This window comes from Hyalella azteca, unplaced genomic scaffold, assembly GCF_000764305.2.
Source record: "Hyalella azteca isolate HAZT.00-mixed unplaced genomic scaffold, Hazt_2.0.2 contig5093, whole genome shotgun sequence".
NCBI lineage: Eukaryota > Metazoa > Arthropoda > Malacostraca > Amphipoda > Hyalellidae > Hyalella > Hyalella azteca.
This window is the reverse complement of record NW_025935295.1, coordinates 524569-812926: the sequence shown is the minus strand read 5'-3', so window position 1 is coordinate 812926 and position 288358 is coordinate 524569. Positions and strand designations below refer to the sequence as shown.

The window sequence follows — 288358 nt, the reverse complement described above, 5'->3', positions numbered from 1 at the left end:
GATCTCTAAAAATACAATTATGATTAGTATACATGTTAATTTTTAATTTTTTGATTTTTTTCGATAGTAAATATTTATCTGTTATATAATGTGACGAATAATAATTAAGGTGCCAAAGTAAGTATTGTATCTCAATACAATAAATGAAATGTAAATATTATGTGCAATTATTATGCAGCAGCATTACAGTGATATTTCATTGAAGAAGCTAATCAATTTTAAATGTTGCGCTTGGTCAAGGGCAATTTATTTTTATTATTTTAAAATCCTGTTAGATATTATATTTTTTATCAGTGTAGAAGCGATCATGAGAGACAGCGTATAATTTCACACAGTTCCGTTTGAATGTAAAGGTGCCTGAAAGCAGGTCTCAACAAACAGTGGCCATGTTCATCGCTAAGCTGCGCTCTTCACTAGATGGCTTCGCGTTGATTACACCTTCGTAAAAGTGAACATTGAGCTCTAATAAAACCCACTTTAATCACAGGCATTAAGGCTTTACGAGCTGCAGGGACCATAGTCCCTCAGATATGGAACAACAAGCACTTGAATAAGCAGAATGTCCTAATGGTTCTAAATGTTCTAGCGATCGTTTAGACTACTTCGGTGGCTGGGTGTTCTTCTAATTTCCTATCTTGATTGCAGTCTTTAGGATGAGAGAACTTTTTAGCATTCCAGAGCGGCCACGACACGCCGCTCCTGCTGCTGCTTGCTAGAGGAAAAGAAACTAAGAACGCTTGTTCGGCGCGAGAATGCATTGCTAATCGAAGATCTGAGACTCGTTTATAGTAATGAAGAGAATGGCAGCGTAACTCCCGAACACAGTGAAAATATTTAGGATTATAAAATCTATCTAAATATTTGAGAAGATGCAACATACATGCCAGCCAATACTGGGGTGAAATGATTTATCTTTTCGATTGGATTGATCTGAATAGTAATTATACCAAGATTTAGAAATTACTATATGAACTATTGACTTTGACTGAATCGGGTTTCTTTGCGAATTTATCTGTATAATTAATTATATGCATATTTAGTGAGTCATCTCGCATTCTGATCCAAAAAATATGTAAGCACTTTATTTAATACAATCGGTTTTATGCTGGAACAATCATCACTGCTATTGAAAATGTAGTAAAAATTTCACTGAAAAAAATCGAACTTAAAATAAAGAATATGTTTTTTTTTCATCAGAGGTGTTCTACCTTCGTCATATCTTTGTTCTGCCTTCGTCATATCTTTGGTAGAGCTCGCCGTGATTCGCTGACATGATGACAACCTTATATTAAAACCCAAACTTTAATGTTTGTGGGCCGTCAGCAAAAGCCATGCCGGTTTCCGGTTCAGGAACATAAAACCTTGTAGTGAGATCGAACGAGTAGAACGTGGTCGACTGGAAACTTTAACGATTTGACTTGTCAGTATAAAACTTTGCTAACGCATCAGTATCGCAGGACAACAACAGCAAATTGCTCCACAAACGACGGTTCAAGGAAAGCTAAACACAAACTTGGAAATTGAAGTTTTCCAAAATGTGCACAAGCTGAAATGATGTATGGAGTTAGGAGAAATTCATATACCTCGTTGGCATGAAAGAATATTAATGGCAGCAGAGACAAACGTCAGCGAGATCAATTCAAATTATAACATCTGGTCAATGTTATAATATCTGGTCCAAAATCAGCATCGTTTGAGGCGCTAAACCACAATTTATTTGCAATGTTAATAGCTGAGAAATTCTGCCACACATGTGATATGTACTACTGTGTAGTCAGAATTTCCGACTGGATTCTGATTGAATGGCGCACCAAAAAATCAATACTCGTATTTAAAACAATATAATATAGACCCGATTGAGTTCACGACAGCTTCAGGTCGAATGGTTCAAGTAGCTAAGCCCACTAGTTAAAATTATCTTTTCAATCCAAAGATTACAAGTTCCATGAAAAAATTTTAGATTTACTATGTCAAACTTAAAAGCAACGTATATATTCATTTTAATGCACCGGTTTTTAATTGAAGATATGAAAGTGTGCAATGTATAGGATGTATTTTAGACTCACGTTAGGCAGTCCGTGATGGTTGCTCGTCACATTTATACTGCTAATATAAACAATATACCATAATATACTATAATATAATATAATATAATATAATATAATATAATATAATATAATATAATATAATTTAATATAATATAATATATTATAATATAATACAGTGATCGAGCTGTAAGGCAGGAAAAATAGTTTTCCCTAGTCTTAATTTACGTATTATTCGTTGGGATACAACAACATGCCTCTTATTAAGACTTCATTAATACAGCTAATGCATTGCAACTGCAAATGGTTGCTGAGTGCTACCTGTGGCATGGTAGATGTAATACATAGGTTTCTGTAATAAAGGTTCTGTAGCATGTAATCAGTACGATATGCACAGTACATATCGACTATGATTCGAAATTCTTGGCTAAGGCCAATTTAGAAAATTTCCAGGCCCTATGAAATAATAAAGCATAATTAGAGTAGTATTAATCAAAACTTGAACGGCTCACTTAGACGAGTTTTGACGGAAATCGTTCAGCTGCCTCCTCATCATGCAGTCAAGCCTAGGATACGGGTGAAGGATATACAAAGATATTGAGAATATCGCCCTATAGGAAAATAATTCAACAACATCCGGCCTGTTCTATGAAGCGGGAGCACTAAAGTAAGGACCTAATCAACTGACAGAGTGCGGTCAAACATCTTCTGATGAACCAGTATTAGACGTCACTTACCTCCGTCGCGCTCTGTATTTACGTACCTTGAGTAACACTCTGTAAATAATGCAGCTCTGTCAATAAGTCTTTGAGGCAGGCAAGGCAATTATTTTGCAGGGTGGCATTAAGGGGGTCTTTAAGGACATAAATAAGGTGCAAGCGAATATGAAAAGTCGCAAATAAATTGCGAGGCCGCTTCACTCGAGGCTTTCGGCAATCACGACGGTCTTGTTGCTTCTCTCCATTGAAAATCATTCAGTCGGAAATATATTTTTGGAGAGAGTTTAAGGATTGTCGCCTGCCCCACAAATGACTCTGGCTTTAATTTGCATTCCCGTATGTATATATGGGCTTATGTTAGATTCCTGTATGACCTGTTAACTAAATTTGGCAGCACTCATGTAGCCTATGAAATTAATCTCGCTATCCAAGGGAGTCTGAGGAGCTATATGATTAGCTCCATTGCTGTATATTTCAGCCCACATAATCATGAGAAGAGAACCTATGACTTCTTATGGCCAATATTTCATGATCACGCCTCGTCTTTGCTATGTAATAACCAAGTTGCTTGACTCGGTTGCGCCTCACAATCAGTTGTATGGTTAATAAAATTTCGTATGATAGTGTAGAGGAATCAGTAAGCTAAGCAGATACGAAAATTTTATTATTAAATTTTTATTAAATAGTATAATGCTGCTCATATTTAGTTGACTGCGTAATAATTTAGATGTCGACATGGTGTTCCATAACAAAGATATTAAAATGCATTTTAAATTCCCAACATTTCAAAATCGAAACAATCTGAAAATTATTTGAAAATCAATAGTTTCACAGTTTATATTATTTTAGCAACCACTGACTTTATAATTTCATATCGAGTTCTTGTCCAAAGTATAAAACAATCAATTTTATTCGGCCATTCACAAGAAGTTTATTTGGTGTAGTTCGGCTGAAGCTTCTCTTTTATGCAAGTTTGATTAAAGACCAGAGCATGATTTTTATTAACAATCTTCTTGTTCGTCATAAACAATCTTGTTTATGCTGGAAATATGGTTCGACTCATTGAAAAGACAAACAAGAAGATTGTTAATAAAAAGCATGCTCTGGTCTTTAATCAAACTTGCATAAAAGATGTTTATTTGTGCACAAACTGAGTTAATTTTGCAGTCAATTTTTTTTAATTTGAGGAAATCAATATTTCCATTTGTACTTCATGAACCGCGAAAACGATGATGTCGAAGTCTGTGGAACTATAAATGAAGTGGTGAAGTTAGAAATAACTTTTGGGATACGAGGATGTCTAATACATAAGAGGTATGGATGTACTGATGCAGTTCAGTAATGTCTTGCAGGATACGATGATGTCTAAAGCATTGGAGCTATAGATGTACTGATGCAGTTCAGTAATGACTCATGAGATTCAGCTCGTTAAAATTCTGAGGTCTGGCTAGCTAGGGTTAGCCGCTGCGTGCCGCTGATTCTTGTGTTAACAAACGAGCTGATACGACTCATTTGACTGTTACAAGCTCCAAGCCATGTCGACAAATCGCTGAAATTAGCCTTGTTGTCGAACTAATGAACGATGAAGCGAAGCTTCTGGTGAGATCGCCCAAAATTTGTCATGTCGAACAGTTTCTACAAGAAGTATAATTGGATTAGAATTGTGGAATTGGCAAGATAAGCGCGTCGATTATTACAGGCTTAATAAGATTTGTGCAAAAGACCATGTTCTGTCAGCTGCTGATTGCAGCCATCTTACAATATCGAGGTCGTGTAAAGGAAGCACGCTCCCCGAAATATCCTCATCAAATTTTGATGAATCGACGTAAAATTGTTAGCGTGATTAAGGGTTTCTGCATCAAACTTTCGTTACCAACGTCAAGATGCCAGCTTTTTATGGACGTCGTGCTGCAGCTTTCGTATCTGTACACGCCTCGGTATGATATATTAGCTGCTCTATAAATTAGCCTATACAGTAACGTGGAAGAATAATTGAAGAAGTAATCGATTTTATACTTGGACGATAATTAGTTGAAGCAGAAGTGAAAATTAGCAATTTTCAATTAGCAAAGACAGTCATATTTTCTGGAACATACTGCTATAAGGTTTTAATGAACAATATCAACGTAGAATCTTTCTTTCTGAAAGCTCACACTGGGTGAATAGAATACGTACAAAAATCAATCTGTTATATTTTCTTGTCTTCCCCTCACTTTTTGGGAAATTATAAGTCAAACACGCTTAAAGTAATAAATGAACTCTTCATATTACTTTAAAATAAAGCCAGAACGGACTACCTGCTGCCACGAACCTTAAGTTCTCTCGCACTTATCGTTCTTGGAATAATGTTCACTAATTATCTTCGAGATCAGCAGGACCACAGCAGGAGCACGACAAGAATTTCGGAACGTCTGATATCATGCAATGAAGGAGGTTCAATTCAGTGGTTCGGGAATGTGAACGTCTCTTATTAGCTCTGGCAGTCATAATGTGCTTATTTTAGTTACCGTCATGATCAAACTGGATGTGATGGGTACATTTGAACAAAACTATATGCGGCATACATACATTGATGCCTTTTTTATCAGACTCGGTACTAATGCTCGGAATTTTAGGGATTGTGTAATAATTGAAGAATTCGGTTCTAACATCGAATGGCAATTTTTATGGCATATACGTACTGTATATATGCTTACATTTTGCATCGACTTTATCTATTGCTTCCAACAGTATTAATCAAATAATAAAATATTTATAATTACTTTTTGAAATAATGAATAAAAGATCGTCTTAATACGAACAATTCCATCTATACAAAAATATATTTGAATGCAAATGTATAAATTTCAGCCCTGACTGTGAAATTAATCTATGTATTCAATGAGGAATTTTATAACGAACATGAGATTAAAAGTTAGTAGAACGATAACCTCAATATTTATTTTGAGGAACATTTCTTAGCCTATACACCGAGTGTCGAATGTAGGTTAAAGTTGGTCAACCAAAACATCAAAGGCAGCGGCACTCAACCGAAACGCACCGCAGCAAGGAATGTTGAAGCACGAGCTTGTCTGACCACATGACTTTTAAATCATGAAAAAGAAAGTTGATGTGGATTGTTTATATTGATCTGATTAAACAATTAAATAAATAATTATTTGTGTTCAATTTTGAAGCAAGGAAGTCACGAGTTAATTCTTCAGAGTGATTAACGAAAGACAGGAGATTTAAATACAGTCAGTAATACTGCTACTCTGTTAATGTCATTTAAAACATAAATAGAGAACCGAAACCCTAACTTTAGTGATCAGTTTCTCGACAAGGATAAGAGAGTCAAGGCCATTTCATTACAGTCCAGTTTATTCGTCTAATTATTGAAATGGGTCCGCGAAAAAACACTAGTTGACTCATCGATAAATCGAGGACATAAAATAAGCAAGGAATGTGATGCTATCGTGAAGACGCGATTCGCAAGACCACCCAACATGGCGCCAATAACAAAGAGAATAATGACGATAATGAGAGTCTCAGCGCATGGTTTGTCTCTCCTTCCGGTGCTTGTACAGCAGGCTTCTGAAGCAGCTGCCTCGATAACACTTCAATCCTAGTAATGTCTTCCCAATGCAAACAAAATGATACTCAAGTTGAATGGCCTGAATAATAAATTGTAATCGTGTCTTGCTTTGATTCGCGTTGACTGCCAGAGGAATTTGACAAAAAGATTGAAGCTTAAAATTTTCGTCTATTTTATTGATATGAATATTAATATTCAATTTGAAATTATTGTTATTAGAGTTCCTTAATAAAACTGAGCCTGCACGCATCAAATTGAAACATTCATTTCAATTTGTCTACTTTCATTTTTAGAGAAAACTCTAATTCCATGATTCACGTGCTGAATTGAAACATGCATTTAAAAAATACCAATTGAAAACATCAATTGCAAGAATTTTTGACCGTGAAACACGCGTTAAAACTCGCGCCGATACATTTTTTCCCGTGTTTATTTGGAGTCACGTTGGCAGCGGCAATGACAGTAGCAATCGAGCAGGTGGAACTGAAGGCCTCATCAGTGACAAGAACAAATTCAGATAATGAGGCCTTGATTCCTTGGAAGCTCGTGATTGCAGGACCCCTGATGCGATGTCAATAAAAGACTGCGCGCCTCAGGCCGCCCACGCTTGACTAGCTCTCCAGTCACTGGGGCAGTCGATTTAAAAGTTTTTCACCTACTTATTCAAAACATATCGACACAATACGCATGTTACCTCCTCACAAATGTTGTCTATACAGATTGATGTGAATAAATTTATAACCTAAAGAGATTTTCAACCTAAATTTACTATGAAATGACTGATTAGGTGTCAATAGATGGTGACTAAATTGCTATAAGTTTGGAAACCTCTGCTCATGAGCTCGAACTTCATGCTCACACAGTGGTTGAGTGTCATTTCGTGGGAATTCTGACGTGTTGATTTTACTGCATCTCAATAAGTGAATTTTAATAGAAAACCCAAAACTGGAAACTTGGATGAATTCACGACTTCCTAATTATTTTAGTACATTTCTAACTAGATAGTGAGCAATACCTAAAATAAAGTGAATACATGCATTTCACAATTGTACCTCTAAAGAGTAAATGCGAATTTTTGATTCGAAATCATCAGAGTCTAACGCGAGCCTTAGAGAAAGAGCAAATTAACTGACTGGTAGCAAAATATTTTATTTGAGTCGCAAGAAAACTCCTGCTAAAAACATTTAGTCGCCGTTGGAAAAACCGGATGAAGTTTAACGTGTGTAAGTGATGTAATGTAAACGCTGGAAGTAAGACCCGTGGTTCTTAACAATTACTGCCTCCCATGATTAAATACTAGACATTATAACTCAGCAGACATCAAAAATAAAGGAAGCCTGCGTTAGCCGGGAGCTGATGCACTGGTCATAATTAATCATGAGATCGGCAGATTTTACAGCCTGACTGATTAATTTCCCTCCTTTTAAAGCTGGCAGCAGCAGGATGCATGGAACCCGCAAATCAAGGTTACAAGATTCTGATGGACCAAAAGAGCAATCAAGTGCTGAAAAAACGTTTCATTGTAACACCTGCAGTAGCAAAAGGAACTCCCGACTTCGATACGGTCTTTATTTACACCGCGAAACCCACTATTAGACATGATAGCGGGCTTTAGCAACCATTCGAATTCACTTTTCATCGAAGTCTTGCCTTGTGATAGCGGAGGAAGCCGCAGTTGTATATCAAGAAGCAATCGACACTGGCGTGTGTTTTACAAATTCAGAGCAGCTCTGTTCCTGCGCGCATCTTGGGGGAAAAATCTCCCCGTCGTGGTCGTTGTAACGCCAATAATTATTATGGCTGAGACAGGAAGTGGTGTAGTCTCTACACTGATTGCACTCGCTGCAGGTTTAATTATACGCGAAGATCCTCAATAGGAACCCTGGCAGCCGCAGCTGCGACTTTCCGCTAAATCAAATGTTTTTCTTCTGGAATACGGACTGGAACGTGAAGTTATCGGAAGCTAGGGAATACAGACGTTGATCGTGAGGACTGCATGGGTAAATAAAATTTCTCCTGTTTTAAACCGTCGATTGGGACAATTGGTCAAGAACCGGAAAGGTTAAGGCACAACAAAGCAAGCTCATTGAAAATTCAGTAGTTGTTCGTACTAAATATTGAGTGCATCATAGAAATTGCGATATTTCATTTGTATGTTTTGTTGTCTCTTATGAAGGGCAAAATAAATGTTAATGGATTTCTACCATACTGAGTAAGTGATTATGGGAAAGAAATGCACGTTACTGGAATCTTTACAGCAGTCGAAACATGGTGATAAACAGTTGGTTATCCATTGCTGAAAGAGGAGTGAATAGAAAATTATTTTACTAAATTCTTGGAAAATTTAGTAACTCAACGGGAAAATTGAAGTCTCTGTCATTAAATAATTGAGGTAAGATTTAAAGTGATTCTAAGCTCCAATATCTTTCTGCCGTTTTTAATTTAACGTCGTGTACAGAGTGTGTAAAAAAATAATCAAATAGCCCAAGCACACAAATATGGCCATGCAGTGCAAGCCAGACAATTTCCACTTTCAAACTAAAGAAAAACCTGTCAATTTTCTCGGATTTGCACCCAAATAAACGTATTAGGCTCGAGAGAGTGCAAAGTGAGACGATGATATCGCACACAGTCACATAGCTCAATAGTTTCCTTAAGGTTTTGTTACTGATGATATCTGAGACTCCGTCGCGGAGAGAAGTTTCGTCCGCTAATACTATAATAAATCTGCGCGCGAGGTTTCACCCAGTCGGACCACATACATCGAGGTAATTGTTGACATGCCGACGCATCTGCCATTAAAACTTTCAGTGCATAGGCAAAACTCGAGTAAAATTAAGCAGATAAAGATAAGACAGGAGCAACAGGACGGGTTCCAAAAGGGCTCCGAGCGACTGATGGGCTCGATAATTGTCTTAATGGCCAAGTTAATTTCGTCTCCACCTCAGACACCCAGGATCTTCGTAGCGATAAATTTATTACGGACTAACCGGCAACTTTCCGTGCCGTTTTTATGTTGCTCTAATTTAATAGTTAATAGAACTCTAACTCGAACATATGACATAATAAAGCCTTATTACGAGTACATTGAATGAGTGTGGCCAATTGAAGAATAGTGCTACTCTAAATCTATGAACCTGACACTTGGGTTGTGGGTGAGAAATTGTTTTGAAGTTGATTTATCATATTAAAAACATAAATTTGCAGGATTATAGAACTTTCATGCTATGGCACACCATGAATTAATTTGCACTATTGATTTAAAAATTTGTTACATGTTACTGCCAAAACGCTTATCACCAAAGATAATTGTTCCTTCGAACGCCGCAGTTGAAAATCTTCTAATACTTAAAAGTTCAGTCACGTTGTTTTAAAAGGAATCATTCGCCGCCAGTGAGAGTAGGTCAAGAATGCAATACTAAAGCAAGATAAAGCCCAAAAACAATATAGGATATTTATATAAGGTAATCAGTTTTAATTTTAACAAGCATGAGAACTCACATTCCATGCTGAGGCACATCATCGCCCAACGCTCGTATACGCATCGAGCGCCGCGTGCAGAAGCACTTTTCTTATGGCGGGCCGAAGAGAACTCTGCTTGTAAATCATGGCCGCCGACACCTCAACAACCCACGCCACCTTGGGAGGCCCACCACCCACGAAATTTATCCTCATGAACGTAAATCCATCCACCAGGCACTGGCGGAGCCTTTCCCTTGGCCTCACGGGTACTGGGGTGCAAACTGCTGCTACACCGGGCCAGAGTATTTCCATGCAGAACTATAACTACGCTAAGGCTGCGAGGCATTAGTGTTCTATGGTAAATTAACTCTTAATTGGATAAGGTTCGGTGGATTTGGTTGAAGGGATTTTAACTGGGTGTGAGTGATCGATGAGCGTGTTGGGTGCGAGTATCGCGGGCTCAATGGGGAACCTTTCTTCATGGATCGGACGAGGATGTTGACGCGTCTGATGTGTTGAGAGGCTCGGGACTTGTGCCACGCTTGGGGCGCTCAATCCTTTATAATGAAATAATTGCATAGGCGTAGGTTAAAGCCTTAAATAAAAATGCATCTATATAGATCTATGTAAAATGTGACACATATATGTGAATGAATGTAATTGTGTGAATTTGTACAGATAAGTACTAAGCCCATTATCTCAGAGGTCATTTGCAATTTTAATTAAAATTGCAACGAATCGAATATCGAACCAAACGAAGAACACATAAAGTAGCCATGTGTAAAATAATAGTGGAATAGTGTTGTGGCCTGGAAAGACACGATCCAAAATTAAGTAACGGTAACAAACTTATACCACGTAATAAATCAAAGAAAACAGCAATTGAAATCAATCTTTTCACCTTAGAGCTCATCCAAGAACAATACGAGTGCACCTAAGTACTGTCCGTCTGATGATGTTATGAACAAGAAGGCCGTAGGCAGGGGCTGATTGATATGCTCTGCTCGCAAGGAGAGCAGCAACATCGGCAGAAGCTGTACCGACATCTTTACTAGGATACGCTCTACAAGAAGTTTTAATGTTTTGGAGTTTGAGGAATAGAGCGGTGTTCAGCGCCAATGAAATGATACATTAGGGTGGCTTGAAGAAACAAAAGAGAAGGTTCACATGCCAAGAGAAATATGTGAGCGTATAGTTGACTTGATAACTTAACTTATAGTTAATAACACACTTGCAGGTACTACATTAGGGTAACTCAACTTATAATAGCTCATCTTAACTTAATGACCGTGAATTTTCAAAAGCTAGCATCACGAGTCAAATAACAGTTCATGTGGACATAATCAATTCAAGTGAATTGACATAGGAAAATTGGATCGATTCATTAATATACGTTCCACTTGTTACAAACACTGTTGAATTTCGATGATATTGGAAATGAAAGAAGCAAATATAATCTATATAACTTTTAGTGAACGCCAAATGAAGTGTATACACTGAGGCCAATAAAAAACAAATAAATGCAGTAGTTCAACTCACTGCAGTAAATTTTATATTATCAGTATTTGTACAGATTTGCGATTGAGCATAACAATATTCGAATTTAAATGAATGAGTCGATATACTGATAGGTTGCGCGTCTCTCTCCACTTTTCGACCTAAAAACACGTTTAATTGATTAATGTTCAAAATAATTCATAAGGATTTTTAAGGTATGAAGTACAAGCGGCCGGAGTATGAATACCAAGAGGTAAAATTGAAGTGCATACGTGGAATCTTTTACGGCAAGTACAGAAAAGCAGTTTTGAAAACCTTTCTAGCAATTGATTTATGTTATTATGCATAGTATGAATGTATATATGCTAGTATGATAAATCAATAAAAACAATAAACAAAGTGACTAACATATTTGTCTCCGCGAATGGAATCATAGAAAAGAGTTCGCAGAATGAAGAAAGGGAAAACAGTTAGAGGCGTGTCCACTCGGTACTAAACTAAGTTGAGGGCTTGCGAGCACGCGAGTTCAAGCCGGGCTGTAGGCCAAGCAGCAAGAACAAAAGCTCCACGGAGCCAAATTTCCTACGGAGTCCATACTTGGTTTGTGCAGCACGTATATACAGTATGATTGAAATGAGTGGATATTCACTTTAGCGGACTAAAGAAAATAAAAACAAATTTGCACTAACTCAAAATAAGTTGTAGAAGAGCGAAATTTAACGATAGTAGCACAAAAGTTGACGGGAGAGATTTATACAATTCTGTCAGATTAAAATCAAGATCTACGATCTCGCCTCTTAACAAGGGACTGTCGACAAGCGTAATTTATTTTATGATGTTAATTTACTATAAATTTAAACAACGCATCCAAATCTCAAAACTATAATGGATGCCATCTTCAGAAACATCAATACAAGAGGCACAATATTCACTATTCGCGGAGAATTATTCTTTAAGTACCTACATTTTAAGAATTTCTAATATAAGAAGGTTATTCAACGTTCCAAATACTTGGCAGATTACTATAAAAGAATTACCTCAGACTTTCGACAAACTAAGCATGATCGTTTAAATTAATGATGTTATCGGACTAGCTCTGGTCGAAACTGATGGCGCATTAGAGACAATTTACGACTGTGCCGAGCAGACTTCGGTGTGTAACACACGTCGGGTGCATTATGTTCAAGCTTGGTCTTAATTAATAATTTAATACGTCACCTGATAATGTAAGATGTAGTACAGTTCTTTAGTGTGTAGCACACGTCGATCAGGGTGCATTATGCTTAAACTTGGTCTTAATTGATAATTTAATACGTCACCTGATAATGTAAGATGTAGTACAGTTCTTTAGTGTGTAGCACACGTCGATCAGGGTGCATTATGCTTAAACTTGGTCTTAATTAATAATTTAATACGTTACCTGATAATTTAAGTTGCAGTGCAGTTCTGTAGTGTGTAGCAAACGTCAGGGTGCATATAATTTCTAGCCTGGTCTTGATTATCAAAGGACTACGTCACCTAATAATCTAAGATACAACGCAGTTCTTTATCATTTAGCATACGTAATGTTTAATTAATTATTATTAGCTTAGTCTTAATCAATAATGAAGTGCGTCATTAATTGTACAGCCATTGTATAGCCCCTCGTTAACTATATTTTGCCAATGAAGAGAAATTATCAATATGGATTAAAAATAATGCAGTCCAGCTAGGGTTCGAATGGGAAAAAAAGACAACATTCTTAAAAAATTTTCGGCAACTGATACCTTTTTAATTTTTTGGCGGTAGTTAATAAGTTAATAGTTACTTCAAGATTATGCTTAATATGAGGCAGCAAAAAACGCCAGAAGCCCTTAAACAACAATGGCTGAAAACATTTTTTGAAGTCTGTCTTTTGTTATGCATTTATGAAGTATAATTTAACAAGAAGTAAGCTTACGCTCAACATATCTCCATGATAGGCTGCTTGTGGAAAGCACTGTTCGATCGCCATCTCATTATCTCAATTGGTCATGGTGACTCGTTAACGATTGTAATTACCAATTCATAGCAATAATATCTATAACTTTCTCCAAATTGTCTTGCATTTGCACGGATAACTAAAATGCTCTATAATGATCTCAATAAAATTCCTGTATCTAAAAACAAACTAGATCCGCCAATGCCTTTGAAATTCTAGCGGTCGGCATACGAATAAATAAACTTCGCGGCATAAAAAAAAAATTTTTTTATTGTACTCCCTCTAAAGACTCAACAACAACATTTTTCATGCCGTAAAATACGAATAATTTGATACAATATTTTATATTCCATTAAAACTTGACAGTGAAAAACCCAGTACAGACATTTAGAAAAAAACGCTAGATTTATTAAAAATAATTCAAGTTATTTAATGTTGCATAGCTGTATGTAACGCACTTAATAAGCCTGTGATGTTACTGTCTTAATTAGAGGCTTGAAATAAAATTCCATATTCATTCAATTATTAAACAAAGAACCCATGGCAGGAAGACTGATAAATTAGTAATAAAAGGCTAAAAAATTTCACTATAGGATATCATTTCTCATGGAAAATTAAGCAGAGAAATTTTTAAGAATGACAAGGAACCATTCAAGTTCCTCAAAATATTGCCTCAGCAAATCATTTAAGTACAATTTTCATGCAATTTCAATGAAAAGTATACAACAAATATTTCTCCTATATAGGTATATTTCAAAAATTTAATGCATTAATATGGACCTGCGATGATATAAAAAATATTCATCGAGGCACCGAAATGTTTAATAGAATATTGAAAAGAAAAAAACAATTCCGAAACGTTGGGAGATCTCTACTGAAATGAACACTATTAGTGCGGCAATGTAAATTTATGTTCTATTAAGCAGCATGAGTACAGCTCACGCAAGTCGATACGGGAGAGAATTTAGGAGCGATAACTTACTATGTTGCGAGCTTATTCGAATATCAGTACTTGCCGACAAAGATTTACTCCAAGGAATCCAGCTGAGCTCATCAAAATGCACAATCGATCATCTTAATTGCTCCATTGTTTTCTGATATGGAATTTATAGTGACTGGCTCCAGTGCTCATCGACAAGCCATAAAAATTGTCAACAAATTATTCGAATACTAATCATGGGAGGCTAGCAGCTACGCTGCATGTATGGTGGCATTTTTAGATCCCTAACTTCTTGTACAGCATTAGAGTTAATCTAGAAAAACAGCGAGATTTTTTCCGCATGAAAATCGCAGACGTCCTACCGAGAAACACCAACTCAAGATGCGCTAAGTGAAATAAATCATGATGGATTGAGAATTAGGGATCGCTTGCTGCTGATCAGCATTTTAAACATCGTCCACACGTGCACTGACATTCCGTAAGCGTCATGTGGACTTGCGGGAATACGATAGAATTAGTAGACTTCGATTTATAAAATTATTCACTATTTTTCCGTTACTTTTGGTAGAACATCCGCATTATCTGTTTGAAAAAAAAATTAGCCAAGATAAGAAGTATAAAGCTTTTCCGTGGGGGAAGAATTTATCCGAATTAATGGTACTGATTTCCACTTAAACTGTGAATAGCATAAAAAAATCAAACGAAAAAACATCACACGAGAAAAACTAGACTTGCGGGACGATATGCGTAGCTTTGTATACAAATGAAGCGTAATGATACAGCAAATGCTTGTGGATACCGAATGACTGAGCTGACCAAGACGCTCGAAAATTGCCGTGCTTTGCATGATCGTCCGCCTCTAATTGGGCTTAATGTTGTGGCAGCACAGGATCGGACACCACGAATGTGGTGGCAGCACAGGATCAGATACCACGAATGTGGTGGCAGCACAGGATCAGATACCACGAATGTGGTGGCAGCACAGGATCGGATACCACGAATGTGATGGCAGCACAGGATCGGATACCATGAATGTGGTATCAGCACAGGATCGGATACCACGAATGTGATGGCAGCACAGGATCGGATACCATGAATGTGGTATCAGCACAGGATCGGATACCACGAATGTGGTGGCAGCACAGGACCGGATACCACGAATGTGGTGGCAGCACAGGATCGGATACCACGAATGTGGTGGCAGCACAGGACCGGATACCACGAATGGAATACCAGGCTTATCACATCAGTCGGATAAGCAGGAATAGTACAGTTCTTGAAAAGGAATTCATTAATAATTAACTATATTCTTTCCTAATACTCCCATGCACCTTCAAAATGCAGCATGACGCAAGGAAGCAACGTTATATTACACCATGGTAATTATAACCATTGCGGTTTGATGTAACCATCAACGATTAAAAACGCTCCTTTCGTTAAACTGAACATATCAAACAATCTATTGCATTTATGATGAAAAATTCAGTTTAGATCACGTCTACCAGAATATTCATTCATTCGTATAATTTATTTGAACACATTATACATATGTACACTTACAGAATCTTACATATATAAGTATGTATATTGTATATGTATCACCAGCAAGGGCTTCAAACCGGCTAACATTCTACAAACGCTCAGCTTCGAAATCATGATCACAGGTAAGAAACCTGTTGGAAAATACCGAAAATTAAATAAAAAAATTCACTTTCCTTGATTGAGCATGCAATTCCCATGGAGCTGATGTGAGTTTATTTGTGATAATCAGAGAATAGAGCGAAATTCAAGTGTCAATAATTGCAGCGCAATGACCACACAGAACTTGTAATGACGGCATAAAAAGGAGCTCTAGGATACCCTCAGGACTGAATTGCATCAACGAAATCTCTGTATCTCCACCGTCTTTGCCATCGCGCCAAACGACTTCTTTCTGTGAACGAAGACCTGTTACACTCAGAAAAATTAGTGGGGATTTTTTCCAAATAGTGATGCACTTTATGCCTGGTGTGTGTCATCTTGACCCACATTGGCCCGGCAAAAGGGTGTATCAGTGCTACGAAGAGCAAGCGTGTCACTATTATGACTATATGATACATCAATTTTGTGCCATGCACACTACGTTGTAGCACAGCGCTATATGCTATGCAGCTTAGGAGGCGCATACATTGTTGTACAAGGTATGAACTGCATAGAGTATATATACTTTACATCGAGTGCACAAGTATACACACAGTTGCAATGCATAATATTTGAAAGCGGTTGTACAGCAAATGTACAGCAAATTTTTTACCGAAATTTACCTTCCTCTCGAAGAGGAATTAAAATCCCAATGGAATAAAATTTCCATTGTTTTGTAAAGCAATTTTATGTGTAGAGAAAACAGCATGCCAAATAACTCACTAGGCATTGTTATAATTTTTAGAGTGAAGTATATTCGATTATTACTCTCGCAAAAGTTTCATAGCCAGATCTTGTTGGTTATTAATGAGCACACAAATATTGGGCTAAATTTCTAAGACTAAACATAAGATCTGCTGCAAGACCATTAACAATCCTGGCTATGCATGGTTAGTGTTTTTACAGCAATCAACCACAAAAACTGAAAAGAATATAAGCTAATAATAAATAATATAAATTAAAACCGAGTACCAAAATACTTTGTTTCATTTTTCAATGTACACAATACTTTTTAGAATCGCAGTCGCCATTGGTGTTTCCCTATAGTGCAAGCAGCTATTGCACAAATTACCGCTGCCTGACATGCCCAGTAATTCTGTGTAACACCGGGCAAAGTCTGGGCAGGAAATTTCGCTAAATAGGGACAATTCTTACCTTGAATGTGGCGTAATTTCCGAAACATGTTGCCTTGGGTTAGGGAAGCATGATCGAATTAGAAGCTTAATTAGAAGCTTTCTCGTTTGTAAAAAGAAAACTATCATAATTTTTTTTGTTATTACTAACTTATTGTACTATTTACACATCATTCTTTTCAATTCTTAGCATTCGACTTCGCGAATTTTCACGACATTTGAAAAAGTAGGAGCTAGAGAACATTACCCATAGGATGTATTAGAGACCTGCAAGACATTTGCTCTACAGAGGATAGCGCGAATTTTCAATTAAATTTTCGAAAAATACATATATAGAGAGACGGAAATTTTAACAGATTCACATATATTACATTCAATATAAATTTGAATGTCTAAGCCATCTGATTTCATTTTCAAGTGTGCTCATGAACTATCTTTAATTGACATAGGGTAACATGGGGCAGCGAGCCCACTGCGGGTCACGGGCCCATAGCGGGTTTCTCGCTAAGTATGGCAGATATTGGTCCGTGTTCTCTACCGCCGGTCGACAGTTTCACTGGGATGAAGTGTACGGATTTACGTTTTGCTAAGTGTTTGCGTTATTAAGTTCTTTGCGAATAACTGTTTTAGTCCAGATAAAAATTTTTTTGTCGCTAAATAAAGTTTTTTTCCATTACTATAGATGAAGATTTTGAAATTACTTTGAATTATTTTTTCAAAGTAATATTTATATCTAATTCACATCATACATTCCTCATTAGTTGCACCTTTAAACAAAACAAAGAACCACCTCGTATCAATTAAAACTTCATCAAAAATTTATTTTAAAAAAAGTGGGGGGCGCGCTGCCCCACGTTACCCTATCTTTATTAATATGAATGGCCTTCATTAATTCTTCATTCTTATGCATTTATCGTGTTCCAACTAACTAATACATTCGCTTGAAATTAATTCACGATTCATAGAAACCCATTCATTAATAATCAATCATGCATGCACACTTTGCACAGTGCGACACATATAGTCTCTTTTCTCTGTTAAAAATCATGCGCTCTTCATAGTATCTCCGTACCGGATACATGCATCCCAAGCAGGTATGTATCGCAATCATTACGCACGTCATTCTGAGCTTGACATCTCCAACTCCCAATTACCAAATTCCCGGTAATTTTTCTCTCTTTGATTGATGTCACGGGGTATTTGGCTGCGACCGACACACGTACGGCTGTGAACAACGGTTGAGTCAGGCGGACGCGAACAATGTTCTTCACGTGGCGTCCGTTATTGTGAAATTTAAAAAATGGCATTCAACGTGCATAAAAGTCATTACTTTTGTTTACTCGTTGTAATCCAACAATACTTCGTACAAGTTACTACAGATTCTTGAACAGGATAAATTATTTCTTGGTCGATGTTCTAGTTGACATCAGGAAGATTTTCGCTGTTCATCACCAATGAAAAAGCAAAACAAAAAAGAAAAGAGTAAATGTTTAGAATTTGTTTGCTCAATGATACATTTTTGCGATGAAAAATAAATGAATAAGCCACACACGCAAACTGATGCCCAAAACAAGGAAAACCTACTAGGAGGTTTGTGCATATTATCAACCTGTTTTGCCGTCGAAACTCGGTTTTTCAAAAATCAGCATAAGCAAAAGCCTCGAAATCGTCGATTACTCTGTTTTTCGCAGAAATAGCAGCTGAATGGTTCAGAAATTTCCCTGAAAACTGGCCAGAACGACATTTATGGCTGTCGTCATGTAAACAAAATTTCTCATCCATAACTAGCAACGGCTTTGGCAAGGCGCAGAGATGTACGGTTAACAACACGTAGATGTGCTATTAAACGAATCCTAAAATAACGTATTTTGTTTTCACGCACGCTGCGTTTGTAACCATGAAACACTTGCAAGCATGAATATATGTAAAATGCATGTGTGTACGCGATCGAATACATCACAAATATTTGAAAACTACTCATGTAATAATCAATAATTTATGAGAGGAGGGGTAATTTGCATAGTTCAGAACATCAATCATCATTATACACTCATTCTGCAAGTAGGCGTTTATCTCGTGTATAGACACCATTCTAAATTTATTGAAGCAGCTCCAGTGTTAAAATCATCTCGATCCTTTTATAACACAGGGTGGAATTTTACATGGCAATCGTGTATGTATCAATCATCATTGAAGATGAGCACCGTCATGGTAGAGATGGTTTAGATTGGAATCATAGAGAACAGTGCAGTTTAATTCACCCTCATTAAGTGAATTTCGTACATTGAATTTCGGCATTATTTTAATTGAACTATTTGACGTCTGTATGCTTGAGACTGCTTTCCTCATCAAAATCACCTAAACAATTATAACCAGCGGGATACCGTGACGGTAAGAGGTTAGACCTGCAGAAGAAGTTGGGGTTAAGAAAATTTCTTGATAAGTAATTATCATAATTAAATATTTATTTTGTTATAAGTTAATTGTTTCAATTCATACTTCGAAGAAAAATTAACAAAGTCTGAAACAATCTGTTGTAATTTTTCTCATGTGAAACTCGATGGATTAAAAAGAAAACCAATAAACTCCATTACAGGAGCAATGCAGGAAGAAACGGCTGTATTCGTTTCCTAGATATCGTGTGGCACTCCAAGTGCAATTCTGGCAAAAAGTTGATGAATCATAACCGTGATGGCGATCAAGTTGGCGTCAGCAGCAATGTGCGAAGTAAGCAGACCAAGATTAACTGAGTGATTGAGCAGATTCGATCGCTGCACGCCTGCGTTCTGTCTGCGACGTTGCAAATAGACTAGATATGGCACAACAAACCTTTTCCCAACTCGCGTAAGCCTTTGCTCTGTAATGGGTGCTAACTTCATCTCAAAGTGAAAACAACTCAGGCAATTCTGTTTTTTTTTTCAATGGTGAGGACGCACTTTGTATGCAAAGTAATTGTAGACCAATGATAGTGGACCTGCAAGACAAGATCGAGCGCGGCCAGGGCGAGATTCGAACACAGCATCTGCGGTCATCTATCAGCGACCAATACTTCATGAAGCCGCCGGCTTGAGATTAGACTGACTTGCCGTTCTGCGGCTCCAATCTATCAGACGTAATGAGCTCAATTGGCGCTCTATAAGCAGTAATAACATCTTGCCATAAAGACCGCATTTCTTCAACACACTCGTGCACCTATATGAGCTTGCATGCCTTACATGGCCTCGACGATTGCTAGATTGATTGTGACATCAGGACCATTTGCAATCGGCGTCACATGGCTCGTTTGAGTCCGCCCTAGATGTATACGTGAGTATGTGTGCCACGTGAAATCTGATTTAAACAAGAAAGAGATTGAATGAAATGTTCGTTAAAAGTATATTTTTAATTTACAGAATGATTCTTAAAAAATTGCCTTAGAAAGCCTTAAATAAGTAATTCAAAAGAGCAGCTTCATCCATATGGTCATAATGATTCAGTCCTCAAATAGATCCTTAATTTGCTCGTCAATCAAATTGACTTTAGTACCACGAGTCGTTGATAGTAATCTTCTGTATAATAAATATTCAAACTTTAGAACAGTTTAATAAGTACAATTATTTGTAGCTTTATCTCCTTGGAGTTGCTACGGCATCTAATCAAACCTCAAATAAGCACATTTGTCTCAGAAAATAACTGTTCCCTAATAAGGATCACTGTTATCAATAATGAAGAATAACAACGCTACGTTCAATCATGATTTTCTGAGCTAGGGCATGAATAGCAATGAGCATAAATAGGAAAATAATGAAACGGTGCATCCCACGGTTTGTAGCAAAGTTTATGTTGGTAACTCGGGTGTTGACTTAATGAATGTTCTCCCAAATAAACACTTTCTCGCCCAAGCTCTGCGATAAAATTTAAATTATAGCGAGTGCATCAGCTTAGACCTCACAACACGCGCCTCAGATAATACTTGGTAAATTATTAACGAATAATTCAAAGTTCAATACAGGCACGCCTTCCCTTTAACACTTCCCCGCTCTTCGATGTGTTATTAAATGTGTTAAAAAAGCTCCCCTACAATAAATCAGTGACCAATTAGGCGAAAACCTAGAAACTGATAACAACGATATAAGAATTTCGATAGAAATTCACTGAATTTTGGCGATGGGGTTCGGCTGCAGCTTGTAGGTTTTTAACCATTCAAGAACCAATTAGCAATCAAAGAAGTTGTGTACTAAATCTTCAACAAATTGGTGAAATTTTTCATTATTTGAATCCGCAATAAATTATTGATGAAAAAATAGATTCATTCATTTTCACTGGACGAGTGGTTGTCATTGTTACAATCATACGTGAGCAACGAAGATCAGCTTGTGAAACTTTATCTTTATATATTTCTGAAAAATGTCTTATCTATACAGTCTCAAAAAGGTGCTAAAAATATACAGTGCCGCACAGAAATTCTTCAGGCGAAAATCTGCGAGCCATTACGTCGCAAATGTTCATCGGCCTCAACTATAGCGAATTATCCCGGCACCGTTAATATCCAGTCCTGTCTAATTGCCTGCATCAATAATAATTGATGAATTATTGAAAATTCTAATAATTTCTGAAGCTTGCTTGCTTGCAGCAACATATGAGCAAGTGTGTCCATAAGCAGCAAATAGCAACAAAAGCTCGAAGGCCTTATGCATGAATTACTGAACTGTCTGGGGCCAATAAATAACGTCAATATGCTTCGTTAATTCCAGGCTGCCGAAATGCCACCCGATGTAAGTGCCTTCAAATCAACTGCTTCAATTATCAGCATCGTTAAATTCCCAATCAGATTTTTTTCTGAAAAATTTCTACTTCTCATGAAAAGATTCATTACTTCTAAGCCCTGTAAATTGTTGAGGCAAAAAAAATGTTGTCACTTTTATTGCTGAAAGATTTTACGAAAATATTTCTCAATATTCACTTTTTACAAAAATATTCATTAAAATTGACGCTTTACATTTGCTTCCTGTGTACAAAACAAATGTCAAAAACATTTTAAGCGCTCTTGCGGCTAGGGAATTTCATTTGCGTCTGAATAAGGTTCATTTAATTAATAAGCCTGTAACCGCTGCTATCCAGCCTGTGGTTGGTTACGAACCATCCCAGCGATGATCTTCACGCAATACTGACTTTGAGGTGAAATTAATACAAGTGTCGAGATAAAGCGTACACAACAAAATTCAATTCTCAACTAAAGGAAATTAAGGATTGCCAATACTTGGCCAACAGATTGAAATTACTGTGCATTGGTCTGCAAATTTCATCAATGGGCTTATGGTACAAAATAATTCTCTCAAAGTAGTTAATTTACAACGAGCAGTGATTTACAGTACATGGACGGTATCAAGACTATCAAACAATTATAGATAAACAAAAGCGAAACGCGCAAGAGTCGTGGCTACAACGCCGTTAAATTTATCAGGATGCAATTGAAAGTTTCCTATCGAAAAGTGAGAGACCAATGAAAAAAAAAAACGAGATAAATAACCACAATTATTTACATTCGACGCAGGATAGCAACTCAATCTATGTATAAGCTAGGACAGTTGACCGCTGTAGTAGATCCAACGTATTCAATGGCCAAGCGAACATCACAAGATTGAATTGTAATGATGTTTTAATTACAAGTCGCTTCAATTGATTAATAAAGGGAGGATATGGGACCGTAGGATAATTTGTCGTTAATCGTAATCAATTGCGTTAACCGTCCATTGCGTAATCAACTATTAGTCAAATGATAATTTGTACAGAGCCAAACAAAGTGAGGATCGTTTTTCTTTGGATTTGAGCTATCATGCAGGTAAGCATAAAGCACATTTCCTCATTATATTCAGCGCAGTGAGCAAGCGCAAATCTTGAAAAAAATCGTCAGTGAATAATGAAGACGCGGAACTAGCAAAACTCATTCATTACTCACGCTTGTCCAATGTTAGGGGCATTTTTTAGAGAAAATTTCTTTCTATTATCATAGTTCAAATAAAACTTATTAACTTTTTACCCTGCCATCCCAAATCTCGCCATCCCGTGTCCTTGCACCACGAATCCCGTCAGCGCAATCCCTTCATCTTGAGTCCGGTTAACAATTTTCTTGCTAAAATGCGTTAATTAAAGAAAGACGCGGCCCAAACTATATTTCGCGAGCCACTCCCACCGCCACCACAGCACGGACACTATCTCCCACCAATCATGTTCAAAGTGCGTGGTGAATTAATGCGGAAATTTACATTCAATGTATAAACAGCTAGAAATGATGCTATGAATAAGCCAGTGAAAATCAGTAAGATGAATTAATAAAATTTAAGTTTTGAAGTGAAAGGTTCAAAACCAATTTGGCATAATCGACGTTTTGGCTGCGCAATTTCAAATTGCTTTAAAGCTTAAACAGATTGCAATCGGATATAAATAAAAATATGAGAATTATGCAAAGAAGCATAACAAATATTTCACGGCAGCCCATTGCCTCTACCTGAAATTAAAAATTTGTCACGGTAAACTACACTTTTTCCACGTCCACTTCATGTCAAATAAATGAAACAGCAAATCTCAATTAATTTGAAGCCGAGTGAGCATAGGCCGCTGCTCGCTCACCACCTTCATGACGTTGATCTGACAAGCCCTGAGTGCAGGCGCTTATAGTTTCTTTATGTGCGGCCACTCAGGCGAGAAACAGCCTTGTTAATGGCCCTCTGACCACTCCTCCTAACACGACGCAGCCTCAACCCGCCGACCATGATCTGCATGGCCCCAAAAATCCAACGATCCCTAAGTAACCTTCCAGTTATGATCTATTTCACCTTATACACGGAACACACAAAACTGGAAATTGAAAAAGAATCATTCATGCTAGTTCGGCTTCCCGAACTCTACCTACTGCATGGCATCGCTTTAGAATTTGAATGTGATGGGGAGCTCCTAAGTTAAAATTTGGCCGACCGTTTACTAATGGGAACTGTACTGAAATATAGCTGTCGAATTTCACTAAGGTTGTTCAGAAAGTCGATCGGACTTAGAAGTTCGACGCCAGCACCATCAAGTAGCCTTTACTTAAAGTCAAGTTAATACACATTTCATTGCTCTCGTTACCACATATATTCAATGAGAATAAGTTCTGTAATTTATGTTTACATGCAGCTGAGGCTACATATTTTAACACTTCTGTGCCTTCATTAAGTTCAGATAACTTGCGCATTAGCTTAATGCACCTCAGGAATGGAAGTTATGTTACTGCTGAAAGCAGCTTAAAGTTTTATCAAATTATTATAGAATAGCAGAGAGAAAAATGATTCAGAAGCGCCTGAGGAAGTTATTAAAGAACAGAATAATCATTGTTTATAGAGAAAAACTTTACCAGCTTTACTACAGCAATATAACTTTTTCCGGACAAACATAGTTCCAATACCAGAATTACGTCCCGCTTTCATCATCCTTATTTATATCTATAACGAAATAAATCACATATCTTTCATCCAAGCTATCACGTTTTTCATGTTTATTGGCCCTGCGATTAGGTCGCGTGACGTAGTGCTGTCATCACGGTTTTCAAAGTTGATTCAAGTATTTCTTTGCATGTCATCCGGCTTAGAGAAGGGGAGGACTAGCTGCAGATTGCTTGACGTCTTGATGCCGTCGATGCAATTGTCAGCTGTCAGTCAGAAATCTTCTTTCCTATCGAGATTCGAGAGCCGCGACGGCCGCATCCGACAGTCTTCGCTTCAAGATTATGTCGTGTGGTGACAGCCATTGTTTGCCTCATTTGACTTGACAAGCAAGCGCATGCGATTGTTAACTTACTTATTTGGTACGCCGAACGTGTCAGTGTGAAACACAGATTTATCAATATTACAAGCAATGGTATAGATGTGCTCAAGATTGATGGTGATCGCGCTGTTTATAGATTTCTTCATTGTAGCTATATTGAATGTGCGATAAATCCCGATAAGTGTAAATTTAATGGTTTGATTTACCGGCGATCGAATGTCTACGGAAAAGGCATTTTTATAATTTCCACCATAGAAGCTGAGAGTGCTTAAGTCTTCAAAACACACTTGACGAACAATCGCTTATACGTAACAAGATTTGAGCAATAGTATTTGGCTGAAAAAGTTCTCTCAAATTCTAAATTTCTACTCATTGTTTTTTAGTTAATAAAAATGTACAAAATCACTTGCAAAGATTTCGCTAATTTATATTGGATCTAAATTTATTTGCTGGGGTCATGGCCATTTATTCAGCCGAAAATTTACATGCTGTACTTTTACCGCAATCAATAGCTTGAAGCTCGTTTAATAAAATATCTAATAAATACTAGCTTAAACTTCTCAAAAAACCAATTGTTCGTCGTGAGCGTTGTTATTATGTCACAAATTGCTGACTCAGGATTGCATCAACTAATGAAATTTATATCCTGTTTATGAATTTTATGATCTGTTAAGCAAGTTCATTTTCCGGCTAAGCAAGTTAGTGCTGCGCAATCATTAAGCAATGCAGAGTAATTGATGCCTGCATTGCCTAATGAATTAGGGCAGTTTGCTCCTAACCATCTTACCTGCAGCGGATGTCTGTCATTAGTCTTCGTATAATTTGGATTTAAGTAACGACACATGCAGAGTTATGTTGAGGGCTGTAAATTGCTCATTTACTCGTTCATTACGTGTAGCTTTATTAAAGCCTTGTGGTGACTTACTCCGCAGCTCGAGTGCAATTTTCTGAAGCAGCATCTCTATCAAAACTTGGCAATTGCGATATAGCTATATGTAGTCTTCAACAATCAAAACCTCGTCTACTGTATAGTGAGCAGACACTGAGCTCAATCAATTCAAGAAGCTTCATGGTGGTATGTGTTTTTGACTACATAACAATTTTTCTATTCGAAAAATATTTTATTGTTCATTTTGATTTAATTCATAGATTAGAATACTTATGGCTTTGAATACTTTTTTCAGTTTATGCGTTTTGCAGCATGATGAAGAATAAAAATATTGAGTATGTTCTTGTCAGACAAATCCCTTAATTAAGCAAGCCCAGTAATCTTCAATTTTAAACCAAAAGAGACATCAATACCTAATCTTCAACGATTAAAAAATGTGTTCGTTCCAATTGTACATGTTTGTGACAACTTTTCAAATTTACTTGCTCCAACAATAACGCCCTGCTTGCTTTTTAAAATTTCTTGTGCCTAAAAACTATCATAAAATATGGGCTTGCTAACAGTTATTTGCTTTTTGATTCAATAATTAACTTTATCTATGAGCTGAAATGGGGTGGATTTTGGATGCGGACTCGAACGAACGTGTGGCAGCCAGAGCTGCCAGTGAAAAAGGTCGCTCGGTCTTAATATATATTAAAAGAGATTAGAGGGCAGTTTATTTAAAACCACAACGATTGTTCACAGAAATATTGCTATGCAATCATAGGGTAAATATCAGAAGTATTTGTTTTCATTTAGCAATCTTTATATGATTGCACATTCTACTTTTTCTTCGTGCTAACCATCAACCAGACAGTCAGAGCCTCCTGCTCGCAAATGAACGACCGTTCAAGTTTCTGCAGCTTATGTCAGCTTAATTGCAGGATATGAGCCTGACTGAGGGAATCTGTTGAATTACTCTCATAAATATTGCAGCAAAATCAATTTTAACGAACAAAGTTATAACTGAACACTTCTAAATCAGTAAGTAATTCATCACGTTCGTTATAAAAGCAATACAGTTCTATATTAATGGTCATCATTTGAGTAAGATTCTACTTAGGCTTTCTAGAGCAATTTATCATGATTTGCAAAGCTATGATGCGCACAAAACTCTTACACTTGAGACAATGCAACTATAAAAGCCAGTTTACGAGCGGCACAGCATCCGCAATGATCTATTACGGTTCAAGTTTGGACGGCGATACGGATCTGCGAGACATGATAATTTACTGCAGTTATTTCACGTTCAAGCTTCACACACGGACGCGTTATTAAGGAAACGCTCGAAAATTCTACCGGTTTCAGTTATAATTAGAATGAGGGAAAAGCGAGTCCAAATGATGTTGAGCCATTAAGGGGAATCGTCTACAGCTACGACCACCATGCGTGCTGCAGTGTCGGCTTGATTGAGAGCATCCTAAAATTCGAGTAATTTGAAGAATTTTACGACTTAAAGCTTGTATAAGAAACACTTGGAAATTTTCAACAGCCCCGTTATGACCAGCACGCATGGAAGTCGTAAATTTCGTTCCAAACAAAGAGCGAGCACACTAGGATTCTTCCGTAAAATCAACGAGTTCCTATGACTTTGGGGCTAATATATACTTCATTATATACAGGTTTGGTTAAAGACCAGAGCGTACTTTTTATTTACGATTTTCTTATTGTTCTTTTCGATAAGCCGAACGAAATTTCTAGCTGGAGCTTGGAGATCAAAAAGTATATTACCGAATGACATTTTATTGCAGTGCGACGTTTCGAATATATCAATATTCATTATCAAGCAAGTGAACAGTTATTACAACGCTAAAAATTTAAATTTGGACATGACATAAGTTCATACAGAAAGTATTGTAGATACGGTTCAAAATCGAAAATCAAATTAATCCGAGAATAATTTCAACGTCCTGACGAATCCCGCGGTCTGCAAATTGATAGCAGGAGACTCGTCCTTAATGATGAGAGCCTCCGCTATCAACAGTCTCGTAGTGTCGGGGCACCGCATGACGATGCTGGTGCAGGCCTCCAACGTGGCACGGGTGATGGTCTCGTTGTGGGCCTCCCGCATATGGTTCTTTGGTCCTCCAGCTTGCAGATGGCATGTGAGTCTGCGGCTCAATGTCGTGCTAGTCAAACCGATGTAATTTACATTTTGGAGAAGTCTACAACCTTCTTTCATACAGGAAAATTTGTAAACGACATTGGTTTCTTGTAGCGGTCCGGACTTTTTACATGGGTTGTTTTTCATGATCAAATTCTTGATCTTTTTGTTTCTGTAATAAATCAAAAGTTGTATTCGGTCAGTTGCTGTTGTGCAGCTGATGTTATTTTGCACAATTGAATTAAGGACTCGTTCGTCAGTCTTATGACCGCTGTTCATTTGATTTTGATAGTAGATTCTGGTGACGCAACCTCTTGATGTGGATTCATCTGTTCGGTTTTGACTTGCTCTGATATTTGAAATTTCTTTGTCAATCGTTCTGTTTGCATACCCGTTGTTGACAAGAATTTGTTTGCAGGTCCGGAGTTCAGTTTTTAAGTCACGAGCGGATGTACAGGTCTTGAACGCTCGATGGATGAGAGCACGTATGGTGCTGATTTTGTAGCGTTGGGGACATTCGCTTTCTTGGTTCAGGACTTTTCCGACGTCTGTAGGTTTCCGATAAACTTTAGTGACGAACGAATTATTATCGTCTTGCACCAGTATGTCCAGAAAAGGCAACGTGTGATTTTGTCCGAATTCGTAAGTGAATGTCAACACGGAATTGCGCTCTAAAGCCGCGCGCAGCTCCATCATGTGAACTTCGTCTCGAACGATGACGAAGATGTCGTCGACATATCGACAGTAAAGGTCAGGTTTGATTTGTGCATCCAACAATACACGGTTTTCGAGTTCGCACATGTAGAATTCGGCGAATGTTGGACCAAGAGGACTGCCCATTGCTACACCGTTAATTTGCTGGTATATTTTGTTATCTGGGGTGCGAAAAGGCGATTCTGAAGTACAGAGGCGGAGGAGATCAAGTAGAATATTTTTAGGGATTGATGGGGCCGGCAAAGTTTCATTAGAGTAGACATATTTGACTATTATTTCTAAAGTTTGTTCGGTTGGGACGTTGGTGAATAGGCTATTGACGTCAAGTGAAGCGAGCTGACCAGATGGGCGCCGATTGCGAAGGATCTCCAAAAAGTCTCCTCTAGATCTGAGTGAAAATTTCTTCGGTATGTACGGTTTTATTATAGCATCCAATTCTTGGGCTGTCCGGTAGATTGGAGAAGTAACTTGAGCGATTATGGGCCGTAGCGGATTATTGTCTTTGTGATTTTTAACATTTCCGTAGAGGTAACCTGGCGAGAAACTCCCGACGATTGGGGTTAGCTTTCTTGAGCCGACAACTGCGTTAGCTGTATTTATTAATTTGTTGGCTTTTCTTTGAAGTTGTTCTGTAGGGTCTCGTCCAACGCGACGGAATTTTGACTCGTCCGATATGATGTCACTTATTTTTGAAATATAGTCAGTCTTGTCCAAAATGACGAAGATGTTGCTCTTATCAGCTTTTCGAATTACAATTTCGTCGTTATCTCGTAAATAAAAAGTACGCTCTGGTCTTTAACCAAACCTGTATAAATGAAGAACTTCTGCCTAACTACACTAACTTCATTATATATATATATGCCTCTTGAAGAAAGTGCCTGCGAGCTTGTTTTCAGATCACATGCATGACTTTAACGCTTCGATGCTCGGCCATGCAAGAAAGACTATCAAAATCAACTGCTGCTTTCGTTTCGTACGATGTTCATGGTGAATCTCATACTGTGAATATACTGTGCAGATACATAAACAATTAAGAGCCATTTTTTACGTTTAATTCCATGATAAAAATGAATTTATAGAACTTATTTCTAAAGAAAAACATCCCATAGTGTGCATAGTATTGTCATCTCTGTTTACTCAATACTAAACAGGTCACTCCGTCCATATATAACTTTAAAATTTTCGTAGAATTTATAGATATACGGGGTTATTATGAGAAATTTCCTCTGAAAATTTTAAGCGTAAACAGAGTGTTATTTTAACTAAATCTTGAATAGTTAGTCAGATGAAACATTTGCGTCCTCTACCTTGAAAATTACAGAAATGGCAGGCTGCATTTGCAGGCTTTTTGGGTGTTGCAATTTTAATAAAATTACTCTGTGACCTGTTCATTGCTTATCAGATATTTACATACTTTACTATTTTGTGACCAGCACGATAACCCTTAAATTAGCTATATTGTGAAACTAAAAAAATTGCCGCTGAACAAGCATTTAAGTACATCTTACTCATGAAAAAACGAACTGCATCAGAGGACATACCATGGATATTCATGTAGAATGCTTAATTCATATATATCATGTTAAGCATTAACCGCCTTAATAAAACGCTTAACAATTTGGATGTAATTCTTACAAAAATATCGCGGTAAAAATATCGCCTCTCTAAATCATTTGTTTATCAAAATTTCCACATTTTCTGAATCATACATGAATAACTGACTAGCAATTTACGATCTTCTGATTTTAGGATAAATTTCAAGACAACATTATATATACGCGATCGTCGTGACACGAAAAATAGCAAAAAGGAAGTATCGTTCTCTTGATTTCCATGAACTAATTTACGAAGCCCGTAGTAATTTTTCTAAGTCCTAATTGAGCGCTTCAGAAGATTGGCAACCGTGAAAGTGACGACGAATTCACGTTAATTTTTTCCTAAAATTGCGATTGAGTTAGACGTAATCGCGCGCCCTACCAGCACCTACAAATTGAATTGTTCGTGTATGACTCAATGATTCGTTGAATTATTGCGTGATGAACTTTTACTGGCAAGGTGTGATGAACGAATCAAGATGAAAATTATAGGCTAATCCTTATACAGCGCAAAATCGGAAGAAACAGTAACAAATTAGCAAAAGAAGGCAACATGGAGATGTTAGATTTCATTCAAATTTTAAGGTAAAATAAAATATTCAATATTCCATAAGGCGGAGAAGCCAATATTTTATATTGGCTTATCCTCATTGACTTTTTATCCTCATTGACTGTTCAAGGTAGTGCATGATATTAATATATTATAAACCGCTCGTCAGTCTGCTGGCCGAATCTGTGTTGATTACCTAACGAATCGATTTAATATAGATTTATCCAACAATTGAAAAATAGTAAAAGAAAAAACTTTTCTACGATTTCTAGTTCAACTATATAATTATATAATTCCTTGCTGTAATATATATTTTGATCGTCACAGATCACGGTCTAAAATTTCTTTCAAAGTTGTCAACAACAAAGACTCCAAAAGAATACTCAACCAGTTATACATATTTATCTACATATTGTTTCATCGGCACAGGTCAGTTGGTCTTGAACAGCTACTTACTAACACTCTTCACCCGTCGCGAGAAAGAGTTGAAAAGATTAAAATTTAATGCATATTTGGTACAAAGGGAAACTTAAGTTAGAGTGAACTAAAAATTTCAAAGTGAATTTCTCGAATCATCAACAACAGTAAGTGATCTTGAGGTAGTGATTAGAAAATGTGAAGTAAAATATAGGAATTATTTCCATCATCAAGAACCAACCTAGACGCCTATAGCAGTTGCAAAATTATTCATAATTTATCTGCGACTGAAATAAATTATTTGAGGTTATTGAATGGGGAAATTGTTCGTTTCATTGAAACTGGTCTGTCAGGATGAACGCTTTGATTTACGACGCTCAGTGGAGGCGCTAGCTTTTTTGTTTCCTTTATAATTCAAGGGATCGAGGTTCAGCAGAGCGATACATCAAGCAATAATTGGGGCCGCTGCCCAAATGATCATTTCTCATGTGTAAAATAAAAGAACCGGAATTTCCATTCCAAATTTCGTTTCGTCGATTCATTGTGCTTGTGTAAATTGGTACGCGAAATGGTGAAATTTTAATTGAACATGGATTGACAAAATTATTGTTATTATTATTCTCAAGTTAAATGCATGATAAAAATTGGGGACTCATTTGAAATTAGAAAATAAAATATATGGATGTGCAAAACGCTTGTGCTATTCCTTAATGCCATCCTTAATGCTATTATAAATATGGTAGAGCGCTAATTTATAACTGAAATGCAAATAATAACCATGTTTTCAAATAAAAATTTTCTGTAACGTACTCTAAATTTCATCTCATTCGTAAACACAAGACGCTGAAAACATTTTTATAAAAATATTATAATATCCTCATTGCAATCCTGGAGATTCTGATCGTAACCAGAAATTGTATGGATTTAGTACAGGTATGCTATACTGATTGGTTATTTTCTATATTGCAACTCGATACGATATTTAATAATTATGCGATGAATAAGAATTGTTAAACTGTCAAGACTGAAGTCAAATAAATTTGATTAAATTGAATTATGATATTTATTTGTTGGCAAGGAAATAGAATATTTACATTAGCGGAAAAGCTGCATTAATTGTTAACCAGTTAATATGACTCATGACAAACACACGATTAAAATGACAGAAGTTATATCCATGATAACCTCACTAGTTCGCATATTAGTCGTTTATGAGTGAGTGTTGAAGTATAAGGTTTACCATTGGTTTTTGGAAATTATCTCTGAAGCTCAAGTGTCGAATGTTCCATCAGTCTATGAACAACATGTAACTCTATACTGATTAGTTGTTAGTCTATGTAAAAATATTCAAGTTTTTCTCTGTATACATAAGTCATTTAAATGTAGGAATTTAATTTTTCCCCTTTAATTGTACAAGTTAATATCAAAATCCAATCAAGGCTTTACGATGATTTCTAAATAGTTTCGTTTACGATGATTTCTCTTTCGTTGCGCCCCGTGCCCGTTTCTACAAAGCAGTTGTTTAAATGTAACCATAAAAATTCATCAGCACACACGTCTGCCTCAACTCAATTGGCGCTTTCGAGCATCAATTACATGGCTTCGAGATCCGCTGTTATGTATGTGCAAGACAAACGCTGCAGGTTTTTCTAACCGAGCTTAGGATATTCTTCGCAAAACGCTCCCTTTATGGCAGAAAAGAGCATTAAGGGAGGGTAGATCTATTTGGAGAGCTGTATTAATATTTTTACGGTCGCCTCCAGGCATCTTAAGAAGCTACAAGCGCTGCACCAGGACATGAGTTTCCGTCCTGTATATAACTAATCTTTTTATTGGCCTACACACACTCTAGAACACTCGTGGCTTTCTTTTCTTTCATCTTTGGAGATTTTGTAATATTGTCGAGACTAAAATTATGCCTACCGATTACCTGAGCTACATTAAAATAATCCGACAAAAGAATATAATTTATTCACTTTATGCATATGACTGTTTTTATAAGTCAGATATACATATTTGTTAAGTTGACGATTACTCGAAAATTTTCTAGAAAAGGGAAATCTGGATTTGTGATTTATTCAATACTATATTAACCAATAAACTGATATGAATTGGCCTTTCGGTCCCCTGAGTTTGTAGCGGGCTTTCTCTACTACATTACCATTTTTCCAGACGTCTAACAGAGGAATGATACTAAATCATGATACACTTAACAGTTGAAGGGCAAGAAGTTCATATGAAAGATTCATATAAGCTTGTAGAATATCTATATAGCTCATCATAAATAAAGTGACCAACTCATCCTATATAGAGTGAATAATTTTCCATGTTCGCTTTCGTATAAAATTGCCTGTAGCAAATTTCACTTACAAATTTATCCTAATCCACTTGATATTTAAAAAACGTGAACTAGTTTGAATTTACGAACAAAGCAAGCAACCTGCGTATCCAGTATATTACCAGCTCAATGCACGAAACTAAATACGCGCAGCAATGCGTGTGTTTGTCAATGTCAATGCAGTCGACTTGTTGACCTGCTAACAGGTGCTTTAAAACTAAAGGCTTTGGTACTCATTAATTTAGAAATATACACACCAGGAAACTCTTCTGTAAAACTTCATGTTCAGAAATTGCGGAACCTTATGCCTCAAATCGCCATTCAAAGTCTCCGTATAATTTTTCAAACGCGTTAGCTGGCTCTACCATTCTGCCAACGCCATCTTAATCCGCAATCGCGGAATCTAAAACTCTTATAGTCACCTTGCAAAGAATAATTTTTATTCATTAAAACGTACCGAGTAACCCTGTCAATAACTTCGCATTCCATAACCTCGGAACCTATTAAGCATTTCGTGGTGCTGCAAAGTCACTTCTGAAGCGTGTCAATAGCCGGGACGGAAATGAGGGAATTAGACCCGGGACTGAAATGAAAGAATTAGACCCGGGACTAAAATGAAGGAATTAGACCCGGGACAGAAATAATGGAATTAGACCCGGAACTGAAATGAAGAAATTAGACCCGGGACTGAAATGAAGGAATTAGACCCGGGACTGAAATAATGGAATTAGACCCGGGACTGAAATGAAGGAATTAGACCCGGGAATGAAATGAAGGAATTAGACCCGGCCTGAAATGAAGGAATTAGACCCGGCCTGAAATGAAGGAATTAGACCCGGGACTGAAATGAAGGAATTAGACCCGGAACTGAAATGAAGGAATTAGACCCGGCCTGAAATGATGGAATTAGACCCGGGACTGAAACGAAGGAATTAGACCCGGGCCTGATATGAAGGAATTAGAGCAGCGACTGAACCAAGCCCCAGGTCCTGGAGGAACGTGTCACTCGCCACACTCGTCACAAGGAGCTCCAGATTAGCTTCGTTTGGTAATTTTGGCAGGCGTCCCAAAGACGGGGCGCTAAAGAGCGAGATTATGTTCGTGAGATGGCAGCCGCCGTACGTACTAGCCAGGGCGATCATACATTATTATCAATATTTCAACTTAAATTCTCTATTATAACTTAAATTATTGAAGGCTTTGATCAATGTGTTAAAGAAAAATTCCGTTTTCGCAGTGAGCAAAGTATAAAATGTATTTTAATAGCCAAATAGCACGCTGCTTTATGTTTAATTGTTTGAAAACGACCAAATTCGGTGAAAAATGTTTCAGCTTCGGATTTCTCTATAAATTAGTACATACCATTATATGAATACTTCACATATAATATGCATTATTCATGATACTTCATGAATATGAGATAAAAATGCCCAACGTGTGGATTCAAATGAAAATATAGCATTGAGTACAATATAAACAAGTTGAGTGATGATCGGGTTTACTTCTAGGATTGCGAATTCTTAAATCAGCGTTAAATAGAAGTCAGAACACCCTTTTTACACAGAAATGCTAAATAACGTGTGCATTACCGGAGCTAAAGACAACTCATTTTTTCAATTCTCTTTTCTCAACTTGAAACATTTCATGTGATGAGAACTGCTGATGGTCGACATCACTCCGCAAATTTCGGTATTGTCAGAGACCGAAGATCGCGTATTGCTTAGGACATTAAAATAAATCTCTGCAGTTCCAGTAAACTCGTTCGAACAATTCCGATTATAAGAAGAAGCGACGTAGCGTAAGATGAAACAAATTGAATGAATTACTCCTCAATGAAACTGTACGTCAGTTTTGTGTCGAAATCGGTTGAACAATATTAATAAAAATAATGATCATTTGAAAATATTTTACTGGAATGCTAAATCATTTCTTGTCAATTCCTTCAATAAAAATAATAAATTAACTCCAGTTACGAAAAATTTAGGACAATTAATCTTAATGGTATCTGCAATCACTATGTTATAGATGAACTAACTAACATAATAAAAAAAGTTTGATATTTTTAGTTTAACTTTGCTCGATTGTTTTTTTTTTTTTCAGTGTAACTTTGCTCGCTAGTTTTATAAAGCTCATCATATAAGTTTTGAAGCTGCCATCATAGTATGATTTCATTTTTCTCTCTCGAAGAAAAGCTAATACAAAGAAAAAATACAAATTGAATACAACTTACACTAGCTACGACTCGTAAAAAACACTTGCTAACACTTTTTACAGATTTATGTACAACACATGAAAATTACGAAATTCATCGAACAGAACTTTCAGATCAAATTACCCCATTTGAAAAGGCAACACCTGTTATCTAGAATAAATAAGATTATATAAACATCAATACGCAGGTTTAATACCTATTAAAAATCATGGCATTAGTTGCTTCTCAAAAGACAGTATATGCTCCTGATACTCCATCGATAAATAATTTTCAAATTGGAAGAAGAGAACAAGGGTGACACGCGCCGTGGAGGCGAGGGAGGAGATTTACCGCCGCTATACGCGAAAATCCTCATCAGTTTGGAGCTGGACGACAGGTTTTCAATGGCACTCCGGCGATACATGACTGATGACCAACAAGGATCACAATATGGCAGTCCAGTGAGAAAAATGATGCCTGGGGTTTAAGCCAAGAGCGCGTTGCCCGCCGAATTTTGATGCTGGTTTGGACAAGAGATAAATTTTAATTTGATAATTTCACCTCTTAATGCTATGTTTTCATTTTAGCTCTAATTGTTCAAAATCATAAAAATTTCTTGTATTTCAAGAACTCTTTATATTTTATACAATCCATCAAACTTTTCAACTAATGCAATATACGAATACATTTGTTTTACATTTGTTCTGATTTGTATTGCATACTATGTTAGCATTTCCAAATTAAATAACGGAAAATGTCACCGTAACTAAAATTCTCTGTTCATCATAACAAAGTCTGTAAATGAAAATTCTAGCTCAAGAAAATATTCTGTTTATGAAAATATCAATCAGCTAAAACTAAAACTCGTGAAATTGTACGTGAATATGAATTAAAGAATGCCAGTGACGCATGAACAGACGCTGTTAAATCCCGAATTGCTATGCAGGATCTACCAGACCTCAGTTCGCACTTCCTATGTTAGCAACGAATTGAACTTTTCGCTTGATCTAACTCCAAAAGAAGATCATTAATATGATAATTAGTAAGACGTCATGGATACAAAACCGATTTACAATAATTATTTCCTTAATTTCTCTCAAATGTTGAAGAACCCCGAAAGTTGACCATCGAATTTGGTATCGTCGCTGTCAAATGTTAAATTTTTACCATCGTGAAAATCTATTTCGAATCGGAAGATGAGCTACTAGCGGTGAACTAGGTACGAAAATTCGTTGCACTCGAAAATAAAGAGCTCGCAAATATATTATTGGACTATCAAAATATTTAACATAAATTAGACTCCATAAACTCCAAAAAATGCAACAAATGAAATCTCCAGACGCCACAACGACGATATTACATATTATTTCACGGTCTATCAAAAAATTTAGCTTACATTTTCGATACACATTAATCAACGTTGTGAAAACGTAACATAGAAGCTAAAGCATCGCTTGTAAAAAAAATAAAAAAGCATCGCAATTTGAGCCAACAAAGTTTATGAAATATTTAAATTTTAAATCCTGATCTTTAGCCGAAGCTTTTTTCACCCCGCGTAAGACTTGAATCAATCGCCAGCGACAACAATTGGTCTCCACCTCGGCGGAAATTTTTGTTTTTGCAACTTGGGCCGCCATCTCTCAAAACTTTGTGCCAAGTTTGCTGCGTTAACAATGGAAATAATTCCTATATTTGATAAGTTTTTGCCAGAGTACGCTTTACGATGAGAGTTTCTGAGGCGAGTTAGCGGGGTCTTATACAAGCGTCTACAAGAGCCTTTCTTATACCTACAAGATTCGACTGTTATTTATGTTGCTTAACTGTTTAAATTAAATTTCGTTAGGATAAATTTAATTGACGTTAGCATAAATTCTCACACATACACAGCGTTGCCCAAAAGTAAATTCTCAAAGCGCATTATTGGTTTAACAGCTTTGCTGAATAGCATTTTTAGCATAGTATTTCTGTCCTCGCGAGTTGAGAGATTTAAATGAAAAAAAAAAACATACAAATATCCATTATACGCACTGTTTTTGTAGACATTATCTTTTTGAAACAAATTTCTCAGCTATTGCTGTATAGACTTGTTAACAAAATAATAATATGTACCGTGAAAAAAACAACGTTCGAGACCCGAAATTCTTCCCAGTGAGTGTGAAAGCTCATAAATACTCAAGCATAGCGTGGTATCTTGGCATGAATAATTTTCGAAAGTTACAGGGTTGTGCCATTGACACAATTACAAATGAAAATGCATGCAAGCGTTTATATATAATTTGTTTCAATTATTATTCTAATGCTTGAAGTTTCACATGCGTTAGCGATGCTCGCTACACAGCAGGCGTACATGCGAGTGTGTGGGAATATGTATGACCCCAGATTTGAGTAATACAATGTTTTTATGCGACATCAAAATGCCATCAAGTCATAAGAAAGATGAGTTTACTCGCACTCTGTAAGGACAAAGCCTCGAGGAAGGTAATAAAGCATTCCACTCTGGTCCATAAAGCAGCGTCTGAAGAGCAGCCTCCGCCCAACCTATGTAGATGTGGTTCCTCAAAACGAGTTGCTTGCTGCACTTCTCTTAGATTCAACCAGAATTATTGCAAATGAATCATGTTTGAAACTATTTCAATTTCAACCACAATGATTGCTATTTTAACGAAGGGTTTTCAAAATATTTCAATACGTATAATTTATTTCATTCACGGATTTTTTCGTCCAATTTCTATTCAAAAGGAATTCCACTTCCGAGGAAAGTACCTACTCGGTCCCAGGAATCACCCATATTCCACCTAATATCCTCAATACTTAGTGCAATATCTTGCCTAAAAAAACACATAAATGAACCATGATAGCATATAAAGGTATCTTTCTCTGTATAAAATCAGAACAGAGCTCCTGCAATAAAAAGTCTAACAATTGAGCAAAAACTAAAAGTTATTTTGGTATTTCTTTCTCCGTGCCATTTCACTGCTAATAATTACCTCAGAGCTATAAGTGTTCTTTGTTGTAAATAATTATATCAGATAATTTGATTATTTATCCCATACCTTACATCAAGAAATTAAATGTAGTAGTTGTTAGATTATCGTCATCAAGTCGAAATAAAATTTCGACAACATTATTCAGTTTAATGTTGCGTGTCTACAATTTAATTTAGTCGAAATTTAATTTAACAATGTTGCATTTCTACTGAAACGTAACATTCTAGAAACTCTTCTAGAAACGCAAGATTGTTAAATTACATTTCGACTAAATTAAATTATTGGTATCGTCGCGTGCTAATTCGACTAAGCCTAATAACCAGAGATTGAGCGCGCAGTACAGAACTGCTATTGAGGTGCAAGTGGCTACCGCCGCTGTCGGTCGGATATCATTCGCATGGCGCGGCACGCACCTCTTTTATAAGTCCTAAACCGACCAACGCCAAGACCAGGCGGGAGGATGACAAGATTTGAAATGAAGCATTTAATTGCTGCGGACAGAGCGTCTTGCCACCATGCCACAGACGACCGTATACATGAAGAAGTAATAATTGTTCTCGATGAATTGAATAACTGTTAACTAACAATCATTAGAGCTTAGGAATGAATATGATTTTACGGTATCCAAAATAAGATTGCTAACCGGGAGCACGACATAAGTGCGCTATCCTCGATCCTGTTGGTTACAAGGACTCCTTAAATATGATAAAACTAATAAAATTACAACTCCGTCGCGAAAATTACATTATAATAATAATAATAAGTTGATTGCCATTGCATTGACAGCCATACTTTCAAGTTGATTATTGTGAATGCGTTACATACGTGCAACAAAGAATGTAAAAATATGACAATCATGAACCTTGAACCAGCAAGATCTCCGAGTCAACTATGAGGTGTCAAAGGTATGGATCTCGGCAGGAGCTATAATTCAGATCAATTGTGAGGACTCCTCTGGAATACAAGATACGGCGTCGGACGTCTGTGCTGTAGGTATAAATGGTGGTGACAGTGAGTGGGCTCCCCACAGCAATTAGGATGCCATCACAACAACGTCGTCCAATGACGAGTACACCAAGAAAAATGAATGCGACTTTGTCCTAGTAGCGACACACGTTTTGCTCTTGTGTGGGTCATCATGACGAAGTTTGGCCCGGAAAAGGGAGGTATCAAAGCTACACACAGATCGAGTGTGTGTCACTATTTGATCAATATGGCCCATCAATTTTTTAGAGTAGTGTGATGCGAGATCAATAGATCACGATCCTCCTGACAAGGCCAGCAACGACGATCATTGAAGAAAAATTCCTTCATGTAAATTAATCACTGACTTCGGCATGAGCTCTCGATATGGGGCGATGACATACATCTTGCAATTATTTAAAGGGAGGAAAGTAATTTTTGAGGAAAGCAGCTTTTGCAAGGCAAGGCAATGTCAGGTAGCCAGGGGCTAAAAGATACGATGAAAGTTCATGCCGAATTCCATAACAGATTAGTGCGCATATCAAACATGAATATGCAATATTCGAAATATATACAGCGCTTTAATACTGAACAACAACAAATTTCTCAGCATTAAATTTACGGATAAGTCAAGGCTTAAGCCAATTAATGCACCTAATGAACGTTTGTACAAAAGGATTAAATATATTTGAATCAAGCAAATAGCTTGCTGTATGTCTGGTGAGAAGCTAATCCCTTGAAGCAACTTTTGCACACGGAAAGAAAGCAATTTCTGTCAAAATTTCAAGTAGCGCATTTGATTAGACAAACTCATTACTTATTAATAGACAAGAAAATTATTATTTTGAAGCCTTTACTTATCTTAATCATCCTTATAAACTAAGTTACAATATATTTTAAGGGTACTTAAATTTAATTACTGCAAATAGAATAATACCCTTTAAAATACACTAAAATCGTAGAGAAAGCGGACGGCTTGGGGCGTCGCCACTGAAGTAGGCACATCCTGTGAGGCTTAGGCCTGAACGCAGTCTCGTGGGACGAAATGAGCTGCACGGGATTTTGCGAGCACAATGCTAAGTTATCTCTTATTTGCAGTAATAACCGAACTGATTGGATACAGAAGCCTGCAGCAGCTTAGGCCTATGCCAGATAGCTGGATCCTTTAGCACTGCGCTTATCAGCGCTAAGACTAGATTATGACGATAGTGAGAGTCAAAATCTCTGCTTTGGCAGTAAATGAATTAGTCGAGGAACATATTGTCGTAGCAGGTAAATGTTGCTTTATTAACTTTACTGTTGGGAGCGACTTTTTCGCAAAACTTAATACTGCATAAAAGCGCGCATTACAAATATTGAGGCATGCAATTAGACCTAATCGATAACGTTAGCAACCATATTAACGCTGGCTCAAACTTTATTTGGCTTAGCCAGCGAAGGGATTAAAACGCATTCGGATTTTATGCTTTAATCACACCTCAAAACGCAGTGGATCTGAAAATAACCAGAGTACAATGGAATCAGAACAAGCTAAATATGGAAAGAAATGAACAATTTATCTATTTATGACCACAATGACAATGTAGCAATAAGGAAGGCTGTACTTAAATTCATCACAAATTAACTTACGTATGTGCTTGGCCCTATATTTCTGAATCCGAGTGAAAAATTTTTCCTTAGTTGAATTTCCTTCCCTATTACGATCTAAGCATGAAAGTTTAACTAACACATAATCGGCTGGCGAAGGCTGCCCACCTTCTGCCGTTATATTGACGTTCCCAGACGATGAATTTTTCACGTTTACGTTAGGAGGGGGGTGATATCTGCGTGCTAAACAAATGAAAAATAAATGAACGTGAATATACCTATAACAAAGTCATGATAATGCTAAAGTAATATTTCAAAATAGTAAATTTGAAATACTGGAAAGGACATGACAGCAAATGACCCAGTCGTCGCGTGTGTCGAGATAAGGAAACAACTGACGTGCGAGACGTAGCAGCTAATGAACGGTTCCTAGAGTGTTGCCACTGGGTGCATGAAGAAAAAATACCCATAAAGAGAACTTAAAATCAAAGAAAAGAAAATAAATCCTGTTGCACAGGACACATATAATTCTTGTTGAACGTAAATCATCAAAATACTTTGGGGGAAACGGGTTTTTAAAGATGTGTGTATTTGATAACGCATATTTTGATTAAATAGCTGTGAAACTGTGCGTAAATTTTTCATTGCATGATATTCACCCAGGAGTTTTGAATTATAACCTTCCATGAAAGAATTTCATACTAACATTTTATAATAGACTTTAGAGAGAGCATAAATATCAATGAATATTTGTATGTATTTATGTTGGACGTTTTGCCCGCGACTTAAAAGCGAGAGGTTCAGAGGCTTGCAGCGGCCACGACTGCAGCAGGCATTATGCGCTGCTCCGTTCTAATCCGCAATATAGTGACTCCGCAACGCCAGAGACTTCCAACTCGGACCGATTAAATTAATCACCAGAATACAAATGAGAAAATCTCCTCGTATATCTGTGTTGATCCTGTGGAATTGCTGCGGGCCGAGAGTTCTTCTAACACGGTGTGGACTAACAACTCGCGGTCTAGCTAAAATACAGCACATGCAAGCAACTGAATAGTGAACAGATTTGAACTTACGAACTCCTGCTCTGAAAAACATTCAATGGCGCATCTCTAAAGTTTCGTGTTGGAAAGGCTTAAGTGTAACTTGCATCGTATTTCTTTGAAATACAACGTATATACGTAACTGCATAAAGGCGAAGGGCTGGATTAAACTGAATCGTATTCTTTAGTATGAAGTAGGCGGCAACTTTATAGGATCTTCAGCTCAACTGGCGCCACTGGAAGCTTATGATAAAATATCCATGGCTGCAGAATTGTGGTCTAATTTTATGGTTAATTTATGCCTAGTATAATCTAATCAACATGAACCCCGTTAATCATCGATTCAAGCATCTTAATTTAACTTTGAAGCATTTTGGAGGAGTCAAGAAAAGGTTGAAATGTCAATGTCAACGTCCTGCTCATTAAAGTTTATCTACAGGGATCAATAAATGAATTTTACAGCCTTCTTATCTCCCAGTGATGTAGCTGTATTAAAAAAATGGAGTCGAGCAGGAATGCCCTATACTAAAAAAAATATCCTATATACTATACTATACCAAAATAAATTTGAGCAATAAATTTTTATTTTTATTTGAACATATCAAAAATCTATATGTTGTTGGAGATAACAAAATATATATAAACATTCATTCATGCATAATATGCAACATCGCTGTTTTCTAACAACGTCTTTAATTTAATAAACAAAAAGAAAAGAATTCGAGTACACGTCATAACAGTCCTTAAAAGAAAAATTGAAAAATCTCAACGTTCAAGCGACAAACTCTTAGCTGTTACAAACCATCAGATGCTGATGAATTGCGCCCTGCGGGTTCACTTGCAAAAATATTTTTTTATCTTGATATTAAAGTCGTAGAGTAGCAATAGTGCAAATGTGTGCCATTAATTTAATTGTATGCTATCACAAGAAAAATTGTTATCAGGCTGCACTCGCACGAATTTAGTTAAGGTTGATTTATGCATGACAAAAATCACTACATTTATTTATACAATAATTAATGGAGTTTCGGGAACATGATCTAATATATTAATAAAATTACTAATAATAAATTCATTCAATGTTGCTTTAAAAATTTATTAGCAAAAGGTTTTATCAAGAGATATGTGTGTCGGTTACTTCTGTTAAAAAAATTCTCATCGAATTCCTACATGGATTTGTCACAGGAAAGACTGGGAAGCTTAGGCTGCAAGCTGAGTTCTTACAGGGAAGACTAGAGAATTTATTTAAAGATAAGGAAAGGCCCATTGGCGCTGTAAAAATTTAGTTTCGCCGTTGAGTAATGGTCATACAAGCCGTTTCTAGTCGGTTAAAAATTGCGATGTTAAATTTTCAATTTCAGAATGCGGGATATATTTTCAGCTTGAGTTCTTGCCAATTTTGAAGCTCCATTCTCTATTCTAGTTGCAGTCCCACATTGTGTGAATTCCTTTAAATATTTTTGAATTTTCATTTACATTCCTAAAGAATATTCTGATTTGTTCATATCTGGCTGAGGTACCGAGCGAAAATTTGCCAATTTGTTGTGCGGCCGCGGCACAGAAGCAGCCATAAGGATCAGTGCAGTGCAAATGCCTGCGGAGTTTGGTCGTTGGCATGACGTGAGGCGAGCAAACGTGCGTGATGCGTCCACGCTGCACGCACTGCAATTCGTCCGAGTGCTCTGCGCCCTTCCGTAATGTCACGTACTAAGTGCACTCACTGCGTGCATGCACGGCACTGCGTGTCAACACGCACGAACGCTATCGCCTCGGTTCCTATAGAGATTATCATATTCTCTGTGGTTCTCCTGGATACGAAGAAAAATTAACTGAGTAATTTAACGTTATCAGTAAGCCTTCTGGCTGTCAAGTATGCATCAATTCAGAATAAAAATTTCATTTTCGATTAAATAGAAATAGAATCTACAAATATTTGGGTATTTCAAGCATCACGATTACAGTATAAATCAAGGCAAAATCTCATGCCTCAATAGTAAAAACGTGGATACTTATTGCCTGCGTAATAAGCAAGACAAAAAAACTAGTTTACGATATTATTATGCACAAACATCCCATCGTGAAGAAAAGCGGCTCGTGAAAATCTTCAGAGTTGCAAGAATACTGTCAGCTTGAATGTAGACTACGCATCTATTAACTTTATATAGCAAACATGTATAATCATCGACAACCGAAAAATTCATTAAACTTTGAACATGACTTAGTTAGAATAACTGTCTTAGGTGCACTTTTTGTAGAACAGACACCTACGTGAATGAGGGAACCGAACTTAATAAACTTAACAGAACAAAGAAACTTATATGCATTTAATTATACAGCAAAGCACGCAAACAAAATGCACCAAGTATCCGAAAGTGCAAAGTGATACTCGACAGACCGGCAGGATAACGGGCTAGCAGTGACCGAGCATTGCCGGTATCAGGCGATCGCGCAGTGGCAGCGACACCTCCAGCGCGGCATTACAGAGCATGACGAGGCATGGCGCTGCCGCTGTGCCTCCTTCCCAGTCTTATCCTTTCATCTCAGACACTGGGGATAAAAAACAGTGTCGAGACTCTGCTGAGGCTCCTGAATTTTTCTCACTCTCAATGCAAGCAACAAAACATGATGGACACCAAATAGCCAGCGGAATGAGAGAAAATCCAAGATTATGGCATTCTTATACGAGTTCCGAAACTCGTCTGTGATGGTGAACCGTCAGTTGCGATGAGCAGCCTTGCATATTTCGATAGCTTTCAGAATAATTTTAGTTCACTTGGTTTATAAATTAGTATTCATTCCTTCCATCTGTTATTTTAAATGGCTAATATCAAAATGACGCATTTTCAGGAAGATAAAAAAAATTTCTGCCTCAGTCAAGGACCGCAGTTTTATGACCGCAAGTTTTACCCTTAATTTGTCAACTTTCAAAAATAAATAAGAGTTCAATTCAGGTGAAAATTGAAACCAAACAATAGCAACTGCTTCACACAATTAATAAGACTTTTTATTTAGCTTCCTAAGCATGTTCCTGTGGATAATGTTGGTCAGAAAGTGTTTTTGGATATTCGAAAAAAAGAAGATTCGAATAAGGTTATGCGTTCTGTAGGTATGAATCAATTGATCAAGTAATGGAAAGTCACTCAAAAAATAAAACTACCTACAAAACGCTTACGGTAGTTACTAAACTGAACTTCTATAGGTATAATGCTAAAATTCAGACATTTTGGAGCGGGTATTTTTAAATCAGTCACAGCTGTTCATATGCTAAAATAAAATTATGGGTAAGTAAGAAAATGATGAACTAATGAAAAGACAATTAATTGTAGCCAATGCCGCCGTGGCGACAGTTAGTTAAAATTAGATATATTTATTGAGAACTTGCAATACGGTGAATTTACAACGGCGCTCTGGGAAATTTCAACAAACGGCAAGCTCAGTTCGAACAACGGTATACACGCAAGAGTCAAGCAGAAGACAACGCTCGACCAAAAATATCAGACGCTCAAATGTACGGAATTGATTGATGGCTGGCAATGACCCAAAAAAATCGTGACCAGAGAACAACGATTTTGTGCCTGTTATTTTTCGGTTGCAACCTCGGCATAATATTGGTCATTGAAAGGCAACCATCGTTGTGCTAGAAATTTTTACTTCTCGCATACTTAAATTTTATAGCAAAGCACGCAAATGAAATGTGCAAAATACTACAAAATAATTTATCAAAATTCTTTGCGGTCGTCACTGTCTACCTGTTTTAATAAGGCCTCTGATGTCCGGTAGCTGGTGACAAAAGCTGGAACTTGTGAAGAAGAGCGGCTAGCGTGATAGCGTGACGTGCCTTTTTCGTCATCTAGGAAGCAGCAGCCTCGTCTCGCTCCTATAAGAGGTCGGGAATTTTTCTTAGTGGAAATTAGTGCACGCGAAGGTGATATTGGCCAACTCCTAGGACTGACGCCTTGCACCTTGTCCGTGTCCCGGGTTGTCCGACATGATGACTCGCAGAAATTGTGACAAGTCGCCCGTCACCAGCGACGGCAGTGAAGGTTCCTGCGAGACTTGCTTCTGCTGGCTGCCTGCGCCATGCTACACTAGCCACAAAACTCCTCGTTTAAATCAAATAAACGCTCTATCGGATAAAAATATTTTTGGACGAATTTCGGTCCTTTTTAGAATTTAAAATTTAAATTTTAGAATTTAGAACTACATCAGGCCTGCACCATGCTACACTAGCCACAAAACTCCTCGCTCAAGTCAAATAAACGCGCTATTGGATAAAAATATTTTTGTACGAATTTAGACCCTTTTTAGAATTTAAAATTTAAATTTTAGAATTTAGAACTACATCAGGCCTACACCATGCTACACTAGCCACAAAGCTCCTCGTTTAAATCAAATAAACGTTCTATCGGGCAAAAATATTTTTTGAATGAATATAGATCGTTTTTAGAATTTAAAATTTAAATTTTAGAATTTAGAACTACATCAGGCCGGTATCATGCTACACTAGCCACAAAACTCCTCTCTTAAATAAAAAAACCCTCTTTCGGATAGAGTTACTATGAAGTTACGATTGGAAGTGATTCAATATGGGGCTTATTTGTACCAGGAATGATTATTAGATTTGGTATTCTCACAATTCATTTATTATGGTCAATTTACAATTTTACTTTCTTGTGTAAAAGAGTAGTATAATAATAAATTAAATCAATTAAATTATATTTTTTAATTAAATTAATTTTAAGAGCGATGAATTTAACCAAAGTCAAGATTTATCTTTTAGCACTAACGATTCTACAGTTCAAGTGAAATGATTTGAATCTGTAATAGGTAATCATGCACCTATAAATAAAAGTGGAATTCAATTTTGGATTCGATTCTGTAATTTTTCTCGCTCAACGCACCGCACATGATACGTACAATTCTGAATAACTTTTTCAACTGGAATCAACCGAGAAGTTACACATGGATCCTGACCGCAGAAACGTAAGACGCGTTGCATGGCTGCGAAAACGCGCTCCTCAGCCTCGATGCGTAAGCGTATAATTTATGAGCGCTTGCTATTGATACGCAGCAGATTGCGGAGGATCGGAAGACGGTGATTACGAGAAGCTCTTCAGTCTATGTGACACTGGACGGCTGGCGCGTGATGAAAATACTTAAAGCCTGGTTCACCGTCGACGTCACAACCGCCATAAAAATACGTCAAGGGTTTGCTTTAATGTGAAATGAAATCATCAGCAATCGAATTCCGGTAAATTTGGCGGAACGTAATTTTTCTCTTCCAGTTTTTGAGGAATGTCGAGACATTGACCTTACTGAATTGTTGACAATTGAAGGAGTTATTGACTATGCAAAGTAGCAGAAGTATTGTCGCGATGAACGAAGATTCGAATTATATTTTAATTTGGCGTTGTTTTAAGTAATCAAACTTGAACAATAGTATGGCTTATTATAATATTGTGATGGATTCTGTTTCTCGAAAAAAATTTATGCACGATTTTTATTTTTCACTGATACGTTTTTTTTCAACTAGCCCACTTTAAGAATTCTGCGGCCACTGTAGCTCTAAAAGCAAGATGAAAAATCAATATATTTCTGTCACTTAAAATGCAGACCACATAAGCTGATTTCGCATAAAAATTTTTAGCATAGTTAATCTGCTCTCAGGCCTCCTATGATTAGTTTGCTACGAAGTGAAATGGAGATGTCAGCGATTGTGGGAACGCCGTGTAACGCCTGATGCGCGCTCTACGACAGTTGATTGCGTGACATGTATTCATGAAATGACGCATGCATGATACCTGCTGCACATATGGAGACGGCTGAGAGCTCGATGCTGGTACACAATTAAGTGCTCAAACAAATCTTGAGTTTGGTTAAACTGAAGCAAGTTAAGGTTGTCGGATGAAGTTAGCATGTAGTGTGAAATACTTCCTATAAGACAGGCCGCATGATATAGGAAGTAAAAATTTCTTGTGATGTAAGAAGCCTTACTTCATGCTTCACGACGCTGTTTATAAATTGTTGGTCGACAATAACAATGTACGTCTAATTTTCTTGGAATAAGGTTAAAGAACGTTTAAAACTGCAAAATCCAAGGGGCCGAGTGCTTGGCACTCCTTGGACAGAGAGTTGAACATGAATTGAGTAGCTAATACAGAAACAAGAGCTCCTCATTGCGTTCACTGCTGATGTGCGCTTGACACTATGATCATTGAGCCTGTACCATCCTTTGTTTGATAGTTGAACAAGAACTAAGTAGAACAGAACCAAGATCGAGCTCATCATATCGGGGTAAACGATATGATCATATCGGGGTAAGCGATATGAAACACCAGACACTACGTATATGCTCATTGGTCCAGCACATCCATTGGTTTGATTGTTGAACATGAAGTGAGTAGAACAGAACCAAGAGCCCATCATAGCGTGTCCAGCAGTGCGCCTGACACTGTTCATCGGTCCTGTACATTCCTTGAGTTAATAGTTGAACATGAAGTGAGTAGAACAGAACCAAGAGCTCATCATAGCACCAGTGCAGGTTCATGACCCGATCAGTTTATCGAGCAATCTGTCTCTGGCCGCTCCATTCTGTGAATGTTACTTTTATGGCGGACGTCGGGCCTTTCCTTTATGTTGCAAAGTAGCAAATCCGCAACATATCGCAAGCGCTAAGCAGGCAGCGCCGCTGAATAAATCACCCCCAATGAGCTTATATTTATCATGAGGTTTAATCTAGAGTTTTTGAGGTGAGACCAACGTCGGCAGATCGCACGATAAAAAGCTTGTGTTCGATGAGGGACCTGTTCAGTCTTGCACTCTTCGAAACTCTGCGCAGAAATCTGCAAGTAGAAACCAATGGAATATGACGGACACATGCCGGCTAAATGTTGAAAAAAAACATGCGCAATATTTACATTTGAACGCTCGGCTTCTCAATAAGCCAGCAGGTTAATCAGGGTTATCAGGATTTATGCTGCGAATTTGGAGAAGTTAAATCTCGAAGTGATACTCGCGCAAAACGGCCTGATGTTTCCAAAATAGCTACGATTAATTTATCAGCTTTAATTTTTAGAACACGAACAATAAGGCAACTTCTTAGTCGAACAATTATTTTTTTTCTGTAAGATTTATCACCGCCTAACCAGCTCTTAGAGAATTTAATTTCGTCCAAACGCTTGACTAACCGCCATGAGCGCATAAAGCGCAAGCAAAGAAGGTGAGTAATATTTAACATGCAAGAGAGCGCAATGTGTCACTTCTTGCTGGCCATTTTTCAAGCTAATCGACTGGCCGAGTAACAAGCTTTCCAATTCTCAATGAGGTTAAGACTTAATATTTCTTCCGTTCTGCCCAGAGAAACCAAATTCAGTCCAGCAAAAGTTGCACCTAATTTTTTCCTCATACAAATTCTTAACGATGGCAACCCTCATGATCTGGCTAGAAGAGGCTTCCTCGTCCCATTTGAATTTTATCTTATTATAATTATCAAGTAATAGCCGCGGCTTTTAACTCCTTGAGGTACCTCATATTAAACTCCGCAAACTTTGTTGAAGTAATTGATTGCACGATATTCGAACTTTTCCATTGTTCGGGAAATTTGCTTTTTGAAGATTTTTACGAACTACCGTTTAAGAAACCCGGGTTGAAAATAAATAGATTTTACCTCAGCTCTGCTCAATTAAATTCATTCTTGTCGTCATTTTATCAGCAATCTTGATATAAAATTGTATGAAATATCAATTGGCAATAAATAAGGATTGTACGGGCGTTCAGCAACACCATGCAGAGTTTCATATCTGACCGCGTCTGCTAACTATTGTCCTTATGACTCAAAATTAACATAAGAAACTTCAACATGAGAAGTGAACCGTTTTCTGAATCTGTATCTGATGCCAAAAAGAATTTTGCATAGTCTGCGAATCTTTCCTTCGATTTATTCATAATTATTCTAAATTTCTCACTGAGACTGACGAGCTACTCATTAAGTTTAGAACCCAGCGCTGACACCGACTCTAAATTTTATATGGATCTGAAACCAGAATAACCTACGGTTTAATATTATTTAATGATTTATTGAATCTATTATGATTCATCATAGAAGCACCACACGAATAATAATAACGCTATTAGATTCACAAAATTCGAGGGTGCTGCTATAACCATGTTTTATGAATTCGAATGTTATTTCCCGTATAATTTCTATAGAACTTGCAGGTGTTAATTACGCTAGACTGAATTTGCCGCCCACAGAAAAATTGTGAGTTTGATCATTGCTGAATTATTCACTTGTAAATCACTTGATTTAATAAGCACTTATTAAGATCTGTTGCATTCAGTATCATGGAGTCAAGCAATGCACTGCTAGCACGCACGTCCTGTTCAGAAAGTGTTCAACTTCACGCTAAGCTGCACTCAAATAACCTATAGAGCAAGTCTTGCAGCAATAAAATAATGCTCGCATTATCCAAGCCAGTTCTTCGTCTAAATTATACTCGGTTACAGAGTTCGAGCTGGTTACCTTGCAGTGAATAGATTTGCGCGATGGCTTAAGCTCTTCAGATGATTGCCTCCTTAGCGAATTAACTACACACGCATTAGCGGTTAATGCAACCTCTGATTTACTCTGAATAAATTTGTAATACTGTCCAGGCAAAATGAGTGTTTGCTTTTCTGGACACTCTCATCTAGAGAGTGTTTCTCCCTCATATTCTAGCGATGCTTAAATGTAGAAACATTGGGAAGTGGTTTATTATCAACTCATTTGTTTTAAATATTTTTAAAGAAACAATTCCGACCTGAAACGGAAATTTAGAGCTTCACGAATTCAGATATTAGTGATTTACATACTCATTATGTTTATGGAGCTACATTATAAACATAGTGATGTAGCTTTAAACTATAGAGATCAGTGAGTCACAAATGTACTAATAATTAAGCGTGTCATTGAATTTTTTAGAATGATTCCAGAGTTTCCTTGTTCTAGTCTGGAATCATTATAAAAATTTCCTTGCTTTTTCTTATTTCTGGTCTGCAAAGATACCATTAAAAATTTAATTTGCACATACGATACATCAAAAAAGTTCATCTACCAGTGAATAGGCACATAATTGCTTCACCGTGAGCTGGTACTTCGAAATTATTTAAACTTTATGCTTGTATATTAAAAAACTAAAAAAACAACAAGCAGTAGCGATCCACGTAGAACTACAGCAGATAGTGCAATTTTTTCCCCATTTGGCTTGCAATATTCGGGCAATCGACTGAAAGAGATGCCCATTCCAAAACAAGTAATTTACTGCACATTAAATATCAACTTAATGTGACAGAAGTGATTCGATAATGTGTATCATAAACATTTTAGAAACATTTTTCCTGCTGCAATAGTAATTTATTAAAATTTGAATTTTAAACTTTTTGTTGGCAAACAAGCCGTCACGACTCAGCAGCATAACGCGTGACTTCACAAGCCTGTTGCTGCAATCAAAAGATGTGCCCGACCACGATTATTTTCTCACCCATCTGCTCATTAACCTCTTAATGCTCTATTCCTGGCTAAATTCAGGTTGGATAAACATCATGAGTAAAGAAGTGCATTTTATCGCACGTCCATTGAACGGCACGGACTTTTATAGCAATGTAGACAAGCACTGCATGGTGGCCTGCAGTGCTTCCATGCGTTGATAATTCCAACACGCATTCGAAAATTTAAGAAGAATACACCCCTTTCACTCCAAATTAATTCTGATATTTGAGTAGGGATTTTTCTATTAAGGAGTGTAATCGCCTTTTATTCGAGGTAGTAATAGAATTTATAATTTAATATGAGATGCGAGCGAGCAATGTCAGGTGGCCGGGCGACGAGCGGGTCGCAGATCGCGTCCGGGCGGTCGTCTGAAGAACGCTGTCGAGAGAAACTGATAGGCGAGCATGAGGCGATGGTGCGTTAAGATAACAAGAATCTTCTGATATACGGCCTTATGGTGTGTACTTAACGCTCGCCGGACCAGCCGGCCCTCGCAGCCAAACTGGATGGCTTGGATTGGCGTTTGTTGCAGTGCAACCCACGCACCGGGCCTCAATTTAATTCATAGTTTCAGTGTGAGAGCAATGCAGTGACTTAATATCATCAAATGTAATTAATATTAATTTGGCTCCTACAACCAAACAGTGTGGCTGAGACTGCATGGCGCCTACAACGGCACACAGCCGGAGCAAGTGCCTCAATTTCTAAAATTATTTTAGCACGAGTGTTATGCGGTGAAATAATCTAAACAAATCAAACTGATATAAATTAGCTGGAATCCTTGAGTCATTGTTTTCAAATTTTTAAATTGCAAACTGTTTATTTTTATATTTGGGCCTACCAGAGAATATGTTGAGAAAAACACGGAGAATTTCTAACTATACAAAAAAATATAACTCAGTACTCACTGCAGTGAGTGACAGAGAGCGTATTTTCTCGTCAACGAAAACGTGAAGTCACGGACAGACAGACGGACATGACGAGCACAATAAGGCATTTTTTCCATAGATGAAAAAATGCGCTAAAATATCCCGAAAATGAACAATATAAATATTGTAAATTGCAATATTAATTCCGAACAATTATTCGTTGTCAATCGACAAATAAATATGTTTAACTGCAAACAAGCCCATAACACAATTCGAACATCGATCACGAGGAATTATGCATTAACGAATGTAGAGAAGAGCTGCGACAAGGGAAATAACTCGTTTTCATCGTCGTGGACAGAAACAGAACAGAATTTTAGTGTACAGTCAGTGTCATTGTTAAAAAACGGTGAAATTGAATCGCTGAAGACACAGTTGAAGAATTGAAGCCATGAATCATCCATAGTCGTTTATAGTTTATGATTTACTAAGCCATGAACTACTGACATCATTCAGAGTTGTTTTTCGATTTCAATTCATTAGCCAAAAACAACTAGTAATGATGGATAAGTTACTTTTAAACGATGATAAGCGATTTATTTGTGCGCATAACCCAGTATTTATTTCATCTGCTTCATTTCATTTCATCCGGCACCTGAAATGAAAATTATATTTTTATTTCAGGAGCAGAGCCTACATTTTTGATGTATTATTCTTTAAGGACAGTATCTTAAACTGGACGGGGAGAGAATACTCCACTGAGAGAATAATGAATACTAGAGAGAAAAATGTTATGATAAATATTTTGACTGTACTTTACTTGTATATTGCCATGTTAATTGTCAAAGTTGAATTGATATTCAGTAATCGTTAGCGACATTTCCTGCATGCAGACACTCAACAATAAAAAACATAAATGTTCAATTTAAATAGCTACTCTAAAATCCGATGCAAGTTTCCCAGTTTAATTACAATTTATTCGCACGCTTTGCATATTTAGGCAAGGAAATGTGAGAACAATAGGCTACCATTAGAGACGCGCCTTAATATCTTCTCATTCCATGAATTTCACGGTGCAGCTCGTTGTGGTACCCGCGCTCGGGACTGCTAAGCAAACAATCCACATCTGCATGGAGCAGCATATACAAACTCGTCTAATTCTGCCACCCAAGCCCTACGAGTTCGTAATGTTCGTCTTTTGCTCGGCTCCTTACGCGATAAGAAAACAATTTCTAGCGAGGAGCCTTCATGCACATCAGCTCAGTGGCTTTGTGATATATTGGACCATTTTAGTCGAGGTAATGTTCGATGAAGCGATTGCACGGTTCACAGACTAACGATAGAACTCCTAGATTAATAGTGCTATCAGGTGCCGAGAGCTTCGCACTGTACCAGCTCAAAAGTCTTGATCTTACCCCGGCCAGGTACTGGGTTCCTGCAAAGTTTCAAGGCTTCATTTAAGCTATGAAATAATTTTTCATTGTTACAAGTACCCTCTGTACACGTATATTTCAATACACTTATACCGTAATATCTAATACATTATATTAATACCAGTTAGATGAATACGCGAGATCTGCGTGAAGGATCTTCATTTCAGGCTCTCAGTTCCTTAGTGCGCTGTTCTCTTATCGCGTTTAATGCGAGCGTCAACTCTGTAGGCCTGAGCTCAGGTCCCGAAGTGTGGAATACCAGATTTATTTCCACTAGAATTTAAATGCAAAGAAAGATTCAAATGAATTCGATATAATTTCATTGAAAACGTTAAAAACTTCGTATATTGTCCCATTAAAATTCTGGGTTAATTTGTGATGTGAGCAGTCTAATGATATTAATAAATTTATTGATTATTGCTTCTTTTTAGAAGCGAGGGTTCCTATTCGATTAGGTCTATGATTTTTATTTAATCCGCCTTTCTTTTGTTTTAGGTTATACGCGCTAAACTTTCCAGGCATTTGATGACCGTACTGGATAAATTTGTAAGCAAAAAGTCAGCAACAACGGTACAAGCGACATCAGTAAATTGTATGCGGTAACTACCAATAACTGACAATATAATTAAGCAATTCAATCCCCTTAATTAGTTTCTGATCACAAACACGTGTAAATTTGCATATACAAGCGTACACTCTCGTGTAAATGCCCAATCGAATAAACTTTTACGACGATAACTCTTGGGGACCGACAAATGGCAAGTTTATCAATGAAGATTGTTAGGCTGAGGTGCAATTCTATATTCTATCAAGTGCGGCGCGGCGCGAAATTTGATTCTGGGCTTTACGGCAATTGACTTCTCAAATTGCATGATGGCCAGAGTTTTTTTTAGTCCTGGCCTGACAATTAATTTTCTTAGAGAGGCCGCAGCAATCAATCGTCCACATGAAGGCGCTGTTAATTCTTCAAGTCAAATCAGTTAGCGTCAGCCTTAAAGACACCGGCAATAATTTCCTCTAGTGACACCATCGAGAATTCAGGACGAGTGGGCTGGGGACGACTAAATTCCAAGAGCTTGACTGAACAGTTCACGCCTTAATTTATCTATTTAACCTACGCACACCCAATCGTTTCCAATGCCTCGCACGCAGAAGCCTTTGAAATACTGCTAGCACATGACATCAGCGTGACTTAAGACTATAAAATTATATTGCATTGTAACATCATAAACCAAAAATTCTGGTTTAAAACCCGCATCGCGCAACAATTCTGAAACATGCAAATGGTTAATTCTATGAACAACGAGGTGCATTATTTACAACACCGGCAAATTTTCATAACGGATACCGAGTAGACTACCCGTAGTAGTTGACAAGTTAATCATCATTAATTGGGTGAACGAGTTATCTGGAGGCAGCATTTAATTCAAACTTTCTTATCTCCTTGTAGATCAGCGATTCAAATTTCTGGAGCTAGGTTCTCAGAAGATTAATTATTCATGCCAAATTTAGCAAAATCGGCGAAATTTAGGTACAATAAACACAGCCTGATCCAGCCGTGAAACAAATGCGGCGGTAAGCCATTCTACATACAGTATAAAGGCCATATGCTTAATCCATGCAACGGTAGGGTGATGATAGTTACATATGCATTGTGCAGAGCTATTGGTTCTGTGTGATACGCAAGCAGGCATATCATTTGAAGCCATTGGCCCGACAACATTGGCTTAGAAGATTAGTTTCTTACATGACCACGCTTGATCTTGCATTGCTTCTTTCTCCGGCATGGTTTAGAACTAGAGATTCCAGCTCGAGATTTTCAACGCCCAAATAACCAAAGCTCAAGAGAAAGTTACCGTTGTGGAAAGCAGAAACTGAGGCCGCAATGAACAATTAAAGTTTGAAAGGGCACGAACTGAATGCGAACATAAGTGCATGTTGAATGCAAACGTATAATATATGGAAGTGAATAATATCCTTGCATGTAAATGAATGATCTTGGTAACTATAGAATAAGAGTGAATACTTTCATATTTTCAATGAATTAAGTTTGTTCTAATTTGATATGAATGTTTTACAATTACCTAATTAATAATATAGCAATCGCAATAACAAAATTTTGCGGTTCATAATCAATATTCAATAATCAGGGCAAGTATCATACTCGGCGAAAATCAGCTATTTAACACATATTAAGAGTTTCGATGTGCTTTAATTTGGATAAAAATTACATATTAAGACAATTATTGTATGTTCGCGAATATGTAAACAAACATTGAAAAATATCTTTAAAGATATAAATGTAAATACAAATGTTATTTCTTCCACGAGGAGATAAAACGTGCAGTTTTGTACATCTTTTCGGTCGATCATCGCGCAAAACATTCCCAGTGCCATAACATTTGAATAATCAATTTGAAGAGGGCGAATCTGCTGTTGTTAAGGCAATAAAATTTCGTGAATACACGGTACGGGATCCTCGATCAGCGTTTCCAAAGGTCTTGTATATCATGCAGCACCTGTGTTTGCTTTATCCGGCAAAACTAATGTAAAATTAGTCCAGCAGTCAAGCGACGTAATGAAGTTGAGTGACAATCTGGTTTGAATGCATTTCTTATGAAAATCCCATTAACTTACTCAAACTTGCCGAGTTGTTTTTGTTTCGGCGTTTGGAAACACTGTAAGTTAAGTACAAATGTACTCGAATGCCTAGATTAGAATTCACAAAAATATATTCACGTTGAATACTCGTTGCACGGGTTGCTTGTTGTCATTGCACTGATTTAGATAGAAATCCATCACTATGTTCTTCGCTCAAATTTTAAGTAAAAACTGTTTCAGTAAATGCAAGAAAATCGAATTTCATTTGAGCGTTTTTAATTTCCCGTGAGGCCTTTACATAAAAATTTTTAATTATCAACTTCACTCCACTGAACATAACGTCATAAATCATAGATTCAACTAGTAATAAAAACACGGCATTTCATAGAAACTTTACACCCAGTCTGCATTTAATGATGTATTATTAACAGCAATGCAGCTAATAGCAAGCACAAGCACTGTCCCGCATAGAATCAAAGCACAACACCGACTCGCCAGTTGAATAAGAATCACTCACTGCGAGTAGAACAAAAGCGCCGGCGCACAAGAGAGAACCATGAATGTCGTCTGGCGTTATTGAAATCCTCTGCAATGAGGCATTACAATCATGAGAGCGCAAGTGTTTCTTTAGGCGAGTTGTCGAACCGATACAAAGCACAGGCTCTTTCGCTCGTCTGATCATTTGAACGAGCGAAATTACACGCTAGGGCGCTGGATGGCTGGTATCAAGCTTATCCCATCATCGGCCCGAGTAGGCCACCCCTAGAGCTGTGGCTGAGAGACTAGATTCTTGAAACTCTTCCTCGTATGTTAGATGGTGCTCGTCAGTTTTATGAAGATCAGAACTTATGATTGGATGGATGCTTGAAGCTGGATTAAAAAACGTATAGTTGGTGCATTTAAAGTTTACCGTCATACAATGAGACGGTTAAATCTAACTATGGGACCTAGAATGCAGTTCCGAGACTGTCCACTGGAATCAGCACCACAAATAAAGCTCGTCGGAACGAGAGACTCGATGGTCTCACTACTGCACGCACCAGGTGATGGATTGCTCCGAAAAAAGTTCAGCGAATACAGGCGCAAGTTCCGGTTTTACTGAGAAATCGAATTGGTCGTGATTTCGAGGCACGATTATTTAGCTTTTTGTTCATAAGGAATGTAATTTTGCTAGCAGGTGCAATCGGTTAGATTTTCGGCCGAACGCTGTAAATTATTATTAAAAGTTTTTATAAGATATAATTTACCCTATTTCTTTACTCAATGTTTTGTGTAAAATAGTGTACGTCAACACGATATTGCTAAAAGGCAGCAAGATCGAGGACAAATTGATTTACAAAAAAGAATTTGGTTAAGTGACCATCCAAGTTTTGTAATCATTCTTTGTACGCTGCTTTGCACACGCTAAACGGCTAGAGCGACCAGTATCACGGAACTAAGAACCATCTCCGACCAAGCATCCAACATTGAACATTGAAATAACGTGGATTAAACGTTGCCACAACGAAATAATATGTAATCAACATTGTTTTGACGTCATTTGCCTGGATATCACAGAAGGTATCGGTACCTGAGTTCCATTTAGGTCAAAACTGCCACGCTCCAGCGATCATGAGTATCCAGTTGTGCATCGCACTAAGGGGCAATATCCTGTGGAGAAGTCCATTTAGCGCATCACTGAGTGTCTCTACATAAATCTCATGGAATGAGGCTGAAAGAACGCAGGCCACTATCGAAAAAATTAAACGAAGCCTGGCTTTACTTTCTACAAGGGAGGGCACATGGGCGTAAATTTACCATTTTGCTCATAGGTGTAAATGTAGATGTAAGTGTGTGATTCAATACCATTACCGCTTAAATAAACGCGTGGTAATGAACACCTGAGTTAAAATGAACATAAAGTAAGCGTATATCGTTCCGAGAAAATTTACTTCCACGAGACATCTCATGCCAAATTAAAATATCCATACAATTTATAATATAGAAGATAAAAAGTATTAATCCTTAATGATGTGCGAATGATGGGCAGTGTTTTTAAACACTCAAATTATATTGACCCCCACCCTTGATAATGTTCACTCGGGGCTAACACCCAAGGATCACTCAACTCCCAGTATCTGCATCTGCTTAACAATTAATTTTACAGATGATTGTGATAACTCCGTTTGGCAAGCAAACATCATTTGATTAAGCATTAAATGTCATTTCAAGATTGATTCTTTTCACACCGCTTATTCAAACAGAAAACGAAAATACTAGCCAAAGGTCTCGAACCAATCAAGTTTCTAGTTTAACCCTCTCCCGCCTGACATTAGTGATCGGAGCAATATTGTCATACAAGCCTACCCAAAAAGGATACGTTGCTAGTGAGCGCAAAATGACTTGCACTGTTGGTTGCCGCCACGTAAGACAACTGTAAAATGTTCTCTGTTGCGTACTAACGTCCTCAGGCTGCTACACTCAATAGTTTACGTATAATCTAAGTTGGAATTTATGTTCCCGGAGTCGAGTGACATACAGCGGTAGAGGGATAACTCCTGAGCTTTCGTAAACGATAATATTCATTGAAAGTTGAGCTCAAGGACAAATACTTTGAGCCCATCATTCTATATTACGTATATTGTCTCCATAAATTGTCTGCACACAGCATTATAACTGGATAAGAAAAACTTTACTTGTTACTATTATTAGCAAAAAATAACAGAAAAAAATTAATCAGAACAAGTGAATATTTTATTAAATTAAGGAAACAATTCCTGCTTGGAATTATACTTTTTGTTAAGTTTATAGAGTATTTCATGTTCGGACCATGTCTACTTCGTTAATAATTCACTTCGCTAACAAAAGGAAATCCGTTTTTTATGTGTAAATTGCATCTCTCCCAAGCTTATCCAAAATTATCTCAAGACACAAAATTATAATTATTCTCATTTCAACTCATTGTGAACCAAGAATATTTGATCGCATTTTTAACTTATGCCCTGTATAAGATCCTGATTTATTAAGCCAATTACTGAATTTCGAACAATGCATATTGTTTGAAACGCAGTCGCATTCACCAGCCTCTTAGTATCGATAATAGGTTGGTCGGTGGGAGTGGGTTCGAGTCCAGCATTATTTTCTGAAGAAATTGCGGACCCGCTGCGTGGTATTGGTCAAGAAATGGAAAGAAAAGGAGTCCATTGGGACGACTTCCACAGGACTGGCCACGAAGAAAGGATAGGTTAGGCGCCATATGAGCGGCCAGCATCCCTGCTTCCTGACATTCTCCCTCGCCAAATAGCACACGCAAAAATTAAGCCAAGAAACCCTGCAGCGAATATCCAAGAACATTTTACAATAAGACGGAGAACGGGTACGACTTCAAGGGGTGGCGGATTTGTTGTTCTTGTTTCCTTTGTATTGGACGTGGGAAACACAAAAGAACGGACATCGCTTGAATGCCTTCATACCTCGTGCTGTACACGTTTTATCGAGACAGGTACGATATATCAAAAAACATAATATGCACTTCCACATATTTCTGTCATTCATTTATTTTAGATCCACGCGTATATCCTTGATTCAACACAAAATGCATCCTAATTTTCATATTGGGCGACTACACTTCTCCCAATTCCAGCTCCAAATAACAAGATGACCATTGATTTATGAACACATTTAAATTCAGCAGATCCTGTAAGGTAACGATGCCACATACAGTTCAGTTCTAGTTTATTAAAAAAATTATTACTCCCCGCTGCGCATGCAGCCAGGAGACTTCTAATTTAAACGCACTTCGAGCAATGAAGTAACGCCATGAAAACAATATGACCAAAAACCAAACAGTTAATTTAATTAATTTGTACCTGAAGTACCATTATGAGCTTTTTAGCACATTCTTCTCATCATTTTGATACGCATGTCTCTATAATATTTATACTACACCAGGTTTCAGACGCAGTTTTCTTTTACATCGTGGCTGCGGGAAGAACACCGCGGGAATCCCTCAACTCTATTTCATTTGTTACTACAAAATCTACACTCGTATGTGAGAACACAATCAACATTTGTATATGTCCGATAAAAAGTCGGATCTGACGCACGAATCTCATGCGTGGTCAAACATGTGAAGGACAGCGTGTTGGCTTTTCTTGCAATTGAGTTTTTTGCTGCTGCGGTTGGTCACTCTAGAGTCACGCAGGGAGAAATTTTTACCGAATGTTGCTTTGCACAACCGACTTGATTAACGGCCAAGTTTCACTTTAATAGAATTTTCCTGCTCCACAATCGTACAACAGTGTTCCTCTTTGTGGGATAATGAGGGCTTTTCGAATCCCATGCTGAATCTGGAGCAACTTGTTCGAATTCTGACTTGCCTTGATTCGCTAAGTTGCTTCTGATCCGAACTCAGTCCAACATAAATCGTCGTTAAAACAAGAATCGTTATTATGCCAAAAACAAAATGTTTAACATTCATAAAAAACTCATCAAGAGGAAATACGACGTGTAAGCGCACTGCGACATTCATAAATTTATCTTTGCCTGGAAAAGAAATTAACTCAATTATTCGCCCATTCAAACAAATTCGCTAGGATAGTCACTGGGGTTTGGGTTCATTCAGCCATTGATGGATATGCAGAGATAATGATCGTATATAGTGGAATCACCTCCAGAATAATTAATTGAGAACTGATCTTTTGCGAAGCCGTTTTCGCGCAGCAAATTGCGCGAGAGCCTCACAACTCGGGCAAGTTAAACACCTGGTAAAGAGCGGTAATGAGTGCGATGTACATCCATCAGGGCTCCTATTGATACAAGTCACCAGGACTCAGATCACTCAACCCCCATGTCGGTCTTACCATGCATGCTCCAAGCCCTTTTATTCTCCTACAACATACGAATAAATATTGAATTGAATCTGAAGATAAAGTGTGATGGAGCTTAAATGAACGCTTATATGGCCTACTAAAAAGGATATGAACTCTTCGCCTTCATGAAGATTATGGAAGACGTACTGGATGTGTGCACAAGGAACCGCGTAAATATAAATTCAGGAAATGCGTCACTGCATGACGCATGCGCTGTACAGGGCCAAGGATCCGTACACGTTTGCTAAACTCAGGGCGCTTCAATATTTAATAAAATGTCTGTGATGAATTCATGTTTTGTTGAAAATAAATCGAATATAAGATCAAGTTAATCAATGTGCTCAGGTATGAAAAAATACCATGCTAAAATTCAAACAGACGATATACGTTAATAAGAAAAATTATAAACAATAATACAATCTTACTATATGCATTCGCCTCTAAGTTTACATTGTATTTGGCATCATTTTGCCGAGCCAGATTAGCATTTCTGTTAACTCCAAAACACCCATTCACTTATTGGTTAGTTTGAAAAATAATATTTTTTTTAAACGAGCGAAAAATATTTTCTGAGGGCTATGATGGTTGCTTGAACAGCCATAATTTCCAGTGAGCTGTTGGCTAGTTCCCAGCGACAGATTGCTAGACCGTGAATTTTGTGAGAAAATACAGGACGAAACATTCGAATAATAATGATAAAAAATATAACTCAGTACTCACTGCAGTGAGTGACAGAGAGCGCATTTTCTCGTCGACGAAAACTTAAGGTCACGGACAGATGGACGGACAGACGGACAGACAGAGAGACAGACGGACAGACGGACAGACGGACAGACGGACATGGCGAGCACAATAGTGCATTTTCCATAAATGATAAAATGCACTAAAAATACAGCAATACAAAACAGACCGATTCGTAAAAAGTGAGGGTAACCTAGCGAGGTAAGTTGAGGCAAGGAAGACTGCCCTGAATATCACAAGGCTGAACCACTTTTATACTGCATTAACTCCAGCTCTAATATAATACATACGCGAGGAACACTTACGCGGTGTTTAATTAAGATTCTGCTTCATTTGGCTAGTTAGCTTAGCATCATTTGACAAGCTTGCATCACTAAATAAACCTGAGTAAAAACTGCACCAATTAACACGTTCTCTGCGCAAATATACACTAAATTAGTGCAATAAATATACCTTAATTAGTGCCAGCGTGAACGCTAAATGAGGAAGCACACCAGATTGACAGAAATAATTGTCAAAAATCAACTGAATTAGAATTTGGATGCACAAAGGGGCATGCCTGAAGTATATTAACGACGCACGTTTCCGCGGAATTAAATGAAAAACGATTTTATTAAATAAATAATTAAGAAAACGAAGTGTGTCAAATCGAACAGAGAAAATGTTAGATGACCTGAATTAAAATCAAGGTCTCTTGAAATGATATTCCCGTAAATGGGTATGTTGTACAATTTTGCCTTGTGTGCAGCAACACAACTCAAACAAATTCAGGAATAAAAGTTATGTCACTTAAATTCAATTTCAAAAATTAGAAAGAGCCTACTCTAGATAAATTTGACTTTATTACCTGGTTTGCAATATGGGGGGCTAGAATGCGACGTGTTTATTTGCGTGATGCTCCTTTAATGTTCGAAATTATTATGCAACAGCAAACTTGAGATTATGCAAGGAACTTCTTAGAGAATATTATTTTATTATATAGTCTCTCAGTTCAACAAATATTGTGGATATAATCGAGGATAACTATGAGGAATGATAAGCGTATGGTTGAGACAAGCACGCTTCCTGTCATTTCAGTTTGCAGTATTTCAAGAATGGAGACGAAATCATAGTACCTTTTTTTACAACACTTCTCTTTAACTTCACTTCTTGTTGAATGTCTGTCTGTCTGCTACAAATCTTATAATCGATTTTTAACACACTTCTACCCCTCCAATCGATCTAAAATTTTGCACACTTGCGTGAAGTTGGAGATAATGCATGAATAAATTGACAGAATAAATAATTTAAAAAAGTAAAACAATTTTTTTTTTCAATATTGAAAAAATTTGAAAAATAATTTTCTCTGCTACAAGTCTTATAATCGATATTTAACACACTTCTACTTATCCTATCGATCTTCTACTTATCCTATCGTTGGAGACAATGCAAAAATCAAATGACAAAATAAATGATTTTAAAAATTAGATAGTTTTTTTAATAATAAAAAATTGAAAAAATAATTTTGTCAACTACAAATATTATAAATGATATTTGACACACTGTTACTTGTCCAATTGATCTGAAATTTTGCACACTTGTGTGAAGTCGGAGGCAATGCATGAATCAATTGACAGAATAAATAATTTTGAAAAAAATTTACATATTAAAAAAATGAAACACTTTACTGTCCTAGCGATCAGGGGTCAGAGACACGTTATTGGCCGAGCGATCAGGGGTCAGAGACACGTTACTGGCCGAGCGATCAGGGGCCAGAGACACGTTATTGGCCGAGCGATCAGGGGTCAGAGACACGTTACTGGCTGAGCGATCAGGGGTCAGAGACACGTTATTGGCCGAGCGATCTGGGGTCAGAGATTGTCTCCGGCCCATCAGCGAGTTCAGCTAGCGCGTCAAAAGTGCTTGTAAACTCATTGCCGCTGTCACGTACGTCAAGTATCGGCGAGAGACGACGGGCGTTGCTCTTAACGCGTCCGTTTTTCAATTTAACCAATTTGGCGGAAATTTAAAGCCCTGCCACACAGATACGTACTGGGTGGTGATACATTGCCGTGTCAGATGGGATGTGTAAGGCTCCGTAAATAGAAATCTTCGGTGAATTACCATTAACGTATAACCAAGTCATTCAGAGCTCGAATATGGAAATACGAGCATGCCTACGGAGGTGGCATGCGGTCGACTGAGAGAAAAAATGCTATTTGAACACTCCTAGGCCGATCGATGTTCATTATATTAGCTGATATAATTATTAAATAACACGCTAAACAGTTTGCAGTTTAGCTAAGGATGATATCTTCTATCTAAAAGTTACGATGAAAATAAGATGGCATAATAGAGAAGAAGGTTAACAGACCTAGTAAAAAAACACCGAGATGAAGAACACTTGTAAGCCTGCAAAAATATAAAATAATAAAATACCAGATTTATAAAGATCTGTTAGAAAAATCCCTGCAAAAATTGTAAAACCGCACAATTGTAAAATTGTACAACATAAACCACATTAGATGAAATAAGAAAATGAATTATCAGAGATGATCACGGCTACAGCACATATATAGCCAGGCGCTACACCTTCTTTTGGAACACGGTGTGCTCGACAGCGGCCATTGTCTCGTTCTCGCAGCCAGCAATATTAGAAAGCCATAATTTGATTTTTATTAGTTTCGTTTGGACAAGCGACAACACGTTCCTCTGTCTTTAATGTCAAGAAACCATTTTTTCTCGCGTCACTTTGAAACGTGATCTTGACGAATAAGTTCTTGAAATATTCATGTTCAGCTGGAAGAGGTGACGTAGGACGACGTCTATAATTGCGTAGAAAGTCCCTGAAAGTTCGTGCAAAATACAAATAAGCTTATAAGAATACAGGCAAAAAGTTTAATTTACGATCGTTTTTAATATTATTAAACAATTGCCAAATGCCAAAAAAACCTATAGCAGTGCCTCGAGCTATAAATTTCACGACCTTTTCATGTTGAAATGAAAAGTTTCATGTTGTTGAAATTTTCATGTTGTCCAACATTTTTTCATATTGAAAATGTACGCCTCACTATGAAGAATCGAGAATCTAACAATCTCGGGCCTTGCGCATTTACTACAGTGAGATATTTTTGCCCGGAGACATTTAGTTTTCTCAAACAATTAGTAAACTGACTGATGCTAATATTCGTGGATACCAACAAAGAAAATGTGCACATCACAATACAAAAATATTCAAGAGATGAACTTCTTAGCCTGCACACTGCACAGTGCTTCCTTAGTTGGGAGATGACATTCATCTGGGCCTAGTTTAATGAAATTCAAGTAGCAAATTAACAAAAAGTATTTCGCCTTGAGTAGCATCATTTATAGTAGAGATTATTTCAATTGACTTTTATAATGAAATTTGTATTGAGGCAGTGGTTATTCAGAAACCCTAATTGAGTAATTTTTTTGTAACAGTGAGGGACGGAGGTATATATATGACTGACTGACGACTGAAGCGGCATTGTAACTATCAATCTCAATAAAATGAAATATTAAAACATATGTAGAAGCAAGAGAAAATCATCGTAGCAGTAAAAAACATGGAATTTCAATAAGCAATCGTATATTGTCGTATATTATTGTATGACTAAAAGTATTTGTTCCGCATGAACAAACTTTAGCGATATTTTGAAACTAATATGATATACTTGTATATAAAATATCAAATTGTTCATTTCTAGGTTGATCAAGATCTGCAAAATTACTACACATTACTGGTGCTGTTTACCGCAGGAAAAGGTGTCGGAAAATTTTTTGCCGTATGCCAAAAGGTTTTATCTTACACAAATTTTTAATATTGTTTGGGCTGAGACATGTTGCTATATAGGAGCAGCCCATACCTCTGGTTCGCAAATAAAAATTGAACTTTACCGAGGGTCTGATAGCCAGCATTACCTCCACTGATGACGGTCATCGAATTAATGCTGCCACCAAAACTTTTCTGGGCGACATCGGCACTTCTAATGACAAGCTTCATCCTTTCATCTTTACAGACGACGCTGCCGGACTTTTCACCGCCTTTCTCCGATGGGCAGACGGTAACGTTTGGGTCGCGTTCAGGATTTGGAGTTGAGAGCTAAACGGCAGATCACTGTGTCAACAGAGGATAATGTGTACATTATCACCGTTTTTGGCGCATTTTCTCATTTATGGAAAAAATGCACTATTGTGCTCGCCATGTCCGTCTGTCTGTCTGTCCGTCCGTCTGTCCGTCCGTGACCACGTTTTCGTCGACGAGAAAATGCGCTCTCTGTCACTCATTACAGTGAGTACTGAGTTATGTTTTTACATAATATATGTCATGGAAGAGCATTAAAGATGTCACTAGATCACCTCATTAAGAAGCATATGATCAGTGCATCTATTGAACATTTCAAAGCTCATTATGGTACTGTAGGATTTACTCAGAAACATAAATGGCTCATGTCCAAATAATGATACATATTCTGCACGTAGCAGTGATGAACGGGCCTTTCTTCCGGGTAAAACAGGGTCAAGACGACCCGTAAAGGGGCAAGAGGTGCATCACAATTTAGACAAATATTCTAGATTTTTATGAGCGAAACAATTTTGCCGCATCGATGACATTGCATCTTTTAAGGAATATAAATATTTAACTCCCTTTAACGGTGCATTGTTTTTTTGTCAATATATTACTGAAAGTTATAATAGTATAATATATACTATTGCGTCTGCGTAACAATCGTTACTTTTATTATAGTGTAAGTAGAAACTGTCACCGCTCCAACGAACATAATTTTTTTAATTCGAGCTGCAGAAAGTTAATATTGCTGTCTGTTTAATTAGTTCAACGGTATCGAGTACATCACGGCTACTTAAGTTTATGTTGATTATGTTAAAGTGAATACAACATCACTTTCTCTTACTATACATTAGTACAATAACTCTTAAGTTAATTATTCTTTTAAAAGAATACACAGTGCACTGTAATAATCAACACATTGGTACCCAAACTGCATTTTACTAACCCAAAGTTTTAATAGGGTTAGTCTTGTGGTATTAGATTTGATCGATATTAGCCTATGGCATTGCGGATAGGCGTAATTCCTCTTGTTGTTGTTCATGAGAATATTTGCGTTATTTATATTAGTCAAGTGCAGCGCTAACGTCAGCAGCAGGCAGCGCAGCGGGAGCATCCGACTGTGCATGCGTCACCGTCCAGCTTCCGACGTGCATATTGTGTTGGTCCATCCGCCCCGTGGCCACCAAACTCGTAAGTATTATTCTGTATCAAGTGATTATCATTATTAGATATCACAATTTATTTAGGCTATGCTTTTTTCAGTAAATATTCTCGAGTTTACATGATGAAAGCTAAATAACAATCGCAATAACGAATAATATTGTTTCGTTTCGAGTGCAATGAGGAACCGTGCATGCATAGCATCTATTTTCCCCACTGTCTTGTAGCAAAATGAAGTTTTTTAAATATTCAGAGTAAAAAATTGTTACCTGTGTTTAGGAAGGTATATGATCTTAAAAAACTGCTGCCACGATTCATTCTACCAATCTTATGCTATTCATCCTAAATTAATTGTTGAATATATTGAATATAATAAATTGCTGAATATATATTTGCAGCCTTTTCTTCAATGTGGAGTTTTATTCATCCAGCAGATGGAACTTTATCTAATGAATTAAATATTAACTAATAATGCGCATATGATCCAAGCACTATACCAATAATCATCCTAAAATACCCAGGTAATGTACAAATAGAAAATGCATGGCCAGTATATTGTGTGACATTCCTTAAAGGACTTTTCCTCGCTCTGGAGGAGCCTGGCGCATCCGCAACTGTGTTTCAGGGAGCAGTTTTGGTTCCGCGGCCATTGTCCGTAAATTAGAAAATCCGCTGACCATTGAGAACTGGGAGATTTATGCCCGCAAGTGAACCAACTTTATTCTTTTGAATAAATGGAAAATTGGAGCTCACATCCGCCTCTGAAGGACCCAAATAAAGGACCTGCAGTTCAGAGAAGAAATACTGTAGGTTGTTCCTCAGACCTGCGCGAACTACTTGCTTATTTCACGAGCAGTCGCAGCGGAGGGGCACAAGGCCGGGAAACTTACCAGGTTTGAATGAACCTTGAATATAATTTCAGAATTATATAATACATCATTTGATTAATATACTTTACATGTACTTATTTAAAGGAAATTATTTATGTTAACCCATGACGAGGTTTGAAGCAACCAAATCATCAGATAAAATAAGTCATTGGTGATGCACGAAATTAACATGACGACTCATGCGATAGAAAGTTACTGTACAATTAACGACTACGAATAACAGATACTGGTAATGAAACGTCAAGAAACACCAAAACCGACAACAAAAGTTGCTGTAGTTTCCATCGTAACATGGATACCAGGAGAACAACTTGCAAAGTTTTATGTCGTGCGTTACTCAATGCATGAATAATTACATGAACACGTATTTCGTGCGTATATTCAACGTTTTTTACGAGCAAATGTTTATAAATGGTAATAATAACCCGTGCGTCTTCAAACAAAAGCGGTCCAAAATTTGATGCTTGAATGATTACACCTTTTGACTTGAATAACTTATTTTTCGTGAATTGTGATTGCCAAAGTTTTTTATCCATGCGTTAAAAACATATCTGTCGAAGTCAACGGTAAGCTTAACTGAAAATTTAAGGCTTGTATACAAAATTAACGATAAAAAATTCCCAGAACATAATTTAGTCAAACTAGGCTGTAACAGTCAATATTACTCAAATACTGTTTCTTTTAGTGTCAATGTAATTGAAAATTACATTTCTCTTTTACTTTATTGACTGTACTTTAAATTGTCAGTGAACTTACGATTTAAGCAGACTAAATCTTGCATCACATTTATTATATGTTCTAACATGACCGTTCTCGACAAGCCGTTGCTAAGTTATTGATAACCTAAACCTCAGTTTAGATCACGCATTTGAATGTTCTGCGGTCACCGGTACGCAGCTGAAATCAAATCGTTCACTCAAAGAAATTTTGTGGACTTTGTCCAAATATCGATGCACTTTTTGTCCATGCCTGGATCATCCTGACCCAGTTCGGCCGGGCAAGAGATAAATGCATTACTATATATAGTGTATCATTATTTCCGTTCCATGGTCATGCTATGTTTTAAGAGTGCATGTGTCATTATATGGACAATATTGTTCATCCACATTTTTGAGTGTTTCGGATGCAGTTTTTTTTAACGACACTGACTCTAAATAACATCTGCGGCCGAGCTGGCAAAGCGCCAAACCGGGCAAAATCTACCAATATTCAAAGAGACCCAGTTAGGGAAAATTATTTGATCCAAGGTCCGGAAGATTGTAATATCCTAAATATGTTAAAGTTTTATGTGGTACACATTGACTATCTGGAATTTGGGACCAGCATGGGACGGCGATTGTCGTTTGATAACAATTGCTTTAAGTTTTATTCATTTGATTTTAAGAGGGTGCAATTCAGGAGAGTTAATATAGGAACAGGCGCCCATACCGCCAAGTTTAATTTTAAATTCTGAAACTATATTTCACCACCATACTTGTTTGCTATTTTGGAACTGAAAGAATCACCGGACTGGATTGATCATGAAAATGTGACCCACCATTCTTAGAATTCAACCCTGCATAGATGGTCAAAGTGTCAAACTATACACCAAACAGAAGATAACAGAAAAAAATGGTAAGTGCATAATTAAAATGATCGTCGCTATAAGATAAACAATGGGATACTCACGGTCGTTTCCTGGCATCAAAAGTACTTTATGGGTTTTCTCAAATATTTAGGGTTTGGTCATAACTTGAGCCTGCAGGTGCAGAGGAGTGGCACATTAACTCGATAAGAGTACAAGTTAGGTTTCAATTGTAAGTTGAGAATAACGTTTTTAACTAGTAATTATACGCATTATGAAAAAAATTTGATGTGAGTAGAGAAGTTTGTTCATGAAGTCTGTTTTCTTTGCCTTCGGTCACATTCACAGTCCGCAACTCAGTTGTCCTAATAAATAACATGTTAACTAACGCGCCAGCTGGCAACAATTACAACGGTAAAAATTTTCTCTTCGATGAAGGGAAGTTCACATTTGGGTCCTTCAGTTTGATTGAATGGTCATTTTTTATATACCTATAATTTATATGATTTTATTTTTATCGTTATCTTTATTTAAGAATTGACATTATTTTATCACTATGATTTTTTTCGTGTTGAAAATGCTGTTTTTTTTTATTTTTAGATGCTTAACGAACCAATTACTACTCTAATTTCTGTACATGGCGTAGGACAATTGAATTAATATCAGTCATGCATGACTAAAAGATGATTTTGAATGATAATATAATATTAATACAGTGACAAATGAAGCTCGCTTCCTGCGTTGAAATACAGTGGTACTTTTGCAAACACGCCTTGTGAAAAACAAGATATTTTCGTTCCGTGGCGCAGGAGACAGACTCTTCACTAAGTTTATGCACCACGAGTGATTTAGTTCGTGGCAAGAGGGAATTTCTAGTCAAATAGAGGAAGTTATACTGAACTAAGTTTTTCAACTAATCAGCGCGATCATGATCTTTTTAATTACAAATGCCTCATGAGGAAACGACAGCAACAAATTATAAATAAGTTTTATTATTTTTTAAAACCAATTTCATGTAACCTATTTTTGTATTTTTTACATACAAGAATTTCGATGCTGCAATAATGACATCATTTCATATTTACCTTTGAAACGAGATTTTCGAAGACAATAACAACAGCCATGTGTGAGCTGCAATTTTGTTACTGATTATCATCATGGATTATCATCACGTGAGATCTGAAGATGGGAGTGATTGAGTATAACAATTTATGAAAGCTCTCTTTGACGTACGTTTGATTACTTGCAGTTCTTAAACTCCAAGTATACGTATCAATCATATGAGTGAATCTTCAAAAGAACTGTACTAAGGAAAAGGACGATGGTTGTAGTGCATGTAAATTTTTGGTATTCAATCTGATAAATTAAATAAGTTTGAGGTTTTTCGAAGCATTATACATGTCTTACGAAAGATTTGCATAAGCAAAAATTCTATATGCAAAAGGTTTCGCGTGCAATAAATGTCACTATACGTTGGAAAACGCAGAAACGTTTATTCAGACCTAAAATTATTAATCAAGTAATGCAGTAAGAAAGAAATTAGTAGAAAATCTTGTTGGTTGAGCAAATGTTGGCCGACGCGTCTCTCTCAGAACATCTAGAGAACATTTTAGCCTACGAACGAAGCAGTCGAAGCTACGAGCAGTGTGCGCTTGACGCTAGTGCTGTGTGGTTGTGTGCCGCTTGCTCCGCGGCAATAGCTTTGTGAAGGCTCACGTGCAGTTCAGTTCTGAAAACCTACCTCTGTTGGGGGGAAATCAGTGATACTATCATTTCGTCTAAGATTTATCTCTATTGAGACTACTTTGAATGTGAAAGAATGTTTGTCATGCTTTTCGGTGATTTAAGTAGATATTAATGGAGTGATGTTTAATTGGATGTGCCGCTAGAAGTCAAACCGATGACCGCCTCCTTCGCGGCGCATTCTTGACTCGGGCGTTGAGTTCCTTCCACGCACATTTCTGCAGAATGTGCTTCCTTCATAAGGTGTTTCTTAGTTTTTGATTTTGACTGACCATGAAGACGTGGAAATAAAGGAAGTAACAACGTTCGGTTGATTTCTGTTTACAAGGTGAGAAATTTGAAAAGTTTCGAAACCTAATTTTGCATTTTTTCATGGTACCGCACCTACTAGCCCCTATCTAATGCTTAATAGTCATTTTGATCTTACTTGTTGCTACAGGATTTTTGTATTTTGTTGAGTATTAAACAAATATTTTAAACGGTTTTTCATCACAAATCATTGGCGCCAATGTTATTCTATTTTGCTCTTCGTTCTTTGCGAACTGCTGGCGTGACAGTGATAGTAGTTACTGAAGTCTGAATTTGGGAAATTAGGTTCAACTTCGAACTGTGTACCTTCCTCATCGGCATGATTTCCTTGGCCCCAGCAAGGATACCTATACGAATGTGTCGTACCTACCTATTTAGAAGTGGCGTCTACTGGATCCGCTGTCGCCCGCCAGTATTGTAGGCTATTTGGTTCACTTTATTCTTTAAGCTTTATGTTGACGGAACCATGATGTGAAATACCTAATTCATCATTTGAATTTACATTTTGAAAGTTACCTATGTGTGTAGCTCAGTGCTCGTTCAAAACTTTGAACACATGCAAAATCTGCCGGAAAGAATTTGATACAAATAGAAAAATTTGCTTCAGCTTTGACAACTTGATTAAGTAAACGTACTAGGTAGACAGTTCCCTGTCAATCGTGCATTTATAGCTTGACAATTCTGACAATTAGTGACATATGCCCGTCATATGGTATGGTGCCATGGGCTTTGGTGGTAATTTTACCTTATTGAAGAACGTGCGACTTTATTTTCGTTTATATTAGCTTTATAAACGAACGCTTGTTTAGATTAAAAATGGCGCTGGAATCAAAACCAAGAGAGCTTCATTTGGTCTAACTCTAAAGAATATTCCAGTAGACGTAGAGAACGACGTAATATGATCGCCACCAAAGACGACCGAGTGCCCGTCAGGTTAGGTTCGGGAGTAATTCGACCTCCTGGCTAGTGTGGCTTTTCATGCATGCCACGTCTACCCCGAAAACTTTACGGCGAAATTTCCACGGTCTGTTCCTTGTTTTTTTTTTCACGGGAAATATTCAGGATTGTTTTGTTAGGGCGTATTGTTGTAAACTTTTTATGTCGATTTGAGATTTACAATTCCCCTTGAATTCACGTTGAGCTCTTTATTTTACAGAAAATTTTCATTGAATGAACAATTATCTATCAAATTCAGACCTTCAGAAGTCTTAATTTTTCCGAATTCATTTTCTCAATTAGCCTGAGAAATTCATACGCCTGAGTAGTTGAAACGTGCGCGAGTATACAGTACAAAAATTGGATTACTAAGATTGCTTGGCATAATGGCATTGAAATGTGAACTATGAATATAATTTCAATGAAGTCATTCAGGAACCTTTTAATGATTGGAAATCAATGCGATTTCGGAGTAATAGATATAATTCAATTTCAAACTCTATTTTTATTTTTCGTTCCTTGCTATTGTTAGCATATTTAATGAAAATACATTGATATGCATAATTTGCACAATGGTGTATAAACCATTGAATTTTTTTTTGTACAAGCAAGACTTGGCATATGACTATATTGAGTGACTCTAGTGTTCATAATTAATTGAAACTAGTTACCGTACTCTCCAATTGATCTGCCAGCTTTTGTGTCAGAAAACAAGTTTCCTCATTGCAAATTGTCTTATATATATGGTTTGGCTACTTGCTCAATATCATACAGTAGTTATATGTTTATGGGGGATTGCCTCATTGTCTTTTAAAAATAGGCTATAATTTTTCGGGTTAGAAACCGTAAATCCAATCTAAGTTCATGCAATTTTTCTATCATCTTTGCGTGAATGAATATTGTCACTGCCGAAAAAAAATTATTCACCGTGACTCCGACGAATTGGCCAGAAAAATGAAAATGTATCACGAAAAAATTCGGCCTCAGAAATCTTGAATCAGAACTTAGGAAAATGTCAACTACTACAGTATTTATTCCACAGCTGAATTATATGTTGGTAGTGCGAACTATGTTCAGCTGGATGCAGCCTTCTTGTCAGAGCCGCAAGGCTGTGCAGATTAGGGCTGGCAACAGAGCTCTTTACGAGCGTTTGATAATCATCGCTACTGATCCGTCGGGTCATGACGATAAGGACCTAAGTGAGGGAAACTCGCGGCCTGCTCCTGCAATTGTCCTTTTCCTGATTGCCGGGGATAAGGGAGCTGACAATAGCTTCAGCGGAGCCGCCTAACTGACGGCCAAAGTGTGCTCGTAGTGCTATGGCCTCATCAACGGGAATAGTCTTGATCACCTCGTCGAATTAGGCATTGTCTTCAGCCTCCTCTTATTTATGGTAGTAGTTACTTCAATTTAATGGCAAGTACTTGGCCAAGTTGTCATTTGTTACAATTGTGAAGCTCAATAATAATTGCTATATATTGAGCGTAAATTATGTATAAAAGAATTAAATCTGATGTCCAATATGGTACCTATATCATATGATAGTTCACGCTGTAAAAAGAGTAATTTTTGCATCCCTTTGCGAGAGCCTTACGTTTTAAATCTAAGTGTAGGTATTTAAGCTTTCTTTATTTTGAATTCGGTTACTTACTAACTTGAGCGTTAACACTCAAAATATTATGCAGCCATCCTCATCATTTTCAGATTTCAACTCCTATTGTTTATTTTACTAAAATCTCACGGGCTGTAGCCTGTATATGTGGGAAAGTATTCGAATTTAAATCCAAGTCGCCTGTAGCAGCAACCACCTCATGAACTACTACCGTACGCCAACGGCGTATGGTGTTTTATAAAAATAAAAAACATTTCCAATATTAAAACTTCGGTATTCAAAGTTTCGAAGTTTTTGGAACAGATTAGTCGCTTCTTTTTTCTAGATCTAGCTTAAACCCAAACTTTAAAGTGACTATATAGGTATTGAATTTGTCTTTTATTGAAAAGCCGCTTGAGTTTTAATGAGGAGCAATCGTATATATTTGCCTAGTTTCAATTAATATTTTGTTCCAATCTTGTACCCGAACTGATGCAGTAGTACGTTGTATTCCATGCTTCATTTTGTTGAGTTTGTAACCGTTGAAAGTAAAATTCATATCCACGTTTTTCGATCCTTATTCATTTGCACATTCTTTGCAATTTTTCTGAAGTTGTGCGATTGTTGTTAAAGTTTGTTTTTATGCCAGAAGTTACGAGGCTAGTCTGCGTAGTGTTAATGAGACGAAATAATTAAAATATTTAGTACCTAGTCAAATCGTTTTTTTTTAATTCGATACATGCGTGAAAAGTTAAGGCAATACAAAACTATTGTTATTGCTTTACTTTTTTTAATTATTATGAGTTTGGGAACAATCGCTGAGCTAATGGTTCGTTACATCGTTGTGGCTTATAATAGTGAAGAGAGTGAGAGAGAGCCTAGCTAGGTTGTCTGGCCTTGAGATCACCTCCTGCTTGCGGTTGTCGGCTGTGGCAGTTCCCCTGTCCCGAGAATCGTGGTCGCTGATGGGTCTCCCCAGATTAAAACTGTCGTCACGCCTCTCTTAGGTTTTGCTTATCGCGCGCCATCTCCCGTGATGGAAACTTGATATTTTGCTGTCCTCCTTGAGGTCTTCTACTTTTGGTTGTTGGCGTGTGAGCCCCGCTTTCTATTTTTCTAGGTTTTCGAGTATTATCATTTCAAAGCAAGTCCGATTCAATTTGACTTTTTTGCTGTATGAAAAATTACCTAGCTCATTTTCAGCGTCTCTCTTGCAAACATATATTGCTGGAATGAATTCCGAGTAACTTTTTGTAAGTAAAGGACCTGATTTCTGAATTGTTTGACGTATGATGTGTCCAAGGAAATACATCAGCCATTAGTCTCGCTATGTCGAGCGTGTTTATTGCCTTTCGCTTCTTCATCCATCAAAATGCCATAAAAGTGTATTGCTCTCACTTGCATTTATTGAAGGAGGTTGGGGTTATCGGTAGCAGCAGAGCTATCTGGATGGTTTTTCGCCTGTCCCAAATACTTCACATGAACATTACTCATGCTACGAGCAGGCGGCTGTTGCTACGTAAAATTGTGTTTCTTCTTGGGTCCACCTGCTAAAGAAAGCAGCTCGTGTTCCTTTCAGCGACACATTTTGATCGTTCTGTTTATTTTACTTGTTTGTACAGGAATATGCGAATACTTTCACCTTGTGGTGATTATATCAAATTCTAAGAAAACAATTTCGGCAGACCGTTTCTTAGATAAATTTCATGCGGATGGTTGTGAGAGTTTTATGCACCAACATTGATTTAAATGTTATTATATTTGAAAAACTAGAATTAAATTCAATTACTTTTGTTTCAATTCAGCTGAATTGGTAATTCAGCGCCTAATCAAACTGCGTTTTCTATTTTATAGGCAGTACCGTAATTCTACGAATTTCGAATTTATTTTCGTACGATCACCTTGCATTAAATGCCTAGAAAGCCATTAATATAAAAGTTCGTCTGACATCAGTGGCGCTGCATTATCATGTTCATCATCCATCAAGTTGTTCATTACTTGCTGTAATCGAGTGATCTCGGTTTTTTTTAACCGTTAATGGACAAGGAACCATGAGAATTTTTTGGGCCTCGCCCCAAACTATTAGTTATATGCAGGGGCAATTACAGACTTGGTACGGAGCCTGTGCTGTACACGGTTCTGGTAGCGGTCATATTGCGACATCCAGCTTCGGATCATTAGACTCCCCGGTGAAAGTTTGCATTCCTTTCGCGCAGTTCGGGCTTTTGTCCAGCGGGTCTTTTTCATTTTGGGCCGTCATTAGGTTTGCTTGCCTTGCGTGTTTGAGTTGTCGGTGATTACTTTTTATTCGAGGGCACCTTTTGGTCATGGTACTGTTACTCTTAAAAGATGGGTGCATGACGCCGCCATACGTGGCGCTCGCGATCCAAGATTATGGCTGAGATTTGGGCACAAGCTGCGTTCAGTGATTATTAAATATTTAAGTGAACGTGCGATCACGATTGTTTCTTCTATGTCCCCCTTCCGTTGATTGATGTTTCATTTCACTGCGACTTGACTGTCATGTTCCGATAAATAACAAATTAGAAGCTTGGAAAAATTTAGTCCTGAAGAACTAAGTGCATTCAACCGCATGCATAACAGGAATTAGCCAAGGCTAATTTTTTTCATCGTGGGTGGAGATCCCATTTCTACATCGTGGGCGCCATGCTCGCTTTGTACGTCCTACTCATGGCGCCTTGGATTAAATGCTAGAATACTCAATTCATTTTGTAGCAACGGGTTGAACGTAAAATGATAACTATTCACTCATTTAATTTTTCTTGAGTGACTTGACTAGTTACTATATCGAAATGTTATCGAAATAACAGAATTTGCCAACATTTCTGAAGTACCGTACTTCGATGTGTATTGATACTTGTGAACTTTTCTAATTAGTCTGGAATCAAATTAGAATCAAACATAGTCTGGATTTATTGATTTTAATCAATTTGTCGGGAGACGAGTGAGGTTCTGAGAAGGCGGCGCATCAGCGTGACCGTGGACTACGAAGTCCTAAATTCATCACAAGGTCACAAAGGTTCTCTTACATCAGCGCTTTAAGAATAAAAAAAGTATATAATTGATTACGTGGCTAAATACTCATGGCGAATTATTTTGTATAAAATTTTGAACCTCCCAGCTTTTGAACCTTCTTGTAGGTTAAACAAAGCAAACACATTCAAGCAAACACTGTAATAATTTTGCTAATCTTCATTAACCACATGTTAGTTCTACTTGCAGTACCTGATGCAATTTCTCAGGTCAGGAAGTCAGGTGGTGTACATACCTGCACCGATAACTTGCCTTGTATATTATAAACGGAAACAAAATTAAAAGCTTTTTGTTTTGATTTTTTTGGTGCTGTTACTACAATATGAATGTCAGCTGAGAGCTGAGTCGTTTGCATATTAATGTGCATAAAGTAACCGTGTTGCTTTCACTTAAGTTCGCAGTCAACTTTATACTTGCTAGCTAATTTATTATTATTGCGGTTCAGCGATGTCATCGTGATGCATAATATCGCTACATTTATATATATGTATATCTGAGCTTGTCTGACGCCCTCCATTTGACTTAACGCTTACCTGACGCCCTCCATTTGACTGAGCGCTCACCTGACGCCCTCCATTTGACTGAGCGCTCACCTGACGCCCTCCATTTGACTGAGCGCTCACCTGACGCCCTCCATTTGAATGAGCGCTCACCTGACGCCCTCCATTTGAATGAGCGCTCACCTGACGCCCTCCATTTGACTGAGCGTCACCTGACGCCCTCCATTTGACTGAGCGCTCACCTGACGCCCTCCATTTGACTGAGCGCTCACCTGACGCCCTCCATTTGACTGAGCGCTCACCTTACGCCCTCCATTTGACTGAGCGCTCACCAGACGTACTCCACTTGATTGAGCGCTCACCAGACGTACTCCACTTGACTGAGCGCTCACCAGACGTACTCAACTTGACTGAGCGCTCACCAGACGTGCTCCACTTGACTGAGCGCTCATCAGACGTACTCCACTTGACTGAGCGCTCATCAGACGTACTCCACTTGACTGAGCGCTCACTCGGGGCTGGTGCTCGCCTGTAGTCGCCTAGGCTTACGCCCAGCAGAGCTGTTCTGGGTGGTCTGTCGCTAGCGGACACTCGCTCTCGGCAGGGCTGAGTCGCGGCCTCTGGAGCTCCCTACCCCTACCTCTTGAGCTCACTTCTCAAGTTCTCATCCCGTGACCTCTTCGGTTGGGAGCTTCCTACGAGGCGCTGTCTTGAGGTCGCTTCTTCTCATGTGAACTATTCCGCCTGGAGCTTACTACCGTGATCTCTCTTGAGCTCGTTTATTCTCCCGTGAACTCTTCCGTTGGGGGCTTCCTATGAGACACCGTCTTGAGCTCGCTTCTCCTCCCGTGAACTCTTTCGCTGAGAGCTTCACCCTACGTCCTGAGCTCTCTGCACCTCACGTCAACCTACACTCACGGCTGCGGGCTGATCCAGCATAAAATCAAGAGTAAACCTTTTCGCCCATGTATAAATTAACCCTCATCAATGCCATTCAGAGTAGAATTTGGGTGGGTTAATAATACGTATATGAACATGTGTACATATCACATTGGATCTAAAAATGTGTAATCAAATATTACTTTAAGTATAGCCAATATTTTGGAAATAATCAAGTGATCATGGCCTGGCCATTCGTAACTAAAGCCTCGTTACCCTACACACCAACGGGACTAAGTGGCAAGGTGTGATCAAGAGGAGGCCTGCTGCGATACATTTATTCGAAGTACAATTCTTTCGGCAATTTCTACACGTCTAGTTTATTGAGATTATACTTTCTTCGTATGTGATAATTAAGGTTTTAAACGTGAGATATGAGGTGCACCATTGTTATGATTGAAGATCATCTAGTTAAATCATTGTTTGAAACCTATCGGTGTAAGACCATGTTTTTTTCAGTTAACCCACCGATGTCATTGATTTCTATCCTCTGTGTATTCTCTAACGATGAATCAAATAATATATTTACGTAGAACCTCATTATTGAATTGAAAATTTTCTCCCGATTGCTCGCTGTTGAATGGTTTCAAGCTTGAATTGGAGTTGAGCTGTTGACTGTTCCATGTATGTTATGCTCTCCATGGTATTCATCTCGTATCTCCACGATGCTGTTAATTAATACTACTGAACTTGTGTTCTCCTACTGCGGTTGTCTCTATATGTAAGACTGTTAGCAGCGTAGTTTTGTAGTGACTTGCTACAGTTTCTCGAGAACGAGCCATTTCTGCTGCATGAATTAATTTTCAGCTTGATACGTTGATTACGTCAAAGTTTCGATTCTTTTTGTTGGCAATGAGCATGTCTTGCCTGCCGTCCTAATCAGTTACGCTCCGTGTTACGACCGTTATGCAGATTGATAGTTTCACCATTGCAAGGTGGCCCTACAGAGCGACGCTCTTTGAGCTATTAGCTCGTATTGATTTATTTGGTCTTTAGTAAGGCCAAAACTGGTACCTAATGTGGGTTGAGCCAGCCCTGGAGGCCTCGTCTCGAGCTCTTTGGACGTGCATAACCTATGGATCACCGCATGATTACAGCTTTGGTCAGCTCCAGCTTTTCTATTACGCTGCTTCCAAACACCGCATCCAAGGCGCATTTTTTGTCGTGTACTAGGTTTTATGGAAGTACCTCAGTTTCATCCTTGTAACTAAGTTTTTTTTTCGGTTCAAGTGTTGGTGTTCATGCTCTTTTAGTGTAGGGATTGCCGAGGCAGGTATTATCTGATGGGACTCTCTGATACCGCCAGACGTGCCGGCTACTTACCTCTCTTTTTGTCTGGCCCGCTTCCTTCTCATGCCTATTTGACACTCTAGTTTATTTCGGTGCGAGTTCAACAAGTGGCAAGCGTCTGGAGTGCTCGACGAGATTGCTGCTCACGCCTCACTGCTTGGTTCAACTCCATGAATTCGCAATTAACAATTAGTAGTTTCGCAGTACCCTGGCGTATACAAATTGAATGTTGTGTAGGGCGTAGGCGTTCTACTGTAGCAGAACAAAAATTAGCTACCACGTTGGTTAAGTTTACTTACTTACTTTTTGGGTTACATTGATTGTACATTAACGAGTTTTTCCACGGATGTTTACTTGAATTATGTTAGAAGCTGACGTGGGCAGTATTGTAATTTGAAGTTAGTATAAGAAAGCAGACTATTTTTTATTAAATACCTACTGTTGACAGAGCAGAGCGGTAAACTAAGCTTAATGGTTTACGAAACCGAAGACTCTCATTAGTATTTCTGGCAAGCAACTGCCAAATTAGAAAATTCCGTTGTTCACTAAATGCTATCTGTAAGTTTATCGAACTCAGGACCACTAAATTTACAAAAAAAATACCAGCGAAGACCGTGACTGTAACGTGCCCGAAATCATGGTGTGAACCAAGCCCAAGGCATCTCCTTTGTCGCCCGCGTCAGCATGCTGGTCAATCACGACTTTCGAGTTTGTTTCTCTTTTAAATGATTTTTTTCACATTTTTATGATTTATAATTGATCAACATAGATGTAAGATGGCTTGTTCGATAACGCCAGGAAATTGGGGATGTATATACCGAACTACAATTAAGTCAAAAGCTTAACTTAGTTATTTGCTTCCTTATGGTTCATAGGCCGTAAGATATCAGTAGTACATCAATGACTGTAAATATGTCGGCAGACAGAGGGTAACTCATAAGCCTTTCTATAGGGAGCTCGAGCACTGCTCCAATTCAGGAACGACTGTCGGCTTGCGCCGCCAAGTGCCGGATTTTGAGCGCTGCAGTTGTGCTAGCGCATCGATGCCGGCTTCTGGCCCTGGCAGGTCATCAGACGACGAGAGCTGCCAAAAGGGGGAGGCTTTGAAGTCTAGTTTGCCTCCTTTCACAATTGGGTCCTCCCTGGACAGCGTCCGCAAGATGGCTAATCTCAATTTTCGGCGCTAGAAAAATTTAATAGTCTTTTACGTATGTCCGAGATTTTATGTGGATACGAGTTAAAGCGCTCAAAATAGCAATTGCAATCTATAATTTTCGTATTGAAGCATAATTCGGCTGACATCTGCTTATTTAATTGTTTGTTTCGTCTTTAAATTGTTAATCTTAATACTTTCCTTGTTTGTAGCAGTGCGAATTGAAAGTTTCCTAGAAGCTAGAACTAGACAAAGGTTCATAATTGACATAGGTATCGCATTCAAACGAGGCAGCAGCTATTTGAATATTGTTCTACTATATTATTAAATTTTTCATTTCATCACTTCGCAGCTCTTCATTTAATGGTAGAATAAGTACCTATCAATTATAGACAGCCAACTCCTCTGAAAGCATCTAAATCGGTCCTAAAAATGCGCCAGGTTGCGTTGAATGGCCTTTATCATATTATTACTGTCTCTTGCATACTGGGATTGAGGTAATTACATATGTTGAGAATACACCGGAGTATGCGGTTGTTCCTCCCGTTTCGTTGAGAATATCAGATGCTGCTTTTCGGCCGCCACCGAGACACGTTCACATGCAGCATCCATGTGCCGGCATCTGCTGATCTCGGTGGTCGATCGTTAGCGTTGATTGCTGTCTACTTTACGAGCCAAACAAAACCCTGCAAAGCCTGTAAGGTTCGTCGCCTTGCACTATCCTTCTCGATTTCCCGTTCATGCGTAGCTTGATTATCAGCTGTATTGGTCATTTCGCGGAACGTTCATGATCAGTAATGTGATGAGGGCGACATTCTGACGCGATTAGCATTTGTAGTCGAAGTCCATACTTCCGCGTAGTGCTTTTCCTGCTTCGTCCTTATGTCAATGCAGTAATGAAATTTCATAATCTCCTTATGCATGATCATAATCTCCTAATATGGCAATAGAGTAATGTTTAGCTATCGACAAAAATTTAAATGTGTTTTTGAGGTTATAAAAGGTTTCTTTTCATGCAGTACAATGGGAATTTCTTTCTTGTATACATACACACGTTTTCATTTCGCTTTTCCGTATAATTTGCTATTCAATTTTCTGGGGTATTTTTTCGAACATGAAGGGCCTATATTTCTTAATGCTACAATTGAAATCTGACAATTCTATTATATAATATGACCATTCTATTATATAAAGACAATTCTATTCTATATATGACAATTCTATTATATAAAGCGTCTCTGGTTTCGTTTTTTACGTCTATTCGAAATATTTGATCAATTGAAGCAGTTGGTCCTTGCTTCATTGATGTTTTATTTCCTGAGTCGGCAGCCAGCTGGACTCGATGATGTTGGTAACCGTCGCACGGGGCTAATTTGACCCCATTGCGAAAGTGCTATTTATTATTATTACTCAGGCTCTATTCAATAAATTCGCTGCCTTGCCGTCTTCTGTCCATTCAAATTAGAAATCTTAATCGGCCTTCGTGACTAGGGTTGACTCGATGGCCGGGCTTGAAGCGTCATTCTTTTAGTTAGGCAAAGTCCCCGCTTCTATTGGGCCTTGCATCGTTAAAATTCTTCTGCTAGTGTTCGTTTGTCAGGCTTGTATTTTAAGGAGGTTATAGATTGCAAATGCAATGACTAGTAATGGATGTAAAATTCGCCGGCTCAATTATCCTCATCACTAGGTAAATCGCATGCAAATTGTGATGAACTTGCTGGAAGAAGGTCATTCTTGCTTAATCATCATCTTGCCAGCTCATTTGGTGGGAGAATTGCGGTCGCTTCATGGACGTTTAGCGCCCATTGAAACTTAGCGAGGGTTTGATCATCAGCACTCCAGACATCTGTCATACTCATCCTGTTAGAGGCTCTTGCAAGCAGCGTGTTTCCTGTTGCTCGATCTTTTTTCACACTTCTATCGGTAAGCCGGCGCAGAGTGTCTGCCCTTTTGCTTCTCTGGCTATGCTGCCCCGGTGCAAATCAATGAAAAAGTTTAGCCTTTGTAATTGTACAAGTTTACCTTTGGAAACGTTCATGGAATGCAATATCTGCACCTCTGTTTTCGCACAAGTGCATTGGGGAACCTGGGAATGCTGTTCGCGTTTAATGTATTCTTTAACTTGGAAAGTGAGTGTTTGGTTGAGATCTGTAATGTTTTCAATCGTTGAACTTAAATCTGTAATCTGATAACTATGTTGAACGTTATACCTTGCTTAGCGAGGAACTGCAGATACTGAAATAAGTATGTTGTAGTATAGATATTGATGATAATTCATGCGTGATTTGGCTAGATATAATTTTTTTGTGTATGTCAAATCTTTTGTGTATGTCAACTCATTTTATTTTGCTTTTTCTACGATGAATCGCTAACTATCAAACCATATTTGTACTGGAAATCAGGTCATTATTATCTATTTATTCGATTATAATAGTTTATTCCAACTCATTGTTTTGCGCAGCCTTCTATTAACGGAGTCAGCAGGCTGTTATCGTGTGTTTGATTTTTAGAAAACAACCTCGAAATTACGTTTTCCAAACCCCGAGAATCTGAAGATTTTGCGCGCGGTGTCTGCTAGACTTGGTGTGCGTCGTTGCCATCCTATCGGTCACGACAGCTCTGGCGGTGCTGGTATTTATGGTTGCCCGGGACCTGATCTTCTGTCATGTCTCATGCCGATGCTTCCCTCTTATCTTCAGTGTCTTATTCTCTGGCATGCTTTACGAAGTCTTTATTGCCATCAGCAGGCCATTGCCTCTCGTCTCATGGAACTTTCAGTGCCTTGTCTCTGTCGTTTCCCGTCCTCGCTGCTTGCTTGGTTGATAGTTAGCCTTCGTGCACCGCGAGGTCTTTCTTATCCAAGTCGTATGAACTCGAAATAACTGATTTTAGATAAAAGGATTGTTCATTTCTCCATTCAGAGAACAGCTACGATAGTTTGCATTCATTACATTTTCTTCAAATTACATACTTATTAGGGAGTAAATTAATCTTAACCAAGTTATAAATGATGGAAACTCCTTGGTATGTGAGAGGTACACTTAATTTTATGTTTTCAGTCGAAGATGTCCAAATTAGGTCCATGTCCAAATGTTCTGCTCACGATAGCCTCATTTGTGCACCACGAGAGTCAACTACGGCCACTGGACACCCAACGTTTATTTCGTTATAATTGAAGGCGCGATATGAAGGAAATTAGCTGTGCACTTCTAAGGATATCTTGCGTCGTACGTAAAGACCGGTGTTCTACAGTCTACGAGTTCCCACTGAAATTAATTGGTCGGATAAAGAGTCGAGCATTTGTCATGCCATTGTTATCATTATTATTATGATTTGTCTTTACCTCGAGCTTGTCTGTCAGCTTATCGTTTTTTACTTTGCTAAAAATATAGGATAATCTCATTCTTTGCATTCAGACAAAGGAATTGATAATTTGGTTGATTTGTTTGAACGTTTCTTTTGTTATTAATTTTGAATAAATTTTTAAAATGAATACTACTGTTTTGCAATATTCTGAAATATTTCTAAATAACCTGCCCATAGTAGAAAAAATCCTTGCCATAGTTGTCAATGGTCATTGTGTTATAACAATTTTGGTTTGTGTTGCTTTATTTTAGCTGTTTGTTCCCTTATTTCAGTGTAAATTAATGTTTTCAAATATATTTATAATATTGTAGGCCCTGAAGTTGTAGGATCGTACGGGTCTACGTTGCTTATCAAGAGCTATCAAATGGGCACTGCTCCGTTGATTTCACTGTGCCGCTTGTAACATAATTTCCCGTTGAGTTTGTAATCCTAAGGCAGGCAAATACTGAGGTGTTTTCTGGAGTATTTCTACTCGTCCTTGAAAGGCTTGCTGGGTGTGGGAAGTGGCGCGCTCGGCTGCATTTTGCTGCTCGCTACAGTGTCAAGAGGCACTGAAGGAAAAATAGGCACTGAAGGAAAAATAGGCTCAGACTCGCTGCTCAAAACTCGGCTGTACGAGCTAGAGCTCTCAGGAAGCAAGCCTTAATTTTTGAAAGCATTTTTAGCGCGAGGGCTTGGCAATGCTGATGCCTCCCATTATGCCGCGCCGTATAGGGGCTAGCGCTTCCAAACACACCTTCAACACCCACAAAATTTGCCAGCAAAGAAGATCGTGTGTTTCACGAGTCAGTAGCATTAGCGCAAAATCCTTTACGCCAGTGAATAAATTAGTTGAATAAAAAAGAAACTTTGAACGAACCTAACACATGCAGTGTCGTTACGAAATATGTAATCATGGTTTTCATTGTGGGAAAAATAAGTTTGTAAATGGCTTTTTGCTCCTAATATTAGGTTTAAAAATTGAACTAAAAACTTGCAACGCTTTTAATTCTTCGTAATGGCAATGCTTAATTTTGCAAGTGTCAAGACGTCACTGCAATTATCTTGGTTCAATGGTTCATCACTTTCGATTGCAGGTCTGGTGTCATTGAACAAAATGTCTAGTGCCATTCAATACTCTATGTTTATTTTCCCTAAAAGTTTTGGATACATATTTGTGTTTGTAGCGATTTAGCTCTCCTTTCCTTCATAACAACCCATCATTTTTATTTATGGTCGTAGCCTGGTCATTGACGAGCATGGATGATATATTGGGTATAAATTTTGTTGTCATATTCATCAAGGATGCAAAGGCGGTGTTGTTGGCGTTGTCGTCTCTGTGGCAGCCGCTTTGGCGCGTCGGCTTTGCTCCGAATTACTGATGATGACTTGACAACTTGCGAGGTTCGTTCGCCGCACCGTACGGCTCTGCCACGGCGCCTTTCAATCGCGCCGTCTTTATCTGCAGTGTTTGCGTCTTGGCAAGATTTTCTTGCATTCGATCCGCCCTGGGGTTCAGCTTGATGCCTGCGCTATTTCTCGCGCAGCTGTTCTTCACATTTGGAATAGATAATCTGCACGCAATTTGCTCCGGTCACGTGGATCATGCAACAACATTTTCTAGAATTACACTCTGCTTTAATGCACATTCGATGAGTAAAAGCAGAGCTGTTTAGAATTTAAAGAAATCACTCCTCAATTGTACCTGTTTACATATATCTAAATGTTAATAAATGTTATTCACAAGTTATCTTTAACATTTTTTGAGTCTCTTAGAACACTGAAGCACGATAGCATGCTGGCTCCATTTAATTGGGGCTGATATAGGATATGCCACGAATTTTCTGTCTCTTTTTGTCTATTTGGCCGAGACAGCGTGACTTTTCATCACTATTCGATCGCTTGAATTTCCACCTCTGCCCTTATTCACCGTGCGAGCCTCCAGGCAATCGCTGTTTATTGCTGCAATGCACGAGAGAATTGGGTGGGTTTGCTTGTCTTGAGCTTGATTACGCTCGCCTCTAACTTCATATCCACGTTCTTGGCTTCTCAATTACATTTGAAAATAACAACAAACTCTATTATTCCTTTCCATTAGCGGATTTTTGACTGTTCTTACTGTAAAGTGAATTAATTGTTTATGTTCTGGTGTTTGTTAGTGGTTCAACCGGTTTAGAATGTTGTGCTTCTTATCTACAACCAGTTATATCTTCTGTGAATATCATTTAAACTCTTGTGTTCATATGAATACTAATAATGATATATTTTTGTCTACAGCGAGGCGCAACGGTCCAGCTCCCACTGTGCTCCGCAACCATGGGTGACCTGAGCTCCTGGCACGAGAAATCGGTGTCCTGCTCTCCACACGCGAAGAAATTCAGCAGGATTTCTTCTCTTTACTCGAAAACCGACAAAATTCCCGTTACCCTCACACCTAAAGAATGTCGCCTAAATTTTGAACATTCTTCCTCCATGCCCCACGCCGGTCAATCTGATGCGACCAACAGCGAGCGTTTGCAAGCTCCAGTCGAAGAAGAGCCAACTCATTCTATATTTAATTTAACAAAAAGAGTTTCAATGTGTCTAAAGCCCCGAATCTCAAATCGTAAATTTAGGTATTCATCTCTTTTAATTTATTTTTTAATCCTGTTATCATCTTATAGCGGTGTTAGTGGTCACCGCTTGAAAGCCATAAAATATCGCGGGCTGAGAGCGGCTGAAGAGTCCCTGAGTTCCGTAGAAGCAGTCTTCAGTACAGGAAACGAGAGCATTGCTTTACAGCACGTCGTCTACAACACCGCTGCTGACGTGCTTTACCTTGGAGGCACCAACAGGCTGTACGAGGTCACCGCCGATAACCTCGAGGTCAAATCTGTTGTGGAAACTGGTCCCAGGTTTGATTCGGCTCGGTGCCATGCTTCCGGGTGTGGCCCAGAAAGTTCCGTGAGTCGTGCGTTATCAGACAACATCAACAAAGTTTTGGTGTTGGATCCAGCAGCGTCAACACTGATCATGTGCGGCTCGGTTTCGCAAGGTGCTTGTCATAAGTTTCGAACTGCCAACGTGTCTCTCACTCCTGAGTACATTCCTCGTTCAGTAGCGGCCAATGACCCCCACTCATCCACCTATGCTTTTGTCGGCCCTGAGCGTTACAAGCCGTGGGGGGGATCCGAAGCTCTTTACGTCGGTACAACTTTCACGGCTGTCGGCGATTACCGCCATGACGTGCCGGCAGTCTCGACGAGAAACTTGTATGATCTAGACTATGCAGAAAGCTCGTTCTTAAAACAATCTCTATTGCGCATCGACGTCAAGTACCGCGATCATTTCCTCGTCAAATATGTTTACGGATTCAACGCATCAGATTTTGCCTACTTCGTCACCGTTCAGAAGAAGTCTCATTTGCCCGGCCAGGAGGAGACCGGTTACATTTCTCGCCTGGCTCGCACTTGCATCACAGATGCCAATTACGATTCCTACACGGAGATTACGATGACATGCGAGGGCCGGCATGGGTCTTATAATCTCGTACAAGACGCTAAGCTCGCCTCTGCGGGCGCGGATTTGGCTGCCAGCATGGGCATCCACGCCGGGGATCCAATTCTAGTCGCTACTTTCGCGCCGTCGGTAGGCCATACGGCGGACGCTGAGAACGCTGCTGCCGTTTGTATCTATTCTGTCGCCTACATTGAGACCAAGTTCAATGAGAATATTCACATGTGCTTTAATGGCTCCATGCAGTACCGCAGCATGGAGTACATCTCTGGACTCATCTTGGACGGAAAATGTCCTGAAGCCGGGGTGAGTAATGATGAATTTATCAAGGCTAATTAAAACGTTTAGTGCAAGACGACCCACCGGTGGATTGTAGGGTCTTTTTCCCGGACAAATTTCGTGAATAAGTTTATTCCAATTGTGTTAGACGACAAAAATTTATGTTGGCGGTACTGCCTTATCCAATTTAAAAAGTAAGAAAAAAATTTAATTTTTGCACCGGAAGATACAAATTTTCTTGTAAACGTTGAACCGTAGGCTTTTTTGATCTTTTTGTCCGCGGAATTGTCTATTTTTGGGCCATATGGCAATCCTAGTGGGTTGTATCGCACTCAACTTGTTAATGTAATTTTGCATGTATTTTTTTTTTGCATTTTACTCCATTATGACGATTTTTTCTTATGTTTTGTATTTCCAGCTGCAACACATTTGCAAACTGAAAATTGGTTGTAGTATTATTAGTAGGGAAATTTTGCTTGAAGTGGAGAATTCTTTTAAAAACTTGCGTCTTCAAAATTTTTTTGCTGTTATGGAATCGTTGGGAACGACGCAAATGACCCAATATCACGCAGAGGAAAGCTTGATTTACTTAGTGAGGCGACCGTCTGCTTTTTCTGCAATGTATTCTGTAAACTAATGGTATTGCTGCCTAATGATGTTTGCGGACTGATTTTCAGTGATTGACAAGATCAGGGCAGCGAATGGCGTTCGCATGGGATCAATTTCTTTGCGTGATCACGGGTTTGCAGATCATTCTTTACAGCCCACCGACCTCTAATTGAAATGTGACGCTTATGGTGATGGATGGAGCTTGGTTCGTGATCCCTGCTCATTTAATTTGCTTTCTGACCTTCTCTTCATTTAACGTCTGCATTGAGTTCGTTTGTGATACGTCGTGAGTTAGAGAGCCACTTCTGAAAAATTTGTTTTGTTCGCGACTCTAGCCTTTGCTATCACATAGTCTTTTATTAATATGTTCAAATGTATGAGTGTGTGACTAATTTTATGGAAACCAGCGAATGATTAGATACCCTGAAGAAACGGGTGTGCCTGTGTAGATAAACAAAGATAACTGAAAGTATATACTGCGCACAAACCATACACACATGGCTGAAAAAATTCAGACTATCTGAATCACGGGCAAAGACGTGCAATTTGTAACTCAGCATTTTTCGAACGTATGATTCGCGATGCTAGTCTTTCTCATTAAAGCTTATGGTTGATACGTATCGATTGAAGTGCAAATTATTGTATTGACATTCTTCTGTGATTTATCGTTCAATTTGAATTTAACATGCACAAATATCGCTGACGTTGTTCTTCGTCTTTCATTGCTCTCAGTTTTCTCGTCTTGCTCTCTGAATGAACCTGAGCTCCTTGTTCTTCGTAAATGTCAAAACTCATTAATGATGAACTAATAACGACCTCCTTGAGTCTCCATCTTCTTGCATGTCTATATCGCATGCGAACGATGGAAGGTGCGAGATATTTTATGCGATGTTCTAAATATTTTTTGTGGTTATATCCTTGTGAACGAATTTGTTGATTTAGCGTACTACCGTCAATAGTCAACTATTATCATATTTTCGTCAATTGTACGTGCGAAGTCCTAGAAAAAATTATTGATTCGTATATATTTTGATAAATTTCACATCGATCGTCCCACTGATGAATTTTAATTTGATTGCTCTCCGGATAAAAAGGATGAGACCTGAGATTCTGCATGACATTTAAAAGGCATTTACAGCAGGAAAGATGCTTTTAATTATTCGTTGCGCCATTGATCAGGAAGAACAACGTAAAAATTATAGACAAGTGATGTAGGACATTAGGACGCAAAGTTTTGAGGTTTTAATTGTAAATTTGATGGTGTTTAGATTATTTGTAATTTATTTCTTTTTTCGAACCATCTCGACGAAACCCACTGTAAAATGGGGAATTAATCCAAATAATTATTAAACTTGCATCTGAAAAGGCATGCATGTGTTAAGGTCTGGATTTCTACATTCCTGATTGTTGTGATGATCGGCCGAGTCTCGTTTCCCTTGAGCCCTGATTCAATTAGTGGTGAGAGCGGCCATCCGTCATGTGTGTGGTGGTGTCGTCCGTTCCTTGACTTCCTCACACCTGCGCTCGTCGCCTTCACAATTTTCTAGGCTTTGTCTGCGCTCTGCGGGATGTCTTCGGTGCTGAGGCTTCTCAGAAAAGCTTCTTTGCTGCCTTGAGAACGAGACGTGTACCGCTGAGACGATTCTCTTCAATTTTAAAGATTCGCACTTCACGGTTCATGAGATGGCTTTGAAGCCGTCCGAGAACTGACTAAGTTTGCAAAATCCGTCGTTAGAAACCCGATTTCTGTGGTTGATGAACTGACCAAAATTCTAGTTTACTTCATTGGAACATACAATTGCATAAATTCCTTAAAACTGAAGTATTCTTATTTGATTTTCATCCATGTATACTGAATTCCATTCTTAAAAACGGTTTTAGTTTTTCCCTGTAGTTTGGTAACTTTTTCGTGTGTGCCATAATTGGATTACGAAAATGTTCTCGCCATTGAATTTCTACTGAAACTCGAACTCGTCATTATCATTCAGTGGTTCGTCCCACATGTTCGATTGTTAGTGTTCGGCGCAGAAAGAAACGAGAGCTCGTCTACAGAATGCGGTCCTACGAAGTTTGTAGTCTTATTTGACTTTATTTTCAGGTTGAAATAATCCCTCGCGAGAAAGCTATAATCCTTTATCGTATTATGCGGGAAAATATTGTTTACTTGGCAAACAAAGGGACGTTTCTCTTTTTGAAATGTACATAATAGCTGTGATGTCCGACCAGGCAGATGAATTCTGAATTAACTATTTCATGGATGGATTTATGGGTGATTGTCGTGCTTCGTCGCTGCTATGTTATATTGTTTTATTACGATCGTCTTGTCTGCTGAACGGGTCACAAATCCTTTTTCATGTATAGCCTGGCCGAAAATCGAATGATGAAATAGCTTCTTCTTTTTTTTTTGATATTCTTCAATTCGTTTATCAAAGTGCTTTCTAATGTGAAAATGATCAAAGTATTCAGCGTAAATGATATAATGACATATAATATACAAGTCAAACGGAACATACAGTTTTAGTGTCCGCGTCGTGCGACTGTTTATCACATGCCATGACTTGTGTGCTATTGTTCAGCCTAAACGTTTGTACTTATCCTGAAGCAGAGAGTGCACTTCGCGTGTTGTCCTGCCCAGCCTGTAAAGCAGATAGGCAGCGATTGACGGTCAACGTTTGCGTTTGCTCTGCGGTGGACCAGTTCCGCCCTAGCGACCGTGAAGAAAAAAAAACGCATGTGGGGGGAACCGTTGAATGAAATCTGGCTTTGGAAGTCAATTGTATAGGGAAAAGATGGGGTTGGACGGAAGCTGTGAAGTGCGCAACAGGTGAGCACATGACTTTTTGAGGATTAAAAAACGCAGAAGCAGAATGAAAATTTTGCTTCTTCTAGGATCGAAAAACATTTGGCAATGCAGTAGTAAAAAAAATAAGAAAAGGCACCCTTCATCACTCAGTCAACTACGTTGAGGGTTAAATTTGTAAGCCGCCACGCGAAGTAAAGAAATTATTCAGCTTCTGCTCACGCATGTCACATGACTGCTCATGTTGGGCAGGCGAATTGCTATGCAAGATATTGTAACCTACTTCTGCATTAAAAAATTAATATGTTTTCGGCATTTAATATTATGAATTTTTCGTATCTGCTGTTATAGATATACCGCGTTACATTCACCCTTTTATCTCGTTATAACAGCGTCATTAAGGAGTCAGATTTGGCAGGCATCATTTAAAATTTCGATCCAAGAAACGTAGTCTCGAGAGTTTTGGCTCGCGAAGATGATATCTCTATGTCCATTAAATAGCGGAATTTTACCTTTTTAGCGTGAGAAAGGCGAGCGATAAGGAACCTGTAGTGCGTTTTAGGGTTGGATGTCTTGGTCCATCCAGTCCTAAATCGCTATCTATTATCGCTATCTATTAGTTCACCCAACGTTCGATGCTGTGCAAAGACTCAACTTCATCTTGATTATGCATTCGTGTTGTTTTAATTACATTTTTTTATTCGGGTAAATGTTCTAATTGACTTGTAGACTTTTGTCTCCCTCTATTTATCTCTGGAATTTGGTATACCCCTTGTAGTTTTTCCTATTGCTTTCGATTTTCGCGTTAGAAGTCTGTCAACGATAATGGATATTTAATGCTGTGTTTGTTTCAACCACTTATTATGTTCGCTTTACTAGCTTCACTTTATGTGAACTAATTCCAATCTATGATATATTATATCGCATTTTATGTGAGGCTTTGTACTGCAAGCTCGCGCATCGCTCTCGCTTTATGGCCATTTGCTCTCAATAGCGAGGAGTGGCTGTGAGGACGTGAGAAGTGAGATGAATGGAGGATAAGCAGGCGTTTATGAAGCATCCTTATCTTTTCAGCGGGACCTTTGGCGCACGAGCTCTGATCCTGCTTGTCTTATTGCTTCGCCATGGAGCGTCTCATACTGATATCTTTCATCTCCTGCGTTTCAAATTTTTGGCTATTTTTTGTATTATTTATATCGTTCAATTCAAACAATGATAATTTTCGTTCAATCCAAACAATGCTGAATTTAAACTTAAGCACACCTTAGAAATTATTAATGCTTTAGAACTACGGTAGGGGTTTTCTGAGGATTATTTGCTAAAATAATTAATTATCTTGAGTTTTCTTGAAAAGAATATTTTTCTATAACATCCACTCGCTATAACGCAGACGCTGTTGTATACGATACTGAATCTTATGGCCTTCGCCCTGCGTTGGCGCAGTTCGGTCCGTGCACGGCATGAGCGTTCGTTTATCTTGCTCGTGATCCTACCGAAGATCCTGAGGCCGTGTAGCGGTGATACTCCAGTAATATGAGTGACATTGGCTTCGTTCTTTATATTCTGTAGTGACTCGTGCCATGACTGCCATTTGAATAAAAGGATTGGTTGTTGCAGCCTCCTACTTTTGCGACTTGCGCCCAACGTAGGCTTGCTTCGAGGAGCAACTGCTCATGTTTCTTAAAACGATCGCGCTTTACGTCGCATGTTTTATGTAACCGCGTTCTCGGTGCTTAGTTTACCGTAAGAAAACTTATAGTCCTTGCTAGACTTTTTCTTGTTGACTTAGGTTAGGCACTCTTCTGTTATGTTAGAATCAATATTGTGTGATGCATCAAATTTAGCCGTTATTTGAATGCATAGGATGACAAGGATATATTCCTTTCGCGTGATAGCTGATAAATACTATCTGATTGCTTTTTCTGTGGGACTTGTCAGAATATTTGGTCGAAGTTTGCGTTGAACTTGTATATAGATAACAAGTATTGTGATTAATATTTTTTTTACTAATTCAATTTATCCGTTAAGTATATTATAGTATCTTCAGTGTCGGTAACTTATTTATCATGAATAATAAAAAAAAATAATTTTTACTCCCAATATAATTGTTAACCAAGTGAACGTTGGCATGCCTCTAATGTTATTTGAACAATTGTGTGAACCATTGTGATCACAACACATCAAGTAAATGTTTAAAGTACGAGTCCAACGCCTGTATAATCGTCACAAAGATATCAAAGCTTTATTTATGTTATCTATCGCTTGTACATTTTTTATAAGTGCGTTTCCTATTAACTCACGTGACAATTTTTATATATATATATATACTATATCAATAATGGAATAATTTTTTTTTGAAATATTTAAATAGAGATATATTTCACATTCTGCTGTTGATATATTAATAGTAAATGTAACCAATATTGCGATGCATACATAACCTTAGGTACATTTTTTGCATTTAGGATATTATTTATTGCAATATTTAAGTTCTCCGTGGACCCAGATTGTTGATTAATAAAAGTGTCTTGAGTATAGGAGGGCCGTACTGTCCAAGTTAGGCATTGTGTCGTATCGTACGCGAGTCATGTGACCACCGCCGATGTCTTTGCGCTGTTGCGCCACCGTCTCCCGGGTGGTCTAGTGGGTTTTGTGCAAGCACTCCAGCATGCTAATGCTCCAAACTTCACCAGGAGTAAGCACCATACACTCAATCTGACCACGGTGAGGGCAAGACTTCTATGGGCGTTACTAGGTTGTACTTAACTTCGTATAATCGCACTGAAAGCTCGCATCTCGCATTCTCTGGCAGTTTCATTGGCATTTTTGCGCATTCGCTTTGAAATAGAGGTAACTTGTCACGTCATTTTGAACATTTTTTGCGGTTTGAGCTAAAGTTTCATCATTGATTCCGTCATTTATTCGTTTTAATCAATGATGACATATTTTGACGATGTATTACCTATTCTTGTTTTGACTTCTTTTGAAAAATTACTTTCATTGATATTATGACAAATTGAAGATACGTTTCGTTGCAACTTAATTGCAACTTCAATTTACATTGCACTCAGTTGGAAGATATTTTGCGTGGTTGCTGGCACCACGCACGATGAAAATGATATCCTAACCAATCCGATCAGATGAAATTGCTCTCAGTGATATGCTCATGCACTCCGTTCATGTGGGAGTATTTTCCAATTTAGTCACCATTCCGCCTCTATGAACTTGTATTTTACGTACATAAACAGATTTGTCAGAATTTTTTCGTACATATACAGATTTGTCACAAATTTACCACCGGGAAGTTTCCTACATTATTGAAATGAGCCTTGATTCGCTGATCATTTTTCCATCGATGCTTGAACTGAAATCTCGACCCTGTTAGTTATTCTTATCGCGGATTATGGATTGAGGTTATTTTTCTCGATGGCGTTCATATCAGTGCTATCGATTCTTCTACAAGGTTTCATGGCGTATATTCCTTCTCATCGCGGAGCGGATTTAACCCTGATGGTTATCTGTAGCTCAGTACCGACCTCATGCTCGTGGCCGTATTTGGACTTTAAATCGTGTGCTGTGCTTCCTCGTGGAATATTTCTTTGCGGACGGGTTTAATGCACGCCAATTCACGATAAGAATCATTTCGTTCGTTCTTTTCATTAGGATTTCTTTGTTCCAAGGATTTGGCTCCTCTATGATTGACAAGTCGCGAGCTGGTTGTACGTTAGGCGATTTTTATATTTTTTTTCGTTACAACGTTTCCAAGTATTGTATTTTTTCGCTGTATTTTATCTGTATGCGTTGCGAGTTTAACCCTGTGTATTAATAAATAAATGAAGGGCTTAGACTGTGTTTCGCGCGACACTTCGTTAACACAAATCTATTAATTTTTATTTAGCATACTATCGTTTTTATAAGGTCATCTAATTATTTTTGTCCGGATTTTATAGATCAAAAGATTTTTTAGGCTTAAATTCTGCTTTAGTTATGCATCCATTACATAATATGTGTTGATTATTCACAACATGCACAAAATATGACAGGTCTCGGAGTATGGATGTAAGCGATACAATTCTTCAAGATGGACTACATCTTCACCGCCTTGATCTTTCGTATTGTTCAACTGTGTTATAGTACTAGCGACTAGCCGCTTGAACTGGTGTTGACGGAGTCTCATCTGTACACATCAGTAAGCAAATGGTCTTTTTCTGACGTAATTATCGTATTAAATGAAGGAAATAAACGAAATAATTTTAATTGTAATTTTGTAATTAATTAATTTGTAATATTGTCGTCTTTATATTTCGATTGGGGTACTGGCTAGATATTTTCGTCATCTGGATGAGAAATAATTACGGTACCACTAACTGCCGTAACTTTTACACGGTCGTAGCAATCTAAATTCTCGGACATGATTCATGGTTTCGCGCAAGTAATGCGCCCACAGCTGTCGCACTCGCATGTCTCTGTATGCAGTGCCATGGATTTATATCTTTCGTGGAATGTGATGCTGTGAACATCCTTGATATTTGCTATGCATTAAATTTATGAAGATACATTGCGAAGCGGTGCTTGCCAGCATGAAAAATTTCCGCGCTGTCGAATCAGCGATGTGCGAGCGTTGCTTTGGGAATATGATCTGTTATGAGTCATATTTCCGGTTCTTTATATGCGAGTTTTATTAAGCTGATTTGATTTAGATAAGCAAAGCTAGCGGCATTGGTTTTGGCTGTGCAGTGTGCACATACTACATGTTGTCACGCTGCTGTCTGCGATGCTGATAATTTGGTTTGATCTCCTAAAGTGAACACGAATTATGTTTATTTTTATAAAGGTTGTCGATAAGAAAGAATATATTTTACAGGAATTATGAACTTCTTCTATGTACAAAAATTCTTCAATGAGTAAATATATACACGAATGCATTAATCAGTCGATGATGTTAATGCTTTTTCTTACAGAATGTGAACAGCTCTTCGATGCACGATAAAAACGCTGTTGGTGTTGAACAAAATACTAATTTTGCATGCGTTCTATACAAAAGTAAGCGCTCAAATATCGTTTTGACTACATTTTTGACACCTCAAAAAGAATTTTTTATGCCTTATGCCTCGAAGAAAAATCGAAGCGAGCAGTTGCTTTGCTAAAGCCTTGGTATTGTTTGCCAATACATGTAGGCCTATGTTATCAGTACTGATATGTTTTTCACCGTTCCTAATTGTTTGTCTACTTCTGTATCGCGACTAAAGTGCTCAATACTTCAGTCAGCGATGACCGTAATTGTAATCTATTGTATTTAGAATCAGTTCCGATTTTGTTTTGCTCTTGATTGTTTAGCCGCCAAGGCCTTCCGCAGTAATGAGAGCGAAGCCAACAACTTCCAACTTCCATTCACCAATGGATGTTATTTCATTTTTTTTTCAAGACCATTTACCTACTGTTGCCTCCTGTACTGACTTGTCTGATCTCGAAGATACTTGTTGTTTTTTTAGCTTTTTTGATTGATTTTTCTTGTTATTTAGTTGTCTAGTTTTAGCTTCTAGGTTCATTGACCATGTCCATTTTTTTAAACGCTGTTTTAATTGTTAGTCGACATTTTTCAGGAACACACCAGGCTTTAAACGTATATCCTATGGACCGGACCTAATTGTTTGTCCTTGTTTGTGTACAACCGGCAATGCGGTCGCTACTCAAGTTCCTTATGTGCGCACTTGTTGGTACCTGAGCTGGCTTGTTAGTGTTCCTGTGCGCTGTCAAGGTTCGGATCCATTTCATGTCGCTTGCTGTCCTGCTATCTTAAATCGAGTATTATTTATCTGATAATTTACTTGCATTTTCTCATTTTTGTTCTATTGTGATCATGATTATTTTATTCTCTAAATTTGGACAACTCTAATGGACTGTTTCTTTTATGAATTATTATTCAATTTTCATACGTTCATTTACATTTCATGTCGTCGTTTTTTACCGATTAGATTTGCTTTTGAAATGTGTTACTGAAGTCGAAGATTGTTACCTCTATGCAATGCAAAATTTGAGCTAAAAGTTTGTAATCAGCATGGTATTATTTTATATGGTTAATATGAATATAATTTTATATTTTGAATAATTCTATGATGCGTTTATCCATTAAATGAATGCTCTTCTTTTTAATTTGTGTTCAAAAATTGACTTGAACGTCATGAATTTCAACTACCCGCAAGTCTTGAAAATGGTTACAATCCTCAATAAAAGTTCACGCGCAATATAACATAGCGAAATATTTGGTCGGGAATGCCGGAAAGTGGTTTCTGGCGAGTTATTTATGTGTTTTGACGTTGCATTTCCAAACATCCTTTCTCTACACTAACTTTGGTGATCGCTTGTTCCTTTCTGTACACAAATTTTTGCATCGAAGCTTTCTTTATTTGTAAATGTCGCTAGGGAATAAACTGCGTTTTCTGTATTTGAAATGCTCCCTGAATTGAATGGTTTCTCAGAATAATTCTTCAAACTTTATAGTTACCTTCAATAAAAATCATGGTTTTTTTAATGTGCATTGAAGCTTACATGACGAATTATTACCGTTTGTGTGGAAGAGAGCGCATTTTCCACGCTTGAAATGTCCACAGCAATTTTGATTCGGTTTTTCTGCTCGAGAGCCAAAACGAATTTTAAATACTTTGTGGTTTACCAACGTACCTGCATTCTATGTTCACGTTCCTTTGTCATTTACAAGTGTGTCCAATCACTTAATTATAAGCGTTTTTACTCCGATAATTGCTAAATAGCTATTCATCATCAATTGTCAAGTGCTTGAAATCCTATGATTCGACAACATTGGTCGTTTTTTCAGTCGTTTCGTTTCACAAGTTGAGTGAATATATTATATTAATTGATTTATATACAATTCATGCGTTATGTAATTTAAAAATCTCATTGTTCCCTAAATAAAAAACATGTATTACTAATGCGTGAAAATTAACAAATTGTTATGAGTATATGTATTATACCATTCAAGTGAGTGACGAAAGTTGATACGTTCAATGGATTTTAGATATCTTGAAGATTTATCATGACCTGAATCGTTTGAAGACTGTTACATGGTAAAAATAAAACTTTCGTGATCGAGTGTCATCAATAAAACTTGATTTTGATTTGTTTATATTAGCTGTAATTTATTCGATTAAAGTACTGTATTATGAGCATCGTATTATGAGCAAGATCTTGTGCCTGGGTGCGTGTATGATGTAACTGAGCGTAATAATTGCCTCTCATTTGAGATGTTGGAATGGGAGGTAGCTACTCATCAGCACAAATGCTGGATCATTATCTAGTGTTGTCACCTCGAGCAAATTAACGCTCAGTAGGTGCATTTGTTGGCGCCGTATTGCTCGTTGCTTGTGGCCCAAGTGGCACTAGTCGTCATTCATTAGCGCTCAGAGGTCCTCTGAACGTCTTCGGGTGTGTCTCTCCTTCTCTCGCCATGTCCAAGGTGGTGGTGATAATACAGGTAGTGAAGTTGTTTAGGTCTTGTTGCCGCACTATGACTTTCGACAATGTTCAGCGATATTCTGCTACTTATTTTGAAACAATATTCTAAAATAGTCTCAAATGGCTGCTGGTTATAATTCTTCAGTTGAATTTATTCTCATTTCTTATGTATTGATTTACCATTTCGATCAATGTACGTGGTACAGTCAATAATATCTATCCATCGGATGAATCATTTAATGGACGACTTATTGATAACATGAGATGCACAACGAGAATTTATATTTCTGACATCAAGTCAATATTAATATTAGTAGACAGGACTGAATTTCGTTTCCTTTTAGTCCGCATGATTTAATTCATTAATATTCTATTCATTTCTACGCTCCAAGGTTCAGCTCAGAGAAACTTGATTAGATTTCGGCCGAAAATTTGTCGAATCGAAATCTTCAGTGGCAGTAGTACAATCATTGTCTCTCGTACATATTCTTGCAATGTGTCAGTGCATCATAGAATAAGGTTTACAGTTTTAGGTTTTCTGGTCTATCCTCTCGCCATCCCTCGAACTATTTGTAAACGAATTAGAAGTCTTGGATTAGAAGTCTCATTACGTGTTGAATAAACGAGTGTTTTGGCCTGAACGCACACAAGCTTGGCGGGAGGTCGCTCATTGAGTTGTTGGCAGGTGTCTTGTAACTCGCGTGGCGTCACTAACCCGACATGTACCTCGAGCTGTCACCCGTCACCGTGTCGTAATGTCTGGCGAGCCTCTAACTTATTACCGGTGTCACGAGCTTTGAATGCCTCGTAACTTCTGCTCGTCGCTTACCTTTCCTGTACAATGCAAGATTCCCGTGTATACTTTGCTTGTATTACTAGCAACATACATCCACAGTGACGCTGTTTAGTAAACATGTTCAGTAGGGTTTCTTTTAAGATACACTTGCAGTGTGCGTGTTTGATAAATTTATTCTGTTGTGTTACAGGCAACACATTCCTTCAGTATCGCTGCTCAGTAGAGCCGTATAGATTCAGCTGCCGCGCGTAAGCCGTATTTATTTAATGTTTTGCTGAGAAATATTCTTCTCCTACTTGTAATGCTTACAAAGAGCCGAGTTTGAACAGCTCTTTGCCTGTCCACCAACCAACTTGATTAAAATGTTTAAAATATCAGTTTTAATCGCATCAGTTACTGAGTTTGTCTTTTGACCTGCTTACTTATAATATTTTTTTGTGGCAACGTGTTATTATTTGTGTTACATTGTGAAGACTGGAATAGTTTTAATGTTTTTCTGTAGCAATTTAATCATTGTAAAATTACCTTGATGCAGTGCTCTCTAAACATTTTCGATCATCTTTGATCCTTTGACTAATAATGGTATATCCCGTCCCATCTGTTCGTGACGCACAAATAAAATATATTCACTTATTACAATAAAAGATTCTCTGAATTACAGCATTTATTGTGATTAAATAATGAATCAAAATTAATAACATCACTATGAACCAAAATCCAGGATTGAAAATAGGAGTACCGAACGTCATCAATTGAACCATAAACGAACAGAAAAACTATAGTAGTCGTGTAATAAAGCAGTGCTTACTTTAAAATCTAGTCTAAAATATAAGCAAAAGTAAATTAAAACACAAATCGGTCATATTTCGCCGAGATCATCGCATCTGCTCCAACGCTGAGTATTCGTTAATTCTCTTTGATTGATCAGTGTCAGTCGATCAAACTTAGGGAATTCAAAATCTGAATTCATTATTAATCGCGAGCAAGCAGCCATACAACCAATGCAGCTACACAAATCGTCTGCAGCATGCGAACGGAATTGCGTTCAAACGAGACTATAGTGTGGGTGCTCTTGTTTGTGGACGTGGTTGTGGCAACTGGAAACTAATTCAATAATATGCTAGCCCCGTACCGATGCTGGAATTGTATTATTCTATAAACACGCATACAAAAGATGTTGGCGCCAAAGTTGCAATTGAGGCTGCATAAAGTGCACATAACTTCAAGGCAGCAAATTAATTGGTAATCTTCTTCGGACGCTGGGCTGCCTTGCATTTATTCTTCTGTTAGGTTTTAGCAACTGTTTTAACAATAAAGTCGTAATTCCTCAAAAAGTCATTAATGTTGCCCGACCAATAAGAATGCCAGCAAAATGTGGGTGAGCTCCATACTCCGTGTTCTTTAGAGTGTGTTACGATTTTAGTTTCCTTTTCTTCTCGTCAGTAAAGGAAAATTTGAAATTAGCTTGAAATTTTATAGTTTCTTGCGTTTTCAGTACCATGACTGTTGGACGCTTCCCTTAGTTGTAAAACCCTGCCCTGATGGATGGAAGCAATGAATTTTTTTAAACCATCTCGATCAACTTTGATTGCTGCTCCTGATAATCATTACGGCATTATTGCTTGGCGTTACGGTACTTATTAAAGGCTATTTTATCAGGTATGAATTATTCCATTCGATTTCCACACATGTACAATTATTTTTTACCCGACTTTCTCTCTAACTTATGAGTCATCGGTTCATTTACTTATGGTATGGTCGTATTTTATCAGACAAGGAATTGTCGTTTAATTTACCTTATTTACAGACAAAATATTAGGTGAAGGCCATTTCAAACACTTTCTCACATACCTCATGTATTAAATAAATTTCCGAGCTCTTGCGGAATGTTTATGATATAATAACGGATAATTCATTGCTTTTTTTGCAGACGACGGGCAACATTTACAGTTTCTGCGAGGTTGGCCTGAAGATCTCAGGCACGTCGCCTGCCCTGGGCAGCGCCCTGCTGGAGTTCGAACAGCGCTCGCTCACAGCCATCCAGTCCACCACCACCGCCGCCCACACCGTTCTCTTCCTCGGCACGTCCGATGGCTGGCTTATTAAGGTGAGCTTCTAATAATCTCATCGTGAATTAGAAATGGAAGGTGAAAACGAAACAATAAAGGCTGTATTAACTTATATTCTGCTTCTCATCACTGTTTTTCATAAAAATGAAACTTGAATAATAGTTAAATTTTTATAACACGCTACTTTGAGTTTGAATCACTTCGTGAAATGAAAGTCCTATTGTATTTGAAAACTGCAATTATACAGCCTTTTTTATGTGATAAAGAGCCTTCGTTTGCTACATCGTTGCTCAACGAATACCATGACGTTTGTTACAAGGAAGATAACTTGCAATCCTCTCCGATGAACGTCTATGGCTCTGAATGTTGAATTTTTCACGGGTTCAGTCTTCTATTCTGTCAAGGCTTGTTGCTCTGTACATGGTGTCATAGAGACTGACTGTCTTGTTCGTCTTCGTCTCTGTCCTGAGTTGTCCATATTTACTTCACGGACGTACGTCTTGCTGTTCTGTTTTTAGATGTCATGTCGTGGCTGTTTGGATTTGTACGCTTCTCCGATCTGTCGTTAGTTATTGCCTTTTGCTCTATCAGGAGACGCTGCTGTTGCAGGGTTCTTATCTCGACACGCTTGTCGATATCCTTCCCTGGCCTGTGGAGGCTGATCTCTCTTGAATGCCTCTTGTCGGACGACCATTGCTAGCAGGCTACAGCTTTGCTTTCTTGCTGCAACAGTGAATGAAACTGTTACTCCAGAGAGGCAGTGTTCGTTGTGTGGATAGAAAAAACATTTGGAATGTATGCTCCTGGTCGCATGCATCGACTATTTTGGTTTAAATCGATCCATTGAGCAATTGGAGGTTGACGGTCTGAGAATTTAGTTTTCAAGTTTTAATTTAATTTTTTCCTTTCAATTGATTTTATTGACATTTTCTCTGTCTATTCTCATTTCTCTCTTCACGATTTAAGTAAAGGTACTGTTGACACTCCTTGACTCGCATTCCTTCACTGGCGGATCAACATCCGAACGATCAGTGCTCGATTTATTGGTCTTTCGTTGCAATGTTGCATCGGCGTTCGAGCAGAGAAGAGCGACGGGTGAGCGTATGTATGTTGGAGGTGTTGGTGGCGTGCCAATGTCGCACGACAAGGTGTAGCCTGCATGCATTGGTCTCTGGTTACGAGATGTGTCGATTGTAAATCGTCCGCACCTGACGACGGCTCGATGTACGTACGCTCCAAGGCTGCTTTTATGCCCCGGCTCGCTGGGACAACCGATGTCCCCGCTGAGAAATTATCAGAGAAGTAGAGACCAGTGATCGTCGGCCTGTGAATTGACTAGATTATTCGCCTGAGACTTGCTGTGTTGTGTGTGGCATCGTTGCTGTGTGATTTGACACAGTGGATCGAACTCGACATCGGTAGAATGAATTTGCTTGTTAAAAATACGATAATAATTTTCCTCGTTTATGATAATTGTAGCTCTCTAGTTTCAAGTGTGCTCATCTGTTAACTATTTCTCTAGGAGCGATGGTACCAGCATTGTTTCATCGTTTCACTCATGAACCATTCATTCTGAATGGCAGGAAGGAAAGTTTTTTTTGTATTCAAAGCAACTGTTAAAGCTGTGGTAATAAATGCTGTGATGTAGGTATAACGCGAGCATTTACAAGTTGTTGTAACAAAGAACTTCTGAAGAAATATTACATATTACTGTGCAATAATAGTATATAATCTCGCCCTTCTCGTCTGCTCGTCGTTGCGATGCATTCGCTGCCTACATCTTGACAGATTTTTTTTTGTCATTGTGCAGTATTTGTTTGATTCCTCAAGCGGCTAAGGATTCCTTATAAGATGCATCAGAGTGCCGCGCGCTCTTTGCTTCTGCATCTGATCCGATTAGAAAGTTACGGTATTTGATTTGAGTTGTTTATTTGCTCAGCTCTGGGCTAAGAGAGGACGACTGTTTGAAAGGAATGAAAGCTTCAAAAGCGTCCCTTCTATGCAAACGCGCATTTTATGTTACGCTGAAGTCGACTCAATGCCTGCCTCTTTTGTGTGTGTGTGTTTGTGTAGATTCGAATTTACTAAATACTTATAAGTGCCAACTTTATTCACTTGCACACATTCAATGTCTAATCGATAATTGTGTGCATCACTTCAAAGATTTCATCCATTTTGTAAACATAAAAATACTACCATACTGCTATTGGAATATAAACGTCAGGTAAAGTTTCTGAATTTCCTTAATGTTTCCAACCATTGCTAGATATTTTATATAGTTCAAAAGTTTCTATAGTTCTCTAATGATAACTAATTCGTAAAGAAAACAAGCTCTGAGCCGTTTAGTAAAGTCGATGATGTATGCTTATTGTCACTCATACCTCCAAGTCATAGTTGTTTGTGAGAAGTTTTCTAGGAATTTCTCCCGCTCACCTGCCCTTCCCTCCAAGTTCTCAGTCGATGTATGTAGGGAGGGAATTCTTTTTAAGGTGCGACGACTCATGGGCTCTTACGAATACCTGCGAGGCCTCTACCTTTGATGGAGATTCGTTTAGTGGAGGCCAAACGACCCTCTCAGGCTGCGATAGGCGTTGTTAAATTTGCTTGCCGCCGCGCTCATGCCGTTTCTCATTGGATTTTCTAAATTTTTTCGACGCGCTTCGTGTTTTGTGCTAATTGAAATTCCCGCCGCCGATAGCCACTTTGAAGTTGCCATGAGCTAGGCAAATGTTTTTCATTGAATATATCAGGTGATAATTATTTAACGAACTTAAATGATGTTACCTACTGAGATTTATGGTGTTGGCAAGAGATTATTTTACGCGTATGTGTAGGTAGTAGTTTTAAGTAATCATTAACCATTAAAGTTTCCAACAAGCCGGTCATCTCCTTGAAGTTAGTTTTTCATTTTTGTTTGTCGTTTTCTCCACTCAATGTGAAATAAGTATGATGTTGTTTTCTTTCATTATCTTTTGTATCTCAGGGAGAAGTAAACGAAGTAAAAATTAAAATTAAGACACGACATTTTCCACGCACAATTGGAATATTCATTTCATTGTTCACTTTTAATCGAACTGAAGCATTTTTGATGAATTGGTTAGATACTAAGCGGACTGTTATTTTGACCGGAATTCGTAGTCAATATCACAATTACTTTCTTGAACATGATTTTCATTTAAGTTCAGTTCTTATACACTTCATGTTAGCATTAAATTACCAAAGCATCCTCTAATGTTTTCCTTAAAGTCAATTTGGCATTCAAAACAACCCTGATTCCACTACCCGTCCGTCTTAATTCTAATTACTTTTGGCAAAGCTTTTAATTCATTTCACATGAACCAGTGCCCGCATTTGAGGTCAGGCATCCCGCTGGGGCGTCCATTGAAGCCGTGGGAATATTTATCCTCTTCTTTAAGAAATTATTCGTTTTTGTCCTTTGCCTCCAAACAGACGCTGAGCTGCTGCGCTCTGCGCTTCACTGACTCTTCAAAGAGATTCACGGTCACTCCTAAACAGATTTTAATCTCATTGGATGCACGTGAATAGAACTAAAATATTAAGTTCATGAGACTGACTGGCTCTCTATCTATATATCTCCTGCTCTCTCTCTCTTCTCTCCCTTGCATTCCGACTCAAACTGTGTCGGAATGATGCTTCATTCCGCCTCATCGTCGACAAATGGATTATTTTGCCCGGCTTGTATACTGTCAAGGAGAGATGAATCAACTCCTCCCTTTGATGAGGAAAGTCGTAGATGGCGGCCATCCTCATACGTCGGTTCCTGAGATTGTATGTAGTGTCATTAAATATTTTAGTCATGAGTTGCTCAATAATGGGGTCGAATGGAACTTAATATGATGTTCGTGTACGTTTAGTTCTGATTCCGAAGATTACACAGCGTACAGATGTCTGCTGTAGTTTTTTCAAAATAAATATTTTCCACGCATGAGGCTACATTGATTTATTGGTATTTTAAATTCTTGCTTTAAACTAGATTAATTTTATTGGCTGCCTGTTGAGTTTAATTGTTCAAAAGCCCAAAATATATGTACTTTTCGCGACCTTTGATCGAAGACATATTCCCATGAAACAGGAGCATATTTAGATGAAATATTGTAAAAATGAAATTTCATTAATTGATTACGACCTGTTAATTTGAACTGGTAGTAAATACATTTACCGCTACTGCTGTCGTCTATTTTACTTCTACAGGACATTCGTGGAACGTCCTTCGGCTGACCCATGTTGTGTTCATTTCTGATGGAGCGCCTTGTGTGTTTTTCTGCTGCAGGTTTTCCTTAAGACGTTAATACTCGGGACAGCCGTGTTTTTTCGGAGAGTTTTTGCCGTCCCGATGTCCGGTGGCAATCCGATCAGAAGGCCATTGAGAGATTAGGTGAGGGCGACGCTCGGTTTACTTAGGTAGGCCCTAGAATTTCCGTGCACGGCAGGAATGCTGCGCGCGGGTGCTCAAGATTATCGACTTCTATTATGCGCTTCATTTGTTAGGCTTCGTGCCTGAGCTGCTTGGTTTCTTCCCAGCCTCCGGTTTCTTTTAATCTCCGGTTTAGATTGGCTGAAATTGCGGCGCTGTGACACCCGTTGCGCGCTTGATAATTTCATTTGACCTCAATCATGATTGTCTTCAGGAGCAAACATCTGTTGCCATCTCCGCCAATTTTTATCATTTCATTTGCGTAATCAGTGATGAGGTAAAGAATGATTTTTTTCATTTTTTTTACTTGAAACTTGCAGAAGAATTACAGAAATGATGCGCATTTTTTGTTCCGATCTAGAAATGAACAATTGGACGTACTGCCTAATTAATTACATTTGGGTCTACACTTTTAATTCTTTATTGATCTTTCGCATTGCGTTCATTTTTTGGGGTGAAATTTATTTAGGATTATTTGAGTGCGTCCTCAATGAATAATTAATGCCTTTGTACGTCAATTTAATAGTATTGTGATATTTCAGTTAGCATTTTACATATTTTAAGTTCTAAAACTTTCTTGGGGACTGGGTAGCGAGAAGATTATTATAAATATTTCATTGGTATATGTATCATCACTCAAGCTTTGTATTGGATGAGTAATGAGACGCAAAAGTCGTCCTACATACGTACTAATCGTAAGGAATGTATTACTAAAAGTTTGTAATATTAGGAGCGCTGCAAAAAAATCGCTCATGTTTATTTGTATGGCATTTTTCTGACCCTGTATTTTTCAGCGTTTCGGAGGAAAAGCACCGTCAATTAAATTTTCATGCTTCCTTCTTTTTACCTAATCGTGACGGTCCTTTTCAAACATTGTCAATGATAAGTGACTAAGATGATGAGAAATCGTTGTTCCGTGCTCCATGTTTTCGCATCGCACCAACTTGAGCATTATTACCTCAATAGATCCTCGAGGCTGATCATTTGGTGGGGCTGTCCGTGTAGGCATTGTGCGAGGACATTTACTTTGTATGGTGCAGGTAAACTGACGCACCTGGATTTACCTGTATTGTCCAGCGAGCTCATTTCCTGCCTGCCATCAGTTGCGTGAGATCCCTTGAGACACTGGAATGGAACACCACGCTTTCCGTGGATCTTGTTCTCAACACGTTTCTTCTAATCGTACTTAGTGTTATTTTCGTTTGGTAATGTTTACAGTGAAACAGTAGAAAAATTTTCCTTAAGTATAATTTTCTCATACTTTTTTGCGTTTTCACGTACCGGTAGTTCTTTATTTTGGTTTCATTTTGCGTCATAAAGAGTATATATCCGTTCATAAAATAAAAGAGTATATTCGTTCATATTCACTCTGAAGCGCAAGTTGTCCGACAATTTTGCCATAGCTGCGTCAGACCGGCGTAGCCATTGAGCCTGCATGGCGATTTATTGCGGCAATCATGCGGTTCTTTCTGGTGTCATCGTCCCTTCATGCGAGGCTCTCGGCAGGCCATGTCGACAGTTTCCCCCTGTCTCGTGTGGAGGCTCATTCACTGGTGCTAATTTTTTTATTGCCACTCGTTTACATGGCCCAGTTACACGTTTGTGATGGTCCTTTCGCTAGCTTGTTCCCTCTGCTCCTGGATGTTCCCTTGGCCTCTCATCTTGATTTTCTCGGTGATCTCTTGGCAACTTACTTTTGGATGACAGTTTGAATGTAAATTCGGTGGTAAAGCATTTTACAAACAAAAACAATTTCAATGAGTTGTCTCTGACTTGAAAACTCGTTAGGTTTATTTTTTGTGGGAATAAGATGTTAAGGAAATGACCGCCTATTAGTTTCTAATGTGGAAATCATCATAATGCTTCCATGCACATTGCACACGCAGCACCCGATTTACTGCTCTGGATGGACAGAACTGAACGTACAAATCATTTTGTTCATTCAAATAGTAAATTGTCTGCGGTTATTGCCGAGTTCACCTTTTAGTGAGATCTATTATTATAAACGACTTACGGTATATATTTTTTTTTCAGCGAGTCCATTATGGTTCCATTATCATGATATTTATTTCCTGCATTACAATGTTAGGCCGAAGTATGTTCAAGTGCATTGAAAGAAGCGCTTGTCTTGAGCTTCTCGCTGTTTTGCTCTCATAACAAATACCGCGCTGCTCGATTTAGTTGGAAGTTTTAAAAGCCCTTGCTCGAAGTTGGAAGATTTAAGATCACTAGGAGATCATTATTCATATTTTTTACGTTCGCTCCCTGGAGCCTGGCTCACTTGTGCATTTATAATGTTGTAATACATTTCCTAAATTCATGTCTCCTACAAAAATATTATTACGTTTTCTCGTCTATTTCTACTTTTTGTCACTTGTTAAGATATAAGAACGAGAATATTTTCTAATCTTTGACATAGGTTACGTGACTCATGCCAGTTGCAGTCGAAGCTTCTTCAGTAATTAAAATTTTGCTAAGGAAACAGTTCTCGTTGTACGTCTGATTGGAGTGCGATGGTTACCAGCCTTCCCCGCGTTCTAATCTCATCTATAGAGCGCCTACAATTGCCCTGAACGCTTGATTAGAACCGTGGATTATACGGGAAATTTAGAGCCCAGTAACCTCATGATTGGGCTCTCTAGCCCAAATGAACGTCATTGTTTGGGATAAAATTATGGGATCGAACGAGGCGAGCCTCAGAAAAGTCGACTGAGTGTGAAACTATTCTTGCGTGGAGTGAAAAATTTAATTTTAATATTTCTTCTTTTACTTATTATGAATGAATGCATTCTATGTAATGTCAAAGCTAAAACAACTTTTACTGCTTAATAGCTGAGTTTTTTTTAAATCAAAAACCTGATTTTCATTTTTTTTTGTGTGTGTTACTGTGAGTGATCGTGGTCAAGGAATAACTGGTTTCGATGTATTGGACATTTTATAGCTTGAGCTTATCATTTGTTTATCCTGGCAGATTTCTAGTTACCCTCATTTGCATTGCATCGAAGAATTTCTCTGAAGGAGCACATTGTGGACGAGTTGATCTCGGCAGAACTAAGTGGACTTTGTAATCTATTGTCTTATATTGCCTTGTTTTATCTTTGGTGACTTGAACGCTTAAACTTAAGAGTTTCATTTGCCCCATGTATCACGGTGCTGCTCGCGCTGGGGTTGGTTAGCAAGTGTGCGATTAGGTGGCCGTCCCATTACACAGATTGCGACCTCTGATAAAAAACTCCCCAAGGTGTGCTTCCCTTGCCACTTCGTCTGCTTTGCTCTATTGTGAAGATAGCGGCGCTGCTTAGTGGCTTATACTTGCGTCTCCTGGTCCCAATTTTCCTGGACCCTCTTCCAAAGCTCTTACTCAATTACTCAAATGAGGCCTTACAAGATGAATGCATTTGCATACATTTTGTTCGCTTTCGATAATGTGAAGTAGTGGCCCGATTGCGGACTACTCCATGATTTGCGGTTAGAGGTTATTTTGAGTGCACAGTAAAGAAAGCCCTGTCTGTAAAAGAACGGAAGATTTTTCTCTTTAGTGTTTTTTCCCGGCTGATTACCTCTATTTTCTCTTTTATTACCTCCATTTCCGTTTTTTTGTATTACCCGTTGAATTGTTAATTTGGCTAAGCGATTCATGATTTGGCACTTCTTGTTTATTTTTTGATTTCAAAAGCATCGATCTACTATTCCAAAACAAGAATTTTCAATCAGAATTAAGGTGCGTTTATCTGTTTCACTTATGCTATCTCATACAATTCTAGTTCCTGTCGCGATGCCAATTATCCTCTCGGAGACAATAAGACGAGATAATTTGCATGGATTTGTGAGTTTGAAAAGTCGTAGATTACGAGGCGAGCTGTACCCTCGCAGTGTGATGAGTGTGGTGTTGGTGTGTGCTGGTGTAGCCTGTTGTTCGCAAATTGTTGCCAAATTGTCCACTTCCTTTACGGCTTTCTACTGGCTATCCCCTTGGCTATTTAGTTAACTGCTCAATTAGTGTCTGATTCGCAGGCTACATTTGAGGGAAGCTGGGCATCAGTAAAGTGTTGCAGCCTGCATTGCTTGACTTGCCGTTATGCCCTAACGACTTACGAACGATCATCACTCTTTTAATGGCAGCAAGGCCTGAAGCTCGCATAGCTCAACCTCGGTTTGCTCACGGTTAATTAGGCCGTGTTGTTGAGGAGCTTGAAGCCACTTCAAACGCTTCACTTCATAGTGCTTCCTTACTGTGTCACTAATGTTCTTGTAGCCTGTCTTGGGCTTCCCTTTGATCCCACCGATCCGTTACAGCGTTGCCTTTCATTGCTTTGTGTCGATCAAAATTAATTTTCCGTCATTTGGGTAACAGTTGACGCTAATTTTAGAGCTGATACCAAGTTCTACTATCAATTTTCACAGTCTTAAAATTTTGACGAAACTTATTACTTTTGTAAAAATAGAGTTCAATTGAGGAGGTGGGTTTTTCGTAACGCCCCGATGAACTGTGGCAATTTCTCGGTTTGTGGCAAATTATGCGGCAAACACATAATTTGCAATATTGCCTTTAGACACTTATATGTTGTGAGTATAGTGAACTTCTAGTAGTTATATTGAAAACAAAGCAGATGCAAGGACAATGATGACCGTGCCTACCAATTCAGGCAGCGATACATAGTTGCACGTTGAGCGTTATCGTGCTGGAGCGCCGTCGCTCTCTGCTGCTGCAAGTGTGTGCATTGAAGAAATTGGACGGGCGTCCCTGCATAGAAACTCCCTTGATTGTTCCTTTGCGTGAATGCATGGCAAGAATTCGCTCTGCTCGTGCTATGGTAGTTTGCTTTCTGTGTACCGACGGGACCACGCCTGTTGTAGTGATCGAACAAGCCCGCTACCGAGTTTGTTTATGCAAAATTGCAAATACTTTTCAGAATCTCAAACCCTACTAGTTTTCTGATTGGAATCCTTTGAGACCTTGCCTAAGGGGTTGAAAAACTGGCAAATTGGCGAGACAAATGAATTTCTCTCATTGATTTCAGTCCATGCATTTATTGCATCGTTTCAACTTTACGATTCAGTCATAATTATATTCCTGGTAGTTTGCTGTCTGTAATTTTTTCTTGAATCCTATTAACATTATTCGCTCTGACAGTTTATATTCTAGAAAGACAAGAATAGCATTTAGTTGACAAATAGCAGTTAGTTTCTTTGTGTCGTATAAGATAGCGCTGCATTTAGCTGTGCGCGCTTCGTGCTTAGAGCCCATTAAACTTTCTATGAACCCAGGCAGGCACTTTAATTTGTATAACAAATCTTGGGACCAGCGGCGTACCTTTGTCTGCGATCGCATTACTTACCTCAAGTCCTGCTTCTCGAATTTGGACCTTAGATCTCGTGAAGTTCGTTTCTTGTTCATCCGACGTTGAATGGCTCCGATTAAATGCGGCTGCGCTGGTTCTTGTAACCTGCTTATTTGCCACGCGGTTAGCTCAACCAGCACTCTGCGAAATAAGCTGGCTAGCGGCCTAAACTTCCATACTGGCCGCTGGGGTTTAACTTTTACCTGGTATTGCCTGGGAATTCTTGGAGTTTACACGCGAATCTAAAGGCGCTTAGGGGTTCACTTATTTACTTCATTTTAATTTTTTTTTCTAAAGTTTCATCGAAAAATTTCATGGGTTGAAATTTATTTCCATAGGAATCGTGTGCAGAATTGGCCTGCGTATACTCAACTAAATACGTAGGTGATAACGTTCATGGCTAACGCACTAGAATGCCTATAGTATTGTCTAGCTTCGTTCATTCAATCTCTGTTTAATAAGCTTATACGTTATGGGCACTCGTTTTGACGGTCAATGCTTCTTTTCATTACAAATTCTCATGGTAATGCGAGTACTTAGTGGCAGTATTCACTCCCATAAATTAGTGGCAGTATTCACTCCCATATAATGTTACCAGGAATTGCATCCTACGTGTTACATAATAATGTTGTCAGTTTCAGCATACCTACACCATTCCTGGACATCTGCACCATGTCAACATACATGCACCATGTCAGCATACACACACACACACACACACACCATGTCGGCATTCTTACACTATGCCAGGACACCTACACCATGTCAGCATACCCACACAATGTCAGCATACCTGCACCATGTCAGCATAGCTGCATTATACTCGCCAGTGTTTGCACTCACGGCTTCGGGCTTCCGTGTCTACTGTTACGCCCGCCCTCCATGCTGCGCCGTTGTGTCCGCATGCAAATCTATCTTATTTTACAGTATATTTTGCTGAAAAGATTCAAGCTCTCTCCTGTCTTTTTTGGGGTTTAATTATTTAGCTAACCATTGTCACGCCTTTATAAAGCTAGCCATCTGTTTAATTTACTGCAAGTACTGTATATATACTGGTTTATTTTTACTGTCTTAAGTCTCAAGTTAATACGAAGAGTAGTTGTTCAATACGTTAACTACTCGCTTTAAACTCGACTATAATTTAGTACACGTTTCATCGTTCCTGTTTATGAAAAAATACGTACCTATTAGTAGTCATTTGAAGTGTAGGGTTTGTGTTGTTTTAATCTCGAGTAACACGCTTCAGTGTTGCTTGTCCATAACAACGCTATACTCGTCTTGCTTGTCCATTAATTATTTGAAGCCATGGAGAAGTGGTCACTCGCAATTGCAGGGAATTTCTCTCATCGCGCTGCTAAGGGGATTGAATCTCATCACAAATCTAAACTGGATTTGGTATCTTCATCGGCCTGGTTGGTTTCCACTCTCTCTGGCTAATTGCATTTGGTTGTGGTGGCGGTTGTTGGCTCAGTTCTGCTGATAAGGTGAATAGAACCGCGTCCCGTGGCCTGCAATTTGTATCTTTGTAGGCTCAAGTTTTCAAATTTTGTTTACTATGCGGGGATTGTTGTACAAATCTCGTATATAAATCTAGATGAGACCCGTCATTATCATAATATGAATGAATTGAGCTTTCTCTTCTTGGTAGGAATTTGGTTTTCTGATTTGAGATGCTGTTTCCGCTGCAATGCAATGCAGGCTCAGCGTGTGCAGTTTATTCGGCCGACTGACCGCGGCGCTCCTCGCGTCATATTTTGGGCTCTGGATGCTCTTCATCTCGCGTCGCTTGAGCTCATGTTTGGATAAGCATTAATCCTCACACTTAAACATTGCTTAAGCTTCGTAATCTGTGTTTAATCGAGGCAGTAATCGCTGTGAGAGCCGCGCGGCTGCCTGCTAAGCTCTATTAATGAACGAAGCTTTTGTGCCCCGCAAACTTTTTCGAAGCGCGCGAATTCTAAAACTTTCTTACGGTCCTGCATACTGAAATTTTGCAGCCACGCTCACAGGGTTTTATTTTGAGTGCGTGCCTTGACCGATTTCACTCTCCAGCACGCGAAATTTAATTGCTGAGACATTTTCCAATTGAATTTACATTATTCAATCACTATAGTACAAGTGCATGTATGAGAATTTCCGGTATTCTCAAGAAAATGTTTGAAGTCTTTGTCAATGCAACCTATTTTACACTTCAAAATATTGTTGATGAAATTAATCATCTCACTTTTTTCTGGCTTGATATTTCATTCTCCAGTTTTACAACGTGGGATTACTTTTTCACCAAAAAATATAATAATTTTTTTTTAATTTTGTTATGCGCCTTCCCCATGGACAGTACTTCCGCGATTAAATTTCACATTCTGATTCGTGTTTCTTCGTGATTGCTGAGGTTCCCTAGCGCTGCTCGCATAACTTTTTCGAAACCCTTTTTTGCACGGACGCCCGCGACCTTTTAGCGCGATTAAAAATTTTCGTCTGGCGCAAGATCTTGCGCGGTTTAATAAGTCGCCTTGTACTATTAAGCCTACAGCTGTAATAGAGGTCAGCTGAATCAATAGAGCATGACATCTTCTCATCATTTTACGGCATTGTCCGTCTCCGTAGGCTATCCCTACTGTTGTTCCCGTATCGATTCACCCAAGCTCGCTCACCCAACTCTTTGGCTGATCCTCCGACCGACCGTGTGCTCCAAAAAAGGATAGCGGATCATCTTATTGTACATGCTATATCCCGATGGACGTGGAGAATCCCGTCGCTACTATTTTATGACTGGCTCTACACTTGATATTTATCTATATTGTGGCTACGTTGCACTACCACGACTTCGTCACTGAGAGGCGAGGCGAGCTCTCGATCTCAACTCCATTGAATATTTGCATGTAGTCATGCGCTTCTTTTCCATCTGTACGAATATCGAAGTCTGCATTTGAGTATTACTTGGGCTTTAGTTTTTATCTCTGCTGCGAAGTTATTATTTATGTTGGTTCAACGGGATAGTGTACGAAAGTTACACATCTTGAATGATTAGCGGTCACGTTAATTTAATAATTGTTAATATAGTGTTGAGCTAATAACATATTACGACTGGACAATTCAAGTTATTAATATGTAAATCTGCCCTTCAAGTTCGACTTCTTCTGGAGCATTTTTAAAAATTGACAGTCCCTTTAGTTAATAAAATTAGTTTTTTTGGTTTCTTATTTTGTTTTCTCCCCGGTAAATTTTTGGCATTTTCATCGTATCTTTACCTTTTCCTGTGGCAGTTCTCGTTGCGCGCCAGCCTTTGATGCCAATGACGCTTTTCTTCCCTGATCATCAAAAACTTGGCGCACAATGGACGCGTAGGCCTAGACTGAGCTTTGTTAACTCGAGGCGTATTTCATTATTGCTGCTACTCCTCAAAACTTGTGAACGCAAGCGATGGAAAACCTCTCGAGTGTTGTTCTCTAACGACCCTTTCGCCCCGCGGCAGCAGTGGCATACTTGAGCCTTCGTATTCTACGTGCACGTCGCTTATGATGGATGCTCTTGTGATGGAAAATATTAAGACAAATTATCCTCAATCGCTTTTAAATACTTATGTGAATACATGGACTATCGCAGTGATTAAGTGGTGGACACAATTGATTACGTATAAAATAAGTTTGAGCTCTTATTATTACTTTTGTTAGTAATAATCGTTGTCAGCGCCTATTAACAATTACGATTTTTATTACTGTCATGAGTAATTTTTATTACTTATGGGCTTATGGTATTACTTATTATCATGGCCAGATTAATATTACTTATAATATTACTGATCATCATGGGCACTTATTACTACTTCTAGTCTTCTGGTATAACATATTTTCATAAGCTGTTGTTTTTAGTTCTAGCTGTTCGCATTGAAGTACGCTAATATCCACTTTGATGGATCGTATTTGGTTGTTGTACGAAGCAAATCTCTTCCGCTGCTACTATAAGTGCTTTGACGATCAATTTATTTATTTATTAGCACCTTATTATGTAAGGTTTATTTCGTTTGTTAACTCTTAGGAATGCGCCCAGTTTGGGTCCTCTGATGAACTGAAGAAAACTCGATTATAGTTTCATTCACTCGATGGATACAAATAAATGCTTTGGTTAAGAATATTATGCTCCGAATGGAGCGTAATGCCATGTGTTGTGAATGGAGTGAACATTGGAGTTTAAATTTATTTATTGGTAATGTGGTTAAGATTTTATGTGCCGGGGATCATCCGAGTGTGTTAAAGCCAAGAGCGACCGCTCGTCTCTGGGGAGTCATTTCGTTCTCTACTAAATATACACCATAGCGACTCTCAGTCTTCGCTCTACATCTGAAGTGGCCTCACACTTGTAATTATTCTATTGCGTTAGCTTCAACCTCTGGATGATGCGGGTGGCCTTATGTGTGATGAATGCTCTTAAAATAGCCCCGACGTGCTAACCAGTGAATACGAAAGACACCGGCTTTAAATATTTAACTGCTAACTGCTACAACTTTTTTCATTTATACATTGTGGTGTTTTTATACAATTTAAGCACGAGTCATTTATAGTGATGCAACGTGGGAGTTAATTTTCCTACTTTTTAATCGCTTGCTGGAACGTCACAGTTTTTACATTCGTTCTAGAACTGCCACTTTTTCCTTTATTTGCCCAATTTAATAATTGTAATTTATTATTCGTTCCAATTCATCCTCATTATCCTGTGATATTTTCCTGCATTCTGAACAGATTAATTTTTGTTTTTGAAATCGGATAAAAAATCCACAAAATTCCGTTTCATACATACACTAAAGTAGAGTCTGAGTGCATTTTTACACGGCGGTTTAGCCTTGTTATCAATTTGTAATTCAATTCTCACATACTTATGTCGCATGACTCAAGGTATCCACCCTCTGCTCAAGTTTACAACGTCAAGGGACGAATTTCCTGCATGCTTTGTCAGCATGTGGGAACATCTCTTCTTGGATAACCCGAACCCCTGTGCTGTATCGCCGCCGCCGAAAGTTGAGCTGGAATTTCAATAATTCCATAGAGTGCCCATGCCGCGGGATCTAAGTTGACCATAAGGAAAGACGCTGTATTATTTAAAAATCACTAGAGGAATTTGCTACAGCTCTTCCACGGCCACCTATAACACTTATACAAAACCTCCGCCATCTGATGCGGACAGGAGGTACAAAGCTTCATAAATATTATAATCTTCACCAACATAAGAGTAGCATCGTCAGAACCACCATCTGCATCGCCACCTGCAGCCTTACGACAATCAATATCAGTAAGTTCACTGAAGTCATCACCACCAGCTGGTCCACAATCATCACCACTACCTGGTCCGCAGTCAACATCACCACCTGGTCCACAGTCATCACCACCACCTGGTCCACAGTCAACACCACCACCTTGTCCACAATCATCACCACCACTTGGTCCACAGTTATCACCACGACCTGGTCCACGATCGCTATCACCACCTGGTCCACGATCACTACCACCACCTGGTCCACAATCATCACCACCACCTGGTCCACATCACCACCATCTGGTGCACATCACCACCAGCCAGCTCGCGAACCGGTTAGGCACCAGGCCCGCTCTCTCTCTTGTATAGCGAGCGTCTATGCGTCGCTGTTCAACGGCTCATTGCGCCTATTTAGAATGCCTTCAACGCTCTATTGATACTAAGAAATGCCTAGTGCACTTCTTAATTACGATTTTAATTGCAATGGTATAAACTTCTGTAAGTTTTACTATGCGATGAGCTTCGTCTTCTTGTCGGCTGTTTGTAAAGATCTTGTCTGCACGGTTGTTTGTTTTTGTTGGCGTGTATCCGCCATCTTTCGATAGCGGATGATGCTATTTTTGTTCCGCTCACTGCCTATATAATCGCTTTCCGAATATTCAGTTGTTGCATACTTATCCTACATACAGCTTCTTACCCAACCCATCACATGTTCAGTTTTCAGTATTTTCAATGATAATGCGAGTGGTATAATTTGTGCCTTAGGCTTCTTCTCGGATGACGTGTGTTGAATCAAGTATAAACATCATTTTTTTATTCCAGGGTTTTTAATGACGTGAGATGATCAAGGCATTAAGATGCTGTCCGACCGTCTTGGAACTATTCGAAGAATGTGAATTTAGTTTGAATGTAAATAGAATTCGAATGTATATCATCTATAAATTGCCGTACTTCATTAGTATCTTGGAAAAATGGGCCTCTTCACAATGTACGATCATAACTCTAGATGAGAAGCTAAACTCTCGTAATGCCTTTAAATTTCTTACGCATATATTTTTTTCAATCGATTATTTCATATAAAGGTTTGCTCCAGCCATGATCGTGAAGGTTCCTTTCATTGGCCCCTGGTATAAATTTTGTAGACTCTGGAGCGTGATGAACTGAGCGCAGGGCGGCAGGCACTTGTCCGTATGTCCCGTGGGGTTCATCCATCGCCGTAAGCCTCATTTTAATGAGTCGCTGGGGCTCGCGTAGAGTGTGACCCTGAATTTATCCTCGCAAGAAAGGGATCGCTTGCGGTAGTGATTTAGGCAATTGGTCTCGCTCGTAAGACTGTTTACATTGAGAATATTATCTACTTTTCTTATTAAGGAATATAGCTTTTTTAATCTTCAATGTTTTTTTCTTGATGCTTCAAAATGATGAAGTGTTGATGCATTATTTGCTTTTGTTTTCGGCAATGTTTTATCTTCAGTTTCAATTTCTGCGATCGGATGGAAAGTTCTTTGAGACATAGGTTGTCAAATTTATCGGTTGTTTTACATTGATAATTTAACATTCATCCTCTGCTCATATCAATCATTAGGAGTAACTCAGAGCAATTGAAAGGACCCGAGAGAACCATTCCAAAATTTGTCCAAAAACCAATTTTAACTACCTTAGTTTATTGTTGGTTCTGAAATGAAATTAAGCGTTATTAAGAATGCTGCTGTTGCAAAATCTTCGTTACTGTTAGTGAATTGGCATCTTTTTTCAGTGATTGAATGCACTTGTATTCAAGTAACAGTCGCTAAATTTATCTCGCTTCCATCCGATCTATCATCTTTAGAGTGCGAATCTGTTGAGGAACTGGCGAAATGGTAGATTGAAGTATGCTTTGCCGAAATTATTCCTGACGTATTCTCTACTTCGTGTCTGCTCCTCAAATTTCCATCTTTTCATCGATCTCTCTTTCATTCTGCACACTGCTTCTGCTCGCGCAAGCCTATACCGCACACGTTAGAACAAATAATTTACTCTCAACATAATGGTTCAGAATCTATTCATTTGAACTTTATTTTTCTTCGAGCAGAATTTTGTTCGTTAGTGGCCCGTGTTATTGGTATATTTTCCCGTTTGAAATTAATCAATACGTACGAAATCCTGGACTAAATCCTGGCTCGTTGCGTCCAATCTGGCGTTGCGGCCTGGTCTGCCCTGTGCTATTGACGAAGGCGAGTCCCGTGGCGTCGCGATCACCAGATTTACAGATGAATGGCTGAGACTTGCGCTTCATTGTGCCCTGATGCCGGGAATCCCACACTGCTCATCCTAACGCGCGTTCCATGCACGCCAAAGAATCACTCATTACGTATACGAGCGACAGCTCTCGCTAGCGCGGTTCTTCTGTGTTATGTTATGTACGTAGCAGCTGCCCTTGGAATACGGACTGTGTTGCAATATCAACATCAAGTTTTTACTGCTTTTGGTTGGCTACGGTGTTTGAAATTAATCTCAGATTTGACTTATTATAAATTACTCATTATATATCTCTCCTGTTTTATTTACCGAGATTAGTCATTCAGAGGTTTTCTTTTACTGCATTGTGGTCATAGTTTTGTGATTTTTTTTCATTTCACAAAACTGAGAAATCTAAGAATATTTGTGTCACAACTGACATAAATTTCTTTAATGCAAGTCATTTCTATGATTTTGCTTTACGCTGCTCTTGGCTCACTGTTTAAGTTGCTATTCGAAACTCGTGTACGACTGCAAATTATTCGTAAAATATTTAGCATCTATTTCTTCATCATTAGTAATCACATCTACTTATATACAGTGCTGGTCAAATATTGGCCAACATACTTTGCAGGGAGACATGTCCAGTTAAAGGCGTACAGAACTTAATATTTTTTATTTAGGTCATAATTTATAGGTTTTTACGGTTGTTCAACCTAACACAAAGGTAATTTTGTCTTTGTAGTGGTTGTTAAGAATATGAGAACAAATTATTCGTTTCGAATTTCGCCTTTATTGTCTAGCTTCTCGTGAAGGTAGCTACGTAGCCTTGACGGGAATCGATATTGTGGCATCAATATTCGTTGGTTCGAAGGCCTTCATGTTTCAGTGGAGAGGAGGTGTTATGCACTCTATTGCAGTGTTGGTTCAGGTCGTCGTATCGATTTGTCCGTGTTGTTTGAGGGCTCAACATTCCCTTCCTAGGCAAACTTTTCTAAGTGTCTCTGCTTGCAAGCGTTTATCCGTTGCCGTAACGAGAGGAATAGGAAAAAATGGCTTATTTTTTAACATGTTATGAATTTTAGCATTTAACATGTTATGAATTTTTATTTTTAACATGTTAGTTTGAATTTTAGATCTGTTGCTAAATTTCTATATACATATCATATACATTTGCAATGTATACGATTGCTTTGCCAAATAAAAAGTATGTATAGCATTTATATGTTGTTATGCAAATTTGGTACGTCACCAAGTTCGAATTTTACAATTAGTGTATGTTTTACCATGTATTGGTAAAAACTCTAGTTCCAACATGTTTGATTGATATGCTTGTTTGTTTTAAGTTGGGCTTGCCGGCCTGAATCGAGTACGTGACAATCTGGTGAAATGGTCGTCACGACTTGTTGCACATTCGTTTCACCTCTTACCCTTTACGTTTAGACTGGCAAGCATCTAGTTGTAGACATATGTGGAATTTAGGTTCATTCGTATTTCAAGAACTGAGTTTCAATTGCTAGAAAAGGGAGAAATTCTTTTGCACTCCGTTTGAAATGGAATCACGGATCTCTACTTAATTAAATATTGAAAAGAGCTGAAATTATTTAATTGATTCCAAATTAATGGTCTTTACTGAATTAGCGATAACAGATGAGTATAGAGAACACGAAACTTCCGCCTTTCGTTCGTATAAAATTTACGATGAAAGTCAAAATGCGAAGATTGAGTTGAAAGCTTGGATTTTTGACGTCAGCGTAAAAATACATTCTAAGATTTCATTTTTTGCAGGTATCGTTTTCGTTTTTTCGCATGCTGCTGATAACTCCTTGCCGCACGTACTAATAGCACAAACTATACTAAGTACTAGCTAGTAGCACCGACTAGCATTCTTGTTTGCCTAACCACCAATTTTTTAGTTTTGGCTTGTATGCGTTTCATGTGGGAAATTGTGGATATCTAAGACTGTCTATGGTGCAGATTAACATTTGGTTTGCGAGTTTTTGAAGTCTCACGAAATGGAAAATTTTCTGGTAGTGGAACTATAATGTAGAATTTTAGTTTATTTGGTTTTGCCTCGCATTCAAGTCTGCTCTAACGATTGTTCAAATATCCACCCCTGCAGAATGTTCCTACGATTACGATAATCAGAGTTACGATTATTAGTGTTTGTGCGTCATTAAAAAGACTGACGAGTACGAATACAGCTCAGGTGCAATATTTGATGTTGATCAGTAGATGCGAGAGCTTGCTTGTTCGCGACTGTTACTAGTCGGTTTCTCTGCTGCTCGCTGAATATTTATTGAACTCTGATTTGCGCTCCCTGCACGCAGGCTCCTGCTATTATGTTCTGCTTTTTATTGCTTCTATTTAAATGAATTACTGCTCTTATTCCTTCTAATTCGCATGATTAGTCTGATTAAGAGCATCGGTGCTTCTTAGTCTCATTAGTGCGCGCTTAGTAATGGGATCATTTCTGAGCAAATTGTTGCTGCGAATTCTAAGCGGAACATTATGCTGCGCTCACTTCACCTCGCTATTTTGCGAAATTTGCGATGTTTTATAATATAATAACTTCGTGTTTCATAATTCCCAATCTTCGTTAATGCCATTGCTTAGTGACTCTCGTGTTTGGGGGTGTGGTGTCTTCCATATCCATCTTCATCCATCTTCTTATGTTTAGTGAAAATATTGCTTACAAAAATGTTTTTCGTCCTCTTGAACTTTATGCACAGTGCACACATTTTCTATTGGTTTTCTATAGTTTTTATGGCTTAACGTTTGTAGGTAACCTTTTTCTGTAATATGAAACTTCCTCGTGTCCTGCAAAGTTATTCATAAATAAATTCAATGTTTACTCCTTTCGCATTTATGATGTGCGTTTTGCTACAAACTGATGCAAAGTGTCTCTTGTTCAGCGATATGAATTCGGAAACAATTCAGTCCTGGAGCAGCAGTCGCCGCCGCTGCGGCCCCAGGGTTTCTTTGTTTACACAGCGCTCGGCGCTCCTCAGATCAGCTGGCTTATTAGTTTGCTTTGAAAATTTTATGCTATAGTCCGCTGAGTTTGCTACGGCGACCGATCTTTTCCGTCTGCCCAGGGTCTTCTCATGGCCAAACTTTTGCCTCCACGTGGCTCTTTCAAATGAACGCGTTCTCCCAGATATTCAATTAGATGCACTTTTTGCTCGGTCTTGCTGTTTTTTGCAGATGTGAAACATGGAACCTTGGAATATTGATACGTAGCTTGGCTTTATTCATCAATGTTGTATTTTAAGGGATTATTTTGTGTGCAGCTAATTAGAGCTGTGTTGGCAACACATTTAATTCTTCTCTTGATTTGGTTACGAGAGATGTACACTAAAACAATTTGAGTCTAGTTTTTGAACCAGTTGTTAGAAATAAAGTTGAAGAATGTAATATTACGAGAATTGAGTTGTGTGGGTCATTTCTCTTCATTTGACGTATATTATAGTATCTCGAAGATCAATTTCAAAGTAAAATAATAGTGCCAAAATGATAATAAATTCCGAGAATAATATTGTCAAGTTTCTTTCCAATCAATCGATGCTTCGTTTTTCTATGCTCTTTATTCCTTCATTTATTGAAACGTCGAAAAATCCGGCCTATATGGAATTTCTAAGAAAAGAGCCAATTAAGTACTATTCCACACAGTATTAGGTAGTGTAGCTATACTGTGCCAAGCCTCAGTGGCTGTGCGCTTCACTTATCAAATATTCATGTGCACCTGAGCTAAACAGTTACCATGAAAGTTATCACTTCGCTTCCTCAAATAACCTTAACAACATTTGTTTCACTGTAATTCATGTTCGCGCTCTTATTATGTTTGAAGTCACAAGTTGATGATTCGTAGATGCGCCGCGCGCTGGATGCTACCAACAACACCGTCTATAGCTATTGACTACAGACCGGGCTTTGTGTTGACGCTTTCTTCATCATACGGTCCATTTGCATGCTAACGTTGATCCGGTTAAACAAGCGCCTCCGCAACACACAAGTGGAGCATCAATCGTGCGCTGGCTGAGCTTCTTTTGTTGCCACAGTAAGAGTTGAGTGATTTTTTCGGGGGGTTTTTGAAAATCGTGATAGCTATTTTTCCATTGTTTGCTCTCTGCAGTCCATGGTTCCATGCGCGAGCGTTTGTGATTCTGGGAGAGCTCCTCAATAGTCTTCAAGGTTATCCTCTTCGTCTTGAAGTCCTGTGGACTTGAACGTTTTAGTGTCATTGGAGATTTTTTTTCGCTTTTCGCGATGTTTGCTCATTTTCTCCCAATACGCGGTTTTATTCATTTTTTTTGCCGCTGTGCCTTCTTAAAAAAATCTTTTACATGGAAACTGTCTGATTAATCGTATATTTGTACATGTCTCATTAGTTTTTGGTCCATTTACAGATTATTTTCCCATTAATGCATCATTTTTTTGAGTGAATCTCTTGTTTATTAGTTGCTCTTGGCTTTGGCAGCGCTGAGGTTCCCCTTTGTTTCCCTCACACGTCTGTCGTGAGCGAGCGAGTGTGTGGTCCACCACTTGCCTACATTAAGACAACTAGAAACGAATCATATGGCAGGCCACACAAAAACTGATGCGCCTCCTCCCTTGTGATGTCGAAAAAAGTTCAGACGGCAATGTGGTCGATGTTTTCCCGCGAGGGGGTGACGGGGAATGACTTGGTTAATGCACTCGGCACCGATGTATTGGAATGAGGCTCGAGGGAAGCTACTTTATGCACGATGCTGTTTATTTTATGCGTTTGATGCAAATAATTAGGCAGCAGATGTTATAAACAGTGAAGAGTTAAAACAATAATATAATTAGCATTAACATATATTGCAATCGGATTTTTACTACTATTCAGGGTGGAATGAAAAAAAATGTTAGGCACTGGTCTTCGTCTGGCGCGGCTTCTAAGTTAACAGGTTAAGTAATCATGACTAGAAAATCAGCGTGACGTATGTTAGATCATAATCTATTCGCTGTCTAGCGTTAACGCGGAGCTAACGCACTCTACAATGCGGTGTCTGATATTATGTCCACTTATTCAATGATGTTTGCCAAGCGTGTAAGTATAACATTGACTTGTTTGCTTGATTTGCATATCATCATCAGCAGCTTTCTTCGAATTTGATCGATTTGGATTCGTAGTATTGACCTCTCGCTATTTGTGACCAAATATCGAGAGAATAAATTTGATTGAAAAAGTAAACTTAGGTGTTTCTCTCTCAGTTTGAGAAATAAGCTATGTTTTTAGTGCGAGTGCGAAATTTAACATGCATTTCAATATTTTAATAATAATGCTATAGCTAGATGCGAATTTTTAGTATACCATCTTCCTTGAGTTAGTTATTTTGCCGTAACTATTGCAAAAGTATCGCTTTCTCGCCTCTTTACATCCTTTTCGACCAATTTACTTTTCCAATTTAATATTTTTCATTCATGGCAGTGCGGGACGAGCGAGAAGCGTTCCTGCCGAGCTAGGAATTGTTGCCAAACCAATCCTATCGCGGTTGATCTAATAAAAGCGCGACTTATGAAATTACGTCTCCCTGAGTTTTTGTGCCTCGGGGGCCAGAACCTCGAGCTCGCCTCGCTCACCGAGTCACGGACCTCCAAGGGTGCCAGCTTATGTCTTCTTCACTCCCACACTTGGCTACGAATTACTCGGATTTTTACTACCATATTGTTAGGAATACAATAAAGTTGAAGAATATTATTTTGGACTAATTTATTCGTTTCGTATTTTTTTGTGCAGTTTTTGCCATTGGATAATAGTGGCAGTGCAGACACATTTAAATAAATTACATTTTGACTGTGCCGTAATTCATGGCATGCAAAGAAATATTGTACTAACTCTTTGAAGTTCTTAGCTTCAAGCCGCATCTGTAAACGTACACACGTGTTGCATTCCGAATAATTTATACCACACGTTTGCTGTCTTGAACTATCGCGAGGTTATCGAGATATGCCGTGTTTTCTTGCAGTTGGTTTCTAGGAAAGATCCTGACGAGTGTTATGTGTCACGTTAGTGAACGTGTGTGTGGTCCGATTATGGTAATGGTGTCGGAAGTGAGTGTTGGGTTGTGGCGGTGTCCTGTGCGGGATGGTCGTGCGACATGAATACATCTCTTGTGACGCTCCGCTGGCGCTTCCGTTGCTCTTCTGAAAGCATTCCATAAACTTGAACCTTGAGTCAAACATTTTTATTTTTCAACTCATCATTTCGGTAGGTATTCGATATTTTTTTTATCCTATGCTTTTTAATTATATAGCTATGCGGATGTGTTCGAAAATGAGAGTATTTTTGCTTTCTCTAATAATTTTTTAAACTGCTTTATTTTTATTTTCATTTGGAGTTATAACATGTTGAAGAACTCTGGTTACTCCAACTTTTTTTTAAAGTAGAAGGGTTCCTAAGTTCGAAAACAGTTTATTTGTACACTCTCCTTGTGCATGAGTTTTTTTATGTAAATTTGCTCTAACATGATGGAAGTCGTAATGAATGGCCCAAAATCTATATGATCTTAAAGCTCTCTACCATTCCACTCAATTAATTTCGTCTCTTGTCATTAGGGAATTGACGTCTCGAAATATTTTCCTCATGCTCATCGCAAACCTGCTCTAAGCATCTTGCTGAATTGATTTTCAACGGCCCATTATGCATGAAGTTGGCCAGTCCAGTGAATAGTCTAGCTTTGCTAAATTATTTGTCAAGTACTGCACTTGCTGTGCACTTGACCGTTTTTAAGATCTTCGTTAATGAGTCTCCTTATCTGTAAACTCAATTATAAAAATTTGTTGATTTTACATTACGCTAATGACCTGATGTTTAACAAGATTCGTTAATTGATGCTTGAAGTGCGCGTCCTACAGGTTATTGAATGTACGCTTAAATTGAACAGACTTTTCATTGGGATTTTCAGTATCACTGTGAATAGAATTTTTGCGGGGTGAACGCTCGTTCTAATTTCGTGTTATTTACGTATTTAAAAATAGCTCCGTTTGTGTCTGTAAGGTTTACCAGCGTCAGTTTGATTATCTATTGGTAAAGTGTCGATAATTTCAAGAATACTCCTGGGAGTTCATTGACTACTCTAAGATTCAAAAGATCGATGACTCATTGTTCAACAGATTGTGATTTCTTAGCTCAACTCTTGTAAAATTGATTCTTGTGAGTGGATTTGATTTTTGTAGACATTGTTATTTGTTTGGCTCCGTGATTTCTGCTCTCGATTTATTTCTTGTGAACGAGTTTACTATTAACAACGTCAAATGATCAGAATGCGGCGTCAATCGATACGATTCTGCTTGTTTTAATGAATGTTGAAGGAAATGAGTTGAAATCCCCAACATTTTTGCTGGTTTGTTTCAACCTAGAAAATTGATTCGCAGGAAGCAGCACCATCGCTGTGTTTATTTACGCAAGTCGCTGGTCGGTTGTTCGTCTCTTGTCGACTAATCGCGCTGCCACCTGGAGACTGTTGAGCTGCCGTGATTCTTGCCTGCCAGTCATTTCCTCCTCTTATTGGTCCAAGTTCTGCTCGTAAAACTTGCCTCGTCCTGCTTTAACTCTCAATGGGAACTGAAAGAACGAGAAACTAGAACTAAAACGTGAGTTACGCCGAACAAAAAAGCGTGAGCACTGCAAAGGTAGAAATGAAATGGCGACGACAAAAATTGAAATTAAACTGTTCTGGCTGCCTATTATTTCTTATTATGCGGAATCTGAGGTGGATCATAAATTTTTGATCATTTCAATATTACATTTTGACGAGTGCGTTTCTGAGTGACCCTCGGCAGCGGATTGGGTTCGAACAATTTTTATCCGTATCGTATCAACTATACTATAATTGTTTTAACTAGCTTCATAATTCTTTATTTAAACAGTTGTTACATTATTTTATCAAATGAGTCACGACTGACCCTTATACTTAATAGGTTAAAAATTAGTTTCTGCGCCTTCTGTGTGCGTGCGTACTCTGGCGTTAACGAATCCAAATATTTGTTGAGCCCCTCGTGCTCTCGTCGGGTGATTGTTTGGTTATCGCGAGCTTTTTGGGAAGACGTATCTTTTTCTTCTAGGCTAGCTTCCCTCTTGTCTTGGGACGCGCGTCTTAGAGAATCGACGTTTCTATCGTTGTCGGTTGCTGCTGAGACGTAAATACTAGTGTGCTGGCGGCTGAAAGATCAAAAACAAATATTGAAGGCAACGATACCGAACTTATAATGCGCTCTAAGCTCTCAGTTTTTTTCGCATTTTTCCTGTTGAACAGAAATTTAGTTACTGCTAGCGATTTAAACCTCAGTGCTATTCAAGCCTACACTTCGGAGAATGAAGTGGTCATACTGTCAACATAGTGACACTCTTTCTCTTGCCCACAACGCGAGAGACAAGTAGGGCTATAGCTGGGACAAGTATATAGGCCATCATGACTCACACAAGGGCAAAGAGAGCATCGCTCTTTGGACAAAGTCTTGCTTATTTCTCCGAGTGATACCTCGCGGGACATCACGTTGTCGCCTAATTCGTTAGTGATGTCATTGCGTGGACATCGAGTGTCGAAAACCTGGCAGTCTGATCTTCCGTTGCGCTCACTAATGGATGACAGCGCTCGGTTTTTCTATTGTCACCCTAATAAATGTTAATGGTTTTCTTGCACCACAACAAGTGGTAATGGAGACATTGATGGTGCCTTAACTCTATTCACTGATATACAATGTGCTTGGACTTGTTTGTTTCGCGAAATTTGTTGTAATATAAAGTCATTCAAGTGTTTCTCAAACTGAATGTCTCTGGCTTTGTATGAAGTTATTTATTTTTGGGGAGCTGTATAATCATCCCCATGTACTGTAATTTCTACGACTATAAAATATTTTCTAAACTAAACCGGTTATTATCGAGTAAAAAAAATAAGTTTTTTCAAATTACATATGTAGGTACCTAATGTTGGAATACACACATAACTTTCATTTTTTCAAATTTAATAGTTTCGACTCTATGGATCAGTTAGCTTTCCCAAATTCCAAGGACGTGAAAAAAAGTACACAAGGATAAGTAACACGTTTCTTTCTGCCCGAAGTTTTCGTGGTTTTTAATTTCTATGATCGTCGCCACATCAGAGCCTTCAATTCCCTGTCCTCACACGCAGCAGTCAAGTCTGGTGACTGCGTAAAAGTTTCAAAATTTTTATGCCTCGATGTTTCCTCTACCTCTGCGACGCTGCCCCCCTCTAAAACAGTTTCCATGTTGGTTTGCTGGCCGCCTGATATATACGTTGGCAATTTGACTCTTCTCAATATGGTTCCGACAGTCATTGCTGGTGCTGTGACTTACTTTGTGTGGCATTTTTTTTAAATCTTACTAGTTAATCAATTTAAAGCTTTGTTTAATTTTTTTTGTCTCTATCGTATTGAAATTGAAATCACACAAAGCTCTCTAGATAATTTACTTATATACCTTAAGAGTTCATCATCGCAACGCGCGCATGCCTGTCTCTAATAATTTCGCTAAGTTTTCCAGTTACAACTATTCGTGTTGCTAAAAATGTTTTCTCCTGTATTGAAGAATCCGCGTTAAAACTTGGATAAACAAAAGAAGTCATATATGTTCGAATTTTTTTGTACCTAAATAAATGATTATTCTTCTCGCGTAATATGCAAACAATATCCTGCATGCAGTCTTTTTTTCGCAATATTCTAATGTAAATGTGTTTTTTGTCACTCTTTCCTGCTCATTGCTCGTCTGTGTACCGAAATCAGCGCCTTAATTTATTTCAGATAAAAATACCTTCTGCTTCTGCATATTCATGTTTGTCAGAGCCTAGTGGAAACCAACGTCCCAAAACTTCTTGTGAGCGAGGATCACTTGGATGTATCGTAGTGAGGTTCCAAAATTTAAAAGAAAAGTAATTACATGTTTCAAAAAGATGAATTTTCTACTTGCGTCGTTACCAACTTATAAAATTACAAATACTTATGTTTGCCCAAAGCCCATTTATTGTTAAAAAAACTAATCTCGCTTAATTAGGCACATGCAGTAAACCCCATTTATTTCAACTTATGCCGTTTCGTGATGTTGTTAAAAGAATAAATGGATAATAAATGATGTTAAAAAAATGGAATGGAATAAGACTTGCAGTAAGTCAGCGTTGATTTTTGCATACGTTGCATGTATATAAAATAGTATCGAGACTCGCTGCGACCCCATTTAAAATTGTATTGGATTTACCGTTTAGTGAGTGGCATGTGTCGGCTGGTTTCCCGTACATGAAGTCTTGTCGTGGCGCTTTCTTCGGTAGCAAACAAAACTCCGGAAATTAAAAGTCTACTGAGCAGCTCATCGCTCGTCGTCGCTGTTGCTGCTTCACTTAACAGGATCCTCAAAAATTTCGAACCCTCCAGCGCTCATGCATGCAACGCTCGTGTTTGATACGTGCTTTGTCGTCGCGTTGCTGCCTTGACTTCTTCCACGTTTCGGGAATGGATGACTTGTCACGGTAAGTCGATGTACGACACTCAATTTCAGATTATATATACATGATGCTAGAAAGAAGATATTTCTTGCTGTGTTCGCTTTTTACTACCGATTACTTTATATTTTAATGGAGTTTTGTACAATTTTATGAATCGATTGTTTTGTATTGTTCTATGAGAGAATTAAGGTATAATTTTCGTGTTATCGGTAAAAATTATTTATTTTTTGAACAAGGTACATTCTATTAGAACCTATTAAATGCATGCCTGCACCTACTGTCGGGCTCTTGGCTTCGGCCGACAATTCTTACCTCCTGAGGATGTTTGTTCCTCACTTAGGTAATGGGTTGCTTTGTGTGCAAAATCGAAAGATGGAGTTTATTCCGTTGCAACAAGCCTTTGTGCTGCGGGGCATCGAAGTCTTTCGCAAACTACAAGGGCCTCTCAATGCACATGAACTCGCCTTGCTTGCTCAGTCGTAAAACGCTGATGGGCTTTTTAGGGCAGCTCGAATAAACTTACCATCTCTGAAGAACCATTGATGTTGGCGGCTAAAGCTATGCTGTAACAATGAGGTCGCTTCGTTTTTAGATCGTCTAATACGATGCCATTGATCTTGGGCTCTTTCAGCCCCGTGAGATATAGCAAATTTCAGCGTCTGGCACGCGTGACGTCGGGGACATTAATCCTGGACTAGAGATTCTCCGCAGCGCTGGAAGTGCAAACTTACATGGCGTCTGACGTTGAAACCGAATCGACTGAATCGCTGATCATGAATCGACTCATGATCAACGTCGTTTTCTGGAGAGAACCATTCGTCGAAGCGTTTGTAAGTCGATCGCATTATATATAATATGATATTGATGGTTTCGAAATTGTTTCGTCCGGACGTGGAGATCTAGAATTTGTGTCGATATATTGTCCCATTGAATTAACCCAGTCATTGTGTAATTTTCGTAAAAGGTTTTTGTTTGAGGTCTCCTTCACCTGTTACTGATTTTTGTATCGAGAAAATGACAGCAGTTCTATTAGTTTAGTACGTGTAACACGGCAAATGTACGTATGTGCCTTCATGTTGAACAGCACCGCTCGCAAGTAGGGATGACAACACGGAGTCGTTATAAAGCTTGCTAAATTATTCCGCGTTCATATGACATGAAAAATTATTTTGGAATACATCATTGTCGACCTCGCCCATCATTAAACTCTCATCTGTATGCTTTGTCTATTCTCTCCAGCAGGCTTTGCAAAGCAGCTCGATCGGCTCTGGCATTTGTGTTTGGATCGACGCTGTGAGATCGTTACTGACCCTCCGGTGTGTGTTTGCAAGCTTTTGATGGCCTTTGAACGGAACAAATATGCTTGCCGTCAACGTCGTTTACATGCGAAGTCTTGTCGCGGCGAGCTCTCCTCATGTCAGGACGTGTCGCGCCCTAAATGGCATATTTGTCATGCCAGAACCTATTAAATTTTAAATGGCCTAGTGCTCGACTGTTTACCGTGTTCTCTTCTTTATGGCCTCTTTCGAGACTAATGAAATTTCTTGTCCGTTGCAGCCGCATATCGTTGAAATGAGAATTTTTTATTGTGCGCCTACTATGTTTACGAGGTACTCGAGTGTTGCCTGCGTTTCATTTACCTGATGATTGCTCACTTGACGACCTCGTTGTGTCACGTGCTCTTAAACTCCCTTTTATTCCCGTGCTTGTGACTTTCTCCATGTAAAATCTATATGATTCAATATTTGACAAAACTGACTAACTACGACAAAAGTTATTATTTTGAGACAGGGTCGAATCCCTATAGGTTCATTTTAAATTGGCGTGACGCCCTCGGTTTCTTAATTGGGCTTCCTATATGGTTTGAGCTACCGGGTACATGTGAGCGAGGTTTCCTGTTCGTGTAGAATTTCTTCAAGTTTTACTGGGCTTGTGTACACGCTTAAACACTTTTATTAGTACGTAACTAAAGCCTGCATGGTTCGACTTCCGCGTGCAGGCTTTCTCCTCTCCGGATCTTGTACACGTGCGTCCTGTTGATGGACTTCCCTCGGTCCCGTTAACACGGCGTATATCCTTCCTTGGGGTAACTCGGGCCGAGTGCTCAGGCTCTTACCCCGCTGAGGTCGACATTATCTTCGCTCTCCAACATTTCTGTGTGACGTCGCATCAAGTTCGTTATAACTGATTTTTGCGGAGAAACTTTCGAAGAAATTGAATAAATTTTATTATTCATGCACTGTATCTCGAACTTTTATATAATGAACAAATTCGTCAAAAACACGAAAACATGAAATCCGTGTCAAGTATGTTTGAATGTAGTGTTTTTCTTCTCTCAAATTGACGAATCTTTTAATCGATTATTTAAAAATTTGTCAAAATTTTAAGATAATTGGTTAGTTCACCGCACTTGATTGAAGCTCAAATTAGTGTGCCAACATCGAGAGAAACTATATACGAGAGTTTCATGTACCTAAGATGTTCAAAATATGATTTTTCCTGCCTCTCGGGGTTTCTACTCCTTAGCTATTGCTGTATAGCCTTATTATTAACGAAAATGAGACCAGTCACCGAAGAGCATATTGATTTTTTTTTTTATAAATTTGAGCACTTACGATGACGTGCGATGTTCTCCATCGTGGACAAAAACACGTTTTCTGAGAGCTCGCACTTTTAAAACTTAACTTTGGTACTAAAAGGCTTTATTTATATCCCTAAATAAATGTTGGGCGAGGTTTTTTTGCACGTTAAGACTTGCTGAAACGACCTAAAAATCTTCACTACCCGTTATTCGTGAAGAGTTCGAGGTTGGAAACCGTGTATTGCTGAACTAAAGTTCTGCTCAACTTGTTCGTTTCTTGTTCACCGTTGCCTTTGAGAAGGCGCTAGCTGAAGCTCCTCGTCCAAGTTGTTTTTTAACATTTCTCCTTTACTTTTTATTGGCTTGTTTCTTGGAAGTCGTTATTTTTAGTTCTTACTTTCAGAATGCGCTGGGCCGATACCCTAAAGTTCCTTCCTGTGCATTTCTTCTTGCCCGGCAATGATCAAGGTGTGTAGGTTCTGTTTTCTGCTGTAAAGGTTTTAACGAGTTGATTCTGCTGCTATGGAATGCTAGTTTTTATTCTAAGCTGTCAAACTTAATTATTAACGGTTAGTAAATTTCTTATCAACGGCAATGCGCTTGTAATTCATTCGTAAAGTATTCTGTAAATTTAAACTCTTATAATATATCAATCAAATAAATATGAATCTGCTATATTGTAGTTTTGTTTAGATTTTACTTACCGAGCCATATGAGACATGCTATTTTTTGTGATGCTAATCCGCAATTTATATTGAACTGCAGCAAGTATTTGCAATATTGCATTTTTTTCGAAAACATGAGAAATAGGTTGAGCTTTACGAATCCCTTCACCCCTTTGGTAGTTAGTCTCGTTTCTCAACCCGAATGGTGGTTGTTCGCACGATGCTTGGCAGCGAAGAATTTCTTTCTTCAATTAGAGGGAGCGTCAGTGCCACACAAGTGGAGCCTGGCTGAGTGACGTGCTGTGACGTGGACACGTGATGTGTGCGTACACGTGCTGTGACGTGTACACGTGACGTGTGCGTACACGTGCTGTACGTGTCTGTCTGACGTGCTGCGACGTGTACACGTGATGTGTGCGTACACGTGCTGTACGTGTCTGTCTGACGTGCTGCGACGTGTACACGTGATGTGTGCGTACACGTGCTGTACGTGTCTGCCTGACGTGCTGCGACGTGTACACGTGCATGATGTGTGCGTGCACGTGCTGTGCGTGTCTGCTTGGTCTCTCGTCGGTTGCTCGTTCCCTGACAGGTCCCTGGAGACATATTCCTCACATTAGTTAATATGATAACTCAAATCAAATAGCCTATCGCTATATTATTCAGATACCTAACGCCCGTAATATAAATGAAGGCACAATATACAGGCGTCAGACCTGACGAGGTTGACATCAATTTTTTGAGTCTGTATCAGGCTGCTGCTGCTCGGCCCGTCTGTCCTGTCTGAGTGAGGGTCTGTCTGTCTGCAGCCCTCTAATTGGCCCCAGCTTCCGTGGCGTGGGCCCAATTCTCGACACATATTGTCGAATTTCCGGGATTCGAACACATTACAAGATAATTATTGCTCGGACAGAAATTGCTGAAAAATATAACCGAAAATATATTCAATGATGCTTACCATGGCAATGGAACATGGGAGAATATTGGGAATGAAATTCTCCAAGTTAATGGAAATGCGTACTAAAAAAAGCTTTGCGAGCAGAGCTTTTTGCCGTGCCATAAAACATAAACATTTGATAATTTGTGTGAAGATAATTTTTGACCGAATATTGTATCTTCCTGATAGAAGGATAGCGCTGCACCGTTGGTTTATTTTATAAAAGAGTATTAAAGAAAAAAGACGACATCGTGTATCATACGTCCAAGTCTTGATTTATTGGTGAGTAGCAGCGCTCTTATGCCATCAACGTCGGCCTGCTGTGATATATTCATAAGTCTGTGCGTCAGAGCCCATCGTTCTTTTAGTGAGTGACTTGTAATGCCCGCTTAGTCTCGTGTAATTGGCAGATGTGACAGTCGCGATGCGCATGACGGTCGCTCGAGAAGTGCCTTCGCGTATGTGCACGGTGACTGTACAATAAAAAAGTGTACTTGCGCATATCTCTGCGTGTGGTCCCAGCTCTTTGATCGATGCATGTACTCACTCGCTGTACCGGTAGCCTGATGCCAATTAGCATCTTAGGCCGCTCGCGGTGTCTTCTCGATTCTTTCTTTATGACAAGTAACGCATGTCCCCGACATTTGCTTGCTGTTGCCTGCCTCATAAAACACGGTGAAGTGGACGTTTGACACGCCTCTATGCCCACCTTAACTTTGTGCCCATTCATGCGTGTTATTATGCCTGCACCTCTCATTGAAGCCAAAGTGATGGCTGTTGAACATCAAGTCTTTGCTGTTCGTTCCGAGCTTTACTTGCATCTTTACGAACGCCCATCATTGTTCGTTATCACACAGATCCTATTCCTCCTCCCAGAGTTATGGGTTAGTTTTTTATTGCAGTGATGTCACTGTGCATTGGCTTCCGTGCGGTCTTGTGCTGGAGTCTGAGCTTCAAGTGGCTTAATTCTTCCAAAGACATAATGCATTGTTTTACTTTTTATTTTAATGTGAACTGGAAAATAATGTATCCCAGGAATATTTTGACAGGCTTTGCGAGCCTGCGAGGTCAAGTTGTCAATTTCCTGTAATTTTTACTTGATTTTACAGGCAGTCCTGCCGTGGGCGACAGAATAATACTAATTTCTGTATTGAATTTCGTCGATAATAGACACAGAGCTATCATGCAGTCCAGCAATTTTTTTTCGCTCGTTTTGAATTGTTGCAAGGCTCAAAGGTTCCGTGACGATCGGCATGTTTAGTACCGTATATCGCTACAGACTAATGTTAATTGATATTTTCTGTTGAAGCATTCGAATTATTACCTGAAACATGCACACTTGAACTCGTTTTCTATTTCTTCGTATAAGGATCATTTTTTCGTTTTATACCGCTTATTTCCCAGCTTAAATTTTGTTGTAAGGTGTACCCTAATTGCTGTATGTAAATAAAAAAAAATTTACTGTAACGGCTAACTGAGTGTTATCTTAGGAACTTTTTTTTGTGAGCAGTAATGTTTGTGCGTAGTTGCTGTGGAATCTGGGAATCTTTGTAGTTAATATAAAATATTTTTACTACTTTCATTTTCAATATATTATTTGTTCTCGCCCTATAACATCATGGTTTGTCTAGTAATTGTCTTTGCTCCAATGGATTTTGCGCGCAACTTGTATGTCCTCCATTTTTCGATGGCGAAGATATTCTCAAGCCCAATTCCTATTAGTAAACTTTGCCGAGTTTTGGTCGTAAAATTTTCTGACACGCTTTGGGCGTGTCGGAGAAGACTTGAGGCTGTCGACTTTGCTTTGCGTCCATCAATCGTGCCCGTGATGTTTGTGCGATCAGCGTCTGACCTACTCTTGCTCTTTGATCTCGTGAGTAGGAAAATTTTCCTCTTGGAGCTATCGTACTTTGTGTGTTTTGTGGTGCGCTAGACCGCTGATAGAACGCCAACTGCGCGGTTTGTTAATCATCGGAACGTACTTGGTGCGCTTTGTTTGTTGTTTGAAATCGTGCCTTAATTTCATCATTTATTTCTCATTTCACACTAGAAAAGTCATAAATGAGGTACGCATGTTTGTTCTCATCGTCCAAAGAACGCCCATTCAAAACAGCGTAATCTCGTATGTTTATGGGTGTTTGGGTAGAATCCTGCTGCCGTCTATCATTTCTGATATATTTTGTGTTACCAAGCCGTCTTATTTGTTGCTTGTGGCTGCTGTGGCTGGTATGAACATGTGGTTTGCATCTAATAAATCATATTGCCCAAAATTTACTTCAAGATTTAGTACTCCTTTGTCATAATATTCACTTTTTCTTGCAGCGGCCGCGGGTTTGAATTCACGTTTATATCGCTTGATGTTCGAGTTTTCATTTTTTATTTCCTTTACTTAACTCAGCCTAACAAAAACGGTTCTCTGCTACAGTATGTCGTTGGATGTCGGCGTGAGGTGCCAATTGCTTTTCCATTTTGAAATGAAGAGTTATTAGAAAACCGTTTTTGGCTGCCAAGTCCTTCTATCGGGCAATAGCTCAAGGCGATCTCAAGTTCTGCCGTAACGATGACGGCTGGGAAAGGTGGAGAGTGGGAGGGCCGGCCTGACTCCACAGGGGATCACCTCTAAACAATGTCTTGGAATGCTAAAGGCTACATTAGCGTCTATTGATAGCTGCCCCGCAGATAAAGCATGTCCTTACGGCTCCCAGCTCTGACTGCCGGCACTGTGCGCCGCCAACCTTACAGTCACTGAGAACTTCGTGCTCTTGTTCTCGTATCACCGACTCTCATCGTCCGATCTTCTGATCGCATCCAAGTCTTTGGGTCCGGGTACTTGCCGGCCAACACGCAAAACCTGTGTAAGCATAGAGCTTGTTTAATTTGAGAGTCAACTGCAGCAACTGATGAAATTTTCTCTGTCAACTGCATTTGTGTTCATCTTATTTACTGGAGATTTGGTCTTCTTCGATAGAAGAATTGAAATTCAGTTTAAATTTCAATAGTTCAATTTATTTGTTCAATGGGTTATAACTCAATAAATTGCCGTCTTCGGTTCTCTTAACTCCCTAATTTCCTGGATTTGTTCAGGTGGTCTAATTTCTTTATCAAATGTCAATTACGCGTCGAATTTGATATTTTGACACTGCTTCAATTTTCTTTTAGATTTAAAAAATGTATCTGTACCGGGGCATAGTTGATTTAATTTTTGTTACTTTTTTCCGTTAGTTAAAACATCTGTACGGTTCTTCTTCAGCTGTCGTCTTTCCGTTCATCCATGGATTTGAGTGCTATAACCCATATACTTGCTTGATCTCTGCTGGTTTGGTCCTTTACCTAAACTCTTTGACTCTTTGTTAAGCCCCAGATCGTCGTTTGCGTGCTTTGTTTTTTCATCACGTTTTGCCATAATAAATCTCTCAATTTGGCGATGAGATTAAGATCGACGAGTTTTGTAGTTGTTAGCTTGCCAAATCTGTTATCTGAGTCAAAGCTGTGTCATTTGATCCCTATTAACAAGAGCCAGAATCTTCTTAGCTGCCGTAGACGCTCTGGTTTCTCTTATCTGTTGTTTTACGAGGCTTTCTGTTGGCTATAAACCACGGAATCCTTCAAAAAGGAAATTTCTTTGGACTCTTTGTGCTCGGCTTGAAGATGGTGGATGATGTGCAGCACATTGCAGATCTCTGGTTATAGTTGGATGAAGAGTTGCATCACGGCTGTTTTGTGTCGCACTGTGCTCAGCAGATATAAACTGTCCTTCGTAATTTAGTATTTTACTCATGCTTACTTTCTTTAATTGAGAATGGTTAATATTTAGATGCATGTTGAGACAACTCTCGAATTTTCCCTAGATTTTCATCAGGAATTGTTAAAAGTTAAAAAGCCCAGACTTAAAGACATTCGGTCGAAGGCTGATTTCTGGCTCGAGGTATTTTCTCTATACTTCATTTTTAATTGTATGCGTGAAATTTTCCCGTACGCTCTGCGGTTCGTTGCTCTAATGACTTAAACCTTCAAGTTGGGTCTTCCATCAATCGTTGTGCGCCTCTAAAGTGGCCCCGTGCTTAGTTCTTATGTATGCGAGTTTTGTTACAATGAACGAGTTAAATGGAGAACATTTTAAGCGCGTCTTTAGTAGTTATGTTTTGAGCGTTGTTGTTTTAGAGTCGTCGCTCGGAAGGGAGCTGTCATAAGCGTCAACACGAGTGATGACGGTTTTTCTGACTAGCACTTTTGACGTACATATAAGCCGAGGTTGGTTAGCGCCGACTCGTACACCGCCCAATGTCTTGGGTGCTGCCTTGTCTGCCTGTTCTCCTCTTTAGCGTCTTAGCGTTTTTGTTTGGCGTTGTGTAAGCTGATCTCTTGTAGTGTTTCTGACTTCTCTCAGGATTCTATATTTCGGGCTTTAAAACTCTTTCCATAATGATGGTAAACGTACTAGAATTCATAGGATGAAATAGCCTTTATTACAGAACTCATTTTGTAGCTCAAAAACGGTTATTGCTAAGCCCAATTTCACAAACTAAGATTTTCACTATGATTGTTTGATTTCTCAACTTCAATAATTTATTCTATTGGAACTCGAAATGTGGGCAACTGGTTAGCTTTGATATTTGCGTAGTTATTGGCGTGGCGAACGAAATATTTTAAATCGCCGTCTCACAGTGGGATGTCTCGAGATTTTCTTGATATGTTAATATAAGTATCGACGTAATTGTGGCTTCTGCATTTTTATCATTGCTGTAGTCATGATAGACGAGAATTGTTCAGAGTTCTAACTAATGAGATGATATAAATAGGACGTATGTGGTCGTAGACTCTGTACTATTGATACGTGGTCGTAGTGAAGTTACGCATTTAATTTAGTTCTATTCTTCTAATGTATTCTTGCACAAGATTTCGAGTCGAGAGCATCGCTGGGCATTCACTGCAATGCCGTACGATGCTCGTCTTTTGTAGACCTCATGTGGGGCAGTCGTCGTGCATTTTATTGCTTTTTCCTGGGCATGCCGTGATGCATTTCTATTTTTTGCCTGTATTTTATTGACCGTTTATCAGAGCGTGCACAATAGGACGCCGTGCTACAGTTCAGGTCCAGCTCTGTGCTGTATTATTCCTATTTTATGGCAACTCTCATAATTTCAGAGCGGTCTCCCGATTTTTTCTTAGAGATGGCTTTCGCACACGCATCAGTCTCTGTAATAGCGTCATTCAGAGACCCTTTACGTGGAACTTCAATATACGTAATATGAGACTTGAGTGTATGAATTTGTGGCTGCTGCTTTAACAGCGGCAAAAACTCACTTCCAGATGTATTATTCAGGTGTGTAGCATTTATGAATAATCAAACTCTAATAAGACGATGGAATTTGATTATGAATTTGGTTTAGCGACTGCCTGGTGCGCAGGAGCGTGTGGAGGCGCTCGATGAGATCAAGATGCGCTCAGGAGCAAGCTGTGATGCGACTAATGTATGCTGTAGCTCTCTTACAAACCTCTATCTTATGAATGCTTGATCTCTTTTAAATCCCGCTTCAAACTCTTATTTAAGCCTGCACTTGATTTCCTCTTTCTGCTTGCATCTGCCGAGGGATTAATTAATGACCCGCTGTGTTATGCATTCGTGCTGGGATTTATTATAAAATTAACCAGTGAGACTTCAAACTTCGGTGCTGCGGACAAATTTGTAGGATATGAGCATTGTTCGCTAAAAATGAGTAGCACAATAATTCTTCTTAGATCTGTGATATTTTTTACTTGTGGAGTTTTTTTTAACCGCTCAATTTTCTAGTTTAGAGTTTTCAACGGATGCTACTACCGTGATCTATTTATGTTAGTTTTTTCTAATTTTATTGCGAGTAAAGTAAGATTTTTTGAACTTGCAATTTACACCTAGCTGTGTTCTAGGTTTTTCACTATGTTTTTGTTGGGGAATAAATAGTGATCCAATCCTTCTTTCGGATCCTGTTGTTCGTTATTAATCCTAGACATATTTTCATGGAGTGCATTTTTGTAATGGCACTCGATGCGTTAGGTAGCAATGTCGTCCATTCGGACGCGTGAAGCCGTCGGGTCGTTGCTGCACACAAGCAACGGTGTTGCAACTTGTCATCATTATGAAGACAGCGTAAGAGACCTGTATTGCTGCTGCCTCTTTTACTCTGTCCGGAAACACGTGTGCCAATTAATTAGGAATGGTCGTGGTGTCCTGGCTTCCCCGTGTAGCTCGCAATCTTTTTAGTTTGTCACAACAAATTAAATTGCTCCTGTTCCTGTGGGAGCCGAGGGAAAGCACGCTTCTGATCTTTTGGTTATTTTTTTCCTTCGTAAGGGTTATTGAAATGCCAAGGTACGAGAATGAGCTTTTTCGATTGTTTGTGTACTTTACGAACCGACTTAGCCTTGGTTTCTGTCATGATTATTTTGATCTTTTCGTATGTTTTTTTTACCAACCATGGTCTCTAAATGTTTCACATCGATGATTTACTATCAAAGCCTTGAATTTGATAAGTAGTTCTACCATCGATAAGCCTATTTTTATTGTTAGTTTTTGAAGAAAATTGAGTTCTTCAATCGTGAGATAACGTCTATTTGTATTATCTTTCTGTTCACCATAAATCAAGAACATATCTTTTTACGAAATGAAGCCCAATTTTCCAGTAGATTTGATTTTATTTATTCCGTGGTAATCTTGATCAAAGATTTATTTGAGAAGTAATTGTATTTTCTGTGCTTATTTAATAGAAGAATAACTAGCGATACCAACTCACTGGAAAAATATCGATGATATTGTTTGATGCATTAGTTTATTTCTTAGCTACTCCTGGTTACCCTACTTCCACACGAAAAATTTGCGAAGAGTGACATTAAATGCTTTCATTTGTGGTAGTTGCATCTGTGAAATCGTTGAAAGAGAGACTTGTATATTTTACATCGATTTCATGTATCTTTAGCAACTTCATTCCATTAAGAAAGAAAAATGAACAATAAAATCAGCACCTTGCGGCTTCTCACATAAACTGCCTCATATCGGCTGGAAGGAAAAGTGTTTTCATTTTGTAACACTCATTACGCTTTAATATTTTGAAGCTTGATGGTGGAAATCGGCCTGAGATCCCTCGCCTCTTTAATTGCTTCACTACTACATGAGAAAGCAAGCAAACAGCGTTGTTCAGAGTGCGATTTATTAATGGAGCTACGTTGCGGGCCGGCTTGATGTCAAGCGAGGTGTTGAAAATTCCGACTACCTTGCATCTCGAGTGGAGCTTGCGACATAACGGCGCTTTACTTTCTGTTACGGCGGGCTTTATTGCATGGGGAGGCTAAAGATAAAGTGGTTTGTGTTTAGCCGCTACCGTACAGCACAAAGAGACTTTGATGCCGAGCCTTCAGAAGCTAATGCACTGCTCCTTGCTGTCCATATATTAATTGACGTCATCAAAGGAAATTATGAACCGATGCTTGAACGCTTGTAAGACAGCCATCAATTGTCAAGAGGCAAAATACGTGTCTTGAACCGAGTTCCCGTGATACGCTCTGACGGCGACTAATGAGTCATTAGAGTCAATTGCCTTCCTTGAAACCTAGCCATCGCTGTAAATCTATCGTAATGCTAGGGATCTGAGCTATTCCTCAACTGCATTGATCTTCCAGCTGACATAATATCAATAGTGAGCTGATCAGAACTGTTTTCTTGCCGCATTATTGCTTCAAATGCTAGAGCTTTGAGCTTCGGTCTCGATGATTAATAAAGAGGCTGACAATTGCGAGAAATTATTTGCCATATCATTGTTGACAAGTTTCTCCAAATTTAATTTTATTATTCCAATTAATAATTATACAACACTTGTTCTTTAATATATAAAGTTTAAACTTGAAAGTCTGGTCGTTCCTATACAAAAGCTTATATTTGTTAAAAATGTGGTCAATTAGCTCTTGCATGTTTATAAAGAAGGGATTTTACAGCGTATTTACGTCATACACTGTTGACATTCATACCGGTTTTATTCTTGTCTCCCCACTATGAATGCCAAACTGTTGGTTTGTTCTGCTCTAGGCAATTGTAATTTTGGTTGAGGAATTATTAATCCGACCAAAAATTCCGTTTTTCTTCAGGAACTTTCAGCCAGAAATAATGTAACTAGCTGAATTAAATAAGTCACGTTAGTGTATTTGTATACATTTTACATACCGCAACCCGATGTTTCAGTGATGTATTTTCTTGGCTTATTGAAAACAAAAACCCATGTTGTGTGAATGTAGAATTATGGTTCTGCACTATTTGTTTATTATGTGGAGGACATAGTTTGCACTCAATGTTTCCGTGATTTAATTTTCCGCACATCTTCAGTTACAGCCATTTTTCTCGGGTGTGATTCATGCTTTTCCGGAAATATATTATTTGTGGTTGGGATTACTTCGAGTGATGTAATTATTTTCCAACCCGGTGAACTGTGATCCAATTTAGCGGGCGATGATGCGCTCATGGCTTGTTTACTGCTCCGCGCATCACAGATTAATTTGTTTCGCGTGCTACGTAAGATGTTTGCAATTTTCTACATCCTTGCTATTTCTTCGTAGTTTGAAGGCACTATACTCGCATTAAGATTGATTTCTGCTTGCATATCGTTCGTTCGTTCGTATTACAATTGTACATCAAGTAACATGCTGTTGCTTACGTCAAGCCAAGCGTGAGAATTACTGGTCGGAAGTCAAACGCAATGTTTGAAGAGGGCTGCGGAGACTGAACGTGAGGGGTGAGAAGTATGTTGCCTGACAAATGCTTGCTAAACATGCGTATTTCAGACCTTGTTTGTTGTGACTGTGTCTGCTACTTGTAGGCAGCCTCCTTGAACCGTCAGCAGCTAGTGTTCTTGCTTGCTTGTGGTGTCTTTATTTCTGCTCCTCGAGTAGATCGACAAGACCAGGGCTGCAAATTACGAATATCAAATATATTTTATCGTCATCGTCGTCGTTGATAGAGAATTATGAATTTCTTGGGTCCATTTCAAGATCGAGGATTTTTTTTTGTATTTTTCTCCCTACAACACCTTATTCCACACGATGTAAAGGTTTTTTTAGAATGCTATAAAATCCAAGATTTTGACGCCACTCCTAAATATTTTACCATTTACTTCTGACAATTCAAAAGCGGTCGTTGCAGAATTTTATATTATTTGAGTGCAATATTAATGCTTTTGACAAGTCACTGAAAGATACCCTGGCATGTTGCTCGCCGTCGTATCGCTCAGGGCCTTGGCTGTCTTCCATTTTTCATGAAGTGCTTTATGCTTATTTGGCTAGCAGCTACTTCTAGGTCCAACTGAGATGCCGCTCAGACATTGACATTATTTTCCATCTTTTGTGTGTGATTATTATTGGACCAATTAATTATTTATACACGATTTTACCCAGTTGCAAAATTTTCTACGTTTTGCACATCTTTCTCAAAGATACGTGAACTTCATAAACGGTTGGCTGCATTTTTTTAGCAATAATTTGAACCATATCCCATTGAGTGCATAAATTTTATTTATCACACACGAAAAGTTATTCTAAACAATTGAAAGTAAAGAATTTGTTTCGTTAAAGTTTCTACAAATATGCTAGTAACGTTGCACGTTTGCTTTTGCAAAGATGGCGAGCCTGAAATTACTTTCCTGATTTTTTTACTTCTCGAATATTCGAGTATTTAAGTCCCGACGAGTATTTAAGTCTCGTGGATATAATCTGCATTATACGTCCATGGCGTTTATTTGTACGAAAAATAAATTATTATTACTTTTGTTTTGTTTTACTCTTGGATGCTTTTAAGGAGTTGATTTTGGAAGGAAATTTGTAAATTTTCGTTGCCGGTTTGTACTAACCATTGTAGAACTTCATCTTTATACCACATTATAATCGTTTCGAATTTAGGTTGAACTTTATTGATATTATTTAACTATTATAACTATAAACTGAACAAAACCTGTGGCTGTAAATGTAATGCGTATGTTGTGAACTTTACTCAGGCTCTGGCGACGGGTCCCGGTAGCGGACTGCAGTACAGCGAGGAGGTTGTACACGCGGGTAGTGCCGTGCTGCCTGACATGCCGCTGCACGAGTCCAAGCAACACCTCTATGTGCTCACGCGTAATCGGGTGAGTACTACAGTAGTATAAGATCTGGAGCCTTACTATCAAAAATAGTCACGAGTTAGTAACTACGTCGGCCAATCAATCATTGACGGCTTTTCAAGCTAAGCCAACAATCACGGACGAGTTAGAGGGCGCTACGTGTACTTGAGCGAGTTGAATGAGACGGTGATTTCGAAAAGTTCAAACTCCATTCTTCCTTTATTCACCTCTTTCGAATTGCTTCTTTAATTAACGAAAAAAATTATGTGTAATTTTTGTGATACATCAGGTTTTCGATGCATCGTTGATATCCATTAGGTTTATGATTCGATAAATCTTAGCAGGCTCTTTTCATCACAGTGTTCAAGCGAAAAAACATGTTGGGACTGGCACTAGCACCCATAATGTGCTTGTAAATTTCTTCGCCACTTAACCTCCGTCACTGCTAGATTCGGTAGAAATTTATCTGGCGAGTGTTTTAGAAGATGCGTGTCTTGCCCCAATTAGAGTGCGGGAGCGCCCTTCGTAAATGACTTGCCATATCAGATAAACTAACCGGTCTCCTTAGCATATCAGCGCGGCCGTCCATGCATGCTTCATGGTCTTCAGATGAAAAATGGCTTTCGCTCCTCTCGCCGTTCGATCTTTTGCGTCGAATTTGACTGAATGTCTTAGGCGTATCTAACTTGTTCTTGTGGTCAGATCTGCTAGATATTGATGGGAATTTTCGTTGTCGACGCCGAGCAACGGTGGCACAATATAATGGATCAGCTACGAAGATTGATCGAGTTCTTGTTTATAAGTGCAGAATGAACACGTTTGTTTAAATTGAGAAGCTTCGTCCGAATTGATCGACACATTGCCAATTTTTTGTGTGAATCGCCAACACCTCGGGTGAGGAAAGCGATGTTTGCATTACCATCCTGTGGAGCTGTGGCTCCATGCATTATTCAGAACACGCACCGCCATTTATCTGCGTCAGCGGCTCTTCTTCTTCTTCACTTGCTACGAAAGTTAACAGAAATTCCTTCAGATCTTTCATCTTGGTTCAATTCTTAAATCCCTAATTTGTCTTAGTTATTATTTATTCCTCCTCTGTTGTATTCAAGGCAAACTTTATTGCTGTTTTCTCGTCTAGGACGTTCGTGCTTTGATGAGGTCGTAACCTGCGCTCTCGACACTGTCATTTGCAAGCTTTATGCTCAAACTTATCGACGCTGGCACAATTTTGCATAATATCCAGTGGGTGCTTTGCTCGTTCCAGCCTCCCGAGAGCTACCACCACTACGTCTATCTACGATGAACCTTCAAATGTGAACTGAGGGGCAGCCCGGCGTATTTGTAGATCCTCATGCTGCAACTTCTGAACGTGTTCGATATCTTCTTTCTCTAGCTTCTAGTTGCTATAATTCAAATATCCGGCAGGGTTTCAATTTGCGTTTAACTACGTCAAGTGACAGTGTTTGAGATTTTATTTTCCCAATAGAAAATGGAAAGTACGCTCCGACCTTGGAGTATTTCTGCGAATGCCGGTTATCGGTCATAATTCTATTCTGAGTCGTTAATAATATTTTATTATATCTATTATCTTTTGAATCTTGTGAATTTCTGAAAGCTTTGCGTGGCTGATATTTTTCTCTGCATAAACATTTTTCATTTCTAAATGTCACTGAACCTCCGTCGTATTCTTTATGACACTCGGCGAAAAAGATCCCCAGTTCCAACAACTTTCCACTCCCTGTATTTTGGCCGAATTTTTGTCCAGTGTGCCTTTTCTCTCAGGTTATTTGTCGAGGTTTTTGTTGGCTGGTGGTCGCGGAAGAGCACGTGGTGTTAACTGCCCTATAAAATTGGGGCTGCCTCCCACCCCCTCTGAACCGTCCTTCATCTCTCACCACTCGGAATATTAACTGCGGTGAGCTGCCTGCAGACGCGCGCGATCTCGCTGCTGTCAACGGCAGAAAAGCCAGAATTATCGAAAGCTTGGTTACATCGTACATTAAATACTTCATCCTCTAGTACATTGGATAATAGATAATCGTGAAGAGATTGTTGCGATATTGATAGCTCTCAAAGATGCCTAGTCTGACTGACGCGCTTTATCTTGACATCATCAGTATCGAACGCACTTGACCAAATAATTCGTTTGCTTAAAAGGAAATGGAATGAATGGTCGTCATTAAGTTTTCGATGCTCTTAGTATGCATTTGACTAATTAAACGCCGAAGTCGTACTCGGTCCCGTTTATGAAGGGGAACTTTTTCACACCAAATTATCGTGAACAAAAGCTGGAATCCGTTATTACTATTCATTAGTATTTCTGGAGCTTGGGAAACCGGGTTTGAGTATTCGTTGGAAAAAATTTGCTGAGCAAGGCGATCTAGACGCGCTTATTAGATTTCTCCCAAATGTGCTGCAGGCCTCAAATCGTTCGTCATTAACCATAGAAGTATCATTCCCGCACAGCCTGTCGCCGATCATTCTTGCGAGGAGCAGAGATTAGCATAAGCCTATTCTCTTTGTATTGCTTTCCGACTTCTGTGCGCAATTTATGAGCAGGGGAAGCGTCGATATCGAGATCCTTCCGTCGCTCACTTTGCGCCTCACTTTCTTTGATCTTCCATAGGATGAAAAATAGAATCAGAATGAGATGGCAAACAATTTTAGTAAGCTCGTTCAGGGTGTTTTTGTTGACTATATATCATTCGTGGATTATTCTTGTGCCTCTCGTTCTATCTTCATGCTTAAATAGCAATGATGATTTGAATTTAGGCTGCAAACGTCTTAAATTTAGACTGTTTTGGGTCACCAAGAAGTTTGAGTGATGATCGACAAGATTGCGGCAATCCCCGCAAATGCCGCGCTGCAGTGATATTTCCATGGGCGCGTTGAAAGACGGTCACGAGCACGACGAACATTTGACAGAAGCGTGTTTTCCTCGACGGCCGCGCCTGCTTTGCGCGGTGATAAGCAAACGGTGAGGCGTCAACACCGACTCCTCCCTGCCACAATATTGACGACTTCCTGAGTCTGAGGTTTGTGCAACAAGATGGTCTTCACCTTCTTTGATGTGGATTTTTATATCAGCTTTTGAATACTTTCTTACTGTCTTCTCCACTGGAATTTTTTCGATAGAGTTTGAACTAAAATAAATTGTCGTAAAGTACTGAATACTTGCTACAATTTTTGTGTTGAATCGTTCAAAGCGCATGTATGCCATGCGTCCGAAGTTGTAATCTATTTTTTACTTTATTACTTTTATTTAGAAAGGACTTTATAGGATGCATCATTTTATTCGTCCTGTATTTTGCATCAATTTCTTAGATCCTTAGCGTATTTATGCCTATTGCCCCGTCTCTGATTTTTATTGCTCATTGCCCGGCACTTTCTTTCATAGACAGTTTTTTCGATGCCACAATTTTCTTTTTCAAACTTAGAAAAAAATAGATTAATCTTCTTTTAAATCTTTTTTCGTTAATGTTGACATAAAAGAAATGCATCACCACTTGTCCTCCGTAAGTGCTAATTTTCCAACCATTATTTTCCACAGCGGACTTCGATTCCAGTGCCTTGTTGCAAAATTTAATTGTTAAACACCCAAAGAAGCTTAGCTGTCGAAAATTGTATTATGCGATGTTTAAAAGATCGTTTGAATGCCACTATGCTAACTTGATAAAGTTATATATCTGTTTCCACTACAAATTTCTTATTTATTTATCATCTTAGTCAGCCTACCATGTTCATGAAACAAAAATGAAGTTATTTATCAGATCGATGAAAATCTAGAAACAAGGATGCATGAATTGTTTGGAGCTGACCTTTGTAGTTTCTGTATACTTTTTTCTAGAGAATTTTAGCTCTCGTGCATGCAGTCGTTCTCCAGTCCCAGCGAACCTGCAAGCTGGCTTGTGTGTCTGTAGTGTTGGATGCGTGTGGTGGAGTCTCTCTACTCCAGCGCGCCAGAGTTTTGCCTCCTGACGGCAGTTTACGGCTTTTTTCTGCCGCTGGCAACTTGAGTGAAGTGTTTGTGCCTCTGAAACTCCCTGATGTCGTTACGACCGTGCTCCTGACTTGCACAATAAATAATCGTGAGCATCTGTATATATTTAAAGCCCCCGAACTTCCATTTGCATACGGCCATAGGTCCGATTCTTGCTGGATTTTTTTTGCCGCTCATTCTTGAGGATAGCTGGAGGAAATTTTTCCTTCAAGCATGAGTCGTGAAAATTTTGGCAAGTCTTCTGTATCCGGCCGATAAATGATTCAAAATGTGTGCATATCTACTGGGCTATGAACTGCATTGCAGTAACGTTGCATATCAAATTATAAGAGGGCAGTTTTATTATAATTTTACATAATATCAATTATATCCTATATTTCATGACAGTATTTATGTATGTGTAATATTTCTATTTGATTAATCCTAAAGGATTTGTCCCCCGTGCAACTCGGATAGATTATCGTAACTATGAGAGTAGCAATCAGTGGTGAACATTCAGAATTGAATTCGCCAAAGAATAAGTGTTGGAATTTCATTCAGCCATTGCATGTAGCTATCAACTGTACTGTGAAGCGAATTAGAACTTTGATAATAAGTTGAAAAGGACAATATATTTACTTACGATACGAATATAATTGCTATCAAAGAGGGCGAGAACTCTCGTAAATTTCTATTGTTTTGGAGGCAACCTGTTTCTTTATTTATGCCGTATGGTTAGCGGAAAATGTAGTAGTAATATGAACATGAGAAATTGAATCGTTCGGCCCTATCTGCAATTTAGTGCAATTTCTCATTGGCAGTGGATACAAATTCATCATCGAACGCTGCAGCGTTTACAATTCCTCTGAACATTACCAAGTTTAAGCTATCGTGTACTGCCTTAGTGTCGAGGCTGTTAAATGCGAGTGACAAAGCTCCACTTGTACGGTTATTGATATTCAGTCTAAATCAGACTAAGCGTGTGAGTGACCATTATTGCATAGACATGTTAGTAATGGAGCTGCGTTGAGGCGGGTGATGTTCGACATGGGCGGCCAGACCGCCGGTGTGGCTGCGTGCAAGCCATTCCTCCATTGATGGCTCGCGTAATTATCGGGAGCCGCTGCCGCATGCTAGCGAGCTCACCTGCCAGCCTGCCTCCAGCCCTGCTTGCTTGCCTTGCTCGCCTGCGTCTCTTGTCTTCTCTAGAGACCTTGTCTGACTTCTGCACTGCTCTGACTTCTACTTCTGCTCGACTTCTGCACTCTGCTCTGACTTCTGGACTCTGCTCTGACTTCTGCACTCTGCTCTGACTTCTGCACTCCGCTCTGACTTCTGCACTCTGCTCTGATTTCTGCACTCTGCTCTGACTTCAGCACTCTTGCCAGCCTGCGTCTCTTGTCTTCTCTAGAGACCATGTCTGACTTCTGCACTTTGCTCTGACTAGGGGTGGCAATCTCACCAGATGTTTGACGTTGAATCAACTTTGAATTAAACGTTTCAACGTCCTTTTCTGGTTGGTAGCGTGGAGTCAATTATAAATAAAATAGGGTAGAATATAATTATTGACAATGCAGAGATAATTGTCATGGTTATTCGTATGAAGTAAACAAATGTGAAATGCATTAATCTTTTCATGAATAATAGGATTCATGGCTTAAGCTTCTTGCCTTGCTATTAATCTGGACCAAAGTTTGGACCAATTACAATTTTTTAACGTACTATTTATGAAGAACGTAAATATCTATTAACTGAAATTCAAATGATATTAAACAAACTGGGTAATTGAATCTAGAATTATGTGAGTTAAGTAAATAAATAGTAAATGCACGCGACCGTTTTACTTGCTCTGGATCTAGTTGTACAGTGTGCACCGTAAAAGCTATTTTAATTTTGTTTTATACCTGAAAACAATTATAGATATTATTGGTATTACTGTTCGTCATATCTTCGCTCTCATCAAATAAACTTGAATACGTCCACTTACAGGTCCAGAAGTTGCATTACGGAGCTGGTAGTAATGGTATATGTATACACATGTCAGGGAATGTTTCCCAAGTAATTAATGGTATATACATGCTAGAGAATGCCACCCTTCGCGCCACGGAGTACTATACTATAGTAGCGCTAGGTCAGGACGCCTAAAACGTTTCGTATGTAGCCACGTTCAGCTCCAATTAAGTTACCGGTGTGTATATGCCAGTCTTCATCACGCTCAACTTGTTTCAAATAGTTGGCGTGCTACTATGTCATTCATAGATGCCTTCATAGATTTTAATCATGTGAGTGAGCGCTGAGCAAGGAACTACGTACTGATTTAAGATTTTACTTGTTTTATTTTTAAAGATATTTTCTGGGTTTTGGGTGAGTTTTTTTAATTATTTATCCTGCACGTTGGAAATTGTGACTTAAATAAGTAAATAAGTTTTCATTCAATCACAGTTTTCTGTTCAATATTTATCGTGCTGGACAGATTATTTAAAAAATGTCAGATTTTAATAATAGTAATAATACTATCGTCTTTTTGCTGAATGATTACATCAACCAAACATTAAATTGACACTTAGGTGCATTGCTCGATCTAAACGAATAATATTTTAACTTAGCCGGCTATGTCGATAATGAGATTAGTATAACTAATAATAGATATGATTTGCAGTCCTAATCTTGTACCAATCTTTTTAATGTGCAAGCGCTCTTCAGAATTAGATTGAGTACATTAGTATGATGTTAGTTTTTGTCGGAAGTGAATGAGCTCACATTCATGATCAGTTAGTTAACTATTTATTTTTTATCGAAACATGTATTAATATTTTATTGCAACGTGAATGGGGAAACGCATACCTTCAATTTTGATTTTTAACTTTGAAAGGGTAGTCTATGGTAATCCAATCATCATTGAATATAGAAATGGAAAAATTAAATTGCCTTGAGCCTAAACTAATTCAGAAAATTGTAAACTTACTTTACATGAGCATTATTTGCACTAATTGCCAATAACGAGTTAAAAGGAGTAACACTCGACGGGTAAATTGATGTGTTGTGAATCATGTCAATGCGAGGCACTCATCTTTACCCTTCCGTATCGCATGCGTGTAATAGCTCGTATTATCACTGAAGAGTAACGTGGTAGACTGCTAATGTTTGACGGATCATTCTAGGGTTGTAGATACCATGTTGAAATATGCGGGATACAGACCATTCTGTGATCATTTCTTTGACCTCTGGACCGACGTTGAGCTGCATCGCATGAGTAAGTCTTCAATACTGGACGCGTTGACGGCTTACAAATTATAGTGTGTAACCTGGCTTGTGTTCACGTGCACTTTCATTTTATCATGCATGTCATATCAAGAGCTCCGTGATTTCTGCCCTCACCTGCAATTTTTCAACATTTCCACCAAGTAAATGACCGTACCTGATTTTATTAGTAACCATGTTTTTTAATTGAGCCGCTCATTTAGGAACCAATTCACGAAAAGTGTTGCCGTCATTTCAGTTGTTTACTTTAACTGCTTCTCTCCAACAAAGTAGGCTTGAATTTTCTTGCACCCACCTAAACTGGGCTTGTTATGTATATTAAAGAAATTATAATATTCGAACTATCGATGTTGTAATTTTAGTTAATACAGTCTCAAAAAGGCTAATCGTGCATGATAGTTTTTGCTCTCAGCACTTTGACGAGCTTGGTATTTAAATGCGGCGCATTTGTGCTTATTCTCAATACGACCAATATTCTCCATTTCACCTCAATTAGTTTGTCCAATTTGACGTCACCACTTGACGCTTGAATTGAACAGAGCGTGGGTTTAAGCATTTGCACTGGCAGTGGCACATCGTGCGCCAGAGTCAACATGACTTGGACTAACTGTTGTGAAGAGCATCTTGCAATTAGAAACTGCAATTAGGGCTGACTTGTTACCGGCATTGTCAAGTGGCGCGCGAAGGAAGGGCGGCCAGCTTATCTTCGTGCCCGAGATTTGTTGCAGCTACGAACAACCCAAGAGAGGCTGAAAGTCTAAAATACGGTGAAAGTTCTGTGATGTCGCAATGGCCGACTTTTCGTGTGCGCTCATACAGCTTTGCGATGTTTGACAACTTGACTGAATTATCATTATTTTTGACAAATCAATTTTCGAGACGCATATATTTCTTCCTCTAATACCAAATGGTTTTCCAATTTTCTATGAAAATTGGAATCCGTCTTTTAATTTCATGTTTCTTCAGAACCCGCGAAAAAAGTACTTAATCATTTGTCCATCTACTATTTGCGTTTGTCATAGCACGTTATATCATGAAATCCCCTTATAATTTATCGTATCAAAAAGAAAAAGAAGTTGAATTCTGCTAGCATGGCCGGTGCCGCGATCGTACTTCCAGTCTTCCGCATTATGTGAACAGTTCTACGGAAATTTGTGAAATCTGCGCTCTGACGTCCTCGAGATGCTCGCCTAATTGGCGTCCGTCAAGGCAGTTCTCAGGAGGGAGCTGTCGCTACCGGCTTTCTTGTTCCATTTACTCGACCAAGTTTGTGTCGATGCCCATGAGATTGTGTTCTGCTTGGGTGGCTGTTAGCTTGACTAATTTATTTATTTCGTTGAAAGTCTGATGAATAAATAAATCGGATAAAATCACAAAACCGTGTTGAATTAGTCTAAAATTCTCTGTGATTGCCGTGACTGGATTGAATTCTACGTAGACTAAATGCATGTCTGGTTATTCAAGGCCAAGGCTTCATTCCTTTAATCAGATGAGGTAAATTATATTGCAATCCATTTACAGATTGCGCGAGGTTTTATTAAAAACGCTGGTATTGCATGACAATAACAAGGAACTATTCTGCTCGTGCTCATCGCTCCAGCCAGGCTCGTAAATTCTTACTCATTTTGGAATTCGTCTGGGGTTTGGTATGTGCATTAAACATATATGCCTTGTACATGCGGTCCGGATTCGGATTTAGATGCATGCATATACGTAGAATGCAATCATGTAAGCGTATGCAAAATTTTCAGTTAGTCGTTGTGTATGAGGTGCTTTTCAAATACAGGCGTTGTTAGGCGCTGTATGGGTGAGAAACGGCGCTCTTAGTTGCGTGTGTTATGCAGCTGCTGAGATCAATATAGAGGTACCTTGTTCTGCGGGACGCACTTTGTCTCTGTTTACTGTCGTTGTGCGCTTGATAGCATCGAGCGCCTCTTTTTACCTGTCGCCTCTCATCAAGGCATGAGTGATAAATTCCTTGTCCTAATGATGGCAAGGCTCCCCTGTCCTGCTGTATTGATGATGGAGACCGTGCAGCGTTTTGCGCATATCTGCCCATGCCAATATAAGGCCTGCGGTGCCTGACGCATCGCTTCATCTTGCTCTTCTGATTGTGCCGCGTCTGTTTCGGGCCTACATTTGACATACTGTATATTCCTGCGTTCAACTTTTTTTCGTGTCTTTTGTCGTTTTCTCGTTACAATATTTTAGGCTTAAATATTTGTCCGTAATAATTCTATTCGTGCAAAAATATGATAACGGGCGCCCACGAAGTAGAACTGGCGTATTTGTGGAATAAAAATTGACATATTCTGAGAATTGGTTGCCGAAACTTTTTGTTACCTTACGGGTTGACCCGATCATTGAAAGGTTCATCTTTTACCATTGCAGTGAGCTGAATTCCGCCGTCTCGGTGTCACATTACCAGTAAAAATGACCTCTGACACTAGTTGCTTGCACATCTGTGATCTGAAGAACCGTATCCACGTTACGCTTTTCGCCCTCATGTATCTCATCCATCGAATGGCTTTTTGATAACTTCAATCTAAAAATTCGAAAATCATACCGACTTAAATCTACAAATTCGACAATGCACCATCACATGCATTCCTGTCTGCATGTGATGGTGCATTGTCGAATTTGTAGATTTAAGTCGGTATGATTTTCGAATTTTTAGATTGAAGTTATCAAAAAGCCATTCGATGGATGAGATACATGAGGGCGAAAAGCGTAACGTGGATACGGTTGAGGGCAAAGGGAATTTCGACCAACGAACCGAGCACCCGTACCTTCCTCGCTGTCAACATGGCTGTGTGTGTCTTATTTTGTATGTCAGCTTTATCTCGTTGGTAAATTTGATACCCTTATTATTTTGTTCACTATAAATTAAGATAGTGAATTTGAAGTTCATAAAATTTCCGAATTTTCTTTCATGCCATTGAGATTTTGTTCATTTCAATGTTTTAGTGTTGCAGTTAAATTTTTTTAAATACAGGCTATGGTTCCTCACCTAATAAAATTGTTCACAAAGCGTGAATAGTTGTGTTGAACAAGATTTGAAAGATCAAGTTAAAATACGTGAATTTCAGTCGAGTGCCCACTTTATTTTTACATTAGATCGTGTGCACATCAATTTCAAAATAGATATGTAGTACAAAGATTATGGATAATAGAAGTCTATGAGATAAAACAAGATCACCATCACAGAATAGTCTACACAACAACGTTCTCTAATTTTAATGCTTAATTACTACGTCAATACACATGTACGTCCGTATAAATAGTTCATGGAGACAAGTTATTTAACAAGAACCAGGAACGTTCGCGAGATTGTTTCAAAAAGAGTTTCACAATCATTCCGCAACCGCACAAAGAAAACATAAATGAATTATGAATAGTTTCTAAATTACTATACAGTCGTTCCTGAAATTTTTAGTTTAGTAGCCACATGTTTACTAGTGCTTCAGCTATTTAGCTACCTCGCGCTGAAAGTCAAGATGAACATCACCAACGAGATGGAAGGTCTCAATTATTGAGAGTTTTTGGATCGAAAAAATTGTTCACCCACATGGGGCGGAAAGTCACAATTATTGGTATATCGTCTAGCTGGCTTCATCACGAAATTTTTGTTCGGAGTTACGTGTGCGACACGGTACTATAGTTGATTCAGATTTCCCCCGTGTTCTTGAACAACAACCTACGGTACAACGTCTATACCGGGCAGGATCCTATCATAAATGCTAAATATGTTTTACGTGGAATTTTATATGGTTTATTTTGTACATATTGAGCAATTAAAATATCTAATTCTTTACGGAACAGGCCCTTGTGTGAATGCTAGCATAATCTTGAAATATTCTGCCTATTTTGAAAGTAAATGGCGAAATAAAGGGACGATAGCTCCTACCAGTTCAGTTTCTGGTTTGACAGGCATTGATATGTAAATGTGTAATATCGTGGTGTCCTTCATGCTTGCTGATGTATTGAGACTTGAATGCAATGTACAGTTTTGTTCGTTTTACTTGTTTACGTTTGAACTGGCCGATTATATCCGGTGTTAACAGCGAGGTTAATTTTTCGAGTCAAGGCATGCAACAGAGATAGTGTAAATATTTTATATTTTCTGTTGCATTAGATGTCTACTTTCCAATTTTATCCCCAATCTTCCGCACTCTAAACATTACAATAAAAATCGCATTTAATTAATTTTCTAAGTTTTATAACGAAATTGAAACGCGTACCTACTTATTAATTGGCTATTTTATAAACCTAGATATGAGCTACATTATTAGGAAATAGGAGTGTAATTAATATAAAATTTACCGTTTCAAAAGCTATTGTAATGCAATTATAAATAAATCGTCGTTATTTCCACCAAGAACCAACGAAACAGAATACTAGTCACAAATATGCTCTCAAACTGTGAAACTGATCATTCCTTTATTTTCTATAGCGTGGACGATTTAATTACTTTTTTATCTGCGCACCTATATGCTCATCATTCTATATCCCTCGCCCGTTGAACTAATCCGTTCAGCTAGTTATGCTGAGACGGCTGCTCTGCTATCGCGTGACGCTTGCCTTTTCTCTTGATCGTTTGGTTCGTCCGCATTGAAAGACGATGCCGGAAAAAGTTCAGCTGCCGAATATTTATGGGGCACGTTGATGCATTTACGTTCTTTGGTGACACTGAGCTATAAATCGGAGCGATGCTGGTCGAGCGCGATGCGAGGGAACCGCAGCTAATCGCAAGGTTGTTCGGGGTTGTCTCCTTGCCAATACCAGTCCGGTTAATTATCGTTCAAATATAATGCTGCTGAACGGAATAATTATAAGTAGGAAAATTTAATGCTGCGGATCCCAAGTCCCAGGGGATTGTGAATAGTTATGTATTGATTTCGTTTTTAAATGAGCCTGAACAGAAGTGAAAACATGTTTTTAATCACGGTCATAATTCTATCGAACTAACTTACTTAACCACTGTAATTTCCAAATAGTAATATTGTCGATGAATTGTGAAGCGTTCTCTTCAACTGTTTTCAGTCTGTTCTATAAAAAAAGTCAAATCTATAGGTTTTATTTTCTAGCCAGCTATTCTTGCGCATTACTTAACCAGATAGTTCACACGAAGAAGCTACATAAATATACTCGATGTTTCAATTTTCATGCCCCGATATGGATTTACAGGAATTTACTGCTCGTATTCGCTTGATTAAATTGTGTTCGTAGCGTTGTAGACTTCTCAGTACTTACGACTTACATTGATCAGACGAAGTGAGTGTGTGGGAGCCATTATAGCATTGCTCGGCCAATTGCAGCGTTTGGCGTCACTTTACGAGCCGCCTTCGCCGCTCTAATGAGCAACGCTCTGCTCCGTCGATGAGCGAAATGTTACCTATCCGTGACCGCTTGACGCGCTCTCCCGCCCTCGCCTTACTTACGAGTGTGTGCTACGTAGCCAGAAAAGCTCAAGTTTTCTCCCTGCCCGAAAATATTTTAATTTTAATATTATTGAACGGCCGTTCGGTTAGGAGATGACATTTTGGTTGAGGAATGTTAAGTATCTTCCGCAACATTTATCAGAAACAGCGATTACTTAGGCTGTGGTCGTGTCTGGGTGAGAAATTTCTCTTAAGAAAGGCATAAAGCTTTTTTTTTTGACCTGGAACAGGAGTTAGTAAGCTCTTGAAATTTGGTGTCTGACTGAATTAGAGCTTGTTCTGAAGAAATGTTTAACTGAGTCTGAAAATATTGTCTGGTCTCTTCACTCACTGTATTGATATTTTAAAATATGTGCTTGTACTCTTGTTTTAAATAATTTTCCAACTTTTCATCTCTCAATATCAAAGTTTTGTATTCAGAATATCTACTTATTATTGTTCTGTTAGCGTGAGCATGTTTGCATCAAAATTATGCGCTTCCATTTTAGATTCATGAAAACTTTGTGGGCTTAGCTGCGTTAATCCCTCGGTAGGATTATTTTGCTCTTGCTCTACCTTGACTGGATCGAGACGACGCCTGAGGTCAAGATGTGACGAGTTAAGATGATCACGATGTTCTCGAGAAACACGATAGTTAGTGTCTAGAACCCTCGGGTGTACACGTGTCGGGGGTGTCAGCTTTATTCTGTTGCGCCCTGTGCCCAGCTCACGCTTCGTCGAGTCATGCGCCATCGTGCACTGCTTTTTTCTTAATTCTTTCCCTGTTAAGTTTTGTTTCTCGAGAGAAATTCACTGCTGCGAGAAATAGTTTACGAGCTTGCCTGTACGTGAGTGCTCTCAACGTTCCGATTAGGTATCCTGTTTTTTTTTTCGCTTTTTTAAATCCCTTCCACTTCACGTCGAAGCTTTGCGCGATTTTATATCATTTATATTTGTTTTTTAGACGAAATGTTTTGAACTTTGCAAATGGTTTCTAAATCCATTGCTTGTTTTCTCTGTAGTCTTGTCATGAATAATAACTGCGCAGTGCACACTGAATTCTGTTCAGTTTGCGCACCTTTACTCCATACGTACTTCGTTCTGTCCAGTATTATTTCGTTGTGGAATATCTGAATATATGTCTGGCTCCATTGAAATACTTCATATATTACAAATTCTATTTATCAATGTATCGTTGTTTTTCCAACTTTTCGTCGTATAGACTTAGCTAAAACATTTTCCATTCCTTATTCTGCAAAAGCCCGGAGTAGTGTCGAGCATATTTTTGTTTCTTTTTAAAAAATCCCTCACACATTTCCTGGAGTCTTGGGAAACTTGTGGTAGTTCACTTGGATCAGTTTCAAGGCATAACTTTCAAAGCAATTTTATAGAGTTTGTTTTGGTCAGAGTCATGGCCTAACGATCCAATTAGAGTCGCTTCCTTTGCTTTGATTTTGTGCGTGTCCTGGCTAGGTGAGCGTGCCGTAAACAATTGTGCATTCCGACCGCTACCTGTGGGTCCATTTTTGTCCGATGCGCCTGTCATTGTGATCGTTAGTGCAATTAATTAGAAGCTGCGTGGAGGCCGGAGCCACCCTGCCTCGCACGTTTATCATTTCCCTGCCATGATTTTATGATATACTGGAATTTCAAATGAGTTCAGTGACACGAGATTTATTGGGTGGCACCGCATGAAGCGTGATGTATTTTAATCGCCAGGTGGTGCGCATGATTTCATTTTTTATAAATGTCGTTGGAATAATAATTGCGCTGAAGTGTTGCGCACTATGATAATTACGCACTTATTTCAAATGAGTTTAATTTCCCGATAGAACACATGGCTTTGAACGCGGTCATTTTACTGATGAAAATTTTTTATCAAATTTCGTCAGTGTTAATTTTAATTAGTTTCAATTATCTTCGATGGTGATTAATTTAATTACCTTTGTGAGCGTATAATTATGTATTCGATGTTACGTTTTGACGTTTGGTATAAGAATCATAACGCACTACTACTAATTTTAAGGTAACATTTAAAACATTGCTATCTATAGAAAGCCCTTTTGATGAACGTTCTGGCTGCCAGCAAACTAAGATCGAATGCGAATTGACCTCTGGATTCCCGTTGAAAATTTAATGCAGAAATAAAAAATAATTTTGTGCAATTATTCTTAATCATGGCACCGCCATCACATGATCACATTAAATCAATTTGGCTCCAATCAAATGACCTACCGATTTCTAGTTCAAATGGAATTAGTTTTATTCATTAAGTATAAAAAAATATCCATCAAATGACGCGCTGGCCAACATTTCCTACTTACACGTCGAATTTTTATGTTGCGATCTTAGTAGTAATTTCATCTGTTTAATTATATTCAGATTTTTTTCATGTTATTTCTCAACTTTATCCTGAAAGTTTATTTGTCATTTCCCCTAGAAATTTGTGCTGAGATAATAACACTCTCCGTCATCTCAGTACTCATTGGTAATCCTGATGACACGTTCGTAATGACCGACAAGAATTAATAGAATCTTTAATGCTGGCTGCTCGTCAAACATGTGACGTGAGCTCCCGGTGCTTCTCGTCCCCAGACGCGGCTTATTATTTATTATCTTGGTTTTCCATTAGTGCTGGGCGACCAGCCTCGCGATAGCGATAATTCCTGGGCTTAGCTTCCTCCTTATATGATGGGGCAGCCGGCCGGGTATATGGATCCTCTGGATTGCCGCTTTCTTCGGTATTTTCTCTTGTCGCTATTGATGTGATCGTACAATATTATTACTGTGAAAATGGATTCAAATTATTTGTTGTCGCAATGTTATCTTTTAAATATCTTGAGACAGGTTTGACATGCGTGCAATGCCACTATTGTTGACGTTGGGCGCCAAATGAAACGACACAATTTATTAGTTTGAGTTGAAATTGATGTCGAGAGTCAAATTTTTTTTCTTTTTAAATAAAATATATGAATTTTTAATGTAACATTAGTTGATCAAAAAGATTTAGTTTACGAGCATTACTGCATAATTGTGCATTACAAGCATTACATTACACATCGTGCAGCAAATTTACAATTGAAAAATCATTAATTGCACTAAGTTTCATATCTTCTGCCGTTTTAAATTGACTTTTTCCCCATTTTTGTGTCAATCTACTGACATTGTCTTGCTAGTAAACCAAAAACAAATTTACCCGCTTTACTCAAATCTCTCATTAACACGATAACCCATAACATTACTCAATAAAAACAGACGCAGCTAAAATAATCAGTACTTAATCGGCCATCCTACTGTGTTATCAGCATAGTGAGCCTTGCATGCTCCTATATGTGGCCATTGAGAATGAGAGCTGCATGGCTATAGTGTCCTCCTTTACGATCTCAAACGCGCGACCACAGGTGCTTCTCTCGCTATATTGATCTTTATGTCGGCACTTGCCCGCTGCCCTGTCATATTCATTGACTACACTTTATCGATTACTATAAGCCCATCTGCATTCAGTCTTGCGTAAGGATACTAAAAAGCTACTGGAGATTAACGTGGGAAATTATGATTGTATATTTTCATAGGCTACGTTCTATGTAGTTTCAGCATTTGGAGCACTTTCATTGAGAGGTAAAAATTATCGCTTCAACACGAGTTCTTTTGAACAATTTTTTGCATTTAATAATTAGCATTACAGCTTATACGTGCGATCACATTTATATTATTTAGTATTTTCATTGTCAAGTAAATTATCGTTCAGCGTCTGTAGGTTTTCCTTTTTGCTTCGGAAGTGTTTGCCGATTTTCGATAATTTTACCACACAATGTTGTATTTATAATGAATTTTTATCTAGGGGTTTCGAATGTCAATTTTCCGTCTCTGCGTGTGCCGAGTTCAGATGTTGCACGAATCTACTTGTTAATTAGGGCAGTTCTAATTTAGTAGCCTGATTTAAAAGATAAATGGAACTCGAACGCTGTGCGTAATTTCGTTTCATTTATATCTCGATGGCAAGTTTCCCGCACTCCCTCCTCGTTCAGTTTACTGATGCTATCGTTGACTGATTTTTACACGTGGACTGCACAACGTTTGCAGTATCTTAATTGAGTCTATTTAATATTTCCTCTAGTGAATATCTTTTAAATTTGGCTCGCACTGAGCCCGCCACCGGTCGGAAATCGGCTGACTAGAGCTCAACCTGTCAGCATTCGTCACTGATTCGCTTGCCTGGTTTTAAAAATTCAGCTACAAGTTGTCTGACTGAAATAGTGTATTTGAATTCCATCTAATATATTTTAATTCGTGTTTAGTTAATCGTCATTTCGTGTTTGCGGGATCGATAAGCGTCCTAATTTGTCGTAGACCTGTGCCCCCAATATCGAGGTGGACAATTTCCGGCTCTGGCTGGCCACTACTGCGGGTCCCCAATCACGATTATTTTCCTCAGCGTGTAAACGAGATAATCTAAGTCGATGAATGTTTAGCTCATTTTCAGAAACTCCTATCTGATTCAAAATCTTATTGTCACCGCTGTAAAGCGTCCAATTCAGAAATGGTCCGGCTCTAAAATGCCTCATATCATCACCTTGCTCTCGTCTTGACACAACTTTCTTGTCATCCGTGGCCAAATTACAGGCATTAGTGCCGCGTAAAACTTGATAGGCCGTTTGCTTTACTTTTCGTTGAATCGCACATTCAGTGCGAAATCTGGCACGAGCGTCGCAGCTTAGAATGGCTACCGCATTGTCGTGCTGCTGTTTCCTGGGCGATAACAGAAGCTTCCTAGCGTGACCTTTGTTGGGAGGATTTTTCATGGGCGCTTCTCAGCCTCCTTATCTTGACGGATTCTCGTCCGGTAGGTTTAACACTCACGTGTGATTACGCGTGAGGTCGTCTGTCGTCGCGCCTGCTGGAGGGACGACGGTGGTGACATGTCGGTTCGGTTCTCGCTTTGTTTGCTCGCATGGTTCTAGGTTCTTTCTTTGCTCGGTTTGGTTCTCGCGTTCTTTGCCCTTTACATTCACCGTTGATTAGTGGCAAGAGAATATTTTGAAATCTAGACCGAGTGTCAAAGCCTGTAATTCTGTCCTTTCATCATTAATATCGATAGGTACTATTGCGCATGCGTTATTCCTGCCACACAATAAAAGTGCATTTATGGGTATGTCGCAGCACCGTCTCTGATCTTGACATCGTTTATTATCACCATTGGCAATATCCTTCACGCTTACCAGCAGCAGTTTAATTTCTACTGTACGGATGGTCACGCTATGCTACACCAGCCGTACATGCCCCCGTCTGAGCGCTGTCAGCGGCGAGGGCTCTCCCTGTCATTACTGTCAGTCTTGGGGCCATTGCTGCCTCCGGCAACGCAGCGCGGTGCTGGTGGACAATTCCTGGCTGTGGCTGGCTAGTGGCCACTACTGCCTGCCCAATCACGCGTATTTTACTCAGTGTGTATACGAGATAATCTTTGTTGTTGGTGATGTTTTAGCTTCGTGATGTGCCTCGCCAATGGGTTCTGTTGATGAATGTGCTAACGAAGTTGAGAATCTTTTGTTTTAGCTTCAAAGTGGCATTCTGTACTGGAAAACTAAATTAATACTTTAGTGATCATAGGCTGCGAATAAATTTGCGTTTTGCCCCAAGCTCCGTAAAGTTAGCAAACATTCTTTCTTTATTTTCGCCTTTTAAGATTCCGACAAATCCTGTAACTAAACAGATTTTTTTCAATTGCGTACTTACAAAAATTTTAATGAGATTCCTGATAACTATGTAAACGAGATAATAAACATTTTGCTTATTTCAATGGTCTCTTTTTTTACGGAGAATTAAAATTATATTCCAATCATATAGCGATTATATTTACCCATGAATTTTATTCATATTAGGTGATACGGGCATACGGCATAGGGGTTTTATTGTTATTATAAATTATCGATTGAATATGGTAGTATGTATATTCTGCTACAAGTCAAACATGGAAGGGAATGTTCACCAGGGCAGTGCTGTCGGTCGCATGCCCAAGATTTCGTGTAATAGTGTTTGCTTATTTCTGCACATCGTATCCGCCTGAGCGCTCTACAGAGCAGCAAATTATCCATTGTCCCACCCTAGCCAATTTCTGCCTGTCATCGTCCGCGCTAATGATGATCGTGACACCGGAATCAGTGAGCCTGATGCTGCCTCATCTTGTTTCATTTCTACCCATCTTCGTTATTTGTAATTATCCGCGATTAATGGATTGATCTAATTTATTTCATTACACATAGAAATTTTGTAGTTCAGTTAGGAGTTTATACTGATAATTTTATATTGTATTTATACTGATATATTTAAACGCTCTATCGACGTCTTTATCGTCGCCCATTGGTGGAGTCACTTGTTTGGCGCATGAGTAGCAGGCGTTTCATTACATAGTTGAGAAAACCTACGTCTCAACCACTGGGCTCGCTTTATCTTCATCGCCCTGGCCCTCGACACCAGTACATTAATATTATGTCACTGGTGTTGCATGTGTTATTACAGTGACAGCGTAACTGCTGACCTTTGCGTCTCGATTACGGCTTCTTCTGCATTTAGTGACGATACTTTAAATGCAATTCTAGTTTGTGATGAACTATACAGGTTTTTAGGCTTGACCTGCGTTAAATTGTGAATTTGACAATCCCATTTCGCACTAGTTACATCTTTGTTCGCTTCTGCGGTTTTCTTGGAAGAACTTTTTGAGTGTATTCTCACCTTTTATAAGATTTATTCACTTTTGCGTTAAGGGAATTTTGATTATTGAATGTGAACTTCAACTGGCCTTTTACGAACACTTTCTTGCTTAGCTTCACTCATGACATAGATTGGCAGCAATTTGACGCCATGTTTCTATACAAATGATGACAATAATTCACTGGTACGAAATTGATGTCTCAGCTGCCATTTCATCGCTCCTTGGGTAGCAGCAAGAGCGTTTTTTCCAAATGTGGTTTTGGGTGCCATTTGCATTCTTATATATCTGGTGCGGCTGATGCGAGGTGTTGCACAACGCACATCTGTCTTCTTTGTGTGTGGCCGCTAATACGAAGTGACGGTCCAATACGGGCAGTGATTAAACTACATGCATGGACGCACATGTCCCTAGTACATATACACTTGTGTACCAGGAGTCAAGAACACGCTGGACTGTGTATGCGCAGGTATAAATCTGTTATTGAGATTGATTCATGTAATGCCCAATGCCCATGATGTGAAATCAATACAAATGTTGTTAACTTGACTGATGGCCGTCTGCTAGTATTTTACGCGTTTAGAATTATATGTTGAGATTTAACTCATTTCATTTTTTACTGTAGCGAATTTATTAGAGTGTGAAAAGAATATAATGCATACATCAGCTTCCAACACCTATTTTTTTCATTAGCTTCATACACCTAAGAACTTTTCAAATATGTAGTGCATTTAAACTTTCAATAACATTTATTTTGAGTCGTCGCCACTTTTAAAGGGAAAATGTTTTCCTGCTCCTTATATTGATGCAAATTCAGTTTTAGAGAAGAACAAAGTTCTTTAAGATTGTATTTGTGTTGTAATGCGGCTTTTTTTTACCGATTTCTTACCTCTTCTAACTTAAAAAAGAATTTACAATCAAAACTCCCTATATTGATGATTTCTTCTATCAGAGAACTATTCTCGAATATATATTTGCAAATGAAAAATTTCTCGGATCCATAGCTTCTCATTATTAACTTCCTGTGAATGGAGCTCTGCTTATCCTAATCGAGAGATTAAAATGACACTTTGGAATCCCTCTGATTTGCTGTATTCATTTGGCTGCTATTATCAGCATTTGCAGTCGCTTAGTCAACTGCCATTTGAATGTCCTGCAGCTTTCTGTCTCGCTGATCTCATGGATGTCTCCATATGCGCTTTCTGTTAGCTGTAATCCGCCTGTTATCCGCAGTGGCAGTCATGTCCGCGTTTAATTCATTCTATGGAGTGATTGCTGTCGTTTTGTTTGGGCCGATGTTTCCATGTTTCCGATTTTACCTCATGATGTACTTTTATGTGACTTCCAGTTGCGATTGAGTTTCGTGAAATTATATACATGTGAGGAAAAGAAATCACCACTTGAGAAACATGTCTAAAACAAAATTCGTATTTTTAGTAGTCCATATCTCTATAATATATGGACACATGTCTAATACTATGCAAAACATAAATTCACAGGAAAACGATTTTGCGCAGCTATATAGGCAAATCAAATTTGATGCTAGCTTTACGTAGAACAGATATCAGTTCAGAGCCAGTTTGAGCAGGATTCGTTTCACCCTCTAAAACGCTCGTACGGAGGAACGTAAATGGCCTCACTTGAAATGAAATGCGTTAGTGGTCGTTGTACTTTCTGCCGTTAGCTTAGCGCGTCGTGTCGCACCTTGCGAACCGTCGTTGTCGTATTGGTCATTGAAAGCCATGCAATGACCTCGCTTCGTGTTGTTGCATCGTATTGTTTCCAATGTGCACTGCACCTGCACCAACCTATATCGTGTTTTTGACGCGTAAATTGCCTCATTGATATAAGATTTTTCTTATTTAGGGTTTTTTAACTGCAAGTCTAGGCGAAATTTCTTGTCATGTTCTTTTCTCTATTTTCCGAAGGAATTATTTTTATGCGGTTAAAATCGTTTTATTCTTCATGTTTGATTGGAGGTCATTTCATCCCCAAATTAATCTGAAGAATTCATTTTCAACGGAAAATGCGTAAAATTTTGATATTATTAAATAAAATTCTCCGCCCAATTTTTTCATTCTAATGCTGATATTTTGGTGGCCGAAGTGCATTTGCATTGCTGTTTATTCAACTTTCAAGTCGACTTGAAATCATTTTTTCCGAGGTGCTCCTGTTTAAGTTATCCATGACTTTCGGGCGTCACTGCCCTTCACCATGAAGTAAATCTCAAGTTTGACCAGAACTTTTGCGCAGCAACAATGGTTCTTGAATTGCTTTTAGCCTTCATATTCACGGAACTCTTCTTGAGCGCAAGTTTTGAGCTGCCCACGCGTCTACGTTGAGGCGCCCCGGGGACGTTGCTTTGCTAATTACGACTGGCTTAGTCGTTCTTGTAATCTGCGGCTAGATTGCCTTGTCTCTGCCTCCATATTGCCCATTAGACTTTCCATTGTTGCACCGCAAACAGTTTTCGTTCGAGGCTTTTGGACAGATTCTTTTGACGAGATAATTACGGCTCATCTCGAATTTAGGCCGCAATTAACTGAATTGCTCCAAAATATCTAAATCTGCTTCCAAGCTTGGGAATGTTTTACTTTTGATTGTTGAATAGAATTTTTTAGGTCGGACATTTTAATGTACCTAGAATATTACATAGGTATATATTCGCAGAACATGTTCGTTTGTTCAAAGTTTTCATGTGCCTTCTTCAAATTATGTTCCTGCAGTTAACGCTTTGCTAGTTTACGTGTTTATTTGACGATTTACGGGACCATTATCTCTAATCAGATCTGACAAGATTTTCAATTCGAACAATGTTTTTAACATGTGCTATTCCAGTACAGTGACCAGTACATCAAAGAACAATCATAAATATGCAGTCTCATAAAATTTGTACACGGCATATTTTCATTTTGCGTGTGCGACTTCATAGGCATTCAAAGAAGCTACTAAGTAGGACTCGTGTTCAATTTAAATCATAAGCCAGTTATATGCGATCACCAAATTTATTGGTTCCTGCCTCAGCAATGGGCTCTATTTTGAGGTCCAAAGTGACTGCCTCGTATTTATTTGGCGAATTATATCAACGTTGTCTGGTTTGCAGTGCTCGCTCTGCCTCTGGGTTTACGACAATTTGAGGGTTGAGACGACGATGTTCAAGCCAATCCAATGTGAGGCTGTTCGTTTACGCGTCGTTCTGCAAACACTCAGAAAAATGACTTATACATTGTCCGAATAATGATGCACTTTTTGTCCCTCTGAGAGCCATCCTGGCCTAAGCTAGCCTGGCAAAAAGACGTCTCATCGCCACATTCACTCTTTGCTCGTGCTGTGGCAAAAAAATTTGTCATTATTTGGACAAAATTACATTCATTTTCTGAGTCGAACTTTTCGGTGCTAGAACCGCGCAGTGATGACGGCTGTCAAGTTTTAAGTTGCTTGTACCTGCAACTGATTGATCTGAGAGCCTATATCAGATGTTTTATACATTCTCGCCTATAATTGTCAAGTTCAAACTGAAGATGTGATATTGCGCGGCCAGACAAATAACTTCTAAAAAGAAAGTTCGGAGTGATATTTTTCTTTGGATTGACTCGTGCTTTGAATTCCATTACACAATTTGGAAATACAAAAATAGTACAAGGGTTAGGTTTATTATAAATTTGAAGTGTGTGTTAATTGCGCTCGGATTATTAGTCTGGTATGCATGTATGAGAATAGGGCATGTATTGCTCTATTTCCTGTTTCTTTATTTTAGGCCATATAACTTTTTTCATATGTTACTGGTCATTTGTATTGGAATGCCAGTGTTTTAAATGGACTTGATGATCCGTAAATGATGATGAATTGACCACAATCTATTGCGTGCGCATAAAACGCACACGCACGGTCAGAGAGCGACTTGGATCCTCGTATTGTCTCGTTAGGCTGAACGCTTCGTCACATTATTCGGTGCAGTGCGTGTACTCTCATTAGCGAACGCAAACATCGCGCCACTCGCCCTGATAGTTTACAGGTTGCACTAGTGTTTACCGTGTACGGCTTAAGCACACAATGCAGTTGCCGGCCTGACTTATTTTGTGATTCTTGTCCTAATAAATAGTACTAGCTGTGCACTTGATTCTAAGGAATACTCTGCCTAGTGCCGGATCTATCTGTCGGTGAAGTGAGTGATTCTTACACAATTTTAGTAAGTTGCACATAGAAGATTTTTTCCTTACAAAATGCAGACCATATTGTTTTAAAAATTGTAAACACTTTACATAGTATAGCTGCTCATATAATAATACCATATGTGGATACCATTCAAATGCCTGTGCAGTTCTAATTGATTTTTAGAAAGGAATTGAAGCTCAAACGAAAAGATTCAAGGGATTGGAGCTCTTTATTTAAACGTTAGAAGTCGATGTATATATACATTTAAAGTTTTTAGTATAATTTTGTTTACAGTAAATTAAGCTTTGGAAACTAAGTTTATGTGGCTGGTGTTATACTATATTGTCTAAAATGCGCAAGAGCACCATCACGTACTGACCCACCAGATAAATGACGTTGGAATAAAATTTCATTAACGTTTATTCAACTAAATATTAATTTCAATGTAGATTGAACGTCAGAAGTGTGCTGGTGATGGATGTATTATGGTGGCGTGTCAAGATGATGATGAACGTGGCAGTTTCCATCCCTGCTCGCAGTCGATAGTGTCAGTGTCGAGTACCTCCATAAGCTGATTTGCGTGGTGCAGGGTGCGATTCTTCTGTCGCTCCCCCAGTAATCTTTCTGCTCAACAAACATCTTCTGCTTGCGCAGTCGCCGTCGATCGCCCTGAGCATCGCCTAATGATAATAACCCGCGGCAGTTTTGTGGCGACTCCTGCCTAACTTTGTCTCATCCCGCGAGCTTCTTTGCTTCTATTCTTGCGGTTATTCTTCCTCATAAAAAAATTGTATTTCCTCGGTTTTGTTAGTTTCTCGTCGCGTTCCATCATAGGTCACATGTAATTTTTTTTTTGTTTATCCTGATCTTTATTATTACGACTTGAGTAATCGAATTAAGACTTAAATTTATAGCTCCGAAGTACTGTCTTTTACTTGTTAGACCTAAGTATTTACAATCATACTTATTTTAATTACTTAATGATCATAGGTCGACAACCTCATTCATTTCTCGAAACAATCATTTTAAATTTATTTTGTGTAAATACCTTGCTAAAATTGGTACCAGATTAAGTTCTTGCAGGACATTTTCTCGTCCAAAGAAATGTTTGACGCCGAGCTCCCAGAATTGGCGCGTGCGTTGCGTCGGACTTTGTTTTTACACCATTAGGCCGGACTCGCCCTGATCCTCGGATTATCGGTCGCGCCGCTTGAGCCGATGATGCGGCCTGGCTCTGCTCGATCAACTTGCCTCAAAATTGTCCTGCTGTAACCGCGCCTGTACTTTAATTCTAACATTTTTAGATTCCAGCATTAAAGCTCTATATTGTCATGAGGGGGAAATGGTAAATGTTATTATCTTATGTTGAAATAGTTTGTAAATTTTCTTTCCTTGTATTATTAGCCATTTACTGTGCCCCTGATGGTATAAGTTTTTAATTCGCCTGAAAAACTGATCAGTTATCATTTAATTAAGAATAAGAGGGGTTCATGAGAGATTATTCGCAATCATCTTATGACATTTTCTTTCTCTTTTAAGAATTATTAAAAAATTCGTCATTACTAGCGTGTCCAAGTAAGCGAATGAAATTAAGTTTACAATAATAGACGAATGGCTGAATAATTGTCAATAACCGGCAAAACCGTTTTCGTTTGAAACCAATAATTTTTATTTTCTACTTATTTTAATTCTTCATAAGTTAGAGCTAATAAATAGTGTCCGAGAAAACTGAACGATACTTTTCTCTTTGTAATTGCTTGTTTTTGAAATTCATAACATGTACTTCTGTTCAGGTCAATGTATTATTATAGATATAATGGCCGTTCATTAGGCTTGTTTCAGTACATTTGCCTCCTCGCGTCGAGACTTAAGCAATGGTCATGTTTATTTGTTACGATGCTGAAAATATTTTTGACGTTGGTTATTAAAATAACCATTTGCCTCAGCGATATCCAATTGTCAACAATATTGTGTTGGTGGAAATTTTTACTTTGAATGAGACAACACATTTTGTTCAGACGCAGACTATCTGCAGAAACATATTAGGCCTCATAGTACCACTAATTCGTATTTATGATCAAATATACGTGGAATTTTGAAAATATCTCAATTATGCTGTCGATTATAATTGAATTCAATAAAGGACTTTTATTATATTTGCCTGAAAACGCATACGCTGGAAACACCTATTCACGAGGTGTTCTTGCATGGATTGAATTTTGGAGCGGCAAATTTGAACAATGTGATGAGGATTTCTCTTATCTTGAAAAGAGATTTTCAAAATACGTTCACGTTACTGCAATTTACCTTGATAAACATACAATATGACAAGTCTCTACTTCTTCAGAGGCAAACAACCAGTGTTGAGGTTAGCCTCACCGTATACAATCTTGAGCTTTGATGACAACCTCGGTATCATGGTTACTCGTGTCATCTCAAGAAGCGCAAAAAGAATTGATGACTTTGCGACATCAACATTCTTGCGCGTAACCCGTAGCCATTCTATTATATTATACATAGACGGCTTTCAGGCCATTCTTGCTTCCTAGAAGTCATTAACTGGGCTCTTATATTCCGCTGCCCGCTCCTCTCTTCCTTTTGGCCCTTCTTCAAACAGGGAAAAGAAATTGGCTGTGAGCTTTAAAAATTATTCGGCTCCTGCACTAATTCAGTATTCTTGGCAAGGCGCGAACAGTCTCGGGGCCCTTCAGTCTTCTCGGGATCTTTTCGACGAAGAAATAGATATTTTTCCCGACGCTCTGACATCCTGACTGCTGGGCTATGCTGATTTTCTCTTGACCAAGCATGTTGCTCTTCTAATATTCGAATGCACCTAATTTTTTTATTCTTATAAATAACGTTGTGAGTTATCTATTCCTTTCTGGATTATTTATGATGTTTTGTTTGGCGTATGAAGTTACATCGTATTGAAGTTCCATTCCTGGAAGCTTTTGCTGCATGTTGAGTTATTTCTATCTTTTTGCGTTATAACCTAATGTTTTTACTTAACTTGTCATTGGCTTTCGACTGTTATTTGTGATCTACATTAATTATCCAATTCCTAACTTATTTAACCCCTATTTTTTTCTCATTGTCTTTGTCTCAATTTTTTTCTGATTCACTGCGATTCATTTGGATGCAGTACTTGTGGAGGTCATAATATGAATTTTAGTGCGTAAATGTCGATGGAGGATAGGCAGGAATTTTCTTGTATAACTGCTGGACTGTTGGATCTGCTGTTGATGCACTATTGTTGTTCATGTAATTCTAAATAGTAGAGAATAAAAAACAACAGAGTGTTTTCTGGTGGTTGAACATTTATTTGCTTCTTGAATATCGGAATTAAATTATTTTTTAACAACATTTTTACTTTTGTTTCTGCCCTGGGAAAGTCTCTTTTTGACACACGTTTTGTTTGTTAATCCTGAGTTTTCCTGTTGAAACACACACACGAGATATTTTTCTTATTGCCAATTCCAAAGTGTATTTTATAGCTTCTATAGTTTGCATTTATTTTCAGACTCAGGCTAAATGTTATTCCGACTAATCTCGTGCAAAAATCTCTGCTGTCAGGAGTCATCTCGTACTTCGCGAGTAAATCGCCCCGTTGCTGAATGAAAGTATCGCTAATTCTCAATGTTGGCGCTGCCATAATTGGGGCGATGGCAGCTTACTGTGACATCATCTTCCATAAGTGTTAGTTGATTTGCTCTAATTCGCATCTACTTGCATATCTCGAATGTGTTCAGAAGTTTCAATTGACTCCTGGAAGGTTCTGAGTGTGCTTATATGACTGCGCTCGACCAGCAATCATCCCGCAAATGAGCTTCAACAATCTTACGTGCTTATTCCAGAACGTCATTGATGCTTCGCGTTCTTGATTCTGCCGCGCCGTCTTGCGTTATATCTTCTCTGTTTAAGCGAGGCGTGCATAACTCAGTGGGTGGCACTCCAGGCCCATCAATCTGAAATTAGCCATAAAAGAACTGTTGTTAAGTCTTCCTGCTGAGATCTTCAAGATCCTAAAACAAAAACTCACTAAATGACTTGGAGGAATTCAATTAGTTGTTGCTTGATGAGAGTCTCTGTCCGTTGCCTATTGTTTGTCTCGCCAAAAGGTTGCTCTGTCGTATTGAGAATGAGAGCCACCTCGTTCCCGGTCTATTGTGGTCAATACTAAACTAGACCTCGAACTTTGGAAATGTTTTACCTTGATCTTGGCTTGTGATGACTGTTGCGTTAAATTCTTTTATCTGGTCTCGGCCCATTTAAGACTAGTCACATGGATCTTAGAGCCTTTGCAATAGTTAGCAGTCAAACTTTATAGGATGAATAGGTTTTAGCTGAATGGCTTGTTCAAGATAAGAATAAAAATCAATTACTGTCGTTATCGTATTCTGTTCTGGCCTTTATTAATCATGTTCAAATTTACTACTAATGTGTTTTTTTCGCTTACACATAGAACTTCGTTAACTTTAAACTGGCCTCAAAAAATAATGTTGACAGCGGAGGAAATTGCCTCAAAATGAAATCCATGCATGTAACGTCTTAAACCGAAACCAATGGCAGCATGAGTTGAATGTGTGCTTTTTTTTCGGCGTGAAATTTTTGTCTATCCCGTATAGTTCTTCTCATTCGGGGGTTAAAATTGATCTCAATTCTTCGTCGTTTTCACTACAATATCTTCGTAAAGATAAAAAATTATATTACTCAAATTATGCCACATCAGTGCAGTGTTTTGCATTTCTATTGTTGTCGCTGATCATAATTTTACGAATGAATTGAGTGAGCCCGAAATTTTAACTTAATGATTAATTTGAAATTCTGTGCACGCATTATCTAACTTTCATTTTGAGGTTTGGCACGACCAGAGGCTGCCGCATGCAAACCGCGATCGAGGAAGCGACGCTACGGGACCCTGGCACGGCTCCAACCGGCGCCGTCGTAACCTGCTGCTCTCGAGCCTCGCGATGTACGATCATTGAGACTTTTATGAGCTCTTTTCCGATTAATTGAATGGTTGCTCTGAAACACGCGTCGCCTCTCATTCTCCTCTGCTGGCTTTTATTGTGCTGGCATAAGAAGCACCCGATACATCCATTCTTGCGACCGGCCCAACATAAGAGGGTGTGGTTTGAACTTATCGATAAGAAGCGAATTTTTCCAAGCTATGTTGAGTTACTACAAAAATTCATCCATTATTGTAAATGGATTGAGCAATAAGTTTCATTAGAGTATTTTACTTATCGGACGCATATGTCGTTAAAATAATCGATTTTTTTCCTTGAATGATGTGAATTAGTACCTATTTCAACACCTTGATTCTCGAACTCTCAAATTCACGGAATTATTAGACACGGAATTAATGGACGCATATGTCGTTAAAAGAATAGATTTTTTCCCCTTGAATGATGTGAATTATTTCAACACCTGGATTCTCGAACTCTCCAATTCGCGGAATTAATGGTTTAATCGACGTCTGAATAGAAAGCTTAAAGTGCTATTATTCAATTGAAAAAATTTCAGAAAGTTTACTTCCAAAAACAGTGGATTTAATGAAAGTGGTTCATCACGTATATAATTGATATTTTATACATCAGTAAACATTTGAAGTACTGGTATCGTTTAGTAATTATTTTGGTACGCTTATTAAATATTTTAGTAAGACCGAGTGTGAGAATGACGATTTTGGCGGCTGCTCACCTCTGCTGTGCAAGATGGATGTTGCTTTTCCTGTTCATTAAATATGGCTGGTCGTCCCCAGGCTTCTGCTTAGCTTCCTGGCGTGAATGCGTCGCGAGCTCGTCCGGCCTTCCCACGACCAGCAGCAGCAGCGACTATGTTTTCCATAATATTACTGCCTAATAAGTATCCTCACTAATGACTTCATCTCTGAGCTAACCTCTTGGCCCTGCTAGCTGTAGGGCTCGTATGCATGCTACGTCTACCTTACACAGTCTTAATGCGAGTTTATTTAGTGTTTAACTGCGGCTAATTTCGGATATGGCGTCTATGATTTCTGTGCTATGTATTTTGCATTGAATGTAAGAACTTCCGAGGATTTTTAGGCTCCTTTAAGTATTTTATTTCCTCTTACGATTTTAATGTTTAATTACTAATGTTTTTTTATTATATTAGTGTAAATTAGAATTGTATGTATTCTTTCCGTTCGTAATGTCATATGTTACTCATATGTTACTCTGCTAATAGTTTATTATATTATAATTTTGTGTAAATTTAGGCGTGAATTTCGATTCATGGAAGCTCGACTTAACACGAGAATTGAGCGCTTGTTTTATTTATTAGTTAATTTATAACTTTTATTATTAATAACCGTAGACGACAAATTAGCCTTCATCAAAATAAATAATTCTTCTTGAAATGTAGCGGGTAATATAGTTTAGCAGACGCCGGCAGGCCGAGGCTCCCTGCTACTTGGCAGCGAGCTTCCACGAGAATATTAACCGCAGATCTTATCAGTCGACTTCCAGGAACATCAGTCTGGCCTTTGCTGTATAATTACTTGAGTCATAAGAGATTTTTATTGCCCACTCCAATTGCATCGTGCGTTTCTGCTCATATGCCGCTTCCTCTTCACTCGTTTTGCATCAGTCGGATGCACGGAATTTGATGAACTGCTTTGTTCTTGAGTTATGAATATTACAAGAAATGCACGGTATCATTAAACCAAAAGTGTCTGCCTCTGCATGCGAATATTTTTTGACCCGCTATGAGAACCTATACTCTGCTCTGCTTGAAAGTCGTCGTTATTTAAGCAGTCTGAACTACACATTTGAATTTATTTTGTTCGTTCGATATTTCTTTCCGATAAATTGCAATTTTTGTTTCCAACTTTTTTTTTGTTCGCGATGCCTAATGCAATCACTCTAAATTATAGTTTCGTTGCATAGTTCGAGTTTTTACTCTAATTCAGGCATTTCCTAATATTGCACGCAACTTTCAACAATCTGCATAGAAATTTGACTATCCTGAAAAATTTCTTATACCTTTATAATTCTAATCTCCGCAGAAAACTGAGATTCGAGTTATTCTGTTTTATTTTTAAATCGTTTTTTGTTGTGACTGCATGAATCCTTGCAATACTCCCACATAGCACGCACAGGCTCACAACATAGCCGATTGCACTTTTTTGATCTTAACTGTTTGCTGCATTCAAAGCTTTGACCTTCAACCGTCACAACGGCGAACTAATTAGCATACGATGTGCTGCACCGAGCTCTAATCCTCAGTTTCATAGACAATTTTTCATGGTTGTTTGATGCAAGGTAAGTTGCGTGGCTCCCTAATTTGTAATTATTGTAGGAAACGTATTTGTTTGGATATGCACTGAGCGCATAAATCTCGCTCACACCGCAATATCGTTAATAGAGTAAAGTGCTGGGTGAATTTTAATTTTCGATGCTTCGTTAAGGTCTCTTTTAAATTCCATCCTGCGCCTTGGAAAATTTGATAATAAGATTTTTTTTCAGCTCGTAGAACTTGATTACCGTGATCAAGATTGATTGCCGAATGGAATAAAGTTTTCGTAGCACGAACTCTTTTTTTTAGCGTGAGATTATTACTTGACATTCTTGGGGCTTGTGTTCGTTGAACTTTCGTCTGCTGCTCCTTTAACTGACGTGCCGAGCTTGCCATTAGCACCCATTCATAAATTTTCAATTCCTGCCGCCCATTTCTGAGATGTTTATTTGAGTTCGCCTTGATATCGTTTTCATTCTAATGCGTTGCAATGTAAATTTTTAATTTAAGTTAATCTCACGTTCAAGCTGCACATCTCGCGCTTAAGCCTATGTACTATGGGTAACTTCGCCAACTTTGACTTTGTGGCGAAGCTTCTTCTTTTCATGCGGCCATAAATTACTCTTTGTTGGATTCAAGTTGGAAAACCTTGTTGCGATTTGTACGCTAATCTTCCTTTGTAGTTCTGTGGCTCTTACACGTGTAATTAAACTGATATTAATCACTGTCAAAGTACACATTTTTTTAACGACGCTGAGAAGTACAGGTTTCATTTATCTCTAAATTATTGAACTATGCTCATATGTATGCTAATACATTTTGTGTGTCTTATTATTGTTCAGATAATGATCGCTTCTTGACGCGCCGCCAATGTAATGAATGCACAACCTTTCTTATCTCCGATTGTGGAGCAATTTTTTTTATCACCAAAAATTAAAAAAATTCTTAAATTGTAGGATTAATACCGTGCCTTAGTATTACTTTTTAAGAATCACTTTGACTTTAGCTCCTACTTTCATATATTGCAGATGAATATTTGAGATTTCACTAGTGTATTCTTTCAAATAATTTTTCTTATTGGTTCTATCTATTTTAGAAGTCGAACATCCCAAAGTTTAATTTCTCCTGCGTGAAACTATTAGCAGGAACAACACAATCAATCTAGCATAAAAGGCATTCTTAATAAGTACTAAAATTCCCGTAATTTCAAACCAAATATCCATATCATTGTCCTATTCTTGTTACTGTCCATTACGACTTAGAAAATTCGTATTGGTATCGGTAACTACTAGCAACTAACATTTAAAACTATCTTAATTGAACACATTCTTAATGAGAATTTGTTGGGTAATATTTCAGAATTGGAAACCTAACTTTGATCTCGTCTGTCTTGTTTCTTGGGACTTCACTCATAAATTTCGTATCTACTATCTTTGTTGTTATCTTTCATCGCGAAAGCATCCATCACGCACGGCTGCTGTCTTTGAGCTGCGCTTTGAGAGCAAGCCAAAGATAAGTGTGTTTTTCTCCCCATTTCTTCGATGCAATTGAAAGTTTTTAATGCGCTACAAATCTTGGAACGGAACAGCGGTTGACGGCAGCCGTCCCGCGCAATTTATGGACTCAAGAAGCCTCGGCTAGAGCCCGCAACTTCTTTACAAAACTGGAGGCGGCGATCGTGTCCGACACTCGTTACGCATGTATAGCCGGTGTCTACCTTTTCATGGGTGTCTTTAATAGGATTTTTGGTGGCAGGTAGTTGGACCGTGAATTCAGTTGTAGTCTTATCAGTTAATGTATAAAAGAGTGGTCCTGGACTGTTGTACGAGTCATTTGCCATATATTCTATATTTATGCATTACTATTTCGAAAAAAAATTTGCTCCTATGGTTATTTATTTATGTTCATTATAAATTTTATAATAATATGCCCAAATATCATGAGCCCATTACGCTGTTCATTTAAGTTGTTCAACGACATCTTTCCAAAATTTATTTGTTGCTTTACCTAAATGTCCCTCCATATAGTACTTCTCCGTCTATCAGTGTAGGAGACAATTCTAATCTATAATTTTGTCGTTCTTTAATCTTCTTTTAAATTCAATTCATCTTGATTACTTTTAACAGATGTTGAAGTAAAACCTTCTTGAGCCATAAAAATGTTCAATTTACGTGCCCCACAATACTAAAAAAACGTGTAATAAATTTTTCATGTAATTACAAATGTAAGGATTGTAATTATCATCATCTTTTGCCAGGTGTCGAAGTATCGCGTAGAGCGCTGCTCCGCTCACACGGACTGCAACGCGTGTCTCAGCGCCCGGGACCCGTACTGTGGCTGGTGCTCCCTGGAGAAGCGGTGAGTGTCTGTTATTACATGGCTATGTTGCTGTTATTCTATTTGTTTGTTTTTATATCATTAGTTATATCATTTATATTAATTTAAATTGTCCTTTTTATGGGTTTCGCACTGAGTAGTCCCAGGCCACGCTGGAGCACTGCCACTATACCTTTTGCCCCCGCAAGCACGCCGGAAATTTCCCGATCAAAATTTCGTTATCTGATTTTTTTTGCTTCAGCGTCACGTCATAACTGTTTTTTAAATAGTGCTTTTGCTTCAATCACGAACTCGCACAAAACTTGGACCATTGATCTGCATGCAAAAAGGGTATTTGTATCGGCTGCACGAGTAATATGCAATTGTTAAAATTGTTAGATCCCTCAATGTTGTGGAGAATCTGTTTTTTTACAGCTAAAGAACATCTACATTTTTTACATATAATTTTCATTAATGTAAAATCTGGGAGCCTCTGCCAGGTACGTCGAACCTTTGAGGCCATGGGTTTCGGAACTAATGTAAGTCACCACATATAAATAGTCCAGCAGATTGGCGCTTTGAAGGATCGTTTTTGCATCCTATAATTGCCAGCTTTTAGCCACTTGAGCTCTGTGCCACCACTATGCAATGAAGACTAATCGCTTTGAGTAGTTCAAACTAAACCAATATTTAGTGGAAATATTTTGTTGACGTCAGATTTTTTCGCAATTATTCAACGATTGATAGATGTGTGGTTACATTCTCAACTTTTGCTTTGTTTTATGCTACCGCTGCAATGTAGGATTTGCCTAAAAACAAAGCATTGGAGACACGACTTTTAAGGTTGCTGCATGCATGCAACAACTGCTCTAGAAGGGACGTTCAGTTTGGGAGGTCTTAGTTGTGCCCACCGAAATGATCGTTCTTACGGTTTTATGATTGATCGAATGGAACGTCGTTGCTCCTCCGGTGCGGTGGTCCCTAATCATCTTTGAGTTGGTCTTGGCGGGGGCTCGTTCTTTTGATGGTGTGCTTTGTGCTCTTAATTACGCCACTGAATTGTCGGATCGTGACCGAGGTTATCTGCTGCTGAGCTCGACGGCAAAAAGTTCACCAACGAGTCTCGTGGATGAGCGGCGAGCGCTTATCACTGCAACACTTGTACGTACTTGCACGAAAGCTTGTATCGCGTTGTCCGTACATTGCGGCGGCCGGGTGTCCAACACCAGCTACATCATGATGAATCTTGCCCGACGAGGCCCCGACACTCCTTTGGAATTTGGCGAAAGTGATCAAGACGCCGATTAAATGAAAGTTTTATCTATTTCTCTTGGGCGTTTCTTTGTCTTCTGATTAATGCACCCTTGTAGCGGTGTTCATCTGACCGCTTTTATCGAAATCACATTCGATTAATTGAAAGATATCGACTCGAGTTGTGTTCTTTTTATTAACCTCTTCCACGCCATGCGTTCGACTCCTTGCCTCGACTCTCTAATCTCAAGAATTGATTTCGATGTAATGCAAAAATCATCATAGGAACTAACATTTTTCAAATGTGAAACTTCATTAAGATAAGTATTCTCCGATTTTAAAGAATTAGCGTGCCTCCCTATTCCTTCTTGGAACCCATATCCGTTGTGGTAAGTTATGTACAAGCAAGGCAGGTTTCTTCAGATAATAAACACCAGAATTGCATTAATCGATCAATAGAATTTTTATGAGAATAATTGCGTGTCATGACTCATGATTACGTCAGGAAGACGCTCTGTGATGTCTCAATAATCTGCTTCTCTTCAGTGGCTGCCCAAATGATAGACCAGGTCGGCCGTGACTGAAGTCCATCTTCCTGTGGCTGCAGGAGTGTCGATACTCCCACGTCCATCACATCTCTTCGTCATCGATGATTTCCTAATAGCACGCTACCGCATGCCTAACTAATAATTAGCTAATAAATCCCCACTGCGTATTCCTTGACGCTAATAATGATCTAGAGCTCTGCAGTCCTGGCATTGTGCGTCAATCTTTCTTCTGCGCTTCCTCTACATCACGGTGACATATGACGGTGCGGGAGCCTCTCAAGTCAATGCCCTGTGTATTACTGTCAACGATGACAGTCAATTTCTTATCCCAGCTCAAACTGGAACACAGATTATTTCAAGACCATGTATTAAAGCTGTGTGCATTGTGCCGATCATGCGATGTAAACGATTGAATCATAACGCGTGCATTATGGTTGTAATAAAAGCATATTCTTTCTCCCACAGTCGAAATACGTCATTCAGAAGGACGCATTTGAAAAATTGTTCATCAACACGGCATTTCATTAGAATATTTTATAGAATTTTGTGATACATGTTTATCGAGCAGTAGGTAATATTTCTCCGAGCCTTTAATACCGTTAAAGTTAGTGGGTTTTAGGTATTCTCATTTGTTGTTGCTAATTTGGGATCACCGTAGGAGAAAAAATATTGTGGACAACTGTTGACCATGTGCCGAAATTTTATTTTTATTCTTCTCACTGAAATGTAGCTGCCCAACGGATGTTATCTAAATGTATATCTAAAAATTTTTGCAGCTAATAGTTTTTTTTTTGTTAATATTAAACCATTTACAACAAAAGCCATCCATCTGCCGAATGTTAATGATTTTTAGACAGCGTAAATCCTGATCTGGCTCTTCGTCTTGCCTCTGTAATTCCGAGTACTGAAGAAAAGTTCTCTGTGCTTCACCGAGGCATCCATCAGAATTAACCCCAGATTTTTTACTGCTGGTATTGACTTTTTATGGTTGTCAGGTCGTAACGTCCTGCTTTTCCATCTCCCTGCCTCCTGTTTTCCCGCGTATCGGGCAGTTTTTATCGTCTCGGTTTGCGGAGACGTCGAGCTTTCGCTGTTTGCGCGTCGAGCTTTCACAATTTCTTTCTGGCAAGATCGCGATAAGCTAATTCGAAGAATGCGACAAATTATTGGGCATCTAAATTTAGATTTACATTCTAATAATAATTATTGTCGGTGCCTAATTTAGACTAGACTATGCTCTGAAGTTTTATTCTTTTCGTGACCCATAGGATTAAGTTGTTCCAATCGAGTCCTGTTTTTTGATATAATGTTAGGTATTTTTTTAGGTTTTATGTGTGTCTTAGAATGATTTTAATCATTTTTAGATTGTCGAATTGATGATGGAGCTGGACTCCGAAACGTTTTCAATATCGACATGGTGAATTTGCTTGGCGTTTTCTTTGCTTTTAAATTCCTAATTTAGAATGCGATTTCCGTACCGTAGTGTGTTTTTGGTGTCATCAATTTTATTGTGCCTGTAGCTTCAAATCAATTTGAATTCAAATCGGATTAAGGTTTTCGATATTGCTATAAATTTAAAATAAAATATATAAAAATAAAATTAAAATAAAATATAAATTTGCTTACATCAAATTTATTGGCTCGGCCATTTCACGTAATTGCTGCATTTAAGTTTTAATTGCATTAGTTATTCTACTACATTTGTCGCAAAAATAGTCACTATAACATCCTACTAACATTTAATTTTAACAACACATAGGTCGTCGTATGGGGCCACTAGCCCAAACTACCGAGACGCTCAATTTCTGTTTACGTTGAATGGGAATGTACCAATGTTCATTCAAACTTTAACTGGACATCCTGAATTGTGTGCATGCTGAGGAGGAATATGCGGCTATGCTTCTCAAATTATTCATTTCTCTGCAGTCTCTTCAATAATTGCTTAATCGTGACTGGTCGACTGTCGGTTATAGCGTTTACCGATCATCTGCGTATGATTTTCAAGAGTATATGCTGCAATTGTGAGGCGTCTAGCGTATACGTGCAGTTCTCGTGCGCACCATTATCATTACCACGTCGTTATATTGCGATTTGCTCTTCATTGACCACCGAGCTATGGTACTTAACCCGCTCATTGCTCTTTTATGGGGCTTTGCATGAGTGGAGTCTTTTATCTGCGTGTGTCTAGAGCTATAATTTCTCGATGATCATCAGAGGACTCCATTGCGATTCATTTCAGCCAGGTTACTTCCCTGGCTTGTCTCTCTTCAAAAAATTCTTCTAATGAACTGTAATGGATCTACATTTGATCGCATCCACTTAACGATGAGTGATATAAGCTTGTGTTAGAATTCAATTGTAATTTATAGGCTGCGTTATTGGCGGTCAAGGTTTTTACATTTTTATTTTTCTTTAAAATTTTTTTTTAACTTCTTTTTCTTAAATAAATTTCACATATATCTCTTATGGATTATTAATAATTGAATTTAATTGCAGTTATTAAATCACATAACCCTTCTTCAAGTTGGATTCGATTTCATGCAAAATGCATGTGGCCAAACTAGGTTGCATGTCGAACTTACGTCCCGACTGCCGGAAGTTGGCATTTTATGCGCTTCAGAAGATCCATCTTGATCACTTTTACTGAGCTACAAATCCTGAAAGGTTGGAGTCAAGAATCTTTTTTGTTTACAAAGCCGTCGTTGTTTAGGGGCGTGCAATGGTTTCCGTGGGTGATCCTCTAATTGGGGCTCTCGACGCGAGAGTTTTGCGTCATGGCAACTGACTGGAGACGCACCAGAAAGTCCGTTGCTTTCTTCAACAGCGGATAATGATGGCTCTAATGACATGCCTGCTATCGTTGTTTTGCATCTAATTACTGAAGACTCCCCTGGAGTCGCTTCTCTGACCTTTCAAGGTTTTTTTTTTCTTCTACTTGCTGGGCTTTTCTTTTATTTGATCGCATCTTTCTTTTATTTTCGTAAAATCTTTCAACTTGCTTTTTTCCTTGCTAAATATTGCGTTTCTTCTTCTTTTTGCTGCAGTAAATAATATGATAAAATCGGCTTAGATCACGTATTGTTTCTTGATGCAGACACGGGGAACTAGCACCTATTTGCTCGTATCACTGAGCTGCATCTACCGTGTAGTATATGTACCTGGTGACTAAAAATTTAAAAACAAAGAATAGTCCACAAAAATTCATATCTTTATAGAAAACGTTTCGGAGTATAAGTGTTGACGGAAGCCACCTGGTGTTGACGGAAGCCAGTTAGTTGTCCACCCACTATAATTAATTGCAATTCACGAGTTTCACTGCCTGGTTTGCGTTATTCACACACCCTTTTCCCCTTATACAACGTAGAATGCTTAATTATTTGTTTGACCGTTTACCCCCATGTCTTATTGAATAATGGCGTTTCAAATAGGGTCATTTTTCATTTTATTCTAATAGGTTCTATCATTATGATTTTTTAGAATATTGTAGGACATAACTCATGCTATGATTACGTAAGATATGCATGTCTAATTATTTATTTCAAACTTGGTCATCTAGGATCTACTGCGTTATCTGCATGCGAGTATTTCAGATATACCCGTTTCACTTGCTGATAATTTAATTTCGCCTATCACTTTCATGAAAATTTTATGTTTTAAATTATTCTATACCACAAAGAATTTTTCTTTCCAAATTTTATGGCTGCCTTCCAACTATTGACTGTGTTCTGCCTTCATGCTTTTTTCCACGAGATTACTTGCAATATTTTTCCACTTTAATTCTAAGCATTTGTTCCTGCTATTAAAAGTTTGCAATTCCAAACTTTGTAATCGTATTAAACAACATTATAGTGTGCTAGAGTTATATTTATACTCAAATATTAAATGCTTAGTCAGAGTCGAGTTTCAGCATTCCTAAGTGGCATTGCAGTAGAAATGCTCTCTTAATTATTAGTATTGATGATTCCAGATATTACTCATTTTAAGCATAACTGTTTTACTACCATCCAGAAAGCAAGTTTGTTTCCATACACTATTGGTAATACGTTTGAATTTATCTGAACGCTTGATGTTACCTTGACTAGCCTTGAATGAGTGAGCAAGTACATTGTACCTTCATGTTGACTTTGGTTATGACTCAACTTACCCATGTAACAGAGCTGCAGTGCTCCGGTAAACTTTATGTTATGGCGTTTACGTCTTGAACTCTTACAGCGAAGCATCAGTGTACCGGTGTGATACCATCCAGCGTTCACTTGTGTAACTGTTGTAGGGGAGCTTAAGTGCACGGATGCCTTGTGCCGTAGCGTTGTTCACTTCTCTACCCCTGGTCGTGGAGGGAGTCCTGAGAGGTATGTCAGTGAACGAAGCACAACAACGGCCGTGCCGTGCTCGCCTGTCGAAGAGACGGTCAGACCGCACATGCAGGCTGGTGTGTCGCTCGCTCGTTTTACTTCGTAAAATTCCCACTAATTTGCTTCGTTTCTCGCTGCGCGCTGCCTCAAAGTTAGCTTGAAAAGCCCAACATCTGTTGCCGGTGCACTCGAGTGATCGAGACACTTGTTAGGAGTCATGCGTGTCGCATAGTAGGGTAAATTGTTGCTTTTAGTCAGTTTCTTAACTTCAAACTAGTACGTGGATGAAGACATTCATGATCTAGAATTCGCCTTTTCGAACTCCATGGATGAAAATACTTTTATGTTTTGGCTACCAACACATTAATCCATTGAAATAAAGAAGTATTTCATTTCTTTGAGTAATATGCTCGTAATGTAGTTCGCTTTGTATTACTTAGATCGTAATCGCACGTTGTCACATCACATCACACGTTTTACAGCGAGTGCAGCTTCATCATTCATCTCTGTATAAGCAGCATGGCTACGGTAGTTCTCACTGTATACGTGCAGCGTCGCGCGTCGCTGTTTGCACAAGATAGAAGTTGCCGTGCAAGCGAATGTTTGTGAGGCCTCCACTGCATGACAGGATCTGCATGAGATCTGCTCGCGTAGGCAGCGTTTTTGTGAACGTGTCTTGATCCTCATCAAGTAATCTTGAGATTTTTATGATTGATTATCTAGCTTCACTATAGCGTGCGGTTCTATCCATAATAATGACCTTTTTATCTTAACAGAATATTTTACTTGACTCTGGAACATGGGCAACTCTGGGGAGTTGTTTTGATTTATTTGTGCTACGTTGTTGTTGCCAAATGCCTTCACGTATTATTTACAGCTGCAGAATTATGTGAAGGGAATTTCATTTTATATTCACTTTATTATCAACGTGGTTTTCACTTATTTTTGGCATGACGTGTAAATGCAAAAAAGTTGGCATGTTTCATACTAGAAAGTATTTTGGGACCAGAAAGTCCCTTGCTAAAATATTGTACGATATTTTAAGGTTATCGCTTTTTTCCAGCACATGGTAGAGCGTGTCGGAAGCTGCAGGTGTTATCTATAGGATATTGGCAATACTAGAATATGATTCTTAATTAAGAGAGCCGAGAACTCATTTCGGCTTGAATTTATTTTTTACTAATATTGACAAAGATAAATGATAGTTTGGAAATTTCCAAAACTGAAATTCATAATCTTTTGTATCTCTATAAGAAATAGACCTTTCAAACTTGAACAATTTGCCTCAATAAAATATATATAAAATATATATATATAAAATTTTAATATAAAAAAATTAAATTTTAAAAAAATTTTAAAATTTTATATATAAAATATATATTTTATATATAAAATTTGCCTCAATAAATTGGTGGGCTGCAGAGAGGAGACTGCTAGTCAATGTGAGGAGTCCGTTTGTGTCGTCTGTGCAAGCTCTTGAAGCGGTTCTAAGTTCTCTTATTTTGACCATAGAAGCGTTTGTGGATGACATTATTATGACAGAAGCCATTGTGTGAGCATCTCCGCCATGTCTCGCTCGTTTGCCTGCAGTTCCATGGCTGGCTTTTGCAACGGAAACATTTATTGCTGAAGAATAGGACAGTTACTTAGCCTCTGCCGATGTCCACTACCAAATGATGAGTTTTGCTCTGTATTGGCCTCAGTTCTCCCGAACTTCACTAAATTCTCAATTTCTCATCATCAAATTTATCAGCCATTTTGTTCGTTTCTATCCAAAACAAACCTTTGGTTCTGTTACGTCCTTAAATTATCGTCAAGTATCATTTTAAACTTTGAAGTTAATTTCAGTTTCCTCAAAAAAGAGCGAGAGAAACATAAAGGTAACTAATTTGTAAGTGTTCTTAATTAATTTGTAAATGTGTGGTGCTAGTTCCTCTCAACAATTTAGTGCTTTCAAAAATCTTAGGTTTATATCCACCCTCTGACGAGTGTGACGCCAGGCTGGGCTTGGTGTCGATGTCTGTGTTCAGATTTGCTTTCTGCGGCTGATTGACTCATTGTTCAGGGATTTGCAAGGGACCGACCGAGCGAGTCGCTGCCCCGCTGTCATTTCAAAACGCGAACGCTCTATCGGGGGTTTACGATTGGCCATCCAACGGACGGGTATTATTTGCTTGTATTTTCGAATTGTGCGTGTCGCTAGATTGGCGACGACCTTAACTTTGTCGCTCTCTTGCGGTCTTGTTTGCGCACTTCCAAGTTTTTTTTTCCTTGAACACTCTCTTCATTTTTCGTAGAAAGTGTATTTTTTCTCTTCGTAATTGTTGAAAATCAAATGAATTTACTTGCGGTGTGTGGACTGTAAGCTACATCGTTAGTGTCCAAGAAGTTGAGGATTTGGCGCCAGACCAACTATACGTTATTATGAACTCAGAATGTGTAATACATATGAGAATGTTCAATTGCTTACTCAATTACTTTCGTGATACGCATCATCATGTTTAATATTTTCGCCCACTTTTTTGGGCGGAAGAAATTATAAATTAATTTCGCGAATTCTTGTAGAAAATTCAATTTTTCTGACCTGGGAGACTCTCCTGTTACGTGTCCACTTTTTAGTGTTTTAGAATGCAGTGAGGCTTGCTTTCTTTTGGGTTGCGCGCTGCAGCACTCCTGCATCTACGCGTTCCATGTCTGCCATGGCAGCTAACGGCCTCCGTGCTATTTCATATTTCTTGCATCAGCCCACATGATAATTAGACTTTCTTGTAGCACAGTTTCATGCATCCTGGAGGAGTCTTTGTTTGAGGACATTGATGGCGTCCTGTGCTATGACTCGAGTATTTAGGCTGCATAATAACTACCTCATGATTCCTTGTTATATTTATTAGACTTGAGCTCTTAGTCTTCATTACGCCCTGCCTTAAAGCTTATCTGATTAATGGTTCCTGTGGTGGCCAGGAATTTGCATTGCCTAGTCTCTGACTACAGCAGGTCGAGTGCTCAGCAGATGTTATTTCCGCGCAGCACACCCGCACGAATGGCCTCACTGCATTGCATATTTCCTGCTTCTCATATCGCTCGAATTTTCTTAGGCGCGAGCCTGCAGTACAATCTTGTTAGTGGCTGACGGCCCTCGCAGAACAAGGGTTCTTCAAGCTGTGTTTTGCTCGAAATAGCGCATGCGGCTATAAAGTGCAGCAATGAATGTATTTCATTAAAATTCACTAGATTCTCCATTTTAAAATTCATTGATTTACTGAATCATTCAAATGCAGGCAGTCTTGCATCTCGATCTTGACTCGAATATGTTGTTTCGCAACCAACCGGAATGAACTAGAAAGTTGTGGCTGTGGCTGTTACTCGTGCGGTAAATTCTTTTCTACAAACGACCCTAATAAAGTGTGAGAATTTTAGGTCACCCGATGCTGGGCGCGCAGCTCTTTAACCGAGACGGAGATGCAAAAAAAGTCTATGCTTGATTTAGTTATGGCTGGCGACAGGAACTGGAGCTCATTTCCTGTGGGTGGGCAGACAGCGGCTGCATGACCGCCCTCCACTTCGAGGGCTTCTTGTAGGGGCTCGTCTTACCTGCCACTGGGTTCCATGGATTGTGTTTCAGGATTTTTACCTCCTGTAGTCAACCACACTCATCACAAACTAAGTAGGTGATAGTGATTATAATATCGTGTTTGCTGGCATGTATTGTATAGTGATGAAAGAACAAGTGTTGGTTCAAATGTGCGGTACTCATGAATTTAACTGCTACTTCTAAAAATTATCTGAAATTCATAAAGAATGAACTGACTGGCCGTCTTATCCATATAGATTCAGAGCTTTACTTTAGCAATTTTAAATTATTTAGTCCTATTGTTTATCATATAATAGCGCTTTAGAAACTTCGCCAAAAAATGAACACGTTGAATCTCTGTAACTGGCCATCAAGTAACGCACCTTTGGAAACTGTTCATTTGAAGCAGGTTCTCGCCTCGCTTATCCACTGCATATATCAAAGGCAGTAAAATTCTCGACCTCGGAGCAACAGCTCATCCATCCATCAGGTCAGCAGAACAGATCCTCTCATGACGTAAACAACAAAATGCCACTCGTTTTTCATACTCCAACTATTGAATAACTCGTGACACTCCATGCACCTAGCGTAGCTGCACGCCGAAAGAAATGCATCTGAGTAATTAATCTCGTGTCAGGTCTAGTTATTATTTTGGGACCTTTCTCTAAAATCTAGAATGAAACTGCGCAATATCAGATGCTATACTGAACGTATACCAGTGCCTGCTCCACATCATTGTCCACGCACGCGTCGAATTGCGCCAGCTCCTGCGTCATTATATGGGTTGCATCGCTCCGGTCCTCGTCATGGCTACGTGAACTCGAGTGAATGGCCTGCATTTCTGATTGCAGAGATAGAGTATCAAGTTGCTCCGTGTGATGCATGTTCCTGCTCTTCACGACATGTCCCATAATTTGCTGGTGTACCCGTAATCGGAGCTAATGCTCTTTGTACCTGCTGAACGCGATTTCTGCATACGAGGTCGCTCCCCATTTAGACGCCTCACTTCGCCTTCTGTGGAGCTGATCATCCCAGTCTGCTCGTTGTTTCAGAGTAATTGCGATCTTGGCAAATAGGCGGCTCGTGTTTATTCTGCGTGTTGGTTTTCTTTATTTTTGGTGGCAAGAATAACTTGTAGTTTATCTGCGGTGGAAATCCTTTCCAGTGCCGCCCAAACTAACCACTTTCTTGTTTATCTGCAATAGTAGCGGAGCCGCCTTACTTGGGCGATAAGGTCTTTATATCCCTCTTACGAACCCTCTCAATGCCACAACCAAATTGAAAGAAGTTGGCCACACTAAGAGGAACATGAAGCTTCCGTGGCGGCGTCGCTACACATACGAACGCCCTCTGCAATTTACTCAATTGAACATTTGCTCGCATACCAAAGCATGTACGTATGCTACGGCTTCTGCGTCCGTGCCCAGGATAAGCAATTGAATCTGGTCATTCATGGCGAGTGCCAGTTTTGGCGCTTGCAATTCTTAGTTCTTCGTGTAGCTGAGCCTTACTGATGGCCTATAAAATCCGCGAGACGCAAGTGTTCTGTGACCATTTATTATAGAGCGTACGTTGTGCGCCCTTTTGTATGGAGGCCTTCATCTCTCCACTCTTACGCGCTTCCTTTGAATGCTCATTAGCTTTTGTGACTCATAAGACTTGCATTTACGAGCCAATTTTTTTAAACATGCAGTAAAGCGGGATTTGTCCCAACAATTTTGTAGTCAGCATTTCACTGTAAGGTGTTTGTGTACTATGAAAGAGTGCTATATGGCATTCGATCTAGATTTAGATCGACTAACATGCACTTCTGCCCATCAATATACGCATTTGTTTATACTTTACATTTTACCCGGTAGTTGCTACTTCACAAAATCGCGAACGCTTCCTCGCTTAAATGTGACTGCATCTTGTTCTTGCATAGCGTCGAACTCGTACATAGCGTGTTCGTTGTGCACACATAAAGTTGAATGCAGTTGCTCATATTGTGATTATCTATTGGGATAGTCGCGAAGTTCTCCTGCAAAGGTGTTCGTTGAGCGACTCGAGAGGCTCACATCGTTTGATTCCAGCCATCAAGGCTCATCTCATCGGCTTGAACGATGCTTCTTGTCGCTCGCATCAGAATGAGATGAAAAACTATTCATATCACTACGAGCATCGGCTCACCTGCTGCACTCAATGCGTCGCTCCATTAATCTTGAGACCTGTAATTATCATGTCTTGGAGGCTCTGCTTGCTGGTGCAAGCTGACCGGTCAGTCCTACTCGCAGGTGTCCTCTCAATGCCATCAAAATTGCATGGCATCGGCACCCTCTTGATGTTTCAGTGGGTGGCGTGTGTGCAAATTGCGCGCTTTTAATGTGTATCGAAGTCAAATTCTGCATTTCGAATGAAATCGTATTTTACGACTAATTAAGCGCAATTTTTTCACTTTTTTCCGAAGAAAATATTTCGAGTTATCTTAATTTTTGGGCTAGATTGTGTTTTGGAATGAGTTGATTGTATACTTTTGTTTTTTTTTTGCGATCACATTGTTATATAAATCTACCCTATAGCTTCTGATGAACATAATAATTTCTCTATAATTCTTTCAAAGACTTTAATTTTCATTTGAAATTAGTTACTGAGTGATGAATGCAACATGGAAAAAGTAGACGAAATCCCTCGAAATTTTGTTCAAATTAGACGAGTTTGTTTCCTGAAAATTCGGTTGAAATTAGACACATTTCTTTCTTTTGACTTGTATATCAACAGTTGTCATCATTCAATAAAAAAAACTTAAAATTACTATGTATATCTTCAAAGGTCGTGGAGTTTCATCATGTGAAAATAGATAACTATAATAATCGTATAAGTTCTTACCTTCTCTTTTATTATTTTAATATTTTCTTGTTCGCTTGATGGCTTCTGACGAACTCAAGGCGATCTCCAATGTGCCTCTGAGGATCCATTCAATAGTTTCGATTAAAATTCCTGAATTTTATTAGCGAATGTATTCATGATCGAGCTTCGCACCTCACGATTTTTCTGTTGTCTAATTTATGGCATAATAATATCAGCCGTGATATTGTTGTTGTGACTGTTCCCATAGTGAAAATTGAATGCTAAAAATTTGATAAAGTTTTCTTTTGCCTATCGAGGCCTTGCGTTTCTTCTGTCGTATGGAAGTCGAAATGACCTCGTGGAAAAACTCCGAACTCCTTCTATAAGTGCAGGGTTTATTTGTTCATCAGAAATGTGATGCATGTTTTCGTTAAATTTTTCTCATTCTCAGATAGTACTCAAGAAGTTCTGCTCTTTGAGAGAAATAATTTTATATATTTCGGGGCTCAATAAAACTCCCTCTTATTCGTACCATCCCAGGTTTCCTTTGAAACAATTTCCATCTTTTTAGTTGATTCATCAACTAACGTTATCTACAAGTACATCTTCGATCTTTGCTATAACCCAAGTTTGAGTCTTCATCTCTTCCTATTCAAAGCCCTGCTTATCATTATTTTTTACCCGTTCTCCATTGAATTAGCTCTTTGGTCGAGTTAGTTGTGATGATGCTTGGTTTTTACAAGATGCGAGGGACATGTCTTGTTATCGAGTACTTATCAGTCCGGCTAATGATGTGGCGCGTCTCAAACCAGTTTCCTCATACAGCCTTGTATAGCTTTCTTCAATACTTTACGCTCGTCCTAAACTGGCTTTTAATTTCTGTGTGGAGCTCGTGTAACCAATGGACTTCCAGTTCATATATAGTTGATGGCCAGTTAAATCAGTTATTTTCGCTACGCTGGTGTGCATATATGATCTTAAATGTCGTTGCTAGGATTCCGCCCATGTAGCGACAATTCAATATACCTACGTTGTCTATCATTTTCAGCCGAAGTTCTTGAAAAACGCTACATTAATTTGCAGGCAGATCAGAGAGATAAATTGATTCGTTATTTCTTGGCACCTGTTTCTATCGCTCTGTTCTTGGACGTCACTTTATGACCAAGACAAACGAAAAATGAAGCCATTCCTTCTGCACTGTCATTCTATGTTACGATGATTTTTGCACGCAAGTATTGTCGGTGAATTTTATCGTCAATTATTTCTTTTAACGTTGCAATAATTCCTTTATATTCTACAAGTTTACCATATTACTCACGTTTTCTCTAATCTTATAATAATAATTATTATATTCTTTTCGCTCTGCTGGTCACCGTTTTATTTTTTCTCGATGTTTACCCTCAAATGCGCGGTTTTGCATGGCCTCCTATCAGTTATGCTACGTGTTTCTCTACGTTTTCGTCTACTGTTGCAACGAAACTCATTTACCTCTCAGGTGAGTGAGTACGAAAAATACAAAAAGACCGCGTTCGTATCCTTCTCATGCAGATCATCCACAACAAATTTAACCATGTCTTGGTGGTATACCATCGACTGGCAACTCAGCTTACGCCACTATCGTTTTGGGCCTGTTGAAGCTGAAGAATTTATCTGTAATAATATTGATTAACACCGAATACTGCAAATAGGTTTCAATCATTATCACTCATCGCACCCGCTTATACAAACTGTCACTGTCATCCTTCACGAAAACAGATTGTTTAGGATTGGTATGGCACCATATTGCTAGAATTATTGACTGTATATTATACTTTCGCTTGCCCTTGAACGAAAGAATTTAGAAAAGAGAGAATTGTTGGACTGGATATGAATTAAACAATTTTGCAGGTCGTTGATGGAAACAGACGGTATGTGAGGATTGCAAGTGTAAATGTTATTACATGTTGTCTGTGGGCTGCAAGATGCTCCCACTTTGCGACATGTCAGTTTTGCGTTTTAATGATGGAGGATATTACATAAATTCATAGACAATAGGTTGTGTATTCATTAGGGTGTTCGTATTAGTTCATTGTGATGTTAAGCAGTAATACGATCCTAATGGAGTAAATTAAAACGTGGTTTTGGATATTGCAAAAGAATCATCTCTCACTTTAGTTTCAATTTGGGATTTGTTGATGATTAGCTGAAGTCTCGCATTACATTCTTCTGAAAAATGATTTAGAAAGTTGAATGACGTACGTATGGTTAAAACACATTACGTATTCAGTCCCGATGCGTGATGGATAGGCGACCACGTCCCTAACACTTTATTTGCATACTACTTTGACAGAGGAAATTCTTGCCGACTCAGTGTGACACGATACAGCCTTGCGTTTATGCTCATTTACTCATCATGAATATCAAATGACTTGGCCAGCCGTGAGCTGCTCAAGACACGAATTTTGATGAGCATCGTTTCTTATCACCTGGTCAATCAGAAGCGGGTGATAGAGTGAAAGAATTTATTTGTATTTTGCTTTTGCGGATGTTTTGAAACGTGTTCCTGTCAAATGCATGTCATCTTCTGTACTTGGCTATTGCTTCTTATATGTATATAACAGAGAAAAAGTTTATTCACCTATTTACGCAAGTTCAAGCACACAGAGATCTGTGAAAATAGCTTGACTTGGAGAATGAAATGCAGGTAAGATTACGTTGCATATGTTTTCGCATAAACTAGTGGTATTTTACGTTTTTCATTATCGCTTTTCTTAAATTCGTCGATTGCATAAAAAAAAGAAAAAAATTATCGGAGCAGATGATTTGGCATTTGTTACACTGCTTGAACATCGTGGGACTATTGCTGTGCTATATTCGGCGCAATATTCTTAATGTCAGAGCCAATTTGTCGCAGCGTTGTTCGTTTCTACGTCTCACAAACGCTCATTGTTTGGAGCTAGGAGTGCTCATCAGTCAGGCCGAACGGCTAACATGTTACGTCCATATCTAACTGTTTTGACTCGTACATGTGCCGTTTCATAAAGACCATGTAACTGATGTAAATTAATCAGCAGCCAAATGTCAAAACGGCGTATTTACTTGTTGTTTCTACTATTGTCGGAAAGTATTTCCTGCATATCAAGCATGCGCGAGGGCATTTAATGGAGCCAAAAAATTTCCGCTCCTTGAAATATTTCAAAAGAATATCGAGAAAAGACTTTTGGACTAAGAGTGTTGTGCAAATATAATTCTTATGAATATTATCTGAAATGATTGCGCTTGAGGATCTAAGAAAATATATGATTAAAAACGTATTTTGAATAATTAAATGCTCCAGATTACTTAATCCGATTTCGTATATCCATGCTGGCTCTCACGACAGATATTAATGTATTTTTTACGTATATTAATCATTTTTTAACCAAGTGTGAATTTTTGGTGAGGCCATTCATTTGGGGCGTTGGTGTAGCCATCCATTGAGCTTCATCCTCGGCGGTAGCCCCATCCATCATTGCGGCCGCGCCAGCGTAGCTTGTTCTGCTCTCACCTCTGCCACGCCGACTGTTCTGCCACAGGCTTTATACATCGTACTGTGGATAACGTGCTTTTATAATGTGCATTCTCATTCCTCATCTGTACATAGTGGTTATAATACTTTGTTGTCTTACTCTCACTTTATTGAGATAACTTCAAAGTAAACTCTGATAATTGTTGTCAAGCAATCCCTCGTCATATTACTCTGGAAGTTCCTAGATTGCTGAAAAAAAAACACTATTAACTTATGTTTTTGACATCGTCCGAATTATTTTCATGATTGTACTTTTCGTTGTTCTATCCTACTTCTGGTTGTCAAATGACGAAAAGTTTCTACTTCCGGTTTCGCAATTTCATCTTTCCCCTATTAAAAACTTATTTTCACGTGTTTCGCACAGTATTTTTAGCAGAGTATTTTTTACAGAACTTATTCTTCGGACCAGATGCGGTCTATATGGGCCTGCAGGAGGGGACACGGCGTAGCTAGTTCTCGGTTCACTTTGATTAATGACTAAAACGGGGCTCAGATGGTCTCGAAGACGAAGGCAAATTTAAACTGCATTATGGAAAAAGGGGCTCCATCCTGCCTTTGGCTCGAGCTTGTAATGAGATTTTGATTAATTTTGGGGCGGTTAGCAAGTTTGCTATTGGCTGTCCAAGCTGCCGCTCCTCATACAACTTTCACCTCTTCGTCAATGAGGATTTTTCGATCGATCAAAACCGCTCAAAGTATCGTCATTGTCGAATCTTGTTAGGCTTGTCTGCTTTCTTGATGTTGGCTCGTGGACATTTGCTGCTAATCAGGTCGACTCCTGCATGAGCCTTATAAAAGGTCTGCGTCTCAAGCTGCTCACAAAGATGATCGATCGTATTATCTGTTGTACATGCATATTGTGCAGAATTTGTAAAATTGTGTTGTTGATGCGAGCCTTAGTGGTTGCTGTTTCATGTGAAATTAAAAATGGTTCTATTAACTATGTGACTGATTCATATGTCAGTGACGTAATTATGTTTTGTTTTATCCAGTGGTAAGTTGAATGACTTTGAGTCAGGCTTTTACACTCGCTTCTTTTGTTTGCGATACTTAATAATGGTGTGAACTCTTATCCATGGCGTGTGTACATTCGCTTGGGCTTCATGAAAAGTGTATCAGGTGTCTTTGGTATCAAAAGTGAAGATGAAATAACGAACTGGAAAAAATAATTGAAATCCAAAACTATTTTGATTTCAAACCTCTCAGACAGTTAAAATATTGGTTAAAATTCCCTCTAATATGTTATGCTAGCTGTAATTTTTGTTCTTTATGCCTGATGAACAAATGAAGTTTAATTAAATTTTGTCTTGCGAGTTACTCATGTATCTGCTTGCGAATTCCTTCCACTACGACAAGCTAAGTATTTTTTTCTATGTTTTTCGTGCCATTTGCGTTTGCTTTACTGTGAGCATTTTAGCAAGAATTTACAAAACTGTCAAGTGGGAAGTTAAACAAAGAGATACTGATTATCACGCCTCGTGTATTCCTGTTTGATCAACTCGCGGTTGGTGAATATGACGTGTGACGACACTGACGCTCGCACCAGGCGGGTCCTGGCCTCCGATTGTCATTGCAAGTAATTCGCACGTCGTGGATGTCGGCAAAACTGTCGACTCGAGCTGTTTGACGGTGTGTTGCTAACCCTCGGGCTTGTTGAAAGTTAGGCTGCTCGTGTTGATGCTGCCCCGTAAGACGCGCCTGCCGCCTAGCACCAAACGCCATAGCTCGTGGTGCAATTTGAATCCTTTAATCAGTTTAATGGAAACGCATGTGACGATGAGCAGATTCACTACTCTAATTTTTACAACACTTCTCTTTAACTTCACTTCTTGTTGTTTGTTTGTTTGTCTGCTACAAATCTTGTAATCGAAATTTAATACACTTCCACTTGTCCTATCGATCTGAAATTTTGCACACACGTGTAAAGTTTGAGACAATGCATGAAACAAATGTCAAAATAAATGATTTTAAAAAGTAAAATTTTTTTAATATTAAAAAAATTGAAAAAATAATTTTGTCAGCTACAAACAAATCTTATACTAACTGATATTTGACACACTTTTACCTGTCTAATTGATCTGAAAGTGTGCACACTTGTATGAAGTCAGAGGCAATGCATGAATCAATTAACAGAATAACTAATTTTGAAAAAAATTATATATTAAAAAATTTATATATTAAAAAAAATGAAAAATTAATTTTTTTAAATATTCGAAAATTAAATGAGAACTTCATTGTACATCTGTAAGATTGGAGACACTGGATTGTTTGGAAGTGTTGTCTTTAAAAAATAATTTTTAAACGTATATTTTCTCTAATTCAGTCATTTTTTTATCGATTAACTGGCCATTTTCTCACTTCAACACAAAAAGTTGATGCATTGAATCCTAGAGTAAAATTGTGACTTACGTATCACTAATAACAAATTCAAGATGTTAAGTTTAGTAAAAAGAACATTGCCCATAGTTAATTTATGTATAATTCTGTAAATTTTCAGAATTATTGTAACCGTTGCACCAAATGCCCACGAACGATTTCTGGCTCTCAGAATAAACATGGCTCTTTTCAAAGCTTGGGAATTAATCCACTTGTGGCTCTGCTTCTTTTTGATCGCGGCGCCAGCGTGCGTGGTATGAATAATGCGACGCACGTCCAGTCTTTTTGTTTGTCTGTCTCTGCGCTGGGTTGCATTTGCCTTCCATTTCGGCACGGTTTTCGGTCAAATATGTACTGAGGATATTCAGCTCAGTGTAACCTAGAACTTATGTACCTATATATAAAGTGTCGCTGCCTGAAATAGTTCTCGCTTGAATACAACTTGAAAATTTTTCGACCTATTTATTTTTATATTATAATAAAAATGAATTTCTTAAAATATTTTTGTTACTTCAATTATGTGTCCTAGTTTGTAGTATCGGTATTCCACTGCTACTGGCTTTCTTGCAGATATTAGGAAGGCACGCTTCAGTCGGCACGCTCAGTGTGCTGCTGGTGGACAAGGCACCTTTTGTTAAGCCGCGATAAGCGCGTCTTTCCTTATCTCAACTAACGTCAAATGGACAACATCAGTTTGTGAGGCTCGTTTACAAGGAGCCACTTGAACCCTCAAAGATATTTCTATGGACAAGGCGTCGAGTGTCTTGTACGATTACATCGTTTTGGCGCCATCCTCTCAGTCTCACGTGTTAACTTTCACATTGTTTTCAAGTTTTATTTCAGTCTTGAGAATGCGAGAATTTATTTATTTCTTCACTCTTGCACATATAGCTAGAATCTCTACAACCGGGGGCACCAATTTATTCTTCAAAGGTACTCAGCTAGCCTCTTCACACTTCCTTCCAAATAAACATTGTAGAATAAAATGCATTTTCTAAATAGGCGTAAAAAATTGAAATCGCACATTATTTATCGCTTGTGAGATCGCTCTGCTACAAGGAAACGGGATTTAAACGTACATTTTCTCTCACTAGTAAGTTTTTCGATCAGTTTTCTTTTATATAGAAGATGAAATACCACAGTTCGAGCAGTCATGCTTCGCGACGCGCCTATACGATTTAAAGCAGGTTTGTATTGATGCAACCATATAGGTTGGTTTTAGCGTAAAGGGTCTGGAGCTGATGTTCTATGCTAATAAAGCTACGTTTCTAATCCCCTTTAAAGTCTATTCTATTCAAATTCGTTGTTTATTTTTTGGTCGTGCTCGTCTCATCTGGAGAGGCTCCATATGCAGCAGTGGTCGCTTATCAATATGGAATCTCGATTGGTTGGATCAAAGTTGCTGAAGTAATTTGCTTCTGAGGCCTTCATTATCATGCGGTGGTTTGGACTCGCTCTGATCACCTTAGTCGTTTTCTCGTGTTCCTTAACAGGCTGCGAAGTCGATCTACCTGCCAATCCTTGATAGTTTGACACCTCACCAGCTAAGCAACTTATAGGACTAAATTGTATTCATGCCATCAAGAGATTTGATTAAACTTTCATGTAAAATTGCATTTTTAATGATGTTTGTTCAGTGTAAAGCTGCTTATAAACTTTATTGTCAATTCGTAGCTTGTAGAAATTCTACGAATATATTCTCACTTAAATTCTGCATCGATTCCTCTTCGTTAATTGCAATGTTGTGTTACATTTTTCATCCTCAATTTCTCCAGTTTTCTTGGCTAGGCTTACAAAACCTTCAATGAGACCGCGTTAATTTGTGATTTAAGTTGAATTCGCGTATTCCTATAGACCCCAACACTTCCATTTGCGTCTACGGCTAAAAGTTACGACCGAGGCCTACCCTCTGCCTCACCCTATCACCTGGCACTATCTGTAGACAAGCGTCATTTTGGGCCTCGAGCTCTCTGTGACTCCACTTACTACTCTTTGTTTATGCTGCCTTAAATAGACTTGTGTGATAGCACAAAAATATGGCTTGCTATTGTCTTCAAGCTCTCGTGGGAAGAATGTAAAGTGCCGCTTTTGAGTTGCATGTTATGTTGTTCTGCTGCTTGGTACTTTAAGTTTCCTTCGCCTTGTCGGAGATGGCCGGAAATTTTTCCGCTACGAGTTATTCCTGTCTGAAAGGTTCCTTTTCCGTGTTTGTCTTGCGCATCGATGGGCTTTGAACCCTCTGAATCTTGAACAACACTTTTGAATGGACGAATAGGCACCCTCTTAGATTGGTCGTTGTAACAGCTTCACTCCTGAACGTTGTTCCGTAGCCCTCGAGTTAACGTTGATTTAAAAAAAAATTTAAATGGGTACTGTAGGCGATTTGCTTCCCGACAACTGTCTTTTGACTGTTTTATTTATTCAAGCGTTCAGTTAAATTCTCCATGCCTTCGATCAGTGTTCCTCTCCTCAATGTCGTAATGTTCACAGCCATAGCCTATTATTTTTTGTTAATGCAACTGCTAGGTTCTTTACCGACCTTTGTTAATGAAATCTAAAATCTTGCAAACTGTTCATATGTTTTAGTGGTCGCTAAGTCGGGCTCGGTGTTTTTCTGAGAATGTGTGCAGCTTGCTTAGCAATGCATGGCAAGCTACTCACCCGCTCCTAAATTTATGAAACACCTGTGCCTGTCCGACACTAATGTGCCCGCCTTCCGCGAGCGGCTTTGTGTTCCGCCTTTCCTGCCGAAAATTTTCTGCTCTACCGCGACACTCAAGACGAGGTTCTTATTTTCGCTTTACTTGCAACTTCGTCACCTTGATATTCTTATTTCGAAAGTATTAAGAATCGGAGCTGTCGTGGTTTGTTTTAGTAGTAAAATTGTCAGTGGATGAGCCGAGATAAAATTAGAATCGTACGTATATGTCCTTGCATGATTTATTTTGATCGCAACCCACTTACGTGATTTTTCTTATTAAAATAAAATAGCCTGCAGCTGTATTAATTGACGATCGCAAAATGCGGCTTTTCTATTACTTTTTAAATCGCAAGGAAATCTGACCTACACTTTAGTCCGTTGTGTTAAATCCAAGTTATTTCAACATTAACGGGAAAAAGCTTTGAAATTTATTAACGGAAAAGATAGCGTTTTTACAGAGTGATCCATTTATTGCTTGAACGCGATTTAGTGCTGAATGAAACAAGCGCCCATTTGTGTACTCTATTTCGGGTTTGTTCTCCGTAGAAGTTGAAAACTGCCGACGTAGATTGGCTCTTCTTTAATGTTTATAACTTACATTCATATGCTTCAACTACATATGCAACATACGATCGTCTTCGTATCGTTTTCAGAAACGAAACCCTTGAAAACTTTTAAACTGCAATACATTGCAAAAAATCAGTCCTCAGAGGAATTGCATGTAAATTCTTTTATTGCTTCCTAGAGTTGTCTATGTGGAAATTTTTATCTTGAAGTTTGCAGCGAAGATTTATCTGGATGAATTTTACCTCCTGAGAGATGAATTTTTATCGTTCGTTTTGCAAATATTTGTTATAATATTGAATAATTGTCACGCTTTGATCGTACTTAAACCTCACGATTGCATCTCATTGTTTGATTGCTGTCCTCCTGCTGCCCTTTTATCGGCGAATCAAGTCGGTCTTTGTTTTGGGAATGCATTTGCAGGCGCTTCAATTAAGTCTATTGCTATCCCGCAGTCTGGGAAACCAGGAAATTTTTCTCATTTTATCGCCGTAAAGCCACCTCGAAAATCAAGTTAAAATATTTTTCGATGTCAATCCGAGCGGCAATCGTGTTGTTGAACTGCACGACCTGTCAGGTTTCTCTGAGCTGTCTTGTAAACATTCGTGATCTGCGGTCGTCCCCATACAATGAATGTGTCGGCTCGAGCTGTCTGCTGCTGTGCGCTGGACGGTGCGCAGTTCTCTTGACTGCTGCTGTGCGCTGGACGGTGCGCAGTTCTCTTGACTGCTGCTGTACGCTGGACGGTGCGCAGTTCTCTTGACTGCTGCTGTGCGCTGGACGGTGCGCAGTTCTCTTGACTGCTGCTGTGCGCTGGATAGTGCGCAGTTCTCTTGACTGCTGCTGTACGCTGGATTGTGCGCAGTTTCTCTTGACCGCTTGTGTGGCCTGTATCAAAAATGTTAATTTCTTTTTTGTTTCAAGATTATTTTGTTTTAGTATCTCCATTTGCTCGCGGGCATTACTTTTTTGTGAAATTATTTTTTCATGGAAATACTTATTGTTGATGCGATTTATCTGTCGGAGCATTCTTTTCTGAAATGGGCCATAAGTACCAGTAATCAGGCCGGTTTTTGTTTCATTTTAGCAGCACTCTAGACCATCTTACTGAGGGTGATGCCTACTTATACTGCTTGGCGAATGACGGTCTCTGCTGCAAATGAAACGTCTTTTGGCCGCTCATTACAATGGAAATTAAAGTTTGTCTCCCTGCCGTCTTTTCTGCCGCTTCAATGGCTTGTCGTGCCGAGACTTAGAAGGAGGAACTTGTTTTATCGACTTACCGCTTTGTGGGTTTCTGCTAACTTTTTATCTGCGAGCAACTTCTATTTCGGTTCTTGAGTGGATCTTTAGATAAGGAATGATCAGCGCCAGATTGTGTAAGTGCTTTGGACGCGTCCCAAGATTTTTATTTCGACCCTCAAGCCGCCTAAGTAACGACAGTGTTGTCTGCAAAAATATTATGTTGGTATAGTTTGGACACGCCAACTTGATTTCGATCCCATAAGGTAATAGAGATGTTTGCAATCTCCGCTCTCTGCCGTCGCTCTAAACTCTGCTGATGGGAAACCGACTGCAGCATCCGTTGCGGCTTCTTTTCGCGCCTCTCCGAGAAATGATTTTTTCTTTGAGAAAAACATGATGCCTCATCAACACTTTTCTGCGTCTTGTCGAAGATGCTCTGAGTTCTCAGAAACCGTTCGATTCGTAATTTTCGGCGAGGAAGACGCTGTATTGTTGTCTTGTGCCTCATTTTTTCTTGCCGCAGACTACAAAATGAACCAGCCTTTTGAATTGAAATTCGCTGAAGAATATTAAAATTTTACCAAAAAAGTGTGCTGGTAAAGTTTTTCGTAAGCAAAGGGTCATAATTAAAACATCATAATTACAATTAATCGGAATTAACGCCCACAAATCCTAATGCTGTCTTAGACTGTGCAGATCTTGCAAACCGTCTCCTGATTTTCATGCCGCGTATTCCCCGTGCTGAGGCAATTTCAGTTTTTTTTGTGTTCAACCTCGAGATCTCGAACCACGGATCTTCGTCTCCTCCCTCAAGAGCCTTGATGCTCCTGTCGAGTCAGCAGAATTACGAATTAGCACAAAACTTCTTTGGGAGCAACACGGGGACAATCGTAGAGATATAGGCCATTGTGTTGGCTCGATTTATGGCGAGTGGTAATGCGATTTGCATTGCAAATTGACGTACTTCGAGGGAGACGACGAGTTGATTTCTGGTGTCACACGAGTTGTGACCGGAACTCCATGACGTCCCAATGATCCATGCGTTGCCGTAAATTTATCTTGCTTTGACGTTCGACACCCGAGACTTGCACTTACCCTATATTTCCTTGCTTCATCTTATGTCATGGGACCATGATTTCTATGAGATGCATTGTTTCCATAATTATCCTGGTGTATAGCGGTAATTATAGGTTATTTATGTGCCCTTAGTCTGATTATCCCGGAATATGTCGTGGATTTTATTTAAGCTCTTATATCCTTCGATTCGATCCTCATGCAGCGACATCGCCTTTCTGAAGCTTCGGTCTGTCTTTGTATTGTAATTTTAGACAAGTCTATCACATATTTCTGTTTGCTAATCCTTCACTTAACATCTTTACTCGGAGTATCTATTTTGATTAGAATTTTATGTCATTATAATAACGATTTGTTCCCGATCGGTATAGTAATGTAATTTTTTTATTCATGTTCAAATGTATTTTGTTCGTGATCTCTGTCCATTTTCATTATGGTATTGTATTTTATTCATGATTTCTGTACTAACGTGTTTTTTCCTGATTTATATTGAAAAGTATCTTAATATGTATCTTCTTCCTTATGTGTTAAGCAATGTATATTATTCCTTATGTATATAGTAATGTCTTTTTTGTGTGTTGTGTTCAGATGCACGGTGGCGTCAGCGTGTCAGAAGGCATCGTTCTCATCTCCGCGCTGGCTGAGCTTCGGCGCAGGCCAGCAGTGCATCGACTTCGAGCGCATCAGGCCTGATCGTCTGCCGCTGGATCAACTCGCCACAGTTAGTATTATGCATTCATCTATACTATTCCTTCCTTTTACTTCTCCCTACTATAATATTCCTTACTCTACTACTTCTTGCATATATCTGGTTTTATCTATTTGACTTGATGCGAATCAAATTTTGTGTTTTTGAACATTTTTTAGTCTTCCATTTTTCACTTGTAAACTGATGTTAAGGTTGAAATTTTAATTACATTATATTTGTAAATTGTTTCACTTGGAATATTTTGTTTCAGTGAAGAAAATCTTATGTTAAGCTATTGAATTTACTAATTTCTAAATTTTTCGCATTAATGATTCTTTTCTATATTTTTGTTGAGATCAGTCACGCTAGTAATCAGTTCCAAATTTATTGTTCACGTTCAATTTCATATTGCAAGTGAATGAATTTTAAATCGGCACCCAATTCTGAAAAAAACTTACATTGTTACTGATCCGTAAAACATTACGCATGATAACGTTCATTTCCACGATCGTGTAAATGTTATTTTTTTAGGTAATGGATATTGATTTGGTCTCTTTATTGAGTACTCGTACCAAGGAAAATTTATTGTGCATTTCATTATTCAGGATATTCTAAAGGTTACATTCCGCTCGGTTCTTGAGGCGGGCGCTGCCTAGTTCAGCTGTCCTTCCTTCGAATTTCAAACTGCCAGCGTTGGAGTTGACACTTTCGTCATTTCCATCGATCGTTCAGTTTGTCGCCAAGTCTTCTCATAGATCTCTCACTTTACGTCCCTTGTTCGCAAAAATTCTAGAATTCCTGTCTGAGGGCGTCTGAGGATCACATGATTTGCATTATTCCCGTAGCGCCTCTTAAGAAGTGACGACTGTGGAATCTATTCAAGTGTTCCTTTCAAGAGTAAATCGATTAAAGTTTCCGCTCCATTTAGCTGCTGTCGTTATCAGGCGGCGCTAAGATCGCCTGACGCCTCCTTCAAAGTTCACGACCCGATAGAGCTCTGCTGATGCTTTGAATCTTTTCTTTAATTTATATATATGATATAAATTATTATTATTATTAAATTATTCTTTATATTTATGATATAAATTATATTGTATATTTATTGCTGAAAACTAGTCAAGTCCGACAAATTCGTAAAAGTGCAATTTTTCTAGCCTCTGCTTTATAAATTCTAAAACACCATGAATATACCTGAATATTACAGCTATGTTATTGGCAGTGATACTTGTTTGGTTTGTAATATTTTACGATATCATTGCTGCAGCTGTAATGAAACTGAGAATAGCAGAAGTCCTTTGCCTTGCAGATTTTTCTCACGCTACTTGTCGGATAAAAAATTTTTTTATTGTAAAAAGAAATTCAACTGGATTTTGTTGCCTGCGTGAAAGTTTCCGACAATCTTTGAAGTTTACTATATAAAAGTTTGAAGCTTTCATTCTCATCAATTCGTCAATTTGTTTTTGAAACTAACTGAAGAGCTTTCGATCAATCACCGCTCTTGACATGCCTCAGCATTTTCCTCCGCGCATGATAATCTTTTTTACTTGCCGACCCTAACCGGTTTATATATACTCGGTTAAGAATATTTTAGACAGGCGGCTTTTTTCAATTATATTCAATTCTCTGCACTTACGCCTGCTTATCACACTCATCACGTTGTGGGGCATTAGCGTTATTTACATGCAGTTTTCGTGCTGGCCTCATTATAAGTGGCAAAGGAAGAGAGCCCAAGTTACGCTCTCCTCCTAATGATAGACTTGTCGCGCCTTCTTTGATCGATTGAATCAATTGCCTCCCGGTGTTTCTGTTTGATCGTGGACATCCATCGCTGTTCTTATACATCTATTGCATAAAATATCGTATTTTATTTGCATTTAAATGGGTTTCTTCGCTCACTAGAGTCAATGGACGTTTTGATCGTTATTCCGGAATGTGCGTTCACCGGTCTATAATATAGGAAAAACTCAGAATCCCAAATTATTCGCGGTACTTAACAAAATAGGAATATTATGAACAAATTATCTACATGTCGCTTGCCATCTGCCTGCCTCAGGTTTATTGTTGACCATCGCCACCTATTTTCGTCAACACTAGTTCTGAATTATTAGTTCTGAATTATTTGCACTAATCGCCGAGAAATTTTAGTGGTTTAAATGTAACAGACGATTCATTTCGCCGGTGGTAAATTCATAGAGGAATTTTATTATTCTTGAACTGATCCTTTCAGAGCTTATGGCTTCTTGAAAAATAAAGCAACCATTGTAGACCAGCATTAAGTAAGATTTCTCCCCCTTAATTTTATATCAAGTTTATAATGACGATGAATTGTTCTATGAGGCTTTCAGTTTCTGGACTTTAATTTTTCTTTTTACCGTTGGTGTGGATCCTAGAATAATATTTCGGTACTTAGTATTCCGCAATCCATTATTCCGTGTAAGCCAATGTACAAATTTAGTTTCGAAGTCTCGTTGCATCGCCAGTTTTGCCCTTGGTGTTTGCAGGAAGTATGTGTGGGAGCGTATCACTTGTTAACACGCTATCGCAATTGAGGGCTCGCAGTTAAAAGTAGATTTTTTACCTGATTAAATGGAGCTCCCCGGAGAGCGCAATCAACTACTTCGAAAGAACCGTCCTCCATATATCGGTTATCGGAACAAGCTTTCTTCGGAATTCATTTTCATTTTCGATGCGCACTTTCATTCCGATGAGACGACCATTAATTTAGTGCATGGTTCCCAGTTCACTTAATCTCGGGAGCAGCCGTGTGCACCGTTATTCTGATTAACCAAGCTTCGGCTTCTATTGGTTTTAGTGCGACCACAAATTTATCAGAGACAATCTTCACGTTGGTTGCGTTGGTTTCAGTGCGGCCATAAATTCATCAGAGTCAATCTTCACATTGGTTGTATTGGGTTCAGTGCGACCATAAATTTATCAGATACAATCTTCACATTGGTTGTATTATTTTTAGTGCTATCGTAAATTAATTAGAAATAATCTTTACATTGGCTTGCAGGCCAACGTCTTGTCAACGATGTCGCCTTTTAAGTGTGACAGCCGTTCGGCGTTGCACTCGCTGAACTACGACGTCCTCTGTAATCGAAGTTACTACAACTTAGATTTTTCCTGCTTATTTGCAACGGAAAATTTCATTCTGCATCTGATCTCAATTTACGTTTATTGAGGTTTCAATACTATTTCGATCAAACCTCAACAAAGCTCTACGTACACCAATCAATCCTATGGTTTTTAGCGTGATTGATTTCCAAATGTTAGTTCATACAAAATTCGTCGCATGAATTCATCTTTGTGTGTAAAGTAACGCATCAATGCCTACCGTTGCAATATAACGCAAATTCCGCGACATAATACAAATTCCACCCTGTCCTCCAGGTGAAACTAACGATCCGCACCCTACCCGAACTGCCTGCCGGTGCCAAGTATCAATGTGTATGGGGCTCGGCTCCCCCCACCGACGCGCAGGTCGTGGATCAAGGCCTGCGTTGTCCAGCCCCTGCCATCCGCTACCGACCCAGCATCCCGCCCAGGACAGACCACACACTCGTGCCTCTTGCCGTCCGCTCCAGTGAAACAAACAAGGATTTCGTGTCCAGGAACTTTGCGTTCTACGACTGCAGCCGCCACTCGACGTGCGGTTCGTGCGTGCGCAGCGCGTGGGCCTGCAACTGGTGCGTCTACGAGAACACGTGCACGCATAACAGCTCCGCATGTGGCGGCACTGTCGTGTCCGGGGAAAATGTAAGCATCCTGCAGCTCCTCAGACAGGTGGGTGCATGTGCCTGCCTGTGCTGAAACTTATATTATCGTTCCTTTTTCGAAACATTATTGACAATAATTGGAGTCGAGCCATGAAGAGAAATGCTTCCTGGCTATTATTTAGATGTGCGCCGTTCCATGGCTATCGGTACAATCTTCTGCCATGTTTGAGTTTGTAATATTTTTTGTACGAAATGAATAATATTCGATAAATGAGATGAATAAATTTGTATAATCGTTAACCGTTGTTCATTTGGGTTTTTCAGAATCCTTCACAGCTGTCGACCCACGGAGCCGGTTACTGTCCCCGTTTTTGGCGGAAGGAAGACGAGCTCCTCGCCCCCGATGGTGCGCCTACCGAATTATCTCTCTCGGTGCGCAACCTCCCCGTGCCCCATTCAGGCCAGACGGGCTTCCAGTGCCTGGTGAGCATCGAGGGCGCCACGATGCTAGTGTCAGCCCGCGTTGTGGAGGAAGGCGCGGGGATCGTCGTGTGCGAGGCAACCGTGTACCGCTACCAGGCCATGACCAGCGAATACGAAGCGCACCTCACGCTTGTGTGGAACCGCGACCACGTCGTCGACTCGCGCTCGCTGACGCTGTACAAATGCTCGGTGCTGGGCGCGCACCGCGGCCATGCGGACTGTTCGCTGTGCGTGACGCGGCCCTCGCGCTACCGCTGCTCTTGGTGCGGCGGCGCCTGCAACTACGCGCCGTCTTGTCCCGCCGCCGCCAGGCCGCTTCTCAGCCCCCACCACCAGGATGACAACCACCGCAACGACGACCAGGCGCTTCTTGTTTCCGACAAGTGCCCCACGCCGCGCATTGATATGGTGAGTACCTATCTTTGAAATTAGATGTTCGTTTTGAGTTTCAATTTTAACTATATTCTCACCTAACTAGCTTTTTCACATATGTTTCCACAGTAGACACAGCATATTTTTTATTACCGAATTTCTTTTTTTTTTCATTCATCGATTTAGAATTAAATAAATTCATTTTCGTTCGAATTCTGACGATTCCGTCATCGTCGGTTTGCCGCTTTACTCGCTGAGACGGCATCCCTTCGGTTGCTGCGTGCAGTTCGTTAGGCAGAAAGCTGTGACCGGAATCTCGTAATATCATCGCCAGTTTCAACGAGTTTAAATTGGTTTTCATTTAGCCGGGAGGGGAGACTAACTTTGAGGAGGGCTCCTAAGAAAAAACTCTTCTCCATGCTCCAATTTGCAAGAGGCTTAACTGTTGGCATTTTTTAATAGTGTCCTTTCCTCATGCTCAGATTGCCTTTCTGCGTTCACCTAAAGCGTTTCGAAGTAAGGCATTAAGAAAGCAAGGAGCTTGTTATTATATTAGTAAATAATTAAAACTTATTCTTGAATTAATTGCGTTAAAAGCAACGTTTTCTTCGTCCCTGTAGAAATTATAGCATCAGGAACTTGATTTATCCAAAATGAAAGTCGATATAAAAAATTGCACATTCTTGTTTCGTTTGCACTTTCACTTTGGATCATTTTTATTACTCTCCACGAAATATAATTTCATCGCATAATTTCTTTTCTCTGAAAATCTTTTAATTAGACGTTTCATTCGTAGATATGCTATTTACGAACTAAGCGTCAAAATTTTAGACGGCATCGTACAATTTGTCCCGCCGGAAAGAGAGAAATGTTCTTTGTGTTTGTCAGGTTACGGGGAGCGGCCCTTGTTTCAGTGGCATGCGTTGCAGTCAATGGACCTGGTGATGCTGCGCCTAACCAAATTTAGAGTCGCCCCAGCTTCTGGTAATCCAAATCAGAAGCTGCCGCGTCTGTAAATTTTCACTGGGTAACAAAATTTAGAGTCGCCCCAGCTTCTGGTAATCCAAATCAGAAGCTGACGCGCCTGTAAATTTTCACTGTGATATATGCTGCGCCTAAGTTCCTAACCTAATTGTTGCGTTTGAAAGGTGGCCGCTGCATGTGCTCGCCCTCTTCACTCGTTGCTGATGCATCCGCATAATCTCGTCAATTATCCTTCGCAATGATTTTAGCAGAGAAACTACGCTCGCTGCCAGAGCGAGCCAATTTTTTTAAGCTTTCATAGTTGGCGTTTTGAGGAACTCCTAGAGAAAAGTCTCTTATGGAGCAACAATAATGGTTCATTTTGAAGTACAAAACATATAAACCAATGCACCTTTTTTTTAATTTAGAATGCTTTCTTGCGAAACTGAATGTCGGTACAGAGCAAAATAGGTTTTGTGCTATTCACTCCCTTTTGAATAATAATTTTTTTGGGATTAAGTGATGATTTTTTTAGCATTCCCTCGAAGTTTAGCATTTTTTCGAAAAATTTGCGATTTTTTTCTTTCATTCATCTTATCTCAAACGGAATTATTTTTCGGCACTGTTCTGTACGCATAATTCAACTATCAGCTATTCCACAAAACTCTAAAACATTCCAATTATTTTACGTAACTCGACATTCCGGTGATTGAAATATTCTCAGGACACATTGCACCCCAGGTTCCCTGCGTATTTAGCAGATCTATCGCCTATATATCGACATGGCGTTACTGCTAAGGAGCTTTTCGTTCGAGTGTTCCGCATGGGATGTTCTCAAGCGTCTCTCCTGCCATTACCTAATTGAAGTGCTATAATGCAGCTTAAGCTCTCTGGAGACTTACGAACCTTGAGCGCTTTCTGCCGACCTATTTTCACGAAGCTCTTATAAAAGCTCCTGCGTTCTAAGGTGGATCTTCTGCGCTTTATTTCAATTGGCAGTGAACCGCCCTGCCTTTGGCTTCTGATGAATTGCATCTTTGTGTAAAATGCAGTGGAAAAGTTACAGCCACATCAATTGTTCTATGAATCATTACGTCAAGGTATTGATCTTTTTTTTATTCGTTCGTTTGGTTGTGACGATTACTCGTACAGTATTTCTTTATAACCGTGTAAAGTTCGAAAAGAAAATGTTTTTTAAATCAATTTCAGCATCGCTTGCATGAAGTCTTATCAGGCACTTTATGGACACTATATGACTGTATATGACGGTAAATATTCAGCATAACGTGGCAGCTTATCGTATTTTAACGATGCTCACATATTTTCTACTGAAATACAAACTCCGAAATGTTAATCATGAATTTATAATAATGTTCCGTTAATTAAGATTGATCTGCCGTTGATCTTGTACACTGTTGGTTTCTTAACTAATTTCGGTCGTTGAGAATTGCGCTGCGGCTTTGGAACTTCTTTGTTCCTGCAGCTGGCAGCTGCGTGGAGGGTATGGAAGATGCACCGTCAGTGCCGTCAGTTTACGATACATATGGTCATTTTGCGATGATTTATTATGAAAGCAATTGCTTGTAATTTTTACAGCAACTTGGGGGAAATTACTCATAGGAGTGGTTCGTTCACAAAACAGACTCGTCAATTATAAATTTATTCCTTCCAGCATTTTAAAACTATAGTGACGAAAAGAATCATTAAAAAATGTTGGTTACTAATTTATCCATGTTCCTGTAAACACTAGGAAGTTTCGTGTGAATTCCGGTCAAAACCCTATGTTTTTTAATACCTACGACGCTTATTCATCACGCGCCTTTATCCCGTCGCAGGAACATGTTCATGAGTGTTCACTGGCCCCAGGCTAGACGGTGAGCAATAACGAGTTCTTTGTGAGACGAAGCTCTCTTATCTGGATCAAAAACTCCGCTGCGTGTTCGGCTCAATTTTTGCTATCGATCATCATTATGAAGAAGCTGCGAACGAGTACTAATCAAACTGATAATGTGGTACTTTTTTTTGTGCTGCTTCGTGGTCTGTCAAAGAGGTTCTTGTATGCGACGTGACTCAAGTTTCTCATCCGAATATACTTATTGTAAAAGTTTGATTAAATTTTCGGATAACGAATATATAGGAATATATATATTCGTATAGGATATACGAATATGTCTTCTTAAATCGTTTAAAGAAAATTTTTATTCGATATATGCTGTTTGCTGTTCTCAAATTTAAGCTGTAAACCATCTTAATGCGGGCCTGATTACTTTTTATATTCTGGTTCTTAAATTGAATAACTTGCAATTTAGTGAATACCTTGACTTCACTGACCTATTGATGTTCGGTTTATTCGACACTCTGCTCCTCTTGTGTATACTAAACCAGAACCTGAGAACTGCTTGTCCTTTAGGCTTTTGCAATGTAGAGCTATTTCAAGTCGCTACTTCTTAGGCCGTTTGTACACCGAGAAGCTGTCTTGGAAGTCATCAGTCTGGTGCAGATATGGAAAGCACCTTCATTTATTAGGCCTCAGCCCTCACATCAACTCCACACGTCGGACCTCTTTTCTCCCCTTGTGGGGAAATCACCTGGAAAAGCGAAAACGCGTTCAATCTGGGTTCGGATTAAACTCACCAGGTCTCCTGAGTTTCCCTTTTAAATATTTACTCTTGTCTTCATTATATTTATGTTTCATTATTCACCCTGCCGAAAGCGTAAATTTAAAACGTGCATTTTGGTTGCAAAATTTTGATCAATTAGCTTCGAATTATTTTACATTTTCCTTTCTGATTAAAACCCCTTGATTTAAATTCCCATATTCATGAAAGAAATTGTATTTGCTCTATCGGAATTTAAGTCAACTAATATCTTATTTAGATCTTCGCTCAGGTCCTCCATTAAGCTCTCGGTTTATTTCTCATCGCATTGCCTCATATTTGTAACGGGTCCTTGCATTCATTGGTCTCTCATGCTCTTCATTTCGGATCATTTTTCTCGTCGTCCGCGGCCAACTGGACGCTGGTCGACGAGCTCTGCTAAGATGAACTCGATACATCGGAGACTCGCGTGATCTTCTATAGAAGCAATTACAAGTTGCCTCAGTCAGCATCTGTGGCTCTGAACAACGTGGGTCTCGCGTGCTCACGTCCCGCGAGTCTCATCACCCTCGACACTTTTATCTTACGCCTGAGCCTCGTCTCGTCTCCTGCGGGACGATCAAAATTTTGCCGGCTCTATTTCTGTGATCGAACACCTCGGCTTTTATTAAGCAATTCAACAGCTGTCTGATCTTTGTTCGTATTCGCTGTGGGTGCGATGATTCATATGACTCTTTATTTCGAGGCATGATGCAACGACATGGTTTGTTTGCAACCACTATGTCTAATTTTATTTGAGATTGTTTGGAATGAAGTGTACGAAATTCATATCGATATCAAAGAAGAATGATGTGAAATAAATGAATTGAAATACATTGGCTTCAATACTTTCAAATTGGCTGAAATACATTCAAATTTTATTCAATCATAAATTTTATCTCGTTTGTTATTACATATCATACATTCAAGTTCACGCAGGACACAGTAAAGTATTGTAACACATACAATAACACATATTGTATTGTTAATATCATTGAAATACGTAAAAATGTTCAGATTAATTGACACCTTCCCATACACGAATAAACTTATTATTAATTTATTCCTTAATATAGTACGGGATGAGGTTTCATATACGTTTTGTAAAAGTCGTCCCGTAGCTCGATGTCACCGAAACTCTTTCATCACTCGCCTTCAAATTGATTCACCTCGGGGCTGTTCGCTCACCAGCGGTGTTCTGACGTTCCATCTTCGTCAGCAAGAGCCCCACGCCGCGGGCGCCGCCCCTTGGGATGCCGTCTGATCGAGTCGCCATCGTCTGTCTGCTGCGTGAACGATCACGTGGCTTAGACACAGAGAAAATAAATACTTTCTCTCTGGATTATATCGCCCGATCGCATCGACCATTCCGCTGATGGAGTGTTGTCATTTTGCTGCTGATCGATCGTCTGTAAAATGAGTTGATGAGTGTATAGTTTCCGGTAAAATTTACCGTAGTTCGATACAATTTTACTCTTCGAAAAACGTGGAAGTATGTGCATAATTAAAGCAGTTATTATTTTTTCTTGAAAACTTTTCTCTCGTATGGATTCATTGGATTGATTGAATTTAGTTTATTCACGATGGTCTTTTTGGAAATCACTGTTCAGAATCAATTCTTTGTTCAACCTCATTTAAATTAATTTGTTCAATCTCAAACCATAAGTTTATATATCTTCAATATGCGTAGATATGATATAAGTTATACCATGTTCAGACTCGAAAATTATTATCGGTATCGACAGCGTTTCTCCGCTCATGCACGTTCACGATGATGAAATTTCTCGCAGTAAATGTTTTATTGGCGCTTCTCTACGCCGTCACACTTCAATAACGAATTTTCTTTAATTTTATTCTATGTTATTGTTCTTATTCATTACAGTATAGAGCTTGATTTCAAACCGGCATCTTTGTAATTCGCTTGCCCCTGGGAGTGATGAGGCACCGCACCTCGGCGCAGATTTGTTTGCCGAGTCATTTGTTGAATTACACTCGCCTTCTGCGCCGTCGAGGCTTGTCTTCTCAGTTATTTCCGGACTAACGAATTTTCGCATTTCCTCAATGTGTTTACGTCGCGAAATGAGAAATTTGTTTATAATGTTTATTCATGACAAAAGTCGACGTTTTCCTTATTGGAATTTATCGACTGTTTCACGAGTTCTTTTGTTTTTAAGGTTTGTCATTCAGATCCTTTTCTCGAAGAATTTTAGGTATCTTGTTTCGTGACTATCGTCTCACAATATTGAATTTTATTTTAAATTTATTTAATTAATACAATCGTTTCTGAGTAAGTTGTAAACATTGAGCAATGAGTTGTTATATGGCTCATACTTTGACCAAACTGACGATACACCAAAACAACGTAGCTAATAGAGTTTTTTGCACCCACGCCTTCTCGCCTGTTTTTCAGTCTCTTCATGCCACCTAATATTATCTATGGCTGAGCTCAAACTGTTAAGCTCTCGCCTAACTTACAATTTATTTCCTGCTACGTTTCCTGCACAGCACTTATGAGTCATACACGTAATTTAATGACCGGAAAAGACACTTCGCACTTCAGTACTGCTGCTGCGAGGAGTTTATGAAACTCATTAATATTATGAACTGTCATTTGATCATTTAATTTCAATGTGTAAATCGTTTTTCCATTAGTTCACGATTACGAATGAGAATCAAATGTCGACACACCGAGAACCGTCTGTAATGTACTGTAATAATAATGGTCTTCATTTTTTGGAGTGCAGAGTTATTCCATAAAAATTGGATCAACGTCCATTTGATTTGAGATTCGATTGTGGCGAATGGATTCACGCGTTAGATTTTAATTATAATCTGTTTCGTATAGATTTGTCGGTCAGTGGTCAATTTTCCAGCATCATTTGTGAATGTTATTAATATGCTGCATGCAAAGTATTTGATAAATTCGTAAAGTTTTCAAAATCTATGTTCACACGAGAATGCATTGTATCATTATACTCGAGTTGCATATTAATGTTGCATTTACATTCAAAGGCAATAAACACACGCTATGGATTTTCTTGGTTTGGTCTCAAATTGCGGTCCCTGGCGAAAAATTGTGCGGACTTTACGATGAAAAATCATGTAATGCAAGGTTCAAATTGTATAATAGAGCAGAAATAAAGTTTTCTGCATTTTTTCTCCCTGTTTAATGGCCCTGTCACATTTGCAGGTTAGAGCTAATTCGGTTGCTGTGCACCGCAAAAAAAAAAAAAAACTTCGAGACTAGAGTTTGCCTGCGCGAGTTGAATAATGTCCTGATCCTTTCAGGCTTGCCACTGTCGTGCACTTTTATTCCACCGTGAAACGCAAATTTTGTTTTAACCAAGTTTTGTCCATCAAGAATACTTTATTTCGAATGTTGTTTTTCGTCTGCGCTGTTGAAATTATTTTCTTTTGTGCAGATGTTAACATTGAAAGCAGGTTCACTGGTCTTTCCAGTTGGTATGATTCGTGTTCATTGTCGGTCTATTATTTCAGCGTTCAAATTTACGCTTTCGGTGAATAAATCTTGGATAAGGTGATTAGTTTTGTGTAGAATCTTCTAACTTTTTTACGATAAAACTGTGTTTTGTTGGTTTTTACAGCCGATGTACATTTTTTGTAATCATGTAGTTGCAATGAGCGAGTGATATAGTGCCACGGATAAATTTGTTTAATTTAATTTTTTTCTGGCTTATGCGCTTCGATTTTTCTTCTAACTTAACGCAATTGAAAGTGAATAAGACCCTCGAAACAAGTCTAGACGGCTTCTAGCCATATGAGCTGACTTGAGATATAAAAATGGGTTATATATTTTTTCAGTAAGAAACGTTATCTATTCATTAATAAAAACTTTTCTCTTTCTTGAAGAATTGTTTTTATGCTTACTTGGATGCGTTTGTACATGTATACATTTGGTTTTGAAATTATGTAGCTTTTTTCTGTTCGGCCAAGACATCTCTTTCTTTCTTGGAGTATTGCGTTGACTTCTGGTCTACGAATAAAGAGAGGTAAGAACGCTTGTTTCATCAGTCATCAGAGGCTGCCGTCCCTCTCACAGCCATCACGCACTAATGGCTCGGTCATTTGTACTAAGCAAAACGCTCCTCTTGCTTAATCGCTCAAATTCACGCTCCCTCTGCCGGTCGTTTCCGATTAATTTCATCGTTATTTAGATTCTACTCACACGTTGCGTCGTTTGCATCCATCACGTAAGTTGAAAAACTTGTGCTTTGAACAAGAAGATTTACATTCATGCACAAAATTTTTGTTGCTTTCCTCCTTGCATTTTTTTTTTGCCCAAATTTACCATCAATTTCATTGACCGACGTCTCTCTCTTCAATGCTCGTTGTACCACCAGTTTTACATTACCGCTTGTTCGTTCTATAAGACCTCTCCACCATCTCAGTACATAATGCCTGGTTTAACTTGACGAGCTACAACATGCGTTTCATTTGTAGCGTCTGTGTTGTCGAGCTCGCCAAGGAACGGCTCGCAAATTGGTGCGAACGCAACAGCGTTTAGTGTCAGAGCAGCGGCTACTGCCGAGCTTTCCCCAGTGTCAAAGCGTTGCGACCAATCTTTTCCTATTGATTTTGTAATTCCATTGCAATTACTTAAAATTGCTACTGGAATTAGAGCCTTTGTCTCTCTTCGTTTAAAGTCTACTTTCTTTTTACTGTAACTATATAACAATTTGCTGTCCTTTCGCTAACATATGGCTTTTTGAATTTATTTTTAATTCTGTTTTTTTAAGCATATCTACGACGAAGACAAAACGACTAAAACAATGGCATGCTATAAGGCTATTGAGGAAGAGACGTTTCTACTATCGATTTTTAAGTTTAGAGAAAACCTAATCGTTCACGTTCGTGCTTCAGGAGCGTCGAGTTTTAGTCATTGTGTTGTGCTGATTCCTGAATGAGGCAAGTTCAGAGTTTAAATTAGAAACATTGTCTTGACCATGAAGCTTGGAACAGTTAGTGTTAAACTTCAGTCGTCTTTGCTTCGTCGGAGACTTTCCCTCGAAAACGAGAAAACATTTCAAAAATAATCAATTGTGTCTCATTAATGCTTGCATCATGCCAATTTTTATTTATATATTCGACGCTTTTTACTTTCCTCCATATTATCCAATTATATTGTTTATAAATTAACTAGATAAATTTGACACCACTCATGAAATTATTCCGATATATTTCCGCAGCGCCTAGCAAAGCAACTGAATCTAATATTACTCAAATGCATCATTATTAGAAATTATGCCTGATTCTCATTTCTTGAATAAAAGTTTTTTATGGTCAAGCTCGAGTTAAATTTACCACTAGTTGTTTATTTTAAAACCTCATTTCGCAGCTCCAGCATGACACTGTGTCGTAAATTAATTCACTTAAGAGTGCCACACCACGGCAATCTATTTCACCTAAAGGGGCTCTTGCGGGCGTCTACTTAGCCATTCGTAACTAATTACTCCGCTCATGACCGATCGCTATCTTCGGCGCCGCTTCGCCGGCTTCAGCTCACACCAAGCTGTCTACAATCGTACGTTTTTTAAGACTTCCCACCAGGGCATTTCTCTCCTTTTCTAGTCTAATTGAGTGAAGCCCTGTAAGATTTTCAGGCGCACCAAGTGCCAATAAAGCTTGTTTTCCACTATACCTTAATCTCAGCGTAAGGAACCGGAAAATAAGTTCACACCGCTGAAAAAATACCCACTTTACTTGGCATTGCCCTGCGCTCCGCCGTGATTCGTAGCTGAGCAGACGGGCGGCTTTTCTGGGCAGGATTGACGAGCGTTGGTGGGATTTACCGCACTAGCCAATTAAGAGAAGCCATTCGTGAAGTCATGGTTGTGTTCTAGTGCCTCGCAGTGACGGATTTACGGCCTCGCAACGCAGTGCACTTCTGATCTATCGCGTTTACAAGCTCGTCGCACGCTGGCTACCTCGTACCTTATAATTCTAATGTCAAGGCCGCTCCCACCTCTTAATCCCGTGCAGTTTACTGCACTGCTCGTCAAGTAGACTGCTGGAGACTTTCGCAGGTTTAGCGCATTCTCCAGGTAAGTATACAGTTCCTTACTATGCCACGGATTTTTATTTCTGAGCTGTATGTATGAAGTGTTTCATTAATTTTTATTCTTGAAATCAAACATAAATTTAAACGTGACCGAAAATCTTCCTGGTACTTCCGTAAGTGTGGCTTGACCAAAGAAAATTTACGACTTGGTTGCTGGCGATTTTCTCTCTTGGTTGGTCGTTGGCAATGAGGAATCTGACAGGGAAAAGGATCCATTATGGCTCATAAGGTCGTCTAATTGCACTTCATTTACGCACTTTAAGCCTCCAAGAGCCTGTGTTCATCGATTGAGGGCACCTGCTTGTTGGCCATGTACACCCCTCACTATTCGTCTTCATTTCCGAGAGCTGTCGAGTAGCTTTTGATGAGCCACGCACTAGTCATGGTACGACGACTTGCATGGACGGCAGTTGTTGGTGAAATGCTTCAGCTGCAATTGATCACGTAATTGACGGTGCATGATTATTTACAATATTAGGGTAAGTATAAGCTCTGTCAAAGGGAAGAATGTTTTATGGTCAAGTGTTCAAGGCTTCTTGGTTTTATACTATCAAGAATAAATAGGTCTGAGCTTGATTTGTGGAAACCCTACCGTTTGTAAAACTAGACCGACAAAGCGTTGCTATCAAGCGAATTTGCAAACGATATTCTCCGTTTTGTTCATAATTCCTAAATTCAATTTATTATTAAGTTAGTTAAGCTGTCCGAGTTATTAATGCTTTTCAAGGCGTCAGAAATTCTAATTTATTAAATGTTGTGTTTCAATATTTATTGTTAAATGATATCTCGGTTTTCAATCTTTTCTGAATAATTACCTGAAATGCTGAGAACGTCTAATAATATAACTCGATTTTCAATCTTTTCTGAATAATTACATGAAATGCTGAGAACGTCTAAAAAACATATTGTACCCTTACGCAAAGCCATTCTGAAAAAAGGAGATGAATATTGTACGGTCCTGTATGGTTGTGCGAGATTGAGTTGGCTCACTTACATGTGCTGCTGCAAAGTGTTACGTCTGTCTCTCCCTATTGTGCTGCCCGTTGTGCCGCCAATTGAGTGATCCCTTAGCGCAATTGTCTGTGTCGGTGTAGGGGCCATCGTGATGTTCACATATAGCTTCAATACATGTAGAACCTTCAGATCGCGTAGAGTGGGACGAGCGGAATTTAATGGTTCGCTCTGAAACACGAGCGAGAAACAATCTGTGACAGACCTCTGATCGCGAATGCCATATGGCGCTTTCTTTTCACTTTGAACGGCAAAGACTTCATTGATTAGCCTTTGTGCTGGATCTCGTGAAACACGGCTGCCTCGTACGGTTCAGGCGGTGTAACTCGAGGAGCTGTCCGTGCAGGGGCCTAAAACGCTGCTCCTGCCGCAGCTGTCGTCTTGATTAACGGTGAGTGTGTTTCAATTTCAAAACACACAAGTTTCAGCTACTTGGTAAATTAGTCTGAAGCTAGAAGCAGCAAGTTCCATTCGTAAATAATCGTTTGCTGAGAATTATTAATTTTTGTTTGCATGCATGTGCAATGATAAAAACACAGAATTTGTAGTAAAAAGTTTGATTTAACTTCACACTCGTATAATTGGCACTCGTATCCGGTTAATGTACGAAAATATAATGAGGAAACGTAAATGTTTGCGTTTAACTCTTATCTTGAGGCGCATTTTCTCATCCAAAGTGTATTCGACTTGTTCGATTCTTGAGTTATATTCTATTGCTATATATAACAGTTTTATGATGAAAATGTTCTGAGTATTTTTCCTTCTACTAATTTCGATAAATCGTTCATTCTGGTTTGACTGATTTTAGATGGCCACAAAATTTTCAAATTTATTTTAAAAAATTTGCCGCTTTCCACAGTCCCTGCATCCTGATATCGTATTTATGAGTGCTCGGTTGCCTGAGGTTGAATCATTATTTGATTTTTGTGTTGACTTAAAGTATTTGAGAAGCGGTAGCGTGAAAGCAGGCCTCATTTAGCGCGATTGTGGCAGCCAAGACGACCGCTCTGCGTCGCTCGCCTTCTCTAATCTCCTCCCAATCCTATTTGCATTCGGCTCCGCCTGCCCCGAGTCATAAACTTCTTAGAAATTTTGTGCCGTTCCAATAAATTTCTTTATTGGGGTCACGAAGACTTGTTCCCTAAAAATTAGCTCGATTTATGGTGAAAGTCTTGAATTTTTGAATCGCTTTAAGGACCCGAAGCTTTGCTCTCATACATTTTTATGGCCACTGTAACGTTGAATTTTGCTGCCTGTTTCTTTTTGCTCATTTTAGACCTGTGCAGAAATCCTTTACTGTCTTGATTTCTTTCATTTGCTATCACGTGTATAATCTTCAATGCTACCGCTTCTCGACTCTGAAAACGTTCAAAGCTCTTATTTAACCTTCATATTTTATTATCGACGCCTTGTGCTAACAATGGCAATAATAATAAGCTCTGTTTTTTTAACATTCCTTACCATTTTTATAAACGACATGCCCGTTGGTCGTTTCGCAGCAAATATAAATCAGAAACGATCGACCCACCGGTTGGTCGTATGGCACTCAACATCTTAATTAAATCAATGGTGAATAATGTTCATAATTTACACTCGATAAGTTTAAGCTCTGTGTCTCGTGATTTTTTGGCGAATTTCTCAATGTATTATTTGGGATGAAATTATTTCGAAATAAAGCAGACGATAATTTGCTGCATGAAACGCTGCATGTGCCAAGACCGCGTGCGCCTTTCATCACTTCAGCATCCTGCATTATTTTGAACTTTGGAAGGTTTTTTGAAGTCTATATTTTCGGGTTTTCTGCTCCCCAGTGTCTGCCGAACCCAAAGAGTGAGGGCGCATCTGCGGCGCATCGATTTACAATACTCAACAAAATAAAGTGCGCACTGTGATGTCAGAGTTCCTAGCTACACCCCCGGTCTCAAGCTCCGTCGCTGTGCCTCCAACGATCAAGACTTCACTGGCCTTCAGTCTTAATTTCTTCGAGGAGTTGCATTTCACTAGTGACATCAGGTTTATTTTTAACTGCCTTTGTGTCTGCCACGCGGTTGTTAATAATCAGTCTAATGAATAATAACACTACTCTTGTTTTCCGTTCCCGCATTAATATTTATTAAGTAATTTAATTATATGCATAAATTTAGATTATATTATTGAATATGCAATGGCACGCACGTCGGCTGGAGGTGAAGTGATTTTTGACTTTTTTTTATCTTTAGCGCACTCTCGCAGTGTTGCAAGTTTTTTAATTTTCCGGCGCTGGTGCGTATGCGAATAATTCTATGACCTTATTGCGTACTCGAAAAACCAGTGAATGAATGCTCTGTGTAGGAGTTCACTCATTCTGTCTTTAAGTTCAGAACTAACAACCGACGCCTCAGAGTGAAGTATGCGCATGTTTGTAACGTATATCGTCTAATACGGCAAAACTTTTCCAGTTCCAGCGACATCAAAGAAGTTGCTAATCATGCGAATTTTATTTTCGATATGGATTTGTTTATTTCTTTCGCCACTAATTTAAAAAAATGAGCAGCGCTAACTGAACATGATGAAATTATTTACTGCAAGATTTTTTTGTGAAGTTACGAATTCTTCACCTCGAGCCAACTTTCTTGACTTTTAAATAAGTTTAACGAATATGTATTAGTTTATTATAGTAAAAACTCAATATTTCCACATGATTTTTCTGTAAAAACGAGAGTAACTCACCAGCGATTTTTATTTGAATACCATTTGATACAATGCGAGTATAGGTTTTCATGTAAACTTGTAGAACATTCAGCGTTTGGAATTTTGTATTTTACGAAACTCTGACCTCTGGAGCACGAGCGACTGGAAGGAAACGAACGACTTGTGTTGGTCGTGTTTGGTTCAACCTTCCATTTGGTGCAGATACGCAGACGGCGACGACGCTATCTGACGCGCATCGCAACGCCACCTCGCGGTATCTCCCAAACTCCCTCAAAGTTCAGCCGCGTTTTTATATTCTTTCCTTCTCCAGCCAGACGACAGAAGTTGGTTGATCGCAAAGATTCAAAAACAGCTCAGGAGTAATTCAATATCGCAGCGTAAGTTCTTCTTTTGAGGAAATGTTAGTCAAATACAGGAAATTACTTGATGGATTTCCTTCGTTGCAACGAAGCCTCGTCGAGTGAACGGCGACGACAAATCTACTTGGAAAATTATTTTGAGTCTTGCAAACAGGAACGAGCTGGGTTGTCATGAATAAATTATGTAACTGTGTGCAGCATTGAATATCTTGTGCGAATATTATATTTTGCGTTGATGTACCTGGAGGTTTATTCGACCAGCATTTATACTAGAGTTTTAATTCAGCAACGCGAAAATTTTTGAAATCCATTTGGTGGACGTTGGTATTTTGTTTTGAAATGTTTTCGAACTAGTCGAGCAGCGTCGTCGAGCATGGAAATGGGTTTAGAATGTCAGTATCATGTTTTTAACGAGAAAAGAATGCGTGTTTCAGTGAGATTTTCTAAATTTAAACATTTTAGAATCATCGGCTAACTCATTTTTACTTGTTTTCATACTACGAAAACAAATATCCTCGGTTATGAGGTGACTCTTGAACTGACAACCCGCATGATTCTTGCACTCGCATTGCTGATCTTGACTTGACGACCATTTTTTCGTTGACTTGGCAGCTTCAAACCGCATTGAAGTATTGTTCCTTGCTTCAGGGTCGGTACATATCACTCTTAATTTTGAGTGCCTATTTTTTCTTAGTTTATATCCTGGTTTGCATTGCCCAAGAATAGCGTGAGAGTTTTCCGTCATTCATTGCGCCCTCATGGCTCAATTCTATTCTTTTAATGGTTTGTTAATTAAACACGACGGAATTTTCTGCCTCTCATGTAGAAGTTATACAATACAATTACAATTTACAACTATTTGATAACATTCTATTGAAATATTAGTCGCATCATCATTATCAGTATTATCGTCCTTTGAATTTTCCTAGTAAAAAATAACTTTAACTATCATAATGGATCACTTGTTTAATGTCTTCATAAGTTTTTCAATTTTTGTTGGGATCTTATCAATATAGAAAAGTAGATAAATAATAGAATAAAAGATTTACATAGATTTTAATAATAGATTATAATAGATGTGCAATAATTAAGGTAGTTCAGTCCCGTAAAACGAAATTCTGACGCTCATTGATTAATGCATCTGGCAATCTTCGCACACAGACATAATAATTAAACTAATGACTTTGATTTTCATTGCCTACTAATTGATTGACTGTGAAACACGCAATAAATAAATTATTAAAATCCGCAAATAATACATTGTTTTATGACTGTGAAACACGCATTAACTAAATTATTAAAATATTATTAAAATTATTAAAATATGCAGAATAATTCATCGTTTTATATGTTTTAAGTGTAAACAATTGATTTAACTATCCATTTACGGAAAAAAACTCGTTTTAATTTCAAGATGTACATTGAAGGCAATCAACCGCTATATCAGTACAGTCATCCATCACTGCGCAGCATCTCGCTACATGCCTTGCCACAGCCATTACGCTATAATACATAACATATTAAATAGTGTTGCTATAACATATAATAAAGTTTTGCTATAACGTGTAAAATAGTGTAGTTATTTATTTTAGTATTAACATGAAATTTAGTGTAGCAAATAACATAGTGTAGTCATAGCTAGTGTTGTTGCTGTGCCCCCCGAGCATTGAAAATCTAATGCAATGAATCGAGAATAAAAGCCGCATGTATGTCCACTGTCTCAAATTTGCCAGTCTCAAATGAATATTTGCCAAATAAAATTGCATACGTCACATCAATTTAGAGTAAGGCAAAGAATTATTTTGATCTGAACTACGTTTGTACTGATGTATCGTTAATGTTTAATAAACGTAACTGCGTGCTTAATTAACCAGATATTTCTTTGATAAATTCAATCCTAGACGGTAATCGAATATGTTTATAGTCTGAGACCCTTTCAAACAGTGTAACTTTGCACTTACAAGGTAATCGAAAGGTTTTGGCATTGCTTTCACAAATATTTACAGCAATTTATGACCGCCTTGCTTATATATTGGTTTTCATGACGTGAAGAAATCATTGTACTTATTATTTGTACCTTACCGAAATCAATCACTCCATTTGAACATGTCATTTACGTCGTTAGAAATCGCGCAAATGATTGACATGAGTTCTTATCGCTTGCTGTTTGTTGTTTAATGATCAAATATCCAGGCATATGTTTTATGCGATTAATCTTCCGAGATATTCACTCACTCTCAAGTTTTTTCGGATTAACATCGAGAGTTTCGTTCCCATTCTTCCATTTCGATTCGCGATGCTACTCGATTCGTATGGCGAACGTTCACTCGCATTCGGTGTACGTCAGTCAGCCAGACGCGGATCTCTTCGCAACCGCCCTTCAATTGGATTGCATTTAATGGTAATCCGAACAATTCTTCTCCCTTGACACTGATATGTACACCGACGAATTTTGTTCGCCCAGTCTCCCCATACGACGGCAATCCTCTTTAGTCGGAGAGTGCGCGATAGTAAACATGGCTCTGCTCTGCTGGAACGCGTCTGGAATGACACCGAGGCACGTTGAACGTCCTGCTACACACACACGAGGCCTGTTGCCTGTGAGCTTCACGTGCCGATAGCCTCATCACTTCTCTGATGTATTTTCCCTCTATTCTCTGAATATTTATTGATCCATAATTTATTTATTTTCGGCTCTGAGAAGTGTTTCAAGCAGGAAATAAAGAAATATTGCCCTGCAAAAAAATGAATTTTTGCCGAGTCCTTGTTTCCAAGATTTTGTAAATCAAGTTAGCTTTATTGAGGTTTTTACTAGCAAATGCTCGAATATTTGCTCGAAAACATTTCGTACTCGAAAATTACTTTGCGCACGTAATGTGGTCGTCATATTTGGTTCTTGCAAGGTTACGATTACATTAGAAAGCCAGTGCTTTCTAGTCTTTCAATGATTCCTAAATGCCTTCCGCAAATGCTCGGGTCATTATTGGTAATTTTACATTCACATGTCTTATCGTAAATGTTGCCAGAACTATAAGTGCAGCTCTTGCGGCGGTTCCAAAAGGCTTTGCCATTTTTTGAATTCGTTGTTGACGCTATAGTGGTTGAAAAGTTTGTATTCGCTTCTAAATTCACATTTGATTAATAATTTAATTAATACTGTAGAGAGTTCGTTCTCCGAACAATTAAACAGTGAGATGGTAATGACCGTTACGGGCTCTTGTGGGTTACAGTTGGCATGCTTTGAGCTGTAGCTCCTTCCCTACTTTGCATCAGCCGTGCGCTCTAAATTGTAGCCGTCATCGGAGCCTAATTGAGAGGCCATTACGCATACCATTTGCGAGGGCGACGACGAAATGGGACGACCGCTGTAGTAATATTTTCTAATTTCAGTGCTCTATTAATCGATTCTTGTTTACCTTGTAACATGTCTACTGTATAATTTAGTGTTGAACTCTTCCATTAATCGAAATTGCATGATGTAGTACTGTACATGTAGGCTCCGTCAAATTACTAATTCAAATAATGTTTCATATCTTTTTATGAATTTCTTTTAAAAATGTTTAGTTGAAGCTGAATTTGGAAATCGTCTGTGCAAAAATTTTGTGCTGCAACTCATTTATACGCTGGCATACACGCGCCCTGCCTCATTCGTCAATCTACTTACCGTATAAGCCGTGTCTCAAGCCCGTGATGGCGTGCGTTTTTCCCTCTAATGTTATTCATAAAGAAGGTTATTGTGCTTCTAGCGCTCATATCCTGGCCGTTATGTCGCGTTTCCTGCTCGCTTCCATTGTCGCTGTTTTTTTTTCGCGCGCGGGATGCAAATCTGAGCGCGGGTTTTGCTCTTTGGCTGCTGGAGAGGTGACGGATCTGCCTTTGTTGCGAAGGCCCTTAAACTCTTCCTCTGGAGCGTGACTTGGACGCGACGCGACGCGCTTGCTGAGTTGCATACGACGCGCTACAAAACGAAGCAACCGCTGAACTCAATCTTGAATTCCCGCTTTTTCTTACGTTGTCTTACGTTTTCTCGTTACAGGCTCAAATATTTTCTAAGTGTCTATCAGAATTAATAGTAATTTTATGCAAGATATTAAGCCAGAATGTGACTTGGATCCGATTTTTGGAAATAAGTTCTCTAAAATTTAGTAAGCCATAGTTTATACTATAACTGCAAATTTTTATTTTATCCTTCCTCAGATCTTTCCTCTGGCCGGTCCCGTCGAAGGTGGCACGTTAGTCACAATCGAGGGAAGTAACTTGGGTCTGCGAGAGGAAGACGTTCACGACAACGTCTTCATCGGGAACGTTCCTTGCGCCGTTCGTGACTATCACATTTCAGTAAAGATCATTTGCCGCACCGCCCCAGTCTTCAGGGACTCTGACTCCCAGGATCTGCAGTTCCCAGTCCGCGTCACTACCCCAGCAGGCACAACGACCTCCACCGTCAAGTTCACATACACAGTAAGATACAAGTAGATTTATTTTCACATACACAGTAAGATACAAGTAGATTTTTTCACATACACACTTAGATACAATTAGATTCGTCGACGTCTAAGACTGAACTTTTTCGCAGAGCCTTTGAATGTTGGGGCATAGTATTTTCTTATCCGTTCTTATCCTTTCTCGTACTTGTGGAACGTGCCCTCGAAGTTCAGTTGAATCAGACGCCTTGTCGATCGCTTCGTAGAGTAGTAATATGTTGACTTCAACCACGACTTGATTCTCTTATTTGACGATTTCATTACTATATTCCATTACTGATGTTTCATTTTAGCGTATTAAATTTAAATAATCCCCTGGAAAACAATGGAACCGTAGAATACAGTGTCGCATGTTTTCGGGCGCAGACCTAAAATTATCTGGGTAATTAAAATTAATCTGTTGCCACATTTCGGGAGACTAATTTGTTTTCTCCATATTATTGAGCTTCGTTGTCACTTGATAACTAGGACCCTTTAGTCTTCATGTTACACTATCAAGAATCATATTCTCCATTTGAGCTAAGGCATAGCAATCCGCTAAAGCGTTTAATCCACTATCGTCGAGCGGCTGTCATCGGCCTTGTCACCACACAGAGCAGCTAACCGTATCACTGCTATTGCTCCCTCCCCAAAGACACGTGACCGACCAATCTTTGCCTTCCGATGTCGGGGCGAAACGTTATTCGTTCCATTATCATCTCTCGGCAAGATTTACGATTTTGTTCCGCTCCCACAGTCATGAGACGAATGCCACGACTTAATTGGCGCAACAGGGCTAGCACCGGCTACATGTCGCGGCCGACAGTTATTCTCATTTACCGAATTTAATATTGTTTGCCATGTCTCAATCGTGTCGAATCAAATTTCTTCACTGATTGCATTCCATCTTTTATAATTTCTTTTGGAAGTATTAAATTTCACTGGATCTCGTCATTTTCTTGGCTACGAACCTCATGATGATTTTTTTCCTAAATATTACTGAGAATTCAAGGAATTCAATGCAATCACCGTGACTGCTATTTCTTTCAACAAAACATCTATCATATGTTTGTCCATTTTTGTTTACATTTTTATAGCGTACATGACAATCGCCAAATATTATACTTAGACTTTAAGTCCAAATGAAATTTGAGTAATAGTTATATTTTTGCTCGTTTATTCGCAGAACATAAGCGTGTCGGGAGTGTGGCCGTCCATGGGTCCCGTGTCGGGTGGCACGACGCTCTCAATCAGCGGGCGCTTCTTGAATGTAGGCTCTGAAGTGACAGCTTTTCTGGACGACTTACCATGCATCGCCAATAAGACGCAGTCGTCTTCTCAGCGTTTAGTGTGCGTCACCAGCGCCACTCAACTGCCAGGATCTAACGGCGCAGGTGGAGGATATCCTCTGCAAGTGCGCACTCTTACTGTCAAACTAGACGGCGCTACTCGAGTCCTCACAACGCCCTTCACGTACACTCCTGATCCTTCCATTGTTGATATCAAACCGCTGAGGAGCACGTGGGATGGAGGCCGCATGATTACTGTTCACGGATCACACTTGAACTCGATTCAATCTCCAAGAATTACAGTACTTTATAATGAAGAAGTTCTCAATACATCAGTTTGTTTTGTGCATTCACCAGCTTTAATGGAGTGCCCATCGCCAACGTTAGACCAGGATATGGTCTTGGCCCTCATTGAACAAGGCAACGGCCAAAGACGCCGTCGAAGACGAAGAGCTCGTGATCGCACCTCAATGGATAGAACTCCAAGAGAATCCAGTTACGCTTTTGAGGAAGTCATTCTCGACCTTGGTTTCATTATGGATGGTGTAAAATCCGTGCAGCATTTACGCAAACATTTTCCGGAAGTGCGTTCCCATGTAACTTACGTTTCTAATCCCGTCTACTTTTCATTCCAAGGCGGTCTCAAACTCTACAAAGGAGACACTTTAGTAATCGAGGGTGAATTTTTGAACGCTGCCGCTGACGAGTCAGATGTACGCGTCACGATAGGAACCTCTACATGCAATATGACGTCTCTAGCCAGCACTCAGCTTTTGTGCTCGCCTCCTGAGGACCAACCTACCCCCACTGACGAGAGAGGTGTCACCACGTCGGAGCTTCTACCAATGGTGGTGGTGCACGTGGGGCGGTATCAGCGATACCCACTCGGTGTCCTGCGCTACGAGAAAGATGTGGGTTTCCTATTGAGCCCCGAAGGAATAGCTGGACTGGCCGGCGGTGCTCTCTTCATCGTCATCGCATCCTTCATCGCCATGGGTATCTACCGTCGTAAGTCATCCCAAGCTGAGCGTGACTACAAACTCATGCAGCTACAAATGGATAGCCTTGAGAGCCATGTACGAACGGAGTGCAAGCAAGGTTAGTGATGCTCATATTCATGTGCAGTTGTATATATTTTTTACAGATATGTTATGAAATTACTTGATTGGAATTTACATAGTTGTGGAAACTTTATAAGACAAGTTAGGGTTGCGGCATTTGATAACCTAGAATTGAGATACATGATATCATATATGTTTTTTGTAATAGCCTGATCGTTTTAATGCATTTCTTACCGATTTCACTATAATTAGTTCACAAGTATTTAATATATATTCTTGTTCCGTACTTTCTTACGCCGTGTATCCGCAATTATTATTTAAAAAGATAATTCTCAAGCTATCAAAGTTAGGTGGATAACAAGCTGAGCAATTTTATTCCTGACGTGCGCAGCGTTCGCTGAGCTGCAGACAGACATGACAGATTTGACAGCTGACCTGCAAGCCTCGGGCGTCCCTTTGCTCGGCCTCCGCTCGTACATCATGAAAGTCTTCTTCCCAGGCGTCTCTGACCACCCGATCCTCAATGAACCCAGGGTGAGCATAGTAGTACTTACTTCAACTTTACATTAATACATTCTCGTGCAGGTGTTGAGGTAACTTTAAAAATATTGTCGAAAAATATTAAAAAGTATATTGTCGTTTCATTTGCCTGCTACGGTATCAATTCATTTACTGTGGTTCTATGAAATTTCACAAGGAAACCTGTTTGGGCGCTAGTTTCGATGGATGATTCTTAATAGGTAAGTGTACATCTATGTGTTCATCCTGGAGCTGCTAAATTTCATTCTTGGAAGTAGTCAATTTGCTGATCATTTTTCTAAACACTTATCGGTGTTATGAAAAGGTACCATAATAATAATTCGAGTTTTCAAACTCGACTTTGATTTTAATAATGTTCATCTTTCTTAGTTTGATGTAAATCTTCAATTTTAATTCTGTGTTAAAAAATCCGTTTAAACGCATTATATCTTTCAATTTGCCGTGCTTTAACTCGTGTTCCCTTCATTCCTGGCATTGCACAAATCAATTTGTGGCTACAATGACTTGCCATGCATGCATTTGTGGCACAGAATCTCTTCGAAAGATTTTGCTCGGCGATAGATCATTTATCAGTGGGATGAAGATGGATCAATGGTGCCACCATTCGAGTCTGGGGCATGAAAATGAGTGCTGTTCTCGACTCAAATCTTGGGCAAGATTTATCGATCGGTCGGCATGACTCGACTGCTGATTGATTCTCTCGCTCTCGAGCTGCGTTTTTCCCTCAGCCTGCCTCTTATGTTTTTGTCACATTTTCGCCTGGCGCTTCACTGATATTTGTTTCTATTTAATCTCATATTCAGGTTACATTATTATATTATTATATGAGATGACTTTACTTAAACGAATACCTATGGAGTGTCTTTGTAAAATTCAGATTTTTTCTTTCGTGTAACGGAAAAAAATGAAATCAAGACTTGAGTTCAGAAATCATTTGAAAATTTCAATTTAGCTTTAATTTGTTCACGAAATAATTTGTCACCTGTCAATCTCGGGGACAAATTTGTGTATTAAAATAATTTGTCAATCTCTCAATATTTTCCGTAATTATAAGAATCCTGATTGATTGACGTATTCATTGTATGATCTTCATGAGGTAGTCAACGGCTTTTAACTAACATGATATAAATTTTATCTGGTGCAGAATTTATCAGGCGGACGCAGTAACTACGACGTAGCGATGTTGCAACTCGAACAGCTGATCGCAAACAAGCATTTCCTTGTGGTGCTTGTCGAGGCCCTAGAAGCTCAGAAGACCTTCAGCATCCGAGACAAGTGAGCTGCAATAATTTGCCGATTGTTCTCAGTTAGGCATTTTAGCGATTTTTCATTTTTCCCAAAACTCAAAAAAGTTAAATTATATGAAAAGCTCTTTATATGCAACGACTGTTTAGTAGTGTGTTGCCGGATGTTTAATTTCAAGTAATGTAGAAGGTGAGCAACATGAGCAAATGTTGTTAAATTAAGTACATCGAGAGGCAGTCACCGCTCAAATCAATCCTGCATTTTTTGCATACAGGGTGAACGTGGGGTCCCTGTTAACTGTGCTGCTCATGGGACGCATGGAGTACCTGACAGAGATTTTACGTCTGCTACTCAGTCGCCTTATTTACGTGACGGCAGCGAACAAGCATCCCCAGCACATGCTACGCAGGACCGAAACTGTCGTTGAGAAAATACTTACCAACTGGTTTGCGCTCACCATGTACTCCTACTTGAAGGTAAAACACTTTTATTTTAATTAAAATGTGAGAAGCAGCATTTAAAGTAAAATTAATATCGATGGTTATTTTTTATTTTCTTTACTCGGATTCACATTAATTTTTTAACGGACAAATATTTTTTTAAGTGCCATTATCAATATAATATATTCTTTACAATATATAATCATTATAAGTGCGACATTTTTTTTCTCTTGACTGTCGCGCGGTTTTCTTATGATAGAATCTGTCGTGTTACAGAGCGAATCTGGCAACGCGTTATTCCTGCTGTACAAAGCGATCAAGCACCAGGTGGAGAAGGGGCCCGTGGACGCCGTCACCCACGACGCCCGCTACTGCCTCTCAGAGGAGCGTCTCCTTAGGGAGCAAATCACCCACTCCCCCGTCGTGAGTACTGCCTCATAACCTTCCTCACCTGTCGCGACTACTTCCTCATAACCTTCCTCACCTGACACGAGTACTCCCTCATATAAAAATAACCTTCCTCACCCGTCATGAGTAAGTCTCTCCTCCACTCCTCTGCCGTGTCGCTCTTGCTCGCCTTGTATCGCTCGGTCGCATAATTCCTGGGTTTGTTCGATTTTAGTGACTTTTCTTTCCGGCCGCTCTTTAGAGAAAATCACGAGCACAACCATCACAGATGTTTTATTCGGGAAGACAACCACCCTCCAACCAGCCGCCATTCCATGTATTCTCTGGACTCTCGTAATATGTCTCTTCAATTTGAGTCTTGTTAGAAATTACTCGGTGTGAGCTAAAAATTTTCAAATAAATCCCTCCTACTAATGAAGGTTTCTCCTACTAAAAGTTCCTCCTACTTGTTAAGTTTGTCAGACTCACCGTTTTTATGCGTTATGAAAAATCGTTTGCTCTGATTAAACAAATATATATTACGTAGTCAAGCTCGCAAATATTAAGAATCTTAATCTGTTTTCAGTGTAAAAATGAAAATAATTTCAAATTCCAATTTCGGCATCAACAATTTTGGGTGCGGTATTAGTTAATTATGTTTGGAAGCATGTTTGGGGGATGGGAGTGTCTGTAGTGGTCGTGGCCTCCGTGGTATAAAGCAATAAATCAATTAAGGCGCGCGTGTGTGGACGTGTTAGGTGTTGCCTGCTGCACAGCACCATGTGTTGTAACACCTCCCAGCCGCTCCTGGATCATGTTGCACCAGCACCCTGTCTTGCTTACCCATATCATACTGTTTCGATGCGTTCTGTATCCATGTATTAATATTATATTTATATATTAATATAGTTTTAATTTAGTTTTAAAAGACACTTCGATGAAAATAAAATGTTACTCACTGTAATATTGAAAACTTTTGTTCATAAAAAATGTAGGCCTATCATCATTCCATTGAATGGTTTTAGAATAATCCTAATGTTTTAGAATAATCCTAATGTAACTTAGAAAATTGTGCGATCCTTAAATTTTGTGAGTCTAGTGATCATGAAAATGAAAGCTCGTTTTCACGGACAAATTCCCTGATTCAAGAGAGATAGATGACTACATAATAAGCCTAATTACAACACTTCTCTTTAACTTCACTTCTTGTTTGTTTGTTTGTTTGTCTGTCTGTCTGTCTGTCTGCTACAAATCTTGTAATCGAAATTTAACACACTTCTACTTATCCTATCAATCTAAAATTTTGTACACTTGTGTAAAGTTGGAGACAATGCATGAATCAAATGTCAAAATAAATGATTTTAAAAATTAAATTTTTTTTTTCAATATTAAAAAAATTGAAAAAATAATTTTGTCAGCTACAAATCTATGAGAAATTCATTGTACATCTGTAAGATTGGAGACACTGGATTCTTTTGAAGTGTTGTCTTTAAAAAGTAATTTTTAAACGTATATTATTATTAATATTCAAAAATTAAATGAGAAATTCATTGGACATCTGTAAGATTGGAGACACTGGATTCTTTTGAAGTGTTGTCTTTAAAAAGTAATTTTTAAACGTATATTATTTTGTTACCAAGTTCTCCTACTGCTGTTTTATTGGCAGGCTTTTTTTTTTGTATAGTCGAAAATAAAACGCTGATATTCTAGCAGAAATTCTCAGAAATTTTATTATAAATTTTAAGTTTGATGGCAATGGTAATGAACTGAGTGTGCTCAACACGTATTGCCCAGCTCCGTCCGTTTAGCCATTCAGTATAGTAGTCATTTGTCCCTCTGTGAAAACGCGTATCTGCATAATGTATTAATTTTTATGTGATATTTCTCCAATTACTAATCTTCGTTGAAATTTGATGTTACTGTAACAATTAATTTTTACTGGAACATCATTTTTGAAGTGCACGTAGATTAAACCCTAGGCATTTCAATGTCAATAAACCACAAAAATATTTTTCTTCATATCGTATTCTTATGCAGTTATTTTTGGTTATTGTTTGTGTTTATTTTCTGGAGCACTTTAGGGCGCACGGTAAATTTAGACCAAGTTTTCCCTCTTGCAATGAACAGTTAGCGCATGAGCTGAGCGTACTCCATAAATTGCTCATGGGTGGGGAATCTGTGGCTCTTTTGATGGTTTGAAGAGCGTGTAGCCGCACAATACATTCCTTGCTGCTGCTGCTTCACCATGTATAATGCATGGGGCCGATCACGGTAGTAGAGCGGCTCCCCTTCGTCCATCGCTCTCCCTCCTGTCTTCACCATAACTAATTCCATCCTCCCCTGCACACCATCATAATTTACGGCGCCATCCCCATTAAAAAGAATCTCCTTCCCTCGAGTGTGTTTTTTGCTAGCGTGTGTGGACGGACCGCTGTCCGTCCGTCTCGCGTCGAGCGGCTTGATCTTCCTCCTGCCTAATGCTGTCCAGAAAAAAACCTAGGCTCGGTTAGGCTGAGTAATTGCCTCTGCTTCCTATTGTCCCTTCGATAGTCCTTGTCTTCGTACGCTGCGTGTATTTATGTACGCATTACACATCTACTGCTCCTTAGGCTAGGATTGCTTGTCCTGAAAAATATGTACGGCACACCATTTTTTGTTGGCCCCAATCCCTTCACTATTTACATGCAATTTATTAAGTGGTTGATAAGAGCGTGACAAAGATATACTCATGAATTCCAGACACCGAAGGAGTTCATTTAGAGAACTCCTTCACTGAAAGTAATTAGAGTTTTTATAGAGGCGCATAATATTCCTGATATAAATTTGCATCATTAGTTATGTATAATCATCACGCTTTGAATAATTTTCTTTAATAAGCTGCACGATATGTTTGAAAGTACTGCGAATTGCCCCGTAATTCAAACAGTGTATTGATGAGACATAGACCGTCGCCTGACATTGTTGTCTTGATGTCGCGCAGCCTTTCGATGCACAAGCACTGCCGTTGATCTCCGTGGACGATGCACCATCCATCAGCGATAGCTGGGCGCATGGGAGGGAAAACCTCGCCACTTTATCGCGCGCTCCCCTCCTCATATAGCGCATCGTGGCTGCCCCAAATCTGCTCTTGAAAATAGCCCCATATCATTTTTCTATCGAGAGCTTCGTGTTTCGCCTTTAATTTTGTAAACCATGTTCTCAACTCTTCCTAGTTTCTCTGTAAAAGTTCATCTTCATAAACCGTTGTCTTCACTCCGTTCGTATTGACGCTGCACCTCTTGATTATTTTCATTTTGCTTCTTCTGTTTGTGTACCCTGCATTTCCGATCATCTCGCCATTAAGTTTTTTTTTGCGTCATCGTCTATATCACTATTTCGACTTGAGAATAAGTCGTTTGAATAACTGAAACTCTTTGTACTTTACCGACTAATTGGATTTGCAGATATTGTCAATAATACTGCGAAATTATTTGATTTATTTGATATATTTTGCAAGAAGTCCAGCGAAGTTTTTGACGTTTTTTTTTTTCTTACTGCTTCAAAGCTCTCGTGAGTCTTGACCACGCCCTCAATATGATTAAGTCGTCTGGCAGTAAATTTGGCACTACACCATAAATTTGATATCTTATCATTAATCATAATAAATCATCATGGAGGTAAAATGTGATCTTGCGATTCACGGAGCTGTGTATGCAATTAGTGAAACTCGTTTCTATATATGAAAGGGCATTTCCCTTCATTTGCGATGTTTATAAACAGGTATATTATTTTTTTGACTCCGATTAACTGAAAGTACTTAAATTCATTCTCCCATATAAATCCCCATTATCATTGCCAAGCATTTGTGATTCGTCAATTTAATCATGGATTCCTCATTCAATGCTCAGCGTTCAGTCTGAACGTTACAACTCTGAAATTATTAAGTTTCTGAGTGTTTATCGAATTTCTTTCTGAACTTCTCGTATTTTTTCTCGTTTTCAAATGTAATATTATAAACCCTTTCTCCCTGCTGCGCTTCAGGTAGGTTGTTGGCGATTCCAATGTATATATCAGTTTTCTGATGGTTATGTCAGGATGTTCTATGGGCCGAGCGGCACAGTCGGTTGTTGTGGCTAGACGAATGGTCGCGCACTATTCCAAAACGAGCGCATTATTGATATGGTTTGGAGGCTGTTGTTGCTGGCGCTTTACTCAAATGCCTGCCATTTAGAGCAGCGCTCGATAGAGACGTTACTTTGGACCCACGCTCCTCAGGTCGACTCTCTTATTCATTGCCAGCGCTGCGACTGCCGGCATTGTTTCCTTACTCGAAGTCTCGCCTACAAATGGAAAGTCCTCTCGAGAGGTCCGCCTGGGTCGGCCTATTTTTTCCCCATCGTTGCCTCCGCATTCAATCGACGGGCGGATTCAATCCCGTAACATATTGAGGTTCCGGTCAAATTTGATTTGGAGCGAATTTCTTGGAACAACGATTGCGATATTTTGCAGATATCTAGATGAACGCATAAGGTTTTATAATCATTAAAAAAGTATATGTCTCAAAAATGTTTCCTCACTGTCAAGCGTATTTCTCTCTAAAATGTTCCGCAGAATTGAATGAATTTTTAAAAATTTTTAAAAATGTGTATCCCGACAATACAACTTTGGAAGAATGCTCACTTTTTTGCGAAAAAAGTTGGATTCGCTACGGTCCTGTGCTGGGCTGAGCGCGCTGCATGTTTTAATATTACTCACACCGCGACACTTGAGAAATTACTCGCTGGGGGAGAGAAAAGCCGCTGATTGCTTTCGTATTCATGCGGCCGAGGGAGGACCTCATAGCGGCGTTCTCGCACCAATGAGCAGGAAGCGGTCGCCCGCTCCACAGCTCACTTTTGCTGTGACGTTGTTGTCCCCATGTTAGCTTCATTTAGTACTACGTCTAATTTGCTGCTATATTATACAATATAGTTCCTAAAGTAATGTAATAAAAACGTTTCACTGTTTGATTTACTTAGTTAAACAATTTTAGTATGTATTGATTAATCATTATTTTCATCAGTGAATATTGTGTGAAGGAAAGAAATATATCTGTGAATATTTCTTTCCTTCATTCTAGATTGTTGTTTATATTTTTTTACTGGCGTGTGTTCCAAGTTGCGTGGATATTACTCTTATTTCACGTTCTTTAAATTGTTACTCTCTCTCTGTCTTATTTCACGTTCTTTAAATTGTTACTCTCTCTGTGTCCTAAGTCTATGCTAACAAAATTGAACTATTCATCGACCCGACGGTTCCAGGTTCCTGCTCGTGCATGATGTCGCATGTGAGCTCCCTGCAATTTGTCACTGTAATAATATCTTGGTGTTAACCCGTATTCCGGTTCCGAGGCTCATCTAGACTCTAGTGAAATATTAGACTGTACTGAGATAACGCAAAATCGAGAGTTCAATTTTAATTTAGTTTACACTACTTCCAAATTTTGTCACTTAGATTTCTTGGTTTCATTATTATTCATGTAACGCAAGTCCTGTTAAGTAACAAAATTTCTGTTTTCGCGTATATCGTTTTTCTGAGGGTCATAAATATTCAGCGAGGTTGTTTTCCCAGCGCCCTATTTAGTTGTTATTGTAGGATGTGGAGCTCGTTGCTGGTGTTTTCACATGTTTAGGCAAAGGTGCGTCGGTAGCGCACCATTGATTATGCAATTTAGCGAGATGGAGCAATTCTTCTCTCCGCGACGCACCTGCCAGAGCGCAATGGGCCGTCTCACGAACCGAGCTCGTCTCCCGCCACTGAGCCGATAATATAATGATTTTTGAAAGCTTGTAAAACTTGGTTACTTTATCGTCTATTATGAGTTTACCGTGCATCGACTCAATTTAATAACGATAACCTTTCAAAATCGTTTCTCATAAAATCAAATCAAAATGTTTTCTTGTTTTATTATGGTCATCTAAGGAGTATTTCCATTATTTCTTTCGTCCTGCCTCCTCATATTCGATTTATCTTTAGTTTATTCATTGCAATAACATTGAAAGTTAGTTTGTCAGTCGTTTTCATATGTTCTGCCACGTGACTGATAACAAAACTTTTTGCCACATCCAGGAACGACCTAAATCACTAATTTTGTAATTAGCATGCAAGCCTCTGTCATGCCAAATCGTTTGATCTGAAGTGTGAGACCTGCTGTAGGTGTCCCTGGAAATTTTTGCATTTTTGGATCAGCTGCAGCTCGCAACGAAGCATAGCTTGTGTACAGTAATCCTTTTTGTTGTTGATATTTCCTGTTATTTGTTCCTTTCAACACAGATGTTAGCTACTTCTCATATGCTAGATGCAATCAGAAAGAATTATCGTACTGCAACAATTATTGCCTTTATCACAACTATATTATGTCAGGATGTATGATATTAATTTTTTTGGCGGATGAGATTGAATATGAAAATAATTTGTAAAGGGAACCTCTAAAGGTCATTGATTGAAAATTTACTCTGATTCAAGGCTTATCGTTCAACTCCATCTCATAACATTTCAGATGAGGAAATTTATTCCGCAGTTTTTTTCTGTTTTACTGTGTTGTGCTAGCGAAAAATTCACTTTGTAGAGCGGGATGTATTGAATGTCAGGCGTCATAATGTGAGCGTGTGATCCTAACCAGCTGATGAGGCGCCATTTACTTGAGATATCTGGCCATCAGGCCGATAAATTGCTGCCTATCTATAGCCTACCCACCCGGCCTTGGCTTCTCTTCTCTAGTTGAACTTTCCGACCGACCGCTTCAAGCTCACAAATGTTTCGTTTTTTAACCTCGGAAAAATGTGTTCTTCGTTTTAGCGGCACCTCGTTCGATCTCAGCGCTATTTATTTTTTGGGTTCAAGGTATTTTTCGCTGCTACTTGTAAAATTCTACGGTAATTCATAGTAAATATATGTTCTTTACACGAGTATCCGCACTAATTTCTGCGATCGTGGTGATGGTTCTTTTAGTTTTCTCTCAATTCCCGCAAATTTCAGAGCAATAAATGTGATTACAAATGAAATGTTTTTGTTTAACGATAGACTTTTCCTTCATCTTCTCTTTCCTTCCTTCAATGATTTAATTATTTGCACTCTTTGGCTTGAGAGAATTCTCATTTAATTCCAACTTCAAAGTTGTACAAGAACTTTGATTGGCTGAGCCAGTGTCGTTTCCACTCGTAAGTTTTCGTTAACCCCTTCAAGGAGCATCACTGATCCGAGAAAAGCGATTTACGGTTCCGCAGCCGATATTTCTAACGCTCAGAAAAAGTGCCGTGGCTCAGTTACAAATGGTCTAAGTTGTGGAGGTGGACACTTGCGTGAAGTAATTGCTCTCGTCCCGATGTAGGAAGTGCGCAAACTTTTCGCCAATATTTGACTTCTTCCTATCACAGTATTTGTTTTCTTCTCGTTTGTTTGATAAATCTCTTTATATCGAATTTTCACTGTGACTGATCTTACATTCATAAGATTATTCGTTGAAACTTGTGTTTATGCTCAGCATATTAGATTTATTCATACTAAGGCATATTTTTATTGCACCTATTACTTTACAAGTTAATTTGAACCTATACCCTTAGCTATTCTGTTTGTGCTCTAAAGTGAATTCTGTTTCTGTAACGGTTACCTCCAATAATTGCTACCATTTAATTTAGCATTCCGCTTATGCACAATGCACATGCATTTTTGGTAAAACATCGTTCAACCTTTTTGATTTAGTGGAGAGTGCACATCGATGGGTTGTCCACATTACAATCTCTGTTAGTGAAAAATAAGAATTTACCCAAAATGGACAATGGGTCTTGAAGTGACATTTGCCTTGTTGCGTTGCCTCAAATCATGTAGCTGTTAAGTGAAAAGATCGTCTCAACGATCTTCTGAAATTCATTGCTTCGCTTTCTTAACACACGAATGCTTTCTCTTCGTTGCAGACTATCCACCTCCTTCACGATGACCCTCATTATGAGAAAATACCCTACCAGACCACCTACAGTGTATGTATCCCTTGTTAAATCCCACATCTTACCAAATCAGGAGCGAACCTGTTAAATGGATGAAATAAACTGCACTTTAAAGCATGCATTTTCTGCTTATTTTTACGTTTTTTTTACAGTTTATGAATTTATGGAGTTTATAATTTTATATTGGAAAAACATTCTCTGATTGAATTTAAATTCGACACGAATTCCTGACTTTTTCGTCTAAAATAAATGTGAATTTATCGTACAAAAAGACTTTGGGTATTTTCAACATTAATTCAATGGTTAAGAATATTTTTTAATTTTCAAAATTTGTGTGTTTGTGTGTATCTTGTGCATGTATTTTTGAAACCCAATTAATTTTTTTAAACTTCAAAGAAAATCTGCCAAACTGTAAGAACATGTTGCCGTGTATTTCAAGTGCATCGTTATAACCCTTTAGAAATTCATTCTGATAAAATTTTTTTAAGCACACGAACCTAGTCAGCTTCCACTTTTACTTTTAGTTAAAACACAGCGTCAAAACATTTTCACCGCGGATTTTGCCCAGAAGGTTTTCTTCTTTCTCTTGTGCGTTAATCCTGTCGGTGGTTTGTTTTATTATAATTTGTAAGCCGCATGAAAAGCCTTGAGATAATTCGCTAACTTGCTTCTCTTTCCTCAACCTAGACTGTGGCAGCTTACTCAGAGGAGTACGAGGAGAAGGTGCAGGTCAAGGTGCTTGACTGCGACACCATCAGTCAAGTGAAGGGCAAAATTTTAGATGCGGTCTACAGAAATTCGGCTCAATCCATCCGGCCTTTCGTGCACGATCTCGATCTCGGTAAGCGATCTCATTTACATCTCGAATTCATGTCAATTTGCTGCCTTTACCAGAAATTTTTGTCGTTATTAATGTGTGTGATGCATAAAGGGTGAGGTGGGATTCCTGAGTTATGTGTATAAATCTTTGTATCTTGATGACGATGATCGTTTCAATCACCAGTTTTTGTATTATCATTCATCACAACGAACCTGTATTCTAGTACACTTTGTTAGATATTATCACTTGAACAAAATTCAATGACTACGTTTTTCGCTTGCACAGCTTTTTAAAATGTCAAACGTCTTACGTTTTATCTGGATTCGACGATTCAATTTCCTATCCATGATTCACTCTTCTTCCATGAGCGATCTCATCTGCCGTGCGCGGCTCTAAATACCCGTCGCTCAGCAGCGATGTGTGAGGCTTTTCCGGATTTGCATCGGGAACATGCAAGAATCTTTTCTGGAAGAGTCGCGCATTTCCATTCTAATTTTATCTTTGAATAAATGAGGACTGCTTTTTGTGTCTCATCAAGAAGGGCTTTGCGACCGAACGGCGTCCTTAAGATGACCTGAGCCGTAACATGCTGACATAATAAGCTTCTTTTTTCTGGAGACCTGCAACCTCAGGTGACATTAAATACTTATTTAGCACGAATTCTTTTTCGTCGGGATATATTAAGTTAGTTCAGTGACGAGAAGATTTCCTTCACAGACCTCAGGTCAAAGATCTTATTTGTTTCTATTCAGGCCGGTAATTACGACGAAGGTCGTTTAATTCGTTTCTTGGAGTGATCACAACGATGTTTGGCTGATGCGTGCCTGTCTTGCATTCACCGACGACCGTGAAGTAGTTGTATTTTTTAATCTAGCTGCATAACAAAGCCGTGCGTCTCACCATATAAGAACTTCGATTATGGACCGTCGCCGTATCAGCGGTCTCATCTGAGTCCCGAGGTGCTGACCCTTTGACTTCGAAGACTTGGATACGCTGCACCACTTTCACTCTGCCGCGTTCTTCCACTAATCTTTCCCAGGATTATTCATTCGATAGATTCGTGGATCACAGGATACTTATTTTTCATATTATTAATTATACTTATGCAGTGTTTACCCATATATGTACGCCGTTGAGCCGTTATCCCGCGAGCGTAAATTATTGTATTTTTCTGATGCGCGAAAAGTCTTGTATTTTTTACCGCGAAAAGATCTTAACTGCAAAAAAATATGTACGTAACGCAGCTCTACAATCTATCACATGAAACATATCTCTAAGTATCAAATTTTCAATCATATTTTCATGCTTGTACATCTGTAAAGCTGTCGTAATTTATCTCATATGAGCAACTGAAATTCGGTAGGCTCCCAAACTGCTCTTTTCACACATTAAGCGCTGTAAATTTTCTCATTGCCGAAATTTTTAGTTCTAAATTTATCATAGTTGGATCACAACTTATGTTATTGATTTCATAGCTTTATTGTACCTAGCTAATTTGGCAGAATTTGAAGTTTTAGTGTCACGCTGAACAGACTCGCGTTTCGCTTCTATCTCTTGACATGTGCTACATCCAAGTAGTTCGCTTCGCTATGATTTTTATTCCGATTTCTGGATACAAGTGTGATCCATTTTACTTATCCATATTATTACACAGTTTATCAATTGCGGGAAAACATTGTAAGGATGTGTTGTGTGGCGTAACGAATACGTGTCGAATTATTATGAGCGTGGTGAGATAAGAATGAGTGTCACCCTTACACTTTCTCTGGTATTGTCCCACTGGAGAAAGCCGTGCTGCATGAAGCAAATCCTAATGGTAGGATGTTGTTGCAGCTCCAGCCCAACCTGTGAACTCTATTGGCTGGAGATTACAGAGAGTTTCCATTAGAAGGGCTGTCATTCGTCTCAACTTGGCTTTTCTTATAGCCCCTCATGGACCTCAGCCTAACTGATAAATTTAACCCTTTGCTAAGAAAGGTCTGCCTCCGTGTACATTTGCGAAGACAGCTTACTCATGTTCTCGATGATAGATGCGGCTCATCTTTTGACTTGGAGCATTCCTGATCCATCTGAGTGGGATTAGAGACGGCCTTCGCCCTACTAATTCTTATATTGTTGTTACTTTGTTCGCGTAATCCGTGCTTTCGAGTTCTTATTCATGGTTTATTGACTCAGCAGAATTTCGACAGTATTAATACCTACATCTGTTAAAACGCTTTCCTTTAAAATAATCAAACTTTATAAGTGAAAAGGGAGCAATTCTCTTCTTAATTATTTTTAATTTTAATGTCGTTTTTGTATCTTAAAAAAACGGAATGTTTTTAAACTGGCGAGTATATTGATTCAACTTCCTTCTCTCTATTTGGTTCAGACAAATTTCCAACGAAATCTGTCATTTCGTGCAAACTTGTGCATAGATCTAAATTTTTGTCGTCCAGGTAGAATAGGTATACAGAAGTTATTTATATTCAGTGTCACTGGATCCCGTAATTAAAGACTTCTATTCATCAAGTGTAGTATAAACAGATAATCACCTCGATTGGGCTGTGATGTAGGGACAAATATGAATAGTCATTCTCATATGTTTCAAAGGCTTTATTCGCAACATAACCGCTGTCTCGTTTCCGTGCAAACCAGAGTGGCGTCACGGACAAGCTGGACGAGTGACGCTGAGCGACTTCGACCGTACAAGTGTAGTGCAGAATGGCTGGTGTCAGATGAACACTTTGCAACACTACGGCGTCAAAGACACCGCGATCATGGCTCTCTTGCCTCGACAGAGCGATTCTACGTACTCATCTTCTAATTGTAAGTTTATTCTTTGAACTATTCTGTCTTACAATTTGATTTTTCAGCTATGGTTCATCGTATACTGTTAGTTCCAATATAATTTTGTGTGACATTAATTATTATATCATTAATTAGTTTACTTGTGTAAACTAAATAATGTTATAATGCTGCGATCCCTTCAAAACATTTGCATGATTCATCCCACGAATTAAAATGAATCTATCATTTTTTCCTGTTATTCTTTATTTTCCTTCTCTGTTCCACCCTCCTGGTGATCACCTTAACTGTTCAAGAAAGTAACGCCGTTACCCTCATTTCTGCCTGATGAATGCCTCGAGGGTTGACCCTTTCATTAATTGCTGTCCGCGTGGAGCTGGAAACTTAGTGCCGTCGCTCGAAAACTTTCTAGCTTCCGTAGTTTCATGCCACTTCCTTTTTTTCATCAATGTCTTGCTCCGGCCGAGTAGCGTCAGTGATCATATTTAGACGAGCGAGAAATTTACTATTCGAATGTAATTTTTTGGAGGTTAGAATGAATTAAAACGTTAGAATGAATTCGCAGAATGAATGGTGAGAATGAATTCGTGGCAGTACTTTGTTCAAATCAATATCGATTTTTAGTGCAACAAGCTAAGTTTTCGATAGTAAAGATATGAGTGTCGGATTTAATGTTTAATTTTCAAGTATCAATAAAGTAACCATTTTTCGAATCATTAAGTTGACCAAATGATCGTAAAAGCAGCCACTCGAAGGAGAATCGGCCTTCTTTGAAAAAATTGCAGAATTGTTGGTGTTAAATGTTTAATTGTTTTCCCGATTAATTATTGCGTTTGAATCAAATACGCGATTTAGTTTAAATTGCTTCTCCCGTTCTCCATTTAACTTAAGCTGTTCAAAAAATTACAAAAATTTATGGTTATTGATTTTTGCATTTCTGCGAAAGCTTACAAGAGCAGTTTCACTTTACTTGCAACACTTTTTAGGAACTTTGTGTAGGTATATTTGCAAATCTGATTAAAATTTTTTTTCATTTTTTTATTTGAAGTTTTTGTGCGTCATTTTTTTCTCCGTAGGTCATTATTGTTTCTCATTTTCATTGAGTTTGTTTTTGTTTGCATTCCTCCCACCTCGTGTAGGCACCGGCCACTACTCGTACGCTAACAGTGGCTGCCTCCTGGCGTCCCTTCCTTCAGGCGCCGATGTGCCGCGTAATGCGTACCACATCGTGCGTCCCTCTGACGACAACACCACTTCCATCATTCGAGGGGACCACGGCACGCATAAAGCCATCCCTGAGATCTTCCTCACTCGCCTCCTCTCCACTAAGGGAACTATTCAACAATTCGTAGACGACTTTTTCCGCTCAATCTTAAGCCCAAATGACGGTCTACCACCACCTGTCAAATGGCTCTTCGATTTGCTCGACAGTGAGGCCCGCGTTCACGAAATTAATGATCCCGAGGTTGTTCACGCATGGAAATCCAATTGCCTTCCTCTCCGTTTTTGGGTCAATTTCATCAAGAATCCTGATTTTGTTTTCGATGTTTACAAGTCGCCAACCGTTGAAGCATCACTGGGAGTCGTTGCACAAACCTTCATTGACTCATGCGCCACAACGGAACATAAATTAGGCAAAGATTCTCCTTCCAACAAGCTGCTCTTCGCAAAAGATATCCCTCGCTATAGATCTATGGTAAGTCAGTTTAATTCAATTTTCTTCCTAATGAATTTTACATTATTGAATGTACTAAAGAGTAAATACTTTGAATAAATATATTCATTACACATGACTCTACCGGCGTGTGACATTTTGGTCTTCATGCTCGTTACAGGTGAAAAACTTCTACCGTGACATAGCAAGCTCCCAGCCTGTTAGCGACCAGGAGCTCGGTCAGCTGCTGCAGCAGATGTCGGTAGCACACATGGGCCAGTTCAATAACCTAGCTGCCCTCAAAGAGCTGTACATCTACATCAGTAAATACAGCTTGCCGGTAAGTATTGTACCCCTCTTCTGTTTCAGCAAAAAATTAAAAAGGTTGAGGAGTTTTTTAATAGAAAATTTTAAATGGCTGTGTAGCACTGATAGCATTATTATTATTTTTTTCAAATATCCTTCGCTGACGAAGTCAGATGCTTAAACGAAAAAAGATCACAGTTCGAAAAAATTGTTAATCTCTCGTTCATTTTGTCATAATTCTCATCGTTAGCGTGGATTAACGATTATTACCCCTCATCTTCTTGTTATAGGTAATATTATACGTATTCTTAACTTGGTATAATATTTTTCCCCAGATCTTAGAGTCCCTGGAAGCTGATCCCTGCTGCAGGGAGCTAAATTTGGCGCACAGGCTGCAGGCGATTCACTACATCGTGGAATCCTTCAGTCACTCTGGTCCCGTTTCGCCTCTACCGCCGTCACAACACATCACTTCTCCTTCTCATGTGTACCCTCCTACTTTCATTAGTTCACCTACACAGCTCACTTCAGCCCACTTGGCTACTTTACCTCACGTCACCCCCACATCGTCGTCAGGAATGCACATCATGCAGGCCATGCCACACGTCTCTTCGTCTCCTCACATTACGTGTGCGTCACAACACTTGGCTACGTCATGTTCACCCTCCCACCTCTCATCCAGTTCGTCCACTCATGGCCACTTGTCGGCTCTGGAAATGTCGCCTCTACATCATTTGAACCCGACGTCTCAAAATCAAGAGTTTCTTCACCAGCATCATGGATCTACTTCATCCTCATCTCAGTCACACCAAACCCTGCCTTCGAACTCTTCGCAACTTTCGGAGCTATGAAACTTATTCTCTTATGATTACTTTAAGAAAGATATAGTAAAGGAATATTGCGCTGAGTGGCAGACTTGATGGAGTGCATTAGAAAAAGTTTACTACGCGCCGTGTCTTAGCTTAGGACTTAGTGAAGTGTGTTCACCTAGTGATGTGTAGACAAGCGCCCTGTCAGTCAGTGCACTGTGATCAAATATCAATTAAGAGCACTTCGCTCCCAACATTGTGAACTTTTAGTAAATTTATTGAGTCAACTTTTTACTTCTTAACCGTGAGTGCTATGTTAATAACGATGGTTTTTCAATCTTAAATTCGTGTGAGAGGCATTGAAAAGTGATAGTTTGCTAGGCCTCGACAGTACTTACATTATATACTGTAGCAATTGCATAGACTTTTCGGTGTTAGGTGTTGAGTATAAGAAGCTAAGATCATGAACTATGTAAACATTGCCTTTAAACGAGCATGACTTATAAGTCTTCTTTGTGAATACCATTGCCTTAACTGTGGCAAATACTTTGTGATAAAGTCTATTCTTTCTCCATGCGTTGTTGACGCTGGCCCATCGCTGTATTTTCTAGAAGTTATTCTGGTGATAGTTTTAATTGCCGTGCTAACTTATTTAGGTGTCACCTTTTATCTTTTCTGTTGAATTTACTCCTGGACCAGCATATTCGCCGACATTTTTTTTTATTTTCAAGTAACGGATTTCCTATCGTTAAAGCTAACGAATTTCCAAGCCTATTGATCACTGTTGAGGGCTCCATCTTTTGCAGCATTTTTAAAGAAGAGTCTTCGTGATTTAATGATCAATGGCTGATTCTACTTCTATTTGTTAATAATACAATTTACTAAAACTATTGCTGACAAACCCATCTTGCTAAATTTTAACTTCATTTTGAGACAATTTATCATATTTTTGATATATTTTAAAATCGACAATTCTCTGCTTAGCATCTGGTTTAAATGGCGATAATTGCTTTTTATTTCAACTTAAATAAGTAACAGTACGTTTTCTGTATGTGCGCCAAGCATTGCTGTATTTGGATGCCTCTGTGAGGTTAGAATGAATTTTTGTTATTGAAATTGAACTCTTAAGTTCATTTCCCGACTGCGCCAAAATTACACCCTTTTATTTGGCAATGATCTGCCGGAAAATTATTTTAATTGCCTTACGGAAATATCTTGTAAATCAACATATTCACTATCGCTTGTCACATAATTTTACTGTTTCTCGTTTATTTCAGTTGGTTGTTCGTTCCATCTTCCCTAAAAATATATTTCCATTCATCGATTCAGTTTTGTGTATGTTATTTCAAGAAATTACAGCAGTCGAGAAAGCTTATTGGTACATGTAAATAGCATCGGTGCTAAAACTACTGCGTAAATATTGTTATGAATATTGAATTTCGCATTATCTGGTCATTATTATTATTAGTTTACGTAAACGTTAAGCGAAGGTGGCGCCGACACCTTGGCTGCCCTGTTTCTGTTTTTTTTCCTATTTATGGACATTGATTTTTGTAAATGGCTCTTTCTTACTTTTTAAGGCTCTGAAAGCGTTTCTTCATTCCTTAATTTATATATTCACTTGAACTGCTTTCTTCTTGTATGAATAATGGGAAGAACTTCCAAGTAACGATCAGAATTTGAAGGTTTTTTGGTCTGCCTCCATCATGACCCATATTTTTATTTTCAGACAATAATTCAATTATAGTTTTTGCGCACTCGTCACTTTTTATGGATGATGGAAAAATCTACCTAGCTAAAATGTTTCTTTATTATTTTTTTTAATACTTGGTTTGTTTTTTAAACCCATTGTCCAAAAGTTTGTCTTGGATGGACATTCAACTCTTTTATTCCCTCGTGTTCTTATTGAGATATAACGATTCTTTTGAAGTAATCTTTGCCGCCTCAGTAATGCATATAAATTATGCTACACACTTCATAAAATATTGGAATAAAGCTCTTCTCATTTCAAAGCATAATATTTTGACCAAGTCTGAGTAATTTCCCACGCTTTCTGTTTCAGGAGCTTGTTGTTTTGCTCGCCGTGCACAATGAACGTTAAAAATCAACACGATGTCTCCTACAAATTCCTATAACAGTTCTTCACGAATTGACCCATACTGTATATGATGTACAGCAAGCTAACTGTTTTGTTATTCTAAAGTATTTTTGTATATGTTCGAAAAGGAAGGGCATTGTACCATACAGAGAAGTTTACTACAAATAAAATGAGTGCCAAGAAAGATTTTTATAACCCACAAACAAGTGAAGCTGTGCTTCTCAAAACGACAAATTTACATTTTTATTACAGCAGATATGTCAACTATCGTTTGCTATGTAACATCTATAGAATGTAAACCTGAACATCGCCAAGAATTTCTAGAATCTTCTTGAAGAATTTGAAATGGATAACTGATGATGATATCTAAACGTGTTCAACACATAATTCATTTTATCGGCAAATTATGGTTAGATTCGTAGATTCGTTCCAGCCCACTCATTACACTTGAATTATCGAATGAAGTTATTAAACAATCTATTCATTCAACCCTTTTGAACGAGCATTATCACATTTTCGTTCAATCCGGCAACAGAAATATACTCGTACTCAAATTTTCCGGCTTTCAGCAGTGCATGAAATGAATGGAGACCATTATGGGTATGGGATTTGATTTGTGCATCTTTACTTGTTCAACACTTGCAAGAGAAGGCAGATGGCTACTCTTGATCAGAAAGGCGTAAAACAAATATGAGGAGCTCGCGTACGGGCTTTTGGAAGTGGAGGCCGTATGCCGTATGAATGCCGAGTCCTAGGAGGCCTACTATGTTCCACTGGGTAGCAACGGTGCTCCAGTTTAAACAATGGCGCTTCCAACAGGCTGGCTGCCCTTTGGATGCGAAGCTAAGAGTGAAGACTTGTCGTATGGTAATTACTGGATTTGATTATTACCACCGTTGAAAGAATATGCTGTATAATGTAAATGAACTACTTCAAGCTATTATAACCACTGATATTCCACCTAGCTAAATCGCTGATTGCAAAATACGTAATTCATTATAGAAAAATTCTATCGAATATCCTTTCGTTGAAAAAGCCTTAATCTGGTGAAATACTGTCTTGTGTAACTATAGGCGGCTAGTAAACGTATAGATATATATTTTTAAATTAAATTTATTTGCCATATCACGTGCTATATATACTACGTGGAATTTCAACTTCAAATATTTATAGAACTCGGGGAAAGAGAACTTTCAGGTGCCACGCACTGACCTATTGTCTTAAATTTGTAGGGAGGTTACTCCCTACCTGGTTTCTTTCACTTTTTATATTTATCGAGTAAGAATGTCACAGATTGATTTAATCTCGTGTAAGGAGACCCAATCGAAATGCCTATAATTTAATCGCTTGGGGGGCTGCGTTTGCTTTGTTAGGTGCAAGTGCAGCCAACTATTGAGACTAGAGTCATTATTCCTCAACATCTTTTCTCATCAACAGTCAAAAAAGTTTATTCTTCATAATCGGATAATTAAAGCATTTAGTGGTCGGAAATTGACAAAATTCTGAACGAACATAGTAATGAATTGCTTTAATTGTTACGGAACTATCATAATGCAAGTAAATAATCCGCCACGTAATTGCTTTCCCAATTTATTACTCAACTGGATTTGGCGACAGAGAGAACAAAGTTAAAAAGTCCTACAAGTTCCAATTTAACGCATTACATAGATATCACATGCAGACATTCCACGCAATTTATTATAATTGACTTGTTTTTATTATTTTCTGCGCATAATCTGACAATGAAGAAATATACTACGCATTTCCATGCCTGAAAAAAGCTTCTCAGCAACGTTGTGCAAGTTCATCCAGCCTGCTGTGCCCCGATGGAGCTGTAGCTTTTATTCCAGCTAAGAGATTGCTTGTGTATGAATAAACAGCCATTTTCTGGAGATCGCTAGCACAAAAGAAATGCCAGATGATGCACTTGGGACCCAAAAGAGCACTGCGTACGCACACAAATTTACAACTTGAACCAATAAAAGGAAATGCAGCTTGTGGTCTCTCTGGAGTTGTTGTGAAAGGCGGCAAATTTGCTACTGCGTTCAGTGCTGCAGTACTGTAGCGCTCAAAGAGATCCGTGACACTTCTAAGCGCATTCCAATTCTCTTCGCTGACAGCCCTAAACGGCTCCGAGATTGGAGGCGGTGCACTGCAATCTAGGGAGAGACTGAAATTGAATCTGCTAAAATAACAATGAGCCATAACTGGGCGAACGGGCACAGCTTGTTTGTCAGAACTTGTCAGGATTGTTGAGGATAGAATTTTATTCGAGTCTCAGCCGGTAGAAATACTGGAAAGCTAAAATATATATGAATGCACGTTTATTTAGTTCCATGAAATAATGTCATTGTTGTTAAATTCTGACTGAGATATTTTAGAGTTGCAAGCTTTAAATTTTACAAGAGTTGATGTTTGCCATATTTCTATGCATTAACCAATTTGAGTTTATTTTATCGAAAATAATGTCAAGACCGGATTTTTTTAATGAATGATATTTGGGTATACGGAAGAACAGTCCCTGGTATTCTTTTCATTTGGAAGATCTTGAGGCGAGCCGTGTATATACGGCGCGACTTTTGTTAGAAGACTCCATGTTTTCCCGAACGTCTCATTCATCTCGGCACGAGAAAGCTGACGGGCTTCGTGTTACCTGTTCTACAAGACAGCTGCTCAAGCATTGCTGTATACCGCTCATCTTGCCTGACGACGGAATGCCTGCAACCGCGGGCCATACACAAAAAAATTCCTCCTATATTTTGATCATGATTAGTTTATCAACTTGGTTGAATTAGCGATGTTGTTCTGCCTTACAGACAATAAATTTAGAATTTTTCTCGTCATGAGCTTCATGGAATTACGAAAATACATACTCATTTAATGTTGCTGCAAACATCTTTGCTAAGCTATACTTAATATCCAACCAAACTAATTTTTGTACAGAGAAAACTACGCTACATTTTTAATTGTTATCGTCGACACTTTGCGGCGGTATAAATTATTTACAGGAGGGCCGAGATTCAAATGAAGAGACAACTCAACTTTAGCAGGGACCTAACAATGGAGCAATTACTTAGGATATTCGCAGATATTTTAATTAGTTTTTGTGAAAATCAAGAGATTTCAATGGTTCACAAGCATGGCAGAATAAAAGATCGTGCTCCGTGCAAATATGACATGAAGCCGATTTCATGTTTACAGCAACCACTTCAGTCTAGTGTCGATTGATAGCCTATCCAAAAAATTGTCTTTATCTGAAAATAAAACCGTAAAAAGAGCTGGCTATAGTGAAATACATTTTTTCAATAGCTAGGTCAGTACTGAAGACGTTTTTCATTCGAACCAAATTCCTTAGTAGGTATTAGTTTGATTATATTCAAATACAGGGAGCTAAACCAAGCACATGCTTGAGCAATGAAATTGATGACGAGCTCCCATCAATTCCATCTTGAAGCGAACAGCACATGCTGATCTGTGTAAATTTACGTATAGCAATGTGTACATTTAACTATATCAAAATAAACTATGATGTTCCAAATAAAAACAGAAAATAGTCTTTATATTTACGCTATGGAATAAATCAGTCATGGAATTCATTGTGTTTAAAATATTTTAGATTTTAACGCAAAAAGAAAAATAGATAGAGTTTACCATCCGAACCGAAGAAAACGCGTTATTGAGGGGATACTCCTGATTTTTTTTTGTCCCGTGGCCTTTAAATAAACTTCCTTCCTAATGGAAATTCTGGTTCAGATGAAGTTTTACATTTGATCCAATTTCAACCAAAAGATTTTATAATTCAAAGGGAAAAGGGTAATATTATTACAACGGTGCCAGAGGATGTTGTATAAATTATAATGGCTGATCGTGACACGTATTAGGACTGATTGAGCTCTGATATTTTGGTGCTTATAGACATTACTATTTTAATAATCTTAATTGATATTGCTCTAACTATTAATTTGGATGATGTTTTCAATGTCTTAAAAATACGATTTTTTTAACAAGTAATTCTTCTGCATGCAGGTTACTAAATCAAAATTACACGTAAAAATATACGCCTTGTAAAATGCTTCACTTGCTGTAAAATTGTTCATCATTCATTACTTAACATTACTAGAAGACAAAGCCAGTTTTCAAGGGTGCAGAATTCAATTACGCAGGGTATAATTTTCCTAATGATTCTGCCACCTGCGCACGTCAGCAGGGTGGCGGCTACACTTATTCATCCGAGCGTGTCAGCGCTTATAGGCAACTTTGTTTCAATCCAAATCACTCACACCATTGGAGTCAATGTCCAGCAAATATGATTAAAATGTATATACTAGGCATTGTCTTGAGACATCATCCTTTGAATTGTCTGAATAATATTAGAAGAGACAACTCAAAAAATTTCCAGCAAATACGATTACAAAGTATATACTAGACATTGTCTTGAGCCATCATACTTTGATTGAATTGTCTGAATAATATTTGAAGAGACAACTCAGAAAATGTCCAGCACTTATGAGAACAGTGTATATACTAGGCATTGTCTTGAGCCATCATCCTTTGAATTGTTTGAATAATATTTGAAGAGACAACTCAGAAAATGTCCAGCATATATGATTACAGAGTATATACTAGGCATTGTCTTGAGCCATCATCCTTCAAATTGGCTGACTAATATTTGCTAATACCAAACATTTATAACCACCTATACATGTTTGAAGAACTATCCAATATATTTGATTTAACCTATTCATCAAGATGTTATTTGAAATTAAATTTACATAGGAAATCAACGCTATTAAGGATTTACATCGTTACGATTAGGACGGTTGGAAAGTTTAAAGGATTAATTATAATTGTTGTCTTCTATGAAATTATTTGATTTATGATGTTTCTTTTTTGGGTTAGTTATCATACACAATGTCTAAAATAATTTGACCTTAAGCAGCCAAAAATATATCAATAACGTAGCCCACATGCTACGACAGAAGCTGAATTCTATAAGGCTCAGCGAAAATTGTGGGCTAGGAGTTTCGTCATTTACAGTACTTCGATTTTCAAATCTAAAGAACATTGACCTCGTGAAATAAAGTACACTCAACAGCATCTAATTAAATCGATTTAAATAATCGCTTACATGTAATTTCAAACATAAACTGTTGCTTGTAGTAAGAATAATATCCCATAACATGCAAGAAATTATAACTCAAGCATAGTTGAGAATATGAATACTCTCGCGTCAGAGAATGATGTTTAACAGCTCCGGTTTAATATTCAACTGTTCAACGCAGATGAAAAAATCATATTAGCTAAAATGCGGTTTGGCTGAAATCTCACGGGAAATGCCCTCTAAATTCTTTTCCATAGCGTGCAATCGAGTCGACAAAAAGATGCATTCAAATAGCAAACAATTTATTGAACACAAGAACAGTTAAACGCTATTTAGCGTGCACTTTATCTAGAGAGCAATCGTTGATCGCTAGAGGCCCGGACATCTTCTCATTCCATATCAATCGCCCATCAGTCAGAAATGATTACCACCAAATCGCAGCGCGCAGATTCTACTGATTGATAACCTTTTGGTTTGTGAGAAGCAAGAACTGAGCCAGCCAGCCGGGCTCTCCTCAGCGGGCAACCTCAAGTAGGCGGAGTCTCTGAACCCAGTTTGGTGTTGGTCGGCCACCGGAGCGGCATCGACGCAGTGGGTCCTGGAAGAAAGGCCTCTTCCAGCATTGCTAAGCCATGATAAAATGACCTGTATTGTATCGTATTATAAGTTTGGTTTAGGTGCAAGAAGTGAAACATAGGTAAGAGTTCAGAATGCCTAGCATGTTAATGAAATCCCTCTGCCAGGTAGGATAAATAGGCGAGCTTTTAACACACTCGACGTAGAGCAATTCTTTCTGGGTGGCAGGAGTCAACGAAAGTGACTAAAGCTACTCGAAATGTCCTCCAATCTGTCAGCAAAAATGCCCTAATTACTTATCACTATTGTCGTTTTCGTGTGCCATATTACAGATATAAGGGCAGAAGGGGTGAACGGTCTGGCTGGATGTTTAACCTTTTACTGTGCGAGAACAGTCTAATTTATTCTGCTTCTATTTTCGTAATGTATTTTGATCATTTTCCTCGCATACCTTTGTAACTTTTAATTGGAATGAAACAATCCAAAGCAAAGTCCTTCCGTGATTAATCGAGATATTCATAATTTCTGTTTATTGATAATCAGGATTTATCAATCAGATTATTATCGAATTTAAATAGGTATCGAAGAACTTTTCAAAATTACATTTTCTTCTGAAAATTCGAAGTATCATGTATGGCTTCTTATGTTGCCAAGCAATTTACATGTATTTCAGCACTCCACCTCATGCTCATGTTATAAATATAAAACAATGTGTTCTGAGCATAAAAATTTGAACCTGAATAAAAATATAACCGTTTCCCCAAGCTAAATGAAAATAGAACTGTATACATTAGGAATGCATTATCTTACGACAATGAAATTATGAGTTCATTTCAGTCATTATCCACATATGACACTTACTGTTTTTTTCAGTTTGGTGTAAAATGCTGTAACACTAGATTTTTTTAGAATTAATTTCGACCAAGAAACGTAAAGAAACCCCGAAATTGTCTGTAAACAATTGCTTCTGTTCCAGATGAAATACGATGGGTAAGAGTTAGAGGCCCATACAGAAGACAGCCCACACTTCATCACTCCCACAAAATTTATGGGTTTCTCAAGTCCTTGAGATTCTTTCATCGACACATCTCTTCATCTTCGCATTTCTGCTGAAATCGACAACCCACCCAATTCCCTCCCCTCTTCCTGCCGCTAACGCAGTGGCCGAGCCGACCTTCCGACCGAGTCGGTAGCCGCAGGCGAAACAAAACAGGTCTTCGTCAGACCTGTCGAGTTCAGTCCCTAAAGACCTGTACTGCTTATTTGTTTATCCTTCCTTGCCTTGTTACCTTGACTTGAGATGTGTGAGACAACACAGCAGCTCATCGAGTGAAGCAATGAATGATGCGTGCGATGACTGATTTTTCAGTTATCGATGAGAAGTTGATCATATATCTCTTCGCTAGCATGCGTTAGCGAGTTGCAAGACGTCGTTAAGAGAATACCCTTTGTGATTTATTTTTGCCATGTTTAAATTTATAAGAATATGTGATTTAGCAAAAAAATTCGAAGAATTTCTGTTTGTTTACACAGTTTCAGACGTATAATATTTTCATCGTTTCAGTTGAAGATTAGTTTCTTTAAATTCTATATTCACGTTAAAGTTATTAATTTCAATGCAGCAAAGAGATTAATGTAATGTGAGTCACTCAGACAATAAATAATTAGTTTGAATTGATAGGCTTTCAGGACATGCGTTATGACAATATTCTATAACGCGATGATTGATACGCAACGAAAATAATGCACTTTCTAATATGTATCTATTTATTCCGAAATGCGTCAACAGAATTGTTACATGAAATGGATTTAACATAAATTAGCATTAAAATATTATCCTATAATTTTTACATTGAATGTGAAATGTTATTTCTGATGCAAAAAAAATCATAAATTAGCTCTCTTCGTTGTTTGGTGCTGACCGGCTAGGCTATGATGCACATATTGAAATTTGTTTTCTTGCTTTTTACTTGAGTTAGCCATATATAATCAATTTTTCTTTGCATCATCGTAGAAAATGTTCATTTCAGTAGTAACTTCTGCAGTATACTACACTGATCCTGGAGAACTAGCCCTGCTTTCTTAATCAATTTTTAAATAGCTGTCAAAAATAGACTATAGAACAATAGGTGCACACATCTGCATTACCTGAATAGTCTTATTCTTATCATATCATACAATTTTTCACTGAGCATCTATATTTGGATCACGTCCTCCCATTCAACAAGCGAGAACAACACCCTAGCCAAGGTTAGTGAGGATTCTCTTCTGCTTGTTTTACCTAATATCTTGCATAATTTTGATTGGTGTACTATATTTAATAATATAAAATGTACCTTAGTTTGTTTTTACTCAACGAGACATTCTTATTTATTTAGTATTTTTTCTTCCACAGATTAGACCTATACCGCATACCGCTATACGGCTGAGCAGTTTCTTCCGCAAGTTCGTATCTGAATTTGTTTCCGTGTTTTCGTCATAATCTTGGTTTGATTTGTATTTTTGTTACCGTCACATAATGATTTAGTTTCTAATGTAAATTAACTTAAATTAAATCAATAATATCAATAAATTTATCGGTATATATTCATCATACAACCCTAGTTAATTCAATTGAACCAGCTTCCATTGCAAACAATATGTGCAAATTTGCCGCCTCATTGGGCCTCTTGCTAGTATTTTATGTGACACCGGAGGTTTAAAGAGAGTAATTCGTTGCAAAATCAGAGTCAAACCTACTTGACAGGAAAATCATGCCTCTCGCGGCTTCCAAAACTGCTCGTATTCACTAATGTTTTTTCTTTTTCTATTTTTATTTCAACCCCAACTACATGTATTTTTACCCTACCCTATAATAAAAATAGCAAGAATTTTCTCGTGAATTTCGGAAACCGTCTTCTAAAACGATTTGTTGCTATGTGTTTGGATAATTCAGCAAGAAATAACATTCAAATTACATTCTTGGCATATCTATGCGCAGCGGCGGATATTTACGTGTTGAATAGATGAACCTCCCGTCTGCTAAGATACGGTCATCAAAGTCGGCTTTCAAAGATTTGGCCAAAAGATCAATTTAAAGACCTCTTGTGAGCAAGACAAGAGCATTGCAAGAATTGACGACGGGTCAGACATAACAATATCTATATACTAATACTAATACTATACTATACTATATACTATACTATACTATACTATACTATACTATACTATACTATACTATACTATACTATACTATACTATACTATACTATACTATACATACTATACTATACTATACTATACTATACTATACTATACTATACTATACTATACTATACTATACTATACTATACTATACTATACTATACTATACCACACTATATTATACTATTTTACATATAAGTCTTGGTTTCATAATTCGTGTAACAAAACTTCTGATCAAAAAGTTAGCGTAAAATGAGAAATAATTTGTTCATTTGTAAGTACTGTTATATGTTCAAATTAAAATGGTGTATACTGCACAGCTGTACAAGGAAGTTGAGTACGTAAAAATTTGCCTTTAAAGCTTGATTGAGAATGTCGAGTATACATGGTAAGGAGTTCGCCAAATGAGAGGTAAAATAGATGAAGGGCAGTATCCTCTATCAGCCTGCCCAATTGATTAATTTATCATCATTTATTTGGCGATCAATAAGATATATCATTCATTTTAAATTTCGATTTGCTCTAAAGTTTCTGCTATGAATGTTATGAAATTCCTTCAGGTATAAAACAGCTTTGCACACTCCAACGTAACGATGGATTTTTACGATGCCAAGTCCACTGGGCACAATTTCCTCTGAAACCTTTACAGGTTTTGTTACGGGTATTTCTGGGTCTTGGAAGCCGACCATGGAAGGCTCAAGAAGTCGCCTTGTTAGTTGCAGAGCGAAGATTTCCCAGTAATTGGTCTAAATCGAGGCGCTGGAAATTGGACTGTTTGTAGAGCGGCTTATTCCAACGAATAGCCTTCCCGCAATCGATCGAGCCGCGATAAAATGAATCCAGTTTTGCTCACGAAACAGAGCTGAGCTTGGCTCTCGAAAGTCATGTTCTAACAGCCAAAATGCAGCATTTTAGAGTTCAAATTTTCGATTTTTGTGCTTCTATTATAATAATAAAAAAATTGTATCCAGGTAATTCGCCCTGAATTAAGAGAGTTAAATATGTACATTTCTCTGAACAAAATTGTTGAACGTTCTAATCCATATATATAAGCATAGAATAAAATTTAATTGGTTAGTTTTGGGTTTATTTTTTCGGAATTTTTTTGGATGAAAAGCACTCTGCCTCTTTTTAATATTGAGGTTCTGAATCATTCAAATAAGCCAGAGAAGCAGTTAGCGCGTTCCGGTATTTTCATTTATGTTGTAAAATCTCCGTGGAGTCATTGACCACTTTTAAACGCTTGGACCGTTCGTTCCTTTCAGTCTGTAGCAGTCGAGCAAATGGACATTTAAAGAAAAAATATGAGAGCATTTTAGGTAGAAGGGCAGAAGTGATGAATGTTCAACGATTTGAAGTGTCTCACGATACTTCAATTATATAAAATTTTTATCCAGGTGATATTACCACACCTCGAAATACCTCTTTGTATTAGAATTGCCAGGATTCGAACACAAAAAAAAAAAGAAAAAAATACATCCGCTAACAACCAGAGAGTTTTCATAAAATATATAATAGATGAAAACCTTTCCTGATAAATAATTGCAATACGATGTATTTCACCAAATCTTTACATCAGTCACGATTTTTTACTCTTAACAACGACAATGATATAATATATAAGTTATTTCTGTGCCAAATCCGCGTTTAGTTACCTCAGGCTCAGTTATGCATGGAGCCTTAATTGAGATACTCGAGAATTGTATCAGATAAATATTGCGAGTAAAATAAATGGATGACACGAAGACAACACTGACAAGATACTTGAAGGATAAATTTAATACATCACTGATTAAAACACTTGCACAAACTGACTAGGCAACTGACTGTAAGAACGGTATCACCATCATGATTATCCTAAATTAATATTCTAAAGGTAACATAAAACCTAATAAACCTAATAATAACGCTTGGTAAGATCATCAGTTTGAACGTTTAGGTTGTGTGTAAAGAAACAACAGAATTTTTTTCCATGTTTATGTGAATCAAACTTCGGGCCTTAATACAAAGAACGACAATCAAGGAAAGTCAACGCATTTCATCTACCTCATGCGAAATCATCAACGAATCCTAGCATCATTTATCGCGGTCGTGTGGACACAAATATCGCGCGATGACCCAGAAAAGCTAGAGCCTGCAGGACTCACATCGAGCCCCCTACTTTAAAAGATATCATGCCATTTATTTTTTATTGAAGCTACCCGGTACCTGGCCATTATTTTGTACGAGACGCTCTATTTCAGGGACTCCAGTCCCAGGTTTACCCTTGAACGAACGATGTGTGTGGCCCAGCCCGCGGCGCCCGCTACCCAGCAGGGCTTGTAGCGCATTAGTGTAGGGGGCACAGCTTGTATCCTGGAAAGGGGCATGCATAAATACAACATACAATTAATATTCGTTAGTAAAAAGAAGCTTAAGAGACGGACATTTCATAAAAAACGATTTTCTTCCGATGAAAAATATACGTATCTAACTTTGAGAGTTTGGAATAATATTTTTATAAAAAACACGGGCGTAATGTTAGTGGATGAAAATTAATGTCCTACAGTTAGCTTTTTTTAATACCTGTATTGGGACAAAACCAACTCAGTGATGTTAATTATTAACAAAGTTACGCAGCTCGTGTGGTTAGCATTATACAAAAAATACATAAAAACTTATTGTTTAAATAATGTAACACTAGTAAAAAGTAAATTTCTGCAGAAAATCCAAGCCACAAACAGTAATTAAAAGAAAAAATACATATGGAGAGAAGATGCCGTCGGGAGATTATTCTGATACCTATATAGAGTAACGAGCTAATACGATTGTTTAAAAACATATTTCTCGTTTGTACTCAGTGTGTGTACGTGATCCTCATAATGTTGAAAGAGAAAAAAATTTTCAAAGTAAATCAATTTCACGTGGCCTCGAGAGTTTCTATTGGATTGGTTCCTTGTAATATCGGGATAAAACAATTAACTTCAAAAAATAATTCCATCGCAATCCAGTAGATTTGTTACATATTTTTTGTACAAAATAATTTGGAATGCATCAGATTTTTGAACTGTTAGAAAGCTTGCTCACGAGGTGCTTAAGGTTTTTGCACCTACTGAGGCAGCAGGTCTGCAAAATTCGGCTGTCAAAGTCGTTCCCAAAAATACATGTATGTACCAGTTTCAAGTTTAGGGGATGATTAAGGTATGTGCCGTTTAAGAAATCATTGAATGAAGTAGTTATGTGTAAAAGTTTGGCCTTATAATTTGATCCTACTTTCTCCTATTTCTGGCATTTCCTATAACAAATTAAGTGATGACAACCTTCGCCTTATAAATCAATTCTCGTGTGGAAAATGTCTCCACATTTTTTCTTTCAAGCCTCATCTGATACTGTCACACGTTTGTCTAAAGTACTGAATTTTAATGGCAAAATCCATTCGGTATTTTCGCCTTAAAAATAGAATTGCGAACGTCTGTGGTGCGCGTGCGGTAATTTTAAAACCAAGTCGCATCACCAGGAAGACGAACGCCTGGAGCTAAAGCGAGCCAGCGAGCAATGGGAGAATTTCGTGGTTACCCACAAGCACGCGCGTCAGTCTGGACTGCTTAACCACGAAATTCTAACACGGAACTAAGGAATTAACGTAATGCTCAGTATTTCTAAGTGCAAAGTGAAATGCACAGAATTTTATTCGAAAGTGGACCGTAATCCACTTGGTCGTGAGTGATGTTAAACACTGAATTGTCATAATTATTTTAACGCAAATAATAACCATTGGATTTGGCGATACCGTTGCTTAATTGTTTAATGAAAGCTGACAGGTTTTGCAATAATTAGTAAACGCTGCACCTCGTATTTCAATGATTAATCTGTTCTATACGTAAGTTCAACAATGGGTATAAGCTGTTTCAAAGTCCTGTATATCCCTATATATACTCGATCAGAATAGAAACAATAAAAATACGTAATATATTGTCTGCCTGCTCATTGGTCCACTCATCAGTATTGATTCTAATTTTCATAGATGTAATCTGTTTCAACTTTAAAATTGTTCTCCCTATCATTGCAAGAACTTCATATTCAATGATAGGGTTGCAAGCTGTATTAGAAAAATTTCGCGGCAAACGCTCGCCACCTGCTCATGGCTTGAGGACATTTCCTGATTAGAGGTCGGATTACGATTGGTCAAATTCAGACGAAGAGTAAATGTTGGCAGCTTATTTTTTCGAGTCTTGGTTACGTTGATTGCAATCATCCTGAAGTTAATTTTCAAGAATAATTTTACTCAAAACTAACGTTAACGTATTATAAATGGGCATTGAGAGATCCATGGGATATAATTTCTCTTAGTATTCAATGCGCCGAAGAATGAATTAGAATTTCAGATATGGGAGCGGTAATGTGTTATTATGAATGTATTATGATAATATGTGATTGTTATTCCAGAACCACGCCACGTTCTTCATCGGGCTTGTGTATATGGGTGCGGTTCCATGGCACCAAATCGGAAATCGTCAAAATGATACCTCGCCTTCACCAAATATGAGGAACAAGGCATAAAAAATATTAACACTCCATAAGGTTCGTCGTGACGCGGCGAGCTAATATCATGTAGAACGCTCACGCCACAGCCGGTGCAGACCTTGCTGTAAACGGACTTTAATTTTTAATAATCGGTATTTTTTCAGCCAGCCAATCAGTCAATAATTTTCTATCTTTAGTGTTTCATTGCAAATTAATGCGTCACAACTACTAAGCTAAATGTATTTCAGCGCCACAGATAGCAACTTCCTGAAATTTCCTGGCCGCTCGCCGACATTTCATTCGCTCATCGCGTGTCTCACAGTCGGGTCCTCCCATCGGAGAATGGACTGTTGAGAGCAAGAGGGATGTTCCAACCAAATTTCTTCAAGAAATTTAATGGGTAATGAATACCTTTCCAGTAAGAATAATTATGCAATATTTTTGGATGCTAATATAGGTTTTTATTATTGTTGTTCAAAATAAAACTGCAATAACTGGATACATAATGGAGAAGGTAGGTTTTAGATCTCTCTTCCAGGAAGGTTGGCAACGTAGCAGCGCACCATGGCACCGTCGCTTGGAGGTGGGATGGTTACGCGACTTCGGCCGTCGGCGATGTGTTGCGTACCTGCAAGATGGCGTGTCTGTGATCAGTGGCTTGCTACAATCGACATGGCAAACGACTGAAATTTATTTAAAATCATAGTTTTATTTTTCGATGGAATATCTGAGCAGCAAACTATCAACCGCTCAGTGATATGATTTCAAAGCCGTATGTGTCTTTAAGTCGAATTACGCAGCACTATTTGTACTGTAGCGTTTTTTTAATATAACGTGTTTCGCTTGTTTAGTCGACAATTGCAAAATGCACCTGTCTATGGACGAAAAAAGTTCGTGATGACAGAATTCTTCACTTGTTCGCATGTGTTTTGAATCAAGATGACTTGGATAATAAGTTGATGCTCATGTTGAAATATTGCATGAGTTCATTCGAAAATTTTTTTACTGAACGAATATTTACGAGCATATTTCTAGAAATGCTACTAGCAAGAGCATTTTTTACGAGGAGCTTGACTTTTCATACAAAATTCGGACCTGGAAATTACTCCGCAATTTACGAAGCCTGTGGCGGTCTAGCTGTCAATCTTTGCGGTTGCGACACGCGTTCGTTTTTTATCGATTACTGAAACAAATGACGCGTTACGAGTATAAAACCTACGATATATTCCTGCCAATTCTTGTCTCAAAAACTGCCAATAATTTCATTTGGAAATCAGGAAATCTTCGGAAATGTTACGTTAAGTATCAGTTTGGAACCCTACTTGAAACGAGTTTATTAAAAATATAGTTTTAAAGGTTATATTATGATTTGAATTTGCTTCTATTTAATTTTTTTACGTTATCGAATTGTTTATAGGCGTTGTCATATGGTTATATGATTTAGCTGTTGAGCAGCAAGCCTCAACAGCTAAATCATTAATTATATTGAGCATATAATTAATGCACACATTCCTGAGTCCATCGAACTCATTCATGAGTTTGAATCACACAAAATGAATTTGATTGTTTGAGAAAATATATTTTTGGAAGTTTCTGCAAGTCGTTTACTAAAAAAAAATATTCGTGGCAACTTGAGAGGAAAAATTAAAGAACGGTCACATTTCGGTCCTGTATTTTTAATGACAGATCTCAACTACTTTTTTCTACGTACATCACCGAGTAGTAAAATTAGCCAAACAGTTTCTTCAGCATCGCACGTATATAAATTTTCGCATAGACAGTTTTTAGGATTCAGATAAACTTGTAAATTTCCAAATTAATCATAAGTGTAATTTCTTGGGGCTTATCTTTCACACTCGTTGTAAATGCCTAGTTATAGAAAATGTTTTAAAAATACGTTAATTTATAAGATCTGTCTAGAAGATTAAAATAAATCAAAATAAATACATTGAAGCAAGCTATGTTCATGCTTGTTTTATTTTTCGCTTTCAACTAATTCATAATGTGAAAGTAAACATAAAATTGTAGAAAGCAATAATTATTACTTTCCAGTATCAATAAGTTTTGAATAGACGAACATATATATTACATCACTATCCGCTAATTATTACCAATTAATGATACCAGTTTTGATTGGTATCATCCAATTAAATTTATCATAGAACGTGGTAAGCAGTACTTCAGATCGAGGTAGCAAGCAGTTGATGTAACACTTCATGGATTTAATTTGAAATGGTATTTAGTCTAACTGAGTTTTGTCTGTGCGCAGCGATAATGTAAGTTTATAATATGAGCAATGAGTAACTTTATCTCATCTCATTGCCATTCACTAGTACATTTGAAGCTAATATAAATAATGTATTTGCTTGCCTTGGTATTCATCCAGGGAAATAAGCAGAAAATGCGTCAGCTCCGCATGAGTGTGTCACTCTGCGCACCAAAATAAAATTTCTGTTTGACGGCCATCGGAAGGAAATTCCGAACCTCGAACGCAACGACACTTATTATTTGAAACTCATGACGCTGACACACGACTTCTTCACAGAACACCCACGTCGAGACAGGGGGCAAGATTCGCTTCGAAATTTCACCTGCAAATGTCACGGAGATGCGTCGATATAAGTTTTTTTGTTGTGCCCGTGAATTAATACTTACTAAACGTCTAGAACTGATTTTTTTGCTGGAAAATCACTTATCATTTTGTCTGCTGAAATTTTTACTGGAAATATGATCAATTATTTGTTGGGCACTTTTAATATTGCCACAATGAATAACAATTTAAAATTGTGACGGACAATCTGTGAATGATATACTCATTTTCAACAAAACGTTGCAGAATTTTACACGAACCTATTGATAAATATTATCAGCATTACTATTGAATCTGAGCGAAATTACGAACCCTAATAAGAATACAACAGCTACTCATTACTGATATTTCATATCACTATCGCTGTTATTATAGCCATGTCCAATTATGATTACTATCAGAAAACTTTATCAGGAATGTTATTAAATTTCTTTCCGAAAGCTCAATCCTATAAGAAATTCTTTTTACAGGGAGAATTCTGCCTTGATTTGTTACTGATCACCGATGTGTTTAGACTGAAGAGGATGGACGAACAATATTCAAGGTCAGTCTTGCGATTTGTTACATCGACGTGCGGCAGAAAAGTCGAAGGTCGAAGTTGTTACTCCGCCATTATACTCGTTATAATTGCCGGCTTTGTCAGTGCTGGTGTAATGTCGCACTTAATCATTACCTTTGCAATGCCGCTGAGGAGAGTTAGCCTTTTTCCAGAAAAATTTCGCTTGGACACAAAAATGTACGATTTACAAATGCCTATAATTTTGCTCACTCTTCAAGGCTAAAAAATGAAAAAATTCTGTAAATGACAGGCTACTTGACTATGAATACGAAAAAATAAATGAATACGAATTTGAGCTCCCAGAAATATTAACATCGCTTCATTCAAATGTATCACATAGTACAACAAGAATTAAGGGAAAATCCTAGCCACAATATCATAATCCAGTATTGGTATATATCAGGAGTATATAGGTTTTCATTCTCTGATCCACTTCGAATCTTAACGAGTCTCCATGAATACCTTGCGGTGTGCATGGGGCTCGTTAGCTTACCAGTGTCGTTTTGGTAATCTGGGTTTGAATAAATCACATCAGGAAACCATTGACTGGATTAAAGTCCGGACGACCAAGCATTCATGATCACACCTATTAAAAATATAAGGCCGCAGAGTAAAATTTCTGAAAATTCTGTAAATGATGCTGCAACCCTATCATTCACAACGAAATCAAACAAAAGAAAATTCATTATTCGCTAACACGTGTAACAAAAAGAACAGCCTTGCGAATAAATAACATTGCTTCTCAATATGGAACAGGTTGTCAGAGTTGTCGGAATATAGTAATTTCGCATTTTCAATATGATGTCGAACTCATCCTCGTTATATTTACAGAGCGTGCACTGACCCAAATAAGCTGAAACTGATGCAAATGCGTTATGTTTGACCGACTGACACTCCGCCAAGGCTGGCCATATAGCGCTCTATATTTAATAACTGCTAAACGAAAAAATGTTACCGAGTGTATGACATGTGCACCGATAGAAATGCATTAATTTCCAAAGCTGTTGGTTTTATCAATTGAGTTTTAATTACAGCGGTGCGACCAATTAAATAGAACTCAGAATGATGGCAGAAATTCATCAAACATCATATATACTTTGCGAGTTACGCAGCAGTGTCGGACAACATTTATGATGCGAGGCTTGCTTTTGCTTTGACTCATAATAAGAATTGTGCAAAAATACCAGCTACATTATAAAAAATATTTTTAGGTATTGTGCAAATTATTTTTTGAAATTGTTAAATATTCGTCCAAAACGTTTAAATATTTCGAAATTAATTAAAAAAAAAATAAAGAACACAATTTTCATTTATTTTGATATGAAAAGTTGAGCATCCTGCTTCTCTTCTTGTTCGAAGGTTATAAATATTTCATGACATATTCAAGTAAATACGTTATGAAGTGATGTTCATATTATACGGTTGAATACATATTTCATAGAGTTATTTATTCAACTAAATATGCATAAGATAATGTAGCTGACTGAATTTGAATTTATTTGAAGACTCATTAGAAAGTTTTGGGAAACTAAAATCGCTTGTTGTATTAAAAATGCTCGTGAAATTGGATCGAAATTAAAATTTAATTAATTCTATGTATATGCAATACTCATTAAGTATAAATACGGAAGTTTTTGCTCCATATTACACAAATTATGTAAAGTTAAGCAGAGGAAGTGGCTTTTTTTACAGGAATTAACAACTAATTTAAATGCAAGCAATGTTGTCTGCCTGTAAATATTTATTTGCTTGATCTTATGGCAAGTATTGCAACTCTGAAGGAAAAGTGCATTGTAAAGTGAAGCAGGAAACATTCCCGAAAGAAAGAAAATATAATAATAATAACGTTAAAACTTGAGAGACAAAGTGCAGTAACAGAAGAAAAGTTGCAACGTAGAACGAACATGTAAGAGTTTGCAGGTATTCATCTCATCTCTTGTGCCAAAGCATTGTGTTCCATATTTATATCTACTTACTTTACTACCAGATAAAGTAAAACAAACTGTAAAACTCAGTGGAAAAACGAAACGGTTATCAATTTGCGTATTTTTGTTAGTTACGTTGCTTAAGCAAAAATTTTTTAGCTGATATGGAGTTGTGCGGCAGGAAGATCTCCAGGTTGAGACCTTGCAGACAAAAGCAGTGCTGCTATTGGCTGTTACTGACAGGTAATTATTTGCGAGGTGCCGGGGAATTTTTATGGCAGCTACGACATGCTCGAACCTCCGGCTCGGTCTCGTCGCGCCTCAACTCGAGGCGCAGTGCCGGAATTTTCGCTGAATTTCTAAATTTTTTCTTTAGGGTTCAACAAAATGTCTCGCTGAGGATATTTTGCCACATTTCAGAAATGCTCGGATGCGTCGATATCAATTTTAATTACTAAAATTTAATAATACTGTATATGATAGAGAATATCAATATCAATTTTAATTACTACAATTTTATGTTATATGACAGAGAATATATAAGAATGATGATGAACATAAACTGTGATTATTGAAATTTGTATTTTCCATTATCTATTCTATTCAATTTCTTCTTTGGAAAAATTGAAAAATGCGCAATAACTGAAAGAAATTACTTATTTTTTGAAATCCTATTGATTGCTTGAAATTGTTGCGAATAAAGATTAATTTTTATTCCCCGAAATACACTCTGATGATCCAGATTCTGAAATAATTTGGGTAAACTATAATGTCTGAAATGAAATAACAACAAAGCCTGGATTAATTTTATGTGTGTTTACTCATAGGAAATTGTTACACTATAATTCTGTGTCAACAAGAGACCTCCCAATAATATTTTTATTGGCAGACAACTTATTTGAACGTACTTCAATATGTACTTATTACATATATAAGTTCTTCAACGTCATGTTTAGGAACTTATAGGACCTAACTTGCCAAATATAATCAATTTATTTTACCAACGGTGATATCTAAAAGAATCGTGAGTAAAAGATTCGAAAACTTAGCATTAAGATTTTAAAATAATTAAAATTTAGAATTTTCTGAGGTTTTGAGGTATTGAAAGCCGATAATATTTTCCAGCATCCGAAGCAATATGACACGAAAATCACGAAAATATTTGCAATACCAAGCGAAAACTAGATGATCTACTCATTCTATATCATGAATTAGACTTTGTGCATAAAATTATATGTCGTTTCCTTTTGAAATATTGCTTAATATTCAGGGATATCATGCAAATAATATTTTTAGTATTTTTTTTCCCGAATGTCGACCGCAAACGCAAGAAAAAGTTAAATGTGCTACAAACTGAAGCATTTTCATAATGTACTTTATATATGCACATTTTCTATTTATTCGATTTAAACGTCACTCGTCAAGCGCAAGATTCAAGGACAAACTGTAGGTAGAAAATAGCAAAAACAATTCTAGTAGGTCCCGGGAGATGATATTCTGAGGCATACTTTTAGCTCGCAACCTCGAGGTCAACATTGAATATAAGAGAGCTCAAGGCATGAATTTTTAATTCAAGGACGAATTGTGAAATAAAACAACTCATCGGCAGTGACTGTTGAGGAAATTTCATTTTGAACTTTTGTACGAAACAAAGAAACTTTAAATTATAATCAGGAGAATCAGCAATAAATCTTGAAAGAAATACATATATTTCGCGAAAATTTCAATTTACTTTGCGATTATAAATATCGATTAAAACCATCATCCGATTATGTTTAATAGCTCATGATCATGTAAAGGATGCTGGGATTAATGTTAGTATTTCCATGGAACATTTTTTATTTGAACGATTTTCGAATAAACATTAATCATCATAAAGAAAAATAAAGTTCTTTTTTCAACATTTAAACCGAAAAACCGAAATTACAAAGATTCAAATGAAAATAAAATACATTAGGTATAATGGATATAACTCGAAAATTAGGATTTAAATTGCTTTGAAAATAATCTCAATGTCCGGACATATCCAATGGCGTGCAAATTGATTGCTTAGAGAGTCATCCTTTATGGCAGTAAATATTTTACTTCCAAAAGTAAAAATATTTTAAATCTGAAATATTGATCTAAGCCAGGTGATCTGAAACAGAGGTGATCTGATAACATAGGAGAAGAATTTGATGTAAAACCGGCTTGATTCGCAACACTATTGTTGTGTGATGAATTTCGTGGTAAGAAGTAATTAATAACTGACTCAAGGGGCTTTCAGTCCTAAACTTTATCTTCCTATTATTGATAGGCACACAACGCCTTTTGTTTTCTCAATTTCCTTTAAATATACTTCATGCGGAACGAGACTTGGTTTACTTGCCAATGTTTAATTCACAATGACCGTAGCATGCGGTATTTATGTATGATACGCTACACAGGTATTCTATTCGTATGAGATTAACATCCTTGTCACTACCATCATGAAAACCGTAATTGGTTTTTAATTTTTAATAATATTAAAAATTTTGGCATGATAATGTTAGAGTCTAATCTTATCAGTCTTATCGGGGTCTGTTATATAATCTTATCATATCAGGGTTTTGTATATGTTAGAACGATGCCGTGGATTTTGGCTGATATTCGACAAAAATTCTGGTTGCCTCCTGTGAGGTTTGAACTCACGACCCCTGGTTTACGAGACCAATGCTCTGCCACTGAGCTAAAGAGGCATAGCAGAAGCACAGCTTACCCGCTGAACACAGTCAGACGCTACTGCTACATTCCAGATAATTACTGAATTTAGGATCGCAAGAGACCGTTAACTAAAAATTGTGATTTGCATTTCGATTGCCTTACTGAAAACTCGATTAAAGCTAGATTTCTTGCTCGAAGTATAACATACTTGATATTTTCATGGCCACGGACCAAACAAGAGCGGCTCGCACCGATCGATGCGGACGCGCTCGCCGTTTGCGCGCCGCCTTTGAATCCAGCGCCTGCGTACCAACGACTTCTTGGCACACCTAACGCTGGCGGGATCCTCAATATGATATTGTGTTATAATGTACACATTATAACCAATTGTACCTGGTAATAGCATAGAACTAATAACACATTGGTACTAGCTGTAACTAAAGAGCACATCACTTGAGAACGTGGAAACGAAAGATCACTATAGACTCAAGATTTCAGATTTTTCAGCAAAACTTTTGGTGTTGCCGGCCAATAATTAAACCAGCGTAATTTATTTAAATCAACCATGTTAATCGTAGATTTTGCGCGTGGATTGAAAAGTATTTAGGAATCCCTTACAATCATGGGAGAAAATACGTAGCTTGAAGGCTCGGACGGACTGGCGAGCGCGACGGACTGGTTAGGAGGATCAGGGTTTTTTCTTCGGGTTTCAGCATGGACGTTTGATGTAGAGGAAAGTTGTATTGGTGATGTGCTATAATATAATATAATATAATATAATATAATATAATGTAATATAATATAATATAATATAATATAATATAATAGTATTTTTATTGAGAAAGAAAAAGTTAAAAGCTTTCTGTTGTTCTAAAATACATTTAAATGCTGTAATTTATTTCTTAGTTGCTCAAACAATAATAATTTCCGAATTGCGCGTGCTACAGAAATATGTATAAGAGTTTTATTCCTATCACTCATCAAACATGTAAATGGACAGTAAGATATTAAAGTAAGCCATTCGCTAGTTTAATCTAGTTTTAATTTTAAGCTTATGTAAATATAGTGAGTCTCATTAAGATTGAACACATTTATATTATGAGCTGGCTGCAATACAATATTCCCCAGACGTATCACTTACACTAAAAGCTTTTTCACTGATATATTTCAGACTGCAGTACATTTTAGTTAAACGGTAATGATGATGAAGAGAAGAGCGTTGAGCAGACTGCCTTTTCCAAGGCCTCAAAGCCATTAAGGCTGTATTCTTAAATTCGACGTATATCATAAACCAGCACAAGGCTTGGCTTGGATGCTTGAGGCTAGCGTTCTGTAGTCGAGGCTCTGGCTCGGAATATTTCGCTGGCTGAGCAACGTTCATATCTCGATTTTTTGGCATTTAGCAACTAGTACCGCGCATAAAATTCCGTAGATTTTAAGTTAAACCGGAACACTGAAAGGCGAGGGTGATTGTGGGATTCCTTTATCTTTTCTACGCAATACGACAACCAAAAGACTTCAACTGAAAATAACTTTGGAGGTCTTTCAATAGAACAAGTGAAGCTCGGTTATTTAGGTATTTATTAGTTTGTATTCGAGAAATACAATATCAAATGAACCTAAAAACAGTGTCCCCACGGCAGAAAGAGGCAATCATTCTTATATATTGGGACAACTAATATGCAAAATGACCAAGAACACATTAAAGCATGAAACGAACAATTTTTGTCGTATGAAAATCAATCAACGCCACCAGTGGCCAATGAAGTTTCAAGAAAAAAGTCTATGATCTAATTGCCTGCCCTCCTTAACATAATTTTTAGAAAATATTCGAGTCTTACATTCTGAGAAAAACTGTAAAGCTAATACAACTAAATCTGAATTATCCGCGCTAAAACGCATGACAACGTTTTACCCAGGTTACTCTTTATATATTAGAATTAGACGAATTTTCGTATTGCACACTCTCGCAATTATTGGTAAAAAAAGATCTAAATTGATTGAATATCAAGTAAATCTTGTTGAGGGCAACTAATTTCCGGAATGCGAACATATGCGGGTGTTCATATTTGAATGTAGAATTTTCTAGTGTCGAAATATGGTATACCAAGTAAAATATTCAATTTGCTGATATAATTTTAAAAAGCAAGATACAAGGTTGTGCGTTGTATCTGGAAGGGTACTCAGAATTAGATAACCCAAGGAATCGGAAGAGACTTCTAAAAGAAAAATATTTATGTGAAGAGAACGTATTCTCCAAGTAAAAATTAATCACAACAATATTTAAGAAAATCAGTTAAAAGTATTATTTATTTGTAAAAATTATATGATTAATTAAATTAATGAAGGATAATTGAGATGTTTGATGGACATTGAGCGCAGTTGGCCACAAACTTCTCTTGTCAGTCAATTTCATTTGGACTTTTATGTTCCCGCTTTTACTTTTTCTGACCAACCTTCCAAGATTTGCTTGCCCATAAGAAATTATTGCAATGAAAATTCTTACCATTGCCCACATTGATGTCTGAGCAATGGCTGTCATGAAAAATTCTAAGTTAGAGGCCATATATATAGTACTAATATAGACACTCAAACTAAATATTCGATGCTGTTCGGTTACAGACAAAAGAAGCCATACCAAATTTATCTGTATTTCACTCGTAATTTGGAAACCGATCAATCTTGTGTCTAAAATCTAGTTCGAAGTTTCATACCTGCAGCCAAAATTAACATATAATTAAATGGCCACTCAGAGACTTTGTATAATGTGATATTATAATGAGGGGAAATGTGATAGTTTGACATGAGACTTGAAAAAAAAGAATATACCTGATGCGTAACGCGATTAAGAATATCGAAGCTTCTTCTTGGAACATGTAAGTCTGACGCACGACAAAGGCGCACAACTCGCACTTGCTGGCAGTGGAAGTTTTTTTTCTGTTCCCGAGAGCAGACCAAGAACCACGTAATAATTTCTTCAAAATTATAGCCGACGAACCAACAGCGCGACGGCGCGGGGTCGAGACGGTAGATCATCGGCGGCGATTGGTCGCCGCAGGGCAGGCCGCAGCTGGCCAGACCTCGCAGGCAGGAAGGCCTACAAACCTGCAATTATATCCCCATTTTGATGGGAGCCCCGCGAGCGATGGTCAAGAAGTGAAGCAGCTCCTTACATCGAATGGAATGTAGTTTATAGTTGTAAATATCATGAATGTTTTCCAATGAGATTATAACAGCTCATGAAGAAAGGAATGGCAGTGTTCTTTTGCTCAATAAAGTTTACAAATCCGCTTTAAGGCGTAAATATTGTTTAGTAAATTGTCGGCCTGTTCAGAACCACACAAAATAATAGCTTTAAAATGGCCGGCAGCAAAAACTTAGAAATAGAAATATTTTTGGAAAACCTTGCAAATCGCATGCAAAACTGAATATCGCATCGTTTTAAAATTTGAATACTTTTGCGTATTTTTATTAAAAAGGATGATAATGAATTCTAAATTCATGACCTGATTAATTTCGTACCGCGCAAAAGTTGTTCACATTTCGGCGCAAAATCCTGCCAAAATATATTTTTCTGTTAGAATAAAAATCTGAAATGAAAGTATTTCCAAGTAAAGAAATTAAGTTTATTTTTTTCAGAGAATTAAAAAAAAGTTATTGGCGTAATTCTTGGTAGTTCATCTGTTAATTTTTAATCTCCTGTACAAGTCGTTCGAAGTCATCACCGCCTGGCGGCTAACGACACCCCTCAGGGTATCATTGTGCGAATCTCCTCCGAAAGTCAAGTCACGATTTTTTTAAGAACGTGACGCGGTTTATTGATACTCTGGAATAACTGACTTTTGAGCTGCTGGATTGATCGAAATTTAATGTTCTTGAAAATATTTTGTTCACATATCATTACTTAAATCAAATATCATTACAAATCTTCGATTGTCAATTACTGTAGAATTTGTTACGTAAACAATTTTTATTTATTATGTTATTATGAACTGAGTTTTTACAATCTATTTGCAAATTAAAAGTTGTGAAATAAATATATAGACTAAAAATAAAGTTATGCTAAATATCCATTTACGATCAAACACTCGCGGAAATATTAGTCTATAAATAATACGCAGTGGAAAAGATTTCGCCGTGTTTTACATCACTGATAAACATATTTTCTGAACTGATGCATCAATTTAAGACCCTAATGTATGAAAGTTTAATGGTAGATTTAAATTTTATTTTTCGAAGAAGTATTGATGCACGAACTCATTCAATTCGCATTTTAACCAAAACACAAATAAATTGTCGAGGATTTCCTACGTGAAAAACGCGTCATATATAGTGATTCTTGTATGTCTCGAGAAGTTCCACTACAAATGTGTGCATGGGCAAAAAATGATCGTAATCCACATGCCATCGTCGTCGAACATTCTGCGTTTAAACGCAGCACAGGAATTGTACACGTTAGTCTACGTTCTTATTCAACCCTTCTTGAGTGATTCCATATTAAAATTTTACTGGTTTGTGCTATGCAAACGCAAGTGCTTGGTTCATCAATTAGCCATCACATTAGAAAATGATAAGTGACTTATGAAAATGATTAGCTTAATGGGAGCATGAACTGTAAGCCTTCAATTGATTAGAAATTTGAACCCAATTCTTCAACGTTGCAAATAGGTACTGACTGCATGATCGGGCGAGTCTCCAAAGAAGATAAAAAGTTATCTTCAGAGATAATTCTAAATAATCCGTAAATCACATTCACGCTGTGATAATGACGAAACCAGGTCAATTGAAACAAACTTGTTGCATCAGACAATAACGTTAAACATGTGTTTCTGATTTTTTAAATGCCTTTCATTATAGTTGCGATCAATTAAGCTATGTCACTGCATCAACAATGGTGTAGATTTAATTGATTTAATTAGAAACGTCATTTGTTTCATAAACTTAAGATTCACCTTCAATACAAGATGTTAGCCCTTATAAAAATTAGCAACAAATCTAGTGTAGCTTTCACAAGAAATCTTGAATTTAAGTATAATTAGATTATATATATTAATTGTACGTAAAAATGGAATCGTGAGTTTCCTTCGCATTTACAACCGTAGAAAATATTCATAATGTTTGATAAAAAATTATTATAACAATTTTTGAGGCATTAGTGTTTGGCTTAGCATAGGTGTCCACATGCTAATTTTCTTTTGTACTTTTCGATATTTTTTGAGCAATTGAATGCATTCGGTCGATTTCAGCTGCCATTCAAATCTTGAAAAGCTCAATGCATGAACTATAGTATCATGAAATTGGTAACAGAGCTAAAATGCGAACATTTTCTAGTACCGGAATGGTTATACATATTTTTTATTTTAAATCTCAATATGAATTCTGCGTTTAATTATTGTCCGGTCGGACAAGCTGATGTCGGTAGTTGAAAATGTATCATGCCAATTAATAATTTCTGGTAACAAATCGGATATTTATTTACGAAAAACCAGAGGTTGATAGACCAATCATATCCTCCCCATATCTAAATTAGTTACAATGGCTTCTTTATTAAGAACTTCGTACAAAAATTGTTGAACTATAATTAAATTTAAACGGTTATACTTAGGAAATTCTCATTGCTCAGTGTTCATGTTAGATAAATAGAATTGAAGAACAGCGTAACAATGATAAATGGAAACCAAATAACGTAAATATGATCAAATGAACACATGATAATCTGCACCAATGAAGCTCCAAAGCAGCGAATAATCAGAAGATTATATAAGAAATGTTTTAGTCTTTACTTGCTCGGTACGAGCATAAATTACAATATTGGTGACCATATCAAGCAGCCAGTAGAGAATTGTTCAGTGTATCATGAATATATTAAAAAGATTCAAACTTCCATCATGTTTTAGGTACAATTATTCAGTATTTGATATATTCCAAGCTTTCCGTATAGATTCATTGTGCACAAAAGTGAAGGAAAAAAAGGATTAATTTTTCTAGGTCATCCATCATACTTTGCGACTCTTCACCGCCTGCCCACGGATATCCATCCTCATTTCCAGATTAAAATGTCGCGACGATGTCTCTTCTTTTAATAAGCATTCGGGCTCGGAAAGCTGGCGAAGGATTAGGCTCTTCGACATGCAAGCTATCTCTTTTTAGAGCGACTTTAGGATCGGCCGGCACGCGAGAAAATGTCGATCTCGCGTCGGACCAAGCGTGGAGTGGGATCACATGGCGCTTTACAGCGAGTCATGTGATGCATCTACTCATGTGAATTATGTGATGCACCTATTAATATGAGTCATTTGATGCACCCTCGCATGTGAGTCATGTGATGCACGTACACATGTTAGTAATGTGATGTATCAGCACATTTGAGGCATGTGATGCACCTTAAAATCTGAGTCATGTGATGAACTTACTAATGTGAGTTATGTCATGCACGTACACATGTTGGTCATGTGATGCATCTACTCATGTGAGTCATGAGATGCACCGACAAATGTGAGCAATGTGTTGCATAAATAATGAAGAAACTGTTTCGTGAGCTCAGTCATTAAGAATCACTGTACGAATAAAGTAATTCGGCAATAAATTTCAAAAATACTTCAGAGTCAAGCATAAAAACTTTTAGGTTGCATGGACAATCAATGAATTGTTCTGGTAGAGGCAAAGGAAATTAAATAACCTTTCATCTCTTTATTCGACGGAAGCAAGGCATGACTGGGTTACCCGAAAAAGAAAATATGAGTGAAAATTTTCCAAATGTTAGCGAAAAAAACTTTAACCCTTAATTTAAATGTTTGAAAATGTACGACTTTTTCTTCTAAATCAAGTAAGTTAGAATCGTGTTTAATTTTAATAAAATACAATATACAAATAACAATTAACTTAAGCAAATTAATAAGAATGTCAGTATAAGGAGGAATGTCTCGTTTTCAATTTGGCACATCCATGTCGTATTCTAACGATGAAAATAGATCTCAATTCTGCAACGTCAAACAAAACTTAAAATTCTCCAACGAATTGTGTATGTCTAACGGACGCAGTTTAAATGAATGAGCGCTCACTAAATGCGCCAAGCGGACAATTGAAGACAGTGTATTAATAGAAATTTCGTAGTTATAGAACCATTTAACACAAATTTTATGTTTCATCAGCAAATACAATATGACACAACAGTTAGAAATATTTTTTTCGCTACACAATTACTGTTATGTGCGTCAATTTACAGATAACTATTGTACTAATTTGCGAACTGAGTCAAATAAAAATATAGGATTGAAAACCTGAAATTCTTGCAAAAGAGTTTATTCCAAACAGTGTAACTTATTTTCAATAGCGACTCAGACAGATCGCATCTGGCGATAATATCGCCGTCTATAGGATGCTCATGAAAATATTAGTACTCGAGCTTTAAACACTCAATCAAATCGAATTTAGAAAGCTTAGTTCAGGTGAAAAAAAGTCTACCTAGAATATGTCGTCAATCTTAAAACGTAATATGTGAATGTTTTTTTCCGTTTTGGAAGTCATCTATTCAAAGATAAAAGCACCCGTCTAACCATTTTACCTTTATTTACTCCATAAATATGACTTACGGTTTTCAACTTGTAAACCAATACACCTAAACACTGTTGAAATTTTGGTCCAAAATGTTTGCTCCACTAGCATCAACAGAATATTTTTGGGTTCATGATGCAAGAGTAAAGAGTTTCTACTGAGGGGTCCCCAAAGGCCAGTTCCTCAGGGTCAGAATTTGGTGAGAAAATAGAAGATCTCATCGCATTGGCCCCCCGAGTGCATGTTTGTGAAGAAGGGCCGTTCCCCAGCAACCGCATCGAAGGCCCTCCAAAAGAATGATTTTCCGAAGTGCCTTCGCACGCTGATTGGCATGGGATCTTGCCAGCCTGACGCAATTGCTTCACTATATGATCTTGTTATATCAATTGTATATCTCACGGGAACACTGATATCGAGAAACTCCTTCACATATTTGGGCATGGATATTCTATTGAGTAAAATACCTATTACCTCAGACTGATCGTTACAATAGGTATTCAATTTACACAATCCCTACTTCAGCAATTCCTAAGTATTTCTTTAATTATATTAGAAATTTATAATGTTACAAACGCTGAACTCGAGTACCATAATATTAGGAACAAAACATCCTTTGATGCCAATGCAAACAGAGGCTCAGTGAAGCGAGATAGCCTTCAAAATCTCACTTGGATTTTCAAGAGATTGAGAGCCTTAATCGCAGAAAGACCAAAAAGACCGTCACGAGTTGGAAACGTCTTCCTTAAATGGAGATGTTGACGCCCCAATTCCATTATCCAAAACTTGAAATCTCTGGAGGCAAATTCACTTAGAAACTCTGGAAACTTTGCTGAAAGTTGGATTGTCGGCCAAAATTCTTTGCGTGTTTCAGTCTAGCGCCGCTTGCTAGCATTCCATCTTTGATCTGAAGTTTGGTGCATACCATTCAAAAATATGAATCCGTGCTTGCTAAAGCAATGGTGATAATTTCATCGGGAAATTTTTTATTTAAACAATTATTATTGAATTAGTGAATTATTTTCCTAACTTCGAAGTCTTTCGTAGAAAAATTTCACCGTTTTGGTTTTTGACTCCAATAAGCTGAAGAATGTTTTACTGATTTAAAACGCCCAATGCGAATTTCACTAGAACTAAAAGCAATGTTAATAGTTAAAAATATAATATAATTACTCAAATACACTCGCGGTCTTGCACATTTTCAACGTTTGTCATGCACGTAAACTTCATCTGTTGTTTGCATAGCAGGGAAGATTGAGAATAAAATAATGACGAACGCACAATTAGCAGATCACGACTTGAGCAAAAACACGCAACGGATTACAGACCAAACAAACCCGACTAAATCGATCGTTGTCATGCACGATTCTATAACTTTGTAGGGACCAAGGATCATCGAGTTCTTTATACTTTATTATAAAGTCATTTTAAATTACGATGATAGTTCTAATCAGAATGAAGTTTTAAACCTATATTTATAAACTCGAAATCCGCGGGAAATCCGAATGTAATTTGTGCACATGTAAAGGTAGTTTTCTAACATAATACACAAATTAATCTTGGAAGATACTTTAAAAAATAGTTAATATCTCGAAATGCTTATAAAATTAGAGCAGATGAATTCAGGTGATTTTTACTTTAAACTTAGATTACGATCCTTAATTATCTCAGAAGGTATTGCCTATGGTAAAAATTAATATAACATCAAACCAAACACGGTGCACACTGAACTCTTTCTCGTCTACAGCTAACAGAAAATACGACCCAGCCAGTACATCAAAATAATTGTTCCACCTTATCATACATACATGACCATGAAATTTCAAGGAACCATCGGAAAATTTATTAGAAACCGCTGAAATATGAGGGTTCATTACGCTTGCTTTTTGCATGATGAGCGTCCTTGAAGCGGCGATGGTACAGTAAGGTTCCGTCGATATCTTCTATAGGGCCTCACAAGCTCCACACTCGAGGCCCTCGCTACCCTCGCCACGTGATCAAGAGCGCACTTCATTCCGCCAATTTTTGTTGAACGCGCAGCAGGGGAGTCTTGCTTCCTCATGCTGACCTCTAAATAACTTGGCTTCTCAGGAATACGCTTTATTATGCTCAAGTTTTCTAGTTCTTGCTGACCTCGAAGTCTTATTCGCTGTGAGAATCCCGTGAATTTGTGTCTTAATTTTTCCGATTGACTTGTGACGTATGAGACTCACGAAAAATATTTTTTATTTTCAGTCAGTTTGTTCAGTAGTTTTACCTTTATTCTGTGATTTTTAGTTTCAATTATGAGCGAAATGAATTCAATTCACAAATTAAATATTGATAAAATAACTTTAGACTGAATTTATTTTAATTCATATCAAAATTCACTGCTGTCGTTTGGCGCACAGACCGTGAAGACTTTCATTCATTTTAATGTCATTGCCCTAATTGCACACCTTTTACGAGGATGAATTCCATCAAACATCCTCTTAATTTCAGTGCGTCTAACGCAGCAAACTGCATTATTATTGTTATTATTATTATTTATCATTATTAATTTTATTATTTTTTTATTATTATTATGCGTTCTTTAGTTCGTCCGAGAGGCAGTTTCTAGCTTGTAAAAATGAACATTTTCTCACAATCTCAACAAAGATTGATTAAATAAAAATCGTATTTTTAGATTATTATTTGAATCAAACTGGACACCAATAAGTCCTGCGGTGCATAATTGTGCCCTCGACGTTTGTAATAATTGATGAGAAAGCTGGATATTAATTATCTAGCAATTAGTTGAGCCTTTACTTTGTATGAACCCGTTTCAGTTACTTGCCTCTCCTGAACCATTGAAATTTCCAGTTTACGCCATATTAAAAAGTAATCTTCTCCTTTCATTCCCGAGCTACAATTCGAGTGACATATCTTTCGATTCGTAGAGCAAACATCTAAGGACTGTAAAAGCCATTTTTCCTATTTATTTATTGTTTGGATTGTATTTTGTAAAAACTAAATAAAATTGTAAAAGAGAGATAGAAAAATGAAAAAATTTAATAGAAAAAATAAAAGCAAAGCATGAAAAAAAAACATCTATAGTCGCTAAATATTCGCATTAAAAATCGAATGTTTTAGCTGGTAAATCAAATGAATAAATCAACATATAAGTCTTTCCTTTTTCAGTTTTTTGTGCATCTTATGTTTTCCCACATTTTTTCGAAAAAAAGCATACGAGCAAAATGTTCTTGCATGAATGTTCTACATTTGTTAATAAGTTTCAGAGAGACATGCATGCTAATAAATAATTTTTTTGGGGGGGGGGGGGGGGGTAGAACCCCCCCCCCCATGAAACTTTGTAATGAAGAAGCTGAGGTACAAGAGGTTAATATAAAGAAGCTAGATTTATAGAATTAATATCAAATACAAAATATTGCTGGCAATTCAGTAAGTCTAGCACAAAGTTTGTCGCAACAATTATATTGCTATCGCACCGCCCGAGCAAGTCGCATCGTCCGAGCAAGTCACACCGTCCGAACAAGTCGCACCGTCCGAACAAGTCCCATCGTCCGAGCAAGTCACACCGTCCGAACAAGTCGCATCGTCCGAACAAGTCGCACCGTCCGAACAAGTCGCACCGTCCGAACAAGTCGCACCGTCCGAACAAGTCACACCGTCCGAACAAGTCGCACCGTCCGAACAAGTCGCACCGTCCGAACAAGTCGCACCGTCCGAACAAGTCACATCGTCCGAACAAGTCGCACTGGTAAAGCCAGTCATACGTAAAGCCGTAGCGCGTATGTCGGGCAAGAGCGCAGGCAGCGATGCGCACCGCTGGTCCTCGATGGCACGGTCAGCTGCTGTTGCCTCAGTGATTAGCGACTAAGAATTTGTTGCAAGAGATCGAGCGACCCGATGCACAGAGACTTATTTGCAAGAGATCGAGGCGACCCGATGGTGATTAGACTGACCCGATGCACAGAGGCTTTTGTTGCATGATGAACAGTTGGATGCTCGGTGCGGACCATCGGTCAACGGCTCAATCAAGTGAAATTTGACGAGAATCATTCTATGAAGCGCAAATATTTTACTTGTTCGCTGCCTGGAGAATATAAACCGCTTGAAAAAAAGATCTGGTTGGAGCACTTTGAATTTTTTTGAAATGTGAAATTGTAATGATCTTTCGTGCCGAGGTTATAATTAACGATCTCGAGTTAACACAATTATTTTAATATTAATTATTTTAATATTAATGAAAAGTGAACACTCAAATTAAGAACATTGAATAATGTTAACGAGAACATATGGGCATCGTTATAGGGTACAGAACTATCTTCTTTCATATGCTAGGGCACAGCACAGTAGATGTTCCTTACAACACAGTAACAGACCATATAAGCACAACACTGAATCTTCCTGATAGCCTCTTGTGATCTTCTATGCGGGTTGACTTCTCATTACATGAATAAAATAAAATTTACAATCAGTCCGTTAATTTCCCTACTAGATATATCGCATATTATCAACAAACAGATCATATTTACATATTGATAAATGTCGACAGTAGAATGTCTCCACAACTCTAGAATATCACACATACCTCTGCAGTTGTCTGACTTCACAAACTAGTTCTTGCTTTTCCCTCACAACAAGTCTACTCTGAAGTCGTATACCCTGCTACGGGATCGTCGATACCTTAACTTATTCAAAGTTCCACAAATCTGTTACTATTGTTCTTATTCTCCCTCTGTTTCCTGAAGTACTTCCGAATAGTCAGCCAAGATCCCTACAGAAGTCATGTTCTCGGGGTTTGAAGTTTCGATGTAGCGTGATAAGAGTGACTGATTAATGAATTAGCTCCTACTGAATTAGCTCCTACTCGTCGTTTTGTGGCTGAATCTGCAAGTAATGTTAACATTCGAACGTAATGTAATGAATTGACCTTAACCGTTAAAATAAGGTGTGTCTTGCAAGTGACCATCATGTAATTTTTTACTGAAAAATTTTTAGGTTCTCATAGATGGAAGGCTCGTTTCTTTTATTTGAGGCGGTAAGCAAAACAAAGCAATAAGATTTTAGATGTTATTGAAGCAACTATTAGGTTACATAAACATCAGAGAACATCGTTAATATAAAGCAACCATGCGTGAACAAGAATTAAGACGGTAGCGTAAAAAGGGAGCTGGAAAATTAAAGCTGTGGGCGCGAGAACACCTTCAATAAATATGAATTATAATAACTATCCCGTGTGAGAGAATTTTATCAATAACTTTTACAAAAATTGCAGCGCAGGAGTAAACGAAGTGCTGAAGTTAAAGTCTGTTAAAGAAATGTGTGTGTGCTCGCTTACAGAGGTACATGAAATGAAAGTTGATATTACAAAAGAAACTCAAATTTTTTAAATTGAATACACATTTAGCTATGGTTAAAAGGTATTTAGTTATGCATTTTTTGATATAAAAATTGTTAACGTGCGGCCAAATAATAGCCTAGTTATTATTATACATGGTTTTTCATTGGTGACCATTCAATCCTCTTCACAACTAAGTGCTCCGAAAATACTGAGTTGTACAAGAGCAACAGACAAAATTTAACATCGAATTTCCTAGCTATGATGAGGCGAGGGGCGGTATTTACATGTTGGTGCGGCAGTGAGACGCTGGGGCTAAGTTGGCGTAACGTCGTGAGGCTCTAAGTTACCCTAATTATCCCATTAAAGTGAACAACTTTTGTCGCCAGCCCACCAGCTAAAAACTTTCTATAACGCATAAATATCGCGGATCCGCAGCACTTGAATATTCTTGAAGTACGAGACAAGGAAGCGAGTCGCCCAAGAGAAAAAAAAAATATCTAGGGGAACTTCCAAGGCTCGCAGCTTGGAAAAGCGTCACAAGAAGTGATTTCGAGCATCGTTGTTCCTGGAAGTTTAGCCAGAGTTGCCTTAAAGAAACTCCATCCGTCATGGACGCCTTAAAGTGAAGTCATCACCCAAGTTCCAGGCCGTTCCATGGAATAGAAACTAAACAGCGAGGTATTACGCTACTGTTGAACTGATGGTTACTGTTTGAATTTTTTTTGCTTGACAAGAGATTAAAATTTGGTGAAAAGTTTGAGCTATATATACATAAATCATGTTATCATTGAACCAAAAGATTTACGAATTGGATTGTTAAATGTTGTGATATTCTTGAATATGATGATAATATAATTTTGTGATGTTTAGCGAAATTCGCCGTCATAACAAATGTAATCTTTCCGTTAACATGAATATAATATAAATATAATTTCAGAGCATCCAATAACAACCACTTTACTCTAATCTAGGGAAATATATAATATGGCTTGAATGTTGGGTGCCCACTTGAATTTAATTTATTGCGAAATTGTTAATGGTAAAACCCAGGAAGTAGAGATGAAGATCTCTATTGCCCGCACTCTTTTAATAGGTCACTCAACCTTCGTAAGATAGGCTATATAATAAACATAGAAAAATCACTATTTATTTATTTGTCATATGCATGAGTAAATTAAGCCGTTTTAAGTTCAGCGTATCTGATTTTTCCGTGTTATTTTAGTATGGGAAGTTAACTCTGAACGTATGTAGCAAAATACGCTGCGCTCGGTGGCAATGAAGTTGGGAGGCTACGACGGACAGACCAGTGAGCGCATGGATGGAATGTCGACCCGACAAACTAAATTTGGCTCAAAATTCAGACAAATTCAAACAAACGAAATGCCCGCGGTAAATTTGTACTCGTTGTGGCGCCTTCCTACCAAAGAAATTTATTTCAAATGTTTTTTGATTCACACAACTTAGGAAGGGCACGATTAAACTGACTGGCCTAATAAATGGTCTGCGAAATTCACGTTTGTACTTTTAGCTGCTCATATTATATGCAAGAGATTAATTTAAAATATATAATTCTCGGTTTCTTTGAAACCAAGCTCAGGTGGAGGCACTGATTTATAAATGGCAATGACAGTGTGTGTCGAGTTCCAGTTATGAGTCAGTTCACAAATTTTAATGGCAAATCCAGCTCTCAATACGATTGTCTGGAATAAAATACTTTATATACATGTACTATATATAACGTTTAACTAATTAAGACACGAATCGTTGTTATTACACGTAATATGATTGACAGTGCCTACAATTAAAATCGTTGTTCGTTCAGCTTGTTAATGTAGGATCGGCAACAAATATACTTATGCTAAGCAGTAAAATCGTGTTTACTAAATCGTAAGCTGAAATATCTCGTTCTGAACATTCAACATTGCGATAAAAAAGCAGCGGAACATCAAAATTACAAGTTTAATTTTCCGGTTAATTCTTAGTCTCCTTATAGCTAACTCTCGTTACCAGTTTATTTAAATTCTAAAAGCGTTAAAGACGGTTAACGGCATGCAAAAAAAGGCAAGTCGTTCATTCAAAAAAATGTCATACATAATTTATATATACCAAGTAAATCAGCCAATTAGATCAGTGAATATTCCCGATAATCATTTGGTATAACATAAATTAACTATCAACATTTACTATTAGACTAATGCAAAAATATCCGCGAATACAGCAGCACCAAATAACGGCACAGAAATGAACACCGTGGACGAGCAGTCAAGTCAATGAAGGATGGCTTTGTTTATCCGCGATCGCCGGAAGCTTGCTTGCCTCTGCAGCTGCGTTCGTCCGTCTTCGAGGGAGACGTCGCAAGTTCAGAGGTCCTGTGTGATTTCTCAAGAGACTGGCGGCAGCCTGTGCCTCTAAAGTGGCCAGTCACACTTCAATTTACCCTAAGACGAACTCTCTTTGATTTACATAAGCTTTTCTCTGGAGTTCCCGACGCTCGCAAACTTGCTATTCTAATAAAATTCAGCTTCTGCACCCGATTTTCGTGAAAAGAGTTGGAATATTTGGTCTTCGCGGCTTATATTAATGAATTGAATAGGCGAAATAAAAGTAGCTCAGGTCTGAGTTTTTTTCAGTATAAACTGCGATCAATAATACACTTTTTCTCACGGTTCCGTAATGTTTGAAAAAATCGTTTGAAAATAAAGCCGGGAAAATGAGTTACAAAGTATTAATTATATCATACGATGTTTCGAGTGACTTATTTTTTCAATAAATTGCGGTATGAGAATGAATGCACTGGTGTGTTGCCCTTGAAGGGTTTTCTGCTTTAAAATTTGTGGTTAACTTTGCAATTTAATACACTCAGAGAACAGAGTGAGACTGCGACGAAATTGTGATGCTCTTTTTCACTTTTATTCGTCTTCCTGACCCTGTTTGGCCCGGTAAAAGTGATTAGCAGCGCTACTAGCTTCCTCTCTATACTTGTTCGAGGTCCAGATTACACAGTGTGTCATTATTTTGACTTCTTCATTTTTTAATGTGAATAAATATTATTGAGTTACTTGACTTGAAACATGGGTCGCTCGAGCTTGTGCGTTTTTTAAGGTGTTCTGAAGATTTTTCCTCTATTTGCACAGAAACTCGCATGGCTAAATTTTCTTCGAACGGGCGCGCAATGATGCAATGAAGCTTCGAAAGTATGATGCAATTCTCAAGTGCAACCAAAAATTGGAGCTGAACAAAAACGGTCAGCAGACTGAGGGGAAATTGCTTCAGCTGAATTATTAAAAACTGAACATTTTTTATTATAAAAAGAGTACCAGCAAACCAGTAACCCACGGACCGTGCATACTTTCAATATATTTTTAAAGTTGAAGAAGCTGCGCGTGCAATCGCTATGCAGAAGAGAGCGTCTCGAGAATTTTGCGATACGCTTTTGAAATCGCAAGCAATTTTTCTTGTGAAGTTTCTTTGCTGGGTCTCAAGATCATTCAGAAGCAGATTCAAGTTCGCCGTCTTGAGACGTCTTTCATTTCGAGATGAACGGGTGGCGCAGAACGGCTCAGTCCGATGAAAAACATCGTTTGAAGTCTCACGTTCTCCGAAACTCGGCCGGCAGCTCTTATTGGAACAATTCGAAGAGCGTGTATCTCGTTGGTATCAAAGTTCAATAACGCGTTTGAAAGGTCAAGTCATAACCATAACAAAAAAGTTGTATGGACACGTAAGAAATGCCTAAAAAGAATTCACAAATGTATCACAGAAATCACATTCGAGAAACGTCTAAATGTAAGTAATGATTCGATTAGAGCTACGTAAATACCATAGAATTTTCGGAGATTGAAAATTGGACCTAATTGTATTATCGAAGTGAATTGTTAGCTTTTGTTGTAAGAAACGTTTGCTAATCTGGTGAAATTATATTTTTTTAAATCCTAAAGTAGCTTCGTAACTCATGCTAGAAATATAGTACAAAATTAAGAAGCGATTTCTCTGTTTATTATCAAATAAAAATTATCCGGATAGCTAGACAAAGCTACTATTTCCCATTAAATTTCGAACATCCTCTAAAAGTCTGACGTCAGGCCAAAATTTCTGTCTGCGAAAGAAAACTGGGTTCATATTATTTACGCAAAGTCACTTTTCCTATTGACAAGCTTTTTCTATTGTATATACATATATATCCATGTGGGGAGCTTTCACTTTTGTTGGGCGGCTGTATCCTGTACGAGGTATCCTTATTACAGTCTGTCAACAGTCCTTTCCTTTGTGGCACACAATGCAGGACCAGCAATGCACTGCAGACTTCAGGTCAACGTGCACCAGAATATGTTGGTAAACGGATACAGTGCACTCGTAGTACAGAAGACCATATATAATCTTGTTGAAGCTAAGAAATAAAAATATATTTAAATTTTTATTTGCTATTTTAAATATTATCTATTATTTTAAACATTATTCATTATTTTAATTATTATTTATTATTCTAATTATTATTTATTATTTAAATTACTATTATTTAAAAACTTCAATTAAAAACATTACGATTAATATGAATAACTGTCCAAATGAAAATTTTAAATGACAAACGAAAAATATCTGGGGTTGAATGTCTCTCGACAGTGCGATTAAAGAAGAATTTTAGAGGAGTCTCTGAGAATTATCTTGCGCCAATATATAATCGGACAATAAATCTAAAGCCCTAAAACAATGCATAACCTTGTGCTGAAAAAAACAGACAATAGCTGGGTGGAGATGCTGGTATTTTTTTCGAAAGAATAGCAGTGCGCAAGCGTAGGAAGAATGGAAAAAACGTGAAAAGAGCTTCAACATTTCTAGTCTCTTCTAGTCCAGAAAGTAATTTATTATCAAAACATAAAGGCAAAATGGATGTAACAATTCAAATTAAACCCGATATAGTCAATAAAAGTCGCGAAACACAAGATATTATTACACAAATTTTTTCCAAAACATTTATTGATTATGCGTAAGTTATTCGCAGCTGAACAATTAATTGAATATTTAAAAGCGTCACAACGAGGAATAAAGACAAAATAAAAATTTGTCAACAACATTACGCACTCAGTGCTAATTAAAAACTTTAAATCTGATTTGGAAGTTTTCATTTCGTGAATAAATAATTGAACAAATTTTCCGCGCACTCGATATAATAATAATTGTTTAAATAATGAGTGATGCAGAGCGCTAGCTGGCCAAACACACGCAATTCGTCGTCGAATTAACGACATACTGACGATTATTGTGGCCAAGAATATTCCTAAAGAAGCAGCAATAACTTATTTAAAATAAAATATGCTAGGACTCTCCTCTTATTTCTATACTGAACAAACTTGCACACTGGGAATTTGAAGAAAAGGTTGGAAATTTGGTGCAGCTAAAGCAATTCAGCTAAAGTCATAATGAGAGAGTGCAAATCTCAGCGTATCTCGTGCAAGTCACAAAAATAATAATGGTTGGCATAGTTCTAGTTATTTAATAAATAAAATACTTCAAAGTAGCGTGGAAATAATTGTACGTATTTTTCGATTTTCATCCGTAAATTATACATTCTACGCCGCAAAAAATCGTAATTAGAAATCGAATGTAATTTCCAAAGGGAATAGAATGTAATTTCCAAAAAACTTTTTTTCTGTAAGAATTAGCATTACTTTACATGCCGAAACCGGGTTAAAAAATTCAGGAGATTTTAATATCAAAATTCTAATAACGCGAAGCAAAATAGAAGAGATTGTTCATTGTCGAGGATAAATAATACGTTAAAATAATTCACTTTAGAGTGAAGGAAAGCCAAAAAATATTAATCGGATCATTCTGAAATGTGAGATTGTTAACATTGCATGATTAATAAATTAATTTAAAGTGTAACGGCTGAATAAAAAATGTAATATACAACTATAAAATTATGGCCTGGTAAATGGTTTGGGCTTGTTAACAATAAATTCCATGTTTCAGACATGCAAAACCAAATAAGGCTACATCGCTTTAGGATCAGTGTCAAATTATGAAGGAATGTATTTTATAAAAAATTTAGATGCAAATTTCATAATTTGATACAGCAATATTCGAATTTAACAGCGTGTAGTGCGTTAGGAGGACGCACAACAGACCACCATCACCTTCTGACCATCAAGGACCAGCCAGCAAAAGGAAACAGAAGTTGACGCTACACTCGCTTGCTTCACTCATCACTCAAGGATGGCGTTAATTGATTTCTACCCCTAGTCGAGATGCGGTCACTGTAAACGGTTTCTAATTTTCTTGGTAACTGGCATGCAATTTTGTGCGCGGCAGGTGACTGATTTTTGACCATAATTAGGGACTCTTTGTCAAGTCCTGGTGAGCGTCCAACCAATTTTCTGTTGGAAATATCGATCACTGATGGGTTAGTGGCCAGTACTATAAAATAAAAAACGGAAATTTTAATTTCCGGGATTCCGGAAAAAGTAAGCGGAATTCAATATTTTGGACAAAGGTTTTTAATTTTTGCTTCGTATTACGCATACCAAATCGATGTTTAGCTTGATCACTTTATTATTTTCTTCTGAAAAAATATTTCACAAATATCTTTTCCAGAGCAAAGATCCAACGAAGAAAAGAAAAACAATAATATAAATGTTCAGACCAAGAGGAAATCTGATATTGCGTATTTTTAGCCATTGTACTAACACATAAAAAAGTGAGCGAATTCTTGTATTTCTGAACAGAACAACCTGGTGATTCTGTCCAGCAAATTAATTCGCACACATTATTTATTTTAATTGTTTCGAAATATCTCGGTTCTTTCGATCCTTCGACTTCCATAATTTATAGGCGAACATGAGGCTGAAGCTGAGATAGTATATTAGAATGGCGGAAATATGTGCTGCATTTCTCGTTACAAAAATCAAGATTTAACATCGAAAATTATTAAATACAGAACAAACACTGCTTTTTAATTGTGGAATTTCAAGCCCCCAACGATTCTATTTGTTTAACCTGATAGCCACCCTGATGAATTCAAATATTTGAACGCATAATCTGGAAAAACTTCGGAATTCTAGATCTCATTTAACTTTTAATTCATAGGGGTGAATAATGTAAAAAATAATAATTTTTTTCGAGTTCCCAGTGTTGAGTAAAAATTAAATGGACTTTTATATAATCTGTTTGTAGCTGTTTTATTGGATAAATAATTGAAGAGTTGATCTGTTGTTATCAGTTCTTAGCCTAACGTGAACAACGAAGGAGAGAAGAGAGTGAGATTTAGGATTGTTATACATTCTGTTTTGTGCTGCAGCCCCATTAGTGAAGTAATTAAGGCTTGCCAGGCTAACACAAACAAATTAAGGGGGTTCCTTACAGATTCTTAACTTTGTTTTCATATTCAAGCTAAGAGATTTTTAGGCTCGGAAACAGGCAACAGTTGTCATGCGCGAGTAACTAGGCTAGCCCAGAGATTATTTTTTCAAACGAACATAAATTAGACGAAACTCTCTACTTGGATCCAAATTGAATTATGATTTTCAAACCGGAATTGTGGGAACGAAAAGATATGCTAAAAAATGATAAGTGCAATTTTTCATTCATGAGAAGTAGTGATAGTAGGTGCGAAGAAATTTTATTCGCTGAACTAAAAACCACTTAAACCATAACCTATTCATGATCAGTCGAAGGCTGACATATAATATGGAATACTTACCTGGAAGACGCAAATATAACTAATCAAATAGTCGGGCCATAAGTGGCATAGAGATTTGGGCTATAAATGGCAGGATCAGAGATTTACCACAACCATGCATGCAATTGAAGAACGACTGCACCATAACTGGAAAACGCGAGAAAAAATGCTTGAACATTTACCTCCTATAATTGCAAATTCAACTGACCATAATTTCACTTATAATTGAAATATTTTACAGCAACTCGTACTTTGTGCACATCACGTCCATGGAGCGCTTGAGCTGGCCAGTCTTCCCTGCACAGAAAAACTGAATATAATTCCAAGGGGAAATATTTTCTGAACAGCTTGGCAGCGAGTG

At 38.3% G+C, this 288358-nt stretch overlaps 1 protein-coding gene and 1 non-coding gene across 6 annotated transcripts; one reads left to right on the top strand and one right to left on the bottom strand.

Annotated features, from left to right (window-relative positions):
* The first annotated feature begins 71567 nt into the window (after positions 1–71567).
* LOC108672526 (plexin-B) lies at positions 71568–246511 on the top strand. Of its 5 annotated transcripts, none has more exons than XM_047880259.1 (20): positions 71568–71981; positions 87048–88571; positions 102153–102329; positions 144210–144338; positions 177353–177453; positions 202055–202187; positions 205548–205913; positions 206198–206764; positions 224665–224928; positions 226117–227317; positions 227672–227814; positions 228965–229095; positions 229340–229541; positions 229782–229928; positions 237824–237886; positions 238541–238694; positions 241311–241481; positions 242600–243156; positions 243296–243454; positions 243756–246511. In XM_047880259.1, the coding sequence occupies exons 2-20, from the start codon at positions 87087–87089 to the stop codon at positions 244269–244271; spliced, it is 6666 nt and encodes a 2221-aa protein (XP_047736215.1). In that variant the 5' UTR covers positions 71568–71981; positions 87048–87086; the 3' UTR covers positions 244272–246511. The 5 variants fall into 5 exon arrangements, with proteins under 5 accessions (XP_047736215.1, XP_047736216.1, XP_047736214.1 ...); XM_047880260.1 differs by having other exon boundaries at positions 205548–205940; positions 242657–243156; XM_047880258.1 differs by having other exon boundaries at positions 205548–205940.
* A 20897-nt stretch (positions 246512–267408) lies between these two features.
* Positions 267409–267480, bottom strand: Trnat-cgu. The gene has a single exon. It is a non-coding gene; the product is annotated as a tRNA-Thr (tRNA).
* Positions 267481–288358: the final 20878 nt, after the last annotated feature.

What these genes read in the sequence shown, in the direction of transcription:
- LOC108672526 (XM_047880258.1), top strand. Translation starts at nt 87,087, where the DNA reads ATGGGTGACCTGAGCTCCTGGCACGAGAAATCGGTGTCCTGCTCTCCA. An exon ending in ACGAACGGAGTGCAAGCAAG is followed by an intron (nt 227,318 to 227,671) that starts GTTAGTGATGCT and finishes TGACGTGCGCAG; the next exon opens with CGTTCGCTGAGCTGCAGACA. An exon ending in ACCTTCAGCATCCGAGACAA is followed by an intron (nt 229,096 to 229,339) that starts GTGAGCTGCAAT and finishes TTTTGCATACAG; the next exon opens with GGTGAACGTGGGGTCCCTGT.